This window comes from Harpia harpyja, chromosome 5, assembly GCF_026419915.1.
Source record: "Harpia harpyja isolate bHarHar1 chromosome 5, bHarHar1 primary haplotype, whole genome shotgun sequence".
Taxonomy (NCBI): domain Eukaryota; kingdom Metazoa; phylum Chordata; class Aves; order Accipitriformes; family Accipitridae; genus Harpia; species Harpia harpyja.
This window is the reverse complement of record NC_068944.1, coordinates 31787501-32042868: the sequence shown is the minus strand read 5'-3', so window position 1 is coordinate 32042868 and position 255368 is coordinate 31787501. Positions and strand designations below refer to the sequence as shown.

Genomic DNA, 255368 nt, shown 5'->3' with positions numbered 1-255368 from the left:
GGCTTGGTGCCATGACCACTTCCTGGGGAGCCTGTTCCAGTGACCGACCACCCTCTCAGTGACAAACGTTTTCCTAATCTCCAATCTGAACTTCCCCTGATGCAGCTTCATTCCACTTTCTCATGCCCTATTGCTGGTCACCAGAGAGAGGAGATCACCACCTCCCCCTCTGCTGCCCCCCTTGGGGAAGTTGTAGACTGTGATGAGGTCACCCCTCAGCCTTCTCTTCTCCAAGCTGAACAAACCAAGTGACCTCAGTCGCTCCTCGTAAGTCTTGCCCTTGAGACCTTTCACTATCTTGGTCGCCCTCCTCTGAACATGCTCTAATAGTTTGATGTTCTTCTTACACTGAGGCACCCCAAACTGCGAACTGTACTCAAGGTGGGGCCACAGCAGTGCAGTGCAGAGTAGGAGTCACCTCCCTCAACCAGCTGGCTATGCTGTGCTTGATGCACTCCAGGACACAGTTGGCCCATTCAGCTACCAGGGCACACTGTTGACTCATATTCAATTTGCCATCAACCCAGGCCCCCAGATCTCTTTCCACGGGGCTGCTCTCCAGCCTCTCATCCCCCCAATTTGTATGTATAACCAAGATTAACCCATCCCAGGTAGAGAATTGGGCACTTGCTCTTGTTAAATTTCATACAGTTGGTGATTGCCCAGCTCTCTAGTCTATCCAGATCTCTCTGTAAGACCTCTCTACCCTCAAGGGAGTCCACAGCTCCTCCTAATTTAATTTCATTGGCAGACTTACTTAATGTACATTGGATTCCTACGTCCATATCATTTATAAAAACATTAAAGGGCACTGGCCCTAAAATTGAGCCCTGAGGAACCACACTGGTGACTGGCCGCCAGCCTGATGTAACCCCATTTGCTACAACCTTTTGAGCCCAATGTGTCAACCAATTGCTCACCCAACGTATTATGGACCCATCTACCTGTGTGCTGGGCAGTTTATCCAGAAGGATACTGTGAGAGACAGTATCAAAAGCTTTGCTAAAATCCAAACCCACCATATCTACTGGCTTCCCTTGGTCAACTAGATGGGTGACCTTGTTATAAAAGGAAATTAAGTTGTTCAGGCAGGACTTTCCCCTCACGAACCTGTGCTGGCATGACCAATGACTGTGTTTTCTCTTAAGTGTTTTTCAGTAACTCCCAGAATAACCTTCTCCATAATTTTACCAGGCACTGAAGTGAGACTGACAGGCCTGTAATTACCAGGGTCTTCCTTCTTACCTTTCTTGAAACTTGGGACAACATTTGCCAGCTTCCAGTCAACTGGGACCTCTTCAGACTCCCAAGACCATGGAAAAATAGTGGAGAGAGGTCCTGTGATGACATCAGCCAGCTCTTTCTGTACTGTGGGATGAATCCCATCGGACCCCATAGATTTATGCGCATCCAGCTGGAGCAGCAAGTCTCGAATCATAGATTTGTACAACTTCATGTTATATCTGGCTTCTCATGCTGCACGTGCTGGTTTTCATGCACTTTATCCATAGGAGTGCTTCTCAGTTTGGGCAAGTACCATGCTCCAGTTCAAAAAAGCAAGGTCTGAAGACCCAGGAAGACACCACTCACCCTCACTCTGAGGACTACTTCTTTCCTCCCAGGATGCCTGCCTCTGTCTGGTGCCTTTGTCCTTTCAACCACCCCGAGGAGAGAAAGAGAGAGGTATGTGATCCCTTCTTTAACTATGGTTAGCTGAGGCATAGCAATTTCCCCAACACACAGAGGAAAAACATGGCTGAGTAGTGCAGTCCTGAGTTAACTAGTAGACTCTAATGCTCCTTAAACACACACATGCATTTCTGAACATCCACAGCACTTCTTTCAGTGCCAGTGCTGTTCGGTGATTCATGGCTCACCCTTTGCAAGGCTTTGATGTTCTTGTCTCAGTAACCAGGGCTGAACAAAACACCCAAAAGATGTTTTTCCACCAGTTTATGTCTTTGCTCGTTACACTGGCAGCCTAGAGTTGGCTGTCCATGCCCTCGCATCACTTTGTCCTTTCTCTGCTGCCTTGGCAGTGAGTTCCCCAACCTCTGTATTCACAAGGCAGCCCAAGGGGGGATGTGGCAGAACAAACAGCCAATGTTTAGTTATATGTAGAGGTAAAAAGATCCAACGTAATTCCCTTTTAACTAAGCTACTATCAATTAACTGCAGGGGAAGGGGGGAGAGGGCAAAAATCTCAAGCTCTAAAGATAATAAAATAGATAAAATTAAAACCTTTCTACAGGTGGTCACTAAAACCTATTTGGAACCAAAACACATTGTGAATCACAGGACAGTCACTAAGAGCTGTAGGAAGAATATTTTTTTTCCTAGTCCTGGGGAACAAAAAAGAATAATTAAAAAATCAGGATAGTATTCACAAACTCCTCTAGAGTTTTCTGCCTCTCTTTTGGTACCACCACAAAACTTCTGACAAGATTTTCCAGCTATTTTCTCACCTGGGTTTGCTTGCTTTTTAACAAAGAAAAACCCATAAAGAACCCCAAAGTAAGCTGCTCAGCACAAACGTTACCATTCTAATGACAGCCTGAATGAAAACAATAAAAAAAAAATAATCAAAGAACTAAGTAGCTTATTTTACAAAAAAAAAAAGAAAAAGGAGTTCCTTCAGCAGAAGAGAAAAAGACACTTAGCTATCTTCTTGTCAAGTCAGGACTAGACCCTGGTCCTGCAGCTCTCCAGTTCCACAAACAAGTTTCACTGACACTCTCCGCTGGTGATGAGAGGGACCATATTTTATCCACCAGCACCCTGATGCTGTAAGATCTCTGTGCCCTACATTTTTATCTATTGAGGGCTCATCATCTAGCGTTTTCAAGGAAAAGAAAATGCAGCTCAATGATGAGAAGAAAAAGATACCATAGAGCAGCTGCAGCTGTAATTGGCTGAAGGGCTAACAAATGACCTAATATTCTTCTAGCTAGGATTTATCCAGCTGCTCACTGTTCTGATTAAATAGGACTAATCCATCAGATGAAAATTGCTTTGCTGGTTCAAGAAATAAACTTACCTGTTTCTTAATTTTTCTTTAATTTTATTATTAGAAGATAAAGCTCTACTTCTCTAAATCTAATGTTTGTTCTAAATTATTAATGGATAATTTTGTAAATTAACACATAAACCTACTCCCATAGAGCTCTCTTATGAAACTGCTGTTTCTGATCTTTATTTAAAGCTGTGAATTAAAACAAAGCACAAGATGAACCACTAAAACTCCCTGACTTCTCTGTCATACAAGATAGAGAGTTTTTTCTAATATTTGACCTCTGAAATAGGAAGCTACCACAGTTATAATTAGCATTTGATTGATCACAATATATACGTATCACTGTTCCACTGCCAACAAATGCTTTGCATTTCAAGATAAATATGCCCAATTAAATTGTAATCAATATGATTTTTTGAAGTCATTTGGTCCCCATCATCAGAAATAATATAAAAGCATCATGGTTTAACCCCAGCCAGCAACCAAGCACCACGCAGCTGCTCACTCACTCCCCCCCACACCCACTGGGATGGGGGAGAAAATCGGGAAAAGAAGTAAAACTCATGGGTTGAAACAAGAACGGTTCAAGAGAACAGAAAAGAAGAAACCAACAACGACAATGATAACACTAATAAAATGACAACAGAAATAATAAAAGGATTGGAATACACAAATGATGCACAGTGCAACTGCCCACCACCCACCGATCGACACCCAGTTAGTCCCCGAGTGGTGATCCCCCCACCCCCACTCCCCCCAGTTTATATACTAGCTGTGATGTCACATGGTATGGAATACCCCGTTGGCCAGTTTGGGTCAGGTGCCCTGGCTGTGTCCCCTCCCAACTTCTTGTGCCCCTCCAGCTTTCTCACTGGCTGGGCATGAGAAGCTGAAAAATCCTTGACTTTAGACTAAACACTACTTAGCAACAACTGAAAACATCAGTGTTATCAACATTCTTCTCATACTGAACTCAAAAACATAGCACTATACCAGCTAATAGGAAGACAATTAACTCTATCCCAGCTGAAACCAGGACAAAAAGGAATGTTAAAAATGATTGAACCTTTGACAGTCCTCACCTTATTTCAGTTCTCTCTCCTGATTCAACTTCTCAGCAACCTGCCTTAAATCCTGACTGGCAGACAGGCTCCCTTTTCCCCTGAACACCTCATTGTGAATGCACCAGCCACAGACCACCATCTTTTGGTGTTCTGCTACTGCAATAATGGAGCATCTTCTATCTCACCACCATCTTTGTCTTAGCCTTCCTCGTACTAGGGAGAATAATGATTCAAAGCCCTGAGTGTACTGCTATCAAAAGAACTAAAACTTTTAGTATCAGATAGTGTACTACAGTATATTGTACACCTTTGGTTAATGTCACTGTGCTTCAGCAAACATTACGGGTCTAGTGCTAGTAAACATCAATTGATTTGCTACTAAGTCCTGCCAGCAGAATACATATTAAAAAAAAAAAAAAAAAAGAGCGAAAGAAAGGGAGAAAGCAGGAAAACAGAACAGTACAGGGGCTTCTACTTAGAGAATAAATTTGTTATGAATCCACTTAATGAGCAGAATGTTCCTCTTCCAGTGTAATTTGTAAAAGCCAGTTTCCAACACTACATGTCTTTTTATAGAATCATAGAATCGTTTAGGTTGGAAAAGACCTTTAAGATCATCCAGTCCAACCGTCAACCATGCCCACTAAACCATGTCCTGAAGTGCCTTGTCTACATGTTTTTTGAACCCCTCCAGGGATGGTGACTCAACCACTTCCCTGTGTAGCCTGTTCCAGTGCCTGACAACCCTTTCAGTAAAGAAATTTTTCCTAATATCCAATCTAAACCTCCCCTGCTGCAACTTGAGGCCATTTCCTCAATTTTGCACTGAAATACATGACAAATCTTCCCTATAAAGTCATTCAAGAACTTAGCATGCATACAAACAAAAAGTGTTCACTGTGGCAGCATTTTCTTTCCCCCATTGCTCAAGTGATGGCCATCAATACCAATGTTTCACTTCTGTTCCATATGGCTGAGGTCATGTTTCAGCATCTTGCTCCACATCAATGCAGAGATTGCTATGGCTTCAGTTCTGGGACAGCTTCACTACTGAAACCAGGAAAGAAAATGGAAATGCTGGAAGGTTCTTCAAATGAGACTGCTGGAATGGACCGCTAAAAGAAATAAAAGACCAGAGACTGAAGAGTTTATGAATGTAAGAACCAACTTCCAAGCTTCTCTTCATTTACAATACGCAATGTAGTTTAGCTACCAGAGAAATGGAACAGCAATCAAAGCTGTAACACAACTTGTATTTTACCAGATGACAGTATCGGAAATAGCCTTTACAAGATCTAACTGGCCAGAGAAAAGATCAGATTTTGGTGGAGCGCTGTTTGCTGGATCCGACACAGAACCTTTTACAAGGTGCACGTCTCAGCATTAGAAGAGTTCACTGCTTTAGTCTGTTCAAATCAATAATTGCAAACTGACTACAAACTGATTGTTTTTCAGTATACAAATAATCAAAAGAATCAAAGAAAATAGTATCAAAATGTTTACTCTTAAATTTAATTTATATTCCTGCTAATGAATCAAGAGTGTGTGTTTTGGAAAAGAACCCTGCAACCTTCCTTGGTCTGATTTCCCATCTGCTCAAAAACGAAGGCAAAAAATAGAAAATAGCTTTAACAAAAGGTGCCATATATGTTAAGTGCAAGTGAATATTATTACTGAAAGAACTGTGTATAGATATGGTCCTTCAGCAAGAAACAGACTTAAGCAACCTACTATCTTGCCTGAGGGACCCAATCACCAGCCACGGGTTCATTTCAACGTTTCTGACATTTGGTCCTTAACTCTCTCTGACACCTGGGAGCCCCTTGGGACTGAGCCCTCCTGGCAGACAAGGAGAGATGGCAGCAGTTCCAGGGAAAGGGTTTCTCCTGGGTAGAGTGAGCATTTTCTAGTGCTAAAATTGGTGGTAGTCAGCTCCCTGCTAAGATCACTCATTGTCATCTTGAAGCTCACATGAAACCCGTGCTCTGTATAAGGCTCAGAAAAGCTGATCTGAAAAGAAATGTCAAGGCTTTTACCTTCATAAGAAACAGAGGCTCATAAAATTGTGATCGTTAAGCCTCCTCAGTCAAGTGAAGCAGGAAAAAGAAATATATCTAAAGGTTTTAGTAAACACATCTGAATTTGTCATCTTGAGTAACTGAGTACTGCAATAAAGTGCCAAGTAGAGACTAGTACATACTTACATGCTACTAATTTCCTGGTTTCAATAAATCCAATATAATAAAATTGACAGATGCTGTTTTACCTACTCAAGTGATTCATGAAGGGCCTGAAACTATAATGCTGTAACAAAATATGCCATCTGTGCTAGGGTTTGTTTTGTTTTTTTTTTTTAAAAAGAACTGACTGGCCGAAGAGTGGTGACAGCACATGATTTGCCTAGCACAAAATGAGAAGCTTGACACCTTTACCTATAGAAGTAAAAGAATTACTGGACTTGGCTACTATTTTCCTATCTATTGTCTACCCAGACTGTTATTTTGCAAATGTTGAAAAGAAAGAAAAATAAACCAAAGAAACAATTGAAATTTAAAGAAAAATTAGATATTTTTTCATGTCTCCTTTTAAAATTAATTGGCATGCATTTTTAATGACAACATTAGCAGTAATAAAAAGTCAGCAAGATCTACACATGGATAAATAACAACACACGAATGATAATTACATAAACCTTCTGTGTAGTGACATGTGGGTCAGGAATTGAATCTGCACTCTCAGATTAAATCATCTATCAGGTCCCCACATCATCAGTAACAAATGTCACTGGTATGTTTCATTGTCTCATATTCACAGTGCTCTCATAGTTCTGCTTGTTAACATCCAAAAAAAGATTACGTTTCAAGGCCAAATCTTGACACATAATGGTAGTCAACGGGAGTGTTGATTGCAAAAGGATAGCAACATTTGAATTTCAAAAAAGAGCTTATTTCAGAAACTTAGAGAACATAATTTCTACTTTATATTTAGGCATTTAGAAGAGCCTTTCTGATAAAAAAGGATCAACTTAAATACATGTGTTTATAATTATATACTGGCATAACTGCCTTGCTGAAATGGGACCTTTTTTAAGCAGGTGACTTTAACAGTGAAGATTTAAAGACTGAGCAACGAGTTTCTGTATTACTGAGATCAGGCCAAATAAGGAATGATTGAAGTCAAATGGAAAGGTTGCCTTTAGTTTCAGAGAAAATACACATTTTTACATCCTTTTTTTTTGACATAATGCAATATGCGTTCTTGTCATTATAGAACAAACTGACAAAGTAGCTGACAATAATTCTCATAAGATCAGAAGAACATGGTGCTTCCAAACAGGACTTTATTCTGTGGTACCAGGAAGCATTTGGCAGAATAAGACACATAACACAGGCTGTTTGTGAACCCTGAGAATGGCATCTACTCTGCCTCGCTTTAGACACAGGTAGGACAATGGTTTGCTTACAAAACCTGTGGTCCTGAGCTACACTGACGTATGAAAAATAAAAGTTAATCTAATACCTGTTGTATTGAGCATAACTGGCAGCATTTGGGTAGCTGGATGTTGCATGGGAGAAGGTCATGAATTGCCCTGAGCAGGTAACAGCTACATCCAGCCAGCTCTGAAACTGATGTGAGCAACCCATTGCCTGCCAAAACTTCAACATTGAAGGGGCACGTGGTGCCTCTGCTCAAATGCATTTCAGAAAAAGCAGCAGCCACAAAGGGCAGGGGACACATGGGGAGATGCTTTTGGGCAGATGCATGGAGGAGCCACAGGGAAGGAGACATTTTGGGACATAGAGGTGACCCATATCAGAGTGGGGACAACCTCAGGGGATTGCAGCCCAGGGTGACCCATGCCAGGGCAGGGGCACCCCTGAAGGACCGTGGCCATGGGTGGTCCTCACTGGAGCAGGGGAAAAATGAGCAAGGAGCAGCAGAAAGAAACCATTAGGCACCGGACCTGCCTGTGGGCTCATGGAATGAATAAGGAGGGACTGAGCATAACCCACAGCAAAAACAAGGCAAGGTGACACTAGTAAAAGGAGAGCAGAGATGTTTGTCTTAAGATGAGACTGGGAAAGAGGAATGAAAGTGTGTTACTTAAGTGTTTGTTTTCTCATTTATGTCCCCCCCAGTACCTGAATCAGAAGATAGAGTTAATTGGCAGTAAATCAAATCACGTAAAAATTCCCCCAGTTGAGACTGTTTTGCCCATGACACCTGTGTCTTTTCAGTTGTAGCTGTTGAAAGAGAACAGATCTAGTGAAATGTCCTGTCAAGCTTGACTTACAAATTTGCAATGGATGATGGAGAATCTGCCACAACTCTTGATGCTTCAGGACCTCTTTACTCTTTATCAGTTTCCTGTCATTGTTAAAAACGTATATTTTAAATTGCTCAGTTTAGCTTCCAACAAATAGATTTTGTTACACCTTCAAGAAATAGAGTGAGCTATTAATAATCCATGTTCAAGTCCCTTTACCTTCAGTATTTAGATACTACGAACCTTCAGAGTCTTTTATCTTCAGAATTTCTATTTTTTAAATCATTCTACAGTTATTTGGCAGTTTCTTACCAGGTTTTCTATGTTATTCATTAGTTACAGACTCCTGAATTGGTGGGTTTTAATAGCAGATGCACAAAAGCTGAAGAAAGAAGTAATACAATCTCTACATTCCAATGTAAATCTAAACAGGATTGCCTATTGCCAACAAAAGATACACTAATTTATTGAACTCAGTCTATTAAATTTGATGATTACACATGGAAGGGTAATACATTTTTAACTCAGCCTTTGTGTTTGCGAATTTTACCTTGAACCAATATTTGCTGTGTTAATTTGATATGCTGTTACTCAGTTTTCATGGAGAAAATATCAATTTCTTTTTATAGATAGTGTAGGTACACAGTGGTGAAACCATAGTTTCCTGAAAGTCAAGTTATATTTTTGAAGGTTCAATATGATTCTCAGAAAGGATAAATTAAAAATAGGGTTAATAATGTATCAAAGTGCAATATGCATTTAAAGTTAAATAATGGGGAGATGTAGCTAGGCAAATATTTCCCAGAATAACCTGTCCACTTGCTTCCATTAAACTAGCTATATTAAGTATGTGTAGACCATTAACATCATGAAAAAGAATGCATAAAATCTAATAGTCTAATAGAACACCTCTCATCTTTTGGATATTTCTTGACAAGGTCAGAACTCCATCAGGATAACTTCTGATTTTGAGAAGTTATTTTTATCCTGAAATCCTGATTCCAAATGTCTTGATAGGCTTGAGAAGCCAAAGTTAGGTTCCTTAGCATGGACTAGAGAAAAACAGGTGATTAGCCAAACAAAAGGTTGCTTTATCTATCTTCACTTCCACTTAAATAACTTGCTTGAGCCCAGTCACCTCTCCCAAAGTAATGACAAGGCATCAAAAAGGGGAAGAAATTATTGAGGACACTTGCCTCATTCAGCACTGTTTTTCAGGAGAGGGAGATTTAGATTTATTAGCTATTACAGCTACACAGCTAAAGGAATTTTAAGTTAAATTAATTCAGTCTTAAAGTTCTGTGCTTTTTGTTGCTTTAGAGCAAGTTTTGTTTGAATTTACAGATCTTTGAACTCTGGATTGATTTTTGCTTTTACCAATGAAATCCTATACAAACACATTTTTTACAAGCATTATTCAGGCTTACTTCTCTTGGATATAGTATATACTGTGTTCAAAAACTGATGATTTTTACCAGAGATGTCACCTGGGCTCTACCCATAGTCACCTCTTAAGCATACCAAGCACACCTTGGAATCCCGGTCATCAAATGTCCTCATCAAGTGTTTTCAGAGGCCAAAGTGATAGTTTTGTGTCTTTTGCAAGCCAAGACTTCCTTTCAATGAAAAAAATCACGGGTGATGCTGATGCATGACTCTAGTATGGAATCAGGATGTGGACAGGGTATGTATTCAGCAGTGCCGGAACCAGTAATTTAGATGTAAATCTTGGTCACCAAGATTGATAGATCAGTTAATACACAGGACAGTAACTCCATTGCCACATATAACTTGAATGACAGAGTCCTGAGGAAAGCCAGAGACGGTGCGAGCAGGATGTTCATCAATGGAAGCTTCCTTTTTCATTCTTCACTGAGCGTTCTTTCAGCAGAAAGTGGTGGGACCCTGCTTTCACACAGCTCACATAAGCCAAGAATAAAAAGTATTATGTTGAGACTTGTGAGACTGCATAAACAGATTTGGGTTTTTTTTCCCAGTTTGTAATTGAGAAGCAAACAGAAGAAGGATATTCAAAAGCTAAATAGTGAAAAACAGAACGAGAAGATGACAATAATAATTAACAACTAGTACTATTACTACCTATAAATAATAATAATTAATAACTAAGAACTACAAGAATAATACTATTTTCTTTTTTTCCCCAATTCCCCCCCCCCCCCCAATTTTTCTATGTATTTTTCCATCTGACAGCTCTGAGGACACAAAATTGCAGAAACAGAAATTAAACAAAGCTGGTATGTAGTTTTTATGTACTGTCATATACTGAGGAGTCCTATTGAGAGACCAGAATACAGTGAAAAGTCCAAAATAATAGTGAGATAAAAGGATAGTCCTCATGTCAGAAAGATGAAATTAGAAAAAAAGAGTAAGACCCTGTTCCTATTCCCAGAGGAGCACCTTGTTCATTCATGCAGACCTCCTGCTGGCTTTGCTTCATCTCATGTTTGTATGGATGGACCATTCTTGAGCTCAGAGTAAGTCATCCTTGAAAATCAGCCAGCTCTCCTGGACCCTTCTTTTCTCCAAGGCTGCATCCTATGGGATTCTCCCAAGCAGATCCTTGGACTTGTGGATGTATAAAAGCATCACCCTTCATCTTAAACACATCAAACTGGGTCTCCATTATCCTTTGGAGATGAACATCACTGGGAAATGAGGACTTATCTCAAAGACCAAACACCCCCTGGTTCCCTCAAAATGTTGGCAGCCAACAAGTGTTGAGCAATTAAACTCCGAGGAACCAAAAGAATTAGACCAAAGGCAGCAGATGCAGGAGACACAGCACCACTGGACAAATCAGAGCAGTAAAATGAGAACGAAAGTAGATATGGAGGAGATACGATCAGAGGGTTAGAAGAGGAACTGGAGAAAGGTTACATTTGTGAGGCAGAGAAGAGATAATGAAAAAAGTGAGAGTGTTTACACTATGAATGTTCTTACTTGGGGAAAAATCCAATACTGAGATTTTGCAGAAGATAATGAAAATTTCAAAATGTTTTGTAAATACTGGAGAAAGGAATTCTTTTCTCTGAGCTCTCCATTTTTCTTTCTACCTTCTGTGAAGTAAATTCTGGCTTTCAGAAGTACAGTTGACTCACAGGGCATGTTTAGAGAGAAGAAAAGAACCAGATTATATCAGAATAAAGTTCAGGTGATAGATGCATAATGCTGAGGCCAACAGTATAAGCAAGCCACATCTGTATTTCTCTCGAGAACGTAAGTATGCTAAGCTCCCGAATGAGAAAAACTACTGGGAAACACAACAATAAGGAGATCATGAATAAAATCTGTGTCCTGGTTTCAGCTGGGATAGAGTTAATTTTCTTCCTAGTAGCTGGTATAGTGTTATGTCTTGGATTCAGTATGAGAAGAATGTTGATAACACACTGATGTTTTCAGTTGTGGCTAAGTAGTGTTTAGACTAAGTCAAGAATTTTTCAGCTTCTCATGCCCAGCCAGCAAGAAGGCTGGAGGGGCACAAGAAGTTGGGAGGGGACACAGCCAGGGCAGCTGACCCAAACTGGCCAAAGGGGTATTCCATACCATGTGATGTCATGCCCAGTATGTAAACTGGGGGGAGTTGGCCTGGGGGAATCGCTGCTCAGGAACTAACTGGACATCGGTCGGCGGGTGGTAAGCAATTGCATTGTGCATTACTTGTTTTGTATATTCCAATTCTTTTATTTTTATTATTGTAATTTTATTATTGTTATTATTATCATTACTATTTTCTTCCTTTCTGTCCTATTCAACTGTTCTTATCTCAACCTAGGAGTTTTACCTTTTTCCTCCCGATTCTCTGCCCCATCCCACTGGGTGTGGGGGGAAGTGAGTGAGTGGCTGTGTGGTGCTTAGTTGCTGGCTGGGGTTAAACCACTAATCTGCAACTATGTTAATCTTACACTTACAGCTTTTCAACAAAGCACAGTAGCAAATGATAGAAGGAAGTGTACATCTTTAAGATCAAAAGGCTAAAAAATTCTTTGCAGAGACTCAGCCACACTTTTAGGGTTACCGTATTATTGCCTGAGATTTTCAGGCTAAAACTGTGTCTATAGTGTGCATGCAGCAAGACTGATACGCCCAGGATCCATCAAATTTACCGATGACCAAGGTATGCCCATAGAAGTGATGCATCACAAACTCCTCGTATGTTTGTACCTTCACACATCACCTATGCAACTCACGTACAGGAAATAAATCCTATACATCTTGATGGACACCTTGGCTGCATCTATGACTGTAAATTAAGAAGTGTCCAGGACCTTTGCCAGCATTTAAACATGATCATGCCTGCTAATATACTGTAGGAATATCCTCTGCTGAGGCTCTGGCCTGTGCCAAGAAGCATTATTCCAGGGAAGTCCTGGGGCTGGCTCTGCCAACTGGCCTCGGAGCCCACAAGCATTCCCAGGCACAGGTAACTCAGTAGCTTACATGCATAGCATACCCAAATGCATATGTAATTAGGAAGTCATGGTGATGAACAGCACCCACGTACTTTGGGACAGTTTACGTGCTTGTGTTGTGTTACAACAGTGTGAATACTGTTACATCAGTTACATCATGTTACATCCCCGTTACATCAGTGTGAATACTGTGAATTCATGCACCTTTTAGTGGGAGGATGAGTATAAAGTATGTTAATAAGTTTGAGGGTGTAAGCAGGCAGACAACTAAATATTAGTAATTTAAAAATATAAGAAAAAGTTCTTGTATAAAACCAAGTACTTTACTAATAAAATCCTATCATTTAAGCAATAATAAACCTACTTCTCTATGCCATCGATCTTCAATATAAGAAAATCCATGTGTATAAACCCCATACTCTTTAATAACATTTTGTATCAAGCAGCAGAAGGATTATTTTTGAGGCACAAATAAGGAGGGTTTACTTTTCTAAATGTCTGATTAGCATTTATTTCTTTTACACTCCTGCATCTGCCAAAGCTGAGACCTGTCCTGCTTGGTAGAATGGTAGAGAATTTATTTCTTTTCCGCAACAGCTGCTTCTTGGCGAAGTGACAGGGGGCATTACTGCACCTGGCTGATAGCAGCAGCCGCAGTGTGGGTTTTGCTGCACTTTGGTTGGATGTTCAAATCTGGGGTCCTTCTGCATATGCGTGTTGGTTCCAAACAAATCTCAATCTGTTCTAAGCAAAAAAAAAGATCAAAACATAAATAATGCCAGTGAGTTTCTTTCTTCTCTGTGTATGTGCTTTGAATATGACTGTCCCCCAAACAAGAGTTTTCACTTCATGCACTTGTAATGCTTCTGCATGAGGTGGCCCCAAACCATATATTAATGTTAGAGGAAATAGTTTCTTGCTCCTTGACAAGTGACAGAGATCTTTATGCAGGTAAAACAAACATTAAATTGTTCTAAAATCCTATAATTGTGAACTGGTATCCATTTACAGTTTCTAACACTGGAGCAAATAACTACAAGCTGTATAGCCACAGAAAATCCATCAAAAAATACTAAATTTTGCAAAATGTGTAGCAAAGTAAGAAAGCGTAGCTAATTTCAATTCACTGTTTATGACAGGTGAATTAGTCCTTTGAAATTATTTTTGTACAGTGTTTAAAAGGGATTTAATCTATTAGGCTCTCCAGTTTTTAGACTATACAGACATTATGCTCATTATTACATTATTGTTGGTATTTCAGTTCATTTTCTGATATTCAGTAGGGACCCCTTTTTTGTTTCAGGACTAGCTTTAGCTTGATAAAAACACATGCTGTCTCAAAGTACTGTTTTCTTCATTATTTGTCTTTATGATCTTAATGTTAGAGTTCATCTCTCATATAATGTATATTATTGATCGTTAAGATCTTGAAATCCATTTGATCTTTTAATTTTTAAAACTTCTTAATAATGGTTGGTAGGTATTTTAATATTTAGTTTAAAATTACTTTATGGGCTTGGATTGTCCAGAGAGTTTTCTTGTGTTCCTTTTTCAGCTCAACCGAAGTTTTGAAGAAGCAAGTCAATTTTACTGCAGAGAAGTGATAAGCATAGCCAGAGAAGAACCTTTAATAACGCTTCCTCTTCATGAGCACTTCTTTCCTCAAGGAAAGGTAGTACACAGAAAGTGGTAACCTATAGTATAAGCATGTAAGGGTGAAATCAGAAAGGCCAAGCACAAAGTTAGGTTCGACCAGCAAAAGACATCAAAAACAACCAAAGAAGTCACTCTTGAAATACATCAGCAGTAAGAGGAACACCAAGGTGCCAGCTGGTCAGCTACTTAATGGAGAGGGAAAGCCATCCCTAAAAATGTCGACTATAATCAGATAATTAACACAATTGGTACCAGAGACAAAAGGCTATTATCTCAGCCTTGAATAGGTTAGAGAGCACTTCTATGAGCGATACATTTTTAAATTATGTGGGCATAATGGCCTTCATCGCATAGCACTTGAAGGGGTGGCTGATTCAGTCACAGGGCCGTCAGGAGTTATCTTCCAGAACTCCTGAAAACGGGTGACGCCAGGAAGACTGGGGAAGGATGAACATAATAACCACCTAGATTTCAAAAGAGGAGGAGAGAAGGGAATTAGTATCATCAGCTTCATTTCACTCTGGAAAAATGTTAGCACAAGTTAATGGTTTATAAGGACTCAGAGATAAAAAGTAAACCAGCTACAGTCAACATGAATTTGTCAAGAAGAAGGTGGGTCAACCCAGTCTTACTTCCTTCCATGACAGAGTAAGAGGCACCGTGGACTGAGGAGCAGTAGATCTCACATGTCCATTTCACTAAAGCTTTTAGCACTACCGTGACATTTTCATAAGTAAACCAGCAAAATACAGTCTAGACAAAACTGTTACCCAGTTAGTCAAAAGTGAGTGGGAAACTATTCTCACACAGTCGTAGCAGCAACCATAGCAGAGTCAGTTCTGGCACGACTCCAGTTCCTTCCAGCATTTTAGTTAATGAGGTGGGTGATGGGACAACGAGTTCTGAGTGGGAGGCTGGTCTCGATGACCTACTGAGGGCCCTTCCAACAGGAATTATCCTGTGATAGTGTGGTCCTGTTTTTCTAAATTTGCAGATGATACCTACCTGGGAAATACTGTTAGCTTGTTGCCAGATAAGATTGGAATTTCAGATGATCCGGACAACTTCAAGCTATGTTTAAAAGCTTAGGATAGCACTAAGCACTGACAAATAGAACATTCTACACTTAGAAATAATTAGTTATTCAAATACAGGATGGGGGGGAAGAAGCTGGAAGCAGTTTTACGGGGAAGGATGCAGGGGTTACTGGGACCAACCTGAACCCAAGTCAAACAGGCCATGGACAAACGAAACACTGTTCTGGGACACAGGAGCACAATTTTAGCCTCCAAGGCATGCAAACCAGTCCTACTGCTCCGCTTGGCCTCAGCTGAGATAACGTATTCACTTTCTCCTGGGAACTGAACAGCAAAAAGGATTTGAACTAACTGGAGAGAGTCCACAGAAGATCAATGAAAACGATAAGGGGTTGGAAAACATGACCTGTAAAGAAAGGCTGAGTATTAGGATTGTTTAGCTTAAACAATGGAAAACCAAGAGAGACAAATTAACAGCCTAACTATCTAATAGACTGCTGGAAAGAGGAAAGGAGGAAGTTATTTTCAGTGTCTGCGAAGTGTAGATAAGACTGAATGGGCTTAAACAGCAGCAGGGAAGATTTGGGTTAAACATTAAGATAAGCTCTCTAATTGTAAGAAGAACAGTAAAGCACTGAAAGAAACCGTGTCCATGACTGGGTACCTACCTTGCAGGGCAGGTGAGGCACACTGCCCTCAGCAGCTGTCTGAGCCTACTGAGCAACAGCAGGGACAAGTTGGTCTTTGGATTTCTGGCAATCCTATTTTTCAGATTCTATAATTTATGAATAAAATCATCCTTCTTTTTGCAGCACCAGAAATACCCTAATATTTAATCCTGACTTAAGTGTACCTCATAGCCTGCTTTCCTAATGCCTTACTCTCCTTCAGTAGTCCTTAAATACAACTTTTGTTTTTAACCACGTCACAATCATCAGATGCCAGAGAGAAGAACCCCTTGTGACTGACGCCTCACACGTATTTCTTTCTATTCCTCCCAAGCGTTTCATTTTCTGCCTAAGTCTCTATAAATTCTTTTTTATTAAATATTCAAGCACCATTGGCACTGGTGTACATATCATTCCTCTTTACTGTCACCCACACTCTTCATAAAGATCTTGATATTATTTTTCTGGAAATTTAGAACATGCAGAATGCAGAAGGTCTGTTCCTCAGGTCCAGCAATACTCTACAATGTCCCTTGAATCACATGGCTATTTTCACTGTCTTTTCATTTTATTTTAAAGGAGCCGAAAAGACAAGTGCAGATTTTCCCCACCCAGATTAATTCGTTCTAGGTAGCATGACATACCTAACTGAAATAGGTGACACTGAATGTATTTCTAGATTACTTTTTGAACTGTCCTATACAGCGACGAACATAAATCAGACTTGCCTGGCAATGCAAGCAAGGACTTTTAGAATCAGGAAACTAAAGTAAGGCTCTGGAATTCCTATTTTAGGAAACCAAAACAGAGGTTAAATTAATTAATTAAATTCATTTAATTTGAAAAATGCTCAGCATACAGGAACTTTTAAATTTTCTAACCAGAAATATTTTAAAATACCTTCAAACAGCCATTTTTAAGGAACTAGCCATCAGGTCTTGTAATTTTATACTATGAACTAGCTCTGTGTCTGTTTTTCCTTAAATATTTCTCTCCCAATTTAGAGCTACAAAAGATGTTCTTAATATTTGCAATTCTATACAGATACTGAACTTTTAAAACAATTGGCAGGATCACTTGTTCCAAAAACATAACTAAACTTCTTTTTCACTAGTCTTATGCTGACTGTTTCCTTATCCATGCCTCTTTTCAGTGACAGACTATCTGTGTTGGCTGTGTTTTCCTAATACTCTGAGGACATTTATTTGGACTTGTTGAACAGTAAATGCTCACTTCTGCATGGAACCCGAGACTATGGTCTATTCTGGCTGCTATGGATCAGCTCCTGCTCACATTCATTAAAAAATCTGAGGCTTGGACTTTTCCACTCAATAACCTAAAGGAAGACAAGGGACGTATGTTAGGATTATTGCATTTTCACAGTTAATTTTATTCTTTTCCCCAAAGACTCCATACCATTCTGCACAGTGCCTAAGTAAATGAGTGAAGGGTGAGGCAGTACATACAAGTCTCTCCACGATCACCCAGATTTGCTCCTGTAAAAGACAGAAATGCACACAGCAGTAGCAAAGATTCTGCACGATGCATGTTGGGCTGAGAGTTCACAATCAGGGGGCATGAAAAAGTGATTTGCAGGATGGATCTGAGCAGTTGGGAAAGAATCAGAAGCAAATAAGATGCTTGACAGCAAGGCCCAATATTTATTTTTTTCAAAAAGGTGTATATCTCCTTTATCTTAATATCAACAGTCATTTATTTACTCAACATAGCATGATTTGTTGTTAATAGAAGTCAATTATCCAATATATTCAGCTTATTTTCAGATGTGTTTTTTCTGTGTGGGCTCTCAAACTGTTCCCTGCCCTGGTGGTACATGCATGAGGATGCTCAGAGATACTAGAAGAAAGCTCTTGGCTTTTCATTGGAAAGACATGGAGATAAGACTCTGAAGGCTGAACTAAGCTCTACAAGACCAGGACAAAGGACACAGAACAGAAGGGGTTTAGAAAGGTGACCTGTACACAGAAATTCACATTTATCCAAGGTGTCATCAGCTTCCAAAAAGTACAATCCAGGCATTTTTTCCCCCATGGATATGTGAAACAACTGTTGTTTTAATCACTGCTTGTGAGTCCATAGGCACCTCCCAGGCTGTGAGTGTGAACTTACAGTACTTAAAAGTAAACGGCTGTCATTTAACTGAGATATAACAAACTCCTCTCATCAGTGTCTGCTATGTATTTGTAGAGTACCAGTGTCCAGGTGTCTGAATTATCTCGACAAGTGTTGCTTTATTTCTACATCTAGGTGAGTTTCCACAAAAACCAGTCATACTAATAATGTACTTTGTCTCCACAAGCAGGTACGAGCAGGTATCAGTGCCTGTGCCTGCCTACCTTCTTTATCATGGAAAGCTGTCTCCAAGGTGGTGGGGCTCAAAGGTATTGCTGTTTGGTGGTCCTTCAACTGCAAGCCACATCATCCAACAAAGCCAGGCTTGACAACAGCACACCCTTTGCACACCAAGCAGTGATAATACCTTCATACTTATTTGTGAAGCGCCTCAGTACAAAGAGCTACGTCGCTGTCTATCTTCATCCATGAGTGGCAAGGGAAACAGCAGGAAAAAAAAAACAAACCTGCCCTGGCTCTGGCCTGGGGAGGAATCTTTTCCAGTGCATCGGTACTTCACTTCCATAGACTGCACAACTCCGACAGTGCCAACTGCAGGAAAGGATGATGTGAGCTTCAGGGCATCATTTCTGTTGAAAGCCATGTCCCAGGACTTGGAGGGGGACAGGGAGGATGGCTTGATTTCACTGCAGCTAAAGCTCCACCCTGCAGAAAGACAAACCCTGTGCCTTCGTGGTTGGTTTTCTCCGCGCCATGTGCTTTTGCGGAGGGAGGGTCCAGCTGCAGGGAGCAGGGCAGCCTGCTGGCCCCCCGTGCTGTCTGCCGGCTGAGGGCACCCGGGGAGCCTGGGCTGACCTCAGGGGCACGCACGGGCTCAAACGCAACCACAGGGCTTAACCTGCCGATACCTGGAAGGTCCTTAGCAAACACCACAGAAAAGCTAAATATTTTTTAAGGTCGAATAAAAATGTGCAGAAATACTTTCCAGGTTTTAAAAAAAGTAAAAAGAAGGAAAAGGACAAAAGTGAGTATTTGGCTAGTACAGATTTAACAAATCGATTCGCATGACATTGCTTAGATGAAAAATCGTAAAAGAAAAAAAAGGCAGTTACTGTCAGAAGCAGAGCTGATCCCTGATTTGGCACAGCCCCATGCAAAAACAAATATCTAAGCAGAACTAAATAAGTTAAATAATCTGCATGACAGTACTAGCTGAGGGAGTTTGTCGGATGGGTATTGGATATGAAAAAAACGTCACCCGATTATAAGCTACATAGGTTGGTACTGTCTTCTTTCTGGATTTGGACAGATTTTAGCAGAAGGCTGCTGCTAACAAGACCCTCAGATGGTACCACATCTGAAATAATAATGACAGGATGCTGGACATAAGATGGTGTTTAGGATGCATTGTTCTGGTATTTCAGAGCAGGGCTATGAAAAAGCTCTTTGTTGCCCACCCTCTAACACTTGCACCCTAACCACCAGTACTCAAAGCTCTCTTTGCAGAGTAACATGATGAAAATTTTTTTTTATTATTATTTTTTATTTTTTAATATAATGGCTACTGAATTTCCATTTCAGGAAGGCCGCCTAGACTTCAAAAGATAAGTGGTTTGAGGAATATAACTTGGACTGGCTGCCTTTCATGTACCATGGACATTTAATTTCTTCTGCTGTGGGGATGAGAAATATCAGAGGTGTATGCCTGGATTGCTGCTGTTGTTGTTAAGCACGTTCTGGGCAGGGTTGCAGATGGAGGCCAAGTACTAAAATACACCCGGCATTAACTACCCAAAGCAATATAATCACTTTCATCCACAAACTATTCTACTTACAACAACTTAATATACAACACCTAGTTTTATTTTACTAGTATAAGATGATTAATACTTGAGTTACATCAGAAGTCATTCAAACTATGTCTTACATCATTGTAATTGAAAAATCTTTTACAAAGGACTGATTTTTCTCTCACATTTCTATTTCATCAACCTGTACATACAATGGATGTGCACAAGCAGGATCTCCTGCCTAAGGCACTGAACATAAAATAAATAAACAAATGACAAATATTATTTTATCTCTTTATTTTTTTTTTTTTTCAGAATATTTTAATATTGAAGCCCAAGTTGTTATTTTCAAGGAACAGGGGAGGGGAAAAGGAAAGGGAGAAGAGAGAATTTATGAAGACAAATTATTTTATTTAATTTACGGTTTTGTGAATGGTCATTTCTGTAGGCAACAAAAGGTTGTTTTCTTAAAAAAAAAATTAAAACAAACAGCACCATTAAAGAAAGCATGATCCCTGAATTCTAAACAAAACACTGTCTCGAAACAAAAAAATTGATAAAATGCTTGTTTCACCGAGTCACCTCTGGCGGGGTAACAAAGCAAAGCATAACAGCATTAAACCATAGCAATCCCGCTGAAACCAACTACACCCCCTTCTGAAGATTCAGAGAACCACTTTCCGAGCTTGTCCTGTGGGAATAATATTTTCTTTGGTAGAGGACTGAAGGAGGGTATTTACTTCATTGAATGCGGATAGAAAAAATATCTATGCACATTAGGGATCTCCCCAATAAATCTGTATTTCTCATGCATGGTAGGTATGAGTGGATTTCACATTGCTGTTATACTGCAGGAGTAATACTGCCCTATAAAGGCATAGAATGGCTAATGTCGAACAGATGTAAACATTCAGAATACTGACAAAAAAAATACATACACACAAAAAACCCTGTACTGAAAATGTGAATTGAGTTAAGTTTCTGTAAAGCAGAAAAAATATTTTACAGCAGTACAAGAGAATTATGGCAACAAAGTAAAGCACTTTTCTTGTAACATTCATGAACAGTACAAATACAACAAAGTTATTCTACGGACTAAATTATTCTTTAACTATCAAATATAGTACAAAGCGAAATATTATGTGCTATAAAAGAAGCAGCTCCTTAAATTAGACTAAAAAATGCTTTTTTTCTTTTCGTTGGTTTTACAGTGACAAAGCATGATGACCGAAGACAACAGGATTTCATAGATTCAGAAACATTTAGCTACACAGGTCCATGATAAATCCACTGAATATTTTGTTGCTTTCCCCCCAGTGTTCTGCAGAGCCACAGAAGATGAACCGCTGTGCTGCTGCCAGGAGACTGCAGAAGTCATTCAGTGTTCAGAGCAGGGCCGTTCATGTGTGTCAGCTAAAATGATCGATTTCGGTGACACTTCTCAGCTCATCTTGAGTGTTTATCCTGGTACTTCACCACACCTTGGAGAAACTGCTAAACCAGAGGCTACAATAACGATTCTGAAATTGTGCGTGTGTTTATAAGGGGAAGGGGGTGCAGCATAAGGTAATTTTACTTCAGAAATTGCATTATAAAGCACCATATGCACCAGCTTAAAAACTGTGCAAGGAATTGCAGGGCCCTGAAAAACCATCTGCACGCTCTGTAGCTTACCCTGACAACATGCACCACCCTCAAGAAGAAAGTCTATAGTACAGAGAATATACCTTTTGCTTTATGGCTCAACCTTTATTTTTGTCTTTTAAATGCTATTTCATGTACTAGACCTCAGCAGATAAATAAAATGCAAACAGGGAGCATCCAGTTCACCATTTCTTAATTATTTTTTTTTAAACATGATTTCAAAGGGAGTTTCGGCTTGGAAAATTAGTTGAGAACAGAAACACACAAACACACACACTGCAAATGCCCTAACATTATCTGCATATCTCACAGGTATGCAATTAAAACAATAAAGAGGGAGGAAAGAAAAAAGCGTGTTTCTCCCTCTCACCCAAAAGTGCTGCTCCAGGGGTAGGAGTGGGGGAACAATTTTGGAGGTTTAAAAAAAAAAGGTAAATTATACATGCTGGACATTGGGACACATACGTACACGCAAACACAGAGCAGTGTGTTCTTAAGCAATTCTTTCACCACTTTTCAGTGCATAAACTATTAACACCCCACGGTGCAAACTGCATGGTCATTAGAAAACACAATGACACTGGGCCTGAAACCTGGACAATTAAACAAAAAAAGTAATTCAAAATTAACGTCTAAATGTGACTGTGTTCTTATTGAAGACCAAAGGTCACTCTCCCCCAAGCATCTGTGTGATACCAGAATCCAAGTAAGGTTTTCGGTCACACTAGGATTCAGTCAGGCTCCTATATCACCGCAGTTGCTTTTGAGTATTTTAATACCCTAAAACTATAATCTGTAACAACACTTCATGACTGTTGCTAACTAATTGGTCAAATTTATTCCTGGTGCAACTCCAATGACTCAAGAATGAAAGGAGTGGAACTGCACTATGGAAGAGTTTGGTCGGTTGTGTAATATAACATAGCACCATCCAGTCTAATGCCATTTTAAATAACATTTTATCATGACCTCACACATGCAAGTTGCAATCCTGATACAAAAATGACAATATGACATGAATGAGTTACCTACCACATTAGTCACACTCTTATCCTTCGAACAAAGTAAAACTATTTTGTGGCCGGAATTTATTTCTGTATTATGTCAGTCAATACAAGAAGTATTTCAAGATGCAAGTACAAACAAATATTGACTTATGTGCTGTGGACAGGAAAACCTGAGCTAGAAATAAGGATTCCCAGCAGGCTTATATAAACATAGGTTATTAGAAGTCTAAGACTGGTTGCTTGCTTTATTTTAAATAGAAGTATCCTACCTCTACCCCGTATAAATACAATGCAATATAATTCCGATACAAAGGCTCCTCAAATATGAATTTGATATGCATTAACTGACTACACTCATGCTTACTCATGAGTATTTTTCAGTCACTGTTTTGCCAGCAGCTGGCCTAGCACTGGATGCTAATTTTCATGTAGTTACTCCTAGGTTTTTGCTTGGCTGGCTTATTTTCCTACCAGAAGACTTGAAAAGTGCTGAGAAGCCGTTTCTTAACTCACATGTCATATTAAGGAGCACTTTTGTATAGAAAAAATATATTATTGTACCAGCAACAAATTTGTTAGTGTAATTATAAATGGCCTTTGTACCACACAGTGTCAAAAATAATATTGATATGTTGCTAATTACAATAAAAGAGAACATCAAGGTGCACCATAGAGCTTCCTATGACAGGAATGTATGTTGTAGATATTCCAGCTCACTTTTAAGACAATAAATGGCATTTATCATGTTTGTGAAAATGGTCCCACAAGAAAATAAATGTGGTTCCTCCATTCAGTAGAACCTCATTAATATGCACCCATGTCAGGGAGATCAACTACAGCTTATGAGTAAGTATTCAAACAACGATTATATAAAAAGAGTATAGTGTAAAATGTAGCATAGTTTTTATTTCCTAAATGTAGTTCTATGATTCACATTAGTATTTCAGAAAGCAACAGTAAATGCATCAGGAAGTCCAAGCAGTATTACATCTTGCACATTCTTACTACGTTGCTCTCTGAAAATTGTGGAAGGAAAACCATTTTTTTGACCAGACTGTAAGGTCTTTGGATTAGTGAGGTTCTACTGTAATGGTAAAAATAACATTTCTCTCTCATGCTGACATTTGGGCAGACCGAACCACATATTGGCAGATGGATGACTTGCACTCCACATTTTGTGTTTTTGAAGTGGGAATAAAAAAACCCAAGGTATTTTCATCTCCCCAGCAATGGCATGTGCTTTATCCCTTCATAATATTTTCCTTTTAGGTGAATAGGGCCCCAAAATTATTGTTTTTCTTCTCTGCTGTTATGGTGGCTAGCGCATCTGGAATGCAGCTATAGTCCTGAATGTAAATACAGTACTGGATAAATACTGAAGGTTACTTTAAAGATGCAGTATCCCTTCTAAAAATGCCTTTTTGATTCCAGATTTCTAAAAGGTAGAGTAAGGGGTCTGAATTCCTTTGAGAAAAAAAAAAGTCAGTGTTGTAAGTAATTCTAAGAATTACTTTAAATGGCAAAACTCTGAGATGTTTTTTAAATAGAGTAACTCACGTAAGAGGAAAAACAACTGGTTATCTAATATTTAACTGATACGCAATTAGAATCCTTCCTTATTCATTCATCACAAAAGCGCATCATTTTTAGGCCACAGAAAGGCTAAAACATCCAGAACCTATTACATAAGTCTGACCCTATAAATATATATATATATATATATTTGGGACTGACAAACCAAGTGGACAGATTAGAGAGACAAATGCAAATAAAGAATATTTGAGTGGGAAACAGGAAGAGAAAACAGGTTTTTAAGCCCCAGTAGAGAAGTTACTTTCTCCAGACCCTACTGAAGCCAATGTGATTCCAGTTTTGGTCCCACTAACCCATCGCATATACAATTTTTTCTGAAGGAATCAATAAGAAGAGATGATGAGTAAGATTTGAGCTCCATAGTCCCTGGCAGGCATATAAGGAAACTCCTCTAACAATTGAAACTCCTCTTTTTTTTTTTTTTTTTTTTTGGTAGGTGAGGTGACTATATTTTAGCCCTAGATAGTGAAAGTCAATTGAAGAAAACAATCCTATCAGCAGAAAAACTGCAAACTGACTTCGGAGCTACGATGGCCAATACCCCACACCTTGCCACTACCCCACTCAAAACAGTCACTATTCAGTGTGTTATTCATTCTGCATAGTTACTCCACTTCTTGCAGAGTTATTCTTCCACTGATCTTTAACCTGCAGCTTGTATCAACTATCAAAAAGTGGAGAAAAAAATGTGCTGCACTTTGTGCAAATAAATAGAAGCTACAAATGTCATGCATTAATGCCTTTTTTTTTTTTTTAGCACAGTAAGAGAGCTCATAGAAGCTTCAGTAACAAGGCTATCTTTTTTTTAAACTACTTCTACAGGTTTCCTCTTCTTCCCAGAAAATGGCACTCAGGCAGGAATAACTAAATTCTGAAAGCACCACTTGGAAGTAAAAAAAAACGATTAAAAAAAAAAATCAATCAACTAATTGCAAACCATTAGTGGCCTAAACTGTTCCAATTTCTCTGTTCCTTTGTCCTGCTCTCCCACGCTGGTAAGGGATACTGCATCTTTGATTCAGTTCCTATCGTACAACCAGACAAGCTACACACAGTTTGGAAGGCCCTATGCAGTCATCATGACAGAAGGCTCCGCAGCCTTTGCACACGATCATGGCTTTCAGCCTGCAAGAGCATTTCAGTTCCAGTTCATCGGCATTGCTACTGTCAGCAAATTTCTGAACCGGGATCTGCGCATTCTGGTTAGACAGGCCTGTGGCAGTGTTTGAGCCACTTCCTAAAATCCCGATCGATTTCTCAATTGCAGATGCTGCCCTTTTGAAGCTTGTGCTACCGAAGTGTATTGTTGGATAATTTCCACAGAGCTGCTGCTGCTGCTGTGGGTGCTGCGTCTGTATTTTCTGAGCAGCAAGTTGGGTAAAAGGCTTCTGTGGCTCAGAAAGTAAATAGGAAGAGAAATCTGCATTTTTTAATGCAAACGCTTTTAACTGTTCTTTCACTTCGTTCTGATCATAGGAAGTTTGTTTCATGCCCAGTTCGCAGCTGCTGCTTAAACCTTCCTCAAAAGAAATAGGTTCAGATTTTATATTGCTACAGATGCTTGCTGGCTGAGGCCAACTAAGTCTTTTAGTGGTTTCCATAGTAACTGTTGGTTGTTTTTGATCAGAGGGGACTTCTGCATTTGGGTGAGGAGGGGGAGGAGGTGGCAGGGGTGGAGGGGGAGGAGGGGGATGCACTAGTGTTTTGCTCTGCAGAGTTTGAGAGGCACTGGCAATGTCATCACCTTCCTTAATTTGAATATTAGGGGAAAACACACTTCCTAGCCTCAGCTGGTGAGCTGCTGTAGAAATATTCACATCTCCCAAGCCCTTCTGTTCCAGGTGTCTGCTAAAAGCAAATGCGTTGCAGCCAGGTGGGCCTTTTGAAGTAGTTTGCAACAAAGCTGCCGTAGGAATGGGGCCTCTTGCAGCCATGGACATTTGGTAAAAATGCTGTCTATGTGAGGTACTAGCTTCTGCGTGAAAGCTGCCATTTTTATCAATGTGAAATAAGCTCTGCTGGAAACTGCATGAAGGCAACGGCCTCTTCTGCTGCTTGATCTCTGGGCTGTGAGCGATTCGGCTCTGAATGGCATGTTTGTTCAGCCACTCCTGCTTAAATGGCTGACCATGCCCTAGCTGATTCATGCTGGAACTAATTACACAAGGAGCCGCTTTAACATCTGTGTCCATTGACACCTTCCCAGGCTCACATTTAATTTGAGCGTGTTCCCCTACAGTCCTGGCCATCCTCTTTTTCGGATGGTTTTCACGCTTTCTGATTTGTAGCGGGGCTACGCTGCCTGCTGTAAATCCTTTACCATCTGGATTAGGAGAGTTGGAAGGATGTTCAACACTATTTCTCTCGGACACTACTGTTTTACATACTGAGGTAGTTTGCAAAGGCAAGGGAAGCCTGTTAATTTCTAGTTTGGCTCCTGATCTGGGCTGCGGCAGTACTTTCTCTAAAGGCAGGTTGCCTTGCAGTAACTGTGTCACTAAAGGATTGTTGGCCTCCACTGACGACAAGCGACAGCTAGAGCCCCCGGCACCAGTAACTCTCTTTAGGGTTTCTGTTGTCAGGGACAGGGTGTCTTCCACAGAGTCCACAATGGATGTCTTGGAGGTCTGCGGTGGCTGCGTGCTCGTGGCTATTTCTGCAGTCTGGGCAGGCATTTCAGGTCCTGTAAAATCCTCGGTGTCCATCCTGAAGCACTTGTCAGACTCATTCGTTTCCGATTTAACAGGAACAGCAATGCTCGTCAGAAGACTCCTGGATTGCAGTTCTGACATTTGCGTGTAACTGGAAGGTTCGGTTTTGACATTTTTTAAGCAGTTTTGCTCTGCGTATTCCTTATGCTTACCGGAGTTAAGATGGCTGACCACTGGCTGGTCTGTACTCATTGCCTCTTCATCATGCCAACAAATTCTATTGTTAGTGCTATACTGACTGGCACAGGCAGCATCTGCTTCATTTTTAAATGCTGAAGGACCTCTTAATTGCTCAGCAAAACCTTGGCTGGGAGTAACCACCTCAATTAATTTATCTTGAGGAGCAAGAGGCACTTCTCGAAGACTTGAACAACCTGCCTGCAAGTTCTTGCTGTCTTGCTTTGCTGTAATGGTGATAAAGCTGGAACTGTGCTCAAGGCTTTCATTAGAGACCACTTCAGGCCTGCTTATGACAGACACCTGAGGACAGGCTATACTTTGTAAGGCAGCTTCTGTCCTTACAGGTCTGCTCTGCAGGTCAATGCTGTTCTCTGCATTTTCAATAGAAGAAGAAAGTGACAGACTGGAATTCAGATTTGTAGTGTGGTCAACAATGACTTTGCAAGGTATAGACCTATTCATGGCAGTTTGTGTAAAGCTCACTGGCTGGGGTTTACCAGAGAGATCCATTCGGTTTCGTGCTCCAGAGCTTTTTTCTAAGAGATCAGCATTTAATTTAGTAGCATTATCGTAAGAGCTTATTGTCACCATGTTACCAGTGAACATTGAAATGGGTGGCCTTGCAACAGCATCTGCTACTGCAAGGGCCTCACTGCAACTTAAAGCTGACCTAACGGTAGTGTGAATGGAGACAGTGCTTTGCTCATTACACCCAGTTATGGCTATCTTATCAGAAGAAAATCTGTTGGTAGTCCCCACTGGGGGAATCAGTACAGAACTACCAGAGAGATGATTTGGCAAATTATTTGCAATAGATGAAGCTGGCACAGTGGCATAATGACTGGAGACTGTGTTATTCGCATTGCTACTTGGTATCAGCAACCTTTTGTCATCGATGGCGTTTGATAAGACTGTATTGTCTATGGAGACTGGTACATTAGTGTTATCAATACATTTTGGTCCAACAGTTATGCATGGAGTATCAGCCCCTTGGATGGTTTTCAGCATATTTATATTACAAGCTGAAACTGCTGTGTTTGCACTGTCAACAGACATTAAAACAGAGGATTTATCAACAGAACTTGCAAAAGAAAGTTCTTTAATTGCTCCAGACATAGCAGTGCTGCAAACAGACACAGAGACTGAACTTTTATTATAAAGCACTGGCACACTGTTACTTTCAGTAGAGGTAGATGAAATAATTTTCTCACACAATTGTGGCATAGGTATATTTTCATCAGAACTGTGCACCGATATCTCAGTAGCAGTTTCTGGTAATATAGCTGTGTTAAGTGACTGCGGCAATAAAGTGGTAGTCTCACGGTGATGAGCAGACTTGTTGCTAGGGGACCTGCAGTTAGGATTAACTATGATGACACCAGTAGAACCTTCAATCTTTGTGTCAGTAGAAGTTGGTATCTCCAGAGATGAGGTACTTTCCTTTGAGCTGAATTGCGACTTTGATTCTTTATTAGTCTGGAGTAAATGAGCTCTGGCTTGATGCTTTGCAAATAGCTTAGCCTTTGTTTGTTCCTTGATGTGTGCCAGCGTTCTTGTCTTCCCACCTTCGCATGGGGTCCCCATTGCTCCAGACACTATGCTCGCAGCTGCTGCCACGGCTGCTGCAGCTGCAGCTTCTCTTTGGGCTCTTGCTTGCTGAGCTCTTGCTTTGATATCTGCAAGAGTTCTAGCCCCAGTGTTTCTCCCACTGCTGACCGATGTACTTGGGGAAACTCGAGGTTCTGGTTTAGAAACAGGTTGGCTCTTGATGATAAAAGGCGGTCCAATTTTTGAAAGCTGAATCTAAAGGAAGAAAAAAACCAGTAATTTTAATAAGATCATCAACTCGCTAAAATCACCAGCTGTCTCTTAAAGGGTCAGAGAAAGGTAATGAAGGGAATTACTGTTCAGTGTAGTTCGACAGAAAAATACTACAAATTAGTGATATTTACACTTCAGTATTTTACCATCCGCCAGCATGAATAACTGACACCTGTATTAGCCTACTCACATTGACCCTTCTGACAGGAAGAAAGATTGAACTGGATGACAACATGATGGCTATCTGATACAATTTGTCAGACCTGTTTTATATGCAGTGTACCTAACTGAGAAGATCAACAAGCCTAGTGCAGTGATACTAGAGAAGAGCCTATGACTAAGCACTTGCTGCAAATGTGTGAAAAAATAACAATCATGTAGTGCTTTTGCTCCTTGGTCTCCAATGACTGAGACATTAGGAACAGCCTGTCTTTCACTTATATACCAGACAACCTATCTTGCCTTTAGATAGGGTGTACCACTGTCTCCACTGAGCCTATTTTTCATGGTACACCACAGAGCACTTTAGAGTAGTGGTATAAAAGAAGTGAATCACCAAAGGATATGCCTTTCCCTTCCTCACTCGCAATTTTAAAGAGACTTGCTTTAGTATATCCCTGGGATACTTCCTACCCCACTGCATTTCAAAAAAGAAATCCTCAAACCTACAAATATTAAAAATGCAAATATTAAAGTTTTAAATACCTAAAACTTTAAGCAAAATAATTACCTGTGAAATCACTGGGATTATTAGTATGTTTCCAATTAGGCACATCTGTTTTCAGGAGAGTCCTGGGACCACTTTATAACTCATACACTCTCTCAGAATACCCAAATGTTGGCAAAAAACCATTTCAATTTCTTAAAAGGGACATACGTTTACCAGCTGTCCACAGTAATAGGACTTAGTGGTAATGCTGTCACTTCTCTTCTGAAAGGAACTGACAAGAAAACTAGGTAGTATTTGTAGGAAAAGTAGTCATAAGGTGTGACGGGAAGTAAGAGCCGTATAGCAGAATGATTTAGGAGAACTGAGGTTCTTTTTCCTCTTTTAATTACAGAGGATAGGGGTTGTTGGTGAAATGACCCAAGAGCCAAATATTTGTTACACAAAAAACATACTAGAATTGATTGTCCAAATTATTTTTTTAAATGCTTGCCAATTTTTCAGTATTGTCATTCACCGGCTGGAGGCTTCAGGGAGATTAAATTCTTGAGACTGTGCAAGACTGACTGCATCTGACTTTCCATAAGAGATCAGTGGAAATCAATATTAAGATGGTATTGTAACATATAGCCACTTATATAACCATACAACTCTATGCTGGTCTAGAGGGTTGGAATACTTCACTTTTCCTAGCAGGTAAATTTTTGGCTTATAAATAAACACTCATGCCTAATATTGTGAGGCGTTACTATTTACTTGAACATATCTTAAAGAATATCACAAACTCACAACTACTTCAAAACACTTTGCTTTCTGTTTCAGTAGCAACTTTTTTCAGTTTCCACTTCGCATCACCAGAACTGCTAAAGCTCTAAGTGCTTGATTATTTTTATTATTATAGTCATGACCCTTTCTTTATTCCCTAGTGATCTATTTTTCTTTGTGCTTAGAGAGTGATTAGAATTTATTAGGCTAGATAGAGACCTTTCAAATATGAAAGATATCACTAAACTCAGAATGGGCTAACATCCAATTGCATCACTGCTCATAAAAATAAATTAGTTGAAATATGCTGCCACACTAGTGATTAAAACAGTTAGCCTATTTGCCCTCCTGGCCATACTAACAATGTTCAGTGATTGCAGCAGTTAAAAATAAATGCAGAAAAGGGCATTTCTGAATAATCAGGAACTAGTATTGCACAGTCAATGGCTTAAGTTCAGCAAATTGAATCTAAAACTTGGCTGATGTCATCATGTACAAAATTAAAAGGGTCAAAACACTGAGCCTATATATAACTAAATCTATAGATCCCTCTGTTAGGAAAAAAAAAAGCTTTCAACTGGAATTTACTTTCTTACATAGCAGAATGAGACACATAAAAGTGTTTGCTTAGTTGGTGTATCTTTTTTACCTTTTGCTTTGCCATTAACAAAGATATCTCTCTATATATATCAATTAGACACTTCCCCCTGATAGCCAGGTCTCTGTTTCCAATTAATTCTACAGGGAAGACTTATACTTCAGCCTACCCCAAGCTTTGGGCTTGCAAAGGGATCTCCAACTATTCTGATCCTAGGTTCTCTTGCTGGATTAAGGCACCAGTTGTTTTTCTTAGTATTGGTTATGGTACCATTTATTATTCATGCTTGCTGGAGAAGTCACCCACAGGAAAACAAGTGGATCATACAGCTGGGTAATTAGAAAAAGAAGTAGTACTGTGTAAATGATGGGGAAGCTCTTGAATTAGATTAAGCCATAGATCCTGGAAAACTTTCCCTCACACAAAAGCAATTTTGTAGCAAAGACCCTGACTGAACAATTATAGATATATTTATATCAGAAGTAATTTGGCATGGTACGAATGTAATAGTAAAGCGAAACCACCAGTACTAACACCCCTCACACCTCCACAAAAAATACACCGTGCACTGTGTCTGCATGTGGTCAGTAGGAGGGAGATAATAAACCTTTAGTTTCCAAGTTGGCCTGTTTATTCATTACTTTACCTTAAGGGGTGGAACTCGGGGTTCTTCTCTGGGTGGCTGATCTTTATCAGACGGACTTGTTGATGAAGCACTACGGTTAGGCTGATCATCATCTATTCTAGCTCTCTTCTCTTTGCAGATTCCAAAACTGTGCTGTTCTGCTGTTTTCCTTTTTGGGATCTCTGGGTCTCTACTTTCATTCCTCACTTCGGGTGATTTTGTGGGTTCTAATGACTTGGAAGAATGTGAACTCTCTAGACGGCTTTGGGTGCTGCCTGTTAGCTTGTGAGATTTACTTCTGCACACTTCAGAGAACGTAGCTTTCTCTAGAGATGAGGTATATAGTTTATCATGTGGCTTTGATGGAAGCAGTTCGATATTTTTGCCAACTGATCCTTCTGATAAGACAGCTACCTCTGATGGCAAGAGTGCACCTTTCTTGTCACCTCTTTGCTGAACACTGTGATTTTTAATTTTGATCACCTCTGGAGGAGAGTGTTCTGGGATGGATGCAATGTAAGATTTCTCAATTTCAGAATGTGACTTACATGGCTGATGACTGAGGCTTTTGCTTTGGGGCTCTTCCAATACTGAAGTATCAGGTATAATTGTTAGTGGACCAACTTTCATATTTTCAGGAGCAGTCTGAAGTTGCTTTGGCTGAACAACAAGATTCTCTTCTTGAACCACCTTAGGAATGGCAGAGCTGTCTTCTTTCAAAGTGGGAAGGGAGTCTTCCAACAAACACGGCGATTTCCTTTGTTGCAGAGTAAGTCTTTCATTGCTTGGGGAATTAGAAACTGGAGATGTCTCCGATGGAAGAGGCAAACTATTTGCCACAGATGTTTCAGAAGTTAGAAGAACAGAAGATACTGAAGATGTTTCTGATGTTAAAGGCAAATCAGACATTGGAGATGTTTCTGATGTTAAAGGTAAATTAGAAGCTGGTGATGCCTCTGATGTTAAAGGTAAATTTGACATCAGAGATGCTTCTGAGGTTACAGGTGAGGTGGACATTGGAGAGATTTCTGACATTAAAGGTGTGTGCAAGTTTTCATCACTGGCCTTTTGCTGAATATCACCTTCAATGTTTTCAGTACTGGATACTTCAGATGAGCAAGCTGTTTCAAGAGATGCTGGAGTACAGGGTTCCTCTGAAGTCGACTGAGTGTCTCCTCCAGGAGAGGCAATACAAACACACGGTCCTTCTGGACTTCCAGAGGAAAAGGAAGTTTCAGAAATACAAGCATTCTCAGACAACTGTTCCTCAGGGTCACTTTGAAGCTCCATATCCACCGCAATGCCTCCACCAGTGAACAAGGAGCCTTCCAGAGCAGCATTTTGCATTTCTGGTGCAATTAGCTCTTTTGCAGACTCAGAATCCTTCTCTGCTGTATCACTGACAGAGTTTGTGGATGAAGCTGATCGTGCTGGTGATACGCAATCCTCCAGCTGATCTATCACAACTGACATCTCCTCCTGAGAGCATTCTGACTTCAACTCCACTTTAATTTCAATGTGAGATACAGTATCAGTTACATCATTCATCATGACACAGGACTCAGTGCTGTCTGCAAGCTGTACTGCCTCTGTTTCTTCATTTGTGCCAGCTGGACTTACTGACTCCTCAGAAAACTCATGTTCTGTTTTATGGTTCTCCTCTTGGCATTCACAAATACTTGTCTCAACCTCTTCAGCAATCTCCTCCTGAATGATCGATTCTTCAGGTATCAGTATATCCTCTGAGTCTGCCATTAGATCCTTGACAGGAACCTGTTCCATACTACAAACAGATGGACAATAATCTCTCTCTGGTAAAGGTGGAATTTTAGCACCTTTCTCTTCTTGGTCTTCAAAGGTTCCTTGCTTAGAAGGACCAGGTGTGCCAGAAGATCCACACAAAGAATTGCTTTCATCTTCATCATTGTTCTGCACTGAAGTGAGTTTCATTGATTCCCCTCTTGACATTCCCAATCTAAATAAAAACACACAAATTAAAAAGGTCTTTTCATCACAGACGTGATAAAGGAATAGGATCATCTTTCTCGCCCACATCTTTTATTTACAAAAAGGACATATTTTCCAGTTTAAAATAGTGGTTTGGTTAAGTGGTGGCTGATTTATATACGGTTTTATACATTTTGGAAACTAGCTACCTGGATTTTCTTACCAGTGTTAAAAAACTTAAATATTTTGAAAATGAGTAATCTATTATTCATTATTTAACTATTTGGCACATCAATGAAACAAAAAAGCAAGCTACACAGATTCACCAGTACCCATACTCTGTTTAAATTTCTGTGTTTTGTTTTGTTTTTTTTTAATACCAGCACAATACTGCAATACTAATACAGCATGCATTGCAGACGAAATGCACAACTATATCTTCTTCCATCAGTAACAGTTCTAAAGCAAATCCCTTTTTTCCCTCCTACACCTGCATTTAGGGTCAACACAGCCAGCAATATGGCTTAAATGCTGCACTTTAAATAAAAAGCTGTACCTAAAACTAATAAGGCAAAGCACATGTTTCAGTTTTGCAATTTGACAGTCATTTCAAATTTACCATGAAAATCAAAATAACTCCACTTCAGCCTCATTTTACAACTCAAGAGGCAATTATAAAGATCTCAGTTGACAGCTTGTGTGTTTTTGCTCCATTCTTTCAGCAAACTAAATACTTCATTTAAGATAAAAACTATTTCTAAATAAACAGCTCTATCTATATACCATTCATTTGATTTCACTATAATTAAAAAGAAGATTAACATTCTTAAGCAGCTAAAAAGACATATTTATAAGCTATGTATTCATTCTCATGGATGAGTGCAAACGAACCATCCCGATGTATACTTCTCTTCTAAAGATTTTCTTACCTTTGGTCCTGAAAATATTAGTTTAAAAAAAGTTTTATTACTTCAACAGAATTTAAAAAAAAACCCCACAACAAACCAAACCAAAACAAAAGCCAAGGGCTGAAAAAATAGTTATTTTTAAAAATGTATGCACTCTGACATCCTCATTTCCTTCCAAGAACAGTGGGAGTACAGGTGTTCAGCATCTTTAGTAAGATTTTCCAAGCAGACTTTGTGCATCAGCAATTCCATAATAGTAGAAAATACACAAAAGCTTGACTGGAGGCCTTAACAGAAATTTCATGGTTTTAAGTATCTTCTAATCTAGTTAATAGAAGTTTGATCTCTGTTCTCATTTTAATCAGAAAATGAAGAATAATATGGAAATAAGCAAGCATAAAAGATATTCAGAAATTATGGAAGCAAGATAACTTGTCATTGTGCAGCCAGAGGATACAGAGATCACAAAGGCCCATGTATATGGACGTACAGAATAAACATGTAAAAAACCTCAAATCTGTGGTTGCGCATTTTAAAAATACTGAACATATGCATTACAGTGAGAGCTGTAAATGCAAAAAAACCCCAAGCCAGCCTGCAATTGGTACCCCAAAAAGCACTCTCAGGGTAATTATTAATATTGCCTACTACTAGTCACTTAATATGCACAAAATCTCCCTATGCCATCAATATGCTGAGGAAGGATCCTCTGGAGAGCAATTCAGAAGAGCAAATGTACATCTCTCACATTGAATGCATTTCAGAAGATGTGTCTTTCTTCTATATAGACTATAGGTTCCCTATATTGTCTAAGTTTAGGTTATAAGTAGGTGAGTAAAGTTTAGTTTACCTAGGTTTAGGTGAGTAACTTCCTTCCTCTAAAATTCCTTGTGTAAACAAGCAAAAGTTATCTCCATGAGGAGGGCAAAGAAATCCACTGCATTACTGACAACTGAATCAGTGGTCTATTTTCTCTAGCTGGCTTACATCACAAAAAGATATTGCCTGATATTTAACTTTATGGAATGAAAATCAGCAAAGGAATGAAGGACAGGATAAAGGTGAATGCAACTGTCACATGGACACTACACAAATTCACACATTCTAGCAACATATTGAAGAGGAAGAAGTGTAAGAAAAATAAGATAATGAAGGATTAAGGCCAGCAGAACACATACTGAATCTTAATAGTTTTTCTGCGGTATTGGAAATACTACTATCTTGAAGAAGATACTGCAGTGAAGAAAAAGGCTTTCAAGAGGAGAAGGCTCAAGATCAGCATGTTTAAGGCAATCTCAGATTGCAAGATAAAAAGCTGATCTGTCTTCTTCCTTAGAGAAAAAGACACCCAAAGTTTGCAAAACAGCACAAAAATATGAGGACACCAGTAAAAAGCAATCAGTGAAAGTGCTAAGGACAGGATTCAGCTGATAAAGTAAGGGCAGTCAATCATCAAATAAAAAACCCCCAAACAGCTACTCAAGGATATATAGATGCTAATATTCTAGTGCTGTGATAAGTAGTACCGGGGAAAATAAAAAAAATAAAAAAATTTTAAAAAAGAACAATTAAATCAGCAATAAAATTGAGAGGAGACCTACCCAAAATTAAAGTTTTGATTTAGTGAGCTGGCAGCACTATCCTGACACATAACTCTCTCAAGACTGGGAAAAGAAATAATAAATTGAGACAAGAGAATATAACCCTTGCAATCCTGGGGCAACGAGCCAGAAGAATGTGGATTTCTGGCAACATGCATCAGCTGATCCTAGACAAATGACTGCAGAATGAAGTTTTTGGTTTTTAGAAAGTCAGAGAGAGGAAAAATGAACAACCATAAGGAAGTGGAAAGAGAACATAAATGGATGGAAGTAAACTACAACTGACAGTCCTATGATAAACAGCCTGGGTACAGGTAAGAGCAAACACAAGAAACATAATGTGTAGAGCCAACATGGAAGAAGCACTCTAAAGCCTTTGAATGCCATGAACTGAGGAGTGTATAAAAATGTTTACAAAGATTCTGCATCTATTAATAGTCATCTAAGGTGAAACTTGAATTTACCATTAAAAGATCAAATTAGCGGAAGTCAGAGCAAAAATACCACATTGACTGTAAAGTGAGCAAGTTAGACTGCAAGAGACATCCATTTTGCAGACAGTGCATGTGAGAAATAACTCAGGAAGCTTTCAAAATCTGTTACTTCAGTCAAATCAACATAGCTGAAAAGAGACAAAGTGCAATCATACTCAAAGCAAGTTTAAAAACCAAACTGAAGAAAGGTGAGAGAACTTACACAAGGTGGAAGCTATAGCAAAAGCTACCATTCAGTCAGTAAATAATGAGAAAAAGTACTTAAATCTGGCCAAACAGTAAAGTAGACTCTGCCTACATAACAGCCAGGAAGAAGAATCCAGGTGAAACGACGCAAGCTGGGGAAAGGGCAGGGGGGACCAGATTCAGTACTGTAGTCAAAATGGAAATTATGTGTAATATGACATTTTGCATAACAATGTTGATGTCAGGAACCTATCAACCCAAATGACATGTATCACTGCAGACTGAGTAATTATCTGCCAACCATTATAGTGTCCAGCATTCAGCTAGCACGGCAGGACTGCTGGCTCTGTAAAAGTATGAGTATCATTCTCTGTGCATGTGACAGTCATATGTGACTGAGGAATAGGCTTCAGCTAGAGTGAAGTCCTCAGGCTTTGCTGGTACTAATCTTCTGTTTCTTGTGGAAGGCCCTATGCCAATACCTTACACAGCCCTTTCCTTCATGAAAAGTTGGTAACTGACTCTTCTCTTGACATGCATAATGAAAAGTTACTACTTTCCTTATCTAAAAACCTAATTAATATTTTTCGATACTAAAGGGATCAACACCTGCACTACATTGAGGTCTCAAAGCTGTTAAGTAAGAAATTAAGCACTTGGCAATAAGAAAGTCTGCCATATTAAGAACATAGAATTTCCATTATATGTAAAGATAAGGTGTGTAGAAATAGTATTCACCCTGGGAGAAGGCACCTAGCAAGGGTGTGCAAAATAAAATATTAAAATGCATCTGTCCATTTGTTGCCTTGTTTTCACTACATTTCCCAGTGGTCCAAGGCAGTGGATTGTGAGAAGTAGCATTGTTATCGCAGAAACACTTTAGTTGATGCCTTAATCTTTAAGTTAATCACTTATATGAAGGGTTCCCTGTGCCCTGGATTTCCTAAGTAAAAAACATCTAATAACAAAAAGTAAGACATCCCATGTGATGATGGTTCCCATGGCACATTTTTGTCTGCTAAGTATTATGCAAAAATTCCATTAAAACATACCTGAAAATAAAACAAATAAAAAATCAGTAACTCTTAAAGAATTAGTTTGTAGTTATAATAATTAATACTTTTATTATTTAGTATTTTTAAAAACAGGGAGGTAATTCTAAGTATTGATAGATTAACTTTTTAAAGCAATTTTTAAAAGGAAGATTCTTGAATTTTAAAAAGATGTGAATCTCCTTAAATTTGATTAAAAAAAATAATAATGTAAGAACTGAATCTTCAGCTGCTGCAGAATGCCATCTCTGTGGCATCATCAATGAAATTGTGCTGACTTGCCCCAGTTGTGCACCTGGATTGGTACTATCTAATTCATTTTAGTGAGTTAAGGGTATTTATTTATTCTTTGCATCTCACTTCTAAAATTAGACTAGTCATTGTCACCTTCATTTGTCTCTAGCCAATATTTCTTCTATATTGCACATTCTATTCCAGCAAGGGCCATCTGAGTCAAACAATAAAAAACACTATTTGATTTTAGAAACATTGCAACTAGCTTAGAAAAAATAAAATTAACAAAAACATACTACGGAAATATCTCTACTCGTCTTCTAGTCTGTAGAAGCTGTATTTATATTTTGCAGGAGGGAAGAATTGCCCTAATGCTATCTTTTAAAAGATAATTAGAAAATACTCACATGCTTCGCCCTGTGTCTTAAGCTCTCCTTGGAATGAATTTTTATGGATGAGTTATGAACCTTTAAAAATGCAATTGTAATGCAAGTGCAGACACACCACTATAATTCTACCCACAACTTCTTATACTGGGGAATGACTGCCTTTGATAACTGCTTTATTAAGTTTTACAGCATATGACCATGCTATGTGAAGCAAAGAATTATATCTTCATTTTCTCCTAAAAGAAAATAAAAAATGCTTTTATTTGCTTCAGTACTTACTTTTCACCATAAAACCTTTCAAAGAATTTTTCCTTCCAAGGTTCTGTTTTCTTTTCTTTTTCAATCTCTTGTCTGATGCGCAACTGCATTTCTGGTGTAAATTCTCCTAAAAAACAAATACTAACATATTGAATAAAAGTTGTCAAGGATTAGCTTAATATGGGTAATTATAAATCACAGATACAAAGACGACATACAGTGATTTCTGTTACAGTCATCCAACAATTCCAAATGAAAATAATTAAACACAAAAGGGAGTGTGACATAGAAAGATTGAATTTACCATATGACATCAGTATTTCAAAAGTATATTGGTGGGATGTAGTTGCATGCATTTATGTTTCCAAGGCTGGCAGTGATGAAGATGCTGGTTTTTTTTTTAAACTGTCAAAATAAGCTGCCACAGCAAGCTGTAAAAATGTACAGTAAATTCAAAATGGAATCAGCAATTCTTCTTTGGCTGAATTACTGGTGTATTACACTTTCTATTCTAAAAGTATTTCTCAAATGTAGAAACAGAGACATTCTTCATAAAAACAATTAACCTTTGGTAAATCTGAGAACAAGTACAGAGTTACCTTCTGCCAATCGCTGTTTCCACCCTTGTGCTGCATATGCGAAGAATTCATTATTTAGAGCGGAACTACTGAGGCGCAAAACTCCATCACTTCCCATCTAGAAAATAAGCCGATGGTAGCAGAAGATAGTGTCAGAAATAACGTCAGCTAAGATTACATAAAAACAGAGTTCCAATTAAGGGAAATGGGGAGGGATAGGGAGTGGGAATAACAAAGAAAATTACCTACTACTACTGAAACAGCATTTTCATTATAGTTGTTACTGTAAATGCAAGTGGGCTAATCCAGCATCAGTGTGCTCTCTTCAGTCATCAGTATTACTGATGATAACTCAGTTTACAACTGATTGATGTGTTTTAATCATAGCCCTCTATCTTAGGCCTATGTCTAGAGCTATTGTACACAATCAAAAATCAATATCATTATTGTACTTGTGCATATGCCTGGAATATGGTACAAAACAAATTAATTAAATGTAATGAAGACAGTAACGTTGCTGTTTCTAAATAAACCTAACTCTCATGTTAGCTAATATGCTGTACTGGCAGAAGAGTGGGTGACAGGTAACCTTAACAAAATAACTGGTGTAAACTCAGCACTAAAACTAAAAACAGCTATGCACATAATTTTATAGGCATCGACACTGAAAACGGAGGAAGAACATTATAATTATTTTTACTTTCTACATCCGTCACACATTCAACGATAAACCACTATTAAAAATCACAATATTTTCTACAATAACTTTTAAAAGCAATCCACTATTGAGCTTTTACCATAAAACTTAATGCTTATTTTCACATTGTAAGGATACATCTGACTATTGAAGGAATTCTAATAACTGGAAAAAGTAATTATATAAAACAAACTAGCAGTGGGTATCACCTCTAGCATAATAAACAAACAGACAATAAAAACAAACTAGCAAATAAAGAAAGAAAGACAGGAAGCAGCAGAAGAAGTAACGTTGCTAGAACAAACACTCTCACTGTTTTACATCCTTTAAGGTAACTAAGAGACAAATGTTTGCCAACACCATTTGTGACCTAGCAGTAAAAACTAGCCCATCTTCCAGCATATTAACACGTTTCAGCTACATACTATCCCCTAATTCTCAGTGCTTGTTTCAAACTGGAGCCAGAAAGAAGGAGACGTGTCAGAAACATTAAACGATATTTAGCTGTATCTCCCTCACTGAGCTCTATATTTCACTGATAATACTGGCCCTACTTTCAGAACAGTCTTTGCTAATTTACTCATTGCCTAGCTGACATCCTGTCCCACAATAATCTCATAGGAGTAAACCAGAAAGATATGAAGTAAAAAGAGAAACAGAATGATAAGCATGGACTCCGAAAAACAGGCAATGCTAAAGGCATTTGATTACAGCAAGAAAACAGTATGTGCATGGTACCAGGGTCCCTCAGCAGGATATGAACCTACAGTTGTGCTGCCTGTGATTTCCTGCTATATGGCATTGTTTTGCCAACAAGTCATAGGATTTGCATTCAAGTAGGGTGGATATATAATGCTTCTACACTTCTCATGATGTGGGTTGTGGAACACATGCATATAAATTACAGATAGGCTATGACTAATGCTGAAACTGGAGAAAAAATTGAAAGAATTCTAGAAGTAATACATTAAAGTGAGATTTTTAGATACCAGTGCCTCTTGCACCTGAACAAACAAACCAATATATGGTCGAAAACAGCACTTACACTATTTCCTAAAAAGGTAAGATGAGAAGTTACAAAGAAAAGAATCACAAGTTACTAAATAAACAATTCTTTGTTCCTCAAAGAAAGGCACTGAAGCTACCTTGAATTTCAACATAAAAGGAGATGAAATAGTAACACCCACTCATGTCATTGTAGGTTCTACTCCAAACTTCAGTAAGTTTAAGATTTTATCCGTAAGCCTGACAGTGTTTTGCAGGAAAGAGTAATACAGATATGAAATTGTTATTATCATATTTAACCTCATTTAACTGCAGGCTGTCTCTGAAAGGCATGGTCCTCCTGAAACTCCATTGCTCAGCTGATGGCAAATAGTGTAGCCGTATGACTAGCCAGATTAACAAATCTCATAGTAAAGTAATAATTTGCTGACAATAATTTTCTGTTATATCAGCAAGATGATCCAACTTATCCTAAGGTCATATGATCACTAGATCTCATGCAAAGTTGGAATGTACCGCAAGAGGCGGAAGAGAATGCCACTTTTCAGCACCAATCCACTTTCAGATTGCATTAAACATAATACGAAACTGTAGCCAACTGTGATTGAGCTATTTCACCTGGCTGCATAAATCAAGAGCATTATGAAGACCGCCAAGTAGTACTACCATGTGAATACAAGAAGAACAGTATTAGCTTCATTGTAACCTTGTTGTTGTAAGGACATGAGAAAAGCAAGATTTGCAGGAAGAGTTACTGCATCTTTTATTTTATTGGCTAATATACTTGGGAAAAAGTGCCAAGTTTTTGGGTGCACAATTTCTTATAAGGTGTGAAAAAGAAACCGCAAACCTCAAGCTAAATGCTAGAAAGAGGTTCAACCAAATTCAAATGTTAACTAGTCCACCTGAGAGAAAAGCACAGGCTGGAACTTCAGAACAGAAAGCAAATGGTAGTAGCAAGGTCATAGGTAAAGTTCATTAGCTCTTGTGGACCAGAAAACATGCCAAATAGTAAGTACCCATGGAAAAAAAAAGGAGGTGGAAAAAAACCACCAGAAGAAGAATAGCAGAAAAGGGGAATGAGAGGATTGCAGTGGGTTACCTAAGAAGAAAAAATAGTATAGGTCAAATAGCAATGAAACAACAGATCATTTGTGGACTGCATTGGAAAACAGATGCATGCTGCACTGACCACTTTAGATATTAACTGTAACAGCTTACAAGTATTAGGGAACTAGGTTTACAAGATCGAAAATATGATGTTAAAGAGGCTTAGGTTAAGAAAAGAAAGAAGAACAAACTCAAGAAGAAGTCACTGCTGACTTCATGATAGTCATTGCCTTTGATGAACTGGCAGAGGAGGACCTTTCCTGAGACCTATGTTCACGGGACCACACAACTCATGGAACAATTAAGTAGCTGGAACAGCTGAAATCTAGACAGAAGGGCATATAATGATACAGAAGGTGGAAACACACTAAATAATTAGAGGAGGAGCTTCCGGTGATGTATTTTAACATGATGTGAAAGAATCATTTCAGGCTAAACACTATGGAGGGATGCATGAAAGTAGTCATCATTACCTAGACTTGGTGCACATAATGCACAGTGACTTCACCAAACTTGCTCAGAAATCTGAGATCAAAGAAAACCTGTGCTGGGAATTAGAACAGGAAGAATTTATTCAGTCAGTTAAAAGCTCAAAGAGAAAAGAATGAGGACAAAAAAGCTAAAGGAACTCATAATGGCCAAAGAGCTAAAGTGAATGAGGCAGAAATGTTCAAGATGTTATAAGAAGAAAAAAGTACTAAGCAGAAAGCAGATCCACTACCAAATGAGGAAAACAACCCAAACTAAACTAACAAGAAGTTCAATTGTTTAGCTATTTTTGATTCATGTAACGATTTCTACACAGGGAAAAATGTTTGAACAAGTTAGAACAGACACAAAATGAGCAATTTTATATCTAGTTGTTATGAAAGAGTCTATCAGAAACAACAACACTAACAAAGATGTTTTATTCCTTTTCTCAATACCCCGGTCATGTGAAATCAGGCTGACATTTTTTCTGCTCTGTTAAACTTGGAAGGACTAAGAGGTCTTCCTCCTACAATATTAGCTAACTCTACTGAAATCTTCTTTTCTTACCTCACTCAGAGAATGCATTTTCACCTAAGTCAAAAAGTTAAAGTGGAAATTGAAAATTTTGAATCCAAAGGGTGTATTTACTTCTCTCTGCTCTGATGATAGAGACAGCACAATTAACCGCTAGGTCTAAATTAGAATTTGAAGAAACATGCCAATAAAGCAGATCTTAAATACACTATTAATTTTTATGGTATTTAAAAAATGCTGTCTAACAGAGACAGTGTGTTAATGAGCTGGAACAACAAACATTTCTTGGAAAGTTTATGTTTTATTCTGTTGAGCTTTAAATTTCTGTTTTTCTGATTAAGCACAATGGTAGAATTATGTTTTCTAATTAATACTTTTGTGCAGAATTCACAATGGCTTTTAAAAGTTCCTCTTTTTACTGAAAGCAAACAAAAAACCACTCAACCCCAAAACTTATCTGCTAAAACCCAACATCTGTTTGCATTATAAAGCAAATGTCAAGCACTCTTATCAAAAGGAACTGAGTAATCTTTCTATGAACAGCTACTTCAATTATTTTCCTCCAAGTTCCACTGAAATTCTCTTCTGACAATAAGGCAGGGATTATTTTTCTATCTCAACCTGAAGATGCACACTGGTGGTTTAGTAGGGATACAGCAAGTACTGCACAGGTGTGTACTGGTAGGTTATCTGATCTTGGCTAGAATGTCTGAAGACAAGGAATTAGCAAATCTGTTATTTCTATCTCTCTTTCAAATGATTCAAAATTCTCCTAATATATTCATAAAACTACTAATGATCCACTATATATAGTTCCTGTGTAGTAGAACATATTTCTTACATAAAAGCTTATGGCCATTTGACCATAATACCTGACAATATAAAACCAAACAAAAAAACAGCGAGACAAGTGAAGATTCATCCAAATGAATTGTTCAGTACCACTCAAGTAATTATATACTTTCTACAAACTGCTAGTAACCCTCTTTTGTGCTTTTATACTTTATATTGGGGGAAGAACAGTCCTGTAATTCACAGACTTTCCCAAAGGTATGTAAAAGGAATTATGTGCAAAAGATGGAAGGTATGAGAAAATACATTTTGACGCTTTTGCATTAAAGCCTCCAAAATATTAAAAATGAAAAATTTAGCAGCATTTATATTACACACAGGAAAAATTACATTTTATTTATGTATGTGGAGAGAAACCACCGCAGTTTTCTAACATGGAACAAATGCGATTCTCCAGTACTGGGCACCAGCATCAAACTGACCTGTGATGAATGTACAGTGCAAATGTAGCAGCTGAAGATGCAGCAACCTTAGTGACTGACTTTCTGAAGGCAAACACTTTGGAGAGCTGGTGAGACAACATGCCGAGCCTGGCTCATTTTACTCTTGACAATCATAGAGCAGAAGGTCACAGGTGACAGGGAAGACCAGTATCTGTATTGTCCCCTCAAAATCTCCAATACTAAGGGGAACTCTCTCCAAGAAACACAACTGTCTGAGTCCAAGTACACAGAAATAAAAACTTTATTTAGATACTCTGCATAATCACTCTGGAAGAGCTCCTCTGTTTCTACTAACAGTAAAGGAAGCAGAAAGATCAGACTCCTAATTTGGGTCTCTACATTTGCTACCTAAGCCAGTCAGCATGAAACACCCCCTTGCAACCTAAATACAAAGAAAACATCAATAGATACGTTTGAAGCATACCAGATTCTCTCTGGCTCCACAAAATCCCCAAAGGATTAAAAATTGATATAAAATCTAGTAAAAAGTGATAGTAAGCTTTAGAAGAGATTGCAACAACACAATGCATGTCTCAACATGCACAAGCTTCTACCAGTTGGACATCCTCTGAATGCAGACTAGTGTAAATTGGGGGAGTACTTTGGAACACACACTTTGGTGACTAATTCTTGGGCTTTCCTTACACATCCATTACACTGGGTAGGCCAACCATGTCCAAATTCATGCTTGTTGATCCTATAAATTTCCACCACTTCCTACTGGGGATCATGAAGTCTGATGCATTAATTGTTCCTTCATGCCACGGTGTCTTTGTCAGCAAAAACCAGATCTCTCAGTGCTTAACACCAGGCTTGGTGGTTCATGTTGTAACAGGAGTGAACTGTCTTCTCTTTTAAAGTCCCTCCTTTTTAAAATAGGCTACCTACTCAGATTACTTTAGTCCCTCCTTTTTAAAATAGGCTACCTACTCAGATTACTTTAGCCACCCAAATACAGATGTAAGCAATAAATATTTATAGCTATCAACTATCTTAATAGAAAACACTGACCTTAGGCCTGAGACCTTTTCAAGGCTTGTGAAGTAGTATGTCGAATGGCAGAAAGAAAGTGCAAAAGTAAGTTTGGCCCAATTGTGCTGGTTTGCGCTGGGATAGAGTTACTTTTCTTCACAGTAGCTAGTATGGGGCTATGGTTTGGATTTGTGCTGAAAACAGTGTGGATAACACAGGGATGTTTTTGTTACTGCTGAGCAGTGCTGACACAGCGTCAAGGCCTTTTCTGCTTCTCCCCCCACCCCACCAGCGAGGAGGCTGGGGGGGCACAAGGGGTTGGGAGGGGACACAGCTGGGACAGCTGACCCCAACTGACCCAATGCGTATTCCAGACCATAGGACGTCATGCTCAGCATACAAAGCTGGGGGAAGAAGGAGAAAGGGGGGACGTTCAAAGTGATGGCATTTGTCTTCCCAAGTAACTGTTAGGCGTGATGGAGCCCTGCTTTCCTGGAGATGGCTGAACACCTGCCTGCCGATGGGAAGTGGTGAACGAATTCCTTGCTTTGCTTTGCTTTGCTTGCGTGCGCGGCTTTTGCTTTACCTATTAAACAGTCCTTATATCAGCCCAGGAGTTTTCTTACTTTTACCCTTCCAAGTCTCTCCCCCATCCCACCAGGGAGGAGTGAGCGAGCGGCTGTGTGGGGCTTAATTGCTGGCTGGGCTTAAACCACGACACCAGTTCACAAGCAAGTCTCCAGGTGATACTGTCAAATATCTGTGTACACCACCAAAACTGGATGCTTGCCACCTGTGATCATTGGCTTCAGGCCACTACTTACACTGTTCTTGTGATTCTTTGAGGGGATGAATAGAAGGGGTGACTGCTAGCAATCATAACGAAAACAATATCCAAACTCATACTTTACAAACTATCATTTGATGACAAAGATTAATATTCGCTATTAATGATTTCTATAGTGTTAGTGCCAAAGGCATACAAGCCTAGACCCTACAGCTCCATACAAATGTAACTTAAAAAGTAATACAGGGTGGTGGTATTACTGTCTGGAATTCAGCTTAAGATTAAAACAACTAACGTAAATGTCTAGGCATGGCCTACATTTCCAATCTCCTATTACAGTCAACAGAGGTCTAGCTGATGCAGTCAATGGAGCCTAGAGGACTATTCAGCTGACCAGCAAGTCGGCATCTACTTTACAGTGAGACAAATAGCTCTTCAGGCACTTTGTTCATGTATTGACTCTATCTGCATCGTCTGTAGTGGGAGTTAGACACTTAGCACAGTTGCAGACATACGAATTTAGATGTCTTCATTTGGAGGTGAATCCTATCCTCCTCTGTGTCAAACAGCTCAGAAACTGGACACAGGAAAGCTACAAAGAGGTAACACATTGCAATAACAGGAAAGTGTAACAAGAAAAGCACTGACCAAATTAATTCCTGTTAATGCTTATAAAGCATGACAAAATAGATGAGGCAATACATTTCTAAAGGCCATCTACCTTGTCATTAACTACTGAAAATTTAAAAAAGACACCCTTTTTCACGCAGAGCAGCACTAGATACAAGCTCTGTGGATATATTTGGACAAAATGTTCCAGGTATTAGCAGTCACAAACATGACTCACAACAGACTATAAATTCACATCTGCTGCACTGGACACCAAAGACTACATTCCTATTCCTTTTGAAACAGCATGTTTAAAATGGGCACATGTAAATTTTAAATGGGTAGTCTCAGGCACCAGTAATTAGTTTACATGGGTGACTGTTTGGCAAGAAATTAAAATATAACAGCATGATGCACCCTTGCACACCATCAGAGAATAAAAAGCTCTCTCCTTGCTAAACCCTCCCGATCTTCATATGATCTTTATATACAGAGAAAGGTAATCCCAAAATTAGAACCTGTTCTGGTAAAAGGGAGGAACCATTCCCAAGAACAGATTAAGAAAACCCAGTGCTCCCAGTGTCCAAGAGATTCACTACCTCTAAAGGGGATTCCAAGGGGGGAATGAAGGGGAATGAGGACAACAGAGACCATCTGATGAACCTCATTAAGGTCTTCGTAGGTATGAAGCCTGCAAAATCTACCCATTTCACTGGTTATTAAACTTTGATGTCCATCTACCTTCACTCTAAGAATACAGCCAGAAATGAGATTGAGTGGATCAGAAGTGACAAGGAGGCTGTAGGACTCATCATGCAACCCAGGGATCTGATGATGTTTTTATCAGCAGTGACAGACATATACTGGTAATGAAGTCGTGGTTTAATATGTGCTGTAGGCAGAATGCCTTTGGCATCTGTCACGCATGGGGTGATGCCCCAAGAAGGTTTAGAGATATGGAAGTAGGTAAGCAAAGATAGAAAACAGCTCTCACAGAGGAAAGGAACATGCTGTAAAGACAGACTTGCTAATTTGTCCAAAATTTGAATGCTGTATTTATATATGTGGCCCAATAGTATGGGCAAATAAAATAAAATAAAATAAAATAAAATACTGTTCTGTGTACCACTGCCAAAACAAGTTTATTTATAAAAGAAGGTTAAAGAAGGGGCCAATGTGATGACAGTGGTACATTTATCTCAGTCTTTGATGGTTGAACACTAATGCAAGAACTACAAATGGTACGTAGGAGGACTTGGAAGATTTAGTTGACAATCAACATTTTGGCTTAATTGGCAAAATGGAGATCTGATAATTCATATGACTGATAGTAATATAAAAGACTAAAAATTGTTGGGGAAAAAAGAAAGAAGAAATGACAACAGAATAAAAAAAAATGTGTTTCAAGTAGGCATACTTTCATAAATGCAGAATTAGTTGGGAGAATCCCCAAGAACATGGTGCTAGTGAAAAAGGAGTTAAAGAAACCTCACAGTTCTTTAAATAAACAATACTGACCACACGGAGTGCAAAGCCTCCTGCAAATGAATAATGGGGACTGTACCATGAGACCTCATTGTCTTATTTAGGACCTCACTGTTGATCTCACAGCATGCAGGGAATGGAAATGAGGTCAACTTACTAAGCAAGAATACCACAGCAGAACATGGTATAATGGGCCAAAATTAGACACAGCTGGCAAGGGACACGTCAAACTCTGGAAGAAATAATTATGTAAGTACATTAGGAGCAAGAAGATGATGAAAGAAAAAGTTAGTCCACTGTGCAACACAGGGGAAAAACTAGAGGGATATGGAGACAAAGCTAATGTTCATACTGCCTTTTTTGCATCCATCTTCACCACAAATCTGCTGCATTGAGGTGCTTAATGCAATTAATACCAGCAACAAAAGGCAAAAGGGTAAGATCTCACCCTTGAACAAGCAAGGAGCTGAATAAATATTACTTAAATGCATTCAAATCATTTGGGCTTGATAGACTAGCCTGTTAAATGCCAAGTTATGACTCTATTTTAGAATTGTTAAAAGATGGATTTCAGAGCAGTGAAAAGGATAACTGCAAAATTATACGTGCTAGCTATATGTATACAGCACATATGTATCACCTGTGTCTAAAGAAGGGGATAAGCACAGCTAAGGACTTACAGACTAAGCCAGCTTCAGAAGAACTCTATGGCCCCCACACAGATAACCGATTCTTTTTTGAGATGCCCTAGGGTGTCCTAAGATATTCATATGGACACATTCTGGGCAGACACAACCCAGAACCTACAGGGGACCTATAACCTTTCAAAGAAGAAGTTGGATACTAGACTACATACCGCAGTGCATCTCAACTGACACAAGAAGCCGATGTTTAAATATCTTGCTTGCTCCCCCTGTCTTCAAGCTCTGGAGAATATGTGCAATGATTAAAGCATAAGATATCACACTATACACAACTGCCTGGAAGTTAACAAGGAGTTGAGCAACAGCCAACACGGATTTGTCAAGAATAGGTCACGTCAAGTCAGTCTGTTTTCTTTCTGACAGCATAAAAGGCCTTGTCATAAAAGAAAAACAGCACAAGTTTTATAGCTTAACAATGCTGTGTCACGTGACATTTTCTTAAGCAAAGCTAGGATATATAAATTGTAATTAGGTGGCTACAGAACTACTCAGAACTCTTTACTTAGGGAACTATTGTTCATTTATTACCAACTGGGAGGCTGTATTTCAGGGGCACGATAAAAAAAATGGAAGGAATTTGCAAATAACATCAGTCAGAGAGGGACTGAGTATACTGAAATCTACAACTGAAATTCAGAATTCTCTTGATGCATTTGAAAATTACTTTGGAAACAATAGAGATAAGCAGGGCATTGCAATAGTGGCAAATGCAAAGTTGCAGACTCGTGTAGTAATACATAACTAGAGAAATACAAAATGAAGAAACTAAGTGGCTATGCAATGCTTCTGTAGAAAAGTATTTGTGGCTTATGAGCACATGGGCTGATCGCAAACTGAATATAAGTCAACCTTGCTATAAAATTGCAAAGCAGATGAGCACAACACTGGAAGTTATAAATGGGACTACTGTGTAAAAACACAGCAATCAGTTCTGCTCTTCTTGGTGTTACTTATCACTTGAGCTGGAGTAGTACGTTCAATTTTCATCATTGCAACTCAAAACTGGTACAAAGTCCAAAGGAGAGAAATGAGGCTGAGCACAGATTTAAGGTCCTAGATCTACAAAGACTGCATTAATAAGGGCTGCTTCTCAGGAAAAAGAAACAGAGAGGGGGAATGGGTTACCGCCTTCATGTTTGAAGGCTATTTCAAAATGAACACAGTAATCTCCATGCTTTCCACATAGATGCTGAACTGAACAAAGAATAACAGTCAGAATTGCAGCAAAAGAGATTCAGATTAGACACTGAGGAGAAAACTTTCTAACAGTGAAAACAATGAAGCACTAGACTTACTTGGAGAGGCTGTGAATTCTCCATCACTGAACAGCCAAAAAACCTTTCAGACAATATCTATCAAGAAAAACAGACATTGTTGATTCTGCCTTAGTATAGAGAAGACTAGATAAATTGTCCTTTCTTTGCATATTTTCTATGTCAAGATATAAAAGATGCTAAAGAAGTTTAAAAATAAATTAGTAACAGAGTGTTTCACAGTTTACAAAGCTAAAGGATGGTATATCAAATTGCCATTATTACATCATCATTAAAAAGAAAACTAAAAGTGCTCTTGCATGCATTTCTCTTCTGACCAACTGCCAACCTCCTTTTCTTAAAGAAAGGCGCTTAAGTCAGTCCTTGCATTCTGTCTTCAAGGCCTCTAGCCTCTTAATGCGCTTCCAATGGAGTGACTCTATGCAAGCTAGTAACTGACCACAGCTCATGATTCATATCTGAAACAACCACTCATTTAGACAGAATGACCTTCAAAACCACTGCAATTTTATAAGATAATGGCTTAGCTTTGCCTGCATGCAATTTAAACCATAGATTGCAATTAGTTCCAAAGTATCTTAAATGGATGTCATGGCATAGAGCATTGCACTGTCTTCTGGCTCTGCTTGTACTGCAGACACACTCTCAGTTTCTGGAACCATCTTTCTCAAACACAAACCTGTCGTATCAGCCACCACAATTATGCTTCATGATGGCTGGAAGGAGCCTTACTCACTCATCAACAACTACTGCTAGCAATTGATAGCTTGAGTCATACTAAAAGCCAAGGTAGATACTTTCTGTTCTTGAGGCTGTGTGTGGCATCCCTGTAGAAAAGACTTCTCATTAAGCCCAAGAGCCAGAAATTATCACTGGGAAATACAGGATGGCTGCAGAGGGTAGTATTATAAGGCCATATGCTTTGTCCATACCAATGTTTTCTAGAAAAAAATGTTACCATTGCAAAATGGACAAGGCATTAAAAAGGGGAACAGAACTTATTACTATATGTGCTCTTGTCAGTCTCTGGACTGTTTAATTTCTGACTGACACATTCTTCAGAAACTCTTAACATCTGCTTGCACTTATATAAGCCTAAATTCTATATAATAATGCTAAACAATGATTCTCCTGTTCATTACTTTGGCTAATGATCTGGGAACCAATTATGTCATGGAGTTCTCCACAGCTAGAGCTCTCCCTGTCAAGTAATAGTTGGCAATTACAAAACTTAACTTTTACCCATCTGGAAAAAACTTTTAAGTGAACTTGCATGTATTTCTAGTATGAAAATCATTGAGGAAGTTTCTCCATTTCCTACAGAATACCGCTGACTGTTCAAGTATGCCATTACCTATCTAAAAGTAATTTTTCCACTTCTACAACTACCATTCAAAGAGATTGTGATAAATGGGACCAAACTGAAAGGATGTTCTAACAGTTGGCAAGTCTATAATAGAGAAGGAGTGTGAACACGCTTGGGTAAGAAAAGGAAAAACAGCTGTAGTTGTCACAAAAAATCTGTAAGTTCTGTTAAACAATAGCTGCATTTCTGATTATAGGGTTTCTGCTACACAATTCAATGTTAAGCAAAGATACTATATTTTTCAGCAGTCAGTAATATGTGAGCGGTACCATATGGTAGTGGTATCAGATAAAATCAGAGGTTGAACTAACCCTTGATAACTGCAAGGAACACATCATGTAGATAAAGCTTGTGAAAGATCACATAATAGCCAATTACTAAGAAAGCTGTGAAATAGAAGATTTCTATTTCTATTTAGCTTAGTTGGCATAAGACTGAAAAAGGGGATTTTTATTTTCCATAAATAGCTCAGTCCATTTGATGTAACTGTGGCTACTACTCATATATATGCATCCACCATCTTCTATTTATATCAGTTAAACTCTGCCAGCAATCAATGCTAACTTTTAGTATGCAAAAGACTTCCATGGGTCAGTTGCCTATTGTATGAAATACAGCACTTGATTGTTATTAAAGTTGCCACTCTTCATATTTCATTTGGTTCTGGTAGATTAAAAAGCCCAAATCCAGTAATTTTTCTTCAGAATTTTTTTTATGGCTCATGTAAATTTTGGTGCCCTTCTCCAGATTCTTTCCACAGCTTCTGAAGTGAACTGGCCATGCTTAATATTCAAGATGATGACCTAATACTATTTATTTAATGAAAGGGTATTTTCTTTAGTGCAGCCTCCCTGCTGTTGTTGCTTTAAGGTTGACTGAACAGATGTTTCTGCTGAGCTGTCCATAATCATGACCATATCTTCTTTTCAAATCTGATTTAGAAACTAGCAATGGAATAATCCACATCATTACTTCCAGTGCAGAATAGTGTATGCTCTCCTACACTAAATCATAGAATCATAGAATGGTTTGGGTTGGAAGGGACCTTCAAAGGTCATCTAGTTCCAACTCCCCAGCCATAGGCAGGGACATCTTTCACTAGACCAGGTTGCTCAAAGCCCCATCCAACCTGGCCTTGAACACTTCCAGGGATGGGGCATCCACAACTTCTCTGGGCAACCTGTTCCAGTGCCTCACCACCCTCACAGTAAAGAACTTCTACCTTACATCTAATCTAAATCTACCCTCTTTCAGTTTAAAGCCATTACCCCTTGTCCTATCACTACATGCCCTTGTAAAAAGTCCCTCTCCAGCTTTCCTGTAGGCCCCCTTTAGGTCCTGGAAGGCTGCTATAAGGTCTCCCTGGAGCCTTCTCTTCTCCAGGCTGAACAACCCCAATTCTCTCAGCCTGTCCTCACAGGAGAGGTGCTCCAGCCCTGTGATTATCTTCGTGGCCCTCCTCTGGACCTGCTCCAGCAGGTCCATGTCCTTCTTATGTTGGGGGCCCTGAGCTGAACGCAGTACTCCAGGTGGGGTCTCATGAGAGCGGCCCCACTGCCATCATTAAACTTCAATGTCTAGCTTAGACTTCCTTACTATAGAACTCTTCAGTATTGGATTACCTCTGAACTTTTGGGTAAACCTCACATGGTAAGGGAAACGGCCACAAAAAGACAGAGCTCAAGAGTCCACAGGAAGTACCTGTAGGTGTGATAGATAATTTGTATTTCCCTCAGAACTGGCAGGGAAGCAGAGTTTGGGGATCCAGAAAAAGGAACTATATGGGGATAAACCAGTGGGACTACCAGGGCCTGGAACAAAAAAACTGTGTGAGGGGCCCTAATAGCAAAGTTGAGAACTGCAAAACAAAAACATCTTGAATGCAAGTTGCCACACAGTGAAAAGCAAAATAAAGCCACTGGACTTCAATAAATTATTGGATTAGTAGCTGCACAAGCTTGATTCAAGAGATTAAGAATTCTGTAAATTCTTTACAGAAATGATGCTAGGGCAAAATACACCCTTGCAAATTATGGCAGTGTAGGGAAAAAAAAAAAAAAAAAAGAGACAGCAACCTATCAGCTTAAAGTACAAGCTTTTCATTAATCTCCAAGACCAGAAAGAACCATATTGAAAGTACTAACCTGGCTGTGTTATTAAACTATAATAATACACTTCAGATGGGGATAAAAATCAGAGGCCAGGCAAAAAATGAGATATTCTAACAAAGAAAAACAAGGACACTAACAAATCATCTTAAATCACATTAAAGAGCTAGCCTGTTACTGAACAGCTAACATGCTATGTTTGTACTTCTCCAGGTCTTCACACATACAGAACGTAGATTTCAAATCCTGGAGAAAAAAAAAAAAGGGGAAATAATGCAACAAGGAACCCAGAAGATTACAAAGAAACGAGCATCAACCAGGATGGAGCTCTCAAGAAGAAATCATGACATCAGTCTAAATGCTTTCTCTGATAGGTCTGAGGAAAAAGCAGTAAATATCACCTACAGAATCACACATAGAATCATGGGGTTTGGCATGACCTCCAGAGGTCATGAAGTTTTCAAAGCCATTCCACTTAGAGCAGCTTGTTTAGGGCCTTGCCCACTTGAATTCAGAGTATCTTCAAGAAGAGAGCTTCCACAGCCTCTGTTGAAAACCTCTTCCAGTGCTTAACCCCTTTTGCTGTGAAAATATTTTTCCTGATAATCAGATAATCAGAATTTCCCATGTTTCAGCTTGTTTCCATCACCTCTAATGCTATTACTGTGTGCTTCCAAGAAGAGCTCCGTCTTCTCTACAACCTCCCATTAGCTAGCTGTGAACTGACATGAGATCCCCTTGCAGTCTCCTCTTCTCCTGTGTGAACAAGTCCAGCTCTCCTGTGCTACAGCCCCTTAACCGTCTAGGTAGCCCTCCACTGGACTTGCTCCAATATGTCAATGTCTTTCTTGAAAGAAAGGGTATCAAAATGATCACTTCTCCTCACCTGCTGGCTATGGTCCTGCTCATTCAGCCCAGGAGACTGCCAGCCGCCTTTACTGCCAGGGTGGAATGCTGGCTTTTATTTAACTTGCTGCCTACCAAGACCCAAGGGTTCTTTTGTCCTTTTTTGAAGATGGGTGCAACATTTCCTTTCTCCAGTCATCAGGGACCTTTCCTGACCTCCAGGACCTTTCAAAGATGGTAGACTGTGGCCTTGCAAAGACATTACTCAGCTCTCAGCACCCTTGGATGCAGTCTGTTGTGTCCCATGGATTTCTATGAGTCAAGTTCTTGCAAGTAATCTTGACTTGGTCCTTATCTACTGCTGACAGTTATCTCCTTTGAATGCTTTTACAAAGCTCAGAGGCCTGGGAGAACTTGTTGGTGAATATGGAGGCAAAGAAGGCATTATGTCAGCTGTGTATGTGTTCATAGTCATTAAATCACACACCCCATTCAGCAATGGTCCCAAATTTTCTTTGTTCTGTCTACTATTACTTATTCTTTGCTCCCCTCAGGATCTTGAACTCCACTTCACAGTGACTTTAGCTACGGCTAGCATGGTCATTTATTATTATACCCCCAACCAGCTATTCTATGCTATTGAACAGATCTGCCGGTGCATCACCCCCAGTTGCCTACTCCATTACCAGAGTCAAGAAGTACCCTGACACTCTCCAAAAATCTTCCTCTTTGTATTCCATTTTGTTGCCCTTCTAGCGGCAACAGGGAGATTTAAGTCTCCATAAGAACCTGGACTGTGATACAGACTTCCTCAAGTTATTTAAAGAAGAGTTTACCCACTTCCTCACCCCATCAAAGAATAAGTTGAGGTTAGAAGGGACCTCTGGAGGTGGTCATCTTATCCAAGCCCCCTGCTTAAGCAGCGTCACCTAGAGCCAGTTGCTGAAGACCAGGTCCAGATGGCTTTTGAGTATCTCCAAGGACGGAGAATCCACAACCTCTCTAAGCAACCTGTGCCCTCACTAAAAAAAGTTTTACCTTATGTTCATATGGAACCTCCTGTCTTTTGGTTTGTGCCCATTGCCTCTGGTCCTGTCACATCCTTCTTTCAGGTATTTATACACATTGGTAAGATTCCTTCTCATCCTTCTCTTCTCTAGGCTAAGTCCCAGCTCTCAAAGGCCTTTCCTCATATGAGAGATGCTCCAGTCCCTTAATCCTCTCAGTGGCCCTTCACTGTAATCTCCAGTAGCTCCATCTCTCTCTACTGGGGAGCCCAGAACTGGACAAAGTACTCTAGGTGTGGCCTTACCACTGCTGAGTTAGATCGGATGGTCTAGCAAACTCCCATCACAATGACGTCCATGCCACTTGCCTCTCCTCTGACCCTGACCCCTAAGATCTGAACCAGACTGCAATCCACCCTACAGAAGAGCTCCATACACATACACTGCTCCCCTTGAGGGCAACCACTTCCCCTGTCTTCTCTACCTGTCTTTTCTCAAGCAAATTTTCATCAATGGTTTTGATATACATAAAAAAAAGGGAAACAAGTGCAGAAAAAGGCACAGTATAATATTGGAGAGCAGCAAAAAAAAGGGAGGGAAATGAATAGCAAAGGAGTTGGTAATTACCAAGTTTAATACAAAACATTGATGATTTCAGATCTTGAGGACACAGATGGTAGGAATGTGGAAGAAGTAATGCAGTTGGAAGCTACAGAACATTTAAAAAAACAGACAGGGCTTGCAAAAAACCACAGAGACAAAAGGATAGCAACCGTTTCTTTGCCTGAAGATAAGGAACACTTAGAGGCTCATCTCAAACACAAAAATACGTGCACACATTTACACACAGTGCTATGACTTTGAAGAAAAATCTATCCTTTCTTAAAACAGTTTCCATGTGTTTAAAGCCAACAATGGAAGAGGTTCTAAGTTTAAGTAGGTAAACAGGAGTATAAGAAAATTGCTTCTGACAAGATGCAACTATCAGGACCTTTTTGCTGTTGTGACTACAAAACAGTTACAGCAAAGTTGAGAAGTACACGAATGATAAGACAGATACATCCAACACAAAGGAATACACTAGACAGCAATACACAGATCTGACTTAAGAGCTGCTCCCAGAACAACAAACTCAGCCACCCCAACTTCATGTTTTAGGTAGGTGACATGGAAAGATAACCAGCTTACGCTATGTCTCTCACAGCAATTCTGATGTAATACAACTTGAGTGCTAATGTTCAATCTGTATAATCTCTCTTCTATGGGTCTCACCTTCTTGCAGTAGAGCACAACCTGACCCAGAATATGGCTAAATTTTATTTAGTCCTGATTACGAAGTTATCAATCCTTGTAAGAAAAACTTGTCATTCCCAACTGATCATTGACATAACATAAACAGTTTGTCCTTGAATACAAAATGAAAAGACAGATTCTGAAGACAGATGGTGAAAGTAATTCTGAATATTACTTTAGTCCTTTAAAAAAATATCCAGACTAAACTTAGAAGTAAAACATCAAAGGATGAAGAAGAAAATATCCGCTACCATAGGAATAATTGCTTCAGACAAGAGAAGAAAAGGAAGAAGAGTCTTTTAAAGAAAGAAACAAAGACCTTGTCCATCTTCACTAGAATGGGAAATATGCTGAGTAAGACTGAAGACTTGCAAACATATGTTTTCAAAATGAAATGTGACTTGTTAATTTAGACCTTGTCTAAATCAAGAAGACAAGTGGGATAGCTATATTCATTCCAACACACTGTAGTGTCAAAAAAAGACAATAGAATCCAATCTGGTTGAGCTCAGATGCAAGAAATTAAATGAAGAATTTAAGGAGAATAATAAATCTGGCAAAATGAAAAGATAAAGCATGTTTTAAAATGAAGCAAAACCCAAGTAAAATATAAGGAAAACCAGAATATCCAGCAAACAGTACCTTCTAACTGCATTCAAATTATAGAAATTACAATTAAAATTTATTTTTCTATTACATGGATCATACAAATACCAATCCCAAGCATGTCAGAATATGCAAAAAGCAGCAAGTATTTATAAAGGTACTAGAAGGGACACATAAGCCTGTAAAAAAAAGGTAAAATAGAAAAACATAGATTGTGATCAAGGCAAGCATGTATGAAACTTGTTTAAAAAAAGATGCTTGGAGACTTTGAGAAAGTAAAACATTATTAAATTATCCAACAATGCTCATATGTTGGGGAAGGTGCAGAAAAAGACATGTAAACAGCCAGGGTCCACTCATCTAGCTTTTGATAAAAATAAGAGACATATGCCTTTGACCCCGGGAAGCAGCAGGTGAGGGGATGTTACACATAAACACCTAAAATTAGTCAGTCATTTTTTATGAGTGTCATAAATGAAAACACTGCATCCAATGCCTTTTCTCTAGGCATTAGAAAACATTGCCCTCCTATGCAAAAAAAAAAAAAAAAAGGCTGTATGTCCTTAACACAAGAGAGAACAAGCTCAAGGAAATTTGAGTTTAAATAATTCAAAGACAAAGAATAGCAATGTTCTGAAATAATTAGGAAAAAGACCCTCGACCTCTTTTTCCCTTTTTTATTTAAGCAAACAAATATACTGAAAATGGGGGGGAGGGAGGGGAGAGAGAGGGAGGGAAAAAGGGGGGAGAGGGGGAGAGGGAAAGAGGGGGAAAGGAGGAGAGAGAAAGAAAGGATGAAGAGAGGAAGAGAGATTGCAGGAGAAGCATGGATGGATCACTTCTGCTTGCTCTTATTTTCACTGCACCTGCATCCAACATCCTATTTCAAGTCCTTGGCTGTCTTCAGATTCAGAACTGTAAGGAATATTCTGTTCTCCATCTAATTCTAGTGCAGCCCTACAGTGGCAACACTGGAGGCACTGCAGACCAACTCATATCACTTAATTAATAGCACTCCGCAAGGAAGGAACAGTTGTAACACTACACACTGCAGTAGTGCAATGCATCATTAATAACCACATAATTTGAAGCATGCCAGTCCCTTGTGTCCATGTATGTTACCATTTATGTCCACATATTAGTTATATTCTCATAACACAGCTCCTAGCACAGTGTCTTTTAAAAAAGGCACTTGTGCAAGTACTTTCCCACTGGAAGGGAGCTGTTTTATCAATCCTTTTTAAAGTATTAGTAATTCTGTCAAATGTAAATGGAACTGGTACTACATACAAGGTCCTCTTTTTTTTAAGCACTAACAGCTGTGCACTGTACTTTATAAACTTTGTTTGGAGAGAAGGAGAGGGGAACAAAAGCTTCACTAGTTTGCATTGGAAGAACAACGTTGAGTGCAGGGGCTCTCACATACCAGAAGGACTTATGGAAAAGGATGCTGCAGAGGCAGCTGTGGCTCTTGTATTTTCAGCTTTCAGCGGGCACAGCACCATTGCTGTGTCCTACTAGATGTTCTGAGTTGAGCCTTGCTACAGACAAAAGCAATTGCAATAGTTCTGCTAACACCTCTGCAAAACTTGTTTGTAAAGGTGAGACATGCTTTAAGCGTGACGAGAGCTTGTAGCTAGGGCTTTAGAAATGAAACAAGAACTTCCACAACATGGATGCGGCATGGTGGAAAACACTGATTCACACTTCTGAAATACAATGACCAAGCCTGCAGAAATATAAAAGCATGACACTTAATCAAAAACGTAAAGCTTCCTATTCACATATGTAGAAGTACTGATATTGAGGAGGACCTCTAAGGATTATTGCAAACAAGCAAACAAGAATTCCATTACCACATCAATCAGAGCAGCCCGATTGCAATGCAATTGCAGTGAGCCTTACTGGACTGCACTAGGGAAGCTAAAAGAGTATTCCTGTAGCTAAAGCCAACAGGGATTTTGAAGTAAAATCCTTAACCCTTCAACTCATGTAAAGTGAAACTGATGTTTGTTGTTAATACATGACTGTGAAACGTGCAGATACACCATCCATACAGCTGCATTTGGTAAAAAAGGTATTAACTTGCAGCACAAGGACAGAGGGGCCAGCCGGGGGTAGTAACCTCTCTGAACACCCCTGGCTAGCTGAGCTCAGGAATCAAAGCCCCAGAGTCTTACTGAAAAGGCAGCTTAAATGCTTTGGAATTTCTTCATGCATCTAGTCTATACAATACCTATATTAAAACTACCCTATATAAGCTGTACAAATAAAGCACATTACAACAACACCATGCTATCCACATTAACCAATAAAACCAAAGAAAAAATGCCAGTTAAAGGAAGAAATGTGACATAAAATGACCTTCAATTACTACACACACAGGGGTGCCAATTTAACAGCTTTTTAAATATGCTTAGGTGCAGCAGACATGTTACATTTAACCTTCTATTACAAATGTTCTCTGAACTAAGTGCTTTTGTCACAACCCTAAAACTGTTTCAGTGTAAAACTCAAACATTTACAGGAACATAATAATAAATTTTTGAAAGCTACTGATGATAGAGAATTGAAGAGGACAGCTAAAAGCTTGCAGTATTAGCAGAAAAGGCAGCTAAGTAAGATAACCATTTAGCTACTACTACACAGTAATTCCATAGACGGAAATGTAAAACAAACATGGGAGCAAATAATACACACAGGACTAATTTCTGCTGTTTGATGTCTTATAAAGAAAATGTTGGAAACGTCCCATGGCAAATATAATCTTCAAGTACTGATGAAGTTAAGAAAGAAAACAGGAAGATGGTTAAACTGCTACAAGGAAGGAACTGTGAAAACAAAGCTTCACTTACTCTCTTTTAATATAAAACTAATATAGAGTAAGATATATTCTACATAGTATTTATTTTATTCTTTTGATTACAAAGAATAAAATAAATACTAAGTGTCAGAATGGCAGATATCAGACCTCTCTCCTTGTCTTTTACAAGTGTAAGAATTTTGTGTATTATTCATTACCTGCTCTCCACTGCAGAACTCAAACTGATGTGCTTAGGATTAGGAGCAATTTGTGCACATCAAAAACAACAGTTACCTTTTGTTATCATTGCTCAAATGGTAGGAACAGATATTAAGCTGAATCATACTACATGAAAGCAAAGAGGTTTTGAAATGGAATTCTGTAGATAACCTCCCCCAAATTACTTCTAACTATTTTAAACAGAACAGAGAAAATCACTAATTGACATCAACCTGTGTCTTTTTTCAGTGCAAGGTGAGAAGGAATCTTTGCAAAGTGATATAATCAACTTGGAAGTGCCCATATCAACCTAAACTGAGTAGGCCAAGACAGAAACACAGAACCTGCGCTGACCTTAAAATTACAGGATGCTGTAATGTTATTACATAACAACAATACTGGCACTGACCCAAGAGACAGTTACTATTTTGGGATTCACTGATTTAGAAATTAATAGAAAGAGATTAAGGTGGGTTTTGACCCATTTTAGAATCTTTTGATTTGTATGTCATTTTTTTCTTTTCAGTAGATTGGCTTACTATAAACCTGAAATATTCACAGGCACTTCTGCAATACTACATGGCTTCAGTATTTCCTTAAGAATATTTAAGTTTAGAATTTTGAATTTAAGTAACTACCTTGACTATCTATAAACTGTAGATTGATTCAGAAAATAAAATAGAAGTTTTTTAAATTTCTTTCATAAAACAAGTAAAGCTAAGACAAGATATAATTTTTACTAGGAAATCCACTACTGTTTTAAATGTTCTTCATCAGTAGGTTTAGTCAGATAAAATGGTACTGCAACCTAGCACACAGGTCTGAGGAGGCTTTGAGATCATTCGTGGGTGTTTTTGCAGGAGGAAATTCCCATCCTATGTGAAAGGGCAGGGCAGGTGCAAACCACAAGAGGCTCAGAAGAACCTAATATTACCAGAAGAGAAAATACAGGACAAGGAGCTAAATTTTCAAAGATCAGAAAGTTGTTAAGCATTTGTAGAGCCTGGGTGCTTTCAGAGCATTCAGGAAAGAACATTTTGTTTACCTCTCTACGGATGAGTAAAATCACTTAAGCTTTCTGCTACTGTGCAGACGAGGCAGCACTTCTCTTCTTGGAAGCTTATGCCATGGGTGTATTTCCCTTCCTTTTGCCCATACCCCAGTGTTAACAGCAGCAATTTGACTGCCCAGTAGCAGCAACAAGGAAAGCTGGTGTAGACAAGATATTGACAGCTGCCGTTCCTTTTCAGCAACCTGTCATACAGACCTGTTACTCATCCTTGCACAAGATACATTGTTTAATTAATATTTAAAAGAGGCACTGATGCAGTATAGCAATCTAGACACAGAGAGAGAAACTTCATGCTTTGAAGATGAATATTTGCTGAGAGGTGGTCAGGAAGGCTTCTGTTACATGTAATTATCAGCTTGATGTATTAATATTAGAAGCAGGTATTTCTTTGATGAAAATTCCATTGTTCTTCAGCTGTAGGATGTTCTAATTAGAGCTGAAAAGAAAAATACTTTGCTGGTATTTGTGACAACTGAAATCTTTTGTGCAGAGACTTTGCTTTCCATATAGTTTCTATACCTACATGTTTTCTTTATTGCCAGCTCAGTCATCTAGGTCTCCTGGGGGAATCACCCAACAGGCTTCTGTATCAGTTGAGCTTTAAGGTTTTTGAGCCTTTGAGTCCATATAGATTAAGAAAGAGCTGAAAATCTGGATGTTCAAATTTCAGACACGAAGTTCCCAGTATCCAGTGATGCAACATTTTGGAGCAGTCTGCTAAATAGACAGGTCTGGGTCATGGCTGCTTCTCTGAATGTCTACATACTATTTCACTCTGAACCCAAATGAAAGCAAATAAAATCCTTGATAAAACATAACTATGATAACTGCCAACTTGCTCCAATTTCTTTTATAGGTATTTTGAATACAGAAAATTATACACAGGCCTCACTGCTACTGAAATAAAATTTAAAATAATATACAACCGGAAATCAATTCCAAGTGTGAATAACTGACGATACAATTTATGTTTTCCTAAGGAAAAAAAAAGGCAATGATCCTACACTTCCACTTCGTCAAAAATCTAGCAGGAATAGGAAAAATGACAGCACCAACATCAGCAGAGTTGTTTTCAACTTCTTCCATTGCGGGACATCTTTCCTAAGGCCCTTTTTTCCATGGGCTCCCATGGCTCTTGTTCCATAAGGGGCTCCCATGGCACCCGATACAACCGCAAAACTTGAAAACAAAAGGAAAACCAGAAAACACACCCCATGAAGCTCCTGACTTGGCCCTGAACTTTTTTTGAACATATTAGACTAACCAGGGTTGAGAGATAAGTCATTTATTAATAATAAACACTTGCACACACAAAAAAGAAAACCTCAACTCCCTTAACTAATGGTTTCTAAAAATGCTTATTCAAACTGACATATGCATGACAAGTTTCAGCTCAGTATGATTTAAGGAGGAGGAGTTATACCGCCCAGAAAAATGGTGTTTATGACAGAAATGACAAAGGATCGTTCATCATAGGGTTTTTCTATGTGGAGCAGTAATAAAGCCTAAATGAGGCTGCACTTCATTAGTAATTTATTTCACAGATCACTATATATACACAAATAGCATAACTCTATTACATTTTTATAGTGCCATTCATTACAGTACTTCACATACTATATCCACATGACAACATAGAAATGCAGCTTTCTCTGGGGAAGACAGCAGCAGCCAACTGCAGAGCAGCGCACAGGGAGGAAACACTTCAGAGGCAGAAGAGCAGGAGTAGGAATTCTCAGGCAAAACAAGAAAGGGACAATATAAAACAACAAAACTGAACCCTCAGAGATGGGCAGCTAACTCAAAGAATAGTTTTACACCATTTTTGCTTGCCTCATGCCCCATTTGATTTAGACAGTAGAAATAAAAGAGGAAGACTGAATACTCTTGCCTTGTCCAGTTGGAGTGACCAACACCAGAGACTCCCAACAGAGCTCCCTGGCTGGAATTCTCTCTCCCTCTCACTTGATCCTTGAGCACTACACTAATGTTTTCTACTTGCCACAGGAAGGAAAAGAGTACCAGTTCAATTGCTTTCATCAGTCCCTATCTGGGATGCTACTCTTTAGGTATAGCAAAGGACATATTCTCGGATATCAAGAAAAGGGATGTGATTCTTCCACTAGTAAGACCTCCACAAAATGAGGATCTGGGGCTATTTCACTCCCCACCAGAAAACAATCCTCAAACTATCACACTTAGAGGCCAAACATCTCCATTAAACTTCCAGAGATGAATGGAGACTCCTGCCTTCCAAACACATGTTAAAACATGGTATACTACACAAACCCACAGAATGCTGTGAGAAGATGACAGACAGAAGGATACCTGTAAATGTCTCATGACAACTGCTTTTTTGTGACTAGCTTGCCTGCAAAGTAATAGTGTCCAATTATGTAGTGCTAGGCCTTTGAAATAACACCTGCAATGTATGCATTATGTGAATGCTTTCTGAAATAAAAATTAAAAAGAAATGCATTGCTTTTAACTAGTGAGGTATGATTAAACTCAACAAATATTCTCTTGATTTTCTTGCCAAAAACTGCTGTAAGAACACTGATAAGAAGGTAAATGGCTTGTTAGCTCTAAAGCCTCAATTTTTAAAAATAAATTTTAAAGTAAGAAACTTCTAAATAAGGCCCCTGTATTTGAAGTGTCATTCAGGAACACTGAGATCTTTGATGGTTGGAGAGAAAACATGATTTTACATAGCAGACTTTTTTTTTAATCTCTTCTGGTAAATTAACTAGAAAGAGAAAAAAAAGTCAAAACTATTAGGAAAATACTTGCTGGGCACTAAGTTAAAATCTGTTTTACAGCAGGGAAAACGGTTCTCTTAAAATTTGTCAATACTGACTTCGACTGCCTTGTTGGAGCCTGAGAATAAATACATTTACATTGTTTCTCCTGTGGCTCTGGTTTGAATGTTCTTTTTCAAATATTCCATTATCAAAGTGCATATTTTTAGTCCACAACATACAGTATCTAATTCGATAAGAGGCTGAGTAAATGTACATCAATACAATTTTTCTTTCTCTTTTTGTCTCATACTGCACTGCCTTCCCCTGTGTTACTGTGGTAGACACTAACTACTAACAGTTTAAGAAATGAAACCATGGAATTTAACATCCTGATTTAAGATGCAGGTTTTAATCAGTCATTTAAGTGACCTGCATTCTCTAGTTATTACATAAAAATAGGGATACTGACCATCTGCAAAAAATATAATGCCCTTTTTTGGGTAAGTTAATGCGTCTGAATTAAGTACATGAGTATTTCCCACTGAAATTGGTAAGACTGTTTAAATCCAGAAGTGAGACAAGTGTGTAAATGAAATTGTTTTGGGCTCTCTCTGCTATTTTAACTGCTAGACATGATGGAAAGATTTTTTTCTTGCTCTAAGAAGCCTGCAATCTGACCAACAAATGCAGGAAGGACCAAACATTGTAGGAAGCAACATGAAATTGAACTTTTATTTCCACCCTGTTACTTCCCAAATAATTTTCCTCAACAGAACAGATTAATAACACATATAAGCCTACAGCCATGAGCTCTGAACAAGGACTTCCTTACAAAAGGTGTGAATGAATGGATTCAGTGCACTGCAGCTGAGCAGATGCATATGTAGGCATGCATTAAAAGGTGAGGAGGAGAAGAAACTAAAAGAATTAATATTGACCTGGACATTGCTGGCAGAGTGCCTAGGAAGATCACAGATGAAAAGAGACTCAATGTAAATAAAGTCTTGAAGATGAGAAGTGTATCTTCAACATCATAGGTAGAAAACCTAATTAAGAGATTTGGCAAGTTCAGAAGATCTGCTGGCCCATTTCTATTTAGACAAATCAGGCAGCTACACAGTTTTCAGAAAGGAAGGAAGCAGGATCTGGTTGACGCTTAGATAAACTTTACACTCATTCTACATCTAACAGTTTTACCTAAGAAAAGTATGGAAATTTCCTTCTTATTCTTTCCTGGAACAATTCCTAGTCAATCAAATAAGCCTATGCAAACACAGTGTAAAAAAGTCTCATTAAAGAAAGAAATATTGCACGATGCTACTTACCTGCCTGTCTACTTCTGGAAGCAAAAGCAGGAGGTATTGTTGGAAATGCTGAGGTAAAGAAGCAAAGGTGTGTTTATTTATTAAAGCCCTCAGGTTAGTGTTCACTAGAATAGATCCTGGTGTTTCTATGTCAATATCCTCAGCTTTGGTCCATTTCAAATGTCCTGGAGTAAATAAACAGAAATAACTTTAAACATAAAAAAAAGGAAGAGAGCAAGAACAATTATTCCTTTTAAGTTTTTAGCTTTTATTGTATAATACAGTAAGCTCCAGAGAAATGGTACTCTGAGAAGGGTAACACAGCCTTTTCTAGGTGTCTTAACAGCTTCTTTTATATTCCCTGTATTGGTCTCTCGAGCTCTTACAGTATCCGTGTTCCAGTCAACATTACAGTTGACATATTCTTACTCCCAACTCAAAAGACCAACTCAACTCAGCAGCAGCAGAAAATTTTCCTATCATGTCATCAACATAATTATAAGCATCTATTTCCAAGCAAAAGGCTGCTTGATGAGGCTGATGTGAATCAATCATTACAGGGACCTTCTCTTTCGCCATGTTCCGCATCTGCAGGGCACTATGTCCTACATAACTTGTCCTATAGCACCTGCTAAAAACTACCTGTGTGAGTAGACAGTGATCATAGAGATAAGAATATTTAATGTGTTAAATTAGTGTCTGAAAACATGCACTTTTCAGAATTTTCATAAGAACCTATGATCTAAAATGATCAACACACAGAAGGCAGCAGCAGGAATTATCAGAAGTTTAGAAAACAGGGTCTGTGAGATAAAATACAAATCCAGGAATGAGTAAGATAGCGACTCAGCAGAGTGAAGGGGAAATACATAAATGGCTGATGAACAGGGGTAAAGAACAATGTCTTCTTACTGTCCACAATGGATAGCAAAGGTAACGAGCTTAAACTCTTGCACAGTAAGAAATATTTATGCTAAGATACTGGGAAAAGAGAGCTTTCAACCACCAAGGACAAGGAGACACTGGATTAGATCCATAGGGAGGCATTACAGTCTCCATCAGTGGAAATCTTTAAGAATACTAGACAAATACCTGTCAGGAATGACAGGTGTGTAACTGATTTTGCCCTATGACTGATGAACAAATTAGATGACCACTAGAGGTCCCGACTGGTCTCATTTTGTTATTATTTCTAGGTTAATATTTAAAAGATACTTTTTAAAGGTCCTTAAAGAGCAATTACTGCTATCTCCTTCAGGATATAGACATACTGCTACAATCCTTTTTTCCTCTCAGTCTTAACATATTATGATACTCAATATGGAAATGGAAGAAGTGGGGAGTCTAAGTGGCTGGCAAAACTCAAAAGCTTCTAACCCCCCCCCAGGAAACTCCTCCAGCTTTTGTTCTGTTGTACTTTCAAATATTTCAAAGATGCTACAAAAGGGGTCTTAACTTAATCATACACAAACTCCAGCAGAACCTCTAAAAAAGCAATTGAAAAGAATATTCCACTGCTATGAGCAGTGATGGCATTTGGCATACACATAGGACCTCTCAGCAAGGATTACAACTGACATGTTAAGAAGAATACCTCTATTTTACAAATGGGGGAATTTGGGCCATACTGATTATTAGGAACTTCTCAAATACTACAAACTACTTAACAGTAACATTAATAAAAATAATGCAATTATGTTTTAGATTTCTTGGAAGGCTTATAGTGGTCTCCTGTGAAAGGCTATAAAATTACCCACAAAATGTGCAAATGAAAGAAAATGCAGCAGATTTGTAAATTCTAAAAGCTCCCCTTCAGCCACAGCCTCCCACAAACATTCTTGTAATTTCCTTTTACTTTTCAGCAGACAATACTAACTGAATGAGACAAGGGTTACTTTGCACTTAGCACAAGATAACATTTTCCAACACATATTTCCGACATACTGTATTTCAGTACAGCAAAGACTCCATTACAAACAAATGAATGCCCTGTTATAAAGGACAATTGTATGGAAGAAGTGATCATTTTCATGAATGCATCACAATAAACTGTCCTCACCATCTGTTCCACCCACTAAATACAAATGCAAAAAGAACACAGTCCCCAAGCATAACACAAGTAGTATGATGTATCTTATTTTAACGCCTGTATGTATACTCTTTTCTTTAATCAATACAGAATACACATCTCCGTCTTCTAAGTGACTCCAAATTGGAATAACATTTTTCCCAGCTAACACTTCATATCCTATGGAAAGACACACACATAGAGATGATCCAAACTAAAACAAGATATATGACTGCAAAGTCAGTAACATCCTTCAGTGGCAGACATTTTAACAGTGTGAAAAGCCCAAGACAGTATCAGAAAGTCAAACCTAATTCTGTGTGCCTGGGTCACACATTTTTGACTTATCTGACCTACTACCACTTACAGGCTACCATGGAGGTTTTATCAACTTGTGGAAGAAATATGTATATTATTCCTAGGATGATAGGCCAGTAGCTCACTGTGGATGCCCAGCATAGCCATACTTTAAAAAAACAAAATCTGCTCAGAAGAACAACAAATTCTCTCTCCTGCACCCTTCCTATGGCTAATTTAGGACCTTTACTGCAGGTCTCAAGTTTGCAATCAGATTTAGCGAAGTATTTGGGAGTAGCATGGAAAGTTGTAGTTCTGTGGAATACGACAAGAGTATGCCACTACTGCATTGCTAATTGTAACTCTGAGAGGAGTTTATGACAAAACATATGCCAACGTTTTTTATATTGTTTTCCACAGAGAAAGACATTTTGAATCCTTATATAGCTGCTACCAGAGTCTGGGGGGATGGGATCATGGCCCAGATCAGAAATAGAACCTGGAAGATGAGAGAGAAACTCAAACTTACAGCCTTGGAAAAGAAGAGATTAGTCTCCAACACAGAGAATTGACTATGAAAAGGATGGGAGCACCATGGTTCTACATCAAAGTATAAAAATCAAAATAAGAAAAGGATAGAAATCACACAGCTGGCAGAATCAGTTAACTAAAAAGGGAAAAAGTCATACTTAATGGGAGTTCAGAAAGTCTACCAAACACAACATGCAGTGAATGTTGGGCAGATCAGCAGTTTCAGACAATTGAACAATGTCTGGAACTGAATTGTGCACCATATAGGACACTGGACCTATTCTCAAAGATGCTCAACAACTGTTCTATCAGTATCCCAAGAAATATTATGCTTCAAGAGAAATGTTTTAGCAGGTACAAGAACAGAAACCCTTAAACCTTACACAAAGTTCCCCCCATTCCAATTGCGGTGTCCCAAAAGGCCAGAGGATTTTTTCTGAAATCCTCAAAAATTCTAATGAATTCACTCTACGTTTGATATCATTGGCCAACAGTTGATGAAATATCTGGGGATGGGGAGGAATGTATACATCAAATTATGTATCTCAGTCTTAAATGTAGAGAAAAGTTACAGGAAATAATCTAAAATTGAACATATCTTTGCATAGCAAAAGTTGTAATACTGAAGGAGTATTTTCGGTTTTGAATAATGCCATTTGATCAACACAGAGAACGAGCTATCCAGCTGAGATTGATGAATAATCTGCAGAAAGATCATATATCAAAACGAAGTACAATTTCATGGGAGGCTGTGATACAATAAGACTTGCAGGAAACAGTTCACCAGGAACTGGCAATAGTATATTTAACAGCCAACCTATGATATTTAGGAAGTAAAGTACCTTCAAGATATTTTACGGAATCACTATCTATAAAATAGAACTAGGACAGATCATTATTAAAGAAGAACAATCTTATCACCACAAAGACAGACATTAAATAATTTTAGGACGTTCCAGCCACTACAAAATGCTTGTTTGCTAACTTTTCCAGCATGGCCACATTGCAAATTACTTCTTTAAATGATTCAGCAGTCTGCTGAATGCAAAAAGTCCTTTGTAAAAATAAAGTTATGTAATTATTCTACCTTACTTTAGCCAAGACAAGAGTCTTAGTGAACACTACATTTTCTGCTCCTTAGGGAACATTTCCAATTATATTTCATGCAGAGCAGGAAAATCTGCCTGTCACATGGACCTACTGAGAATTTACTCTTAGCATCTCTTCAGAGAAAATTCTTCATTAATTACAGATCATTATCCATGAATCTTTCTAAAAACCACAGAAAATAAAACCAGAAACTGTATCTACCACTGCAAGAGGTGTAGCTTCAAAATAATTAAGGATCCAGCTGAAGAAACAAATCAACCAAAGAAAGAGAATCAACCAAAAATGATATGCCAAATCTCTATATGACATGGAATAATGCAAAAGAAGAAAAGAAGGTTAACTTCTAACAGGGCAGGTATGTAAGCAAATATGCTATTATCTTTGGGAATAAATGCATATTAGACTGCAAGCAAATTTACCAGGAAGAAAGAATATTTGCTACACCCCGCCCCCATACTCCAAAAAAATCATAATGCAGCAATCAGAAGCTAGTTGCTAAATGACCTTTCTGCCTGCAGTTGCTTAGGTCTGTCAAACTTTAAAAAGCAACTACAGAAAAGCATTCTGGGGGAAAAAAAAATGCCCATGGATTTTCCAGTTAGCCAGAAAGAAAGATGCCTTCTTGAGAAAGGGTCAGCTGCTGAGTTTGAAAAAGGGACAGATAAACCAGAAAAATAAAACTTTTAAAGAGATCACAGAGTTTAGAAAAATATCAGTATTACAATAACAAGTAAGATATTTATTTTACTCCTACTCACCTAAACCAGATTTTTTTAACCTCTTTAAGTGCTGGCTTGTTTGTTTTCCAGTTGGAGACTTTTGCCCATGTTTCATCTCTTTATCAGAACCATCTGCTTCACCATTTTTAGATTCAGATCCTTAGGAAAAAATAAAACCCCCGAACATGATACTGATGCATTTGTACCAACAATCCCCCCAGCACCCTCTACACTGTAAACAAAACAAAAATAGGATTTTAAAAAAAATTGACTCTACTTGCTGCAAGGCAATACACCTTTCTGGTCACAATGTGATTCCTCATCATCAGAGGAAATGGAAGTAAAAGCTCAATAAATCAATTAAGTGCTGAAAACTAAAGTTTACTGAACACTGCATTCAATAAAAATGTTCACTGATCTAATAAAAATAGCATTTTCCTATAATGCCCAAGAGATATCTTTAAAAATATTTTAACCTCAAGTTATGGGGCAGTAAAGCCGTCTAAAGGCGAAAAAAGATCATTTCTTTGTGAAGAAACATTTATAGAAGAGAGATGCCTGGAAATACAACTGTCAATTTGTGTTAAACATAGCCATAGAAATCTCTTAAAATGAAGTAACTTAACCACCAGAACTAAAGGTCAAGGTTACGCTGCAGTGATAAGCATGGTACCAGAAGAAGAAAAGCTAACAAAAGGATCTGAGTATTGCAATGCAGAATTGAGACACAAATTCACATTCACAGAGAAGCTTGCCTTTTTTTTCCCTCTCCCCTTTTTATGGCATTGAATACCAGCATGTGGTCCTCCATTAGAGTTCCAGAGCCAAACAAAATGTTACTTTGCATTCCTTTAAAGCTGCTGCTATTACCAATCGTCATTTTACTGTGTGCATTCAGTTCTTTATTAAAGAAAAATCTCCATCCTTGAGACACCAGATTTGATAAGGAAATAAAGACATTAAACAAAGCCACCAAGCGGAAATATTATTTCAGCAGTTCCAAATTCTGTATGCTACACAGATGATTCAGAGGAAGGCTCTGACAAGAGCTGACCTTGGAAACGGTCCTTTAGCTATTTACCTGAAGGTGAATCCGACTGCTCATCAGACACCTTTAATGGTGTCAAAACAACACGAGGAACAGTCTTGTTTACCATCATTGAGACTCCATTTCTTCTTTTCTGCTGTTGTCTTAAAGCCTACAAAAACGATAACAAAACATAAAAATGTAACAAAAAATAATGCTTATAAGTGAATTACATGAGACATTTCTCTACCATTAAACTGAATCTCTTAAAATAAGCATAATTTACATAGCTACTGACTTGCCAGACTTCATGCTCGCCCCCTTTATGTCATTTTCCTTTAAAATATAAAATCAGGCTTTTGGTTATAAAGAGAAAGAAGATGCACCTTAGATCATTTTTCCAATACAGTTTTGACAACAAAGAAGCACATAACTGTTTGCTCTACCTTAACAGCACAACATGACAACCCATGGAATGTGAAACTAAGAGTTCCAAGTAAAAAAAATGTAAAATAAATGTTTCAAAACCAGAATAAAAATATATATGTCTGCACATCTCTCGCAGGTGCATCCTCTCCAGTACACTGCTCAGTCAATCAAGTTAACACAGAGTGTCATCAGTATGTACAGCATGTAAGGACTACAGTATTGATGCACTCACTCAGCCGTGAGTAGTGCTGCACAAAATCACTGAACATGGCAGGAATCATTTATTTTTGTGAAGGGAATCAGTCCTAATCTTGGAAACCTTGCAGCACTTGGCTTCTGTCTGCTTGACTTTGGGCATTAACCTTCAGAACACGAACATGATGGTGTTCTGGCAAATCTGAGGAAAAACGATACAAGAATAAATCTCTACAAATGGGAGTGCTTTGTGTTTCATAAATGGATCGAATGCAGGGTTGATAATGTAATACAAAATATTTAAAGATTAGAAATAGCAAATACCTGTCAGACTGTTTTATATAGAAAAGGATATCTGATTCAAAAGATCTTAAAACATACAAATATGAATACTTCCCAATCAATACACTTGCAAGCATTAAAATTCTGGAATTAATCAGAATGGGCTGGACTTAATACAGATCTCTCCTATCCTCCTGTCTATTCTTCTGCAATCTTACTGTGGACTGTCTTTTTATAACTGTGATTTGTGTTATGATCTTGGGGAGGATTTATTAAAGTAATACTGTATCAACAAGGAACATATTTCATATGAATTATCCCTGTAGGTTTATGAGCATGAATGACTGATGCCTTATAAGGTTTAAGTCTGTAACTTCAATTAATCTGTAAAATCTTTACAAAATGTTCACATAGCTAAATAAAAATAAAAAAAAACCTCTGGAGAAAAAAAGAAATCGATATCACTCTATTCCTCTAAATAACACACTACACAACATAAAATACACCAAACCACACAAAAGCTATTTCATTGATTAACCCCTTTTATAGTACACTTCTTAAAAGACACATAAGCACTGTGCAATAAAAAGCAAATTAGAACACTTGAAACCAAACAAAGAGAGGAAGCTGGTCGGATTTGCACTGAACCAAAGAAGCAAGCAGAAAGTCATGAAGAACAGCCTATACTTCACACATTTTTGAGACAGAAAATTCATACTAATATTAAGGAAGCACAGCCAGACTTGTGGACAGAAAATTCCAAAATATTAATGTTTCTCCAAAATTCCCCAAAATTCCAAAAACGACACTCAATGCACAGTCCTGCCAACCTCAGTGTCAAACCAGGTGATCCTTATTTAATAGTAATACCACTAAGACAGTAACAAATAGCCCACTAAAAATTAACCGAAAAGACAGCCAACTTCTGTACTAACAGCATACCAATATAACCACAACCCAAACTTTGTATTGTTGTGCCCCACAGCCTGATTTGCCTGATGAAGAGCAAAGAGAACACCCATCCTCAGTGTCATCCTCCCTAAACAAATGAGTAAGAGCCCAAACGATGCCTCATGTTCTCCTCCAGCCTCCTCCTGACCCTTCAAGACAATTTCCACCTCTAACAGGGTCCACAGCCTTGTTGCCAGCATCCATAAGGAAATACCATTTTAATGATTTATACAGCCACTGTGACAAAGGTAGATTCTTTGCAAAGCCTCACAGTTGATTTTCAATGCTTTAGATTGAACTCCCACGAATGACAGAAAGTGAGCAGCAGTGTATCCTCCATCAATGACAGGTAGTCAGTGTTTGTACACCTTAGGTGACACACGCTGCTGGAGCGAGGGCAGCGGTACCCAATCTTTACCAGGTGCACCACTTACCTTCTTTCATGTTACAGCAAGGCCACTTGCGGGCCTTAAGCACACATTTATGCAACTTATCTGGCACTTCCAAGAAGCACAGGCCACCCCATGCTCCCAGAGCACTAATGCAAGACAGCGCAGCTCATCCCGGCACTCCCTGGACACTCAGAGCCACAAGAGCAGGGAACCCAGCTGGGAGCAGTCAAATGTTGCTACCAGAACTATTTACTTTGAGGCATAGCCCACTTTTGAGCTATAGGCTAAGCACCTCAACATGTGAGGATCAAGCACAAACCTTAAAGACACCATTTCCCTTTGACACACTTTCGCTTTTCAGGGTTTCTTTCCCTAACATTCACTGTTTCACTGCCAGTCCCTCCCCCTTCTCCTCCAGCTTCACAACGCAAGGAACCGATCACCACGCAGGGCCCACAGTCAAGTTTGGAAATCAGTCTGTATGGGATAACTTAAGCTGACAGTAAAGCTACACACATATGGACACCTGAAATACAGGTTGTAAAATGGAAAAAAAAATTAAAACCATGTGGGCATCAAAATCTAAGTCAAAGTTTTAACGCAAAGTACCAATGAATTATACTGCCCAGAAAATAGACGAATAATCTTCCCTATGCCTCTCTATCTTTTCATTTGTCAAAGGAAAGATATGAGGCAGGGGAGGAGGGTATAAAAGCATCAAGTAAATAAGCTTAACATTTGATTTGCAGGGTAAAGAGATGGCTGAGATTTCGCTCAGTCATCCTGTTTAGTGGGACATATTATTCCCAGCTAATCACAACAATTTTGTGTTAAAGTCTCCTTTGAATTTAAAGCTGCAGGGTCTGAAATTTTGGATTGACAAGTCTTTGCAAGACAACACTAGGAGCAACCCAGCAGAGGGAGAAATTGCCGACTGATGCCTAGTTACTAGTAAAGCTAAACACCAGAAGGAGTTAAATATAAACCAAAGACACTCTGTGCAGTCTCTGCTGAGGATGAATATATAACTTCTCTACACTCAGCCTGAAGGATATTAATTTTAGGATACAAGACTACTGTAGGATAAGACAAGAATCTTGTATCCCAAGATTAATTCTACTTAGCTGGGAAGTCAATGGGATTACTCAAAGTGAAACACACACCAAACAGTTTGCTATATTGAGCTTTTAGTGCACCAAGCTAATTTAGCACTGTCCTAGTCACCATGACCAAATAAATCTCTAGTTTTGGCTCTTCTGGTGAAGGGAATAAACACAAAGTAGATGAGTCAAATTTGTAACTAGCACTTTAGAAAATGAGGAATTTTATAACTTATTCCAAAGAAAAATGGTTCCAGACCTGACTGTAGATACAGAAACAGTAACTAACACAAACTACATTGACAACTTTTACCGACACAGCCTTTTGCATCTCATCCATATTTAGAGATATATAACCTCCTAGCTGGGCTTCCTACAGATCTACAAGAAAGAGCCAATGATTCTACCAAATGATAAGGTGTCATTTTTACCACAGAAAGTAAGAGATAAACACATATAGCACAAATGATAGCTTACATAAAGTATATTTTTCTTTAATGAGACTCTAAGTTTACGTTTCAAATGTGTTCAATCACTTAGTGCTAAATGCTTGAGTTAAAAAACCTGCAAGTTGTAAATTACTAGAAATGATCACTGTTGAAGTATTCTGTAAAACACTACTACCATCCTATCTGTACAGCACGTAAATAAAAAAGGAGAGAAAGAAAATGAAAGTTCATGTGGTATACAAGTTAAACATTAAAAGCCCTCTTAAAATCACCACAAAAATATAGTACTTACATCCAGCCTTTCACAAGCAGATTTGCAAAGGACATCTGTGAATCTCTCGCTCATAATGAGTATGGAGAATTCCCAATATTCCCATTCATAAAAATGAACCTGTGACCATCTGTTGAATAACACTGCCACGGTCATTATACAGGGCTTGGCATAATTAATTTGTTCAATGAAATTATTTTTATTGCCAAAATCTTTAGGTAACCTATCAATCCATTTTCAACCAAAGAACTCAAAAATAACATAAAAGGATGAGTATTAAGAAAACACAAACTCTGAAGATAAATGGCAGAAGAAAAGGACCATGCAATTAAGAGCGATCTAATTCCAAGCAGTTTTTTATAAAGAGGTGACAAGAGCAAGTCTCCTTCTCTTTTTCAGGGAGTTTATGCCCCTGCTAGAGTATAGCAGTGTGTTGGAGGTTTCATGAAAACCACTATCTGTTCTTAAGAATAATCATTTCATATTTAGTTGATCTTAACACAGTAAAGACTTCTTCACCCATGTGACAAAATGGTTGACTCTCTTCAGTAAAAACTAATAAAGTCGTCTCTGAAGTAGGAATGAAAGGAAACAATATAAACTAAAAGGTAACTGAAGAGAGGGAAAAAATACATCCCCAAAAGAGCACCAGAAGCAAAATGTCAAGCTCTATGCTCTGATTTTACTGCTGCTTGGGATATTTTTTTATTATGTTTCTTTCCCGCATCTTTTCAACTCAGAATGAAAAAATGCAGCATACAGATAAACCATTAATGCAGAAAACCACTTTCGTTTGAGCTTAAATGCATGACATGCTGAGATTGTTAAAAATTAAGTTACTAACAACAAAGATATGTAACACTTGGTTGCATTAAGCAACATCGTCCCAGATTTCTATTTGTTCCATAAATGTCAAGTCTACATTCTGAAACTCATATCATGAAACATAACCTTTGAAATTTCACACATTATGGATCAGAAATGTAAAGCTATAGAATTCTTCCGTTCTGCCATGTGAAAAACACAAGCTACAATACACTGAGAAAAGTCTATTGCACAAAATAAATAACAACTCTACATCATGGTCATGGATCCCAAATTGGTAAAGATGTTTATCACTGATTCACTTAATACCACCATAAAATTCAGCCTTTGTCCTCTCTCTCACCCTCATTTTGTTAGTAAAATTTAGACAGCCTTTAATTCCCATATCTCTATTAAATTAAAATTTCTCAGTGGCAACCTGTTTCATGGATACACAGAGCAGTTAAAATAAAACAGTAAGCACCATAAATCATGAAGAATAAACACATTATTATTTTCAGGATTCCACTACTTCTTATATTAAACATACATTAAAAGTACTCAGTTATAAACATGCAAACGTAAGATTAAAACAATAATAAGGATGTCCTTTGGAAACAGCTACAAAGTACAAAGTGCCATTTCCAAAGCATAGAGCAAATTAATTTACTTTCAGCCAGACTTGCACACCAAACATAACATTACTATTGTTAAGTGTACACAACCAATCATTTGGACATGAAGAGTAGTGGTAGAACACTAGGCTAGAAGTTTGGAGACCTAGGTTTTATTTTCAAAATCTGCTAGTAACGTCTTGAACAAGCATCTATTCTTGTCCCATGCCATTCTCCTACCCTGTGACACTTACATCTGTATTTGGAACAAAAATAACTTCTTGCTGTGTATTTGTTCTTTAGGTCCCAGTAGTGGTCAGGGTCCTTCTGTACAACTACCATATACATTAACAACTGAACATTTATCTGTATATTAACCAACATTGAACTAAAGTGCTTGGACATTTGTGATGCAGAGACAGAGAGATGTGTGTATTTATGTGCGTGTCCGTACACCTGCAAGCCAGCACTATCTTCTACAGGATTACAATAATGCATTCACAGCTACAGTTGCTGCAGATCATGGTAGACTGCAAAGTAAACATTTTTGTTGCTTTCCCAACCACAGAAACAAGAGAAGGACAAAAAAACCATGTGATGTGTTCAGTGTCTTTTCTGACTTGCATGTGAAGGGGATGATGATGGCATATCCATCAACTCAGTGACACTTTTTTCCAAAGAGAAGAGTGTTGGGTTTTTTTAAATTGTTTGTATAGTATTAAACTAATATCTATCAGCTGAAAAGTGTTTTATGGGGAAATGTGTTTCTTGGCACAACAAAGCACGTATAGGTAAGGAAACAGTTTGTAGAAAGCAGTTTAAAAACAAACTAAAATAAAGATAGCAATGTCAATACAAAATCTTAAAACTGTAATCAACATTTTACATTAGGTCAAATTTGCAAACATACTCTGCACAAGGTCCAAAGCATACAGTGGGGGCTTCAGGGCTAGACTACCATTCTCCAGATAAAAAGTTTTGTCATTTTACTTCTCAGAGAAACAGGTGCACCAATTTACATTGCACCAATGTCAGCAGTTACAGCGTAATGCCTTTCTGCCAGACATCCTGTTTCAGCCTGGGTTCTGCCACATGCCCACACACCCTGTGCACACAGCCTTCTGGGGACCTACCCAACAGCTCCTGGAACAGCATTTGTAGATAGCTGCTTGTCAGCATTTTGTAGGGGGCTTCCTAGAGCTCTGCAGAGTTGTGAGCTGGTCCAACTCGTGTGTTTCCCTGAAAAGCCCAACCATTTTGAGGATGCACTTCAAAATCAAGGCACGATTCATTTTCACCTGGGTATAATTTCATGTTATAACTATTCAAATCAAAAGCTGTTCTTTTCATACGGCCCAGAAGAAGATATTCACTTAGACACCCACTGCCACTGTATGGAAAAATCATGTAACATCATTGGGAAAGCTTGACTGGGACTTTCCTCTCCAGTGATGATATTTGTCATTAATACAGTAGCAATGACCAATCCATCTTAAATAGTTCCCCAGGTTACTTAAAGAAAAACATTATTAGACAAGTGCAATGCTTCGAACTAGGCCATTATCATCAGCTTGATTGTCTGAGACTTGGAACAAGCAACTGCATCCACAGAACAGAACAAAGAGAGCGCTTTTGACCTATATTTGGCAAGGAGATTCTACTACATACCAGTGGTAGATTTAACCAAAGGTAATGTTCATACCAGGATGTATTTTAAGCAAGGGACAGTCCTACAGTGAGGTAGAGGGGCAACTACACTTCAATACGGTACAGTTCTAAAGTTGCTTTAAAATTCTTCTTCGTTATTTCTCAGAGTAAGAGATTCTGGAAAATACATTTATTAAAAGAGAAAACATGCAGGAGTGCTGCAAAAAGCATGCTATGCAAGCAACCCCAGAGGAAAAACAAACAAGCAGAATGCCCCAGCAACTGGGGACTAGTTACTAAAAAGCAGTACAAAAATAATACAGGGATTGTGTGGATTCCTGTCCCTTTCTTTCCATCACAGGTAAGGGCTGAGGACCATGGGGATGACCCAGAAGAAAGTCTCATAAACATTGTCTTGCGTCTTACCAAAGCACTGTGTTGAGCAGCTGGTACATGCTGCCCATTCATAGGGACCTTTAGAGGGACATACCGTGCAGCCTGCCTTCGGGCAATGCATGTACTCCCTGAAGAGCTCCTGCTGGAACTCTTGCTCTTCCAGCTTCTTTTCCCCATTATGCAGTCTCCCTGCCATAGTTTCTCTGTCCTCTTCCCTAGACTTGGCTTGGCAAACAGAAAATCAGTTTAGTTTATCATCTTCGAACTTCCATTTTCCTGAATGCATTTTGTAAATTCCACTGTCCCTTCCCATGTCTCTCTAGAAGTCAAAAAGCAACGTTTTCCTTGTTTTCCATTTGTTGACAGGAAAATGTGTCAAGAATCATCACTTATGTTGCCAGACATCTGATCAAATGCTTCAGCGAGGGAGCCAGAATTCTCCAATTGTGGCCTTGGTAAATTTGTAGCATCTGAAATGAAACATAAGAAAATGGTTAACAGAGACACTGAGAAACTGCAGCAAACTCTCTATACTGAGGAATTCGGTACAAAAAATACCTCTCAATTCAAAACTGGATTTTCAGAGCCTTTCAGGAAGACACCCTCTGCTCAAATTCTAAGTGATAAGGACATAATAATAATGATCTCCTCTGTCACCTTTGTTTCTTTGTGGGCAAGGAAGGGAAAAGAGGGCAGGCAAATATATCAGGCTTCTATCAGAACGTGTGAGTGAGTAGCTGCTCAAGTGAGTCAAAGGACAGACACCACAGACAGACTCATACTGTATTACTTTCTATGGACAGCAAAATGCTTCAACATAACCTGCATCTGGCTGCAGTCAAAGAAAGAAGTCCTAACTTGGACCTGGTGAGTTTGCTCTTGTTCTTCTCTCAAAGCAAGATAAGCAGTGTGCCTGAGCTGAAGACAGGAAAGCAAATCCACACCAGCATCAAGGGAGATCAGGATTCTACCTCCAGTGCCAACCTAGGCACTTGGACACCTGTGTCCTTAAAAAAACAAAGAAATCTTGATAAACCAGACCTGTGAATTTGGGTAAATCAGGGCTGAATTACACTGTTCACCAGTCTGCTCTGAAATTTAGTCTCTTGTTGCTTCAGGTTGTAGGTTGGTTTCTAATAATAATTACATTGTGCTAGAAAAGTCAGCCTGAAATGCTATTTGGAGCTATACAGGTCTAATGTCCTATAATTCAGAAGCAATACATGAGCCAAACCATAACTTCCCCATAGCTCTCTTACTGCTTGGGGCCTGACAGCATCTACTGGAAAAAAAGGGGGGTGGACTTGCCACTTCTACTTTAAGAACAAATCATATGAATGGGTGCCTTCCTCCTCCATAAAAAAACTGCATCTACCCACTTTACGAATAAAATAGTGGCCCATATATGAACCCAGCCACCAAGCATGCAGACAAAGCCCAAAGTTAAGAAAAAACAAAACAAACCACGGCAGCAACATACCTTGTGTAGACTCCCTTATTTCCTGAGCTTCTCTCCTCCCAAACCCACTTGGCTGCTGTCTCTGGAGTTTCTGTCTCTACAAAGAGATCTGGATGCCCAGCACAGTCTCAGACATGTCCTGGTCTGTATTCAGATCCTGAGTCTGAATGGAGTATCCTTCTCTTCTCCCAAAAGAAAATTTATGGGTACCCTTCTTGGTGCTGATTCCAAAGTGCCAAAAGTGAGGCAGGATTTTCTTCCATGTCTGGGAGGTCTACTATCATCCCAGACATCGTTATAGTGCATCTTCAAGTTCTTTATCCTCTCTTGGTAGTGCCCCAGGAAACAACTGGTACACTGATGGACAAGGTGCTCTTATACTTGGCTATCACAGTCCAACAGACACTAAAACCACCTCAATGTCCTGGATATTCACACACGCTCAGTGTTACCTATATGAGGCCAGTTTGCAGATATGATCGTTTCTTCTGAGAAATGTTCCAAGAACATCTTGGTAGATACAGACAAATCTGTACACAGCGAAGACTTCCAAACAAAGTATCACCTCAAGTCAATGGAACAGAAACCGGACCAGAGAGGAGCATGGTAGATACTATGCCATGACTTGATGTCCATACTGGAGTTAGCCTTGTCCAGAGCAAGAATAATTCACACACTAGTGTGACCATGTACCACTGCTAGCAGATGCAGATGTAGTTCAGTACTTTCCCAGGAAGAGGTCCTTACATGGGTCTGCATGCCAAAACTCTCAAGTGTGAAAATGAGGTAAATCAGTATGGAACTGATCAGTACTGATAGGAAATCAGCGTGTGACAGCATGCCGTAAACCTTCTTTTCAAAGGTACTAGATCAGCAACAGATGGGCACACATACCCAAACACTTCCAACAGCAAAAGGGAAACAGAAACCTGTAAAATCTGCCATCAGAAAGCCAAGCATAAAAGGCAGCTCTACACCATAGATGCTTTTGTCTAAACCCTCATGAATGGGGAACTATTTTGTTGGACTTTACACTCAGATACTGTACAAGAGCAAAACTGAAACTCCCTCAAAAATGAAACAGAAGCATGAAACACGCTCAGTGGTAAAACACTCAAAACCTTTCTCCCAACAAGGACACTATGGCAGGTGGTGAAGCTAGAAAGCTTCCAGACCAAAATGGCAGCCCAGCCTTTGAAAGGTGAGGAGATAAGGTCTGAACTGTGACACAGACATTGTGAGAGTCCACTGCAACTGCGAACCTCCTTAGCCCCTGCAAAGTACCCCAGATCTACCGCTACCTGAGAGAAATCAAGACCAAGAGCCAGGGTTCAGAAAATGCCCTTTCCTCCAAGCTCCTAGCATAGCTCAAGAAATGCGGTGTTGTGACTAATTTGATTCATGAGAACATCCTAACATGCAGGCTGTTACAAGGAAAGGTGAGATTGCTTTTTGCAATCTAAACCCAGGAATATACCTCTGGAATTCATTAAAAATCAAATCATATGTAAATCCAGCATATAATACTTTAAAGAGAATTGCAAATGACTGGAGTGGTTAATAAGTAGATAAGGCCAGGTTGGATGGGGCTTTGAGCAACCTGGTGTAGTGGAAGGTGTCCCTGTCCATGGCAGGGAGGTTGGAACTAGATGATCTTTAAGGTCACGTCCAACCCAAACCATTCTGTGATTCTATTATAAGCAGTGGAGGAAATCTAGTTCTAGCTCAGATTTGCAAGCAATACTGCAGTTTATCAACTTGCCTCTCACTTTAATTTTAATGGATTACAAAACAAATACACACAAGATCAAGTTAATGTGAAGAACCCACTGTTTTTAAATAAATTGAGTAGGAAACTGTTTGAAAGACTATCCTGTAGGTTTTCATTCTGTGAAGACTGTTTAGTAATAGAAAAAAAGCCGTACCTAGGGAAGACCCCATTATGACATACACACAGTATATATATGTTTATATAGTATAAACACTTGCTAAGAGCATGATGATGGCTCATATTCTGTTACTTTAGCATGGAACTGGTAAGTTAGTATCAGTCTGAGGAGCTTGCATACAACTGTCCAAAGTTTGTTGTGCATTCAAAGGTACTACAGATTCTTCTTTGTACAAATTTTCGGTACTATGTATCCATAAAAGCAATAGAAAGATTGGAAAGTGAAAGAATAAATTTTCAACAGCAATTTTATAAATAAAATCACTGTTAAAGCTTATTCACCTCTGCTACAATATCAAATTAAATCAAATCTGCAGCATGTATATGGCAGTAGCCAACACCTGAAACTTTAGAGAAAACAAAGCAAAAATCCTCTACTATTCCACAATACAAATGTCCATTTGTCTAATACTGTACATAAAGAAAACATTTTACTGATAGCTGTAATAATACTCTCATACTCTGAAGTACAGGATCTAATTACCATCAACTTAATTAAAACTAATTTCTTTTTATCGATTATTTAACTTTCTGATGTTGCTTTAACCCTACTGCCTTAGGGAATGTTTTCAAAGATTTCCATCAATGTTTTGACTTTTTATATTAATTAATCTACTCTGATTAATTTGCCCTTTTAAAAATTATTCTTAATGCTATACATCTGCTAAGTGACAAATGGTAGAGTTTAAACAGTTATACAAGTTCAAACATTTGTAGCTTTGCTCTTTTTCCCCACTCCTTCCCCTTTGCCCACTCCCTCCACCCCTAAGAAAGTTCATGTATTGCAAAAGACACGTATAGAAGAGTTTCCAAAAAGTGACTTTTTCACAACTATCCACAGTGTTAGTGAGCTGCTTTGTGCCCACTGTTCAATTTTCCTGATGAAACAGATGTGATACCCCAATCTAACAATCCTTTCCAGGCCCCAAAGCCTCTAAGTACAAGATAACCTTATATGAATGATAAAGGTCTATGAATTTTAGTGGATTTAAACTCAAACCGCATGAAAGACTTAAGTGTTTTGAGGAGATGTGGAAAGGCTTTGCTTAACTTAAGCCTAAATCAACAACTCAGCAATAAACTACCCCATGAAATACTAGACCTCCGTTAACCATAACTAAGAGAGCAGTTATGAGAAAAATTAAAACAACATCATCTCATTACGCTAACACTTTAGAAAAGTTGTATTTCATTTTTTATAGTCTTTACAGGACTAAAATAATTCCTATGTACTCAAAATTGAGAGGAGATAATGATAATTTGGGGGGAATTATAATTTTTTAGTTTTTCTTTTTCATTTGCTCAGCTGTAAGCTGAACTAATTTGGCACTGTTGGAAAATAATTTTCACATTGTTGTGCTTTCAGTTACTACCTGGCTTTCAATAATTAGCTACTTTTACCAAGCTTTACTACTTATCATGCAACCTAAATCATCCAAATCATAAGTTAATAAAAAACCAGAAACTACTCCACTTTTATACACTGTAGTGTCAAATAGAGTATGAAAGAAAAATTACTTAACAGACCATAAAGAAAAACTGAACAGCAAGTATACCCAGGTTCTTACCTATCTGCAGAACTTCTTTCAAAATCTTTTTTTTTATTTTAAGCCTCACATAAAATTTCCAACACAAATGCTTACATAGGAAAAGCAGGGATGTGATAATATAAACAATTCTGCTTACTTGAAAGGCACTTAAAAACCCATCAAACTCACAATAAATAGCAGGACTGCACCCTCGGTTAAAAAAAAAAAAGAAGAAAAAAACCCCAGCAATACACCACTAAACAAAGCACTAAAAATCCTCAGAAATGCCTTGAAATTCTGCTGAGATCTTATTCATATAAGACTGACATGCATGCTGAAGGGAAGCCAATTGATTATCAGTCAATACAAGCTTACCTGCTTAAGTGCTTTCTTTGTGTGCTGCTGGAAGGAAGATACTAGCTTGCTTTGCACTGGTGCATTAGTAAGGCTTGAATCACGATTGGAAGACATTTCTTCAGATGTCTGCTTTGGGCAAACTTTATAAAAAGAAAAAAAAAAATCAGAATACTGTTATGGGGGTTATCTTCCCTTTATCTCGGAAAGTCCTGAGAACAGAAAAAAAAAAAAAAGGCAAGTGCCTGGAAAACAAAAAGCTCGCTCTAAGAAATTCAACTAATCTCGAGGTCCAAAGGAGCTGAAAATCCAGCCATACTCTAAATAATTTAATTGTGTCACAAATATTTGTATCTCATCATACCCTTTCTATGCAGTTCTGGAGGCCTTGCATATTTTGCCTTTCAGGTCCTGAAAGGTAAGTGAAACTACCTTTTTAGTTTAACTATGGTTTTCACACAGAAGCTAGACAAAAATTATCTTCCTCACCAAGACATTTTTAGTGGATTATTATGTGTCTTAATGTGTATTTATACAAAAGACACTGATGACCCTGTGTTCTAGAAATATTTATAAATACGTAACTTCATGCCAGATTGTAATGGCTTCTTAGGAGCCAGACTCATCTATTTTATAAGTACTTCTTGGTAAAGCTAAGAACTCACACTTTCCTGTTTAATGGGTAGACTGGAATAATCTGCAAAGAGGAATTCTGGTCTCTCAGGTAATACACACTGCTACCTGTCAGCCTTCTAAATAATACATGCTTTAATGAACAAATACTACAGTACTTGCATTAAACAGCCTCTTGAATACATGTTGTGTGACACACAGAAAAAGTCTCCTGGTTAAAAATAAAAGGAAATATGATTAATTGTTTTAAAAAAACAGCTTTATTAAACAGATATGAAAGCTGTGAAAATAGCTGGAGGATCCTATTAGTCTTGGTAGTCAGCAAGCTTCACTAAAAGGGCTGCAAAAACCTTTCCACTCTTAATGCCTTGCATTACTATTACTCTCACTAGTGTCCTAAGACAGCCCAGCTAAAAAAGCTTTAGCATGGATCCAGAAATTAAGCAGCTTTTTTTCCATTCTTCTCTGCTGACTCAGTTCAAGTCTGTCTTCCAGCCCTGCTCAAAGCTGGTTTGACATACCTTTATAATGCTCTGCAGCTGTATACGGTTTTCCAAGGATTGCCATACTTCGCACACCTACCAGAATACTTTGAAGACACTCAAAGCAGCTGCAGACACACGTGCCAGAAATAATTTTAGCCCAATGTTTCTGTTTGCCTATGGTTTTCTCATGCCATCCTTCAGTGGGATGAGCAGACACCTGAAGTAGCATTCTAACTCCCTTGCCTTTAGCAACGTTTCATAGAAGAAATATTGTAATGATTTTGTCTTTATGTTCGTAAGAAAAAAAGATAGAATAGAGACAATTTAGTTATCAATAATTAATGGCCACCGTAAGATGCATGTGAAATTAAACATTTGTTTTCACACTGAAAGAAAAAAAATACTTACCTCACAGAGAATACACTCTGTTTTATGGTATTGGCATTATGTCAAGATAATTTTCATATTAGATAAAAATTTTCATTAGCAGATAAGACAAATCCTATTTTGTCACAAGATTTATAACTGATACTTGTCACTTTTTTCCCTTATACTTGAAGGATTTGTCAAAATATACAAAGAAGCTGCAATACAAAACAGGTTCTGAGTTTATAGCGTCTGGTGAGATGGAGTTAATTCTCCCCATAGCAGCCCTCGTAGTGCTGTGCTCTGCATTGGTAGCTAGAAAGGTGTTGGTAACACACCAGTGTTTTGGCTACTGCTGAGCAGTGCTCACACAGCATCAGGGCTGTCTGTCCAACATTCCCCCCTCACCAATAGGCTGGGAGGGTGAGCAAGATCTTGGGAGGGGACATAGCCAGGACAGCTGACCCAAACTGACCAAAGGGATATTCCATACCATGTGACATCTGCTCAGCAATAAAAGCTAGGAGAAAGGAGGAGGATTACAATGTTTGTCTTTCGGAGCAACCGCTATGCGTATTGAAGGCCTGCTTCCTGGGAAGTGGCTGGACATCACATGCTGATGGGGAGTAGAGAATCAATCTTTTGTTTGCCTTTGTTTCTGCACATGGCCTTTGCTTCTGCTTTATTAAAATTCCTTTATTTTGACCCACAAGTTTTTTTCCATCTAATTTTCTCCCCTCCCCATCCTGCTGAGGGGAGTGACAAAGCAGCGTGGTGGGCATCTGGCATCCAGCCATGGTCAACCCACCACAGTCCTTTTTGGCACCCAATGTGGGGCATGAGGAATTTGAGATAAGGATAGTAATTGGGAGAGGTAATGGGCAAAACGTGGACCAAATGATGTTAGGGAGCAGAATGATCATGGGTAATTTCGATTGTTGTAATTGTGGTGAAGGGACGAGGGGTAGATTGTGCGTGTAAATTCCCCACTTTCGTTTGTTGTTGTGATTATGCTATTTTTATTTTGGTGGGGGGAATTCTTTTTTATTGATGTGAGTGAAGTTTGTGAAGATTGTGTGATGAATGTGGATTTTAATGATAATTCTTAAATATGTGATTCACAGACGTGAGGCGTGGAATCTGTTGGGTTTGTGTGGCAAGGTTTTAGTATCGGGGAGGACTACAGGGGTGGCTTCTGTGAGAAGCTGCTAGAAGCTTCTCCCATGTCTGACACAGCCAACGTCAGCTGGCTCCAAGACGGACCCGCTGCTGGCCAAGGCTGAGCCCATCAGTGACAGTGGTAGCGCCTCTGGGAGAACAGATTTAAGAAGCGAGGGGAAAAACTGCTGTGGAACAGCAGCTGGAGAGAGGAGTGAGAACATGTGAGAGAAACAACCCTGCAGACACCCAGGTCAGTGAAGAAGGAGGGGGAGGAGGTGCTCCAGGCACTGGAGCAGAGATTCCCCTTCAGCCTGTGGGGAAGACCATGGTGAGGCAGGCTGTCCCCCTGCAGCCCATGGAGGTCCACAGTGGAGCAGAATCCACCTGCAGCCCATGGAGGACCCCACGCCGGAGCAGGTGGGTGCCCGAAGGAGGCTGTGACCCCGTGCGAAGCCCGCACTGGGACCCACACTGGAGCAGTTCGTGAAGAACTGCAGCTCGTGGGAAGGGCCCACGCCGGAGAAGTTCGTGGAGGACTGTCTCCCATGGGAAGGACCCCATGCTGGAGCAGGAGAAGAGTGTGAGGAGTCCTGCCCCTGAGAAGGAAGGAGCAGCAAAGACAACATGTGAGGAACTGACCCCAACCCCCATTCCCCGTCCCCCTGTGCTGCTGTGGGAGGAGGTAGACAAAATTGGGAGTGGAGTTAAGCCCAGGAAGGAAAAGGGGTGTGGGAAGGTGTTTTAAGATTTGGTTTTATTTCTTGTTATCCTACTTTTATTTGATTGGTAGTAAACTAATTTCCCCAAGTCAAGTCTGTTTTGCCCGTGACGGTAATTGCTGTGTGATCTCTCCCTGCCCTTATCTCGACCCATAAGCCTTCCGTTATATTTTCTCTCCCCATCCTCTTGAGAAAGAAGACTGATAGAGCAGCTTTGGTGGGCACCTGGCATCCAGCCAGGGTCAACCCACCACAGTCCTTTTTGGCATTGTGGGGCTCGAACCTACAACCCCGGGATTAAGAGTCCCATACTCTACCGACTGCACTAGCCCACTTCTCTTTTAAGTTGTCTTTTTTGATAGTAAACTCTGCTCATCATGTGGAAAAGATTGATCCAACTTAAAGGACCAGCAAAGTGTCAGCAGAAAACAAAAAATAGCTGGTTTATATAATCTAAATCACTGCAAAAGCCAAGCTCCCGAGACAAAGAACACCTACACCAAAATAAAAACATGACATTTCAAATTACCCAGCTCTTTTCTTTCAAAGAGAATTTTTTTGCTGTTTTCTGGCAAAGTCTGACAGTCAAAGAACTGAATAAAAAAACAGAAATAGTGTGAGCACACAAACCCCAGAGTCAAGGAGAGGAGAACAGAAGAAATTTAAAAATGCCTAGAGAATGGAAATTGTTATATACTTAACTGTACCTCCTAAAAGAGGATGCAACACGACTTGTCATGAAAAACTTATTCCTGTTCTCCAGGGTGATTGCAACTCCTACTACCTTCTTGTTCAGTTGGGAAATTCTGATTTTCATTACTCTGATCTAGGACATTATCCAAGAGTCTCTCCTATTTATTTTGGTGATAAATTTCATCCTAGAGAGGTTTGGCAACACTAACTGATGATGTTCAACACTATAACCCTTAATGTCAAAGTCATGATACAGCACAGGAATAAAAATAAACATAAAAATAATTTTGTGCTTTCAATCTTTTTTCTTTTAACAATAAACCCTGAAATTCTGACAGGGTCTATTAGAGGCCATACTTCTTATTTCTATCATTACATAAATTTACATAAAAATATTATCGGTGTATTGGTTTCTTTTGCTTCTGTTTCTTCAAAGCTTTGACAACAAAGTTAAACCAAGGAACAGGCATTGTTCTAATGGGCGAAGCAACTGGAACTGAAACCCACTGAAACAATAAATAGCTTTCCATTGCTGTAATCTCTTCTGCAGGTACAGAAGGAATACCTCACTCTAGGCTGGTTTGGTTTAGTGCAACCCAAACCTAGGTCCTTCAGAGTTTTGAAAACCAAACATTTTCCTGTAGTCTATGATTAAAGAAATAGATATGTGAGACTGAAATCCACTGCTTAAAAATTTTTAAATGACATGGTGATTAGAGAGAGTCAACTTCATTTATTAACAACAAATGATACTTCCTTTCTAAAATATATTATGTACATTATGAATATTTTCCTTCATATATCTAGTAGCTTAAAATAGTAAGAAGCTCTTTTAAATATTGTTTTCCATGTTTTAATTAAATTTCCATTTCCATTAAAACCAGCTTGATACAAATCATGGCTATAAACCTAACCATCTAGTAAACAAAAGATGTCATTGCCTATTTTCCAAAAGTAGAAGATACAAATATTAAAAATCTAAATGTTATGTTAATTTATAGAATTGCTTAATAACTTATACAGTCTATTCACTTTAATAGCAAAAAATAATACTAAAATTGATATACAGGCTTCATTTAGAGGATAATCAAGATATTGTTTACAAAACAATATGAATTGACTTTTCTGTAGGAAATGAAATACAAATATGAGACAATGAATAAATTTATTCTTTAAAACATGTTCTGCTACTTAGTGATTTAAATCAATCTGTGTCAAAGTCTCACTATACTACAGTGCCTGTGACCTCAGAAAATTGTATTTATTTATTTGTTCATTTATATGGATATATGGTCCAACTGTTTTTCTCTGAATGGGTCAGAAGTAAAAGAAAGGGAAAATATGACAGAAAAATATGTAAGTGTTTGAAATGAACACTGATGATCCTAATGAAGAAAACAATGCCTTAAGAACACAGTAGGCATTTCTGCTATGGAAACCAAAGAACACAGTAAAAGAAAAACAAATTCAAGAAGATCCAGTGGTCTTTGTACCTACATACAACTTTGGAAAGCTGCAACTACTTTGTCCTTAAGCACTGAAGATGCATGAATATTATCAGATCCATGTTCGCTTGAAAAGCTTTATCAGAAAAGAATGCTAAAAATAAACCACAGGCTGGAGAGGAAAAAAGAACGCTGAAAGAATGCGACAGATGAAGGAAAAATATTTGGGAAGCAAATAAAGAGGATACACCATTATTGCTACAGTAGAAGAGAACAAGAGCAGTTTTAAGCCTACAGGAGGCATTTCCATTTAGTGGAGAATAATCAGGCTCCATTCTTTAAATTGGCTTCTTCAAGGGCCAGGGCTGAGTGAAGGAATAAAGCAAAAAGCAACCATTAAGCCATAAACTGTTAGGTTATGAGCTGGAAGAGCAGCTGGGTTTCTGAAGATAAGACGTCCTTAGTGAGTGTTCAGACAGTGTTAACATGAATGATAGAATTAGAATTACTTAGCAAAAAGAGCATGTTAAAAATGTTTTTGACAACTTCCATTTAAAATAACTTCCTCTCTTCCATTTTTCAAGACCAGTTTTGGTAATTATTATGAAAGGCTATCATTTATAAAAATCAGCAATTTTATTGGCTATCTCTGTAATTTTTTATTACCTTTTACCTTCCCAGCCCAAGAAATATGACACCTATATAAAACATATCAGAAGACACGTTTCTTTCTAAGAAACAATTTTTATAGGAATACAACTTTAAATTATTCTGTCTCACTGCCACTGAAAGTTATTAGGAATAATTATAAACAGATTTATATAACTAGATGGACAGAAAAATTCCTGGAGTGCTTTAAGGGGCTTATTTTCCCAAAATAAATAGCACAATTAATTCTGATTTCAGACAGACCATACTGATTTAAAATCAAACCAGTAAAATCAACAGCAGTTCACTTCCTTCTTTGTTAAAGAAACCACAGCAGATGAGAAGGATTGTTTATTAATGGCCATATTACAAAACACAAATTAATATTGCTACCATATGCTAAAGACTAGAGTCTACCTCAAGCATAAAATGCATGCACACACTCTGGAGATATGAAACTTCACAGAGAACTCCCTTAGGAAAACATACACACAAAATCTCTCTAAAATATCCATAAAATTCAGTATTTTCTCTGGGTGACACAGATCTATACTTGTATTGACATAAACGGTCACGCTTTGCCAACATAGATATATCAAGTAATTCACCTCCATCGCTCTTTGATCTCTACAGCCCAACTTGCAAAATCTGAACAATTCGGAACTCCACTGTTGCCATCAGCTCTTGAAAATGAAAACCACTTTGGGAGTTAGTTAATTGCACAAGTTCACCAAAGCAAGCAAAAACAGATGCATGTATCAAGGGCACTACTGTGACTGTAATATTCTTTTTGAAAAGCAATACTAGCACTGTGAAATGATAAATAATGTTGAATAGTATTTTTTGGACAAAGACATCAAAAACCACATCAGCCTGGTAGCTTGCACTGAATCACGTTATATTCTTGGCATGCTTTTGAGACCCAACATTTCACAAAGCTTTGAAAACTGTGAATCCTTATTCCAAAGGAAGTCAACATTTTCCACTAAAAATATACAGCCTGTCATCACTAAGCCACCAATTTCTTAGGCCTCATTAACTCTACTGTACAGCAAATAAAGCAGATGAGAAAGATCTCTCCCTCAAGCTCCACAGTATCTTCTCTCATTCTTACAACTCCCCTCCAGTGGCAATGAAACAAACAGAAGTTAAACTCGATCCTGGGTACAGTATTTTTATTTTGTAACTACTTGAAATGAAAAAAAAAAAAAAAAAAAACCCACAACACCAAAACAAGCAAACAAACAAAAAAGTGAAAACCCATCTCTTTCTGATGTGTCATCCAAAACTCTATGTTCGAACTGCTATTCCATTACTGCCCTTCTGCTTTTAGAAGAGTCTATCCCACATCCAGATGTTGCCATGTGCAATGAACATATTCAGCAGAATCATCCAATATTACTCCCAAGAGACAAGATGCTAAGGATAACAGGTTTCCCTGAATTGCCAGAAATTCAGTTCCCAGAAAGGAACTGAACATCTAAATGTGGACTCAGGTTTCAAACAATAGTGACTATTCATTCCTCACTACAGGAGTTATCCTAGTGGCTTCCTAGTCCAAAAAGCACTGTGTTCAAGAGCACAGTAGCTACAAAGACAAAATTTCAGGATTCAGCATGAATCTGATCCTCTATCGTCCATCATTTCATCTACTATCTCTAAGAAAACTGCATAAGAAATTAATTCTGCCGTTTCACGTTTGCAATTGAAAAACTTAGTTTTAGGAAGTGCTGAAAACCAAACTGTCTCAAGAGGAGGCATGTTGCTCATATTTGGGCAAACATCAGAACCTATGTTTGGGTTGGGGAGGGAAGTCACGCTACCATAGGAATTGCTACCTCCTCCACAGTTACATCATTGTGCATTCCATTGGCTTGCGTGAAGACAATTTTTTAATCAACTGTGCTCCGTGGCTGATGGATTAGACCTGGCTTCAGAAACCCTAGGGACAAATGCTTTTTGAGAACAGAACATCCTATTGATGGGCAAAAGGATATTATAGTCATCATTTTCCCAGGCAACAGTAATTGGGATTTTAATTCTTCTACTAACTGCATCTTTACATGCTGCCCCTGTATTTGAGGGAAATGGAATTTATAAAAATATATGAGTCTGCTACAGAGCTTCTATAGAAATCCCATTCCAAACAAAATCAACTGTAGGGTAAAGAGTTTCTTTAACATATGCCTTTGGAGAAGGTGGGGAAAGAAAGATTTCTCCACTGTATCTGAAAAATCCTGAGGTATGACCATTCCAGTTGTCAGTTTAGCAATACTGATGTGGAGTAACAGCTTTCACCAAGTTATGTGTTTATAACTATGAGGAATTTTTATATTATTATGCTAATAAAATTGTTCAGTAGCCTGCATTTATACTGGGAAAAAATGTGCCTGCTGGGGAATAATGTGATTCTTCTCTGTTTGAGTGTCAGCTGGTACTTTTTACTCTGAAAGCTGAAGACTATCATCTAAAAACCCACCAACAGACTGAGGCTGTTGCTTAGGATTTCATCCTCTGCTTCCAGTTAGCTTTAAAGCGGCACTTTTTAAACTCTTGCTAAACAATTTCTGATCACTCTGTCAGAACTGGGGCTTCTGGACTCTACCACAGTGGAAACAAGAGCAAATAAAAATGCAATCAACTGGGCAATTAAGAATACAATGTGCAAACAATGTCCATCCTCATATGTATCATATGTACTGAGGCTGAAAGGAGACATTGTATCTATTGACCTTTCCTAAAACACAAGTCAGAGAATTTCATAAAGCGTTTTTTGTACTGAATCAAATGTTATTTTTACACCACAGAATAGTTTCCTGGAAAGAAAAAAAATCCCAGCTTTAGTGTGAAAAGTTTAATTGATAGACATCTTGTTAGATTTGGTCTGCTAGACCAAATATTTTCTATAGAAATACCTTTTCTCAAATATTTACAAACTGATCAAGTCACCACCTCATCTTTGATAAACTAACTAGACCGTCCCTATTAAAATTCCCAGAGCAAAGGAGGTATTTGTTCACTCAGGAGTTCTTATATGTCTCTTCTAAATCCTTTCCTATTTTTCTTAATTCTTTCCTGCAGCTATAATGAATGCAGTATACTAGTAATCATTTAACTAGTGCTATACCCAAAGGAAACACTGTGCCTATATTCTTTAATCAGTACTACCAGAATTATAGTCCAAGAACTGCATTGGACTGATTAGCAAAAGCACTGCATTCATGTTCAATTCATTTTCTATTGTGATCCTTAAATGCTTTTCAGATTTACTGATTTATTGAATATATGTTTCCACTGCAGAAATGTGACCTTTTTTCTTCACTTTGAAGTCTAAAAAAATTCATGCTGTTCAACTGTAATCATTTACAAGGCAATCAAAAGGGGTCTGAACATTATTACTTATTATCAATAAATTCAATCAAGAAGGATTTTATACTTTTCAAAAAGTATTGACAAAGATATTGAATGAAGAGTGGTCAAATCACATCCTCAAGAGAACAGCAAAAATACTTACTTGGATGGTGATTCCTACACCTTTGCAGATCTAATAATTTGTAATTTTCAATCCACTTAAAACTGGCTGCATTTCTTGGGCATGGTCCTGTTTTTAAGCCCAGCATTCTACACTGTAAATGAAATCACTTACAGAATTCTAGATATATATCAATAGATACCTTTAACAACAAAACTTTTGGTCTCAAGAAAAGCTATTATCAAACATGTTAGACACAACTATGTTCTGTATCAGCTGACTGATACAAGATATGCTGTCTTCAATTCCTTATTGATCACATCCAGCATCAGCCTTTCTACATGCAATATAGACTCACTATTGCCATCCCATCTACTCTTTTGAAATACATCCACTGCACGACATAAAAAAAAATTAAAATGTCTTCTTTTCAAAAAGTTAAATATATCACAGTTTTTCAAGATTTGTTAAAGATGAAACATGAGGGAAAGTTCTAAGCTTTAAAAACAACCCAGGTGTAATTTACTGCTCTACCCCAAATATTTTAAAATGTTTAATTTTAGCAGCTGTTTTTTTATGTCACCACAAGTGCTAGAATTATTTTTATTACTGTAAACTGTGAAAATGGTATGCAGCCTCCTCCCAATTAAAACCCAGCAATTTTCTACTTCTGGCATTCTGGCATCCTTATTTACATCCTACCACTCCTAAATAATTGCCAGGTTTTTGCCATGATTTTTATTTGTTTATAACAAGTAACATCAACTTTTGCTTTCCTATCTGTAACTGTATTTACACTGCTTTTCACTGCTGTATTCTTCCTGCAACTTAGGGAAGTGTACACCAATAAATTGTCTGAGTATCAGACAGGAATTGTTGAAGAACTACAAATACGTATGTTCACTTATACATGCAGTATATACTACATAAGCATAAAACCACAGCACAGGCAGAGTCTGTTAACCTACAGGCACAATATATCAAAGAAAATGAAGAAGCAGAGCCATTTAATAATTCTTGACTTTTATTTTTTCACTAAGCTTCAAAATTTCACCACTAGATCCACAACAACCTGTCTTAGGTAGTTCTGTTACTCCTGTCACTGAGCATTGTGTGATTTTTCAATGCTGCTAGCAAGCAATGCTGAAATAGCAGTATTGGTCCTGTACAGGTGCAGCATGGAAGCTAAATAAGTTGCTCAAGATCAAAAAGGAAGTCTGCAGCAGAACAACAACATGAGCTGAGCCTTTTCATGTCCTAGTTGTAAACAGGACACCGTCTCATCATATATGAAGTGAGCCAAAACAGTAGGCTGCAGTCCACAGTGGGACAGGTTGTGAGGGAGCAGCAGAAGAGAAGAACTGATCAAGGAAAGGTTTATTTCAGAGGTCCTGGTAAGCTTGATTTTTGTATAAAGCATTCACTTTATAAGCATTACGTGAGTGTAGTTTTAATAAGAAAAATATTAATTTCTATTACTTGCAAGTAATTTTAGGTGACTGAAGAACTGTGTTTTCTTTATGAGCAATTATTACCTCTCAAAAAGAAAAAATATTTCTAAGGTTGCCGTTTTCAAGTTCTTGCAATGTTTCAGTTTGTCATTACCTCAGAGAAAAAAAATGCACAGGATTTGATATTTCAACATGTCTTTATGTCAACATGACACCCAGGAGAATCTCTGCCTAAAACAAAAAAACTACAAACCTTTTTTCTGTGCCCAGAACTCTACTGAGGGACCAACCCCACATGCCCACTGTGAAATCAGTGAGATGTTTATCCAACAACTGCAAGTCTGAAGCCTGGTAAGGCAAATTACTCTTTAGCTGGGGGGCCTAGAACAAAAAAATTGTAAGCCAAAAAATTACCTACTCAAAACACACCCAACAGCGCTACTCATTGTCTTTTACAAATCTAAGTCAAATAAAGGCACTTGGTGTTCCTGATTTCTTTATAAGGCCAAAAAAGAGAGGGAGTCACTCAAAAATAGTTCCACTGAGTGCAAAACGTTACTTATACTGTTTAGAAATCACACCATGAAAATCTTAAGTAAACAATACTTTTTCTTTTCCCAAAATATGCCCTCTAATATTGAATTTAAAACACGTACCACCATTTTCTTCTCCATTATTATTGTTTGTCTCAGCCATTTCAGTGCCATCTAACTCAGAATCACATCCTAAATCCAATGTTCCATCAGTAGGGCATGTTGATTCTTCCTTCTACAGTTAAAAAAGAAAAAGAAAACTAAAATTAACAAGAAAAAAAATCAATCATGATGCTGCTGCATCTCCAGAAATAGATTACTGCAGTGTACTCTCATGCTTACATTTCAAAAAACAGAATAAAATAAAATATGCTTGTGAGTTACTTCAGAGAAAGACATAAAAACAGACCTTCATGAAACAACTTGCAAAGCAAATGCAAAAAAGCTATTTTGTGAAGTCGTAACATACTCTTTTTTTAAAAATGTCAAATAAAATGCAAGATCTTCTACTTTTTTTTTTTCTTTAACAGAAACAGACTTATTTGGCTCTTCAAAATCCTAGTTTTCCAGTTGAGCGTCCACAACACTGCAGCAAAACACAAATCCTTTAATGTTTCTTTTCTGCCTTTGCCTGTTTCCTGAATTCAAATAGCTGAAGCAACCTGGAGCTCACAAGCATGGGAGTGATTGTGAATACCTGGATTTGTGCCAAGAATATCTCCCGATTTAAAGAAAAACAACAGTATTTGTTTTACTAAATTAGGAAATAGAGCTTCTGAAAACTATTAATTCAATCTCAGATACAGAATTTTTACTTATCAGGAGCAGGCAAATCTCTATAGTTTTATATTTTTTAAACCCTTACATCAAGTAAGTCTGTCATAAATTACAAAACATCCTTCCCCCAGCCAAAAATTTTAATTGACTACCTTTAGACTGCCAAACATATAATCTCACTGTCTCGTTTCTCACCTCTGCCTCACATTCCTCCACTCCTATTGTGAAGCCCCTCTAAGTTTGATCATGTACAGCAAGGAAAAATTTCCACCCACAGAAACCATCATATACATACCAAAAAAGAAAAATAAAGAGGAAAAGGAATAGAAATAGCATAAAGGCAAAATACTATCACTGTAATTATATTCCTTCTCAAAAGCAATGATGCAACCTGTAAATTAAAAGCTCATTTATATTAGACTTGCAGATAATTTTGCACTATTCAAAAATCAAACATTAACACAATTACTTAATGAGAAAGTCGGTGATACTCTTGAGCTCACTGCTCATAAAACAAAGGCCTTTCTGTGACCAACTCTGAAAGAGCAGCATTTTAGCTAAGCTACATGTTTTTTATACCATATGCCAAATTCAAGAACATGTATATGCTTTCTAGGATAAAACATTCAATGTTTACTTTCATTATAAATCCTTTTAAAAGACATCTGAAAACAGTTAGAAGACTATCAGGTCATTTCCTCTCTAAAGAATCTAATCTGTTTACCTTTATATCTATTGAGACATTCATAAAATGGATTAATAGTGCTATGTACTTTCCATATACAAAATTTAAACTTACTTTGAGAGCGTAGAGTCCTGACTTCCCAGGGATTTTGAAGAATGTTCCATCACCTACACGAGTGTTAGTATGAAGCATTGCATTCAGGCAAGCTAATGGAGAGGTTCCACTGAAAAATAAAATTGTGCAGTCCAAGATTGAGTGCCTCTTGTAAAACTATTCCCTCGGTCTATTTTTTTTAAAACTCATGCTTGCCTGGCTTTTTTTTGCGTCCCCCCCTCCCTTTTTTTTTTTTTTTTTAATTCTCTCAACCCTGAAAACATCTACATTACAATAACAGGCCAGTTTCAAACTTAATCATATGCATCTGTCCCCTAGGCTCGAGGCAAAAAGTCTGTGAATTATAATTACGCTTTTCTTCATACAGCAACCAGCTCCACATTCTAAGAGAACCAAAGTCCAAATATTTATGTGAAATTACTTTGTAAATAACACCATGAAGCCTCATTTTTAAAATGTTACAGACAATGTGGCTGCTGCACATGAATGATCAAAACAGTACGAAGTTCAAGGGCAGCTGCATCCCATAGGATGAAAGGCAACAAAAGAATAATAAAGAGCCTAGGAAGAACACATTTAAAATTAAAAGTGATATATAGTTAAGCCTTCTTCTGGCTTAACATGGTCAGCATGCAATACTATACATAAATATAAGCACATTTGTACCTTCTATGAAGCACTATCTTTTCTAATTAGAATTGTTTTAGAGATTAAGAGATTGACCTACTCAAGGTAGTAATTGTAATACCACTATGGAATGCATGTTAAGGGCCTATTTACAAAGAAACACTACACATTAAGAAAAAAAGAGATGAAATACTTGTACAGAGATGGCTTTGTAATATATGCATGTTTACATCAGAAAAAGAAAGCAAATGTTTCTACTCTAGCTATGCTTACACTGGTCTGAAAAGTTGATCTAAGAAATCGTGGGGAATAAGGTAGTCATAGATTGTTTTATTTCATTTTAATTTAAAAATTAAAGTACAAGATTTATAGATGTACTATCACATCTTTGTCCCCATTTACTGACTAATGTACACGGTGTACTCAGGGACTGAATCTGAAACTGTGCTTCTTCCCTGGGGTCCCTAGCCTGCACACACGCTTATCTTTAGCCACGTAAATATATTCCACTTGGTTAAGTGGAACAATGCCTGTGCATTAAATTAAGTGTGTTGCTAAGTATTTCAGGATTAATTATATACTCAACTATACACCAGGAACAGGGCTTCAAAAGTCCACCAGAAACTACTGTTCTTTATTATGCAATATTATAAAATATCCAATCTTTGTTGAAAATTGCATGACTGATACTTTTTTATAAATATAACTGGACTGAAATTGTCATCTTTCATATGATGATGCTTTGTGTTGATTTCCATGGCTCTGTTACAACAAAACTCATCTTTACTGTACATGTATTAATTTAATGGCAAGATGGATAATGCGGTAATTGCTCTTCCGGTAAAAATTAAACTACGAAGTGTCCTCAGGATAGGAAGTCCTGTCCAATATAAATTATTTACTATTGGTCACCTAATGTATCACATTACTACATCTAAAATCAAAAAGCACAGGTAAAAATGCTGCTTGTTATAAACACATTAGATACTTAACGGATATCTATTTTATGAGTATTCTAAATATAATCATACAATACGAAAATTCTGACAAGTTTTTGTTGTTCCTTCTTTTTCCCTGCAAATAAAACTAATTCCACATCTGTTTTTGATATAATACTATAACAGAATACAAAACTAAATATGGTAGAAATATAACAATACTGCTAGTGGTAGCACAGAAAACATTAAGAGATTTCATTGAGTTTAACGATCACTTAAAACAGTTTTGGAATAAGTTTTGGAATAAGTAGGATACGTCTCTTTACACATTTTCCTTATTGTATTAATGTTTGACAAGTAAAGACACAAAGCATTTAATAGAGCAGTTCTAGTTGTGTAATTTCTTCCATATGTTAACATACATAACGTGAAGCAATTTCAACTCTCACAGTCTTGGATCTTTTTAGTGAAACATTATCACAGATTAAGACTTTCTCTGCAAGACAGGAAGAACTTGCTGACTCTGCAGCGGAAGACAAACTCAATATATCAACAAGAAACAAAACTCTGTGTGCATGTATGCACGATTTGTAGCCTTCTATTCCAACATAGATATTCTGGACTCCACACTTATTTTTAGATATCATTAACCAATTAAAATGATACAAGATGAATGAACCCAAAATAGAGGATTTGGCAATATCTCATGACCACTACTGTGTTCGCAGTAGATATCTTAATCTTCAAAGTCTAGCCAACTGGCAAGTGGACAATAGAAACTACTCTCTGACTTACAAAGAAATCCGTATCAGCTACTGAGCCAAGAAGTACTTAAACTACTGTTATGCTTGTTTCATACAGATATCTACAATTCTGAAATAATTTGGCATGCAACCAAAGGGCCATATCCACTATTCTTGAAAATTGGACTTGGGTATGTCTATAATGAGCACAAAACAAACCACACATACTTAAGTTGCAAATGAAATAATAATCTGGACATTGTGGGGTGGGATTTATTTTGAGCTAGCAGCTCAAACTGAAATTCCATGGTGTCCTTTATCACTGCTATTTTGACCCATGTTAACCAATGACTTGCCTATTCTTCTGTCAGCACAGGAATCCTTAAAACACTCTATTAAAATTCCCAAACGTTACCCACAAGGGATGCTGGAAACACTTGCAATACACGCTATCACATCACATGGGACTGTGGTTAGAAAAGGCAGCAATCAAAGATCTCACGATGCAGACTGATGTCTGAATCATAGAGCAGTTTCTGAGGGATCCACACTACTTATCGCATGCTTTCTAAATTCTCCTATAGCCTGAAGACATATTTGCTCTGCTCAGAGCTGCTGGCATGTATTAATACAGCAGCCAAGGACTGCCAAATATAAGGCTAAGTATCTTTGAATGTCAAAAATGGCAGTTTGACCTAAGTTCCTGAAACACTCCAAATCAGTTCAACTTTGATTCAGTTACATCAAATTGGATACAACAATATTCTACTTTGTAACTTGATATCTGTGAATTTTTAGAGCCGTAACATATTTTAAACCAATATGCTGCAAGTTTTGTTGCCATAGTCTACACACGAAGAATATATTTACCATTTACAGCCTTCAGATGCAGAACTTTCATACTGTTTATCACCTTTTCGGTGAGATTGCTTTAAACCATTGTGGTATTCTAAAAGTCATTCATACATGGGAGTCACCCTCTGTAGCAGTATGTCTTTAAGATTGATCATTTTCTGCTCATATGTTTATTTTATATACATATACATCTATACATACATACAAGCAGTATGCCCACACCCACGCACTTTCAAATAGATTTAAAAAGTGAAAAGTTACTTACTTTCTGTAAAGGTGATATGAAGTTACAACAACCAGCAACATAGGAAAGAGAAAAAAATTAGTGATTAGCCTTCCAATATAAAAGTTGTTAATGCAATTTGACCATTTAAAAGACATCGGGCATTTCAAAGTTTCATAAATGCTCTTTTCCAGAATCACTATAAGTTGGTAGTATTCAGCACATCCTTCCAAACATATTCACAAACTTCCTGCACATCATCAAAGCAAGCTTCTCACCCCAATTCCCCCAGTCAAAAACATCTCCAATATTTTGTGATTCTGGGCTCCCTCTACTGGTCATGCAGCCGGTGTTGCCTAAATCGAAATGCTGGACTACAGTCTCTACATGCAAAGCCCTGCAAAAACATGTAGGGGAAGTACAGGTTTCAGTTACTTTCTCCCCTGCCACGCTCCCCAAAATCCTACAAAAATCTGTAAAAACACCAGTAAAAACACTGCTTATTTTTATATTGTAAACTTCTCAAACACACAGTTTTGTCAGAAAGACCCTGAAAACTTCTGTGGTTATACTTTTAATTCTAATGGTCTTTGCTAGACCACTTGCCAAGAGAAAAAAATTATGATCTTGGCAAAAAAAAGTTTTAAATATGGAAAATAAGTTGACTAAAGCCAACCTGTCAGACAATATAGTGTGGCAGATAGTGAAAGTTTCCTGACACTATGCAGACAAGGCAACTCTGGTCCTGCAGCAGGCAGCATTTCAGCCACTCAGCCCCCCTGCACATGGCATAGCCCCCTCCCAGAGCTTACAAGGTTCCTGATATGGTCCCAAATTGAACAACGACTGCTGTAAGAGCAGCACATAGCTATTGTATATGTGATCAGTATTTATTTGCTTGAAACCATCTGCTCATTTTATACAGATCCAAAAATAGTCACAAAGGAGCAACCATTTTTACTGACTGCTGGAAACAAAGTAAAACCAAACACTTCAGAACTAATTTCTAGACCTGATATGAAGTCACACAGAATAAAATATGTTTATAAAGCATGTAAGTTACACCAGTTTCGGAGTACACAAGAGTGATAACAGATAAAGAAAATAAAACTTATGAGGGAAGGCTGTAGAAAACACGTTTGTGTGGTTCAGAAAACAGGAAAGTAAAAGAAGGCATAATTGTAATTTTTCAGAAAAATGTAAAAGGCTGCTGAAGTCAATGGAGATAAATGTTCTTCATGGCCACTGGGGGAAGAAAGTTCACAGACAGTCGAAAAGTGTGGCTGTAGCTGTTGATGTTTTAATCAACACCAGAACAGAGAAGGGAAGTTTGTAAAATGACCTCGTCAGAAGATCAAATACATACCAGTCCTACCTGGTACATATACTGGAACCTGTCCCAGTGTTAGCATTTGTATTGAATGATCTCTTGAGCATGTGTCCAGCACTGTATTCTAGGATGCTTTATCTCTTTAATAAATCAAAATTTTGTTCAAGCCTGAAGTTAACCATATACCCTAAGTATACTTTTTCCAACACACACAGCAGCCAGAAATGCTGGAGAATTGACTAGATGTCTAGATGTGCACTGCTTGCTTAAGTGTTTCATAGAGCAATGCATGCAGCACTGGATGCCCAGTGTGATGAAGCCAAAGCAGCAGCTTTCCCACAATCTTCAAGGAGCCATGTGCCCGTGGTCTTGCTATCATGTGCCAGCAAAATGTCTGAACTTGCCTTACAAGATTGTACCTGTGATCTGGCTTGGGAGAGACACACAAAAACACCAGGAACCTAAGCAGCAATACCAAGATGAGAAGATAGCTGTCCTATATATCAAGATAACAAGTAAACTGCCGCTGACCACTTTAGAGCTGCTCTCCCCCCACAGCCGTGCTTGACTGAGCTGGCAGTGCGGCAGCAGCCATTAGCGCCGGGACCAAGGCAAGCTCTTCCAGCCTGGGCTCAGGAGGAAGAACCAGGAGAGGTCCAGTGAACAGAAAACCGAAAAAAACCCGAGTCATTTTACTATATTCAAATGGTACAGGCACAGGATTCTTCCCTTGTCAGAGGAAAGTAGAGAACATACAGTAAATGGCTGAAAACAATGCTGATGAGTGCAAGATTTCCTGCCAACCATCTACAAACTTTTCAGAAATAAAAGCTTCAAGTTAGTCTAAACAAATCAAATCACATGATGATGAAGTCTCCACTGTCCTCCCTGGTTATTTTGTAGATCCCCACACAGTGCCGGGCGCTGGCCCTGGCTAGATGCCAGGTGCCCACCAAAGCTACTCTATCACTCCCATTCTCAGCTGGACAGGGGAGAAAAAAAATAACAAAAGGCTCGTGGGTCGAGATAAGGGCAGGGAGAGATGACTCAGCAATTACTGTCACAGGCAAAACAGACTTGACTTGGGGAAATTAGTTTCATTTATTACCAATCAAATCAAAGTAGGATAATGAGAAATAAAACCAAATCTTAAAACACCTTCCCCCCCACCCCTCCCTTCTTCCCAGGCTCAACTCCACTCCCAATTTTCTCTACCTCCCCCCCCAGCGGCACAGGGGGACGGGGAATGGGGGTTGTGGTCAGTTCCTCACACGTTGTCTCTGCTGCTCCTTCCTCCTCTGGGGCAGGACTCCTCACACTCTTCCCCTGCTCCAGCGTGGGGTCCCTCCCACAGGAGACAGTCCTCCATGAACTTCTCCAATGTGAGTCCTTCCCACAGGCTGCAGTTCTTCACGAACTGCTCCAGCGTGGCTCCACTCCACAGGCTGCAGTCCTTCAGGCACAGACTGCTCCAGCGTGGGTCCCCACAGGGTCACAAGTCCTGCCAGAAAACCTGCTCCAGCGTGGGCTTCTCTCTCCACGGGTCCGCAGGTCCTGCCAGGAGCCTGCACCAGTGCAGGCTTCCCACAGGGTCACAGCCTCCTTCGGGAACCCACCTGTTCTGGTGTGGGGTCCTCCATGGGCTGCAGGTGGATATCTGCTCCACTGTGGACCTCCATGGGCTGCAGGGGGACAGCCTGCCTCACCATGGTCTTCCCCACGGGCTGCAGGGGAATCTCTGCTCCAGTGCCTGGAGCACCTCCTCCCCTCCTTCTTCACTGACCTGGGTGTCTGCAGGGTTGTTGCTCTCACATATTCTCACTCCTCTCTCCAGCTGCTGTTCCACAGCAGGTTCCCCCCCTTCTTAAATCTGTTCTCCCAGAGGCACTCCCACTGTCACTGAAGGGCTCGGCCTTGGCCAGTGGTGGGTCCATCTTGAAGCCAGCTGGCATTGGCTCTGTTGGACATGGGGGAAGCTTCTAGCAGCTTCTCACAGAAGCCACCCCTCTAGCCCCCCAATACCAAAACCTTGCCACACAAACCCAATACACACAGGAAGACCACAAGCAGTGTATTTGCTTTCTCATCCAATGTTAAACACAGAGTACGTGTTCCAGGTAAAATTTCATTCAGAGTCATCCTTCTTTCAACAGACAGCAAAATCATGGACTAAACATGTTAATCTAAACTAAACCAATTTAAATTATCAAACAGCAAACTTGATTTGAACAATCAATTTAAATCTTGCTTTCCAGCTTTTTCCATTTAGTTTCCTATTGCAAGGTTAATTCATTCATTGCTTGAAATGATTAAAATACCCCAATCAGCAAATAAATAGAGCTTTAATGTAATACTACTTTTTGCTCATCGGGAGACTATAAATGCATTCAGGTATTATCTAACTTAACTTACAAAAATTAATCTAAGTCATATTTTCTGATGTTAAAATAGCAATGACACCTTATTTACTAAATCATTACAAGTATATTTACTTCTGTTAAGTCATTTTTTGAAAGAAACTGGAATTTGATTAAAAGATTGGTTTTTAAATGCTGACTGAAAATACACTAGATGTGTTGAACATAAAAAGAAAAAAGGGAGACTTTTCAAAATATTACATATCCGACATAATTTATTAAACAATAAAAACATTATCTTTTAGTATGTGGGTAGTAGGTAGCTAGGTAACCATCTACTATTTTTGTATAAAGACTAGTAAAACTGTAGAGCTGGTAAATCTCAGTCTCTCGCACAAAGTTTTTATTCATAAATTGAAACAAGAAAAAAGCATTTTACTTTTTGAACTTCCAATCGGCTTCTTAATTTTAAAGGGACTATTAATGAGAACTACAGAAAATACTCTTGATACCTACAGTTAGTGTGACTGTCAAAACTATTTATGTTGTGGAGTCTTAACCACTTAAATAATAAATAAAGTCATAATAAAAAAAGTCTTAAACCTTAAACAGTTGTTTGTTAAAGTTTTATAGGAATTGAAGTGCATACAGGCAGAATATTTATACAGTTTGAATAAACTATATTTCAGGTTTATTCCTAATACAGGCTCTTCCAATTGGATCTTTAAATGTATTTTAAAGGATTAAAAGAAATTTCTTAAAAGAAATATGCTGGGGGTTTTTAAGTTTATTTTTAACCAATTTTATCCATGTTAGCCAAAATTAACATCAGTTTTGTTCTCATTTGGGCAGGACCTTAAAGAAAATTTTTACATCTCTGGTCCTACTTATGCTTCAAACAGGATACCTGACTTTCAGCCTTCGAATACCACAAACACAGCTACTGTTCTTGAGTAGGGCAAGTAAACCAGAAGGCTCACATCTACCACGCAATAAGACAGACTAGTACAGCTGATTTGACCATAGTTTCACAGACTGCAAACAAATCCCGGAAGATGATAGGAAAAAAGACCCATTATATATACTACTAACATCACTTCATACTCAACCCTCATATAGATTTCCTGTTTTTCTAAACCAGATTAAGATAGAGGCAAGAATATTATTAGTATGATGGAAAAAATAAGGACCAGTACAGACATGCTAATACATAACATATCCATCATAGATACTTTGCGTCTGTCTCACAAGCTAGCAGAACTTAACTATCAGCTTTCACTGAAGTTAACCAAAGTAATGAATCCCAAACATCTAAAGCAGAAGAACATAGCAATGAACTTGAACCATGCCCTTTGTAGCTTGTGAGGGAGTTACAAGCAGCTGGAATCACAGTTGACTAAAGTGTCTGATATATCACCAAGAAACTGAATCTTTTCATTGTCCTTCAAATGTGAAATAATCTGGAGCAATACTGGAGAGAAATTCAACATGGATACTAAATTCAAGACAGGTATCATGAAAGAGTATTTTATGCATTCCTTAGCAGGAAATCTCATTTACAAACTCACCTAGTCTGGTTTTACATTTTGAATTCACCAAACCCGGAATCAGGGAAGGAGTCAGAAGTGAAGCCGCTTTCACAGAACTAAAAGGTGTCCTCTCTCTTATCAGACCACCTCTGAAGCATTAAACAACGCTGTCTCTCCTTGGAGGAGTGGCAAGCAGCCACCCAGAGAGACACACAAAGATTATGCAAGTCTTCTGTGAAAGGATATACATAACAAACAAATACTGGAGATTATGCCACTACCCTTAAGACCACTTCTAGGATCCTCCTACATGAACCAATCTCCCTCTGGGCCTTTTCTACATCTACATACAGTCATTGTGTGCAGTGATTACATGACATTAGCACACACAATAAAGCACAAACAATATAAACCTCTAGCCATATGCCATCATGCAAAAACCAAGGTGGACAAGTGAATGAAACTGCTAGTTAAAGGCAAACATGACAAAAAGACAGGGGACGCTGGTAAGAAAAGGTTGTTTGTTTCTTTGTTTATGAGTTTGCCAGACTGGTTGCATTCACCCACAGTCAGTCACAAGTGATAACTGACCGCACAATCTAAGATGATACTTAGGTTTCTTGGTAAAGCAAAACTCTCATCCATGACTACGCATAAATTTTTATTCTAATTCCCTCTCGGGAGCTAAGAGTTTGGCTTACTTTTGCAAATAATGGCATAGACTTAGGTTGTATTGCAGCACTATGGTATATCTGACCTTTCTTTTTTTCATCTGAGGTAAAGACTACTGAAAACACATCAGATCTGCCCTCTGCTCTGTACAATGGCCTTTGATAGACATTTCAATCAAGTTCAGCATTTCTACCCTTAACTTTAGAGCGCTCTATGGTCTGAGGCCAGGGTATATGAAGTTCTGGTACCCTACAACACTGACAAAGAATCTTTTTGATATCTAGAGCAAAGTGTATTGCATCTTCTGGTGCTGGCAGCCTGGGAAAACGTCTGATGGTGTCAAACCAGGTGACAACAGCCACAGTAATGTTGCAGAAAAAAAACCAAATGGAGTTCATCTGTGGTGAAATCACAGCTTTATTATGACTCATCTAAAACCATAAAATGAAAAGCCCAGGGAACAAAAGTTCATCGCAAATCTCAGTACTCCTTAAGCTAGTGAGGCAGCTTCTTTTTAAAAAAAAAAAAAAAATTTCTCTCACAAGAAAGCCTTTACATACAAAAGTTCTAGAACCTGTGTAAAATTTAAAAATGTTCCTGGATAGAATTTTACAGAGTTATTGCCATGGATTTTCCCCGAAAATATTTTTTCTTAAAAAAAAATGGTTTTGAAGGAAAAATTTCCTATGGAGATACAAATTTACTCTAGGTTTACAATGTATTTGAAAACAAGATGCTAGCCGTATAGCACGTAAATTTGAGAAGAAAAAATAAAAAGCATACAAACTTATCATACCAATGTGACATTATACACTGCAGACAGAAAGATACAAAGATGCTTTCCTGAAATTTAAGTATCCCTACTTATTATTTTTGCTGATTACCCTTGCCCTTTGTCATCCATGCCTCTGAGTAGGTCTCCCTGAATATCTTGAATGTTCTGAAAAGCATGTTTGAAACACCATGACACCTCTTTAAATGATATTCACTTATGGCAACAAGTATTCCTCGACCAGAAAGGAAATGAGAATACAAGTTTTATAGAGAATGTTTACACTTTTTTGTGTTCCCTAACACCTGGAAAAACCCAGGGTTTTTGTCTTTGTGAAGAAAAACCTCAAAGAAAGGATATATAGTAAGTGCATCTCTGTAGTTTGAATCCTTACCATTTTGTTAGATGTAGTACAAATAATACAAGAAAAAACCAATGCTAACAAAGAAAAAAAGCATTTTGAATGTGTTTTTGAAAGACACAGGCAAAGATTAAAGAATACCTTTTGAAATCATCCTGAAAGAAAAATGTTTCAGAAAGAAAATTATCCCAAAAGAACAAGAAATCAGCATGTGTCAGAGAGAGTCACGACAACTAAGGTGTCCTCTGGACTGAGAACACCCTCCTCATTCAACATCACTTGAAAGAAACTATTTGATTTCTTTGTGTAACAAATTCTTATGCTGGTCAAATAACACAGTTCTCTCTGACAGCTACTTCCTATTCAAGAATATATGTTTTTTTCTTTTATCTTTTAACAAAATATTTCCTTTTAATAGTTTTAACTTATTTCATTAAAAAGCAGTAGTACATTTTTCATTTTCTACTCTAATACCAATGATCACCATGAAGAACAAAATTATAAAGAAAGGAAGAAAATGAATTCCTGCCACATGAAAGGAACTCTGGAGTAGAGGTTAAAAAATGGCTTTCTTAAAGAAGCCATGGGTTTGATATATATGATGTCTTATTTTAGTATCAGATTTCACAGGCCCTTGTGGGTTTTAAATACATATGTTTAGAAAAATGAAGTAATGACTGTGCTACAATCAAAAATGTACTAAACCCAAGAAAAACATTGCCACAAAATGTGCAATGTATAAAATGAAAAAAACCACCCCACCCTTCCAAATATTCTTGGCTTCAAGTTGGGTGAAGCTTACTCCTCAAAAAAAAAAAAAAAATTAAGGTGGAAAGTAAAGTGACTATGCTGAACAAGACATAGTCAGTAATCACCGAATGCCTTTTGGCCTCTAAAATTTAATCATCCTACACAAGGGACCTCTATGAAGTTATCCCAAGTTCTCTTGTTTAATTTGGCTTTTTAATTGGCCAGTCTCCACAACCTTCTCTGTAGTGCTTTAAGAATATCTTGTGTGTGTTATTGAGATATAACTGGTTAGTCAAATGCAAATAAAAAGTACACCCCACCCCCCCACCCACCCCCAAGTTACAGCTATTTTTAAGAACATTCAGCTCCACCAAGGTTCACACACGCATATAATTGTAGCCTAATTTACATTGGAGGGAACTTCCAGAAGTCATGTAGTCCTGCTCAAAGCAGGGCCACTTGGATCTGGGCCTTGTCCAGTCAAGTTTTGTGCAATCTCCAAGAATGGAGACTTCACGGCCTTTCTGGACAACCTCCTCCCGTGCTTAACCGCTCTCACTAGGAAAATATTTTTCTCAGTATCAAATCAGAATTTTCCATGTTCCAGTTCGTGTCTGTTGCCTCTCATTCTTTGCTTCTCATGCTGTCACTGTGCAACGTCCAAGAAAAGCCTGGCTCTGTTTTCTCTATGCCCTCCCATTAGTGAGCGGTGGACTGCAGTGGGATCCCCCTGAGCCTTCTCTTCTCCTGTGTGAACAAGCCCAGCTCTCCCAGCCTTTCCTCATACATCATAGGCTCTAGCCTCCAGCCATCTTGGTGAACCTCCACTGGACTGACTCTGGTATATCAATCTCTTTCCTGTATTAGGGGGCCCCAAAATGGACATGGTACTCCAGATGTGGTCTCACACGTGCTGAAGAAAGGGCAAGGAACAGTTCACCTGTTGGCCACGTTCCTGCTAACACAGCCCAGTATGGGCTTGGCCGCCTTTGCTGCAAGGGCACATTGCTGGACTAACATCTAGCTTGTTAATCGTCAGGACTCTCAGGTCATTTTCTGTAAAGCTGATTTCTAGCCTGTTAGCCCCCAACCTGTACTGCTGCATGGGTTACTATGTCCCAGATGAAAGAGTTTGCTCTTGCCTTTGTTGAATTTCATGAGGTTCCTGTTAGCACAATTCTATTCTGTCTTGATCCCTCTGAACAGCAGCCCAGTCTTTCAGTGTACCAACCACTCCCTCCAGTTCATCCAGATCATCTTCAAACTTGCTGAGTGTGCACTGTATCCCATTGTCCAGGTGTTTAATAGCAACATTCAACAATAACAGCTTCAGTATCAATGCCTGAGCAACACCTTTAGCAACTGGTCACCAGCTGGAGTTAACACCTTTGATCAAAACACTTTGGACCCTGCAGTCCAGGCGAATTTCCATCCACCTTATCATCCACTTATTGAGTTCCTATCTCACCAATTTGGCTGTGAAGATACTATGGGAAATTATGCCAAAGGTCTTACTAAAGTCAATGTAAACAACATCTACTGTTCTCCTCTCCTGCACTGAACCAGTCATCTGATCATAGATGGTGATGAGGCTGGTCAGGCATGATTTGCCCTTGCTCATTCATATTGGCTTTCTGCCACACTTGGGCCATTCATATTCACCAAGGAAGATAAAAGAGTTTTCCTGTGCCCTTTTGTCCATAGTCTGATAATCAGCCATGGCCAAGACAGTCATCAACCTTCACACCTTCAATCAGTTCTTCCTTGTTCATGTGTAACAAGTCTGGGACAGCATGTCCCCTAGTTGGTTTGTCAATCATCTGCATCAAGAAATTGACCTTCAGGAATGTCCTGGCTTGCTTGCATCCCCCCTGACTACTATGGCCTGTAACAATTGCAAGGTCCCCAGTAGTTACTTAAACACCTCATCTACTTCTCGGCCAGATGGTCTGCAGCAGATGCCACCACAACATTATTCAGGTTATTCTGCCCTCTGATCTCTCTTTTAAGTACTTGACAGGCTCAGTACCCATTCTAAGGGAAAGCACTGTACACTCCCACCCCTCTTTTGCATGTACTGCCCCTCTTTGCCAGCGTGTATCCATCCATCTATCCATGGCAGCACTCCACTGTGTGAACTATCTCACCATGTCTTTGTAACCCTAAGGAGCTCTGCAAGTGTGCACAGACTTGCAATTCCTCCTAGGCTTGTTTCCCATGCTCTGTGCATTTGTGTACAGGCACTTGAAATGGATACCTCAGTCATACTGCCTGCATAAGGAACGTGCAAGGTTCATTTTGTTCCCCAGACGCTTTCTCAGTGTTCCCCATGCCTTCACTTCTCTTCAAATTGCAGCAACCCTCCCATTAAGTAGCTACTTCAAAGCCCTCCAGAAAAGGTTACTGAGACTGTCAGCAAAGATGCCCTTGCCACACTCCATCTCATGGATCCTGTCCCTGTTCAGCAGTCCTTATTCCTCAAAGAGGGGACCATAGCTTTGCCTGTGACACCAGCCATGCAGCTACACTTTGACTTGAGGGACGTGCCCTCTGCCACCTGAGCATTTCCACCTCACTGGCAGGACTGAGGAAAATACCACCTGGGCATTTCTGCTCTTCATCTTTGCCCCCAGGGCTCTGCTGTCATTTTTTATATACTTGGGCTCACCCCAGTAATAGCATGGTAGCCACATGGATGAACAGCAAGGGGTGAAGTCTGAGGGTTGGACAAGCCTCAGATATGTCCATCTGCAACATTTGTGATTCAAGTACCCCAAAAGAAGTAAACCTTCAGCTATAGCAAGTACACCAGGTTGGCAGATGGGTGCTTCTGTCTCTGTCAGGATATGGTCTCAAATAACTATCACCCTCCTTTTCTTCTTCATGTACGCATTTGCCTGAGCCTCAGCTGGCTCTGATGTCTCCCCTGACAATCTTGCTCACCTCCTTCCAGGGCACTACACCTATCCTTCTCTGCTAGCAGAGAACCTCCCTTCTACTGCCAGAAGTAATAAATTTCCAACTTCCCAATCTTAGGAGTCTCTATCCGCAGCTCGTTTGACTATAATCTCTAGCTGCCTCTACTTCACATCCCAGAGCCTGGGTTCTCGTCTCTGCAAAGATCCTGTTGATCTCCTGTTTGTCCCCTCTCATGCTGCACAGTCCACTCATCTCCCAGAGCTCCTTCACCTGGAAACTCAGCACCTTGACCAGAGTGCACTTCCCGTGGGTGAAGCCACAGCCCTGCCCAGTGCGAGTCCTAGACCTGGGAGTGCAGCCCAAGAACTGGAGTTCTCTCTGGGCCAAGGCCTCTGATGTGCCAGGAACAGTTGCTGGTGACCATGCCCTACAGTGTATCAGTACCATCACTGCACAGTTATAAGCAGTCCCACATTGTCCTGAGCTAATTTTCTGCACCCCACTGTCTCCCTCTTGTACTAACTGCTGTGAAAACTGCTAGGTCTCTTAGCTCCCTCTGTTTCCTGGGCTCTGGGACCTGCACTCTTGCCCACCAGTTATACAGCCACTCCTCAAGCATTCATCAAACAGGTGCTTGACACTGCTTCATCAACAGTCAGCTGAAGACAGAATACATAGGTAGTCTACAACCAGCAAGTAGCCAACAAAAGCTGTCTGTATGAGCTGAAGGAAGCAAATGCCTCCATAGGCTGGCCCTAACCTGCAGCAGCAAGCCACTGAAGTTCCCAGAAGCAGGAGCTCCCAGATTTTCCCTGAAGCTTTCTGAAGAAGCCTGGAAACCACTACAACTGCTAGGTCTCTGATTAGCTGCCTCTGCTGGAGATCTGCAAGAGTGACAAAATATACTGCAAAAGAACAACAGGACTTCTGAGCTGCTGCACCACTCACAGAGGAAGCCCATGCAGCATCTGACAGTGGCTTCATTAACTCTGTTGCACAGTGAAAAAGGGAAAAGAAGGCAGAACAAATCATTGCTGGAAAACCACTAGGGGCCAGGTCTAGTTCAGAAGGCTGAGTAGGACTCCCACTTTATCATGCTATACCAGGAATGTAATCCTGATGCAGTCACAGCTTCCAGCCACGCTCCTCCCCTGGTTGACTAGCAGAATCTCCAGCCTTTCTTATCATCCACAGCAGGGGCTTTTGTTACCACAGCTGTGTCACTGACAAAACACCATCCTGCAGTTATGCCAGCAATAGCGCATCTATGTACCTGTATGTAAGGCAATGGGGTAGTTTCTGCTTTCACCAATGAGGTTTGCACCAAGATTAATACTGGGCTCATGTCACTTTCAGCCAGCTCTAGCATTCAAAGCAGAAGCTTGAGTGGCTTCCCTCTAAGGCAGACCACATGTTCCTGCCTCCATGACATGTTCTCCCTGCACCACTCCCCCCCCACACACACTTTTTCTTTTTCTTTAAATCGTGATTATTTCTCCAAATAGCCATGTGAATGCTTGTGCCAGCATCCAGGGAGGTGGGCAGCCCAGAAGAGGAAAAGCAGCTTGGAGAGAGCGGGATTATTCTTTCAGCTGCAATATTGGTTTACAGAAACTGGAGAAGGATGGCCTCAGACTGACACAACTGGTTCCCATTTCAGACTCCTCAGAGCAAGGCCTGTATTTCACCTTTTGTCAGTAAAGCAACATGCTCCCTCCCGCCTCTTCTGAACATACGCGCCAGATGCAGCTGGCTCGCCTGAGCTGTAACCCCTTGGGTTGCTACATGTGGCATGAGAAGACACAGAGGAGGGGAGAGGCAGAGGTACCACCCTGCTGAGGGAAAGCAGAATTACCAAGCTTGAAGGAGCCCTACCCCCCCACCACGTTCTTCCACTCAAGCCTAATGTCATGTCCCTGCTCTCTCACATGATTTCAGTATGGTTTTCCAGTCGTTGCCATTAAGACCAATTGCAACTCAATTTATAAAATTAGAATAGGTGCTTACGTACAGACATGTCCTTCCACCTTCCCCTAGTAATGAAACGAAAATACAAGAGGCAAAACACATGCTGTTAAGACCTATTAGAATTAAATTTTAAAAGGTAAACATATTTCAGAGAAAAGGCTTAAATTGTGGCAATATTTAACCATTTAAAGGAAATAATCAAGTATTGCTGAGCAAAGTTCACTAACTACTGTAGAGTTTAAAACTATTGTTTATATTTTATGAGAATTATGGATTTCTTTTTTCACTTCAGAAATCTTTAAATCTTGAATATGTTACTCAATGTTGAGCTACCACACTGTCGTGTAATATGAGATTACTTTATTAAATAATATTTCTCCCTGATAGAAAGGACAGCATTAAAGCAGATTGCTATGCTGAACTTAAAAGTGATTTATTTTTCTTTCTTTACTCTCACTAGCAAAAATCTTAGTAAGTTTGAGTTATCCTAATTAAATTGTTTTATTAACTTTGCCCATTCTTAAAAATTGACACATGCCAACACGCTGGCCTGCCGGAGTTTGCTACGTTGTGCCATTTCAGCCACACCATCCATCTGCCTAAGTAATCCATTTTCCAAATCAGTAAGAAAGTTTTTAATGCAATCAAATTTCCAAATCAGTAGGAAAGTTTTTAATGCTTATTAAAATTTCTATGGAATTTTTTACCTGGAAAGAACATATCTATTCATTGAATGGCAATGCTGAAACCACCAAAGCTGAGTTATTTTAATATAAGGATTTTACAGTTTTTACTTGATGGAAAGTAATTTCCAGGGTACCACATGCCAGTACCACACACAAGTTCTTCCTGGCAGTTAAATTTTTAACTTTGCTGCTAACAGCATTCAGTTACAGATTCCTCAACCACAGTGGACTTGCTTGGACTTGTTTCCTTTCTATTCTTTCCTTTCTCTCATTTTCCTTTCTGTCTCCTTTTCTTCTGTTCTTTCCTGTCTCTTTCTTTTCCTTTTTTTCTCTTCTCTCTTTTCTTCTTCTCCTTTTCTTTTTTCTCTCCTTTTTGGTCTCCTGCCTTTCATTTCTCTTTCTTTTTCTTTCCCCCTTTTCTCTCTTCTTTATCTTATCTCCTTCCCTTTGTTCTCCTCTCCCTTCTCTCATGTTCTCTCTGTTCTTTCCTTTCTGCTTTTTTCTCTTATTTTTCATTGTCTTCTTTTCTTTCCCTATATTTATTTTGTCTCTTCTTTCCTCTCTTCTTCCTTTCCTCTTCTCTCTTTCCCTTTTTCATTTTTCTCCCTTTTTTCTCTCTTCCACTCCCCTTCTCTTTTTTCTTCTCCTTTCTCTTCTCTTTCCCTTCTCTCTTTTTTTCTTCTCTGTTCTCTTTCTTTTCTTTCTCTTACCTTTTTTCTTCCTCTCTCTCTTTCTCTCCCTTGCTTTCTCTTTCTTTCCTCTTGTGGTAGCCTAGCGTTGGCCAGCAGCCAAATGCCCACCCAGCCACTTAATCCCCCTCCTCAACAGGACACAGGGAAAAAAAGGGATGAAAAAGCTCGTAGATTGAGATAAAGACAAGAGGCAAAACAGACTCAACTTGAGGAAAATTAATTTATTGCAAATTAAAATAGATTTGGGTAGAGAGAAACAAAGACAAAAAAATTAAAACAACAGCTCCCTGATTCCAGACTCAACTTTCCTCCTTCACTCCTGATTCCTCTACCTCCCCCTCACTGAGCAGTGCTGAAGGATGTGGAGGTTACAATCAGTCCACAAAAACTCCTCTGTGCTGCTGCTTCCTACTCACACTTTTTGTCTGCTCCACTGCGGGCTCTCCATGGGCTGCAGTTCCTGCCAGGAGCCTGCTCCAGCCTGGGCTCTCTGTGGGCAACAGCTCCTTCAGGAAATATCCAAATGTTCCAGCGTGGAGTCTGCCACAGGCTGTAGTGTGGGTATCTGCTCCAGCGTGGTCCTCCACGGGCTGCAGGGGAATCTCTGCTCCAGCGCCTGGAGCACCTCCTCCCCTTCCTTCTTCACTGACCTTGGTGTTCACACTACTGTTTCACGCTCTCTTTTTTACCCTCCCCTTCTGCCTGAGTGCTGGTTTTGCCCTTTCTTAAATATGTTACCAGGGAGGCTCCACCATCTTGGCTGCTGGGCTCAGCAGCGCCCTGTGGTGGGTCTGCTGGAGCCGGCTGGAATCGGCTGTGTCCGGCCTCTCCTCACAGAGGCTGCCCGGCAGCCCCCACTGCCAGCACCTTGTCATGTATACCTCTTCTTTTCTTCCTCTCTTTTCCTTTTCTTTCTCTCTCTCTCCTCTTCTTTCTCCCTTTTCCTTTTCCTTCTCTCATTTCTTCTCTTCTTTCATTTCCCTTTCCTTTATCCTTTCTAGTTCTCCATCTTCTCTCCCTATCTCTTCTTCTCTCTTCTCCCTTTCACATTCTCTTTCTGGCTCTCCCCACATTCTCTTCTCTTTCTTGCCCTCACCTCTCTCTCCATCCTATAATATCCTATTCTGATAAAAGAATCATACTTCTTTTAAAACAGAAGTATAAAATAATAGTAAACCTTTTTATGAAACAAGAACAACTGAAATCACTACATTTCATTTTATTTTTGTTAATTTCTATTCAAAACAAAGGAAGTGTACCATATCTTACTCCTTCTCACTCACAAAAATTCAGGAAAATCTCCACAGCTTTTTTTCTTTATTTCTTCTCCCCAGTTTTCAATTAGGGCATGACATCTCACTGAAGGAATTTAGAATTTTGAAACTAAATGTCAAATTCTGGGATAATTATGCAAAAGTGTCATGTTTATTTTTAGCATCCAAAACATTGTATCCAACCCAAAAAGAGAAAAAGGAAGTTAGAACATATGAGAACGACCTATTTCTACATCTTCAGTTCACACTCAATCGACAAAAAAAAAAAAAAAATTTGTTAAATCTATTGTATCATGTGAAAGAATGAATGAATGAATGAAAAGAAACATTCCTTCCCTTACAAAAGATTTTTCTCAATATTCTTGTATTTAAAGACTAATTTACTCAACCACCAATACCAGCAGAAAAATCAAACTGATATAAAGAATAAGGAAGCTGGGAGTAATGACAAATAAAGATTAGATCCAAAAGCAAATTACTTTTTTCTAGTAATATTTATTCCTACAAAAATACTTCTGCAAGCAAGATGATACTTTCACACTTTACATTAAAATAAATGTAACTACTACAACTTTGTTGACTAATAAGTGTCATTTATGTCCTTAAAATGTTTTTGTTAAGAGCTCCAACCTGTAAGGAAAGCCTGAAAATAAATACAGAACAGGCAATTGCAGTACATCCTGTACCTTTAAAAATGTAGCAACATATGATTTATTGTATTGGGTCAAATTAAAACATTTGGGTGGATGTGAAATGTTTAAATTATACTTGTTGTACATAAGAGAGTTTAACTTGGCAAAACAGCATAGCAAAAGGTTCTTTCCTTCTCTCAAAGGACTGAGCAGATACTTTTATTTTTGTGTTTTAACTTAATCCAGCTGTTGCAATTCATACTATTAGTAGATCTCATTATTTTTTGACTTACAACAGCTCATTAAGTCTGGAACAGAGAGACTTAAGTTTCTATTTAACTTGTAACTAAAAGTCAATCTAATTTCAAAATGTCACAGACAATGTTTTAAAATTATAACAATAGTAGCCATCAAGTAATTTGTAAAAACAAAGCATTGATAATTAAAATAAAAGTTTAAGACTAGCCATTCTTGATATGCACATCATTCCATCTGAAAGGAAGCTTGATTCTGCTGAAGTCATTAATAAAGTCCCTTTGAATGTAGAGGCTGAGACACACATACATACAAAGAGCAAGCCAAAGAAACATAACATAATGTGGTATCACAAACAAAATCTAGTCTTAACCAGAAATTGTTTTCTGTTAAGAATCCCGATCACTGTGTCTAAATATTTTTAATAAAGAATTAAATGGTAAGTATAATATTAAATCAATTGACAGTACCAATCAGGTAATGAATTCCTGGATTGTAAACCTGGGCACAAATAATCTTGTATCACTACTACTTCAGTTTATACAGTTCAGTACATCTTCTGACTGAATGGTATTTTGATGCAATTGTTTACATTAATACCCTTAAGCTACTACTAGAAACAGAGAAAAGTTAACGGTTGGATTGGGATTAGTGGCGTTAGTTTTGGATGAAGGGGACAGACAGTTAAGAGTACACATACAGTTTGAAACTGCCTAATTTTCACTGGCCTAGAAAAGAATCCCTGACTGAAAGCAAGCAGTCTTTAAAAAAACAAAACAAAACAAAACAACAACTTCCTGCTTGTCATATATTCGTAAAGATTTCTTCTCAAAAAGTTCCTTGCTGTCCTTTACAGGTCATAGTTTTTTTCCTTTGTGATGATTGTAGGGAACACATGTTATTTTTGACACAATAATTCCATATTTGATAACGGCTACCTCAAGTATTTAACAGTCTATAAAACAAAAACTCAAGGTGTATTGGTAACATAAGAAAAAGAAAAGAAGCAATAACAAGTAATGAGGGCCATTTGCAAGAGAAAATAATAATTATCTAGATCCCGCACTTATTTTATTTGTAAATGAAATATAAAAGCATGCAATTGAAGCTCTTTTAGGAAAAAAGGTACAGAATGGTGTATCTTGATAGATTCCTGATAGCAGATAAACATATTTTAAGCAAGCTTATTGAAACATATAAAAGATACAGCAGTAACTATGGATGCTATAAGATGGTAAATAGGGTGACTCAGTTAGCTATTTTTGCTTGTTTTTTCTTTCGTAAGTATTACCTTCCAGTGGTAGAGCTACTAGATCCCATTTTCCTTTTTTCATATTACAAATAAAATGAAAACCAAAAGAAATGGGGGGGGAAAAAAAAAATCAATTTGTCCTCTCTTTCAGCTATTGAGGGCAAACAGCAAAACAGTTCTTAGGAATCTTTTGAGCTCTTTCCCATAGTCTTTGCTATTGGAATAACTGAGCAAGGGATGTATTTGAGTATAATTTTGTGATATACAATTTCATATGCATGCAAGTGCATGTGTATTTGTAGAAAGGTGAATTTGTGTCTGTAGGTGTATTTACACACTCAAGCACATAAATACAGTTTCGTAAATACAATATTTAAGTTATTTTATTTATACTTTAATTTGATATATATGTTTTGGTTCTCAGTTCTCTGTTGATACTGTAAATTTTTGCCAGTCACACAATTACTGGTTCTAGCATACAGCTATCATAAAACAGCCTCACTGACAAATGCAGAGTTTATTGGGATTACAAGCAGAAGATGGGAGCTTCCTATACCACTGAAAGAAAAGCAGATCTTGCATAAAACATATTTTTCCTTCGCATGATAGTACGTAAGCAAGCAAAAGATGTTTAGGCACTTTTTAAATTCTGTTTTGAAATTAAGAACATGCACATATTTTAATTTCACAGTAATTAAGATGACTACCTATGAGACTCAAAGTAAATAAAATGGAATTGCTATCAGCTAGGCTTAGATAGAAAAGAAATTCATGTATGTACCAAATTTTCTCAACAGTTACACCTGATCTTTTTCGTAGTACTTGGACAGTGAAATTCTGAGGCTTTTTTTGGTCTTGATTCTATAAAAACATGCTTCAGAATTTTAAATTAAATATGCCAGTGCATAACTATAAGAGAACTAGTAAATTTTTCAGCTCATGCAATACAGGGGGAAAAAAAAAAAAGAAAAAAGAAAAAAAGAATTATTTCTGTATTTTTTTCCCCTTCAGTTAAGAAATGGTTTAATTAAAGGTAGACTGAAACACATACCCATATCTTTATAGAAATGTAAAGACATCCACAGAAAACTGTTCCAGAAAATAAATTATTACTAGAAAATGATGCTTTCATAGAAAGCCTGACAATGTTTTCCTCTTTCACATTCAAATAAAACACATTTAATTCAGTCTGCCAGAAATGGCTATGCTTCTGCTCTGTGAAAAATATGCTAATGATGAAAATAAGGACTTGACAATTTACTGAATACTAAGCGGAAAATCTGTAATGAATTGCCTGTGTTGTAGTGTTCAGTTTAGGCTCTTCCCACCCCCCCTCCCCCCCAGTTTCTATGGAATACTAGAAATAGCATTAAAAAAAGATTATACCATTTTGCAGGATGTTGTGCATGTCCCTTAAGACAGAGTGCTTAGAAATAAAGACAAAAGTCAGCTGTGGGATAAATGAAATTCAAAGCAGTAACAAATAATAGGTTTAAATACTAATTTTGCAATGCAAAAGAAATACAGAGAACAAAACAGAAATGCCAAAAAAACCTAACCCCAACAAATAAATCTCAATCAGCAACTAGCAAGTTGAAATGTAGAATAATTCATTTTATACCTGCAAGAAAAAGCAGCTTCTTGGGTTACTGGGATGTTGCAACAAAAGCTCATAAATCCATTAAAACAAGCATGTCTTCAAGTTCCCAGCAGACTTCAATTTTCACTGCAGGTTTTAAGTCTTCAACAGATAGATTAAACACTCTTCCTAAGAATATTTTACCAAAGTGTTCATTCAAAAGGTGACTCCTTCTAGCGAAAGTCTCCATATCATTCTGTGTTTAAAAGTTTGATACATATGGCTGCTCCTGACAGGCTTATGTGTTGAATCACAGTTGCCCAAATACTTCCTAAAGGAAATACAGTAGATTATTCTTCCCTTTTCTAAACACAAGAGAGCTGAACAAGGTTGCTGGCTACTCAGCAACAGTTCTTGCGTTTTGCCCCTAACTAGCATATATTGATATTAAGCTCTCTTGCAGGTCTTGTTTCTGACTTTTATTTTAAAATACTAGTTTATTACCTATGTACTTTAAAGTTAATATGTGACAGATCTTCATTTCAGAACAATGATGGAAACAGAACACATTCTGTCAAATCTCAGTTTCCCAAAGATAGTTTTGAAAGTTTTGGCTCTGGACAACAACGGACAACTATTATTGGAAAGCTCTTCTATGTCCTTGCTCCTCTTACAAAGATGCTGGCAAAGGAGGCTGATAAAGGCAGTAAAATCAAAGAACATACATATCTACCTACCTTCCACATAGTCATGGTACAGTTTATAGAACTGCAGGCCAATTTTGGATAAAAGAATAGAAAAACACTCTGTAGACTGTGGAAGGTCTCTCTCTTCACTCATTTAAAAAAAGAAATCAGGCTTAAAGCACCACACTATAGGAAACATACTATACACACACAAAAAAAAGAAACCCAACCAACCACCAAAACAAAAAAAAAACCCACCCCAAACAAACAAACCAAAAAACTTGCACTGCTGGGAGAATGGATTAAGGATCTGGTGAAACCTTCCTAACATAACTTCTGTAAGGATCTGATTGTTTTGAATGTGTTTAGATCTCTTGGATATCCTTATTTAATTTCTCTTTCTGAAAGACAGACACAAACTTTAACGCAGAATTACTCTTTGAAATACAGAAACATTAAAAAAAAAAAAAAGATCCATAGCATACTTACTTAAATATTGCTAAAAGAGGAGTTACACTTTGTAGGAGAAATGTGGGAAGACAGTTATCACACCATATAAACTTTAGGATAATGCTATGCTTATGGTGTAATGCAGGATGTTTCTCTTTTCATCAGCCTGAACTACATTACTGCTTTTCAGTCTCTTTCAATAGTAGTCCACGCTAAGAGACACAACATAGGAAAAAGAAAACACAACTTAAATTCTTACATTAAACATCAAAATATATTGATGAAGGAATTATTACACTATGCAAAAAAAGCCAACACTGAATTTGTTGACAAATTTACACTATTTAGTCATAGCTGATGTCCATCTACTTCAAAATAAAATGTCCTTTAATAGGAAGTGTTGTCATTACTGCACAAAATAACTATTAAATCTTACAAGATCATCAGCATCTGCACTGCTATCCATTATTTGTTATATTTAAGTTTTTGGATTTCCTCTTGTATTAAAAAAGGAATATCTTTAATGTGGCATTAACATATTATGGGGGTCTTAATTTCAGCAAATTAGGCTGTGATAAAGAGGACATGGGCATGCATTCAAAGATAAAATATTTTTGCAATATAGACGTTTAGAAGTTGAAACATGCTTATCACATCACAAAATTTAACCACCATAATTCTTCCTATTACAGCTAAATAAATTAACTTCTAAAATTTTCACATTTCCACTGAATTACTATAACTTGAATATCTAATGATCATACGGGTCATTCTCCCTTACCAGTAAAGCATCAAACAAATAAAAAAGCTTTATACACTGCACTAGCATAACGTTCTTTGAGAAAATACAGATTAGGCTTGGGTGGGAGGAGCAGAAATCTAAGTAACTGCACGAGTAAAATAAAAATATTTTAATAGTAGTGAGGAAGCAAGTGTGTCACACAGACTAGATTCCTGTTTTCCCAATCCTTGCAGACACATTTTGCAGAGCTGCTAATAGATTTAAGGCAAACAACTTTATGGCAGATCTTTTAAAACAATTAAAAAAAAAAAATCAAGCAACTATTTCCTATCACTTCTATGAAAGGTGAAAAGGTGGTTACAATATATGTTTTAGCACCCAGACACAGAGAACTATTGTACCAAATGGAAAATTGAAGTACTGAACACTATATGAGAAAAAAATGTGTATGGAAAAGTAACAGTAACACAATAATCTTTAAAAAAAGAGAATCAACTGTTTTGAAATCACAGTTCACCTGAGCATACAGGAACAGACTTCAACATGATGACAAATCAGGCACAAATTACAAAAGGGGAAGCCATATGAACTTTTCTAAACTGTCGCAAATCATCTATTGAAGGTCCCAGACATGATAAAATGATGGAATTGTGTTTTTATTTCTTCATAATTGGTCCTGGAACCAAGCTAAAGAAGAAAGCTTGGTTGGTCCTGAGCCAGAATGCAAAATAAATACTGAAATCTGGGATGTCCACATTGTATTAAGAAAACTTCAGGCACATAGAGCAGTCAAATTAATGGAGTTTGAGTCCTCATATATGGGAAGGAAAAAAGGATGACAGCAGATTGGGGTAACGGCAGACCATGGGATTGGTGACCCAGTTTGAGAAAGAGGGAGGATTCATGTAGCAGAAACTGTTGGGACAAGGGACTGCATGTAGTTGGGAGCAAGTAGAGATACTGCACCAGCAACACCAATTTAATGGACAGGATATTGGGAGTGGAGGAGCAGAAGACTGGGCTATATTCCTAGCTCTGTATTTACCCTTGAAAAGTATTACCTTGCTTCTGTTTCCACTCTCTTTTCACATATGCTCAATTAATATTCTTAACAGTAAGAACAGTGTCCTCCAAAGTATTCTGCATCATACTCAAAAGATTCTTACTATTTACATTGTGCCATTTATCATCTGAAATATTTCCAAAATTAAATCCACGCCTGAATAAAACTAACAAAGGAATTTGCATCTGTGACACAAGCATGATTTTTAGGTTACCTGTTAACAGCTGGGGCACCTCTTATTACATGCATCATGCAAAAAAAAAAATACCCAAAACCCCCCAAAAACCCAAACCAAAGAGGTAATTTTATAAAAAAAGCTGACATGCAGACTGATTTTACTGGACTGTTTACTGAAGTCCCCAGACAGAGACTCCATTGTCCTGTGAAAGGAAGAGGAGCAGCATTAAAACAAACAAACAAAAAAAATACCCCAGATAATTTCTAAAAACTGAAATATGGAGGAAAAATGAAGATAATGGTGGCTCTGACAAAAAAAAAATACATTCAAGGTTAGTTGTTAGTTAAGTTCTTCTATAGAAATATATCTTTTATAGGTACACACAATGGAAGAAGCACCATCACTAATAAACAAAAATCCTGTTGTCTTTGCAATTAGCTAAGGGAAAACATTTGAGGTTTTGTTATTTTTACATCTGTTTCATTAGCACCCAAAACCAGTTTTCCAAATCAATACAAAGACAGGATTACTGTCATACAGACGTAAGCAACCTAGCTTTAAACTAACAGTAGGGTAATCACAATGCAGCAACATGGAATAAAGAATTAACAATGCTGCTCTTAGGCTTAAGTTAAAACCATAGTTGTTTTAGGGCTACATCACTATCAAAAACCAAAATAATTCTCACAGAGGTGACAGGGTTATACGAGTTACAGCTGTGATGTCAGAATGCAGTAATGTAGGAAACCCATCAGTTTTTACCAGGTTAGACTGCACTGTGGCATAACAATGCCGGGAATGCCTAGGCAAGAAGGAGCAAGCCTGAGATTTCAGCTGGTGAATTGCTGCTATCACAACTGCCTACCAAACTGGGCGGTTTGTTGCTACACTGGGAAGAACAGCATTTCAAAGAGGTGTCTGAAGTAAATTTATGCAGAAAGGCAAGTTGTACTGTAAGTTTGTTTCTTTCACTGCTCTACAGCCAAAAGCCACATCTATAGAGGCATAAGAATCAACCTAATAATGCCAGGCAACAGAACATGAACAGCTTTCTCTCTCTCTTCCCATCAAGGCTTCCTTTCAGTCCATTGCAGGGAATAACTACCTTCAAGATAAAGCAATGCACTCCTTTAGCTGAAGAGGCTCCCAAATAAATTCTATCAGACATATGCAACCACAGAAGCCTCTTAACTGTCTGTGCTCTTCCGTTAACAATCAGAGCCTTAAGACAAAAACTGTGGTTCTTTCAGTGAAATTTTTAAGAGCTTTTGCTTATTGGAGGGCATTTGCATTTTTTATTTTTTTAATGTGGAAGATAAAAACTATGACTTAATAATTATAATCACAATGACATCTTGGAATTACTTTACAGAGAAAGGAAGTAAAAATTTCTCTGTCTACATGCATACACAATAAAACAAGGAACATGAAAATGATAAACAACAGAAGAGAGTTGCCAGCTCATTTAGCCTATTTACAGAAACAGGAGCATTTAGAATGGGTCTTATTTTTAAGTCAATAGCTCTAAGGATGAAGTATGCAAAGGCTTAAAGAGATACTGTCAAAAAGATCAAAGGATTCAGAAGTGACAGTAATATTTTCAGGAGTACCATCTCACTTCAGAGCAAAAGACAGACCCTGCACGGATTGCGTGTTTTGTTCTATTGATGACTCCACTCAGCAGTTCGAAGTGGGTTTAATTCTAGCTAACCCACTATTAATATTTCTGCACAAAGGGTGTAAATCTAGTAAGAGTGTCTTGAGATTTATTAGGGTCATACTTTGCTGCTTTCCTAGGCTCAGAAGACTTAATGTTTATGATATCATTCATGACAGATATTATCAACACTGTAGAGTGCAGATGAAACAGCACTATTGCCAGTGCCAGTGGCAAGTGTCTCTTCTTAGTCTTCTGAAAGACTACTGTCACAACAATAAATCAATAGATAGCTTAATCTTGCATAGCAAAAGACAAAACATGCAGAGAAAAATAGGAGAAGGAGTTAGGACTGATGCTGTGATTCTCATAATTGAAATGAAGATCAACAAAGAAACATTAGGAGAAAGAAGTTTAAGATTCCTACTGGAAAATGAAAACCAGAATGAGATGAAGGGATTTTTTTTTTAACCTCTTCTGTGAATTACCTGAACAGAATAATCAAAGTTACTTGACAATACAGAGGTCAGTTACTCTAGCTGTACAGCAAAAATACTATGAAATTATCTCATTCCAGGGTTCACAGTCCTGAGTCTAACAGAGGAGGAAAGTAAATAGCTAGCATAGCTGTGGGCTAAAGTTGCACTCCAAAAAATTAAACATTGCTTGTCCCATTTTGAAAGTTTATTGGCTATTAACTTGTACTGACAATCTTTGGCTTTAATCTTATTCAGACAAGTCAATTTCTCAGCCTCACCTAGCAAAGGAGAAAGGGAACTACAGAAAGCAAGACATAATCTAGGGTTATTAGCATCAAACATATATCAGAATTTGGCTGGATATTCTCCACTAGGACTCAAACAATATGTATGACCCAAGTACTTCAAACTGATCTAAAAAAAATTCATAGAAAAATATGGATCAAGGAATATGCTAGTTCATTCCCCTAGTTCAAGGCAGGATCAACCAAATCTACATAATTCCTGACAGACACATATCTAAAATGGTTTTAGAGAGTTCTAGAGATCTCTCACAGCTCCCCCACAGCTCAAGACAGAAATCAATTATACCTGTTAGAAAAAAAAGTCATCTTAGTATCTAATGGGAATCTTTTATTGCTAAAATTTAAAGGCTTTATTTCTTCTCCTGTACATATCAGACATGCAGGGTAACTTATTCCTTTTTTCCTATCTTTTATGTATTGGAAGACTTACTATGTCTAAACTCCATCTTCTCTTCCTTAATCCAAACACCTAATTCATACCAACTTCTGCCTTATTTTTAAATCCCTGCTAATTTTAAGCAGTATTCAATTGGTCCTATTCTTCATGAAGGTGCAGTGCCCCAAACAGAAGGGAATAAATAGGTTAACCTGGTGGTCCTACAGGCAGTTTCCTATTAATGACAAAAGAGGGCAAAACCAAGGATGGTACTAGGGTCAGAGTTTAATATAGCAAGAAACCAGGAGAATTAGAGAAGTTTTTTTCTGTGAGAATCAGCAAAAAATTTCAAAACACATGACTTATTTAAATATCCCCATTATGACCATACAGGCATCTCTTGGGAAAAGAAAGACACAGGGACAGAGAAGCATCTGGCAAGTTCCTGGGACTGTGTTAGGAACAAAAATCCTTGAACGTAAGATGTAAAAAGCAGTTAGGAAGGAAGGCAGTAGTAGCTTTGACTTGAACCAGTGGGGAAGAAGCAGCTGAAAACATCGAGCATTCATGAAGGGTTGATTCTTCATTTTTAGGAAAATAAGGGACAACACAAAAAGAAGAAAATGGGCTTTGGGAAATTAAACTTCAGCAAACTCACCCACCCACCATGCACAAAGACATATCTGTAAGCACACCAACAGATAGGAAACTGGCTTGCTCTTCCATGAAGGGGTGGCACTGAGCACTTACACCAAAAACACAGGAGTGCTAGTGCTTTTTCTTTGTTGACACCTAATTAGAAAGGTGTCTGTGATTAAACAGCTACTAAAACCAACACCAGGAACAAACATGGAAAAAATTTATTAGATGATAATTAAATAAATTCGATGTTCTCAAATCAGTTAAAGCTGTTGAAATTCACCATAAGGTATTTAGGGCTAACTGGACCAGTCTCAGAATTATCAATAGTCATTTCTGAGAATTTGTAGAGTATAGAAGTGATTCCAAAAGATTGGAAAACATCTCGTGACTAACTTTTAAAAAATGAAATAAGGCAGGGCCAAGGAAGTAGCAGCAACTGAATTTCAATTCCCTCAAAATATGGAATAAAAATTATTTGGAAGTATTTAGCAGATAAGTTGAGTTGAGTAATACATAGACCTGTCAAGAAAAAGTTACTTCAAATCTATCAAAACATTCTTTATGACATAGTAGCAGACCCTGTAGTTAGAGAAACAGCAGTAAGTGTATCATATAGCCCGACTTAATGAGTCTTTGGACATTGTTTCTCATGGGACTTTCATAAGGGAAGAAGAGAAATAAAATGCTGCCAAAGGAAAAAAGTTCTAATAAGCAGATGACACTAAACTTGGAAAGGCTGCACGCATGCTGAAAGACAAGACTACATGTTAAAGCAATCTTAATAAATTTGAGAAACGGTCTGCAGAAGACCTGAATACAATTCAGTAGGGGGAATTCTAGACCTTAACAGGAATAAGTAACAGCAGAAATACAAGATGGAGAACAACTAGCGAGGCAGCAGCACAGTGGAAAAGGAGCACTGAGGCTAGAGTGGATCATACTCTGACTGGTAGTCTATGTCACACTAGCAAAATCTGCAAAATCTCATGCTAGGATGCATAACCAGCAAGTTGCAAGTCTAGAAATTTACAGTGGGGCAGGGAATTGTTTTCAAAAGAACAGGACAGTGGATGCTAGGAAGGAAAATCCAGAGCACTGTGCACTGGAGCAAGTTGCTATCTTCTTTATGAAGAGATTTCACCGTCCAGGACAGTTGGCTTGACACTGTTCACTATCAGCATAGGCATGAATGTAAAATAAATACTTCTCTCTCCTCCCCCCCCGGAAGAAAACCATATATTTTCTACATCCCAAAAAGATTTGCCTTAAAAGTTTTTACTCCTTCTAGGTAGCAGAAGCACTGCCTGCCTGCTGACTATTTTACAACCAACCATGATAACAGGAAAGATTTTTAAAAAACAAAATTGAACTCTACAACCCCCAAGATATATAGGAAACTGGCTAGGTGTATAACCTCTCACAGGACATGTCAGTAAGTTTTTATTTTAACTTCTAACATATATCTGCTTTGTAACTTTGGAATTTTCCTCCTACTGTATTTAATTATTTGAGTAATAAAAAAATAAATGTGCAATGATGTCTTTATTGCAAACAAAGAAAAGAAGAGGCTGAATAGTCTGACAGTATCTTTTTAAAGATTTCCCATAATGACAATGAGATTGCTGAAAATCGTATGTTATTCATTCAGATTTACTACCCCAGCAAAAAGCTTTAGATTAATTAATGCTGCAATATATTTGAAAAATGACTAAGCCAATTAATCTCATTCATCTATAAATGGAGCAGTAGAGAGGAGAACTTTTGAAGAACTTAATTTAGGATTGCCAAGGTTCTACCGACAACTGATTATCAGTATAAAGGAATAAGTAAAGTATATTAAAGTAGTAACATATTGCTGGTGGAAGTTCAGACTTGAAGAATACACAAATCAATACAGAATAAAATATGCTAGCAGCATTCTACTGCTTATGACCAGGTGACTGCACATCATAAATTTACATCCCTTGCTCATCTTAGCTGGCTGCAGCATTGAGACCAGGAAAGGTCATCTTTAGTAAAGGCAAAGGTACCATACTGGTGGAAAGGTACTGAAAGAAATTGCAGAGCTGGATGAAGTAAGTGGGAGACTCTGAATTCAAGAACTGTGAAAACAAAACATTACTGAGGCCCAATCAACAAATATGAAGTCAGATAACTTTGCAGGTTTGTGCCTAATCAATATTAAAATGCAGCAGAAACACAACTTCTATATGAAATCAGAAGTTAAATGAGAATCCAAATACTTAAGAAAAAAAAAAAAAATCAATACAGAATCAATATTTTTTGTTTTTACAATTGCAGAATTTAGAATTTTTAGGCTAATCAGTTTAGGATGACCTAGCCTATAACATAGTACAATGTTTCAAGTAAGGAGTAAAGAACATTGAATTTTATCCTTCTCAGTTACCTAGATACTCGTGACCACATATGGCATCCTGCAATCTACTACACATTCACACATACCTGCACAAACCATACCATGAATAAGAATCAGAAAGAATCTGAAATTCTTTTCTACTTCCCTGCAATTCTCAGTTTCTTAGTAACTGAAGAAACAAAAGAAGATCTAGCTTTGAACTTCTTCAAAGGAATATTTCTCTTATTATTCATTCTGCAGCAATTAAAAAGGGCTTCCACATTTTCCATATTTAAATCATAAAAACACTGCCTTCACTCCCTCCCATTGGTTTTGCACACAAAATTTTATTCATGCACTGTTCACAGAAACAAGAATTTTTAAAATTACAAAGAAATGCTATTATCATATTATCAGGCATGTGAGCCTCTCCCATGCAGTTGTCTTATACCACAAGACGTAAGAAGAAGAAAGCAATCTATTCACTGCTGTGAGAAACAGTATCTTAATAAAAACAGATTTTTCAAAGTTGGGTTTTCTTGCTTTTTTGTTGTTGTTGTATGCAAATCCATGCAGCCTAACACACATTTGGACATTCATTTTCAAAAGTTTTCATCCCCTTGTTTCCTTGGCATCATTGTGTCATAACCCCAGCCAGCAACTAAGCACCACACAGCTGCTCGCTCACTTCCCCCCACCCAGTGGGATGGGGGAGAGAATCAGGAGGAAAAAGGTAAAACTCGTGGGTTGAGATAAGAACAGTTGAATAGGACAGAAAGGAAGAAAATAGTAATGATAACAATAATAAAATGACAATAATAATAAAAGGATCAGAATATACAAAACAAGTGATGCACAATGCAATTGCTCACCACTTGCCGGCCAATGCCCAGTTAGTTCCCGAGCAGCAACCCCTACCAGGCCAATTCCCTGCAGTTTATACACTGGGCATGACATCACATGGTATGGAATACCCCTTTGGCCAGTTTGGGTCAGCTGTCCTGGCTGTGTCACCTCCCAACTCCTTGTGCCCCTCCAGCCTTCTTGCTGGCTGGGCATGAGAAGCTGAAAAATCCTTGACTTAGAATAAACACTACTTAGCAACAACTGAAAGCATCAGTGTGTTATCAACATTCTTCTCATACTGAATCTAAGACATAACACTATAACAGCTACTAGAAAGAAAATTAATTCTATCCCAGCTGAAACCAGGACAATTGCCAAATTTCTTGAAGCAATTTCTTAACAGGAACTAAAGCATTTCCTATCTGTAAAAGGTGGCAAATTCAACTTCGTCTTGCGTACCATCTCTTTTGCAATTTTGCCAAAATACAGCTATTATAAGCATGTTATGTGGCTACCAACAAAGCAGTGCATGGTTATGCAGTGCAAATGATCACACAGAGTGTTCTGTTTCTTAGGAACAACAGTGAATTCAGTAAAAATATGTCCCATGGTTACTTCTGGTTCACCTGAGTAAACTCAGAAGTAACTGACATAATGAGTTACTACTGTTTTAGGTTCCACACTAAAAGAATATAATTAAAATAATAGTGGATGTCTCCCTTTGCTTTGAGACAGCAACAAGTATTATAACAATTTATTAGAACAGAAAAATTTTACTATAACATTTGGAGAAGAGGAAACTGCATCTTGTAGGAGATCCCCACCAACCAACCAGTTTTTCCTTAACTTATTTTATTTCCTGCCCAAGTTTCTGTCTGCAGGTCACTAGAAGACCTACCAAGTAGTTACTCACCTTTGAGGAATAAGAAGCTGCATGCCCATTTGAACCAAGCGTCAATGGAAGACAACTGTTGACTTCCATAGGCTCTGGATAAGTCACCTATACCCCAACAGCTTAATGATTATAGTTGAAATCTACATCCAAAGTATGCTGTTATTAAGCAGTATCCAGCCTCTGCAGCCACACAGACTAGTTCCCAGTGTTCAAACACCCCTCTCCTTCCATTCCCAATTCTTATTGGCACAAACCCTGTTACCACAGGCAACACCAGCATGTCATAACACTGATTTAAGTGCCAAACCACAAACTCAAGTGAGAGAAGGAGTGCGTCTAGCTCCATCTCACACTTTCTCCATGCACATGGCGGCAGGGGCAACTGAGTTGCCAAGCTTCGGTCCTTAAGCAAAAATGAGATGTAGCACTGGGCTGTCTAAGCAGATCACACTGTTTTTCTAAAGTAAGGCCATTGGACTGGAGCTAGCCCACAGGCTCCTTTTGGAAGGTACAAAGTTAAGCCAGTCGCTAACATTTTAAAAGCCTTGAACTAACAAACAAACAAAACCCATCATCTGTATTTCCCACTTTGGTACTGGAAATCTATTCAGCCATTAATCAGCACTTCATGTTTTGTAAAGTTTATATACCATTCCTAGGTGATTTTCAAAGAGATAACAAAAATACAGAACATATAAACACTGACCTTGTTTCTTTTAACCCTTCTTTCTGAATGACTTCCAGTATTTGTTTTGCAGTCATTGGTGAGTTGGGGTACTTTTCCAATGCCTGAAAAGAAATAATAAATATGTAAGTGACAAGACACAGCTGTCCTGTGAATCTGAAAGGTTATGCAATCATGCAGTTTTTATGTAGTCATTTGTGAAAGGCAGGGAACAGTAGTGTTGAGACTGGAGTCCTCTGTCTGTTGGAAGGCCAGATACAATCCAGGAAACTGCAGCAGGAATAAGATTTACTTGCTGCTTTTGTGCATCATCTGCTACATCTGCCTGGGAAATAAATCTTAGCAGGTTCCAAATAAAAGAGTTGAAATATGCAACTAGTTTTATGACACAACAACAGAGTTCCTTTCAGGCAGGAGGGAAAAAAAACCCAAAACAAAACAAGAAGAAAGAGACAGCTAGTCTTCTTTTTTTGGTTTTTATTGCTTTAGAACTATTTGAGGTCATTTGAATATTCTACACTTAGGTTTTGTCATGACCTCAGGAACAAAATTGGCTAAAACCTTCCATTTGTAGAGCAGGAGCTACTGTGAGAATTAACACAGATAGGTTTCAATTTTAAAATGCTTTTTCTTTCTAAAAACAATGAAAAATGAAGTAGTCAGAACAGTCACAACACACAAGATGCTACATGACAGAGTGCAGTATGTTTTTCCAGTTCAGCTCAGTTGTCCACTCCTTTGCCTTTTCCAATTGAGTCCAAAGTAACCCACTCCTCTTTCCAGATACAACCATCTTGTGCAGATTTTTCTGGTTTTCCACTTCCTTTTTGTCCCCATCAGTTTTAAGCTGTTAAACAAACAGCCACTCTTTTGCTCATGTAAAGTGCCAGACTGACAGCCCTGGAAAATGAAACCTTTCAGTCAGCAGTAAAAGGTGCAGCACAGGCCATGGCAATCAAGTTTCCCAGAGCATCTTGCCAACGTATCTCAAGCAGAACTTGCATTTCTACCCTGAGTAAATAAGAAATCAGTTTGGTCTCCAAATTCATCCGATCCTGAGCTTCTCTCTAGTAGTTACCAAATGATGGCAATTGTGAAAGTAGCTACTACTACGTGGATACCTGCCCACTAGGAACTAGAGACACCACCACATCGTATCATGCAAGTCATCAAACTGTGAAGGGTGCTAGTCAGGGCTGTAATTCAAGCAGCTCACCTAAAGCCAAAACCTTCCTACTCACTACAACTTGATCAGCTCAGCCCTCTCCTGCCATTTTACAATTCTGATTTACTGCCTGTTCTCCCCTTTCGCAGCCAAAACACAGTTTACCAAATCCGTCGGTTCTTTGTTACAGATGAGCTTTGTATGCTTTATTTTTCAGTTCCACAAAGGAAAATGCAGAAGTGAGGGCTGCACTAGAAAGGTCTGGGAGCTAAACTGAGCTTATCTCCTGTACATCAATAGGCAAGATTCAAAAGGGACCCATCAGGAAAGGAAAACCGAAAGGTGATTTGAAAGGAGAAGAAGAGTGGGTAGGAAAGAGTACGGCAATAAGCAAGAACGGAAGGAACTGCACAGGGCTGGGAAAAGGGCCATTGCACAGCAAGGGAAGAGAAATGATATGATGTATTAGTGACAGAACCACAATGACACATCGGAAAAATGACAATGCGTATAAAGATTAAGACTAGGATGAGAAAAGATTAATGGTGTGAAGAGACAAAAATGGAAACTTTAACCTTTGGAAAGAAGACAAAGAAAAAGGACAAGGTAAAATGAGAATACACCAAAATAAAGGGAAAAGAAGAGAACTGAACTGGGAACATTCCAGAGGGCAAACTGGAAAGGACAGAAGAGGAAACTACACTGTACTGGACACGGCTATGAAGGAAACTGTGTGCACTTGAAAGTGGGGTTACTCACTGTGGAGGAATCCCTGTTTCTCTTCCTGAGTACAGGCCCCTCAGCACACCTGGGCAGCTCCTCCCTGCAATTGAGAAAATTTGGGTAGCCCTGTCCCCTTCTCTACGACATCACATCCTACTCTATAAAGTCAGTAAAAGTGCCAAGTATTACCACGTGAGTTTGACAATAATGGGAAGGAAACAATAAAGCTACGCAAACATTAGAAGTCGCCCTGTTCTGGACAATGGGAGAAGGGAGAGCAGTTTGTGCTGAGGAAGCTGCACTGAACTGGTTGTGGAAACAATGGCGAGACATACAGATGATCATCTTCACCAAACAACAATGAAACCAACAAGCAGGATGCATAACACCACTACAGAAAGTTTAATCAAACCCACAAGGCAGATTTCAAATACCACAGTATGAAGTGAACACATTCAGGGTATAATGACAAACTGAAATGCAGAGTATGTTAGACAGGCTGAAAGTGCTGGATCAAACAAACGCCCATTGTGTGGACTTGTTTTATGCCAGACATGTAGCGTGGGCTGCAGTTCATATACCCCATGAATTTAATTCTGTTCATCTAACCCTTTAAACCCTTTAAAGCCTGTTATTCAAAGAACTGTTCATAGCCTAACTGAAAAGCATTAATTCTCCAATTCAAACACTGCTTAAAGTTGAAAATCCTGTTATTGAGTACCTGATTAAGTTTTCTTTATCAGAACGATTAATTTAGCAGAGAACCTTAGTAAGGTTGGTTTTTTCAGCCCTTCCCACAATGTTGTCATTGTGTCCCCCCTCCTCAGTTTTAACCTAACCATTTATCACAGTAAGAAAATAATTACTTGTAAAAACATTTTAATGATAATCTCATTTTCTTCCCCCAGTTATGGAAAACAGCATCAGAGTATTATTTAAGAGTCTGTGAGCTAATGAAGACACTGAATTGATAATTGCACTACTGTCTCTTGCCTCTGTATCTCACCATTAACACCTCTAAAAGCCCGCAATCCCTTTTGCATTTCTAAGACTTTTAAAAATAACATTAGAAATTCAAACTGAATTACTAACTGTGCCTTAAGGCAAATAAAATACTAAAATGCAGTAGCATAGTTAAGTCATAGACTTCTTGGTCAGAAAAAGTAACGCACATCAGGGGAGGAAGCCTTTATCTGTTTTAAATATCTTTCTCCTTCCTCCCACTCCATCCACCAACACTCCTATCGTACATGGGCAGTGACTAATAATGCTGAAATTAAAACATGTCCTGAAGAGTATTATTGTTTCAATGTATTTTGTCAAGAAGGACAATGGCAGAAGAATAGTTTGCACTGACTGCAACCTCTATCACAAAGGACCAAATATGCTCTATTTGTTCCTGCCATTCAACCACTGCCTTAAAAAGCGACAGCCACTAAATAACTGGGACAAATAATTTGATACCCATCAGGGCAATCTAGAAGGCAACAGTAGTCATTGCACTGAACACATTCTTGGTGTTCATTCAAACCCTGGTTAACGGCTCAAAAAGAAGACAACACAGATCCTACCAAGCACAGTGGAAATCAAGCCTCCCAGCAAAGGGTAGAAGCCTGACAAATTGTTATGTTTGTATCATCTACAGGTATCAACCCACAACTTCAGAGATATTAATTACATGCATGCCAAACACATACATTCCCAGTTTCATTGGAAAAGTCATGTCAGTTATATGGGACAAGAAGAAATCCAAATTCCTTTTCTCACCATGGCATCTATCATATCCTGTGCATCAACAACTGCTCAAAAAAATCAGTTGCCACACTGGGGAAAAAACACTTTCCAGTGCACTGTTAGCAAGAAAACTCTAGAGCAGAGTCACGACTCTCAGCTTTGCATAAGAGAGAAATCCTGAATGCTCCCCAAAATCAGAAGAGAACCTCTATATAATTGATGGAATGATAGTTTAATTTATATACACAGCTGCTTTTGACTGTCTGAATCAGATCTGCTCAATCATTTCAGCCACTAGAGGGAACACAAGCAGAGGGACAGCATGAAGAAAGGCAAACTAGAAGGTTGGCCTTCTTGCCACCCATAAACATTCCTGCAGAAAGTGGGAAGCTTTGCCAGAGAAGCAGCCACTACTGCAGCTATCAGTTATTACACTGGCAGAAAATGATTCTTCTAAACAAGAACCGACTGTGGTCTGATACTGTGCTGTGGTCCAAAAGCAGCAGGCAGGTCAGCCTAGTGGGCTTGTTGATGCTGATTGTGCAGCCAGAGTACAGTTAGCTGGAACCGGCCAGAGCCTCTTCCATTTGCGGGAGCTGCCTGCAGGGATCTGAAGGTCAGGCAGATGGCAAAAATCAGGATCATTTTATCACCTCTACTTGGTCAAACTATAGGCTGAGCCACTACTCACAAACTGAAGCAATTCTCTTTAGAACATTATTTAAATAATTCAGGAGGAGAAAGAGGAACAGTGGAGTTATTGCCAGTGCTTCCACTCAACAGCTAAAATACAAGTCAGGCTGAACTGCACAACAGACAATCTTTACTGCCCAAAGACAGCAGGGTGAATAAAAGAACAGAAAAATAACTTTCCTTCTCCTAAGCAGAAAATATATGATATTTTCTAGCCACCCATTACTAAATTAATGAATTGAAAGATGGAGTCCCAAACAGGGTGCAAGAACAGCATCCTGGAAGAAATCCAGCATTGTTTTTTCCAGCTGCTTGTGTGAGGTTAACAGGAGGACTGACTTCTATTGTGAGAAATGCCCCACTCAAATCTTTTGTATTCATTTTTGATTAACGGCTTTAGTCATTGGGGAATTACCAGCAGCCTGGTAAAAGTTCAAAGCCCTTTGTGTGAAGAAAGATGGGTAAATGTTTAGGAGAGGAGGGTAGGGTACAGAGTGGGGGAAGAAAGGAAATGCATAGAGATGGATGAAAAGGAGAAAACAGCAAGAAGATCGAGAGAAGGGAGAGTACATCATACATGAAAAAGAGAAAAGAGGGATGAAAATAAGAAGGGAAGGTGCACTACAAGATATTTTAACATAAGTTCTCAAAAAGATGTTCATGGAGCTCTTGCTGACGGTGATTAAGAGAAAGGTAAAGAGTAGTTTCCCAGTGCTAAAATATTACAAGAAGCTGAAACGGGAGTAATAATTCTCTTGGTAGGACTTCTGTCTTTGAGCAGTTGCAGTTACAATGAGGAAGTTATAAAATCTGAGTAGAAGAGGGTGGATTTCATAAGACATGTCTTTCACTGTATGCTCCATACTATGAATTTGTCTCTGTAACCCATGCATCACTACAGTTAAGAAAAGCAAAATCAAGCGAGGAAAAGAACAAAGATGTAACATGAACAAGAAAGCAACACATAAAAATACCTAAATCTGCTGAGATACATTAAGTTTTAACATAAGTTATGTGCATGCTTGCTAGTCCACACTTTTTTTAGGTTCAGAGGTAATGCTACTGACGTGTAGAGCTCAAATGGTTTAAAGTACACTCAAAAAACATTTTCCCCCAGCCCTCTTTCAGTCAAAAGCACTTCACAGTTCCTTTAGCATGAGCTACAGGGAACAACTGGGAGAGTGTTTCCTCCAACAGAATTTCGACAATAGAATTTGTTTGCAAGTTGGTCTGAAACAGCTTAGTTTTGCTAATCTGCCAGATACGTAAGGCATTACCATCTCCTAAAATACTGAATGAAAGGAAAGAGCAAGAAAGAAGCTGAATGATTTGTTTGTTCATTCCACTGCTTTGACTGGCTGGTTTGAGGCTTGTTCCGAGATGTCTGGACCCTTTCATTGTTCTTTTTAAAATTTATTTATAATGTCATATTTTAAACTGATAGAAAGGCAGCAACAGTGCTTTGGAAGTTCCAGATAAACTGTACACTTGACATTTTGAATTCAAAAGAAACTGGATTACAATTCAGTTAAAATTAAACATACAATTGTGTTATTCCTTTACAAGGCACAAGCTCTAGCAGCAATGACATCTTGCCATTGCTAGGGGCCTCATACATCACACCAGAAAACATAGGGTAAAGTTTTGAACCCTAAACAACTGACTTATAACAACTTACTGATCTGATCTGACATACTGAAACAAAAGGAAACCTTCGTATTTCTCTCTTTACTAATGCAATCAGCCTGTCCGAGCAACCAGGAACTTTCACTTAAAGGCTCTTTCAGCACAGCTCCATAAACACCTCGGTGACTGTAAGAGGATGAACCCAGTGAGCACACAGAATCCTATCAGATTTCTGTAAGATCAGGATCTAAGATACATACCCCAGTGAGCAGGATGTCAAACTTGCCACCCCGGTATGGGGTCCATTATCAGCAACAGGATTACTAGCAATGATTTTGTTCAAGTGATGGAGCATCCAGATTCTCAGAATGACTGCTCAATTCTGACAGTGCAGTCCAGCCTTCAGACTTCTGCTTAGCCATGCAAGCCATACCTCTTCTTGGTTTCTATCAGAATACCCCATTGCCTCTCACTCTGCCCAGCCTTTCTCTTGTCTCAGAGTGATACTCTCATCTTTTGAGGTGTTGCAATACCCCTAACTTTTGTACCTCCCACCTTTCTGCATCCCTATTGAAATACCTTCCTTCCTTGTCCTTACCACAGTACATTCCTATGTCCTCTACCTCCTGAAACATTAGCACATCCATACAGATGCAGTTCATTGCCATGTGATCCCTAAAAGCCACACACAGGTAGGTACACAAGTGCTGCCTAGGTAGTCAATACCGAATAGCTAGCTAGCAGCACGCTGTACCTCTTAGGTGCTGACAGGACAAATTGTATTGTGAACCTCCTGTGGCTTGTGGACCATATTCTCTGCCTATTTAGTTTAGGGTAGAAGTTTCAATTTCAGTATCAGTGCACCCAGCTGAAAAACATGGGTCAGAGCTGTTTACAACTATGAATCATTATTCCAGAGAAGGGGCCAGGAGCAAAACACAGCTGTGCCACCCAAAAACATTACTGAAATCTGCACTCATTTGGTGATCACACAGGCCACGATCCTGAAATGCCTCTAATTCCAGCAGGGATAAAAATTCCGCTTTGGCACCTACCTCTGTACAAAATGAAGAGAGGCCGTGCTTAGGTGACTGGAACTAATAGAGCGGAATGGATATGAGTGCCCTGTCAGCTGCCTTTATATTACAAATAACAGAGGAAAGAACTACCACCAGTGTGAATACATTCATCACTACTAAGGGACAAGAAAAAAAAATTACTAAGAAGCACCAAACCCCAAACATATTCGCTTCCATATATGCTGTTTTCTCTATTGAAAGCTGATACAGATTTTTTTTCTGAGACACTGAAAGGTTTGCTGTATAACTTATGTTTCAGCATAGTAAAATAAAAAAATATGAAGAGTATAATTTCCCAGAAAAATCAACAGAGAGAATGAGTATGTGTTTGTTTTAAAAGCCTTCATTCCTTAATTTCCTGAGGCAAATGTAATGTGTAAGGGTTACTTTTAATGTGAGAAATAAAATTCCTACTGGCTACTCTCTGAATGTACCAAATTTAACAGGAGGTGACAGTTATGCCATTTTTCTTGCCATTGCTTTACTACCAGAGCTTATCTTTTTAGACAGTGTCCTAAAGATACAGACCTAAGATTTCCAGAATGCAAAAAGAAAACAAAAAGGAAAGGGGGGGGGGGGGGGGGGGGAGGATAGCAGAATACAAATAAAGTATTTTAAACTATGCACTCTACCTACATATTCTTACATATTCATTTCGGCCATTTAAAGTATTTCATCCAGGTGAAATTCACCCACTAAAAGGATAAGACAAGTTTCATGCTGCAACTGACAATGACTCCATTGATGCACCATGAATATATTTAACCAAACAAAAAGCACTTTTATCCATGTTACTAAAATATGGTTAACAATAGCAAACATAAAACTAAAACTGTAAAAATTATACTTCCATTTTAATTCTGTCATATAGATGGCATGAAACTACCTTATGAAATTTACAGCACATTTTGATGCTTAGGTGAAAAGCCAGTCTAAGTCACATTGATCCTCTTAACCTCACAAGGGAAGTCCATAAACTTCACAACTCAGTTATTTGCTCTGCTCCTCACTCACAGGATGATACACAGCATCACACCCTTTGAATTAATAAGCAAGCAGATGCAGAAGATTACTAAGAATTTTTCTTAGTAATTTTATCCCAGAAAGAAAGACCAGATTGTGTCTAATGCATGGAAAACCTGGAAGGAAATTCCCGAGAGGTGTACAGCAAGTGATAAAGCTGGAAAAATTAAAAGTCCCTTGCAATCATAGACACAACAAAAAGCCACTTTCAGTTCCTTGAGCCCACCTGTTCAAGTACTGGAGGCAAAACGGAAAACCGAAATCTCTACAAAAAGAAAAATGATGAAAGCTTTGGGGTTGGTTTTGGTTGGTTTGGTTTTGGTTGGTTTTTGGTTGGTTGGTTGGGGTTTTTTTTTGCGGGGGGGGAATGTTGCTTGCTTGCTTGCTTGTTTTAAATAGGAGAGTTATTCTTTCTTGCCAGAATGGACAATACAAAAGAGTAGAATCTTAAGAGTCCTTGGGTGTTATGCAGTTTTTTTCCTTCCAAAGATTGCACAATTATTTCACATCAGTTTTCATTAGCCTGAATCATGACATCCTTGTGTACAGAATAGAGTTCACTGGCACAATGCAGATCTACTGCTTAAATTGCTCTGAGAGAAGATATGATAAGTCATGTTTTTGAACTAAAGAAATACAGCCTTCTCATAGAATGTGCAAAGAGAGAATTCTTTTGTTAGCTGTCAGTGGGATTTTGCTATCTCTGTTAAATATATAATGGTTAGTGTCATAACAAAGATCAGCCATCGTGTTATGGCATTTATCTTCATGAGTGAAGAGAGGAAGGGCTACTGTGATTTATTCCATCTCTCCTCATGAGACGATTAATGTCATAAGAGATTAGTCTTCAGTACTGACTTGTACACAGAATAAAATACAGGGCTGGAGTGGGATGCTAGGCAGTTTTAATTGCCACAAGTTTGGAAGCCCACATTACTTACAGATGGCACAGTTGACAATTACTCATCCATGATTTTCAAAAATAGGAGAATATTTTGCAGTTCACTAACTCATATCCATTTTGTGTCATTTATTTGTTCAGTCCTTCTCATCAGTCTTTCCACATAGTCCTTTCCCCCATCTCATCACCTAAGTCCACCTACACTTGTCCTGTTAAATACACCATTTATTGCAGAACTGAAGTCCATACTGGTGATTTATACTGATATTTTGTAGCATCTGTTTAAAGGTTTGAAAAATACATTATTTAACAACTGTTACTAAGAAACATTTGTCACAATACAGGCAGATTAGAAAGAACATATAATGGCTCTGTATCTGTGTTTGTATTCATATATAAATACATAAACAAAACTCGGGATAGAAGGAGCAGCTTTTCTCAAGTTTTGATAGAAGTTACATGCTCACTTCTTCCCAGGGACCTTGTAAAATAATCTGACCATCCTAAATTTAAGTTAATAATCTTTCAAAAGCCTATTGCTTTGGAGAAATGCACACAGAATATTTTGTTTACATGATCCCCACTCCTTCTTAGGAAAGAAAATACTTCAGATAATACTGTGGTAAAAAAAAACTATGATAAGCAAAAGTTCTGTTAATGAGGGAAGAATTATTTTTCCCCCAAAATGGAACATTAATTGTCTGTATTTTCTTAAATTCTCCTGGATACTGCTAAATCATGCCAAGCTAGGAGAACTTTAATCCTTGATATAAAAGTTTTTTTCTGTTAAAAACAGCAATTCTTTACCATTGGTTTACATCAAATAGAACACGTTATTAAAAAGCTCTCACCACAAAGCATTATCTTTATCTAGGCTTCTCAAGTATTGACTTAAACATTTTTTGCAGGCTGTTAATCACATCCACAGATAATGTAATCAGCAACTGAGACCAGCCCTGACAGTGAGACCAGCCAGGTACAGGGCAACATTATGGCAGCGAAGAAGTATCATGAAAGCTAAGGACATTTCTTATTGATGGTAAGTGGATAGGAAAGAAAAATCAATGGGTCCTCATCAGTACAACTGTCTACCAGCTGGATTCTTATTTCCCTTAGAGATTTAAACCAATAAGAGCAATCACTTGGCATAGGTAAACAAATTCAATAGGACCTCCAGCTTATAAAGAAGAAAGGTGAACTGTGACTTCAAAACTGGAGTTAGTAAGGAGACAAAATGCTGATTGTTAAACCAACAGTTTGTAATCAGATCTCAAACCAAAATACAGAACATGTCTTCCCCCATGGGGGGGGGGAACCTGAAAATGTTCAGGATAATCTGCAATTGTTGTGGAGGCTCCAAACTCCTGACCCTGCTTGAAGGCATTATTCCGAGCTACAAGACTGGATGACCCCTCCAAGTCAAGCTGGACAAGCACTGACCAGGTTACAGTGAGAAATGGTCATCAGCCATACACATCATGCAACTACCATCACCGAACTCCAGAATCACCACAAAGTAATCAGTCAACAGGGAGGAATCACGAAGGAGTTTATAAAGGAATATAAATACCAAGACTTCTCATAAAGCTAGGCTTCTTGTTCAAGACAAGCTTCTATTTTAAAGGTCCTTAATATCACAGCGTATTTCTTATCCTAAGACCCCTCACTATATATTGAACAGATTCAACTGATACCTGTCAGGACAGTAAATGTAACACAAGAAAAGCAAACAAAGAGAGAGTGAAACATGGGTGTTATACAGTATATTCAGTCATGGTTTTTATTCTTTTTCTATGAGGACCAACATACATACACATGAGGATCTGAGTTTTCCCAAAGTCACACCTCCTCAGCAAATGTAGCAGTAAAAATTGTCAGCTCCTAGGAAATGCTACAGGCAAATAAATTAAATGTCTATGGGGTTTAGGCACATCATTTTAGATTTAATGTTTTAGAAGTTGATAATAATATAAGCTTTAGCTATATCTTCCATTTCCCTCAAAAAATAGCCAGCAATACGTGAACAGAAAAATTAAAACTATTTTATGGAAAAGTTGCACTGCCTTAGCTTGGGCTTCCCGTGTAACTACTGAACACATACTGTACCTTTGAAACAATGAGAATTAGTAATGAGATTAGCTTTACAGTTCAAATCCAGGAATGCAATCTTCCTTTAACTGTGCCAGACAATCTCATTCAAAGACATAAAATTATACTTAGGAGATTTACATGATATGTCCTCTGAGGTTAAAACAAAAATAAACCAAGGCATCCAGAATCACAACAAGAAAACTACAACAGTATCATATTCAAGCATCACATCAGACAGACTTTTGGACATGGGAGATTCTAGGTGATTTTTTTTTTGCTGCTCTAGAAATAACCTGGGCAAGATAATTTGAAACCAATTCTGAAAATTCCAATAGGAAATCTTACTACCAAATGGATGAGAGAATATTTCAGAAGTCAAATTGGTCTTTTCAATTATTTCAGAGGGATTACTTATAATTTCAACAATACTCCTTTGGTGAGATAACCCATAATGGAACTTGTTCTAAAAATAAACAGAATGCAACATAATCAAAACATAGTATTTCATTTCCAAAGACAAAGGCCCTGCCTTTTACACAGGAAAGAAGACAGAATTTTTTTCATCTTAAGTGTTTCATTGTGATCCTTATACTCCAAAAGTTTGAGAAGAACCCAAACTTTAAAGATGAAGGTTTGGGGACTTTAGCTGGTTACCTAGTTAAGTGAAATGATAGCAAAATAAATAAATAAATGAAATGAAATGAAATGAAATTAAATTAAATTTTATCCTAGAATTCAGAAGGGGTTTTTCTTCCCCCTCATTTCTTTCATTGTCAGTCACAGATATTTTTTTTTTTCCTCCCTTCAGTATATTTGCTATTCTACTTCTCAAGAACATCTCCATCTTTTCTTCACCATTTCCCAATGCAGCACTACCATTTTTCTCCCCAGGATTACATCAATATCACCCAGGCATACACTCTTTTCACCACATGACATGCCAACAGACATAAACCCAGTTTCATTCTCTTCTACTAATCCCAGAAAATGTATGCAAGTACTAAAAGTAATAAGCTTCATAACTATTATTATATATGTATGTAGCTCTTAAAACCTCATTTTATTCAGAACATTAATCCTCAGAATGCTTTCCCCAGATCCCTTCCCTCCCCCTCCACACCCATATTTTTCTATAAAATTAACTCCAACATTTAACAACACTTTAACTAACACATGAAGCTTCTTGCCATAACAGATCTAAGAATGCTAACAGCAAACAGGTGCAGTGATTTTTTAAATTTTTTTAAACCTCTCATTCTCTTTGCAGCTCTTTCAGAAGCATTTCCCAACCACCATGCATATATACCAACCTCAGTTATCTAGGCAGCCACTTCTGTAGATCTAGCTAAGAATGAAGTAAGGAGCATTATTTTACTTTATTTAACATTAATGTAAATAGCTTGAAACATTCTCCTACAGCTCAGACACTAATATTATGAGTTAGCACATGAAAATTACAGTAAGAAGCTGAGTCTGTCCTCATTAAGGATAGTTAAAATTGACTACACAGACAGAGATTTTCTTTTTTTGATGTTTTTTAATTTAACAGAAGTGTTAAAGATTTTGAGAATTATAGTAAGATGAGAATGTTTTGATAATGTGTCAAACAGTCTATCTCCAAGCAAAGTAGGTAACCCTACAAATTAATGGAAACAGAAGTGTTCTCTTTTGCAACATAACAATTATTTCATTAGATATTAATCTACAAAAAATTCTAACAGGTCCCTGAAAAAGAAAAAAACAAAACAACAAAAAACCCCAACCACTTAGGCCAAACTAATCTGACAGATTAAGATATTTTAGGGTGGTTTTTCTGTTGGTTGGGTTTTTTTTCTAAACAGATTAAAAGATGGTAAGACAATGCTTTTTTGATCTAACTTCCAAAATCCATACAAAACATTCTTGATTAACTGCTTCCACTCTATTACTCCAAAATCTTTTCTAGTTTCCAATCTTCTGTTGAAGTTTTCAATCCGTAGTTCACAGACCAGTTGAAAGACTACCTTTTTGGAGACCACGAAACACAATAGCTCAAATGATTGCTCAGACACTGACTTTATCCTCAAGGCCTTTCACTCTGCCCCCTCTTACTGCTTCTCTCTTGCACTGTATCCTGCACCCTTCCACCAGTCAAGCATCTGTTTGTTCACTTCTCCCACATTTATGATCTCTTTCATTGGAAAAGTCCCCAGACAGCCCTATATGAGTTCTGCAGTCTCCTCAAGCGCCACTGCTGCTGTGGGCCTGGAGGCTAAATTAACAACCCACAATGGTTACAGTAAACATCAAACATTTACTGTGAAGGGCTGATCACAGCACAGGTACTGAGAAGTTCCTGTGGAGGTACTTAGTAAATGCAACTATCATCAGCAATGCATGTATACAGCATGCAGTAACTTGCACGGCCAGACTGATAAAAATCTCCAAATTTACCTTGTGAAGCCACAGCCCTCTAGTTCTTAAGTGCTCCTACAACTCTAAAAACCAGCATGTTTTAACATCACAACCACTTAGTAGGGCTCACTGTCGCTGGAACACTATATCACAAAGAGCAGGCAAGATCCTTCTTTGCAAGATAACTGCAGTGTTCAAGCTAGCTTAAAGCTGTAATTCCATTTTCTTTCAGTATCTGATCTTTGGGGTCTGATCCCATGCTCTAGGAACCACAGTATTCAGTAACAGACTTTTACTACGGACAAGGAACTTCCGTCCAAGACAAAGACATGGGGTTGGTTATCATTGACAAGTTCCACTCAGATAGATAGCTCTCATTTCAAAAGTGATAGGGGAAATTGGCAGTGAGTCAGCCGAGCCTTGAACACTGACTGGAGGAACAGCATTTTAGCATGAAGAATTTGATTTGCAGGATCACACAACCACACAACTGGACCAACCCAAGAGCTGGCAGCAGTGTCCATTTCTTGCTGTTGCTAATAGTCTACCCAAAGGATGCTGGGGCTTGTTATGGGAAGACCAAATGTCACAGGCATGTAGACTTGTTTCTGTGATTCTCCCAGTCAGTCTCACAGGGCTGTAACCCAATACTTGACATGAGAGATAGATAGATATATAGATATTTATATAGATATATAAGATTTGTGCTTCTAAGTCAGGAATTCAAGGGACCACATCAAAACATGCAATCCTTATTCTGTCCTCCCATCAAATATTTCCTACTGGGATACCTGGCAAAAAGCACTTCAGCTATTGCCCAGGGGGCCACTGTTGTACTGTGTTCTATATTCGAAGTCTTCCAGCTGCACAGATATACTGGGCAGGGTGAAGTAAATCATCACAAGAATCTCCATTATTATTTTAAAAGATTAGTAGCCTCATAAAAGACAACTCATGCTCTATACTACTGCTTCCTCTTTCTTTTCTACAACCTGGCCTGATGAACCCAAGCACTTGCTGAACTTTCCAGCCGTTCTGCTGACATGTGCTTAACAGACAGGAGATGTTTAATAATGCAACACAACTTGACAGCACAGCATCCCAGGAACAGGACAAAAGGAAGACAAACAACCTGTTTGACAAGGATTGCCAATGTAGCAAAATTGGCTACACAGATTTTTCTTATTCTTGGCAAAAAAAAAAGATTGTTTCAAACTGAGAAACCTCGGTACAGTCGAGGCAAATGCTTGGTAGTCCCTGACATCTTCAGGAAGGTACACACTTGTGGAGTCATGGGTCATTTTGAAATCAGTAACAAAAAGGTATTAACGTATCTTCAATAGTAACTTATTTGAAAGTGTCTTCAACGGTGATTTACGGAGCTTATTCCACAGCTAGACAGTGAGCCCCACTAAGTTATTCTACATTTTTTCTTTTTAAAACAGAAGATGAGGGCTTGCAAGATGTCTCAAAAACCTGCATTATGAATGAAACAAATTATGAAATAGATTAGAATGCATTAAGCACTACTGCTCTAGGTACAAACCTGCTACAGCACTACTACATCAAACTGCCAAAAAAATCCAGAGACTAAGTCCAAAAAAGCCTCAAAAAAGCAGAGAATGTGAATGAGCACCATTAAATGGATACAGAATTTTCAATCCGTTCAAGAAAATTGATGTTTTCTGTCTAGTCACTGTCAGAAAAAAAGAGATAATGATGATTTGAATTCTAAATCATGCCCATCGGACAACTTTTCATAATCATTTTATTCTCCTAGTTCTCTCATTTTTTAAGTAGGATATGAAATTCCACAAAAAGGCCAGAGAAGTCCTAGTTTCTATGGGTAATGAAAGTTACCAAGTGATTTTATTGATTTCACAAAACTAAAACTAATTTGAGGCACATGACTTATTTTCAAGTCTAAACAGACAAGGTGACCTTGAGGCCATTTCCAATTTCATCTTCTATGATTATCAAAGTAATGATCTAATTAAGATGCTTTTCCCACTCTAAACACCAAATTCCAAAAAGGTTCTTGTTGGTCTTACCTGTCTAGAACTTCTAAATGACAGAAATGCCAAATGAGATGAAAGAGGCTGGTGTGATCAGAGTGTGTCATAATTTTGAGATAGCTGCCAGAATCTTGGTCCAGAAGAATGAAAGCAGGCTATGGCCAATAAGGGTCTATTTTCTCCCATTACCCTTGCTAGGAAATATTGGCAGATAGGCATTGTGACATAGAACGTCACGTGCTTCTCTGATACAGCAATGCCAATAGATATCCCAGCAGCTGGTGGGTAACGGGGAATTTTGAGCCATAGAAAGAATTAACATTTATCCAAAAATAGACATCAATAGATGTATTGAAACATCTGGATGTAGAATTTGTTCAGTTAAAACTGATGGAACCAAAAGAAAAATAATCAAAACAGAAAGTTACACCTAATAAAGGATGAAGTTAAGTACTTTGGCAATACAACGATAGTGGTAGAGCCTTATCTTACATAAAGAAGGTTCATGTCGCAAAGGCAAGAACAATCATATGGGACATGAAGATTGACTGTGATTTGCTAGACTCTATAGACATTTCACAAGGCATTTCACCAACTATAGTGAACCACTACACACAGTTAGGCAGGTTTTCAAGGCTGCTAAGAGTCAGCTGAAATGGAATAAAACTTTGACCTTCAAATGGTTGATGTATACCTTGGTTAGGGCTCTTTGCCCTCTCTAGACATCAAGTTATACAGGAAGCTAACCAGGACAAAGCAATATAAACCCTGACTAGAATGACTGCTTCACGAAATTCCTGATGCTGTCTATCCTGTTAACCAACATCACAACAAGAGAGAAGAGTTCTCCAAACCAAATCACCTACTAGCTCAAGATGCTTGTCTGTCAAGGAACACTTCCGAAGTTGTAGATGGTTGTAGATGTTTTAAAAAATGTTGTTAACTGTAAGTTAGACTATGCTTTGTAGGATGCAACTGTCACCCACAGGATAACGATCTCTAGAGTTGAGCCTCTACAAGCAGTGAGGAGATTCTCATCATCAGAGGCTCGGCTAGACCAATCTATATATATAGGAGGACAAGTTTTAAAACAGAGTGGATAATGTGTGCCTTCTAAATAAATTACTTTCTGATGCTCCAAAATCATGAACAATAATCTAGGACATGACCTGGAATGTCTTCTACAGAGAACTACAGCCCAATCCTCTTAATGAGACTGTGAATGGCCCCGGTGATTCCAGAGCAAGACTGAACTGTGGTGGCCGATCCTGGCAAATGTTGTCAGACAGAAACTAGACTCAATGCCACACTACAAAACAAGTCTCCTCAGACACCTGAGGTACAGGATGCCACATCAGACTCAGAACCTGCAATGTAATAGCTGGATCCCATATGTTAAAAACCTCACCTAAAAGGTCCTCTGATAGTGAGGAAAGCTACATGCCAGGGTCCACACAGACTTTGTCCTGCTGAGCTCAAACCATTAAAGAGAGCTGAACTCTTAACATTCAAAAAAACCATCAGATCCCTCCCGGTTTCCTGTTCCAATGTCAGAAACACCAGAGTTTGCTTAGACCAAAGTGAATGGTACTGCTCTAGATCCCTCCAACACTAAGTACAGTCCCCAACCCCAATCAGTGCACTGACACCAAAGAGGCTCTAGGAAGAAGGCATGCACTGACAGATGGCTTATTAACTGCTCCTGATACTCACGATGTCTGTGCTAAAGTACTATAGTGATAAGTGGATATATTTAGGTAGAGGTCTGCTTGAGGTATGATGTTCAGAAAGATGTAGGTCATCCCTTCAAACCAAAATTAGCTGCAGGTGAGGAGGCACCTCTCTACCCCTTTACATTCCCAGCAGGTACATCTCCTCCCAAGAAAGTAACTCCAGCAATAGGAAACTATCTAGCAGGACTTCGCAAAGACAGAGTAGCCTCAGAGAGCCAAGTACATCAACGATTTGGGTTTCGCTGTGGAGGGTGACTGTCATTCAAAGTTGATAAGAGATTAAATGGGCCACCTATGGCCAACCTGTTGTCCTTGAGCAGCATGGAGATTTGCTACCTGAACTAACAGGATGAGCAAATGGGCTGAACCAGGATGTGCTGCTTAGAGCTGGCTCTATTCCAGGTTGTTGTTCTGCCTTTGCATTGGAAGCTGACTGTTCCAGAGTGAAGGCTAGGATATTTGATTCCTTCAGCCCATAAGTTCCTCAAAAGGAGGATTTGGTCAGTTTCAACTGGAACCCATGGAATCATAATGAAAAATTTCCACTAATCACATCTGCTCCCAGGTCTTGATAGCAGAAAAGGAGGCCACTATTTAGTTATTGCTATTTACAGGGAATGCCAAGATTATCATCATCATACCCAGGAAAAGGGAAAATATTTTGAAACTTGCAACATTTTAAAAAAAGTTATTACTCCAAAGCCAAGAGGTGAAGTTTAGCAAATGACTCCCCAGGTGACTGTAATCCACTGGTCACAGTACAAAGAACAAAGAAAGGCTCCAGCAGGAAGTACAGCGAGTTTGGCTTTTCACCTTGAGGACAGCATGCTGCCTGGTCCAGACTAGGATGCTGCAATGACATGGTTTGATCCAGGGAGCTGGTGAACTGGGCTAGCAAATCCAAAGCAACCCAGCTATGAAGGGTGGGTAGGGCCTTGGATGTGGTTAGTGGCACTATTTCACTGTGATTCCACCAGTTCCACATGCAACTGACCAAATCTTGTTTGTGAGAAACTTGTCAACTGCTGGAAGAAGAAAAAACAGATCAGTTATTTTAACAGAAGCATGCAGTATGACAGGAAAATATTGGTTCTTCTACAGAGAAAGGGAAGCCAGGAGCCACTGGAAGCATTCACTATAACAGGGAACATTAAATCATACCTTAAGGCACTGATAACACCTTCGCATTGTTGAGGAATGCTCATATTTACGTTCCTGTAAGGGTTTTCTCCCATGTTTCCCTGCTTTGATAGAAGTAATGTGAAATTACTGAGAACCGGTCCCATTCCTGGGTTGGGTTCCTGCCTTCCTAAAGGTCTGTGATGCCAAGGGTTAAAAGGCTGTCTCAGGATAAGAGTTAGAATCTCGTTCCTCTCTATCTGCCCTAGAAGAATGCAAAAGGTGAACTGAAATAGATTAAATTTATATTTTATTTGTAGATTACCTTTTAAAATAAAAAAAAAATTAAAACACACTGATTTCTGTATTATTTCATACTAACAAAATAAAATACTGACACTTAAAACACAACCACGGAAGGCTAAAAAAAAAAAAAAAGTTCAGGTTCAACCTTGTCTAACAAGTGCAAAAATTACTTTGAATAAAACAAATTGGAGGAAACCCTAGAGCAAACCAAAATAAAATATATCTCTTCAAAGCAGCATTGACTGTGGATCAAAGGGAAAGGCCATCAAAACTTCCCAAGCCACAATGTTTCTGCATGTCTGAAAAAGAATTAACTCAGAACAAATATGGAAACAATAGTCAGTCTCTGTTAAGCCAACAACAAAGAAATCTTTAATACCATAAAACGAAGTTATGTCAAATCTCCCATTTTTAAAGATACACGAAGCTCCTTTCACACAATGTTTTAAAATGTTATTTATAGTAACAAAAGCGAAGACTTAACATAAAAGTCAAAGGGATTATCATCAATGGTCTAGCTACACAGAAGTTACTCTTCTAATTTTTGTTTCATTTGCAGTCTTCCAATATGAAGTTGTAATGCAAAAATACTTCCATACCACTATGTGATCTGTTTCAACTACACTATCTTAGCAGACCAGATGAAGCAACAATCAGCTATTGGACAAACAGCCACATTAAACAGTAATGTGCAAGCTAACAATTCCAATGGGCTTTTGTTGCTTTTCATGGTTTTTTTCAGCATCGGTTTCCTTAATTAATTAGTATAATTTTCTTTAAAGTTTACAGGAGCAAGAGAACAACTCTTAATTAACAGCTGGATCCTGTGAGGAGACTAGTGCAAGAAATACAAGAATTAAGGTATGACTATTACTCACCAAACATGCACACATCACCTGAACCATGAGGACTCTCCATAGCAATGTAGAGCACATAGTCTTCAGTAACACAAGAAAACCTTTCTTTCAGAATGAAATTTGGAGAAGAGCAAAAATACTGGAAAGGAGATCCAACACACAAATAACCCAACAAGCACTACTGTTGTCATTCTTGGGATTTTCTTCTGCTTTATTGTCAACTAGTGGTAGAGACTTAACTGAACTGTGTTTCAAAGCACCACTTACAGGAAAGAGAAGGGGGTAATAATAAGAGCAAGCTATTCATAAAAAATCCTTTTTAAATGTTACCATAAGCTATCACCCTCCACAGGCATATGTTCTGTCCTTCATACATATGCTGCGCTCTGCATTCCTGAAGTGAGCAGCCTCCACTCATTTTGTTCAGGCCTCTTTCACCTTTCTGTATCGCAGATAACAAAGGATCGTGTCTAGCAGTCAAATGATAAAAGTTGGATCACTGCTACCTACTTAAAACTGTTAACAGTTCTTGTGTGGCAGAGTATCCTTGGACACATTTTGTTCTCAGTATTTTTCATTTCAATATTTGTTATGCACTATCTTATGGCATGAATTTATTAACAGGCAGAATTCACTATTTCAGGACTTTCAGCAACTGCTTGAGAGTCCTTGTGAGTTTAAGAACAGCTGAAACTGAATGGATATAAGTTATTTCAACTGAAAGGAATCACTGCAAATTGCTTAAACCACTCAAGTGTTTAACCTTTCTATTAAATTTTTATGAGTTCCATGTATGACCAGAAAACAACAATATGGTTTCATCAAATGAGGATCAACTGAAAGACAGAGAGGAAAGACAGGATGTTTCTCCTCCTTCCTTTAAAGATTTTCTTTTGTTCTCATTCTTTTAAGTGTTCTATCTTAGTCTATTTATCAGACACAAAAAGCAGGAAACTGGTATGGAGATAATGCTCAGGTCCTACATAAGCATTGCTGTAGTCTGCTGCAAAGTACAAAATGAGTTGACATATCGGGTCTACATCAAAGATATGCCCTTTGGCAGGTTGTAAAGACAGGTTGCAATTTTGTCCGTAAAAACTCGTGTTCTACAAAATGGGTTCTGTAACATGAACTGTTAGTGGTATGCCACCATTCCACTGATCCTGCACATGCGTTCATTTCTCAGGAATGCTTGTAAGCTGGGCTATGCCTTGCCCTAAGATAAGCAGACTTGCATGAGGAAAAAAGCAGTGTGTTGCAGACAGAAAGATTCAACTCTCTGCAGGAGACTTCTTCCATAAAATGCAAGTTCCAATACAGGACATGCCAGTGGCTCCTGTTTTACTGCCTGTATCACATACGTAGTATTTACAGCAAGAGCTGAATATAATGGGAGTCCTTTCCTGCTTATGTTTTAAAAATTAAGGGAACAGCTTGAAAAAACACTGCATTGCAGGAACTTAAGTTTTCAAAGACCCTTTAATCAAATACCAAAAACCAGTAAATGCAACACTGACTGTCAGTTTGGAGCCTTACCACTTAGACTTATACATTACAATGTATTTTAAGACTGTCATGTAATATATTTTTCTAAAGTACTTCTGCTTCTTTCATTGTGAATGTGGGAAATAGAGAGCTGTGTAATGATTTCAGGCTCAAGTCCAGTTTTTGTACTCCTTTTTATCCGTAACTATTACATGGTGCATTATGAGTTTCAATATAGATTGAATATAGAGACATGACCATATCCATTTCTCTCATAATTACTGTGAGAGAAGTAGTAACAGAGCGTGAACGAGGCAAGAGTGTAGCCACAGAAGGAAGATGATTTTATGACTATGAAACAGAACTGCTATGGAGACGCTGTTGGTACCGTAACTGCCTCCTCCACAGATTTCTTGCACAGCTTTGAGTAAGGTACTTAAATCTTTCCATGCCTCAACTCTGCATGGGTAAAGCAGAGGTCAAAATACTTAACTTCATAGGCATGTTGTAAGTATAGAAACATTTGTGTTTGGGAAGCTACTGGGTGTTGCTAATAATAGCTATGTATGTACGATTCAAACGTAAAAGAAAAATATATTTTAGCACCGAGTCTGAAAGTTGTATAGAAAATTAAGTAAGAAAATAAAATGAAAACTCAGCAGCTCTAGTGAGTGAACTTAAAGTACCTGGGAAACTAGCATGCAAGTACGTCATTTAAAGTCTAGATTGTAATATATGCACATGCACAACAGAGTCAAAAAACAGTGCCAGCAACATTAACCTCTGTCATTTCATACTTTTTAGCACTTCACTTTGAAAGCCCAATATTGTAATGTAAGGGCTTTTGTAGAAAATTTAACATGTAAATATGCATACATTTGCTGTATGTATTAATTCAACCTCTTGTTCCTAAAAATAATTCAGCAGCATGCAATTTTACAACATATTGATCTAGGTAACTCATGAGTCATTTTTTGTGAGTAGGTATCAATCACTTCATTGTTTACCTGTCGTTGGAAAGAAATTGATTTAATCAAACCTTGCAGTAATACATTATTGATGTATCCCAAGAAAACAAAGTCATAATGAACCATCAGGGTCCTAACATAAAACACTGTAAGAAGTGGCAATTTCGGCTTCAATCCTTCATTGTGATTTGCAAACATATGTCACAAAACAAGCAAAGCCCAGTGCAAGACTGTAGTTGGTCTGAACAGCACTAGGCATCATTCACCTAATAGACTTGGGACAAGTTCTCCATAACTTGGAAACCCCAGGAGAGTAGACAAAACCCACACTGTGGACCTTATGTATCTCCACTACTTATATACAGCAGTGTATTTTTACTCGATTTCAGCAAATCATGACCATCCTGGGGGGAGCATGAGGTGATACAACATCATGAAATTAAGAGCGTCTTAGCCCTTCTCTTCAGCACTGGCTCAGCCTTTGTTCTCCAGAGGCTTTAAACTTTTCCATATACTGGACCACATGGGAATAGCAATTTTACTCGATACACAACAAAATTCCTTTATGCACATTTGTCAAACAAAATACAGCTTATAGTGGCAACGGCAGCAGCAACTTGAAAGAGTAAAGTTAGAATAGGATTTGACGTATTTTATAGACTTTTGAATACATGTTGCCAGTAGAAAGCATGGAGAAACAAGTAACTGTGGCAACACCCACTGCCAAAATTATTTTGGCAAAGGTGAGTGTTTTACTGCAGTTAAACTTTTGTTACAATTGTGAGTAATAAGAGAGGACAGTAGCAACACTGTATCAGAACATCTTCACTAAAGCCGCATTATTACAAATGTTGTAGGATTGTACAATGAGCCATATCAGAATTTAGCACTGACCAAGCGTATGAGAATACCTCGGTACAGCTTACAGAGACATCTATAGGTAGTGTCTGTCTAATACCTTATAATTACTTACATAGGAGAGAGAGGCTGAACTTCCTATGTAGGAATTCATACAACAAGGTGAAAACCTTTTTACAAGAAATGTGCTTCACAAATAATAGCAACAGGATATTAATACCCATTACGAAAAACAGATGCACCATTAACACAGACATGTTACTTAAGTAATTAAGTCTGTATCAGAGATGGACAAAAGATAAAGCTGGTGTAGATACAAAAAGCAATATAACCAGCAGCCTATCTTTCTAGCTTTGTCATCTTTCTACGCACCCAACAGAGGCTCAACCAGACCCAACTTTGCAGAAGAGACACATACAAACGTGTACAACCATACATGCTGTATTGTGCATAACTATTTGTTGTAAAATTCCTAGGATGGAGAGAACCCATACATACTCTGAAACTGAAAAGCAACATAAACGATGTGCTCTATTACACTTAGCAAACAATAATACAGAATCATGAAAACAGATACAGTACAATAAGGGAAACAGTTTCTTAATGAAGTGGGAATGGACTAGGTCTCCAGAGCCACAGAGCCTTTCCAGAAGTGGGTTTGATTGGATATTTCCCTGCTGACTGGGGGAAGTGGAGAGGGTGAAGGGAAATCCCAGGACAGAGTTCTCTCTAACGTCCTCGCCCCTCACCCCAGTCCTCCTGTCCGCACTAAAGGGATGAAAAGGCAATTCCCGGATATTTCACTTTTCTCTAGAATCAAAAGGAGGGATTTTCTTGGGATATCTGATGCATGAACTTGCAGAGATAGAAAAAATCCCTGGCTATTTACACACACACACACATGCAAAAGAAGAAAAGAATAGGCATTTCCTCACACATACACCGAGGAAGGGATGTAGCTATTTCTCCTCTCCAGGCGGGGACGGGAGGAGAGCAGAGGGCTGCCTGTACGGCCAGCTCGGGCTCACCCACGGTCGGAGCGGGCTGCCCCGGCACCGCCGGGGGGAGGCACCCCCTCACCAACAACACCCACCCCCCCAAAACACACACACACACACACAGGGGCACGCCCGAGCTCCCCTCACGCTGGGGCAGCCCGGCCTCTCCCTTCACACACTAACTCGCACACGCACAAGCTCCCTCGCACCCTCCCTCTCATACACCCTCCCGCACAGGCACTCCCTCACTCCCTCACACACACACTCCTTCACGCTCCCTCACACGCACACCCTCTCCCCCTCGTCCTCCCTCTCACACAGAGTCCCTCACACACACTGTCCCTCAGTCTCCCTCACACACACACACACAGAGTCGTTCTCTCGCTCTCTCCCCCTCCCTCACACGCACGCTCGCCCCAACAGCCCCAACCGCCGGCAACAAAGCGGCGGGCAGCGCGCCGGGCTGGCGGCGGCGGCGGGACGCGCGCGGCGCGCGCGCACACACACACGCGCGCACACACACACGCACGCACACACACACACACGCACACACACACACACACACACACGCGTACACACACGCACACAATGCTGCCGCGGCACCTACCAGGCGGGCAGCCTCGGCCCAGGTGCGGTCCTTCTTCTTCCTCTTGTCTTTCATGTTTGCATCTCATTGAGGTGGTTCTGGGGGGGCGGGGGGAGGGCGGACCGGGGGGGCGGGGGGGGCCCGGAGGGGTTCCGCACGGACAATGATACGGTGACACCGAGCTCTGGAGCCCCCGGGGCGGGAGGGGCGGGGGAGGAGGAGGAGGAGGAGGAGGAGGAGGAGGAGGAGAAGAAGAAGGAGGAGGAGGAGGGGAGGAGGAGGAGGAGGGGAGGAGGAGGAGGAGGAGGAGGAGGAGGAGAGGGGAGAGGGGGCCGGGCCGGCTCGGCTCGGCTCCCCGCAGCGGCGGTAGCGGCGGCGGCGGCGGCACAGCTGACAGCTTGAGGGATGCTCCGCTACGCTCACAACAATGCACTGTGACGTCACGCGGGGGAATGGCGCCCGCACCAAACAGCCCCGCGGCAGCGGCGGCCGCCCTCGCGAGGAGGCCGCCCGAGAGCGCTCCCGCCCCCAAGCCTCGCGAGAGCGGCCGCGGCGCCGCTCTCCCCCCCGGGCCGGGGGCGGTGGGGGAGGGGAGCGCGGTGGTTGCGGGGGCGGGGGGTGGCCGGCGCGGCCGGACTACAGCTCCCTGGGTGCAGCGCGGCGCGGCGGGCGGGGCGTCTCCCCGGGGACAAGGCGCTGAGGGGGGCTGCGGCGGCGGCGGCGGCCGCGCGGGTTGGCGGTTGCTGGCGGCGGCGGGGTTGCGGTCGGGGTCCCTCCTTTCCCCCCGTCGCCCGCCGGCCGCTGGTCTCCCCGTTTCACGCCGAAAGCGCGTTCGGTACACCCAGCCGAAAATAGGGCCCGGCCCCTCCCCCGGCGTGCGACCTCCTCGCTGGCGCTTACTTACGGCTGGGGCAGCCCGCGGCCTCGGCGTCGGGCCGCCGTGAGGGGAGCCCCGCGTGCCCCTGTCGCGCCTGTCGCCGCGGCGGTTCCCGCCGGTGCCCTCCTCGCTTCGTTTCGACCCGCGCGCCGAAATCTGGCAACCCAAACCCCGGCCAAAGAGGTGCCAGCCCGGAGAGATCCCGCGTTAGCGTTTTAACTCCTTTTCTTGTCGGAACAGGAAAGAACATCTTCTTGTTCCAGCGTAAACAAAGGAGTTGATGTGCTGCGCTCGTAAAACTGCTGCAGGATGTTTTCTTTTATTGGATGACCTAGGATTAAGATACCCACAAAATGCGAAGCAAAGGACTTAGCACACCCTCCTGAGTTGCGGGATGTTGTGATGGAGGTTTTCTCCCCTGTTCCCTCCCCTCCCCCAAATAGTAAAGTAGGCTTGGAGTACTATTGAAATATATCTGGCATTTGTTGTTCAGGCTGAAACGAGTTAGAAATTGTTCAGGCTTTTGTGCATCTGTCTGTCCAGTCCCTGCTCCCTCCTTCGTCCCTCTCCCAGCAGCATCCCTGTTCCGCCTTGCCGCCTTCCCTTTGGTACCATTAAACCTTATTTTCCCACAAATGTACAGGGTTTTCTTTTTTTTTTTTTGGGGGGGGGGGGGGATCACTCCCAGCTACTACAATGCTCAGGCTGTTTTATCTAGAAAGGGACCGGGGCAGCCCTGAAGGAAGCAGAAGTGGTGACCTGATAGCATTCCCAAACCACTCTCAGATGCTGTACAGTGTTGCAGAAGCAGATGCATCCCACTCTTCCATCTCATCTTTATGTTCAAATTGGAAATGATACATGGAAGATAGTTCTTCACCATGACACCATTCCAGATTTCATAATTCATTCCCACTTAAATGAAAATAAAAACATTAACGAAATGAAATTCTATTAAAACAGCTGCTTCTAAATTGAAGTTTGATTCCAGACTGTATAGTATTGATCAGAGGATTTGAGTATGCCTCAGAAACGTTCTTGAGGAAAATGTTGTTGCAAATGGAATGTTTCAGCTTTTACAGGTTGTGTAAAAATTTTTACAATCATCCAGTTGTTGAAACGGCTACATATTCCTTTGTTATTTACCGAATTCCTTCTTTGTCACCTTAGTAACATTTAGAAAGGAAATGCTTGCTATTAGTATCACTTCTTTGTCTATGTTTTGTTTCTCTGACTTTGTTTTCTGCCTTTTCTGTCTCTGTCCTATTTCCTTTTTCTTCCATTAGCATTTCCTCACCTTTAATAACTTTCTATTCCTACCACGTAGGCTTCGTTCATGGCCCAAACCCCGTGCTAAAAGCCTAAATCTGTAGTAATTAAGTACCTCGTTAAAACTGCCTTTGAAATACCCTCATTGTTTTCAGTATCGAAACTACAACAAAACAAAAAAGCGTAGGCAGGTTTATCAGTCACCCCCATTATAAGTGGCTGTTTTAAGACTGAAAGAAATGTTCTGCATTAGTTCCCCGTCTGTTCATAGGTGGATGATGATGCAGTTGTTGATCCAGTTGCTTCAAGTACATAACATGAACTGAACTTCCTTTACTCAGGAGAGCTCTGGTGTTGCAGCATTGGTGTTGGACAGAGGAGGACATTTGTCAGGTAAAAGAAATTCAGGCAGCCTCTAAAGCTAATCTGACTGGATTTTTTCTGGTTGGTTTGGTTGGTTTCTACTGTTGCCTGTTGCAGTCAGGATCAGACTTTCATTTGGTATTTCTGTGGACACCTGGAATCTTAGCATTACATCCTTTCTATTCAGCAGGTGAAGAAATGAGACGAGTGTCTGTGCTGTCATTTAATTCATTTGCATCATTCCTACAAAGTCCAGGTGCTCTTAAGTTCCTTCTGTGCAAATGATTGGAAAGCATATACTACAGTTAAAGGCACTGACTTTGCTGGAGAAACAAAACCACTTACGCTGTTTGCTGTATTGGAGCAGAGAGCCGGTGTGTATTCTCTATGCTTTCATGATGAAAAAAAAAAGAATCTGTGCTGAAATTAATTTTTTTTCCTGCAAAAATGTTGTATCTGAATCCAATAAAGATTGCCAGCATACACAGAAACCAAGTGACTCAACAGAACAGTACACTGCTGCTTTAAGGGAGTTAAAAATCGTGTAAGTCTAGAAGCACAGCAGAAAAAGGTCAAGTTCAGCTTATGGAAGAAAGCATTTCCTATTGATTATAGATAGTATTTACTGCATGAATTGGACCTGACACTACAAGAGATCATAACCATTGCTTCTCTAACTGAATTTGCAATAGGAAAATTGAGAAATGGTGAACTGCACTCAGACTGCCCCCACTGGAACTATGGCTAAAAGCTCAGCATACGTAACATGTATATGTGTGTGTATATATGTGTGTGTAAATATACTACTGCTCTCTCCACGGCCCATTGTAAACCAGATTGGATAACCTGTAAATACTGCCAAAAGATGTCATATTAAAATACATGATGAATTTCTACCTAAGCAATGTTTACGTGACATTACAGTGCCAGGTGTTACTGTTTTGACCACGGATGGAAGCAGTTATTTATTATGGATGCAGTTGTGTCCAGTTACTTTTTCTTGCACCAGAAGAATGGTCATATGCTGCTAAAAGAACATTGTACACTCATTTCTGAGCTTCAGTACTCGGTGAATGCAACGCTATGGAGGTTTGACACTTGACGTTATCTAGTGAGCTACCTGAAGAACATTATTCTTGTTGTTTCCTGCATAGAAAAGTGACTTGATACGTACTGCTGAATTTTTTATTGTGTACAATAATATTCCTGTTAGGCAGAAATCTGTGAACTGCACTAGATATGCAAGTGTGTATATATATATACATATGCATTGCTTCAATACAATGAAACAAATTGCACTGCTGCAATGCAAATTCCAGTTGTAGCTCTTACAAAAGAAATAGTATCAACTATTACATGGAAATGCCATACATGTGCAGAAGGATTTATTCACAGCATGACAATTTAATCTAATGTGTCACTTTTACAATGGAAATTATTTTCTCTACAATTGAATGAGAGATGCTGAGTTACAAGATAATTAAAAAAATAGCCCACAGTGATACTAATGGAGACACTCCATTTTCTGAATTAGTTTTAGCACAGTGGTGAAAAAAACCAAACCAGAATACTTGTTTTTGTGTGGATTTAGGGAAGCCAGACAAAGCCATTGTGACTGACAGTTAACCATTTACAGATACTGACGTCATATTCTACTCCTGATTTAAAGAATGCATATTGCCAAGTATCCAGACAGCTTGAGTTTCACAGCATTTATTACAGTTAATGGAACTTTTTTCTTTTAATCATACACCATATGGACCTGAATCAACATCCAGAGCTTTTCAAATATGTTAATAATTCTTAATAACAAGCCCGGAATCTAGTATTATCTGGATGATGTTACTATGTTTGGAAAGACTCCTGAAGCTGACGAAAAAAAAGCCCTACAGGCTGTACTTCAACATGTCAATACAGGAGGGCTGAAGCTGAATTTTGCTAAATACTAAATCAGATGCACAGAGTAGTCTTTTCTTGAGCACGCCATCTCTCCATTGGGATTGGAAAAGGTCACAGAACACATAGAAGAGTTCACCCTTCCCAGAAAAAAAAAAAAAAAAATTACATCCATATTTTTCAGGTCTCAAGTCAAGGTGTACATTGTCTATTCCTAACTGTGCAATGTTTGCAGAACTATTAAGAACTGTAAATTGTAAAATCTAAAATTTACCCAAGACGTATCTCACCATAGCAAATTTTCAAACAATGAAAGCTTCAACTGTGAATAGCCACTTATACTGTTGGCTTTGGTGTTCACCACAATTGTCATTACTTTTGTCTCAGAACAGGAATGGCCCAATACTACAAATGTAGGGCTATTTCCTTTACTCCCTCCTAGCCCTCTGGCAGCCAGATAAACACTCTGGTCTTTTTATGGCATTACAGCTGATCTAATGAACCTGATTGCAGCTAACCTGAGGTCCCCTTTGCCCTTCCAACAGATGAGCAGTGGTAGCCCCAGTGTGGAGAGCTTACCAAGCAGTCACCTTCCAGTGAAACTACCTCCAGGCAGCACTTCCTTCGGCCATGCTGACCATCACTTTTTCATACTACGAATGTGGAGCCATTTTTCCCCAAATCCCTGGTGACAATTTCTATGAGAAGAGCATTGTGTTTGAACCATGAACAGTTTACAGGATACCATAAAAGTGTTGGAAAGAAAACATTTCTTTGTGCATATACTACAGAAGAGTACGGAACCTGCGTCTGAGGCATTACACTCCAACTGCATACATATCATACCTCCTGGCAGTTCTGTTAATGACAGAAAGACTCAGAGGAGCAGGAACTGTCTGCAGATGGCTAGCAAGATTACTTTCATTTTTATGTGACACAGTTTAGTCAAATCAAAACCACAGCAGCTGATAGTTTATCTCATCTGCTCTTTTTTAGGTGCTTATCTAGTTGATTATATGGAAGTTGCTGCATGGATTATAAATAAGTTTGCTGCAATTACAGGAGAAAATAATTAAAGCTGTTTGCTGGTAGTGTCTGATTTAACAGAAATTACATATCTTCCTGTCTAGAAGGTGATTCAGGAATTCCAAATGCATGGATGCTATTCTAATACCATGTTTCAGCCTACAGAATGAACTGCACCCACAAGATTGATATGTAATGAAATGCCACCTCAAGTTGTATGGAATTTTAAGGAGTTGTGAAGGTGTCCCAGAGGAATTACAAGCAAAATTTATACATCATGCTCATGGTAAATCTCAAGTTGTCACAACAAACCAACAATTACAGGACAAGCACTGGTGGCCAGAACTCGACATGAAGGACTGAAGCTTAATACTAAACTCACTTAGCAAAATTAAGACAAGTGACTCATGCAGTACCATTGCAGCCTACCCCTTATGTTTTTTTCTCCATGAATGACTGACATCACAGCCCCTTTGGGCAGTTACTGTAGCTATCTAGCGATCTTTCAGTGATAGACAACATCATAAAATGACCAAACAGAGCATTTACATTGTGTGACATCTGCTGCTATAATCATTTTCTTGTCTGTTTTCAGCCAAGAATGAAAACTGTAAGAATTAGTACCATTTAAATTCTTACAATGTGCAATTTTTTCTGGGAATATATATAAAAGGTCATCATCAAGTTACCTTAAAGCTGATGAAGAACTAGAATGTTAAGGTGAATTTTGAAAGAGATTTCACAGCTAACCTGGGGAAAAAAGCTTGGAAGACCTTCTCAATGGACTAATTACAAATTTAAGGAGTAACATACCATGTAATCACATAAATAATTTCCTAAACTAATGCCTGGAGAGCTACACACACTGAGTTAAATGTTGCTAGGTTGAGGATCTATAAACCTGCCGTGGTAGCACAATCAGATACAAAACACACAGTCCAACAGCATCAAAATTGATAAAGATCATTGTGGTACTATGGATCTGCAATTCAAATTTGACTTTGTAAGTGCAAAACCCTGGAATTCTCTGAAAAGGGGAGTCGGAGTTTATGTTGTCTCCCAAGCTCGTTGGGGGAAAAGGACTACATACATATATCTTTGGGATAAGTACACACCTGCTTGCACCTGCTTGCCAAGGGCAACTTAGAAATATTTTGAATCGTTTGTGCATAATAGATTGCTTTCCCTTACCTTCTCTGCATTGCAAGACAAATGAACGAGATAGTCTGGTCAGCCTTCTGCTAGCTGCAGATAACTATCTGCACACATCAGAAACTTTTAGACAATAACAAAAAAATGGCACAGAGATAAAATGTTAGTTTATTAACACCACAGACTTCTGAAAAAGAATACAGTCGATGCAGTATTGGTGATAAACGGCAGAGGGCATTTCTCAGATGCACTGATGCGAAAAAGCAAGTTCAGTCCGGGGAATCTCTTTGTGTGTCTAGTCTAGGCTCTTGCAGCAGCCATGGCGGTGGTTTTTTCTCCTTTGCTGCTCCTTTATGGCTATGGAAACAACCATCAGTTATGCCACACGACAAATGATACTTCAGCACAAGGCAATAAACAACTCTGGTTTAGGTGTATTATATTACATTTCTCTATTTGAGCTGTGCTGACTCTGCAAGAACAATAACCATCTTCTCTCCTGAAGTTAGCAGAGGAATCTACGCATGCTTGGAGCAACTCTGCTGATTAAGGCCCTGGCTCTGCAGGAGACCCCATTCACACCAATACTTGCAGCATCAGTGCCATTTTACATAATGACTTATATTAGCTATTTAATTCTAAAAATTACAAAAGCCAAATAAAATAGTTATTAAAATGACAAATTTTTCTTATTATCAGTAAAAATATATGTGTTGTAATCTGGGGCAGGGACTGATCTTTGGGAGTGTGACTGTAGTGTGGTAACCACATCAACCATTGGTCTGTAGGCATCACAACAACAACTATATATATTTAAGTTTAAATTATGCACATTTGACTTATATACTCTTTCTAAACTGTTAAGTAATAAGTTTAAAAATTCTATGAATATCATGCAAGAAACCAAGAGTCTTAATTAAAAACCTACTAGTTACATCAATGAAGTTAAAAATTTTAATGTCAGAGTATCTGGTGCTTGATTTCTTTAATTGTTCTTCTGTTTTCATCCTCAGCTACCCTCTGCTATATATCTCAGATAAACTTATGCCCACACTAGGACAATTCTGCTCCTGTAAGCCATCCATTTTCTATACTCCAGCCATTCAACCACGGATCACTTATACTCAGACCTTTAAGAAATAAAGAAAATTAGTATTTGATACCACCTTTTACCTTCCGTAAGAAAGAATTTCCCACTATCGCTAAGAAGCAAAACTTTCATTTCTATTAGTATATACATTTCATCATGCTCATTATAGGCAACAAAATCAAATTAAAATACAGTATCAATACTGATCATATGACACATCACAGTTTAGGCCAAATGATATTTCAAAGTTTAAAGCAAGATGAAACCTAAAGCCCTTACAATTCCCAGATCTATACCTTTTTCAATTTAAAATATGTGAGTAGCCCACTGAAGTTCATGAGACTAGTTGTGTTAATGAAATGTTTAAACATTAGTAGAACCAGGCTTCCAGCATGGCAGCAGGTAGTACGTGTACTGGAAACTATTCAGCTGGATTGCTGAGGGCACATGGAGGAGACACATACCTGTGATGTCTGGATCTGCTGTTTCTTTGTAAGTTATTAAAAAGTCAAAAGTGAGTGTAGCACTTTTCTAGTATGCCCAACAGATCTTGTAGTAAGATACAGGGTTAACTTATAGAAATTAATTTTTGAATTCTCTAATCTCCAGATATTTTTATAAGCATCCTTTTAAAAATGCGAGTTTATAAAGTTAATCCTGGCTTAAGAAAGTTAATTTTAAATAACCTTTTAAAAATTAATTAAACACACACTCAGATGATTTTGAGTGTTCTTCTAGAAGAATTGGCACCTATGGATGTTCACTGTCAGTACTGGAAGTTACCTACATAACTGCACTGGATTTTATATGGCCATTGTGAAGTTTATGGATTGGAAACACTTCCACCAAATTATGAGAAGTTACTGGAAGGCTAATTCAGAAAATTTAAGGATTTGCATGGCAGATGACTCCTCTTTTTAGAGCCTGAGGTTAGGGCAGGGACAGGAAGTAAAGGTTACAAGGCAGATTATAAGTAAGTGTGCAATTCGTAATAAAGGTTTGTGGACTATAAGCTTTTTAGATCAATCACTTCAAATAGCTGGCTTTTAGGTTATACTCAACAATTATAAGGGGGAAAACCTGTAAGGAAGTTATTTTGGGGAATGAAAGAATCTAACACATGTTATTAACAGAAGAATATCACTTCTGATCAACTGCTTTTATAGCTGACTAGGTTGGTCTACTCGATTTGCATTTAAGAGACAATTAAAATAATCTTATAATTTTCTGCATTCATTCTGCTAGAATTTTTGAAAAAGGAAATAAAATAGTTATGCATATTTACTGAAAATGGTTGCAAAAGAATAATATGCTGCACGCACAGCATCTACCCTGCCTTTGTGAAGGCCAGCCATTTACATACCTGTGGGAGAAGTAACCAAAAATAAGACTTTTTATACAAAAAGGAGAAATTGCCTTTCTTTATTTGATTTAAAAGATCTAAACTGGTTATTTATAGAAAACAAGGTAACTGGTACAAGGAGTGAATTATAAGCAGTTTTTCACAGCATACGACAAAGTTCTATATTAATAAGCATTGTGGGAATGAAATCATCAGTTATACCAATCCAGATATAATGATATTTCAGGTAGATAAATTGGAGTGTTACAGCTCAGCAGCAAAAGGCATACTTTAAAACTTCCTTAAACAAAACGCTACACATGCTGGCTAAATTCTTAGATGGAAATTTGCCATTGAGCAAGGGGTCAGCTCACAACCTATACATCATTTACATTGCAGTATACATTAGCTCTTATGCAATAGAATCCTACAGCAAAAATACAAAGATGTGTTTTTAATCTACCACCTGACAGAGATTACTGCTATTTTTCAGCTGATCGGTACTCATGAAGCAGCCCAACCACATATACTGCAGCTGCATCCAGTCCCAGGTCCATTCAGCCTATAATTAAATGTGTCCTTGCAATGTCAGAGAAAAAATGTTCATTTTCAGTTTTCCAAATCAGGAGTGGTCTAAGGTTACTAAGAAATATACAGTGCTGTTCCTCTAATTAACTCTTTTGAAGACCAGTTCTGTAAACATTTACACGGAGGATTCATTTCATGCATCCATGAAGTGATCATAAGAAATATTTCTTGTGCTTACAGGCCAAAAATAGGCTAAGATGCCTGAATCAGACTCAGGCAGAAATGCCTTTATCCAAAATGACAAACCCCACAGCTTTTCCCCAAGATTTTCCTTGCCTGGAAATGTGTAAAGTTCCGTGGAGCCTGCCTGTTGTGCTGCCCTTTCAACGCACGCTTGCTACCGCACTGCTTCTGTGCATGCCTTCTGTGAGCAGCCAGGCAAGGCACCTAAAACTCTACCTTAAAGGTAATAAGCAGAGTACGATGGTACTCCTGGTTACATTTAGTGATGTACTGAAAGAAAACAGTCTCCTTGTAATCAAAGAATTTAGCAAGGTGCCTAATACTCTACTTCTGAAAAATAGAAAGGTATTGTCTGTCTGTCTTTACTGTTGTAGTTATACGTTTAAAAAGAGTGAATAAGCTAGCTAGAATATACAGATTTTCTTTCATAAGATCAAGTTTCACTTAAGATTACTCTAGCTTTACTCTTGTGGTTATCCATACATTATTAAAACATTTTTTTCTTTTGACATTTCCTCTGTGGGGAAGAGATTGGAACAAGAGTTTCAAGTTCCAAAATAAATGGGGGATGGTTATTCTGGTCTGAACAAGAAAAACTGTGGTTGCTGTAGTCAGGATTGCAAACCAGATTTGGTTTAAAAAAAAAATCATATGTGAAATCCCACGAGGCGTAGAAGAAGGATAATGTTCAAATCAAGATGCTGTACTATCACAGAAATTGTACACTCAGATCCTGGCTCTGCTCCCTCTTTGAATCCCTGGAAGTCAGTTGCTTTTTCTCTAGCACAGTTCTCCGGCTCTAACTAGAGATATTAATATTTCATTTCTTCCTCCATTTGTCTTCCTTGCTTATTCAAATTGAAAGCTTGTCAGAACAGGGACTGAAAATCTCTTGATATGTATACATCATGAAATAAAGTGGAAACCTGATCTTGGTTTGGTCTCTCAGGCTACCATATGAAAGAATTTATATATATTTCTCTGTATATTAAGGTAAATGGCAGTTGTATGATATTTGAAAAATACAATTTTTCCAGTGTAAAATTATTGCCTCACCTTTTTTTTCTATATAGATATCTAGGGAAAGGCGAATGTTGAAATGTGGCATGTGAATAGTCCACTCTGTCAGACTGAGTGGGAGAAAATTGTCAGCTGGCCAATGACAGCAGCTTTCTGGATATTTTGCACAACTGGAACATCACAAAGATATGAACCAGCAATAATTTTAACAGACTGCAAAACTGACTGAATTTGGCAGTTCTGTACAAAGGAGTTTTGCACAGATGGAAACATAAGAATAAATTATTATACTAGTGCCTGTATATCCTTTTTAAGGAGAATTCTCTTCCTCTCTTTATTTTTAAATAAGAAATATTGATTGCATAGCTGGATTTTTTCTTTTCTAATAATGCCATTTGCTGAGGATTTCAAGACTATGAGAATGGTGAAGTAAATTGTCATACCTCTGTTCAGTATCAAAGGGCACCTTAACCTCAGATCTTAGCTGTCGCAATTTTGTGACTGAAAAGCACTAAACCAAACATTGTTAAATATAGTCAAAGTTTTAAATTCAGGTGAAGTTGATTGGGTTTAACTTGGAAGAAAATTACTTTTTACTGGTTAAAAGATGAGATACTGAAGAGAAATTCAGCCATAGATTTAGTCATACTTTCATTACCAGAAACTGTGGAGCCAACATGGTTTGCCTTACTTACATAACTCCTATACCTCTACTTTCCAATATTAAGACCACAGAAGCTGATTTCAAAGTCTAGAGGTAATGAATAGGTCTACATTATTTTTATGTGGTTCCAGGGAGAGGTACACAACACTGTTCATGCTGTTTGCTTTGTCCCCAAATAAATATATAATGCACTTTTACTATGCAAAGAGGTGGGGGTTTTTCATCAACAGTGAGAGGGAAAAGGTAAGAGGACACTTTCCAGATTAAATATTTTTTTGCGATCAGAAAGGGAGGCATAAAATTAATTACAGGTAAAATGTGATGGATTGACTCTTTTAGCTGCCATTTTTCCATTTTTTCCCAGATTGTTATTCTTTTAAAATTCAAATTCTCAGTATTCTTTGAACACTGTCAGTAGTGTTCTATCTTCTACAGCCGGGGATTTCAGCTTTCAGAATATTATTCCATCTGGAACTTATAGGTTTTGACCTTTTTTTCCTAAAGGCCAGATTTCAATAGCTTTCCAGAGTTCAATAATCCATATTGTCTATTTCTTTCATATTTTAACAGTCTCATTGTGTTACATAATTGGTTGATTAAAAATGTAAAAAGGTTGAGATGCAGAACAGTTTGCATTTATGCACCTATGATATTTATACTTCAAATAGTTCCCTGACATTTTATTTGGAAACTGATATGTTCTTCTTCCAAATAAATAATTCAGATAATGTATTACATTTTTGTAACTCAGGAATAAAAGTCAATACTATTCATAGTGCTGTTGACATGCCTTCTAGTAATTTATGGAATAATTATGACCATATTTGGGATATGTCTATTCCCTACATTTCTGATTTGTCCTCCTCCAATACATCTTGACAATGTTGTTGTAATTCATGTATATTGTACAGACTGAATATATTTAAAGACAGACAATTTGTTCCAGACAAACACATTAAAAATATAACACAGCTGTTTGGAGCTCACTTTCTCCATGAAGACTTTACAGTAGACATTTGGTTAGTAATGAAGGAATTCTGCAATTCTACCCTTTATTCTTAGTCCATGAGACCACGAATGATAATTTGTACTGAATCATTATCTAAATCTGCTTAAGCCTCTAAAGAATTCGGGTGATACATATATGAAACGCTTTAATTCAGGAAGTGGGTGGTAGGCAGCATTGTACATATATGGAAATAATTCTTCAATAGCTTAGCCAAACTTTATACAAACATCTAGCCTTAATTATCATAATTTTCTCAGATTTTAATTTTCTCAGTTAAAAGAACTATGCAAAGGTATAAATTTATTTCTTCTTTAATGTTTTTAATAGTTCTTCTTATGATTGTATTTTACAAGTGTTTTAATTTTTAAAAGTGCCATTCATCTTGGAAGAGAGAAAATATTTCAAAGAACAACACAGAGAATTTTCAACCGACATTAATGCAAATTTAAAAATGGGAAATTGGACTCAAGGGAAGAAAACTGGTGGGAATTTTGCCATTGACTTCATGAGGTCAGGATTTTTTCCAGCCCCCACTATGTAACCTGGGAATGTTGATTTTACACATCTTGTTGAAATTCATGCTTCTGTAGTATATAGCTCATGGCTATCATTCCATGAGCCTTAGAATTTGTGAGGGCAGCAATATTAACAAGTAAGAAGCACAGCTAATGCTTGTCAACACATGTAACATTTTATAAACCTACATGCATGTTGTGATTCATTATCATCTAAAAGCAGAGTTCCATCAGAAGTGACATGGCTATTCACTTTGTGAAAACAGCTTGTTTTAAAAATTTCATTAGAAAGCAACAGATTTGTCATGTTCTCTGAGCTGAGTAACTGAAAATATAATTAAAATATCACTATTGGGCTTATTGAGAGTAATAAACGTAATTAACAGACTCCCTTTTGTTTAAATTGACAATTTTCTTTAGGAGACCATTGATAATTTATTTAAACTATTTCCTCACGAAAATCAAGTATTAAATATGAAATTACCATTTCATAATGGTAGCATAAAAAATGCAGCTCAGATGCAGATAAAGATTGGCATTTTTAATTGTTTTTGTGTGCTACTCATTTTCTTTCATCATAAACGAACACTGGATTGCTTTCAGTGATTAACAAGAATATCCCAATAATATGAGAACATTTACAAACCTTGACTATTGCTAAAATGTATCTATCTTGTCACAGTTACCTGGTTATTCACAGAATTAAGAGAATAATCAGTCTCTGAATGTTGATCAAAAACTCAGCCCAGAAAAAAACATATATAAAAGAATCAGAGGTAGACTACTGTCATAATTACATACCATTTGGTAAGTAGAACTGTTATTAAATCCGGAGTGGCAGAATGGGGAATTTTGACTAATTTTATTACAATTATTTAACGTAATTTTTATGTGGTAGGAATTGTTTATATTTCTTTTTCTTTCTGGTCAGAACTTTTTCTTGTAGAAGAGTTCCTCTGACTTGGGAGGCTGTTCATTACTTAAATGTAACAAAAATATAGGCAGTACAGAAATATATCTGCACTCCATACATCAAATATATAAATATATAAACTTCCTGTACCAGTGAATGTTTTAGATTATTTCCATATATATAACAGCTCTAAAAATTACCAGGGACAGTGGTATTATGGGAACACTAGCCTTTTTTAGAAACGAACTGCAGAACACATATAACTGATAAATTGTGAGACCCATAAATGAAGATGTGATAGGTAATGTATTTCTTTCTGAATGCTCACATAACCAACAGAGCATTACTTTCTGTAGATTTTGTTTTTGTAGACTGTGAAGTCATTACAGAAAAGCTATCCAGAGAAATGAAAAGATAAATTTGGAATGGAATATTTTTGGGTTTTGAAAATATCATTTTGGTCTTGAAGCAAAGGAGGTCTACATCACCAACAGGAAATAATTACTTTATTAAAGGAAAAGGTTTCAATTTGTTACATATTTTTAAATACCATGTTGCTGGAAATATGAACACTGCATTTGTAGATTCTTATTTAGAATTACATTCCCCCCCCCCCCAATTTACATTTTATTTGAAATAAAAATTTCAGTTTCCAGCTGCATCTCCTTTCACATTTTGTTTCAGATAACTCCTCCATCAGCCAGGCACCTCTTCCCAAGGCTCTGCTGTGCTTCCTGTAGACTGAATCTGCAGGATGCCTCTGGGTTCCCACTTGTGCTCCAACAAACTAGGTAAAAATCCAGATGATAAAATAGTCAATCTTAACAGAATTAAAATTCTAGCTAGACCACTACAGCACTTCTGGAAAAATATTTCCACCGTCAAGGTCCAAGTAACGCTAGCACTTTCTGAAAACTCCTAGTATTGTATCAGTTAATTCTATTTTACTCAATCTATAACAGCTTGTATTTAATCTGTATCTGCTGCAGTATTTTTAAAGTGAAAGGTCCTGGCAGGATCTTCCTATGGAATCTTTTTATCCAGAAAAGCAATTTGGTTTGAAATATGGGGATACTAAAAGCTACAGCAGTGGTATATCCAAACTACTAAGTGCAAACTACTAAGTGCATTTTTAATTACTGTAAATAAATGAAACATTTCTTTAAAATGCAATAAGCTCTTTCTTGACAAGTTCACATGGCTTCATTTTCACCTTTAAAAGAAACATCTGTTCTTACTTCTGAATGTATTTAGCAAATGTTAAAAGTGAGATAGAAAGGTTATAGTTTACATGCTTGCACAGACCAATATGAATAGGGAATCCATTTTTTCCTTTCTCTCATGGCCTTTTATTACATATACTTCTAAGCAATTTAGATAGTGAGCATTCACGAGCATAACAGTCAAAATAAATCAAAGAAAATTCTGCCGCTGTTTCTCCACAATGTAACAAAAACCTTTAGAATGCTTTCTCAAAATCTGTTACATATATGTTATTTAGTTTTGCGGTCTCACCAGATACTGTGCTGTGAAAATATACTGCAAATAGAAAAACATAATTCTATTGTTCAGTAATATCCATGGTGATAATGATGTGAAATAAGAATGCCACTTTCTCCAAATAAAACAAACGTTATCAGATGAAAATTAACTCTACCCCAGCCAAAACCAGCACACATGCATTTTAGACTAATATGAAATGTTCACTAGATTAAAAATACATTGCATTCATTGTAGAGATTTCTGAAATTCAGAAAAAAATCTCTTCCATTATTGGATTCCTTCAAACTTTTCCTATGAGGGCTATTTTAATAAGAGTTCAAACAATAAAGTATAATTAAGGGCGTAAAAGCATCACTGCTGTGAGTACCTGGGCTATTGTTAGTACACATGATTTAAGTCTTTGCATTATCTAGGAAACATGCTGATAGTTAGAAAGCACAATCGCTTTCTCACAAGTCACTGAAGTGTAAGATGTTTAATCTGCTTTCCTCTTGAAAGCAAACCAAAACTATGCAATTTTAAGACCTTAGACCTTCTGTGACATAAGTTTTGAATGACAGCTGAGACAGGGGAGATGTGTATTTGAGTATATCAGTTGCAGTCTGAAAAAACTGAAGAATATTATGAAAACAATTATTCTTTTTATCTGTCTTTAAGTATTTTCCTGAAATTAAATTTGAGCTGTATAATAAATAATTAAAAATATTACCACTTGCCATATGTGGGAGATGAGATGAAATTATTGGCAAGACTTCAGCTTTTAGACAGCTTCGAAGTTATTAAACACTTTTTGTTGCCAGGAGTACACTTTCGAAGGTATTTACCTTGGCTGTTTTTCTCATTGTTAAGTTTATTGTAAATTCTATTAAAAAAACCTGAAAAAGCATCTCAAGTTTACACCACTGCTTTCTGCTGCTGTTATTATTATATTGTGTATAAATATAGTGGCAATCTAAGATATAGTCAGGAGCCTGTCCTGGCTCAGTATCATCTCATAGGAGTGCTTAGGTAAGGAAGGGATCTTAGGGGAAAAAAGCTGGAAAGAGTATGTATATTTTTCTGCATTAATTGTAATAAAGTTTTCTAGGTTAAAAATTTGTTCAGAGGATATGTGTTCTTTTTATGTGTGGAGGTCTTCATATTAATTCACACATTAGTCTCAACTAAAGCCTGTGGAAGGTTTGCCTTTGTCCTCAGTGGGATTTGTAAGCCTTTTTGGATAAAGATTCTTGACACTACATTGTTGCAAAGTAAGAATTTTAAAAAGGGAAGTAATGACACTGAATCAATGGAATAGCAACTGGCAGTGGTTTTGCTAATGGGTAATTTCTAGTTAGGAGTGCTGACAATCATGTATTAATGTACATATTTCTGGATTATGTAAAAACACAGATCCATATTTTAATATTTCTTATACACAGATGTATTTCTTGGGAAGAAACAAAGATCCAAGTCCTCAGCTGGTTTAAATCAATGTTTTGCTTTTGCTTATTTTCCTAAAAATTGATTTTTATGTCATTTTTAAGTCTTAGATTCAGAATTTTCCAATCCATAACTTACCTTTAAATGAATATAAAGTCAACCATAGTTTTACAAACAGTATTAAGTCCTTCTACAGAGTGATGCATTTCCATATCTATTATTAATGCCTTGGTTGCTACTATTTTAAATTACTTTGTGTATATTATGCCTGTAGCCTGTGTTTGTGTGCATTATCTTCACATGCCTCATCTTGTTTTCCTGCTGTGATCTGAGCTGGGAACTTTTCTATTTAAATTCATGGCAGCAGTTTCTGAGTTATTAACAGCTCTGTCACAAGAATTTGCATCTCCCATCTCATAATGGTCGGAAGACAATGTCTGTCTCCCCATACCATGTATTTTGATACCGGATATGATCCTTATCAGTTGTTCAATACAAACTAACTCGACTCAAGTGAGAAACTCTATTCCTTTAGTGACAGTTTCTTTTAGACTTACAGGAATCAACAAAAATTGGTTAGGTAGAAAGAGGTACATGAGTATCATGCAGAATTCCTGTTAAAGAACGCAATGGAGATGGCATTTATAAACATAGACAAGCTAACCCTGTAAAAAAGTTTCTGTTGGTCATAGAACCTGCATTTCAGCATATGAAATGTTACACTTCTGTGAGAGGCCATGATAACTGTCATGTGCAAGGGTATGAGTTAGGCAGCCAAGACACCATTTCTAAGCATAATACTCGGCTTTCCAGCATTGTCATAGCTGCAGTCTGTTCTAAAGAGAGTTGCATGAATAATTGAGTATTTGCCTTCTCAGCCAAAGTGAAAAATATATGTGGTGGGAATGAGTCATAAAGAAACAAATTTGTGGCTTTTCACACTAGGAAAAAAAAAGTTTTATGCTAAATTAAACATAATGTTTGTTCTGTAACACAACTTTTATTTTCAGGCACATGAAAGAAAAGGAAAGCATTTAGATATCCACATACACCAAACTGCTTCTGTTCAGTAACCCAGTAATGAAGCAGCCAACCCAGATGCAAGAAACCCATATCTAGTGTTTCTTTCTACCTTGAGGAGCTCTAACCTGCATTTGCAATCCCGTGAGGGATTAAAACTATGCCTCACCAAATCTGATTCAAATACTTCAGCATTTCACACAGAATCACAGAATAGTTGAGGTTGGAAGGGACCTTTGGAGGTCATCTGGTCCAACCCCCCTGCTTAAGCTAAATAGAGCTTTTCTGAGACCATAATAAAAAATGTAAGATTTATAACTTGCTAGAAAATCCTCTCCTTCCAGTTTTCACATGAAGCTCTTCTCCATTGCTAGAACAATGATCTGAAGTGGCTTGTTTTGATTGCATTTGACTAGTCTTTTTCAGTTATTAATGTAATTTGAGTAATTATAGCACACCATTATAAAATTGACAAATACATTTCATAGAATAGTCTGTAAGATCCAATAAAAAATCCTTCAAGAAAATCTCTTTTCTCTGTCCTTCCACAAACTTTTATAAAACATTTCTGCTGTTAAGTGCTCTTTCCAATGATACAGCTGCTTTGGGGTGTTAGTCATACTTTGCCCTGCAATGTAATTGCAAAAACTGGGGATGGGGCAGCAGTAGTATAACCTGCAGTTCACTTCATTTTTCTCCCACCCTAGGTATTATGTGATACCCTGTAAGTGTGATTGTCCTGGTTTTGGCTGGGATAGAGTTAATTTTCTTTCTAGTAGCTGTTATAGTGTTATGTCTTGGATTCAGTATGAGAAGAATGTTGATAACACACTGATGCTTTCAGTTGTTGCTAAGTAGTGTTTAGACTAAGTCAAGGATTTTTCAGCTTCTCATGCCCAGCAAGCAAGAAGGCTGGAGGGGCACAAGAAGCTGGGAGGGGACACAGCCAGGGCAGCTGACCCAAACTGGCCAATCGGGTATTCCATACCATGTGACGTCATGTCCAGCATATAAACTGGGGGGAGTTGACCTGGGGGGTGGATCATTGCTCAGGAACTAACTGGGCATCAGTCGGTAGTGGTGAGCAATTGCATTGTGCATCACTTGTTTTGTATATTCCAATTCTTTTATTATTATTATTGTAATTTTATTATTGTTATTGTTATCATTATTATTTTATTCCTTTCTGTTCTATTAAACTGTTCTTATCTCAACCCACAAATCTTACCCTTTTCCTTCCAGTTCTGTCCCCCATCCCACTGGGTGTGGGGGGAAGTGAGTGAGCGGCTGTGTGCTGCTTGGTTGCTGGCTGGGGTTAAACCACGACAGTGATACAGGAAGAACTCAAACTTTCCTCCATCGCACTAGGAATTTCTCAAAGTTGCAGAATGGGCAACTCATGCTAAATATAATTAACTTTGCACTACTTGATTTATAGAAAGCAGACATTACAAAGTGAATCTGGGACACAGATTCTGTTTTCCCACAAAAGACAATACTGTATTACTAAAATTTTGCATAAAAGCTGAAAATGTAAAGCCTCTTTAAAAGGCAACCTCAGGGTCTGGTTTTGTTCTGAAAATGTACTTAATGAAAATGGTGTGCTGCTAAACAAGTGCATTTTCTCCTTGAATCTGCTGAAACATTTGTAATACATATAACGAGCAATCAGAGGCGGGGATGAGTCAGCTTTATATATTCCTATTGGCATTGCAGGGTGAGTTGGACTATCTTGCTGCTTACACATTGCTAAAATTTGTCTTAAGCTATAGTCAGTTACACCTCACACATATGTAATTAAAGAGACAACTTGGACATCTGACAATTTATTACTGATAAAGTATGGAAAGGAAGGAAGAAAACAAGGGAATAAAAGCTGGTTTATGTACCAACATTTTGGTTCGAGGAGGTTTCAGCCACTTACACGTATCAGACTGAGCAACTCCATTTCATTTCTTGAGACACAGACCAGAGAAGTAGCATAGGAGAAGAGAGGTTGTTCAGTGTAAACTCAGGTGCTGAGGTTTTGAGTTGTAGATGATTTTAGGCACCTCATTCTAAATGAAAGTATTGGGTTAAGTTCCTAGTTACCAGTTAGGTGTAGAAATACTGCTATGGATGCTGGCCTGGTGCCTCTTCTGATGTGGCTTAACATCTCCCCAGTACTTGTTCTTTCATCTTCTCCATTAGTGGAGAAAATACATAATGCTGCATTTGCTTTTGTAATTTTTTTTGTCATTCATGTACAAATTTCTCACTTATATTGCAGAAGGGAAGGTTAAAGAAGTGGACCCTGAATTTCATCACAATTCAACATTTCGGGGCTAAGAGCTTGGCTTCTTACAGCTTCTGTACGCCCTGGTGCAGTGTATGTAGGCTGGAAGAAATGGCACAATTGATGCCACATTTTCAAATTTTCCTATTCTGCAACACATGCCATACAGACCATCTGCCCTTCCTTTATGGATTGATCTAGCATATGTTTTACTGACAATAACAAAGAAAAAAAAATAGCAGTTGTGGAAGAAGCCTACAGAATAGTAAAATAATCCATATTTTAGAGTATGGTGCTTTTTGCAATATTCTCTATTGTGTCATTTTACATTCTCTGGATTATAAAATAAATCTGTGAAAAATTCACAAAACAGTGACATATAGTACATCTTCAGGATTTTTCTTGTTCTCTTAAGGTCCTAGTTGGTCTTTAATGAGGGTGAAATGTTACAAGAGAGGTGTAAAGAGATGTTCACTGGAAATACTTGGTATCACACTAACTAGCAGCTGATAATCTCCATGGTTTTTTGCCCATCTTATATATGCCTATAATTCCATGATTATAAAACTTAAAAATGTTTCTTAATATACCTATACATGAGTAAAACATCACGTACTTAGTCCTGCTTCTTTTGAGCAACTTTTAAATGATAACTTTTAAAGCATTTAACTGTAAGAATAATCTTCATGCTATTCTAAGAAAAAAAGGCACCAGGCAATGCTTTCTATGAGATTAATGAATATGTTAATACACTCTTGAAGCTTTATTTCCATTTATGAATAAATTATGCAGCTAACTACAAAGACACTCAACTTTTGGGTAAACCTAGTTTTTACTAACATGATCTAAATTTTTCAAATGTGTCAGCTGGCAGCTATATAAATTATTTTTTTCTTAATTTGTTTAAGAAATCTACAAGTAAGGATGACCACAGTACTCTTATGATAGCAGTCAAAAGACTAGACAACATGTTCTTTGTTTCACAGTAGTTACCAAGATCAATAACTACTCCACAAGATCAAACACAGTAATGGTGAAACTTGTCGTACATTTGTGACTCAAAAGAGCTCCTTTTATTGCTTCAAGAGTGGTTTCATTTTTCCTTGGAAAAGCCTAGAAGAAGGCAGAAACCGTGTATTGCCAAAGAAGTAGTACTAAATCAAAATATGAGAAATATGTGCAACAGCTTAGGGGTCTGAAGCTGTCGTGGTTTAAGCCCAGCAGGCAACAAAGTACCACGAGGCCGCTCACTTACTCCTCCCCATGGTGGGATGAGGAGGAGAAAATGTAAAGAAAAGCTCATGGGCTGAGGCAAGGGCAGGGAGGGATCACTCACCAGTTAGGGGCACAGGCAAAAGACAGACTCAACTTGGGGGAAAAAAAAACCCAAAACATTTACTACCAATCAAATCAAAACAAGGATAATGGGAAGTAAAACCAAATCTTAAAACACCTTCCCCCCACCCCTCCCTCCTTCCTGGGCTCAACTCCACTCCCGATTTTCTCCACCTCCTCCCTGCCGGCAGCACAGGAGGACTGGGAATGGGGGTTGTGGTCAGTTCATCACTCGTTGTCTCTGCTGCTCCTTCCTCCTCAGGGGCAGGACTCCTCACACTCTTCCCCTGCTCCAGCGTGGGGTCCCTCCCACAGGAGACAGTTCTCTACGAACTTTTCCAATGTGGGTCCTTCCCACGGGCCGCAGTTCTTCACGAACTTCTCCAGCCTGGGTCCCTTCCACGGGGTGCATTCCTTCAGTCAGAGAGTGCTCCAGCGCGGGCTTTCCCATGGAGTCACGGCCATCTTTGGAGGAATACCCCTGCTCTGGCGTGGGGTCCTCCACGGGCTGCAGGTGGGCATCTGCTCCCCCGCTCCCCTCCATGGGCTGGGGAGGGACAGCCTGCCGTCTCACCACGGGCTGCAGGGGCATCCCCTCCTCCGGCGCACCTCCTCCCCTCCTTCTGCACTGACCTTGGTGCCTGCAGAGGGGTTCCTCTCACATTCCACTCCTCCCTCAGCTGCAGGTATTCCCTTCTTAAATCTGTTCTCCCAGAGGCACTACGACTGTCGCTGAAGGGCTCGGCCTTAGCCAGCAGCGGGTCTGACTTGGAGCCAGCTGGCATTGGCTCTGTTGGACATGGGGGAAGCTTCTAGCAGCTTCTCACAGAAGGCACCCCTATAGCCCTGCCACTACCAAAACCTGGCCATGCAAACCCAATACAGAAGCCCTGGATTTAGCCTGGACAAGTAAAGATGCTGTATCTATCACATTTATCTATCTCCTTTCTTCAGTCTTGGTAAAGATAATTATCTCAAGGTTAAAACTGTGATTTCAAAGCCTATAAAATATCTAAGAACATGGTATTTCTTCTCCTGATAACTGCTGCCCCACAGACTTCTTGAGTAAAAAGAAGGTTATTTTTGTTCTCTGTAAAAGGGTATTTATTTTGAGATATTTATCCCAATGAAGCATCATTAGAGATAAGGGTAGTTTTGAATTCCACAGAGTGCCAATGCTATTAATTCCCCTCATTGCATGAATCACAGAATCATGGAATGGTTGAGGTTGGAAGAGACCTCTGGAGGTCCAACCTGCTCAGCCAAGAGCCATTTGCCCCTCCATGGCCAACCTGTGCCAGTGCTTGGTCACCCTCACAGTAAAGGAGTATATCCTGATGTTCAGAGGGAACCTCCTGTGTTTTGGTTTTTGCGCATTGCCTCTGGTCCTGTCACTGGGCACCATTGAAAAGAGCCCGGCTCCATCCTCTTTGCACCCTCTTTTCAAGTACTTATACACATTGATGAGATCCCCCGAGCCTTCTCTTCTCCAGGCTGAACGGTCCCAGCTCTTTCAGCCTGTCCTCAGGTGAGAGATGCTCCAGTCCCTTCATCATCTTCATGGCCCTCTCTCCAGTACACCCATGTCTTTCCTGTACTGGGGAGCCCAGAACTGGAGCCGGTACTCCAGGTGTGGCCACACCAGTGCTCAGTAGAGGGGAAGGATCACCTCCTTCGACCTGCTGGCAACGCACTGCCCGATGTGGCCCAGGATGCCATTGGCCTCCTTTGAGGCAAAGGCACATTGGTTTTACCTGGCTCAGTTTTACTAAAATAAAAACTGCTTACATCTTGTCTTCACTAAGATTATATTGAGGAAGTAAGGTGAGGTAAGGTAAACACTTCATCACCCCTCTTTTTTTTTTTTTTTCATTAAAAACGTGTAGGCTGAAGTTGAACGCACTAGAATGCACATGAAGAGGTGATGAGAAGGACACAGAATGCAGGGGAAAGTGATTTTTGCATTGTCTCCTAAATTTCTCTGACTTCTTTTCCTGATGTGGTGTAAGGTGTCGAAAAAGAAAACAAAGGGCAATCTAGGAGTAAATATGAGCGAGGCACCCTTTGCCTGTTTCTCTAACTTAATTTTAACCTCCTGCCTTCAAAATAAGGGAGAAGTATAGAAGGCTGAGCATATACTTCTCAGGAGGGAAACCTGGATTTAATTAAGTCCCATTTGAGCCCTCTATGAGTCCTAGTCTCTACTTAAATTTGAGTGAAATGGCTTTTCACATCATTATACCATCGTGCAAGAACTTCCAGGAGTGGATTTTAATAATCAGTACAGGCAGCAGCCACGGGGACTGGTCTGGACCAGGTTGGTTAGTAGCTAATAATTTGTATAGGAAATAATTGAACGGGCAAGGACTGGCTTTATTCTTCAAGACAGTAGTTCCCAAATTTCGGATCATGGAGCGCTGTCGACCGTTATAAATTTTCATTGCACGATCAACCTCAGCAGCAAAGTTTTAACCGGAAACTCGGAAAAGCGAGATGATTTCGCAGCATTGGCCGTGCAAGCACGGCAAGTCGGAACACACCGATCGGGCAGGTGTGGGGCACGGAGCGGGTTCCGAGTTTCCCTGGGGGACAGAAGTACATCTTCGAATGCTGAACGCCCTGCACGGAACGGAAGCCGGAGGCCGTGCGGGCAGCCTTACACCCCCGCGGCTCATTCGGCTCCCTCAAGAAGTAAGGGAGGTGCGAGGCTGGGGTGAGCGACCCTCGCCGCTGTCCGGCGGCAGCTCCCGGCCGCGCCTCTCACACCCCCGCGGCCGCCGCCCCCCCGGGGCGGCCGGCGGAGGGTCTCTCCTTCCCGCTCCCCCCGCTGAGGGTCGGGAAGGGCCTCGGCCGGCCCCGCCGAGGGAGTGACGCCCGTTACACCCGCGCGCTCGGCCCTGGCCGCGCGCTGCCGCCGTTGCCCGGGAAACGGGCTAAGGGACGCCGGGCAGGACGCGGCGGCGGCGGCGGCTGGCTGGCTGGCTGGCTGGCTGGCTGGCTGGCTGGCTGGCTGGCTGCCTGCCTGCCTGCCTGCCTGCCTGCCTGCCTGCCCCCCTCTCTCCTCCCGCCCGGCGGCGGGCGCCCAGCCAGAGCCGTGAGTACCGGGAGGCGGGGCTGGGGCCGCCAGCCAGCTGTGTTGCCGGCGGCGGACGTGTAGCGGGGCGGCGGGGGGGGCAACAGATCCTCGGCCGGCTCGGCTGGGTGCCGCCTGGCTCCCGCACGGAGGGGAGGCGGCGGGAGGGAGGGAGCCAGGCCGTTGCCGCCTCCCGCCCAGGGGGGCGCGGGCTCCGGGCTGCCGGGCGCGATGCCGGGCGCTCCCAGTGCGGGACAAGTGCCCTAAGGTTCTATTTTATTGTCCTCCACGCGAGGGGCTCGGCGGGTGCTGCTGGCTGGGCCCCGGGCCGGCGTGGGGGGGGAGCGAGGAGCCGCGGTTGCGCTGGCCGTGCCTGGGGGCTCCGCCGCCGCGGAGGACGCGCGGGGCCCTCGCCCCGCGGGGGCGGCCCCGCGCCTTCGTCGCTGCTTCGGCGTTTGGCTGGTGGCCGCGAAAGGCTCCCGGCCCGGGTCCAGGGTGGCCTTAACTCACAGCGGGCGGCGTTCGGCACACCCCGTTCTTCCTCATTCACCGCGTTGTCGTGGCAGAATAAGCCGAAGTAACTGTCTTTGTCTTCAGGAGGTTGCACCTTCGGAGGTGTCTGACCGAAGCCTGGGAAAGTGCTTAAGTGGAGGGTACATACCCCGTTGCAGAAGCGTTTGGGCATCTCAGCTCTGGGAAGATGTTCGGTCAGAATGCCTTTTTGGGGCTTCCAGAATTAATCCCCTTTTCTTCTTGCAATGCTTGATGCAGCAGCTAAAGCATCTTTGGGAGATCCGATTTTTCAGCTTATATACCTGAATAGGCTCTGCCCTCTTATTGCTGAGTTATTCAAAGAATACAGTAAACTTTATGATACATAACTTAAAAGAGTTTTCAGTCTTCTTTTTCAAGTTTCAGATACATAACACTTTGCACAGGCTCAAGAATGTTAGGAGTCACTACTGCAGAGGAGACTGATTAAAAATTAGATTTCCCCCCCCAGAGGGTATAGTAATTATTCTGTCTCCTACTATTTTCCCTCTTTAAAAAGCAAAATGCATAAGGCTAGAAAACATTGAAGGGCTCGGTATGGGAGTTACTCCAGAATTTTTTTACCTTCCGAAAGCTCTTGTGTTGTTTTTTGAAGCATGGAATCTCTTAGTTTCACTCCATAATAACACCATGCCAAAGTAGAGTAGACTTTGAAGAAGGTATTTTGAAGACCTTACGGAAAGAAGAGGTAGCTGTTACTATGATGATGATGGTTGACCTCTCATTCTATCTTGTTACTTCTTTGGGAAAATAATTAATGAGGAATGGGGGAATTCATGACAGAGAAAGTTTAGGGGACTTGTTCTAACAGCTCATAGGGTTGTAAAGTTTTGGTCACACACTGGCCACAGGAGCCTAGGTGAATATATTGAGGAAATATGTAAAAAAAATTTATGCAGCACTGTAGGCTTGACTGTTGTGCTTCAGCAGAATATACCACAAGCAGCAATCCCTTCTTGTTTTTCTGTATTGATCATATTGAGATGTATATCAGACATTGAGGTGTTGGTCATGATCCCAAATGAAAATCCATTATGTGATCATTTTGGGACTTGTCATGTTCTTTCAAATTGCCCTGATTGGAAAATTGAATATGTTTGCTAACACGATGAGATCCTTTTTGAATATGCTTTTGGGAATTCAGAGATTTACTAAGGGTTTGGAGGTGATTGTTTTGCAGTCCTTTAAGATTATTCCTCATGGAGTTGCAGTGTGGCTATCACTAGTGAGATAGTCTATTACCTACAATATTGATCATGTGTCTCTTAAGCCATCTTCCCTATTGAGAGGCTCCAAATTTTTGTAAATGCTCTCATCTTTTCAGAGCATACAGCCTATGTGAGATTAGAGTTTATCTGACTTTAAGATGTGGTATTAAGGTGTAGATATGATGGTCTGCATTATAGGTAGCCTTTTGTAAGTCTTTTTGTAAAGAGCTTTCAGATGGAGTTAAAAAGAGGACATGGTAGCAGTAACTGCACTCTAAATGATTGTTTCAGGTTTGAAACCTTGCATAATATGACAGGTAGGTCTGCAACTGTTGGCATGAAGACAGAATGAGGGGAAGTGTCCCCTTTTGCAGGGTGATGTTAGAACTTTTATTTCAATTTGGACATGAGACAGAGAAATTTCCTATTCCTCTTTCAGTACTCAATGCTGTTTTGGATGAAATTATCATTTGGAAGATTGTTATCCACACTAACATCAGAAGTTAATACTGCAATAGTGGCCCAATATATTTGCTACCATATTTTAAGATCTCATAGAAGTTCTAGTGAAATCAACTGAAATGACAGTAAAGTTATTTTCCCTGATATTTACAATATGCCTACTGAAGCATTACACTTCATGTTAAAAGAGAGTTTGGAGTAGCAATAGAAATCAAATGGTTAAAAATGTTCATTATCTGTAAAATGATAAGATGTCATAATATAGAGAAGTCTACTGATCTGTTGCAACTTTCTGTGGGGTTCCTGATTTTGTATACTGTTACGATCTTTGTAATAGTTGCAGCATGAAACCATTGACTTTAAATAGTATATAAGCAAAAAGATTTTAACTCATTTTGAATTCTGTGTCTCTAAGTTGGACACTACATTTTTTTTTTTACAGAATTTTTCTGGTTTTCTGAATCAGTTGCCTTCACAGTGTAAACGAGAAACAGCAGTGAATACTGAGAAAATCTGGATCACTTAGGCTCCTCCTATTTAACTTCAAAGGAGTTGTCTATACACAAAATTTGTGCCATGAACTGCGGTGAGGTAGATAATGCATTACAGTAATTCTTCTAGTATTAGGCTAACTACATGCATATAAAAGGGCTTTGTACTGGCATAGGGGATCACTCCCGTTAAGGAGAGTAAAGACACTAAGGATTATGCCAGTCTGTGCACATGGATAAGAAACTAAAACTCTCTCTCTCTAGTAAAAAATGGATGTTTATATGACTTGAACTGTGTACATGGTGTGAACTATTATGTATTTGGGATCAATTCTGTGGTGAAGAAGAAATTTAGAGAGAGTAAATCTAGCAAAAAAAACCCTTTCTTGCTTTCTTTTTGCTCAAATATGTAATAAAGTCTCATATAAAGTTTTTTAAAATTTACTTATTTATTCATTTTACTGTGTGGTTTTAGCTTTGAAAATTTTAAGTTGAATTACTGAATCATGGAGCACAAACACCGAGTAAAGGTAGCGGTCACATTTCCTAGATAAAAAGTGTTATGGTTTAGGATGTCTCACTTTGGAAGGTAGGTGGTGAGAAAGAATTAGCTTGAGCGAGCAGCAGCTCCAGTCAGCTTGGGGATATTGTCGATTTCTTAATTATCATTACCTTCTTAGTCTTTTTTTTTGTTCTTTTTTTTGTTTGTTTTTTATATTCCTGTCATGCATAGCTTTGTCTCAGAGCCATCATCTTCTAAGGTTACATTGCAGGACTGGTACAATAAGGTATTCTTAATGTAGCTATATTGAGTTGTGTAAGTTAGTCTTTCTTTTAATGTTGAATCCTTATCAAAAAGTAGTCTGAGACTGTATAATTTAAAAATATTTTTCTATTAATTTTCTTTTTAAACAAGACTTCTATATAGCATCAAGAATTAATTAGCTGCTAAGATCTGAGCAGTGCCGCAAAATACATCTTAGTCCAGCTGAACAAGAACATGTTTATAGTTACTCAGCACTCAATTTGGAATTTGGCAAGATCTTCTCATCAAACTAAAAAACACACAGATGCAATTTCATGTTATTTAGTAGTGTGTTGTGTTCCCTTTTTTATTTTAAATAGATTGTATGGTCCTGCCAAATTTTCAACTCATTTTGTTTCTCTAATCTTTGCAACTAAACTATTTATATAATATACATAATGGCTAAAATTACTGTTTAACTTCAAGTCCTTCTGAAACATAAAGTAACAAAATACATACAGCTTAAAATGGGAAATCAAATAGAGATGGATCAGCATTTTAAAATGTTTATTTCTCCATTTTTTTTTTGAAAGAGCATAACATCGGCATGTTAGGCACAAACCGTGTCTTACGCATAGCACTGTATAACAATGGAGGTACTTTGTGAATAATACTGACAGCAACGGCTTACTACGTGATTCTTTCTCAATTTGGACAGTGTCTTGCTGGGAGGAGCTGCAAGCACTCTGGAGTACAGGATCATTTGCAATTTGAAATGATCTTGAGAAGTCAGAGAGTAGGATGTAAATCAGTAAGAACAAGTACAAAGTACTATCCATAAGCAGAAATAATGTGTACCGAGGAGAAGAAAATGCTAGGTAAGGTAGCAAAAGACCTGTAGGTTGAAGTGCTAAACATGAAAACCGGTACCATGCTGTTGGGATAAAAGCAATGCGTATCAGGATATGAAACCAAAAGCATTGCTTAATGATTCCGCTCTTCTGAGTACTGGTGAGGCATCAGCTGGAGGGCTTGGCCTCTTTAGGATATAAACCTAGAAAGACCTGGACCAACTGGGGAGAACTTGGACGAAGAGAGTGGAAAAACGGTTGGAAAGTATAATCTCTGGAACAGGGTTGTGTGTGGGGGTGTGTGTGTGTAAAAAATTAGAAGAATTTGGTCTGTTTAGTGTAGACAAGGAAAGAGATAGCAGTTCTCAAATGTTTAAGAAGTTGTTTACAAGATGAAGGCAATCTATTATTTTCTGTGTCCATACAGATGCGACAAGGAGATTATATTATACATTAGGATGGCTAAATAATGGCAAGGATGGTTAAGTTTTGTTTAACTTTGCCTAGACATCTGGTAGAAACTGTCACTAAAAGATTTTAAAACAGATTTGACAGGCATCTGTAAGAAATGGTTTAGATTTAGTTGAAACTGCCTTGGATCTTTTAATCCATGGAGGCATCATTTTGCAAATGGAATCTGTTTTCATATTCTACTACACTTCTGCCATTACTAAAAAGAAAATAAAGTTTCTACCTAGTTGGACCCCTTCTGCTCTATCATGGAACTTTCTAAGTGCTTAATTAAATAATCCATTTCTTTTTTTCTTTTACAGATCCTCTGTCATTTTTACTTACATTGTCCCATTCCGGTTTGGGCAACTAGGCTTTGTCAGTCTCTTCTTTTTTTTTTCCATTTAGCTCTCATTTACTTTGTCATCTTTGTATCTTTTTACTAACTCCTTTTCCCTACTGCATAATATATGTTTTCTAGCCTTGCTTTGCAAGCACCTTTCGTTCACTGAATGCCCTATCCCACCTGCTGTTCTTTACTATTGCTAGCACCCTCACACTTTGTTCTTCCACTTTTTTTCTTTTCTCTATGTTCTTTATTTTTTAGCATATACAAGATGTCATCTTTTTCTCTTTCTCCTATATCTGCATTACTTCTAAAATAGTGAAGTTTAAGATCCCTACAAAATATAGTTTGATGGAAAAATTATGAAAGAAATGAAGGCAGTCACTTTAGGTAGCCTCCAATTAAAGAGGGTTTTTTTGGTATATCTAAGAAAACAAAGTGTACATTGTCACTGTATATGGTCTGCCAGTGCCTGTCCTCCAGTAGCTTTTGTCTGTTCCAACCAGATTTGAGTAGGACTCTCAAAGGTGTTAAGTTCTTCCAAGTTTCATGAAAATTGGCAGCTAAGTAATGGGAAAAAAGACACAAATTATTTCCTTATCTGAAAGAAAGGAGTTATAAATTAGCCCGTTACATATTCTGTAGAGTACCAGTCAGCTGACTAATCGAGTCGTGTCTCAGTTCGCCAGCCAAGCTCCAAACCACTCCTATGCACATGCCCAGAAGGGAATACTAACGGAAGTTGGTCAGGCTCCGTGACACTAAGGGGAGTTGGGCTTCTGTGAGGGAATGTTGCACAAAAATCCATGGAAAACCAGACTTTACTGGTTCTAATCATCATGGGAATACTGTAGAATGTTTTTAGCATTTTTTCTCTGTTCTTTGCAACATCGGTGAGACCACCACTTAATAAATAGCTATTATTTCAAATAATAATGTGATCTTTCATTCATCCATTATTCCTGTTTTATCTTCATTTTTTTGGAGAACCTGTTATATCCTTCAAAATTTGGGTGGATCAGTTTCACAAGTCATTAAGACCTTAACCCATTCATGCCAGGAAGGTCTGAGGAGATAAGGTAAATCGAAAATGATATTGTTGGTACTTCAAGCTAGAAGCACGATACTCTGTGCTAAACAAATTCTTGGACTTTTACTTTGCATTTCTTTGTTGCAGTGTATTGGCTGATTACAGATTTTCGTGCAATGTATGTGACAGCTTAAGAAAAGACTTCAAGTTTCCAAGACTTAAAGATTTCAAGTAGAGATGATCTGTGTTGTTTTTAACTAGGATTTATTTGTCTGTTTACCTGTTCTTTATTATGAAACTCTGAAATTCTGTTTGTTTGTATTTCTGAATATTAAAATTAAAGGTACTGATGGTAATGAACTCGGTAAGTATAAGGTAGCTCTGAAACAACTGGATCAGAACTAAATTGTTGAGCAAAAAAGCTAGAGAAGGGAAGGGATGAAAGAATTCTAGTGTTGAAGTAAAACCGTAGAAAGTCAACTGTCCTACAGCTCATCTGACCTGTGGGATTGTGGGTTTGTTTTGGGGTTGGGATTTTTTTGAGACAAGTTTAAGATTCATTCTGGAAGCTGATAAGGAAATGGAGAGGAGTTTGTAGCTAATTCACAGGCTGGTTGAATTGAGTTAATTTGTTCCTGCTGAATGCATGTTTTTTAATGCTGCTGAGAAAATTATGCTGTTGTAAGACTGAATGTTAGCATATCTAGAGCATTTTTTTCCTTTTCTACTATTTCTTGAAACTAAAGAAACAAGTAAATTTATCCTTATTCAATGTGAACCTCATTGCAAGTGAAAAAACAAAGTAAGTTTGTCACAGGCTGTTGGGGGCGTTTATTTTTGCTGAAGTTTCTTTAGCCGTTTCTGGATGTTTGACTAATAATATAGTTATTATTCTAAACTAGTATTTTGAATTTAATGACAACAACAGAACTGGCTTAATTATCAATAAGTAAAAAGATAACTTAAACAGTACTTAACTAAATGGTTTAATAGAATGCAAGAAAATATACTCTAATTATAAAAGAAAAGTGAATGAGTGAATTAAACAAGAATGTGTTGTGTTATGTCTATAAATACTTGATCTAATTTTTTGTTTCTTCATTACTGTTTTTAAAAAATGGAGTTCAAAAGTGTCTTCATTTCTAATGTTCAGTATAAGACATGATTTGTACGAACATATGCAGCAATTATGCCAAAACTAAATTTCTTCAGTTCTGTGGTTACTATGGTAACCAATATTCACTGTATTTCATTTAGACATATACAACAGAATGGAATATAGTAGGTTTAAGATTTAATAATCTTTGCAAAAATATTGTGCTATAGTACATGATATTTTAATTATGTGTAAGGGGACATCAAATAACTAACATGCTTAGTAGCATGAACATTGGTAGAAATCATCTTTAAACCATATTTGGGTGATTCCTGTGGTAATAGAATTTTGGGTGCTCATTTCTAAAAATTGAATTGAATTAGGTTTTTGCTTGAGCAGGGAGATTGTTCCTACTACTGTCAGGTCTCTTTGACCTCCCAGGAATAAGGAATAGAATAGCAATTCTCCTATTGTTTTGTTTCTGGCCTTGGAATGTGTGAGGAGGAACACTGAAATAGTAGATTAGGTAGCACCTTTATTCAGAGATAGTTATGTTTTATGTGAACCCATGTCGCAGAATGTGAGCAGCTCTTAAGGTATTTATTTCCTCAGTACTACTTGGTAGAAGTATAATTCCTCTTTTCTGATTAATGTCAGAAAGGTGGAACTCAAGAATATATATAGAAAGACAAGGTGTATCATTCATGACTATTACACAGAATACCTAGATTTAATTCCCTTACCTATTATAGATTTCCAGTGTCCTTGTTTTTCATGATATTGAATTGTCTGTGGACTTGGTTTTTTGTGTGTTTAGAGTTCTTATTTGTACTAAGGTCTGTGGAAAAAGAATAGGGATTAAGTTTATTTGAGTTGCAGACTATCTAGCTGAAATGAACCACAAGAATAGTGGAATACGGAAAAAAATCAAATTGATTTTGATACGGAACTAATTCAGGTATTTATATGATAGTAGTAAGATCTCAGCTATAATATTTTTAGTTTTCAATGCCATTAGAAGTTTGTGAGAGTACATTATTTGTTCTTAATTCCCTTCTTAAAGCTTTAAGTGGCTGGTATAATGGACTAGTTCTTGGGATCTTGTTCCTGTGAAAGGAATAAAATAAAAGAGAGAACCTACAGAATTTTTCCTGTCTTTTGTTGCTTTTAATAATAATTCTAATCTTTTTATTAGAGTTGGTGGTTATAGCCAGCCTATAAAATTCTACATGAAGCCTTGTTTTCAGGTGTGTGACCTATCACTATAACAGATTTTAACGCTTCAAACTGCTATTTAAACAACACTGTGTACTATTTTGAAACATCTGCACTAATTGTAGTTTGCGGGAATATTTTCAGGGACATTATCTCTTTCTGTGTATTCTGAAGTAAACCTGGGCTGCATTTCAGTGGTTAAAAGGGTTCACTGCATCACTTGAGGACAGGCAGAAATTGTGCAAGAAATTCTAGGACCCTAAAACCAAATGGTAAAATGCTGTATTTGCAGAAAGTTAACACTTGGAGGTCAGGAAATGATAGAATAATATGAAGATCGTTCATGGAATGTTAGTTCCTCTTAACTATGAATTAGTTTATAATTTTTATTTATGCTGACTGCATTGTGGGGAAGGAGGAAAAATTCCAACACAAATGGCATAGTCACAGTGAAGCAGGAATCAATGAGAACATTTTAAACAAAATCCTTCTGTGATTTGACCGTATCTATTGTGCTTATGAAGTAGATAATCTCAATTTGCACTTAGTTTACTTAATAGTGAATTAGAGTTTTAGTGAAGAGGTAAGTGGGAGTTGATAAGTAAAATGTTCTTATAGAATAAGCTTTTTATGAAGCATATTTATTAATATCCCAAGACTCTGCTTGGGGAATGGCATTTATGATGAGAAATAGTTATACTAGCTTATGTTAGGTGAATAGAAATTCTAATATCTGGATTCTGATTGCTTTAATTGAAAAAATCTTATCAAAGATTTTGCTTTTAACAAAAATGTTGTTAGTTCCTCATCTTTCTATTTGAGATGTTGGTATTAGAAATTTAACAAACTATTTCTGTTATAGTAAAGTACCAAGAAAGTAATTACAGTGTTGTGTGTGTTTACTCTAGCTGTAGTCATATTTAATAATATATACAATATTCATATATTCTTATAAATATATATATATGTACCTGATGAAAGATTCACAATGCTTTTTTTTCTCCTTCTTTATGGAGTAGCATACAATGACTTTTAAAACGTATACTGTAGTAATATGACTAATGTAGTGGTTATCTTTGTCAGAGTGAGAAAGTTAGTTCGAATTCTGTAAAACAGTTTGTGCAGAATACCGCTTCCTGAATGTCAGAGGTATATAGTACAGAATTGTGAGTGCTAACTCACTGGAGTTGGCTTATTTTTTCTGTATAGGACAATATGAAAGAAATTTTTTTATTTGTATTTTGATAGCTACAGCTGTGAACATACATAGTGTAAAATTTATATATATTGAGGCTAAGATTTTCAACAGATACTGAATGAACTATGTACTGACTAATTTTTTTTCTAAGCCTCAGATTGAAATGATACTTTTTGTCATCAACTGTTGTTTTTTCCAATATTTTTTTTTTCAGTGTGTTGTTATGTACAGTGGAATGCGTCTTTATGTTGTGTATCTGATTCCTTATCAGGCAAGTGATGTTCTCACCTTTTTCTTAACATATGCTCACAGATAATATCAGATAATAGTCTGTTCATACCTTGTTCTGGATATATTACTGGCTATATAAGCAACAACAAATTGAAACTGTTTCTTAAGCCTTTCTTCTGGATTTCATCCTTTTGTATGTAGTATTTTTCTCATCTTTCCTCCTTTCTCTAGAGCTATTCTGTCTGTCAATGCTTATTTTCTTTGACTTACTAAGAGTTTCAGATTCTTTTATACTCCTTGTTGGAGCTAATATGGTCCATCTGGTCTGACTGTCAGGATGAGCCTGTTAGGAGAGTAGAATTTTGCTTTGCGGAGTCCAAGAAGCTGACATCCTGTCACAGATACAGTTAAAAATTCCTGCTTGCCAAATCGGCATATTTCTTTGAACAACACTGAATCCTGCTGTTGGAAATAATTGTTTCATAAAATCAAAAAAGCCACCAAACTTGAAAAAAAATAGGTATTAATGTGCAAATGATGTGCAAGAATGGCTCGTATAATACATTCTCCATACATTGCCTGAGGAGAGTTGCATACTTGAAAATGCTGTGACGTGAAACTTTGTTATATGTATTATGAACTTCATTTAATTTAAAAAAAATCTTTTCCATAGCTTTAGTTTGAAAGGTTTTGTTGGTATTGTTCAGAGTTTCCAAGTCAATTAGTTTGTTACAGTAACAGGACAATAATGCTGTCTGCATTGCAGTGCATGGAAGTTCATGTAGAAGATCAGCCGTGGATTCAGCATTTCTTTTGGCAAGCTTGGTGCACTTATATTCTTCTAACATTTCTTTGGAACAGACTTGAGTTTGAGTTTGGTGGATCAATAAACTGAGGTGTGGAGAGTGTGAAGAACATATTTTGGTCTTGGTCTTTGTTTTCTCTGACTGTCCGTCCAGTTGGACTCTTTCTTAGGCAACTGTTTTCCATTTCAGAGAGTTTGGAATAAACATACCTCTATTTTTTAATAGTGCTACTTATAAGAATATGGAATGCTAAAATCTATAATCTATGCAGTATTTGTTTCCAGTATTTCATAATGATGAAGAATATAATATAGGTGTTGGGGTTTTTTTTCTTTTTTACTAGTCAGTTTTTGTCGGTTGATAATAGTTGGAAACCACAATTTACTGTGGACTTCTAATATTCCAATTGCACAGTCTAGGAGGTGTCCACTTGGATCTCTGTATGGCAATGCAGCTATTTGTCAAATGTATGAATTTTAAGGGTGATAAAATATTTTGGTAAGTTACTTCAGCTTGATGTCCTGAGGCTTAACTACCTAAGTTTTCAGCCAGTATTATTTTTCTGAATTATGTAAATTATAAATAAATAATGTTGGTTTTGTTTATTGTGGTAAATCTGAGTTACAAGTTTATATGCAAATAAGTAGATTATTTTCCTCTCTTATGTGTCTCCTGCCCATTGAGACAACAATGTTTCAGACTACAGGTTTATGGACCTCTCTTCCATTGATAGTTTCTTAATTAAAATTCATCTTATAGGTTATCCATTTTGTTTTTCACATTTTTCCAGTTAGTGTTGGTTACCACTGTCATGACAGGATCCAAAATAACCTGTATAATTTAAAAAGCCAGGTCACATACGTTGAAATTTGGTTGTCTTTTTTGTATTTATTTGCTTTTTAACTGTGATTTCATTACTTAAATAGGACCCATTGTGTGATTTGTAATGACATCAACTCTTTAGCTGCTGCTTTTCTCTTAGTAGGAAAAGTGAAAATGGCTTTACTAACCTTTAAAAATACTGAAGATATATCACTGATGGAATACATTTTTTTGCTGATGAAAAGAAAGAGTTTTTAAAATGTGTATATATATGTATATATGTATGTGTTTTATTATTTTTCTAATCATTAGGCTACCAGCAATAATGTTTGAAACACAGTCATTTTCCTGTTCTTCTAAGGACAGTAATGAGCCATCCCAAGGTACGTCAGATACGTCTTCTATTATACAGTTTTCAAATAGTTTAATGAAGGGCTTAAATTTAAGACATAAGAAATTATTTTTTATTTGTAATATTATATAACACTAGTCCTCTTTTTTGGTTCTTATCTCTGATGCTGCTTGAAAAACTTTCATACAGATGATGCATTTGTGGACTTCGAGTGTCAGTAATTGACTTACTGGTGTCAGTCCATCCTCTAATGATAGTTCAGTTTTCTATCTGAAAACAAAATTCGCTGTATTTCACTTGTAATTTAAATTTAATTTTCAGATTTTAAGAAAATGTAAATAATTCCACTTTCTCACTGAGTTATATTTCTAGCTTGCTTTTACAAAGGGATTAAAAGACTTGCATGTAAAAATGTTTGCATTTACCAAGGAAGACCAAAGCAGTAAGAGAGTAATCTTTTTTTATTAAAGCCATTCAAAATGTCAATTTTTTTTTTAAATGGCTGTATTGTTATTTGCATTAGTGATGTAAAGAAAATAAACATAATTTTTACACCAACATTAATGGTAATTTAGTAAAATGTAAGAATAGTAACAGTAGAAGCAACTAAGAGAAATTAAAGTCATGTTGGTCTCAAAACCTGAACTTTTGTGTTGTGCTTCAGAGTACAAGAAAGATGCAAAGTCTATATATGCTTTCTTAGGATTGTGCTGTGTAGGCATCCTGTGAAGGTTTCTGGCTCTAGAAACAGAGCAAGATCCTATGAAATAGGTTTTGATATCCATTTTAGTGGGCTGTCTTTTCAAATAAAATCCTGCAAATCATCTTTTCCATTCCAGTAAGAACGTTTATGATAAAGTTAAGTTAAAAAAGCCTTATATAACATACAGACTTTTAATGTTTTAGGCTGACACTTTAAGACACTGAGATTATTCTTTAAAACAAAGCAAAGCAACAAATCCACAGACTGTATATGAAGGTTGTCTAGTTCTATTTTACAATTTAATCCCTATTACTTTTATTGTTATTTTTGGTTCATCTCCAAGGCACATTAAAGCATTGTATCCCCCTGAACATAATTAGGTTAATGTTTCATGTTTGTAGGACAGCTTCTTAGACTTTTTAACAGCTCTACTGCTAGGTTTCAGTGTCTTGTTCTGGTTCCTGACACCTTTCATTAATGACCTCTGCAGTCAGATTCCCATTCTGTGTATTAATTAAATAGTTAACATTCAATAGTGTGCCAAAGTATCATTTATTTATGTGGTTATAAGGCTAACAGATTTTAAAGAAAACATAATTGTGAAGTCCGCATGTTCTCATAAAACAGTTCATTTATGTCATGTAGCTTTAAATTCCCAGCACGGGAACTACTGTTCTGGAACTTCATCCCTTCATAAGGTTGAAGCAAACATTTGCTGGAACTAAGTATTGTATACATAACAGTAGTCAAACTTGCTTCTAAGGCCCTGTGACCTTTTCTGTTTTGCTCCGGGTATTGCTACAGTAGCTGCCACCTTTGCCTTTTTGGGTTCTGATACTATTTTCTCTGTTTGGACAAAATCCTTGCTGAGGACTAGTGTAAAATCATCAAACTTGATTCATTTGGGATTAATTATGTAAAATTAGTTATAGCAAATTATATTTTGACCCTAGCCCCCTTTATCATATCTTATCACTTTGAAATTATTCCTTCATATTCTTCAAGCATTTTTAAATCTCCCTCCTTGTATTTGAGATGATTGTATTAAAAAGGAATAACATTTTGTGCAAAAAGTGTGCATAGTAATTGATGTAGCTGTTCCATTTTCTTAGTCAATTTCAAGACCAAAGCTTAGGAAGTTCCGAATTAAAGAGAGAAAATCAGGTATGAGAAAATCTGGTATCAGCCCACACATGAAGTTTAGCAGCCTTCTGTATTCTCTTTCTCCAGATAAAAATGAGTGGATCACCACAAGGCAACGTAGCTGTGCTTTTGTAAATACTCCATTACCGTGTCTTAACAAAGCTATTCATCACATTCAAGAGTTAGAATTAAAGATAGAGAAATGCTTTCAACAGGTACCTTTATAGCTGAAAATGGCCAACTGCTTTTTATAGGAACAAGTGTATTTTATATAGGATTACTATGTTGGTTTTTATAAAAATTTAACTTCATGTCATATGTACTCTCCAAAATACTGCCCAGGAGGTTCATTTACTAGTCATGATGTGTTTTTCATCTGTTTAACAGTTTTGGCAAATCAGACCATCTTATTAAAATCCATATACCACAATATCATAATGTAATATCAATATATCATAAAGATTAGTAAATTTGTATATGACAGTTCAGATGCACACAGAGTCAAGTTGCTTCAATGATATTGATTGTCTACAAAACAGTTTTTTATACTAATCTTGAGTAGATAGTCAAATTGAGCTGTGTGCCATTTTCTGCCATTTATAGTAAGCAATGTTTTTTTCCTGAACAGTACTTAACAGTTCCTTGATTAAAAAGTTTCTTTACTCTCATATTGAGAGACATGAATTTGAAAATGTTATGAAATGTTTTTATCTCTAGCAGTATGTGATGTTTTCCTACCCTATGTAGACTTTGTGTGAATAGAAACAAGAATAAAGGGAAGCTAAAAAAATGGGTAGGTAGATGAAGAAAGAATGAAATATATACCATTTTAAAGTATAGTAAAATCTTCCCATTAACTTCTTTGAGAACATGATTAGTATCATTTAAATAATTCACTTTTACTGGAGAAATGTTTTCCAAATGTTAATAAATTTTGCATATGTCTACACTGCAGTAAGATCTGATCGCTGCTTGCACAGACAAGTTATATTTAAATAATTTATCTCCAATACCGACAATAATGTCGTCATAGTAGCACATCAGGAAAACTATTTTAGATTAGTATTCCGCAAATGCTGTTTGTCGTGGTTTAACCCCAGCCAGCAACTAAGCACCACGCAGCCGCTCACTCACTTCCCCCCACACCCAGTGGGATGGGGGAGAAAATCAGGAAAAAGTAAAACTCGTGGGTTGAGATAAGAACAGTTTAATAGAGCAGAAAAGAAGAAACTAATAACGATAATGATAACACTAATAAAATGACAACAGCAATAATAAAAGGATTGGAATGTACAAATGATGCGCAGTGCAATTGCTCACCACCCGCCAATCGACACCCAGTTAGTCCCCGAGCGGCGATCCCCCTGCCCCTGCTCCCCCCAGTTCATATACCAGATGTGATGTCACATGGTATGGAATACCCCGTTGGCCACTTTGGGTCAGCTGCCCTGGCTGTGTCCTGTGCCAACTTCTTGTGCCCCTCCAGCTTTCTCACTGGCTGGGGATGAGAAGCTGAAAAATCCTTGACTTTAGACTAAACACTACTTAGTAACAACTGAAAACATCAGTGTTATCAACATTCTTCTCATACTGAACTCAAAAACATAGCACTATACCAGCTAATAGGAAGACAATTAACTCTATCCCAGCTGAAACCAGGACACTGTTAAATACTCTGCAGGGAGATTTCTGCAACTGCAGTATAGATACTAGAAGAATCCGAGGTGCATGATCTACAGTCATATCTTGATTTACAGTACAGACATTAATTTGATAGGAAATTTTATATTGCCTCATTCACCTTTATTTAAAATAATGTGAGAACAGTGAAATTATTTTAATGTCATAATTTTTTCATCAATATACATGAATGAGATGGATAAGCATTGACATGTCCAGATGTTTATTCATTTTAATGTTAGCTTAAATTGTTTCTGTAAGTCTTGTGCATATTTTCCACATCTCTTCTAAATTCTTGTTAATATACAGAGATTCAAAATAGTCTGAGGCCTTTAGACGGTGACATCATTATAACTATGAGTTAAGAGGAGAAAAGGTGGGGTTGCTATAATATGAGTATTTCATTAATACTTTTAGAAATCAAAATTAGGCATATGTACTGAAATGACTATACTACAAATACAGGGAGTTTGGATTTTACTTGTCTGTATATGAATTTATTTACACCTCTGCTAGTAAGTTAAATATTACCAGCAATGTGTCCAGTTGACATGGAAAACCTCATATCCATACTGTTAAATTCTTACCCTCCAAATCAGGATAGACATTATGCACGCCGCCTTTGAGGAATGGTCCCTGACCCTTTCCAGTTCCTGAACTATGCTTGGAAATGGTTTGGGAATATGTTAATTTCCCTTACCGCAGGTTGTACCAGTAAGATTTAGTAACAGTTTAATGGTATAGGTGATCAAGTATCTGGGCCCAAAAAACTTCCCTGACAGTGTTTAATTTACTGTTGTAGACATAGCCCTAATGAAGAAAAAGCACGTGAAGTTCAGACAGAATCTCTTCTGTAATTTTGAGATTTAAAACAAAGTACAGAAGTTAAGAGTGAAACTACAATTAACAATATTAAGGGATATTTAAAAAACATTCTACAAAATTGAATAATGCATAACATGTATGTACAAAAACTGGGTTTTATTACCAACAGTTTGGAGATGCATAGTTTTTAGGAATTCAAAAACTTTGTAATTATTTTAAAATGTTAAAAAGCATTCATCTATATGTACACTAATTAGATCCTCTTATGATACAAAATTCACTGGTCTATTATGCTTTTTGTTAGGAAACAGAAAAAGTGTATAACACCTGAGATGTATACTGGAGTTTATGTTTTGCTTTTGCAGTATGGTTATGTGTTTAAGGAGGAGAAAATACCATGGTAAGAATCGTACATACAAACTCATACAAAATAATGCATTTGTTTTATTGTCAGGTAATTATTTGATGAGATGTTAGTCTGGCTATAAAGTCTGCTCTGTGAACTGTAGAGTTTACCAAGTTTTTCTGTAACGTAGAATGCATCTAAAATAAGCATTCTTAGTGTCAGCAGGATCTATTTACTTCAGCAGACCAAAAGTGTTTATGGAGAATTTCTCATATCTTTCCTACTCACTGTTTAATTTTCAAACATTCAAGATTATCGCAGGTCTCAGAATCAACCTAAGTGATGAATTTCTGTGGGTAACAGTTGTTCAGTTATTGATACTTCTGAAATTGTGCCAATTCTACTAATTAACTCCGGTGCCTAAATATGAGTAAGGGTACTTATTTTAAGCTCTCGTTTCTTTAAGTTTTGGGTTGGAACATGATGTATAAGCATTTTGAATGTTTCTGTATACTTACTCTGATCTTTGTGAAGTTCTCTAAATACTGTGTACAATTTTCTGAATTTGCATAGAGGGTCAAATTTACTCTCATTTCAGCTTGGCTAGACACAGGGAGACAAGTAATTAAAAAAGGGAGGGGGAAAAAAGTTTGAATGAAACAGCCATTTCTTCATCACATGCTGTAATGAGATGGGGAAAAAAACCCAAGATTTTTTTCATTTTTTTTCTTTCCTCGTTTTCCTATACTTCATACTGTTAAGATTCTTATTAAATGCATCATATTTGTGTTTTCAGTGTAGTTTGCCAGCTACTTATGTTTAGTTCAAAAAACTTTTCTGTGTTTGACAAAATTTCCTTGAATCACACTATAGTGTTTGCAACTATGCATCTTTAAAGTTAGAGAGCAAAAGAGGATGCTTGTTAAAATCAAAACAGAACATAATTCGTAAATTAAAAATGACAAGTTGAAGATTTGTTTTTTCTAGATATGTTTGTGCTGGAGATATCTAGAATATATACAGAGTTGTTAAAGGTTATACATCTAAAATGTAAATTTAAAATGTAATTTTAAATCTTAAAACTCATGCACTTTTTTTCTAAATTTTACATATTGGCTGCATGTATTTTGAAATACACTAAAGAACTCAGAGTTTTCCTAAGCCTAGGATACAATACAATACAATACAACACAACACAAGTATATTTCAAAACCAAGTAGTCAAAAAGTACACAAAATAAGTCTGAATGTGGGACTGTAAATTGTATTATTCGTGATGCAGGCTACTTTATGATGTAGTTCTAGTTACAAAGATTAAAAGAGGGGTTTGAAGAGGAGAATGTATCTCATGCACTGAGCTTGTTGTCCTGGCTGTTTTGCTCAACAAACCCTGTATTTCCCTGTGTATTTTTACTTCATGTCAGATACATCTATTGAGTTATTTTGTGTTTGCCTACTTATCCAACTCCTATTTATCAAACTCTTGTTTCTGTATCTAATTTGATATCTCTTCCATCACCAGGTCCCAGTTTTCCTGTTCAATGTCTTACTATTTTCCATTACTGCACAGAATTTTTTTTCTATTCCCTGTACTTCAGATGTATTTTCCATAGATCTACGAAGGCTTCAATAATACTTCTTTCCATCTGTTTTTGGCATAGGCTTTTTGTCTGTTATTTTGTCATGGAAAAGGAACTTTTTTTGTGGAGTTCTTTCAAATATATACATTCACATTATACATGTATGTGTGATGTAACACTGTGACTGCAGATTTCATTTCATCTTAGCTGCATATGAAGGACCTTAAATGCTTAAAGAGCATTTAAGCCACACATGTGGGCATAAGTGGGTGGTGGTTGTCCTTCCTCCCCTTGTTCTCAACTCCAGTAGGCTGATGAGCCTCTTAAGTTCACATGAGTTCCTCTTTGACTACTTGTGTTACTTCTTTCCCCCTCTCACTTGGAGGTTAAATTTGTCCTGATCTCATTTTAGTGAAGCCCTCCTCATCTCTGCTTTTGAGTCTCCCAGATTTCAAAAGCTTGTCTGTTGGAAACTGATTAGCCTTATGCCTTGATCTTTTTTCCTTCGTATCTTAAAAAATTTTTTTTCTTCATTGTTGACCCTCAAATGATGACTTCCCTTAAACTGATAAAACTGAAACTTCATCTGACCTGCAGTGGCAATGTATCTGTGTCTGCACAGATACAGCACTCAATGCTTCTGTTGCTTAGAAGAGTCTGGAAAGTATAGCATATATTGCTCCTGTATGTTCAGAATTTGGAAAGAGTAACAGCTTTCTACAACAGTTTCTCTTTGACATATCCTTGGGTATGACGACAAAAATTGAAGATCTATGTAAGTACATTATGAAAAGAAATTGGTTTCTTGTATTTCTGTAAAGAAATATGAGAAAAGCATTTATATGGGATTTGCACAATTAATAGTTCTTCTGCATGACTTTCAATTATTTCATTTAACTAGACAGCATTTAAATGTGTAAGATTCGAGAAAGAAAATTTTGACTTAGTGAAAGTAATATTTACTTAACAATACTAATATAAATTCAGTCTAAAATTTTTTAGTGACAGTGGCTTTTATCTGCAGGGTAACAAAACACGTCAGTCCTGAATCTATTGAAGATACCTGGTTATCATTATCCACTAAGTTGGATTTTAAAGAAGCTGATGTATCTTGTGAAGGTAAAAATATTTCATAATACTCCGTCCGAGTGGTAAAAGTTACTTACCCTTATTTAATATATACTTTGCATTTGTAATAATAGTTGCTCGTTGCCTGCTCTATGTCTTATGTAAATGATGTGAGTATCCTTTGAAATCTGTGTGTATCATCTGTCAAGCTGAAAGACACATACATTTTAAATGTTATATTAAGTACTATTAAATCATCCTGTTTGCAAGAAGATAATTTACATTTCTGTATTTAGATTCATACTGTATTTTAACCCATCTAGGATTTGAAGCAGCTAAGCTAGTTATATTGGTTGTTGGAAATTCTAGATTTTTTTTTTTTCATTTAGTTTCTGTAAACAAATAACTGCATTGCTGTTAGAGGGTATTCATAACGTACTCCCAACGTAGAGTTCTGTTTTTTACAGTTTGCATCTTTACTCAGATTATACATTTTTTAATTAAGTTTTAAGCATTAAAAGAGATTGTGTGCAATTTTTTTTTAAGGCAATGTGCAACCTTTTAAGTACTGCTAGCCTGAGGCAATCTTGTCTGCAGTAAATTGTGTGATAAAATTTCTGTTGATGGCAGTGAAGCCAAAATTTCACTCCAGATTTTAAGTATTTGTCCTTCTTTTCAATGCTTGCAGTTTTTAATCAAAATAATTTAGGGTTTTATTGACTGTGGAACCAAAATGGGAATGTCTTGGACTCTGTAACTTACATAATTCCCATTTTTTATAGATCAGGACAATGGATGATGACCTCAAAGAATCTTTTATCAAAACAAATAACTGAGACATATTTGATAGCCAGATTTCACAGAATGAAATAATGATGTGTGTATCACAAGTAAAACAGTGCTGTTGAGATATTACACTGAATATTCTTAGAACTCCGAAGACTTTAATGAAGTCATGGATACTTACTTAGGAAAATAAAATGAAATAAGTATTCTTTAAAAAATTGTGATAATCAGGAACTTGTACTGTTATTTGGATGATTCTTACCCAAGCAATGAGGCAAAGATGAAAAGTTTGTACCATCTATATTAATACATTTTTGTTGCACTCTGCATTGGAAATAAGCTGGAGGAAAATGCTATTGAACATGAAAGTTTTGTTTGTAACCACTTGTGCTTACCTTGATGATGTGAAGAGGCTACCTTTATATTGAGAAAGAAGCTGGAATAAAGAGTGTATGTTTAAGCCTTCATAAGAAATAATTATAATGTATTTTTAAAGACAGAAATGTAACCAGTTGTGCTTACTGTGATACATGTGAACAGGCCAACTTTGTGTTGAGAATGAAGCTCGAATAAAGAGCATATGATTAAGCTTTCATAAGAAGTATTTTTTAATGTATTTTTAAAGACGGCAAGACATTAACCTTGAAGCAGGAAACAGAAGCTTTGCTATTGGAAGTTACTGAGCTAATTAAGCGGCTGGAGGCTGATCGTGAGGAAGCAGAAAAAGCTTTGGAGTTGGAGAAACAGCAAAGGAAAAAGCTTGGCATGAAAATTGATTGTATGTCACTTTGGAGGCTTCAGCAGCTCCCTGCAGCCGTGCAAAAAGGTATTGGTATTGAAACTAAGAATATTTGTTATTTTTCGGTCAGTTCATTACCAAGAATAAGAATTATGATAAGACTATAGTTGTGTTTACTGTAACAGGAGCACAATATTTGCTCTTCTGAATTTGGTGTGCTTGAATATATATCTGGAAAAAAATATGGAAGGTACTATGGAATGTTCAGCATTGTTTGAGAAATAGCATAAGAATAGACAAGACACTCTTAAGATGATAATAAATACTCAGTTTGGGACAAGGAGTGAGAGGCTGAAACAGAATTATAAAATAATGCATTGAGTTAAACCACAGATTAAACCACAAATAAAAAAAAAAATTGTTTGGAGAAAAATTAAAATGTGATAAACTTGAATAATGTACTTACACCTTTAGTAGGAATTGTTTGACATCATAACCATTTATAGGTCTCCTTGAAATCCCAGACTCTAAGCACATTTACTATTATCTTTTGTGATGAACTGGCATCTACAGAATAGAATGAAAGAAAAAAAAAACCCAAACAGCTACTTAGCAGCTGTTTGCTGTTTGTCTTCTGACTCACGGTCAGAAGCAGGTACCGTCTGAACCCAAACTTATAGAAAAGTTCCGTAATTTGGAACAGTAGGCTCCTGGATTTAAAATCACAGTTGGTACTCTAGTGCATATTCTGGTGCACATTATCCTGAGATCTTCGACAAATACCTCACAATCCAGAGTGTGGTGACAGTGCAAGAGTCTTCCATAACTGTGTTTACTGATGGGTAAGCACTGAGAGAAAATCAGTGTATAATGGAGGCAAGCCAGGAGTTGTTTGTCCCAAATGCTTCTTTTTCCACTCTCTCTTCCCCCCCCACTCCCCCCCCCCGCCCCCCGAAGGCAAAATCTCAAATAGTGCACATCCCTAACAATATATGAGAAAAATGCATGTTTGTTTGTTTATTTTAGCCAATGGCTAACTCCTGACTTGCAAACTAGCAACCTGCGTTAAGGTGTTACCACTTTGCAGAGATTGCTTTCTTTAAAAGCAATTGCCTCTGAAGGACAACTTATGATGCCCTGAAAACAGAGGAGGAGACTGAATAAAGAATCAGAATTAAAATTCATTGATAGGTTAGAAACTGCTTTCAGGAGAAAATCCTGTGGCAACTGAAAGGTCAATTTTACAAAAGTAAAGAACTGCAAGAGGAGAAGGTTGATAATATAATCTTCATTCTTCAGCACAGTAGTTCAGGATTTGAGCTGCAGAGATATTACTTTTTACTTTTTTATGTACGTACTTACAGTGATGCAGCTGTAAATCATTTTTGCATGTTGCTATACATTCCTGTTGCTTTTACTTTACTGTTTAGCATTCTCTATAAATATCAAAAGTTTGGAATAGTGGAATATAATTAACACATTTTCAATTCTGTTAATATATGCAATGGTACAGTATTTAAAAAAAAAAAAAGGGGGCAAAATAAACCAGCATGAAGTTTGGCTGTGAATATTAACCAACTCTTCTTCCCTGATTTATCAGTGGGCTATGTCAGGATGACATTGTGTCCTTGGAGTAAATTTGTAATTTTCAGGATTATAACTTTTCATAGTATTATCTATAAGATAAAAATTATGCTGAAATGGAATTGAGGATAAAGGGAAAATACCCTCAGGGGTGTTATAATTATCCCTAATCTAAGTATTACAAACCCAGGAGATTCTTAATTAAGAGTTTGCATGACCCATTCAGAGTAGACACTGAATCCTGTTATTTCTTCAGACTTCCCTTGATTTCCATTATTGCTAGCTCCTGCTGCATCTGTGTCCTGTAGCAGACTCAGGTAATTGCAGTGACATAACCTATCTTCAGAAATTACCTTCTCTGAAGTATAACAAAAATGTAATGTAAAACACATTTTACTCATTTTAATGTTAGGTATCACTTTGCATGATGTAGAAAAGCCACTTACTCATACAATGTCTCTAACTTTTAGTAGCAATGAATAATTTTGTAAATTTGTGATTTATGTCTTGTTAACACAGCAAAATTTATCAGCTGTTAAGGGATTGCACTGAATATTCCACAACTACTTCTCAGAGCTAGAGAGCCTTTTTTTCTCAATAAAATGTGCTTCTCTGTCTCAAATTTATGGCAAAGTTTACTGCTCTTGAGACTTTTTCTGATTTTTTTCTTATCTCATAATCTTACTTTTCTTTCCCTAGTTTCATACCAATAATTTCTCCATATAGAGCATCAGCTGCTGCAGGACAACATCTCTAATAAGCTTTTTTTTTCCAAGCAAAATAAAATATATGTTGTCATTCAGCAACCAGTGGTCTAGTCACATATTTTCTTGTAAAGACCCATAGGAAATTTATGCCAAAGTCGGAAAAGTAAATGCAGCAAACTGAACTAAGACTGATGTACTTCTGTGTGGCAACATGAATATGTTTTGTTTGTTGAGTTTAAGTTTGTATCTTTAGTTTAGCTTTCTTGAAGCCACATTTAGTTCAGGAAGTGTCCCTGAACTGAAAATAGTTGGCATATTAAGAGGATGTGGGATTTATACTTGCCCTGTTCTTCCTCTGCATCCACATATGTCTGTTGCTGGAGACTAGGAAGCTTAGTAGAGCTGTTCTTGTGTTACAGTAGCCTCCTCTAGATATGCCTTAAGGCTAGATGTTTTAATATCCTTCACAAAAACAAAACCACCCCCCACTTTGAAGATTTGCTTGAATTACATTTAAAAACAGTTCCACTGTTAATGCAGTATTTGGTGATGTCTTTTGTAACCAACGTCCTCTTTTGGCCTTCAGAGCAGTTTACAGCAAAATTTTGCAAGTCTTAGACTTAGTATTATGACAACATACTTCCCAATCTCACTAGATATTCATGGTGTCACTCAGTTACTTACTCACATTTTGTGATGCTAATTATCTTTTTAACAGAATATGAAACGTGTGTTCAAGATACCTTGGAGCTACAATGGCATTTTGATTGTAAAAGCCATCAGCTGCGACAGGTACAAAACCAAATACTTAAGATAGAAACAGTCAACAGAAAGATTCAGGAGGATATAGACTTCATGAAGAAACACAGCCCTCTGGTGGAAGAAAAGCTGAATCTAGAGGGTGAAGCTGTGAAGGATGCGTTACTGGCTTATGAAAAGGTAAGTACAAACAATACGAAGATGTTTCTTTTAGAACCTTTCCACTACATAGGTGCATACCCTTTTAGAGAACAGCAGTCTTTTGGAAATACCGAAGTCTGTTTTAAATTTTGTACACAAAGACTGAATTGTGTGCCCATAGTGCTAAATACAGGCACTCAGTGCAGACAGAATCCAGGAAGGATAATGCTGTTGGCCTTTAGTAAATGTCTCTTAAGCATATATGGAATGTAATTCTAACTTTTAAAGTTGATTTCATGTGGGATTTTTCACAGGAGAAGTAGAAGGTACGTATCTGATATTTGCATAGATTCTTCTCAGATTTCTCATAGACGTCAATGTTTGTTCCAGGAGATATGGAGATGTTAGAAGCTGTCAAAAAAATGTTTGTAAGTTTTAATTATTTTTAAATGCTGATGTACATTTTTCCTAGTTTATTTGTTGATAGTATTTATTGACAATAATATTGATAATAATTTATTATTTGTTGATAATAAATGCCTGATGTGGATAATGTCAGGCTGAATAATCAAAGTGTAGCGAAGTTGCAGGTAGCTTAAAATTGATGTCTAAAAAGGGAAGGATACTGTGTTACTTCAAGTACAGATTTTAGTACTAATTATTATGTTTTCTATGTATTTTCTATAGTAACTTTTAAATACAAATCTAGAGATTACTCTCTTTTTCAAGGTACTTACAGTCTAAAAATGGTCTTTTGTTTGTAGGTGATTCTTAATAAATATTGCTTATTTTAATTTGTTTTCTTTTGAACTCATATTTTGAGGTCTCAACAGTCATGTCAAAATACTTCTAAAGTTAATGTTATTTGCCTATTACACAAATAATATGCTAATTATGATGAATTAGTTCTGACCTATGAAATAGCTCACAGTTCTATCAGTGTTATTAGATATGTTCAAAATACTGGCTAATTAAAAATCAAGATGGTTATTTTGGTTTTTATTTTGTATCCTTTTTTCTTGTTAATGTCTTAGAATATATTGTATGCAGTTAAAATACTGAGGTGTACTAAAATACAACTTGGAAAGTAGATTTAAAATATTTTTTTCCTGAAGACTTTTAAAGAAATACTTCTTTTTAGAGGGTTTTTTTTTTTAATTTCTTTCCAAAAAGTGACACTACATGTCATAAGGAGATAGATTTGGTGTTACTGTAACTTACTCATATATTTCATTTCAACAATAAAATTTCTAATTGTCAAATAAATTATTTATAACTTTTATTGTGCTCTAATTTATATGCTGTTTGTTACTTAGGTTTGGTTTTTCCTCCTTAAAAGAGCAGCTGACACTTAAGTCTCTTTGAAATTAAAACAATTATTTAATTTTGAATCTCTGCCTTTTAATATCCAGAGAACTAGTTTGAGCAGCAAAGTGCTAGATTATAATAAAGATTTTATATAATGTTATTTGTTTGTATTTGTAATATTTTAAAAAGCAGAGGCAAAAGACGTGCATATCTCTATTGGAGAGTTATTAGGAACTGAGTGTCCCAATACTATTGATACCATTGAAAATTGTGTTCATTGTCTGCGTTGTCTCAGGCCTCTCTTTTACATAGGTGACTGCCAGGCTTGCTCATCCTCTAGGAGATGTTTAAGTAATGATTTTGTCAGATTACTGAGTGAAACCTCAGTGGCTTCTTTCGACATTATTTCTTTCTTTCTGCTCCAGAGGTCACTATCTTCCCATGTTAGTAGCCACCTTTTCACAGTAACTTCAAAGTTTTGTAACAGAATGAAATCCCTCTTGCTAACCTTTCTTTATGTTATGCAATTTTACAACAGATTCTGTTGTCTTTCACTAGGATTGTATCTATCTATTACAGACCATGCAGAATTTGTCATTAAGTTGTATGACATCACAAAGTGCTACTTCAACTTTAAACTTCAATTTCTTTAACTGCAAAGAATCAGAATATCTTGAAATTTTTTATTTTAAACATTATGTATGATTTTTGTATAACATCTTTCAGAAAACGTGTTTTATTTTCTTAGACATCAAAAATATATAGTGATGTTCGTTGTGAACTCATGGAAATCCAAAGGACAATTAAAAGAATTGATGAAGAATCGGAAAAGAAGATACAATCTATGTATGAGAAAATTGAATATGCTGAGATGCTATCGAGTCAATACAAGTAAGAGCTATTCAATATGCTATTATAATGTCCTGTTAGTTTTAATAGTGACAATGAAACTATAGAAAATTTGCTTTTAGAAACAATGTTAATTGTTTTTTAAATGAAAATTAGTAGAATTATACATAAAAGAAGTTTGTTGTCTTAGCTTGCATTAGCAGAATAAGGAAGGGATGATACCCAGAAATATACCCAAATGGAAAGTTCCATGAATCGACTCCTAAAGCATGCCGTTTTTACCTTATATTACTTACTTATGAATTTTTAATCCCTTTGACAGAACTTTTTGCTATCATTCTTATTGACTGCACAAATTACTTGCATTGAACTTCAGCACTTAACATAGTACCATAGTTATCTTATAATTATAACTTAATTTTGAAGTTGCATATTAACCAGAACAATTCTAGCCAACAACACATACTTTTGAACTTATCAAAACACCATGTATTTCTTTTTTTTAGCAACCCAACAAAATTACTATAACTTTATTGGATTGTAAGGTAGCTTCTGTATGGCAATGACTTATGTTGCAGTTTCCTCACTGTAACCTCTTGTCAGGTTATTAACCCTTGAATTATCAAGTAGACCTATAGTAGCAGTAGAACACCACTAATGGCCAGTCACTGACAAGTAATCTCTCCTTTCTGTTGCTGAACATAACTGACAAAGAGTCAGCACCAAGAATAACTATGCCAAAGAACAAGAATACCAAGTACTTTCATATTTGGTAGGAGGTTGCACTTGGCTTTGCTGCATATGCCTATGGCTAGTTGCCAGGTTTTATTTGGCAAAGCAACAAGTGACACAGTGGCTCTTTTTCACTTGCGGTGAGGAAAGCTTACAGGCATAATTGAAAGACATCAGTAAATTTTTGAGATAATCTTACTGGCAGTAGCAGATGTTTCTGTACTGCAGCCATGTGACAGCAACTGTTCTTCAAATATCAGGTATTTCAAAAACTGTGCATAGTAATTATGGAGTATATACATTTTGTAGTAAGTCATCAAATTTGGTCCATCCTACTGATTCAGAACTACCTAGGTTCACTAGGAATTTATATGGCAGTGTGGTGGGTTGACCCTGGCTGGATGCCAGGTACCCACCAAAGCCATTCTCTCATTCCCCCTCCTCAACTGGACAGGGGAGAGAAAATATAACAAAGAGCTTGTGGGTCGAGATAAGGACAGGAGAGATCACTCACCAGTTACCATCATGGGCAAAACAGACTCAGCTTGGGGAAAATTAACTCAATTTATTACAAATCAACCAGAGTAGGGTAATGAGAAATAAAACCAAATCTCAGAACACCTTCCCTCCACCCCTCCCTTCTTCCCGGGCACAACTTCACTCCCGGATTCTCTACCAAGCCCCCCCCAGCAGCACAGGGGGATGGGGTTGGGGTTTACGGTCAGTTCATCACACGTTATTTTCTGCCGCTTCATCCTCCTTAGGGGGAGGACTCATCACACTCTTCCCCTCCTCCAGCATGGGTCCCTCCCACGGAAGACAGTCCTCCACGAACTTCTCCAACGTGGGTCATTCCCACGGGCTGCAGTTCTTCACGAACTGCTCAAGCGTGGCTCCACTCCACAGGCTGCAGTCCTTCAGGCACAGACTGCTCCAGCGTGGGTCCCCCACGGGGTCACAAGTCCTGCCAGAAAACCTGCTCCGTGGGCTCCTCTCTCCACAGATCCGCAGGTCCTGCCAGGAGCCTGCTCCAGCGCGGGGTTCCCACGGGGTCACAGCCTCCTTCAGGAACCCACCTGCTCCGGCGTGGGGTCCTCCCCTGGCTGCAGGTGGATATCTGCTCCACCGTGGACCTCCATGGACTGCAGGGGGACAGCCTGCCTCACCATGGTCTTCCCCACGGGCTGCAGGGGAATCTCTGCTCCGGCCCCTGGAGCACCTCCTCCCCCTCCTTCTTCACTGACCTTGGTGTCTGCAGGGTTGTTTCTCTTACATGTTCTCACTCCTCTCTCTGGCTGCCATTTTCTGTCTGTCCCAACTTTTTTTTCCCTTCTTAAAAATGTTATCACAGAGGCGTTACCACTATGGCTGATTGGCTCCGTCTTAGAGCCGGCTGGTATTGGCTCTCTTCAACACAGGGGAAGCTTCCAGCAGCTTCTTACAGAAGCCACCCCTGCAACCCCCCCTGCTACCAAAACCTTGCCACACAAAACCAATACAGGCAGTTCCATAATTCAAGTTGTGCTATGCATGCACTATTTTGGTATTCCAGAGAGTTGATGTTAGAAAGTGCCTGATGTACAGTAGTGGCTGAAAACCTGTCCTGCTCACTGATGCTTCATTCAAGGCAGCAAGACTAATGCTAATGATTGAGATGTACATGCAAACTCGTGTCCTTGGTAACCTTGTTTCAGTAGATGTTAATTTCCCATCCAGCAAAACCATTGCCAGGGACTGTCCCATCTAACTCCCATTCCCTGTTTCTTTTCAAGGATCATTCTTATGAGAATTCACTATAGAGTTGGCCTCATTATTTTACCTAAGAGCAGTAAAGGAGCCACTACAGAGCTGAAGAGAAGTTTCTAGTTACAGAATTTCCTAATTTCTAAAGAAATGAGGTCTTTAGAAGGGTGTCTGTTATCTAAAGAGCCATGTATCATCTCAGGTTTGTGCCATATCTCTTCTACAATCAGTCTCTTCAAAATTAAGACACTGAGGTTCTCTTAGTGTAAGATGTCTGTTTCCATACACTGATCCATTCAGCTCACAGGAACTACTGCAAACACAAAATACTCCCTGATCATTTGTAGAGGAGGATTATGTTTATTGGACTAACAGTAGAACTTAGACTTCATAAAGTTCCTGGAAGTAGCGTTAGGTCCCTCAAAAGAGATGGGCCATCTGTGTCTGCTACATAACTGAGTGATTATAGAATGCTGTGACAGTCTTTCCCCATGCTTCCAAATATGACTATGAACTACAAGAGCTACTCTTCACACCAGCACAGATATATATTTAAGAGCTATTATTTACTTCTGCTCAGTGAAAGCCTATTTGCCAAAGATGATTCTCATCTGTACATATCTAAGAATCTTATGCCACATGTCAACCCATCTTTGTCAAGAAAACATCAAACTCTAGAAATTGTTACAAGCAGAAATAAACTTTGTAATTTTGCATGTTTACAGGCCAGCAGCACACTGCCAGATTTTCTAAAAAGACAGAAAGTAAGCAGTTACGAATAGCTTATTTTAGTGGTTTAACCCCAGTAGGCAACTGAGCCCCACACAGCTGCTTGCTCACTCCCCCTGAGCAGGATGGGGTGGAGAATCAGAAAGGTAAAAGTGAGAAAACTCATGGGTTGAGATAAGGACAGTTTAACAGCTAGAGCAAAAGCCGTGCACGCAAGCAAAGCAAAACAAGGAATTCGTTCACCACTTCCCATCGGCAGGCAGGTGTTCAGCCATCTCCAGGAAAGCAGAGCTCCATCACGCGTAACCATTACTTGGGAAGACAAACGCCATAACTCCGAACAAACGACCCCTTCCTCCTTCCTCCCTGCAGCTTTTTTACGCTGAGCCTGATGTCATATGGTCTGGAATATCCCTTTGGTCAGTTGGGGTCAGCTGTCCCAGCTGTGTCCCCTCCCGACTTCTTGTGCCCCTCTCCAGCCTCCTTGCTGGTGGGGTGGGGGGAGAAGCAGAGAAGGCCTTGACGCTGTGTAAGCACTGCTCAGCAGGACCGAAAACATCCCTGAGTGATCAACACTGTTTTCAGCACAAATCCAAAACATTGCCCCATACTAGCTACTACGAAGAAAATTAACTGTATCCCAGCCAAACCCACTATACTTATACACAAGCCCATTGTAATTCCTGCATTCTGTCAGTGAAATATCTTTTGTAGGCTTGTCTACCATGAAGGCCAAAACCAAATCCTCAAATAACTGAGTAGTTGTGAGAGCTTAGGGTACAGTGAGTGACTTTTTTATTTAATGTACCAAATAGGAAGAATTGTTATACTTTTTAACCTATATGTAAACTGTTCCAGTAATATATGATAGAATAAAACAAGGCACACAGTAGAATTTGGAAGTAAGGTATTTTGGTCCCTTCTGTGAAGGGACCCACTCTCAGAGGTACACAAAGAAGAGTTCGTAGCTGCTGTAGCTGTTTTCTGTTGGTTTTAGATTTTCTTTTCATTTCTTTTTCCAAGAAATAATTGTAATTAAGAAGTGTGATTGTTTTACTTACCATTTATGGTGCTCAGTAAGCCATGGTAAAGAGCTGCACCTGACTAAAATAATGGGGGGTTTCCAGTTTCTTTAGATTATAATATCTTGGCAAATTTATTTCAAAAACTGATTAGTGCTCAGGAACTTGAAACACCTTTTTCAGTCCCACAGAAGGAGTACTTACTGCCTGCCTCAGAATCTTACAAGTTGTTAAACCTGCAGCACGAAGTAACACTAACTATTGCAAAACAGAGCACTCTTACAGTGTATTTTGGAGTAGGTATCAACCTCAGGAAATCATTACTTTGGCTAATATGACTGGTGCTTTTGATGGCTGCTATCCAGGGAGATCTGTGCTTGCCAGTCAGCTAGAGCAGAAACCTTACTGACACATTCTTGAAGAAAGGAAGGTTATTTAGATGCAATAATCCTGTTTCTTTAAGATACCATATTACTGTGGATCTCTTTGCCATTGGCACTAAACTGCAGAATTAAAGAAGGATCATAGCTCTTCCTGTAATATGTTTATACTTTAATATGGGAGCAGGAGGCATCCTGGGTAACATGCATTTACTCAGAGACGACATTGCTGCTTGAGAAGTTCCAGTCTTGCACTCATAAAGTGTCTGTGCACTTGTAATGAGATCCAAACTGTCTACGTCTCAGTAAGGATGAGTCAGTGTAGGATAAAAAAATGTATTTTTCCATAAGATGGATAGCTTAGAAATACTAGAGAAATAAGTGTCTCTGACTTGTTTCTTTTCTCAGCATGTCTTTTTTCCTTTTTTGATTCTAACCTTTACAGTGAATTTCTTCATCTTGTTTTTATTGAGTTCAGGATAATTTTGATACTATATTAGAGGTATTTATGCTAATTATATTTTATTACCTCTAAGATTAAAAAGATTCACAGTCAACATGTTTATGTTTAGTTAAGCTTTAGTTAACTTTTTTCATATCAGAGCCCAGTTTGCAATCTGGAAAGAATATTGGTATATGAAAATTAAAATTGTAGTCAGAAATATAGCTAAACCCCAAGTATTTTATTATACAAAACCTGAGACCAGAATTCTGTAATACCAACACTTGTCAAAGCTAGAGTGACTTCTGGAAATTACCATGTGATTCTCCAATTAAAGTCACTACGTGTGTCTAAACAAAGGAAGAAGTGGGTGAAGAGTAGGAGATAATACTTTTGATGGACGTGAGCCTGTGAATGCAAGCTTCACAATGTTTGGAATTTTAACTGTAGCTTGAATATGTATATAGAGATGATCTGATCAAATGCTCATTAGCTCCTCCGTGGGTTCCAGCTGAGAGAAATCGGACAGCATGGACCCTGCTTCTGTAACTGGTTAAGTTCATTGCAAATCTCATGTTGATTTTAATTATGGGAAAGATCAGGTCCTGAGTAAGAAGGACCAAATTGGTCCTGAGTAAGAATTACCAAAAATGTAGTGTGATTTATTACTACGTATTCAGATACTCTGCAAATCAGTTTAGTGTTTCACTGGCCTATTTAGTGTTCTGTCAACTTGTCTGAATTACTAGCTGCTGGCAAGAATTGTTAGCAATGGTTATAGTGATCCATTGCTAGAGGTGATTTTATCATGTAATACCAGAATAAATAATGTTAAAAGTATGTGACTTAACTTTTTTTTTTTTTTTTTTTTTTTTTTTACTATTCCAGCATATACCTACTATTAAACTTTATTCATTATCAATTTGTATTTACAAAGTGTGGTCAGCAGCGATTTGTTATTGTCCTGTTGTAGGCAAATTGCTGTAGTTTGGGAGTCTAAGCCTTAAAAAGTATACAATGAAAAATATTGCTGTGTATTGTGACCCTTCTTCACTAGCCTATATCCTCCGCGACTTTGGATTTTACTTTGTTCCTTCTTCCTATCTGTTTTCTAAAGCAACTTCATTATTTTCAATGTACTTTCAGAAGACTTCTGTATTTTATGACCTTTCCAGTATGTCCTCTGACTCCTTTTTCACTTCTGTGATACACTTTTCTGAAAAGGGTTGAAAGGTAATGCAAACAGTATTCCAAATTAAGCCATGTCAATGACTTTAACTGGAACATCTTACTCATTTTTTATTCTAATGTTTTTCATCCTATTTCTTACTTAATCTAACACCTTCTTAGCTTCTTTAACTGTGCTAAATGTTGAATAGACTTTCTGAGTGTTTGTGGAAATACATACATGTCTTTCTCAATTTGATACAGTTAATTTAGAATTTTAATGTGTACTTAAGCTCTCTGATCTTATACTTCTTTTGAGTTTGGACACTAAATAGTATGTGCTGTTTTGTTCCCCAGTTACTTGAAATTTTTCTTAAGTTTCTTAGTTCTTTTTGGCCTTGCCTGTTGTAATCACATTATATGCAGTCTTTTAATTTCACTACTCCTTGCCCTTTCAGATAATTTGTAAATATATCAAAGCAACAGATATGGGATTTTGAGATACCATGCTGTTGACCTATTCTTTCAATGAAAATTGATCATTTAATCTTACTTCTGCATTTTTTCATTAGTATTAGAATTTTTCATCTTGCCTTCTGACTACTTCACTTTTGAATAGTCTTTTATGCAGGGTTTTGTTCAGTTCCCTTTAGAATTCTGTCATTGTGTCACAGCTGTCAGCATGCTTAGCAGTTGTAGGGCAGTGTGGGCAGTTTTCCCGTTAGGTTTTGGTAGTCTTGGTGGAAATCAAGGCTCTTGAGACTGTTTCATGTGCAAGAAAGAAAGTGTGGTGTTTTCCTGTAACAAGCCTTTGTTCTAAGGTGCATTAAAATTGCTTTACAGGAACTCTTTGTTCTTTTGAAAAAAGTCATAATGTAAGTAAAATCCCCATGATAATGGCAATAGGTAACTAATACCAGAAATTCATCATCTATACTGGTAGAAATATACCATGTATGTTTTCTGTTTCACCTAGTTAAGTGATTTCCTATTCATACCACATGACAGTGATGTACAAGGTGTTGTGCACCTTGTAACCCGTTTTGTTTGTGTGGATGTGAATTAAACTAAAAGTGCTAATGATACCAGTGTTTTTAGGAATATCAGCATTTACAGGAAAAAAAATGGAGATGACGACTGTTTTTTCTATCCCTCAGTGAAGAAATTTTTTTTTTTTTGCCTAATCTATCTTTTTTTTTTTTTTTCCAGCCATTTGCTAGACTGGTAATTAAAGTCATACTTACATTACAGAGGAAGTAGACCCTTCAGCTGCCATCTGAGGAGGACTAGAATAACATGTGGTATTGATAGGTGTGAGAAAGACAGATTTGTGATGGCACAGAATTGAAAGACTGTTCTACAGTTGATACTCTTTTCTTTATGTTCAGTACCATCAGTGAGAAAATTATGAAGATTGCATGGAACTCAAAATACTGAGGCTGGGGTACACCATACAGCACAGTCTGTTATTTTTACACATACTTGCTGTGACTGGTAGTACTGTGTTTTTGCATGAGATTGTACTCATAAAGTTGTAGCTGATAGGTAATATCAGAAGAAAATTAGTCTATGCCTGTTATGTGTCTGTCATTAGAATAATTCCAAGTATCATTTATAAGTTTCTTTCATGGGTGGTGGGACCTAAGAAAGTAGAGGTGTTCAAAGTGTTAGGTTTCACGCTCATGTTATATATATTCTGTGGTATTTGGAATGTGACTTTGCAAGATAAGTCTTTACTCCCTCACTAGATGAAATCTTGGAAGCAAATAAAGGAAGAATGTCTATCAAATAGTCTTTTAGGATTGGCTCTTGAATTAGTGATGAATTCTCTTCATTATTGTTTTGTGTTTTCTTACTGCATTTAAGTATGCAACACTCGTTCAGGGTTTCTGGGGGTTGTAATGCAATAGACGTCTCTAAAACTCAACTACTGTTGGCCTTAGTTCTGCTGCGGTGGATTTATTTTGCTGTTTAAGGCATGCTTCGGAATATGTTATTGACCAAGATAGTTCTCTGGGGAGCATGTAGAAAACTCCTCTTTTCTGCCTGCTGAAACAATAATAAAAATAATAAAAATAATGGACAAGCACCAGCAGTCATTCTAAAATTTTAACCTGATGTCCCTCTATTTCTTTTGCCTTTCACCGAATCCATTCTCATACATGGCTGTAACAAAAGGCCTGTGCACAGCCTATAATGAGGCTTAACAGCGTCTCGTGGGAATATTTTCCTCATGATTGTTGTAGTTGTTATATCTTTCTGTAGTTATGGCCAGTTTTCCTTATCATAATGCTGATAAATCTGCTATTCAGAGTGAAAGTAAAGTCCTTATCCCCTCCTTTGACCTTGCCTACTGTCTGCAAATTCCTTTTAACATGAGGAATTGATGTCAGTAAAAAATTTTCTTCACAAATGACATTTGTCCACAAAATGACAGTGCAGTGGATTGATTAAGTGAAGATGGCTCTGAAGTAGATTCAGCCACTGGCAGAGAAAGAAGTTGACACCTATTTTGGTTAATTAACCTGTGAGGTATGAAACAAAGTCTCGTGTTTAACTACACCAATAACTGTTCAGAGGTCCAATTAGAAGTTGTAATGTTGGCAGGCTGTTTAAGTGCAAGTGAACTGGTAGCATGAGTAGTTTTGATATCTGGCTGAAATTGCATGAACCTGCCAGGGCAGATACTTTGAAATTCTCTCATGCATACCTGTTCAAGAAATGTAGTAGAGAATCAAAATAAATCTTTACTAACTCAGATCTGCTTTACATTTTCCTTTATGGAGAGGGACTACCTTGGAATATTGCCAAATAGATGGATTCACTTTGTGTGTATTTCTATTAGGAATAAGTTAAAGCATTCTGAATTTATTTGGACCGAATACTGTATGAAGTTAAAAGAAACAGAGGAGAAGATTATAAAGGATGAAAAACACCTTGAGGAGTTAGTGGAGCAAAAAGCAGAAATCCAGGAAGATGCAAAATGTTGGAACAGCAAAGTGAGTCTTGAATATTTATAAACAAGCAAGTAAATGAGTATCTTTTATTGAAAAGTACATGAATGCCTGAATATTTTTTGTGTTTAAGAGTTAAGGTCCTCTGTAAAAGTAAAAATACAAATACTGATTTCAAAATAAGAAGTGGTAGATTCTGTAGAACTCTCTTATTCATTCTTCTGTTGTAGTATTATTTTTCAGCTTTAATTATTAAAAATATCACAATCATCTTACCTTCCTTTAAGTGACCTGGATATTTTTAGTTGTTGGATGCATATGTGCTTAATATTGCTTATCTTCTTAAGATGTCTGGAAGAAAGCGTGCATTTAGTAGGACAGCATAAGTGTCCTCTTGAATTAGTAGATTTTTTGACCTGCAATGGCATGTGATGCAGTTTTACACCATGTGTAGTGATACCCTATTTTACTTAAAATTCCCCTGTTTTCTGCTATATTTGTCTAGCATTCATTTTGAAATCTTGTTGTACTTGGCGGTTTAAAATCTGAACTGGAGTTCCTCACACTGCATGACTAGGAGTTTTCAGTTAATGGACAGCTCCATATGTGGAAGCAGTAGAAAATGGCTAAAACAGGACTTAGATGCCCACAACAGAACTTGTTATTTTTTTGTATGTATAAGTATGTGTATATATGTGTATGTATACAAGTATAAATAAAGTATGAAATTCATTCTCTTGTACATGGCCAGTACTGTTGTGTTTTGTGCATCTAGACAGCTAGGTCCTGCTATGGATCCAGTGGAATCCAGAATCTAGATGGAGTATTTCTAGGAAGCTAAATCTACCAAGCATGCCTAGAACTTAACAAAAAACCCAAAGCACACCCCCTGCAAAAGTAAAGATGCGGTCATATTAGACAGCCACCAATGGGTGGCATTTGTTTCCAACTGTGTATTAACAGTTTTCTTCCTGTTGTTGGCACCAACAATTGCTATCACCTGCTATCTAGAAAACCACTATTTTCAAATAGAGCCAATACTTATTAGTAAACTTTTTTTTTTTTCTGGATATGTTTCCAGTTGGGTTTGTCTGAGCTGATATACTTCAGTGGGTACTACTTGGGTATTAAGACCAACATAAGGGAAAGAAAGAAATGTGCAACAGGGGTAAGGTGGAGCATGAAACTGCTCCATTTGGTGACCAACTTTGGTTTGATTAGTTTATGCTAAAGGTGAGCCAGAGTTAAGTTTAGCATAAAGCTGATCTGTTACTGTCAATTTCCTTCAAAAACATGACTAAACCAACTAACTGAATAAAGCTTTATGTTACTGGGATAATGGAGTTATTTGGGGAATCAGGATAATATTGGGGTTATTTTCAGTGACTTCAGTGGGATTTGAATTGGATCCAAATTATAACATGACAATTGTCACATACATCAACAAGTTTGAAGAAAGAATTAGTGATGTGAACTAATATTTTTCTGCATTTTTTCTCCTGGCTTTCTTTCTTAATTCATGATGGTTTTTAAATTTTATATATGACCTATTAGGAGTGTTACAACTTTTGACACTCTAAGGACAACTCTGAGTTTTCTTTTTTCCATGTTACCCAGGTTTGCATTACAAAAGGTATCTGCATGCATTAAATCCATTTTCTGTATCTACATGGGCTTTGCTTTTCAAAGATTAGAAGAAACCCTTCTTATAAAATTAATCTCATACTTAACTATTCCTCCTTTATTCTTTTGTCTTCATTAATTTCCTGCACAGTGTGGCAGTATTTCAGGTCATTCCTCTCAAAATGGTTGCTCTAAAAACATTGAAAGATGGAAAAACTTTTCTCAATCATGTTTTTCCTATGTACCAGCAATTTAAAAACTGGGACATTTTGCTCATACTTAATCCACTGGATTTTTTTCCCCTGTAGATGTAACCAATTTCTCTTTGCCTTTCCCACACTTCCCCTGAACTGTATTTCTTAGAATATTGTACATATTGAGAGACTTAACAATTTGCATTTTTATCTCCTTTTTCTAGATTAGTAAAGGTGCTTCTTTGCACTTTTTTCTCACAGATCATGTTTTATAATCCCTAACCATTCAGGTTAGGACCTTCAGTCCCCAGCTAGTTAGGAAGATACAGCCATACAAGGACAGTCAGCAGAATCCTACAGAAGTACAACAGAGCTGTGACATTCTGGACAAGATAACAAGACAAAGCCTGTATTGTTCCTCTCCTTAGTTGGCTGGGACATAGTCACAAAGTATCTTATGTAAATCTGCTCTTCATCAGATTCTTGAGGTAGCAGTAGGAAATTACATGCCATTTAAAGTACCTGTGTCCTAATTCTGTCCTGATCTTGCCACATGTATTCTCTAACATCCTTATCAACCCTGATCCTGCTTGAGCATGTTTGTTGTCTGGTCATATTCCAGTTAGACCCATATCTCTATGGAGATTTTATAGGTAAGTTCTGCCAGGATAGCTATGTTGCTTCAGCCTCTGCAGAGGAAGGACAGTTGAAGGTAACAAAGTTCATTAGGCTCAGTGTGAGCAGGTAGGCCTTTATCAACCTAAAGCCACTTTAGATGTTTTCTTTATGCTGCAGATGCTTGGATCTAACATCCTCATTTTTCCTTAAGCTCTGGTGATTGATCCATCATTGAATCTCTGCATGAATCTGTATTGATAGAGATTTTGAGATATTAAAGAAAATCTTGAGGCTGAGAGGAAATTAAGGTAGTCTGCTTAATTATACCAGATATGTCATGTATGAATTAGAAGGCTGTGAGTGTGTGCTTACTGATACTGTGAAGTCTAAAGATTCTGCTAGGATACATCGCAATGGCAATGTACATATGAATACTATGGCATGAAATATCTCTAGTTACTCTTTAATAGCTTTCCTTTTGAATTTATTTTTTAAATATATTGTTTAATTATTACTAAGAAATATAGGAGATATTTGTATTACTTACTTTACAAAATATTTTCTAGATAGAAGATTTGAATAATAAAATAGCTGCCCAAGGAGATGAGAGTGTAAAAATATCAGATGCTTATTCTGAAGTGATTAAAGCTGTGGAAGAATTAGTAAGTTTTTAATTGTTTTTATATAAATGAAGTAAAAATGCTTTCATACTTGCATCTTCTGTGTTGGCCTGAAATACTTTCAACTTATGCTAAAGGTGTCTTAATGTTTTAATGTTCATTAGAAATCCACCAAGGAAAGTGATCTACAGAATATAAAGCAAAAGATTCTCAATATTAATGAAGCACTGGACAGTTTGAAATGTGAAAATGAAGAACTTGAGGGAGAAAATGAAGAGTTTTTGCAAAAATTCGGAAATAGGTAATGCCTGCAATATAAATATAGGAAGCAAGCTTTACTTTTTCACTGCAAACAAGCCTATAAAATGAACCTTGCTTTAATTTTAAGTCTCTCTGTAATTTAACATTTCAATAATTTCAAATCACTTGAGGCTGCAATTTGTCATCTACCTTTTTTGACCTTCACGTGAAAGAAAATTAACTAAAATTCTGCAAAAGACAAAATACATACTTTGACAATTAAAATAAAACAAAATGAAGATTCTGAAATTCTTTTTGTTAACAGAAGCCTCAGTCCCAAAAACATTTTGGTCAAAACTTTTATGAATTTTATTTGTATTTTTTTTTATATATGATGATTATAAACATAGAATCTGAAATACTGTTTTTCTCTGTTTTCTTTGAATTCTTGTAAGACATTATTATGCACGCATCTTTTGTAGCTCCTCAGTTTATTGATTCCAAATAGCTATACTTTAAACTGTATTGTACATAATATTCTCAGTGCATTTATAATACAACAGCAAATAAAATCAATTTTTAGTTCCTTCTTGCTTTAGACACTAGGTGTACACTAGTTTCATGTATCTGACAGGTTATCTTCTTTATCCCCCCAGTAACTTTGGATTTTATTGTCTGGTTTCAGCAGAGTCATCTGAAAAGTTCTTGAAAAGAATTAGATTCTTACAAGGTTTGTAGCAATCGATGACTGAGTTGAATACAGACATCCTGTCAGCATGAAAACATTCCTTACTAGACCCCCAAAATTCCATATAAGAGGTGTAGGAAGAGGGAGGGCATAACAAGATGAAAGAAAAGAGGAGTTGTGTGCATACTCCTTATTAATGCTTCAAGTTGGAGCTCATACCTTACATACCAAAGTAAATCAACAATGGGACACAAATGGGTAAGAAACCAGGCTTCATTAGTTCTGCTGTTGGTGGAACTACATATTGGGATTATTAGAACACTTTAGAATTAGTGCCATAGCTTTCCAAATTTATTATTTCCAATTTCCTTGACATCTTTTTTGATGGATTAAAACTTTTATTTCATCATACATGTAATAACAGAGAGAGGTCTTGCCCATGTTGGAAGTATTAACTGATAAGCTGAAAGAGAAAACTCAGATTTGTAAGAACATGTACAGGCAAATGTGGAGCATCAGGAGAGAGAGGGGAGTTCTCGTAAAACAGATTTGAGAAGCATTATTACTTGAGACCATCTTATACACTAACACTTTACAGGGATCCTAAAAAGACTGGACAAGTTCACAAGAGAAATGCTTTGAGCGTTATCTATTTCATATATAGTTAGTATTGTTGTGAGTGTGTCCCAATTATTATCCTTCCACATGTTCAGGAGTTCAAGAAATGCATATGAAAGTTCAGATTCAAGACCCAGAGAATGGTTATGACAAGTACCTAGTAATGAAGAATTCATTCCAGGATCTAAGTCTATTTATGTCTTCAAAGGATGACATCCTCTGAAGGGGAAATACCTTTTCAGACTGCTGTTTAGTCTAGTCTCAGGAAATAATGAGTGGAGGCTGAGTATAGAATTCAATTTTAAGTATTTTTTTAAAGAAAAATATTAATTCAGAAGAATTACCTTTTAAATCTTGTTTTACTGGAAAAACAGGATTCTTAGTCAGCCTGATACAATCCCAAATTTCTGTACATTGCCATCTTATGATAATTTAACTCTTAGAAGGATTTTCTGGAATGCTATTTTATAGAACCCCTACACTCTCTCAATTCTACTTTCAAGGCCAGTGACCTAGCACAAATTGACCTAGTATTGACCTAATATTAGTTCTTAAGGGAGAAAGCAATTGCTAATCCCTCCTAAAAATTAGAAGTTGCATGCATTTCTCTTATGTGTTACTGAATGCAAGCACAAAGGAAGAGTGCTGTTTGTACGGCTTTTTATTTGAAAATCCCCTTTTATCTTGTTGGAGTTCTTGACTGAATAAGGAGTGTTTTAAACAAAGGCTATAAATAACTATAGTTCTCTTGAGGGAGTTGCCATTAAGTGCTATGAGAGGGGCAGGACATTTGGTTCTGCTCAGAAACTAAATTCTTTGATCTGCCACTAATCTCTTGCCTTATATTGGAGATATTTTGCATGTCAGATCATTAGTCTGATACTCCAAGACTTTTCTAGCCACTCACAAACTTTCTTAATATAATTATGCTTTATTTTTCCTTTTCCTTTCTGAGTATGTTGTGATTTCTGTATGGTCTTTTGTATTAGGGAAGAATTGCAATATTGTACGGAATTGCTATGTTCCATCAGAATGTGATTCTTAAAACCAACACATTGTCTCATGTTAGTCTAAGAATTGGAGTGCTTGTTTTGATTAATTCTATACTAACAGAGTACCGACATGTTCCTTCAAGAGGACTAAAAAGTGAGTGACTGTCCACCTCCTACTAGGCTGCAAGAGGACAGAGAATTGTCTTCTCAATAGAAAGCTTATTTGTGTGTCTTTCCTATTTAGAACATGCAGTACATGCAAGAAATAATGTCACGCTCACCTGAGATTCTGGGGGCACATGCAGTTTAAATAGTCTCATTTCCTGTCCTGTGTTTTTTCTTGATAGGAGAGAGAGAGAGAGAGACTTCTACCTCCTGCATTTTCTAAAATGGATATCATATTCTCTCAGTATCTTTTATGAGCCCATTGAAGTTGTGGTTTAACCCCAGCCAGCAACTAAGCACCATGCAGCCGCTCGCTCACTTCCCCCCGCCCAGTGGGATGGGGGAGAGAATTGGAGAAAAAGTAAAAATCATGGGTTGAGATAAAGACAGTTTAATAGGACAGAAAGGAAGAAAATAATAATGATAACAACAACAACAATAATAATAATAATAAAAGGATTAGAATATACAAAACAACTGATACACAATGCAATTGCTCACCACTCACCGACCGATGCCTGGTTAGCTCCCAAGCAGCAATCCCCCCCACTGTGGCAAACTCCCCCCAGTTTATATACTGGGCTTGACGTCACATGGTATGGAATATCCCTTTGGCCACTTTGGGTCAGCTGTCCTGGCTGTGTCCCCTCCCAACTCCTTGTGCCCCTCCAACCTTCTTGCTCTCTGGGCATGAGAAGCTGAAAAATCCTTGACTTAGTCTAAACACTACTTAGCCACAACTGAAAGCATCAGTGTTATCAACATTCTTCTCATACTGAATCCAAAACATAACACTATACCAGCTACTAGGAAGAAAACTAACTCTATCCCAGCTGAAACCAGGACAGAAGTGGGCCTGCTTTTTATAATCAGAAGTGTACTTCAAGTTATGTTGATGGCATTGATGAAGACATCTTCACACACACTGATACTGAATGCTGTGCAGAGGCATCTGGATATAGTGTTGCCTTTGGGAAAATGATCCTGAATTATTTTTTTCCCAAAGTATTCCAAGACCTATCTCCAGGTAACTTGTGATTGAGCTTAGAAGGATCTAAAATACAAAGCTTACACAAATTTGAATGGGGGGAAAAAGTTCCAGTTACTGGAACACTTTGGGATTTGTTGTCCATATGAACATTCACCCCCCGTCTGTGTTGCCTTCATAGTGTGTTAAGCATCCTGGATGAAAGAAGCTGAGGAGAAACAGTGCATTTGACCTGATACATACCCTTTTTCCATGAAGGCTGAGTGTATCTTACAGATACTATTAGATCAGAAAATCTCAGGTCCACATGCTATGCACAGTTACTGAATGTATGAAAGCTTAGGGAAAGAAAAATCAAAAACTTAGTATGCTTCTCAAATGGGGACAGAGTTCCTAAGTAAGCTGCAGAAGCTGTAATAAAATTTCAACACCTGTACACAGAGTGTAGTATGGAACACATGCACCAAAGAACCATAGTTCTTCTTTCAGCTGTAGTCTACTTGCTTTTCTGCTTGGACTATTTATGTTCCTCTTGCATCAATGCTTAAAGTGTTTCAGCTTCCAGAGTCATGGGTAGCTTTGTATGCATCAAAACAATATTGCTCCATGTGAAAGGTGTAGGAAATCAGTCATTGTTTGGTTCCTTTCATTTCTTTCCAGCTTCAGCACAGATCTGTTTTCTCTGCACTGTTCAGATGAATTGCTCTTTCAGCTTTGGTATTTTGAAATTTAAGTCTTTTTATAATCATAGGCATTTTGGAAGGAATTTGTGAAGCTATTTAGTCATCGCCTTCCCCAAAAGAAGATTAGCTATACTTATGCCCCTTTTCAGAAACAATAAGATGATTTTTTTAGGGTTTCCAGTGTTGGCTGTTTCAAAACTTCCCTAGGCAAGGTGAGTAGTTAATTTCCCAGTGACCTTTTGTTAGTATTTTAGATTTGTTTCTGGTAGAGAATGCTTTTTCCTACATAGTCCTGTAAGTATTGTTCTTATGAAGATATTATGGGGCATATGGACATATTAAAAGTGCTTAATTAGGGAGAACTAATGCATGTGTCATAAAGTATGAGATTCGTAAGTTTTCTACATGTGGAATTTGCAAAATATAAGTTATCTATCTCTGATGGAATAGTTAATGAGACCTGTTTCAGAATCAGGTCACAAGACCATCTGCAGAAAAACTTCCTGTTTTGAAAGTGATGTGGTTGTGGTATGAATAGTTCAAATCAGTATTATCAGAGACCATAGGATTCAGAAACTCTGTAAGAACTAACCAGAAACCATTACCAAAAGTGTATGGAAATGATTTGTTCAGGGACAAATTTGCAACTGAAGTTTCATCTGGTAGTCAGAATATCCTTGAAATTCTCTTTATTCAGTGGAGTATTGTAATTACTTCTGATCCCATCTAATTATTTGCTCTTTGGTCTCAAGGCATCACATACTGTACCTTCACAAATTCCTTATTTTTCACTGATTCTCCATCGCATTAGTTTCTTGACCTCCTTTATCAGTCTGTCTGTAACTGGTAATCCACATACAGTTATAACTCTCATGAGTCGTGGTTATGTCACAGCCCTGCTTACTACTCAAACTGGTATTGTTGGTCTGTATCTATCTCATTGCTAACCTCACTGGTGTGCAGGAAAGTGTAATCAGTATATGGGATGGAGGCAGACCTGTGAAAGTTTAAAGAACAGAACGATTATTGCTGTCTAATGAGATGGCTCTAACTAAATGGTCTTGGACTTGGAAGTACCAGAGTATGTCTGCTTTCATATTGCCTCCCTTTAGCCAAAAAATCTCTGTTGCTGTTTCTTGTTATCATCTTTGAACACTATTATCTAGGGAAGATTTGGGCCATTCACATGTATACTCTCAGCTATACTTTCCTAACGTGCTTGTAGTAGATCTTGATAATCTTTAGTGTTTTAATTCACAGGGAGAAAGATCTTTTAGATCTATGCAAGATTCTTTTGTCTCAACAGCTGAAAAAAGGGCTAGGAATCCTTTGTATTTAAGGACTGTCTAAATCAATAGATTTAGTGAGTATGCAGCACTTTGCACTCTGGGGCAGCCCAGGGTGGTTTGATTATTTAGAGGTTGGATGGAAGCACCAGTGGTGTGGTGGTATCATGCAAGATTCCCAGTCTTGTGACCGTGGTTCAATTCCTGGCTGGTGCAGGGGAAACCCCCATCTCCTACCATGTGCAGCAGCTGCAGCCCTGCAACTTCTAAATAATCAAATCACCCTGAGCTGCCCCAGAAATCTGGGATTAAACCATGACAGTACAGATGGTCCCTCCTGTTTCATGTAGAGCTGTTTGTTAGTAGGGCTGTTACGGCTTCTGCAATATCTTTGAAAAATGCTTGTATATGAATTTATGTAAACTAGTCAGTCATGGCTCTAAGCACAGGGTCTTACAGGTGTGTGACATTGCTGAAGCCTCAAGGTCATATTTTGCATTTTGGAAAGATCGTATTGCAGTTTCAGTTTTATTGGGACTCAGTTCCCAGATTGGTCAACTGCTTGGGAATCACAGTCAGTTGAGTCTAGCTATGGACAATCTCTCAATAGAGAAAGGGCAATTGTAATACATACTACATACATGGTACATGTTACGTATAGTTCATCAAGATGCATGTAGGCAATGTTTTCTGTTCTCTTTGTGCTGCTTTGTTACTTGAATTTTGGGAAGGGATATTAAGTTGCTGTGGGCTTGTATTGTCTTACAGGTTTTTCAAGGACTATATAGCAGATACTGCTGACTGTAAGACTGTATATTTAGGAACCAGCAGTTCACATGCACTGAAAGTGGAATGTGCAGAGAATGTGTGTGTGCATGTATGAAATAATCCATGAAGTTTAGTCCTTGTGCATTTACAAATCTTTGGGTTTTGTAAGGTAAATCATGTTTCCTTCCTTTAACTAAGCAAATGACACCCTGTATTAAAGAAGATGCTCTTTGACAGAAATATTCTGGCCACTAATTCAGCTAAGGAAATGTGTGATCAGTACCAGCCTGTTGTGGGTTTGCAGATTAAGTATTGGAAACAATGTTGTATATCCTGTGAAGATCCTTATAATACCATTTAGGTTTATCATTCTAATTCAGCAGATAGTGGTAGTAACAATTTATTATTCAGTGACCCTGTTCTTCTACAAAGAAACATTCCATTGAAGAATATTAATTTCTAATGATAAAGAGGTTGTATTCTGTCAGTCAAAGCAATATCAATGTTTACCTGTAGGTTTTTTGTATTTGATTCAGTTTGGTTTTTGCTGTGTAATCCAACAGTCTAATCGAATGGTATTACAAGTTCACTTCTGTTAAACAGTTCACTTCTACTGAAAGTTTGTTTGTATACAAATAAACTAAAATTGTTTTATGTGACCTAAAAATTCTGCAAATAGCAACATACTTAGGAATTTGAATTCATCGGCTGTATGACTAACGTGTACCACTGCACTGACTGGTATGAAGTACCCTAGACATGGCCATTTATTATAAGATAGATGAACTGAAACTCTGTGACCAATTTTAACACTTTCAGATAAAAGGGCTGTTCTTGCCACTTTATTCTCATCCAAAATTGATAGTTTTATATTATATTTGGGAAGAGGCACCCAAGAAAGCTGTTTAATATTCAAGGATCACCTCCTTCAAGCTCAAGAGCAGTCCATTCCAATGAGTAGGAAGTCAGGCAAAAATGCCAGGAGGCTTGCATGGATGAACAAGGAGCTCCCGGCAAAATTCAGACACAAAAAAAAGCATACAGAAGGTGGAAGCAGGGACAGGTAACCTGGGAGGAATACAGAGACATTGTCTGAGCATGCAGAGATGCATTTAGGAAAGCCAAAGCCCAAATGGAATTGAATCTGGCAGGAGATATCAAAGGCAACAAGAAGGGCTTCTATAAGTGCATAGATCACAAAATGAAGACTACGGAAAATGTGGGCCCATTGCTGAATGAGGCAGGGAACCTGATAACACAGGACATGGAAAAGGCTGAAGTACCGAATGCCTCTTTGCTTCAGTCTTTACTAGCAAATGTTTTAGTTTTACTTATTTAATAATGGGGTTTACTTTTAGTTAATATACTTTATAAAATGAAATGTGAGATTGGCTGTCTTATTTCAACAGTTCAAGAAAAAAGAAGGCGTATCAGTCAGAAGTTGAAACTATCTGCAAAAGCATGTGTAAGATTGAACAGCAAATAGAAAGACTGAATGAAGATCTCTGTAATGCTGAATTGTCCTACAGTGAAAAAAAAAGGAAGTATGAAGACTTAAAAAAAACCAAAACCGCAGAAGAAATTTCTTACAAGGTACAATTTTTAATTAAATTCATTTTTTAGAGTGGAAGAATCAAAAATAATGATCTTTGTATCAGAGAATTATTGGGCAAGCAACCTAATATTTAAAAAAATAATTTAAAACTTATGATTTTAACTGTGTATTTTAAAACACTTGAAAAATAGCAAATAACAGTAGTCTCTGAAGAGAAAATAATTTGGCTACTAAATGGTTACAGTTGATGGCAGGCTAAAAAGTAAAGTTAACACATTAAATATTCTAAACCATACAAAGATTTTGTTATTCCTAGGTGATTTAAAATGAATACTGACAAATAAAAATCTTATTCTTTATGTAACTAAATGATTAGAAGAGTTTGTAAATCAGTATAGTTTTATTTGATGTTAAATGTAACCATTGCAAATGAAATACTACATTAGAATAATTATTTAATTATCATTTGAAAGTCATTAGTTATCTAGAATTGCAATTTTAATTCACCCTTATATAGAAACCTTGCCATGACTGTGAAGGCTTACAAGACTTGCAAGACTTTTGTTTTTTCACTTTACATAATTCTTAATGAATAATATTGTACATATGGATACAGCCTTTAGGATCAGTGTTATTGCAGGCTGTAAAATTCAGCATTCAGAAATATGGAAAGAAAATAATATGGGGAATTTTTAAGGGTCTTCTTATACCAGGGAGATATAAATGGTGTTTTGCATATCTTTCACTAGAGATCTTCTGCTGTATGTAAAGTATAGATTGCCTGAAAGGAAAAGCTTTCACAGTTTTATTTCTTGAAATAATCTTAGGATTTCCTAACTTGTAATCAGTAAAATTAAGAACATTAATAGTATTTTCCTGGTTATAATATGCATTGGTATATTAGGCACTCTACAAGCTTCCTGCCTTCCTTTTCACCTACCTGCTTGCCAAAGGTAAAGGTACGTCCAAGTACCAGACTCTGCTTCTGGAAAGAAAAGTGGAATTGTTGAATGTGATTTAAAACAGAGCCAGTTAAAAAGCTTATTGAGTCAAGGTGAAAAATAGTAAAACATGACCTAGAGAACTTTAGAGCTGTTTTCACAATGAATAGGAGTGAGTCAGTTTTGTGTTTGTTAAGGCCTTTCATAGTGCCAGGTTGTCTTCTCTTGGATCTGATTTATATTCCTGACAATATCTGAATTTGCACCATGTAGTTTTGTCCTATAAATTTTTTTTGTATATTATGCTGTTCTATAGCCACATGTTTTCATACTAAATTTGTATGACTTTTCTGTCTTGTTTGTATATAAATTTGCCAAGCACCACTTTCTCCACATTCTCAGTGTTGTGTGCCGAAATATTTACACAAATGGATGTTCAACTGTATGATCAGGGGAATCTACTATGATTCTTCTTATGGTTTAAGTATTTGAGGGATGCTAAATATTAGTCTAAGAAATTAGGATTTTAGACGGGATTCAGGTAAAGCCCCTGCTTATTTTCTGCCCTACATTCTTTTTGTGTGTGTGTGTGTCGGTGAATTTTTCTTCCATAAATTTTACAGTCACATTTTGGATTTTTGACATCCACAACATTCTGTGATAAGGACTTCAACAGCTTTGTCACATGTTGTGTGAAAAATTACTTTTTTCTTTATTTTCTGCCTAGCATATACTGTCTTCATATAATGCTGTGGTTCTTACTTTCAAAGATGTATCGGTCAGTCATTCCATATTCACTTCCTACATGTCAGACATGACTTTATAGGCTTTTATCATATTCTTCCTCTTCTTCAAGCTGAAGTCTCCTAATCCATTAACTTGTTTAATGAATGGAAACTGTCCCATGTCTGTCATCCAGTTCTGTTTTCCAGTTCTGTTATTATGGGGAAAGAGCATCGAGTATTCAATATGTAGACACATCATGGGCATATATAGTGGTATAAAGATGACTTCTGTTTTGTTCTCTATTCCTTTCATAATAGTTCTTAACATTACAATTATTCTTTTAAATGCAGTGGAGCATTAAATTCTTCATGATCATGTTCCTATTTGATTACTACCAGCTCAAAATCCAGCATTGTATAAAGCGAAGACTGTGTCCTAATGTACAAACATACATTAACTTTCATTGAATTTTGTCCTCTGTAAATAAGAAGTCCAGCTGGTTTTACTAAATCATCTCACAAAATCCCCCATTTTCCATATTGTTTCTGAATAAACTGGAAACCACAGGATCCAGCATGGATACTTGCAAGACCCTACTGTAACTGCCACTGAAAACTGGTAATTTATTTTTATTGTAGGTTTTCTGTCTTTAAATGCATTATATATTCATGTGAGGACTTTTATCCTTAACTCATGGGAAACTAATTAAGGAGTTATTGATATAATACTTTATCAAATACCATTTAGGAGTCCAAGTAGACTGTATCACCCAGATATCTCTTCTCCACATACTTCTTAAATCCTTCAGAAAACTGATGAATTTTGAGGCACTGCTGAGACATGCTGATTTCTCTCCTATGCATCAAATTTTCCATGTGTCAGCTAATTCTTTTTTTCATAATAATTCATATTATGAGTTTGCTTCTTAGGGCTTTGCAGGTTTTATTTGGTTTGGAATTTGGGCTTTTTTCCTTTATCATACTCTGTTTTCTGAGTGCTTCATGGTAAGTCTGTCTTTAACTGCTTCTGATCATCTGTTGGCTTTATATTGTCTCTAGTAGTTTTTTTAACAAACAAACAGATGTGTTTGGAAAAGGACTTATTTTATGTCCCTTGCAGGTTTTTCCAAAAAATCTTATTTAGCTTGCCTGATGGTATTTTTAGATTTAAATAAGCAAAGTTCAGGATCTTCTCTGTTTTCCTTTTTTTAGACATAATTTCAACTTTTTGTCTTGCTGCTAATACCTTCCCTTCTGTTTAGTGGCGCTGATTTTCTTTTTGATGTTTCCAAAGTGTCTGTCAAAATTTGGCTTGCATGTGCTTTGAGCCTCCAGTATGATATCAGTAAGTAATCTCCCTCTGGCTTGCAAGTACTTTACTCTTTTAGCTGTTCCTTATAATGTTTTCAATAAACTCCTCTAATTTTTGTAAAAATTCATTTTTAAATTGGACTACAGTGTTACTTTTTGGATTTTGTTGTTCCTTAGTTCTCTTCTCAAGTCATAGGTAGTGTTAACATCCTGGGCATGTAGTCAGTCAGAAATGTATCTCAAAGCTATACATTTATGGTTAGAGATGGAATTTCATTCTGTAGGTATTCTGGTTTACTTGTTGGCACAACTTAACTTCTACATGAAGTCATTATTAGTGGTCCTGCCTTCTGTGATGAGATTGCTTTCCAGCACCACTCAAGTTGCTTCAGTGCCCTTGTTAATTAATACCTCCATTCCTACCACTTGCAGAATGACCATTCTGTCAACAGCTTTAAATTAACACCGCTATATTTAGTCTTAGTTACCATGAATTAGCAAAAGGATTGTGTTTATAATAATTTAAAGCATACATATACACGTGAAGATGTACACTGGGAAGGTGACCAGTTGCAAGAGCTATTTGCAAGGTAAAAGTTTGCGTGAATGGAGTGCACAGAAGCTAAGATACCTCTCTACCTAAGCAACAGTTGAATAGTGGTGAATTTTGAATGTGATCATCTAAATGAAGGTGCAATTTATAGTTGACTGCCTGGTCTCTGCTGATACTCTGTGAGAGCAATCACCCCCTGGTGTGTCTGAAAAAAGTGTCTGTCTGTAACCAGTAGTTAAACTGTATCCTTGGGCTACGGAATAGAGTGAAAAATATATTCATGCAGTCACCAAGTGTTATCATTAGTCATTCAAAATATTGCTGCATTTTGGAGAATAGTCCAGATGCTACAGTTTGTCTAATGGACTCAGGACTTGGATTCAGATACACTATATGCATATGTGGGCAAGGAGGTGTGAGGGGGAGGGTAGGGCCATGGGCACAAATTGTTGCTTGGAGTTATCCTTGGAGCAAATGTATAAACTTTCATCTGGAAAAAAAGGCTATTACTCATTGATTACAGGATGTGTTTTCCACATGAACACTGATCTCCATAACTTCTATTTCCTTGAAGTTCCTAATAATCTTTGGGATTTGGGGTTTGAGAATACATGGGGATGTTTAGCACCTGTTTTTGTATTTTCTTATGTATGTCGCATCTGGGAGATGTTTATGACCTCCTTATGCAGGAACCTCCCTCTCCAAGTGCTGATGGCGTATGCGCTTCCAAAGTGCAGATATGGATGTGAATAAAACATCTTGAACAAATACATTTCAATAATAGAATTGGTCGAGTTCATTTCCTACTTTGCTATTGGCTGTGTTGTGCCTAGTTTTGCTTAAATAATCAGTTTTCCACTTCCTAAATTCACTTTAAAAGGAAACAGAAAGCCCTAATTAGGGTTTGACTTCAATTGTAATCAGGTATAGTTATGATAGTCTGCTAATCTGACATACATTAAATTAGAGGTATTCAAGGTGCAAATTATAGTAATGTGCTATATAACTGTTATCCTAGAAGTGATATGAATAAGGCAGTGATATAAGAAAGGGCTAAAACATGTTCAGTTTTTTCCTAGAAATTACAAAAAAGTCTCGTCATATAAAATGTAGAAGGCACTGAGATTTTTCAATTTTGAACATTTGATGTTCAATATCCATTTAGGTAAGCCAACTCAGCTTCTTCATGTATTTAACTATTTTAAGCTACCAAAAATAAATTACACTAAATCTAGAAAATATTGTTACTTTTCTTTTAGTATGGTCTATATTTATTTACCTCTTGTGCCTGAGACTCTGTTGGAATTTCCTTTTTTAATAGAGTTTTATGATACTTGAGAAAAAAATTAAAAGCTATGCTCATCTTTACAGTGATGTTAGTGTTAAATTTTCATTGCTGTTGTCCATTAACTTGTTTTCTTGTGTGTTGTATATGGCTTTTTTTCCCTAAGAATTCAGAGTGGAATCTTAAAAAAGAAATTCAAGATCAAAAAGGAGTTTGGAAAGCGACTCAGGTAAACATGACAGTAATCATTTTACTTCAGATCTAAATTATTCTTCTACTTTCTTTTTACTTCCTGCCATGAATTATCTTTGAGTACCTTGTGACCAACTCACATAGAAGGCTAATAGGTTTTGCTAAGTAATGATGCCTGCTGTTTAACAATTAGGAAAATTTAAAAACTCATGAAAACAAGAAACACTTTATTTGTATCCTAGTTATTCACAATAATTTCCAGTTTGCTTTAAAAGATAAAAAATCTTTAGTAATAATCCATATATGTAGTGACATTATTATTTGAATTTGTATATTTTTCTTCAGTTTCTGTAGAAATTGCAATCAGACCCTTACCATACCTTATATTGACGCATGCATATTGAAAATAGGGTGGCCTGACCCTAACACCATTTGTTTTCTCCTGATGTGAACGGCTAAATTCACACAACACACTTTGGTGTCCCTTTTTCAATTGTCAAATGTAGCCCTTTTCTTCTGGACTTCAGTGATGCTTTTCAACTATCCTCAGCAAGTGTTGATATTTCTTCAGCTTCTCTGACTGAAATCCCAAGTTTGGCATCACCAAAAGGGGAATTCCATCTATATCTATCCTTGGGCAGATGGGTTCCATAAGCTGTCTTCTGCAAGAGCATGGATAATGGTCATATTCAAACTGTTGTAATAACTACCAGGTCTTAAAGCCTCGAGCAAGACACTGAGTGGAAGCTCCAGGACTATTTTCTGAAGAAGTCCTTAATCTCTGCATTCACTGTCACCAGCAAGAGCTAGGAGGCCTTAAAGTGGGGTTGTCAGAACCAAACTCTGGCTTCTACCTGAGCAGCAACTTCCCAGAGATCACTCCTTCATTCCCTATGATGCCAGAAAATCAAAGTCAATGTTTCCTTCAAAGTTTCCATACAGTAACACAGAGACCTTTATGATACAGAAGGCCTGGTGTGGTGGGTTGTCCCTGGCTGGATGCCAGGTGTCCACCAAAGCTGCTCTATCACTCCCATCCTCAACTACACAGGGAAGAGAAAATATAACAAAAGGCTTATGGGTCAAGATAAGGACGGGGAGAGATCACTCAGCAATTACTATCACGGGCAAAACAGACTTGACTTGGGGAAATTAGTTTCATTTATTACCAATCAAATCAGAGTGGGGTAATAAGAAATAAAACCAAATCTTAAAACAACTTCCCCCCACTCCTCCCTTCTTCCCAGGCTCAGCTTTACTCCGTAATTGTCTACCTTCTCCCCCACAGAGGTGCAGGGGGACAGGAAATGGGGGTTGAGGTCAGTTCATCACACGTTGTCTCTGCCGCTCCTTCCTCCTCAGGGGCAGGACTCCTCACACTCTTCCTCTGCTCCAGCGTGGGGTCCCTCCCACAGAAGACAGTCCTTCATGAACTTCTCCAACTTGGGTCCTTCCCATGGGCTGCAGTTCTTCATGAACTGATCCAACCTGGGTCCATTCCATGGGCTGCAGTCCTTCAGGCGCAGACTGCTCCAGCGTGGGTCCCCCGCAGGGTCACAAGTACTGCCAGAAAACCTGCTCCATGGGCTCCTCTCTCCACAGATCCACAGGTCCTGCCAGGAGCCTGCTCCAGCACAGGCTTCCCACAGGGTCACAGGTGGGCTCCTCCCCAGGCTGCAGGTGGATATCTGCTCCACCATGAAACTCCATGGGCTGCAGGGGGACAGCCTGCCTCACCATGGTTTTCACCACAGGCTGCAGGGGAATCTCTGCTCCAGTACTTGGAGCACCTCCTCCCCCTCTTTCTTCACTGACCTTGGTGTCTGCAGGGTTGTTTCTCTCACATGTTCTCGCTCCTCTCTCTGGCTACAGTTTCTGTGCCACAGCAACTTTTTTTTCCCTTCTTAAATCTGTTATCCCAGAGGCTCTACCACCGTTGCTGATGGGCTTGGCCTTGGCCAGCAGTGGGTCCATCTTGGAGCTGGCCGGTATTGGCTCTGTCGGGCATAGGGGAAGCTTCTACCAGCTTCTCACAGAAGGCACCCCTGTAGCCCTCCCACCATGACCAAAACCTTGCCACACAAACCCAATACAGCTGGCAAAATCAGCAACTGCTGAACTGGCTGTTGGTACCAACCTTGCTGTTAGTGGTGCCTGCCCACAAGATAAAGGCAAGTAACAGGTTTCCAGTTGCTATTGTTGGGCACATTTTGTGAGGAGATGGGATACAGTCATAATGGCTGCGCCAACCTTGAGCCAACACTAGCTGAACCAGGTCCCTTGCAAGAAGTAAAAGGTTGCTTTTTTCTTAGATAAAACTTGATACCAGATAAACAGTACAATTAATCACTTTCTTCTCATCCAAATTCCCTCTAATAACTGGAAAAGATCTGTGATGCATCATTACCACACCAGTGTGTAACCCATCCTGAGAGCCTTTTTCATAGTTGGTAAGTGAGTGCCATTGAGATTCATCTCTTTCTTCCTGTAAAGGAGACATGTCATACCTCTGGGAAAAATATCTCTACTATTAACACTCCCACTCTCACCATTATGAGATACAGGATTGTTTGGCTCCATTGCTCCTTCCTGCTCATCCTGAGATGAATGCTCCTGTGCTGTTAATGTTCTGATGTTGGATTCTGATCCAACATCGTGTGGGATCAAAAGAACATAGCCAAAACTGGAGGGAGGCATTGCAGTCTTTTACTGCAAGTCCTTGAGTCAGAAACCCCCTTTGGCTCCTTTTGTAATGGTCTCAAATAGGAGAGATTTACTCTGAGAGCTGTCAAAGGCTATATTTCTTTAGAATGGAATGTTGGATTTACTGTGATGACCAGAAGTCCTTCTGAGAATTTTTGTTCCTTTTTTTTTGAGAGAGAGAGAGAAGTCTGAACCTTTTTTATTTGCTTCTGAACAGTCACAATCTCCATTTTGCTTTTGTTACAAAGCTTGTTCTCTTCCATTCTGTGACTTTGAACTGTGCAAGAGCTCAATAGCAAAATCTAGTATCTACATCTCCCATTTCTAGAAAGACAAGCCCTAAGAGTGATCTTGCAGTTCCTGTTCGTCCCAGGCATTAGCAGAAAATGTTGAATGTTCCTCTTCAAAGCCAGGTGGTGCACAAGGTCTCCATCATGAGCAATTGTGGTTGATGTGCAACTTCCCTCTGATTCTCAGGCTTTGCTTCAGAGAAGGCTGACTGCCTGACTGGGCCTGACTGCCACAGCATGACAGGTTTGATTTGGTGCTTCCAAACACCTTCCTCCCTTTTTGGTATTCCATACTGACCCTTTCTGATTATTCATTGAAACTAAAAAGCTCCGTTCTTTATCTTGATTCTTGGCAAAGATCCTCAGTGGCATTTTTAGCCCACTTCTTTCCTTTTACAGACAGAAACAAAAGAACACTTTCCTAATGGGAAGTAAATTTTGTGCTCAGAACTGCTTTTTTCATTGTAGTTCATGCTTTTTCAGGGTAAAGAGGATCTTGAGATGCATCTTGTACTTCTTTTAAGGTGATTTTAAAGTTCTGTTTCAACTACAACTATTTTTTCTATTTTTCTTCCAAAGCCTCATTTCTCTGGGTTAGACAGCCTTCTTATCCTTGCTGTCACGAGTTTTTTTCTTACTAATAGGACAAAACTTAATGATGATGTCAAAGGATGTTGAAAGTGCAAAAGCTATCATTAACTAGTGACTGTCAAAGTGCATAGCAGTTTATATGAGACTCTGTTCTGAGATAGCCAAAGGGAATCTCGTAATGCAAACTAAGTATAAAGTGACAGAGATCTAGAAATGTTAGTGGTTTCCTGGGAAGCTTGTTCATTCCACCTACCAACCATGTTGTCACCTGGAACATTATCTGTAACTTTACCTAATATTGTGTCATTCTATAGGAATTCAGAAATTATGCTGCATTTCCTACTTGAAACACTCCTGGTAAGGATAACTATGTAAGACTATGATTTAAAACTAGAAAAAGGATTTATTTACAACCTAGCATAATACTTTGAAAAGAGTAAGTCACATGTATGGTCATTTCTTGCCCTCTTTCCCATAATCTTGGCTTATTTCACTCTGCTTCTACAGCTGAAAGGAATTCAAAATGTTGCCAGCTGCATTCCACTTTAAATATATATAGACATATATGTCTGTGTGTGTTTATATATATCAATATCAGATGTTGTGCATTCACTCTTTGCTACACAGACAAATAATTATTTGAGTTCAAGTGATGGTGAATTTTGGATATTAGAAATTGTAAGTGTATGTAAGACCTGCCCATTCTGAATAACACAACTGCTGGTACATAATATTTCTCTATCTTTCTTTATTTCTTTGGGCAGAGGGGAGAAGTTTGGAGTGGAGGTATGCTGGGTCTTGTATTTCCCAGCCTTGAAGGGTGTTCGCTTATTTTGCAAAGATTTTGTTCCTTTTCACTCTGCAGTGTTTTCCTTCCTTTTTTTCAAAAAATCTAGGAACACTCCCATGGTGATTAGAAAAGATTTTCACTCTTGACATTAATATTTAGAATTTTAATTCCTCTTTTATGACATTCTTTTCTACTATCTGCTTAAATAGTACTGTAAAGTCATTGTCTGCTTCAATGTCATTTTTACATTTTCTAATATTTCTTGCTGATTCCTCTGCTGTATTTGTGTTTGCCAGTTCTGGTTATTCAGCTTTTCCTGTTCAAAGGCTTCTGACATATGCTGACTTAATGGCCAACTTTTCCCTCATTTTGAACACATTTTTAATCACCTTATGATGTATTTGTTAACTTTTGGTCTATTCATGGTGCTTACTTAGGAGTATAAATGTTCTTTCAGATTTGGATTTTTCATGTTCTATTTCCACTTTTGAAATACTGAAAGCTAATTCTATATATATTTTAATAAACAGGCCAGGATTACAGCGATATATGATGAGCTAGAGGAAAAACGAAAAGCGAAACTCAAAAGAAGAGTGGAAGATATGAAGAGGATAGAAGAGATTGAGACACAAGTAGCTTATCTAAAAACAAAATTTAAAAGAAATAATCATATATTTAAAGACAACCATGAGGTAAAAGTAGTACATTCTGGACCACTCACTAGCATATTTTTTTGTCATTATTAGAAAAATATAAGAGGAAACAGAAGTCCATAGCTCAGAAGAGTCGGATTTTGCAGCTGTGCAGTTGTGCTTTGATAAAACATTACAAAACACAACATAATTCCAGCCTTATTTTTGACCTTTCTTGCTTTCTGTATTAGAAAAATCTTACTGTCTCTTTTAACTTGTGTGGTCTGTTTTCTTACAAAAGGGGAGACTCTTTAATACTTTCCTCTTTCCTTTGTACTTCTCTGCTTGCTTACAAGCTGAAGGGAGTTACTAGTGTATAAGACTCCAGCCATGGCATGCTGGGGACCTTCTTTGCTTTCCTGCTTTATAGGTGATACTGATAAAAATGTTTTTCCTTCCTCTCATGAAAGGACTGTTTTGTATAATAAGAAAGAGAAACAGAAGATTTTTGTATTAAAAACAGTTCCTCAACCTACTTGAGTTGACTTAATTAAGTACACTCTTCTCTTCCAAGCATTTATTTTGCTTCTAGTAGAGCATTCCTACTGTTATAGTATGGCATGTTTTGGTTGGCCCCTCTATCATCTTGAAAGTATGGCCAAAGAGCCATTTTCCTCCAGTTGTCCAGTGATGACCTAGTAGCCTGTTCCCCATATCTGCAGGATATACTAGTGGTGTTAAACTTCCCTGAGGTTAAAACCTTGGGAAAATTTTCAGAGAAATAACCTTTTGTCCAGACCTGCTCAAAAGAGTAACAGGAATACTAACTAAACTTGTATGACTGAGAAACGTTTATTTCATTATTACTTTCCTCTTTCAGATTTGGTGATCTTTTAGATCTTTGAAAGCTTTGGTTATATGGAGTGCTACAACAGTGGTAATAGAAAGCAGAGGGCAAAGTGGACAATGTTATCTGAATAAATTAGTGTTTGAAAACAAGGTATTACAATGATGGATGCTTTTGAAAAATACCTGATAGTACGTGGATCAGTTGACTAGTAGTCCTACAAACATGAGACCTTAGCTAGGTAGATGATCATTTCCTTAAGCGATGCTGATAGTTCTGTGTCCCCCTGCCACCTCAACAAACATCTGTAGAAACAGACCTTACTGCTCTGAAATGATGTGGAAATATTCAAAATCTGAACCATAATTGAGTGGAAGATGTAATGTCTGCACATTATATTGAAGCAAAACCCTCAAGCAAAACCATCAAATAGAACCATTCAGTCTTTCTTTTGCTGAACTGTTTGGAATGTAATTTATTCACAGATTTATTTATTTATTTTTAATTAAGAGCATTTCCATACCTTTGCTTTATCCTTTTTGTATGTCTTTTTCTTGAGCCGTGCTTGTTCCTTTTCTTCTTTTGGGAAATGGCTCTGAAAACAACTGGAAACATGGGAAAAATTTCAATTGTTTTTAGTCTTCTATCATGAGTGAAACAGAGTTTGGCTTTCACACTGGTAATTGTACAAATCAGCAACACTGAAGTTGGGGGCTGTCCTTCTATCATTATGCTTAAATTAAGCTTTGTGTACTACTCAAAGCCTTTGTTCTGTATTCCACCATGAAATATGTGCAAATCCTTGCAAACAAGTCCTTCCTTCCTTCTTGCCCCACACTGTATGAACAGGCGGGCATGCATTGTTCACTGTAACAAGCAATTTTACAATCTAGGGAAGGTATTTGAAGCTTCCCTTTTTTTGGCAAAGGAAATAAGTGTCTTAGGGACCAGAATTGAAAATACAGCAATCAGTGTGAAAGAATTAATTATTTCTTAAGTGTGTGAAAGGAGAGCATTTCACTGGACCTTACTGCCAGAAGATAAAAAGGAAAATGCCTTCATTTTTGTTTCCAAATCAATAGGAAACAAAACTAGCTATTGATGGTGTATGTCCAGAATTAAGGCAAGGAGTTTTCAATAAGCCAAATACTTGTTATGGAACATTCTCACAATCAAGTAAGATCAACTTCTTTTAAGCCTATTCAGTTTAGATACAGGATTTTTTATTTTTGCTCAAAGCCCAGATACAAGAATTTCTGCTGCTTCAGTGAGAAGAAGTTTTTTGTTGTGGAATCAGTCTGTAGGTTCTTGGTTCTGTTATCCGACTACTGGTAAATAGCTTGTCATGGGAGATTGTCTTCTCCATTTTTTTAGTGTTAATCTGTTTGAAGGGTTCTTGACATAGTCTGCATGTAACAATGCTTAACCATTTTTGGAGGAGAGATGGAAGATGTTGAATAGTTTGAGTTCAGATAATGGATTATGTGATAGTTTATTTTTGATGCAGGTTTAATAAGTCAAATTGAAAAATTAAAAAAAAAAAAAGATTCCTCTAATAGCTAATAGTATTTTCAAAACAAGGCATTAATGGCAGTGACTAATGTTGTTAGCCCTTCCCCAACTAAAACTAAGTAGAAACAAAGTGACAAAGATCACATCATTAGTTTCCTGGAAACCTAGAGAGGTGTGGTGTACCTTATACATCATGGTCTACAGCTGTGTATTTGCTTCTGTTTTAAAAGCTTGGAAACAGAGTTTGCACAAGCAAATTTGTATGTGAATGATATGCAAAAGATATTGGTAATTTCAAGGAAGAACTTTCTCATTGATTAAAGGTTTAAATTATTGTTTCAGAATGGAAATATTAATACCTATTTTAATATTCTGTGTTATATAGTCCAAATGAAATGTAAAACTGAATAATATAACTGTTATACAATTTATATAAGCATATTTAGTAATGTAAAATTTTCCTTATTACATGTATTAATAATAATTTCTGCCATTTAATATTTGGTGCTCACACTAATGATGCAAATGAAATTAATACCATAGAGAATAATTCCTGTTTTTCTTGAGATGCTAATTAATAATAGAGTGGATTAATGAAAAATATAAAAATGAGATATCCCAATATTTTTTTTCTTTCTTCTTCTTATTCCTCTTGTTAGCTGTATTTTTCATGAGTTAGTGAGAACAAGTAATAAACATTTATTTTGCCCTTTATGCAAATTCCATGGAAGCTATTCCAAATATATATTTTGATTTCAAACTTTATTTTTGAATTCCTTGGCAGAAAGAAAGTAAAGCAGCATGGGGAGCAGGGTAAGCAGTGATTTTTTGCTGTAAGATGATAAACACTGTATGAAGTATCATCAGAGGTATTTTCTATTTTAAACGTGCATTTTTTCATTCAAAGTGTAGAGTATATAAACCTACATGGCAGAAAAATGGGTATAGAAGGGAAAACAAAAATAAGCTTAAGAATGCTAACTGTTAGAGTATTTAATGACTAATATATTTTCTGATTTCTACAGAATGTAGGACAATAACTTTTGAATACTAACACATGTGTTTATACATAAACTCTCCAGAAGCTGTCCTATTTGGATCAGAGAATACAAGAGCTAGATAAACAGCAGAAGCAAACTGAACAAAAACTGGAGCAAAAAAGAACTATTTTGCAGCAACAATTAAATGATATACAGGTGAATAATTTAATGCTTGTATGGCTTTTTTGAAGTGTGTTTAATCTCAAGGCTTAGGCTGTCATTTCTACACAGTTGCCTTGGAACTATATACATACGTACAGTGTATGTACTATTTTCTGTCTCTTGCTTGAACTAACCTATGAGGTCCATAGCCTTGAGACAGCATAAAGTACAAAGCAGAATTGATATTGGGGTCATTGAGAAGTCCTTTGCTTTCTTCATTTGCTACACTGGCTTAGATTGCTTGAGGGGCTTTAGAAATGCAATGGAGAAAATCAATAAAGGACAAAAAAGATTCTAGTATAATAGGAAGCGCCTGCTGATTGCATGTTTGCTCAGCAGATGGCATCTTTTTGTAAATGATGGCTTATATCTGCTGTATCAGTTACTAAACTATATAATTCACCAAAGGGAATTATTGAATTTCATTACTGAACACTATGCTTTATATAAACACAGTTATAAGCATTAGAAGAAACAAGCATTTTCTGTCTAAGGTTCTGTTCATTTTTATTAATCTTTCACTTGCATATTGTATAAAGTTAGATATTACAGCATCAAAGATGAGTCATATAGATTAAAGAAAAAAAAAAGAGAAAAGCTTTCATGTTGTTCAGAGTAGCTTTCATGAATCTGGTAATTTCTATTGGAAAACTCTGAGACTTCCTATATATGACAGAATCTTAAATTAAGCATTGGGAAATTCACTGATTCACACAGGTTTCTAAATTTGGCAGGGAAGACAGAGTTTATACATCCCTTTCTGTTAAAGGTTGTGCTCTACCAAACTGCAGGTTTACCAATAGATCTTAGAACATGTGGAAATGACTGATGAATCAGCATACAGATAATCAGTAATTCTACAATATTTTTCAGTGCATTTATTTCCTATACTTTTTAATTATTCTTTTTAATGCTGCCTAACTGTAAATAACTGTATCCATTAGTTACTTGAGCAATATTTGAGTTGGTGTTCTGGAGGATTATTAGAGGAGTGTTCTGGGTAAGTGGAATAAAACAATGTACAAAGACTATTTTATGAGATCTGTAGAGCTCTGAACTGGTAACAATACTTGGATACATTAAAAGGTGCATTCTTAGAGCCTGATGCAGTTCCTTGATCGTAGCAATTGAAGTTTTGTAAAAGGGGGGGATTTATAAAAGGGGCTGTCTAATTTTTAACAATAACTCATATTTCTAGCTGTGCAGGGTCACACTATATGATTCTGTTAATCATGTCATATTGTTTTCAAGGAAAAGTTATTTAAAGTTACGTTCAGAGATTCTAGTGCTCTCCCATGATTAAGACATCAGCTTGTTTAAAACTTGTCTAGTATGTAGCTTAAATGATGTTATGGAAGAAATGGCTATGATTCCATAGTATTCTTAGTACAGGAGTAATATGGATTCTCCAACTTCCAACTGATCAAGCAATTCACCCAGTCCTTCATAGTTCACCTATTTTAGGACAAGATGAATCACACCCTGGCATCTTCTGCATGTCACCATTGAATCTGAAGTAACTTAGTTTGGTCTACTGACATTTAAATGTCTAAAAGATAGATAACTAGATAAGAGCATATGAATTCTACCCCATAATACAACAGTAGTCTTGTTCAGCAACTAAGAAGAATGAAGAATACTGTTCATGTATTGAACAGCTGAATGACCAAGTGCCAAGGGACTCATTCAACTTAGGCAGGACACTGGACTTTTATCCACTACAGCAAGCCATAAGGAGCAGATATTCTGTCTATCAATATTTGGATCACAGAATGCAGAGTATCTCACCATTTTTAGGGTTTGTTTTTTTTTTTTGGTTCTAAAACCTGATTGCAAATTCTCTGTCTTCTATAATAGGTACCAGATTGCACTGACTCAATGGTTAGCATCCCATAAGCTTGGAAGCCAACATTTTCAGGTTTCATCTGTCTTGGTTAAAAAGTCATTTTAAAAAGTGCAGGAAGTCAGAGAGACAAAATTCTTCTTCATTGGCAGTTTTGTTCTAACACAGCTCATATGTGAACCTGACTCTTTGGCAAAAAACATGTCATGGCTTCTTTGTGTACATATTTATATCTGGCCCTGATATCTTAATCATCTCAGATTTCATTATTTTTAAAGTTTAAGGCCAGGACAGATCATACAGACATCCTGTATATCACAGGCTATCACATTTCTCCAAGTTTTCCTGGTACTGAGCCTAAAACTAATATGATATTTCCTCAGAGGTTTGAGACTCTCTATGGGCAGTTCAGCTGCAAAGGGATTTGCATTAATTACCATACCTTCATTTTCTTTCTAATGATTCTATGTTACTGCAAGAAACCTGAAATTTCCATCTAATTCTATATAGATCCATATTACACTTTTACAAAGTTCAGAGGCCTTAAAAATGTCATGTTCTTGTGGTACATTGCACACCTTCATATCTGTGCTAACATCTGTTACAAAAGCTTTGATTCCTCAGTTTTTTTATAGCTACCTTTTAGGTATACCTCTAAGAAGCACTTCTTTCATAAGGAAAAAGATCATTGGACTACTGCTTCAGAAAAATGAGGCAGTATCTAAAGAAGAAATTTTTGAAATACTGATCTTTAAATACTGTGATGCATTCTTTGTCTACTGAATTGTGAGGTCTTGAAATTTGGTATTTATACATGTGTGCACTTAAATTATCTTTGTATATGTGTATATATGTATATATAAGGATAATCAAAAGGTATTTTTCTCCCTCTTAATTTAACCCATTTACATAGCTGCTTACAGCCCATTAGTATGGGTTACAAAATCTAATGCAGCAAGACCACTTTAGAAGTATCATCCAAACAGAAGACTCCCACCTGTTTATTACTATTGAACTGCTACAGTGCTTTATGTTTACCTTTTTCATTGTGGCAAAGCTGCAGCTTTGTTTACCAGATACTGTTGCTCTTGAAAGTAGAGTTTGCTTGTGTCATGAATCTTTACATTTTTGGGGTCCTGTGACTGTCAGTCACTTTTGGTATGAAAAAGATGATACTTCAATATAATCTCTCTTCTGTAGAATAAAGTGAAAACACTTTTTAATTTAAAGGTTTTCAGCAGCATCTCTTTGACTTGTGTACTTGTAGCTGAGGAAAATAGGCAGGAGTTCAGGAGTCATTCTCTGTGCTTTAATCCTCCACTGTCTGCAGTACAAGACAACTATGTTATAAAAAACTTGACATCTAAAAGAGAGCAACTTTCTATTTAGGCAACTAAATGAAAAACACCAGTTTTCAGAGATAATGATTAAGCCATATTCTCCCTGGAGAATGGCAACTAAAAATACTGTTTTTTCCTGAAAGTCAAGTTTTTGAGGTATCTGCCTAAAACAGTATTACATATTGTAAGTACTTTGATGGTCTAGCAATAAAAGCTGCCAGTTAAGACACTGACTCTGCATACACTGAAATAAATAGGCCCAGACTTAGATCATATGCAAAAATTGTTACTTTTCACTGTCATTAATAAAGTTTTTGCTGTGCAAGTCAGTGCTTATTTGCAAAACTTTTACGTATGGGAGCAAAAATAAAAGAGGATATGTATTTTATGAAGATGGTGGCCTACAAACATGCATACATCCATATACAACACAGGCAACTGCAAAAATACAAGTGCCATAATAAAATTTGTGAATATACAGTAGAAGAATTGTGCAACAAGTCAGAGAACTATAACTGGATGTGTAAAGCCGTACTCTTACAGAAATGCAATTCTTCCAGTTGCACTAAGAGCTTCAACTGACCCCTCTAAAAGAAGTTCACTTTATTTGGGTATACAATTTAGTGAATTGTTGCCCATAATCATGTGCTTAAAAAACAGTATTTGAAAATCTAGCCCTGCCTAATTTACATGCTATGTATTTTTTTTAATTCTCAGGAAAAAACTTCATTTGTTTCCAGTCAAATTGCTGAAAACTCCCACACTATGGAAAATTTAAAAAAAGGACTTAAAGAATTAAATGAATTATGGAACATGAAGCAAATAGGGATGGAAAATACAGAAAAATCTGTCACTGATTTGCAGTAAGACCTAACTCTTACAAGAATTTTAAAGGATAGTTTATTAGTTTTATTAAAGTAATTTATTAATTCTACTTTATTACTATTACTAAAGAATAGTTCTATTATTTTACAGTATTATTTCTAGGAAATATAATGTACTTTTCACCAATAATTTGAGAGTATTTTTGTCTGATCACTGCTTGTAGTTTTAATGCATCTGTAGAAGTTATTAATGATAAATTGTCTGCCTACCAAATTGAATTTTGGGCATCAGAATTACTTTCAGAAATCTGATAATGTTCATGGTCAGTTGCATCCTTAATTAATGGAGGATTCCACGCACTCTGTGTTTTCTCTGGTTTAAGAAGTGTGGACCTACACTTACTGTGACTGATGAGACCTGAAAATAGTCTCAAAGGGCTCTATCCAACTGATAATGCAGGCTGCCTTCTAGGCCATGCAAGCCTTGGAGGGCTGTATATGCTGATTGCGCAGCAGGCTTACTCTTCAAGGATAAAGGTGAACCTGCTGTGCAATGTCAAAGAGAAAGCAGCTTGGATTGTTGAATTGTACAGGATGACTAAATAGTGAAAAAGTGATCCTTGTATCATTATACTACAGCTCCCTTTCTGTGATCTCACTCACTTAGGTACTGTTGGTCTTGAAAGATCTTTGAGAGATTATTCCTTGAAATTATTGACTGGCGAAAACCCCATATTTTTCTATGTAATTTTTTTAGCTGAATATGTGGTACTGGATATGGTTTTTTTCGAACTCATGATTCAAACAGAATGATTCAGAGGGACCCAATGTGCAGTGGCACTTACTGGACTTCAAGAACAGAAGGCATCTTTCTGTGACTGAAAATCTCTTCTGGTTTTCCACAGCTCCATAGCCAGTAGTCAGTAGTTTCATATCAGTGACACGTTATATTCAGACTCAGAGAAGAAAGGGATAATATCAACACAAATTGGCACTGAAAGTTCATTCCAGCAATTCATTGTTTCTATATAGCTAAGAAGTCCGTTTCTCTTTCAAAGAGGAATTTTCTTGCAAATTCTCCAACTTCTAAATCTAAAATAGATAGTAATGAAAACTTTGCATTTTTCTTGAGAATCTGCTTTTAGAGATTCCACCTAATAGAATGAACTGTAAAGTCAAAAAAAGTCCAAAAAACCCCCTCAGACTTCTAAATTATGCATCCCAAATGGCTAGTATTCCTTTTTGTCATTCTCTGAACGCAGAAGATGCAGCACGGGGGAATTTCTCCATCATGTGACTTGCTGAAAACTGGCAGCACGCTGGTTAGCCTTCTGGTTATCAGAGCACTCAGACTCTCTGTGCTTGAGGGGCAAAGGAGAAGAAGAGTTTGGGGTTGTTGGTGTTTTTTCATTGCTTACTGCTTCTCATTAGTGAAGATTAATGGTGACAATATTCAGAAACAAATTTTCTTCCAGGCTAATCTACCCCCTTCTATTAATGTTTCCAATAATCTGACATGGCACGTGGCATTTCATCACGTCTATCTTAAGAAAGTCTGCTCTAGCCATTTCCTGTTATATTTTGTATTATATCAAAATATGTTCAATATCAAATGTACTTATCCATTTGAAATGATCTTTCATATTTTTGTAACAGTGCTGATACCTGCCTGACTTGATAGAAAAACTGGGAATAAAAATTAAACTGCTTTTACTTTTACTCTTGGCTATTATTTCCATTTTTTTTGGCACATCATCAGGCTAATTCTAGCCTGATCTGGTGGAGAAATTTGAGGTAAAGGAGTCCCTACTTCTGCTTTCAGTCTTCACTGTTGTCCTTTTATAGATACTTCCTAGCATCTTTCTCTGAATAACACTTCCCTGACTTATTATTGCTTACCATTAATGCAATAAAAAGACTAAATAATAGCTATTAGAGTGAAATAGAAACATTGACACAATGTTATCAAAATAACAGTAATTTGAAATAAATACTTCTTCCACGATAAATTTTACTACAAAACTGAAGTCTACTGCAAAATTTAGCCTAACCTGATAAAATTATATGCCACAGGTATCCCATCTAGAAAGTGTCTTATACCAATGAGTTTTGAGAAATTGTTTTCACACCCTTGGAAGACATAAAGACATGTCTTCATATCTGAAGTTAAGAAGGAACATGAAATACATTCACTCAATTTTTTTTATCTCAGTGGAGTTTGGTGCTAATTAAATTGAAAGGATGATGTGCAAATCTTGTAAACTTAAGGTTTGTGTGAGAAGCATCCTTGCTTGTATTGGAGCCCCCACCATTTATATGCATCAGTTCCCATATGGTGTGCCTGCCTCCAGTGAGAAGGAAATAAGGGCAGGAAGCAAGTTAAGGGGATGTACTGGAGATTAGGAAGGCTGGAAGGGTTTTCAGTGGAAAGGAACTGTAGGTAATTTCTGATGGATCCCTTAGCCCCTCTTTAGAAAGGTTTTTGTAGACACTGATTCAGAGGAGGCCTTAGATGCTTTAATTTTCTGCAAAGGGGATTGTTGTTCTGCAGAGAGTATCAGAAGAGACTGTGAGGAGGATCTTGTGACCTCCAGAATTTAGAACTAAATTCCAAAACTCCTAAATACATCTGTTCTGTCAAGTATCAGCTAATCAATAAGAAAGATAACAGCTTATTATTGGTCCCAGCTGTTCCTAGCTTGACAGCATAAATGGCTCCTGAGCCATCAGCATAATCTTTACATGACAGATTTTTTCCCTTTCTCAGACTGTTTGATTTGTTTTAAAATAATAATAATAAAAAAATTAGTGTTACAGTAACATTGAGTTTACACGGCAAAGCCTTAGAATTAGAAAAAGTAGGCTTAAACTTGTCTCTTGAGTTTCCTTTTTTGTGCACACATTGTGATACAGTCTTTATTATGCAGCCAACTGTTACATGACCTACAAGGCTCTAGTTTAGGTTATCTTGCAGAAAATCAGTTGGAAATAATTTTTTTTTCTTTTTTTTTTAATTGCTTCTGTCTAAAAGTAACAGAAATACAGACCCTGGGAGAACAGAATGTTAGTACAGAGTGAAAATCTCTGAAAATTGCTTACTTTACATATTTCATATGTACAGGTTAAAGAAACCATACTAGGTATGGGCAGAGAAAAAAATGAAATATTAGAGAAATGGTGTGAAGCTCCCACTTCCAGTCTCAATAAATAATAAAATAGTGGTCACCCAATATGGCACTGGTCATGGGCTCATTCTGTGTCTCAGAATATCATTATTCGAGCAGATACTTTACATGTGGGAGTGAACCAGTCCGTTCTCTAAAAAGTTGTTTTAAAAATGCAAGCTGTTTTTTAAAATTGTGAGAGTTATGTATCTCAATAGACTCATTGGATATGGATTGATAGGCACAGTGTCTTTAAGTGGTCTGAACATTCATGATAAGCTCCATCATATAGCTCTTTGTTTTTTTAAAGGGTATCATTATTTGCAATAAGACACTATTTTATCCATTATAAAATTAAACATTAAACCTGTAAGTAAAGACTAAAAAACAGTATAGCAAAATATCTTGATTACTTCATTGAACATTTTTTTTCTTTTGAAGGAAAATTTTAAGTGGTGTGATGTTTAAGCAGCAAAATGTTCAGATGGTATTTAATCATCTCCAAGATGAACTAGCGGAATATGAGAAAAGGTTAAAGCAGGAAGAAAAAACATATAGAGAATTACTACAGATTAGAAAGAAAAACCTGAAAGATTCCAAAGTGAGTATTATCAAAGCTGGGTTTCTTTATGTAAGAAGTGAAACAATTGTTTGGTTAGTTCTGGCTCTTTTTAGGTCTAAAAAGGATATCAGTTTTATCAAAAGTTTGAAATAAGTAGTATCGTCTTGTCCATATGCAAGTATTTCCAATTAAATAAATTGCTATTTTTCTGCAGTAGACTTCTTTGTTTCTGTGAATAAAGAAGTAATTCTAGGAAAATTTTAAAGGTTTTCATTTGATTTGGCACTTCTAATTTTTCATTAGTGCTTAGGGTTGTTGTATACTTTCTCTTCCCTGTTTTCTTTTGCTTTGATTTGTGGATACCTCTGGGAAAGAAAAGACAAGACATCACTTCTGCTAACTTGAAAAATCTTTTTCTCCTTTTCACCAAGTTCTCAGTAACAAATAAATCTCAGATAATTTTGACTAAGATCAGCATCAATAAGTTTCCATTCCTTTTTAATCATTTAAGTACAAGAATAGTGCTCAGTGCATGCAATCTTCATGATAGTGCAGCGGTCAGACTTTGTTTTTTTGGATAAAGCTGTTTCTGAACTGTTAGGATTTACTCCTTAACCAGACCCTCATCTGAATCCTAGATGGTGTGGTTGATACCAGGCAGATGGGAGCCAGAGTCTGTGTAGATGTAACTGAGGAATCAGAGCTATCTGAAATAGAATTATAAAATACACAGTGGTAATAACCACAATTCTCTAAGTTCTTTTCTGTATTATTTTCATATTTAAACTTTTTTTCCCTAAGAAAATGGATAATTGCCTAATACTTCATGTATAATTTTCTATGTTTTTACATGAAAATGATAACATTAAAATGTTTCTCCTTTGGGGAGACATTCCGAGATTAAGATTTTTGCAATTGTAGCTGTGTTAAAAATAATTAAAATATTCACTTTTGGTCTTGTGTTCTTTACTTTTATGTCCATCATATACTGTTCTCAGCTTAGAATAGTTTAGATAAACTACTCAATTACATTCTCTTTAGTATTCATTTTTACTTCCTATTTCCAATGTGTTAATTAATGTTTTTGTTTGTTTTCACAAAATCTGTACTGATCAGGATATGAAAGAAAGGGAAACCGCAACAATAAGAACATATTTCTTAAAAAAAAGATTGTTCCTTTATTAATTTTTACAGGGATACTAGTCATTTCAAAATACCATATTTGGATCCTTTGTTGTGTTAAATTAATTCTGAGGTCAAAAATACTTGCCAGGATGTTGACTTGCTCATCATCGCCTTAACTTCAAAAATAACTGTAAGGATAATCTGGTGAAGTACCTTTCTTATCTCCTTCTCTAGGACATCAAGATTTGTTTTTCCTAACATGCCCTGTTTCATCCTGTCTCGTCTCTTCTCCCATCTCTTTTACACATTGAGTTATGGGTATTGCATGAAGTACAGAGCTCTTAACAGTATTTTGTTATTAAATTAATGTTGGAGTTATGAGATTATGCCAAGCTTTTGGTGGTTAAATGTAAGTGGAAATATTATGCTGCACGCTTGAGAGCCTGTTTTAGTTTTTACTGGAACACATTGCTGGTCTCTGTGATGACAACTCTCCATCTAGGCCTACAGCTGGAATAGAGGCTCACACTGTCACCCTTTTAATGTTACCTTGTTATTACCTAGTCATTTTTATGTCATTCTTTGCTATTTTTATTGAAAAAACACATAATAGCATTTATTCATGTTTATAAAATCCCAAACCCCACTGATCCATTTGAAAACTTTTTAAAAAATTAAGAAATTAAAAATAAAATATCTCCTAACTGTTTATATTACATCAGAAAGTTCTTTTTCTCTACCTCCTCACATCGAGTTCATTTACTTATTTTTCTGACTAGTCAGGAAAGACTAAACTGGTGGTAATAACACCAGCAAAGCCAAATATTCCTTCAGTACATTATGGAAATTAAAAAAAAAATTCAGCAGCGTCTTCAGTTTACTACCCAATAGAAATGAGCAGAAGGCCAAGTACCAGTGGGTGGAGAAAGTTTCTGAGGACATTGGAACTAGGATTTACAGGCAGGCTCTTCAAGGAGGCTAGCTGTGATTTGTGGAAGTTGCGCCATGGCTTTTAGAAGGATGACCAGTGTGGGTCTCTGGAAAAGGTCACTTGGACAGCTTTGAGAAGTTTTTACTGGCAGTAAACAGTCAAATCATCTACCTTGCTCTGGTATTGAATGATAAAGATAAATTTTCTCCTTTAATTGGGGTTGAATGAAAAAGCATTTCTGTTCTGATTTTTGGATTTCACAACTTCCGCAACAGTCCTGACTTCAGGTAATGTGGTACAATGATTATGAGGCTTTGTCCCCCCAGGTCTGGAGATGAAAGCTGGTTTACTGACGTAGTAATGGTGCATACATGTTAGCCCAGTTTTCACAGTCTTTGCTTCTCTGAGTCTGAAGCTGGGTGAGACCATTCAACCCTCAATTGATAGATAATTCAATAGGAATAGACTAAGCATAATTTTAAGGTGAGAGATGAGTGGCTGAAAAAGTAGTCCTCACAGGATTAACACCCATGGGGAGAAAACAATAAAAAAGCAATGCCCTAACTTCTGGAGTACAGAGTGATGCCATGAAAAAATACAGGGAGCGGTTCAAGAAGTTCTGATCTAGGGTTTCTAGAAATTCTAGTGAGATATTGAGAACTGCCTGTCTTGGTAGTTGAAAAAATTATAATACTTTGTTCCAAGTTTCATGAAGTACAAAAACTAAAAGGGGATGTTTCCTATACAGGCTCTGAATATATATGGTAATGTCATACGTATTCTTAGCTAAGGTGAAAACAAAACCTCAAGCAACTCAACCTAAGTTGTATCTTTTAGTTTGGGAGAAGTGCTGTTAGATACTTTGGTTGATTCAGGGCCAGATTTAAGCAGGAAAACAAACTCTTGACTCTGAAAATGGAAAGTTAATTCATAGTTCCTTCTACTTAAGGAGAAATGCAGATGTACATGTCAATACAAAAAGCTAGAGGTGCACAGCTAGCAGTACAGTTTGGAGGTTAGAATTACCAATCATCCTCATTATCTCATTTTTAAGATGGACAGGTATGAGACATTACACCTTATGCAGAAAAGAATGATGCAGTAATAAATGAAAGACCAGTGAGATTGAGAATCCCAGCCTAAGATCTATGAAAAGGTCCAATAAAATATCCTTTTTGCGGTGACTTGTAGATTTTGTGAGGGTGAGTAAAAGCCAGTAAGTGAGAACAAGAGGAAGGAAAAACTTTTTGCCAAGAAAAAAAGGTTTGAATAGTTTGACAGGAAGTGGATAGTGAGTGACATCTTTATTCAAGCAAGAGGTCCCTCTCTCCTGAAGGCTAGATGGAACTGTTAAATCCATAAAGGAGATTAAACAATCTCTTATAAAGAGATAAACTGGCCAGAAACTAGGTGAGAAATTTGGTGAGAAATCTAGGGACGCTTGTTGTCAGCATCGTGAAGGGAAATGGAGTTGAAGAATGAAGGGGAATGGAGTTGAAGAATGGTCCTGATGTGGGAGAATCTGCATAAGAAGCTGGTGGCTTCAACACAGGTGCAGACAGAAAAAGAAGTTTTGTGGGGCAATTCTTGTGGTGCACTGAGGGATAGAAACTGTCTATTCATGATCAGGACTGAACTGGTTGCTGTTGAGGAGCACACATTGTGTGATTTGGCTGGAGACCCGAGTCACTGATTTGCAGACCTTCTAGATTCTGTCTTCTCACAGGAGAAAGGGCTGCCAAGTGATAAGACTATGACACATGAATGTAACAAATGTCACAGCTAAGTACAAGGTGTGACTTTTGTTTTACTAACATGCATGCTACTAAATGTGGCAAAATTTACATGTATAATGATGAAGTTATACCTTATAGGCATATTTTATTACTGTGCTATTTGTAACTACTCTCATAGCATCTCATTACCTTATGTTCTACAGAGACAGTACAGTCCCCAAACTATCATATTGCCATTTGGTTCAGTGCTGATATGTGCTGTATTAAACACACAGATAAGAATTCTTTGACATAACAATTCATAATGAGTGTTGGATCGCATTCAGAATGATTATGTTGTGCCATGTTTTCTTAACCTCAAAACAAGACTGCTTGCTCTTATTTTCTGCTGCTAATGTGATTATTGTACTTTCAATTAAAGTAACTGTAAAAATGATTACTGTGATTTTTGAAGGTTGAGCAAGACATTTTGAATGACCAAAACTCTCCTGAAATGTGAAAATTTGTCCTCATTAGTATTTGCTATTGGACACATGATAATATATTTCTGAAGTGCAGATGTATAAATCTTTAAATTCAGACATCTTTATATACTTTTGTATATACATCTCTATGTACTTTTGATAAACACATTAAATGCTGTTACCCAAAGCATTAACAGATGTACTGATACTTTGACTTTCTCTTTGCTTCGAAATAGTAGCCATAATGTAACTTCCTAATTCTATTAATTAACATTAGTCTTCTGCTAAAAACCCCTTACCTCCCAATGTTTCTAGATTTTCTATGAATTTATTTGACTGTTGCATGATACTGGAAAAGAAGGTAGTAATAAATCGATATTTCTTTAGCATTGTACCTTAGAACTGCACCAAGTTCAGCAATGTTTCATCTAAAACTGAATGAGAATTTCTCAGATATTTAAAAGGGCATTTGGAAGTTCCTTTAATGGAATGACAATACTGTTTCCTTATCACAATGCAGAAAGGTTAAAAATTTTTACTTTAAATTTTATAGATATTAAAATAAGTTTTGAATCAGTTACTATTAAAAAAAGTTTAGTCTGCAGATGTTTAATCAGAATGTTTTTACCTTAACTTAAATGTGTTTCATGTTAAAACAAATCAGCAAGGTCTTATGAGCACTTTCTTTTTTGTAGAAAAGCATTTTCCATCTGGGGAATGATATATCAGAAAATCCGTGTCCAGTTCTAACAGCTAGTCATGATATGTTGTTTCATCAGATATTGAGACTATTACTAATGAAATAATCTACAAAATGGCATATTTCAGAAGGGATTGTTATAGAAATATGATAATATACTGCTGAAAGCTGAATTAAGAAGTTGGGAAAAACAAAGTTAGATCCAGGGGACTGTTTATCATCATGGTATTAGGTAAAATCCACTGGGTGTCTTTTATCATTTACTATTCATCTATTTAGCTTATCTTTTCTTCTAGTCATTCTTTTCAGTCTTGCTGCACTAATACCTTCAGAGCAGTTTCCATCTCTTACTTTCAAAAAATACTGTTAATCAATATTAATGTTGCTGAAGAGCTTTGTTACAGCATATCCATGTAAACACAATAGTTATATTTGAAGATATATGACAAAAGAGGATTTTTTTAAAAGCTAGAGAGCCGTTGCTCCCTTTAGGCTATTTTGTGTGTGTGCAGGATAAGGATAACAAATAGTGTGGCTATAAAATTGTCTTTAATTAGTTGACTCAGTGGCTTCCAACAGTGTACTACACTGGTATGTGGGACTCCCATGTTACAAGATAGACTTCTGAATCTTACTCCATGCTCCTGGGTAGTCTTAGCTTATCGACTTACATGCTGTCCTGTGGGAAGTGCTGGCAGTATTACCCAAATAACCATCCCACTGATTTTATTGGCTCATAGGGAAGTCATATACCTTCCCTTCTGAGGAATATGCATAGCTAGAGGTTGGGTGCCATGACAGTAATAATACTCTGAGTGAAAATCAAAAAGTGGAAGGTTAATAGAGATTTTAAAGGATAGTTTTATGTATCTTCATTGAAAAACAAGCCATATGCATAATAATTAAAAGCAAATTAACCCTCACTGTATTTTAAACAGCATCAATGAGAACTATTGTAATGGTCTAATTTTTTTTTTTTTAATTAAAACAATTATTAATTATTCTTTCTACAAACACAAAGGCTCTTCCTAAGATTGCAAACCAGTTTTGATTATAATTTCTTCACTCATAATATTTCAAAAATACTTTGATTTTTGCCAAGGGTGCTGTTCTAATTTGGAAGAAAATCTTTTCTGCATTTTCTATTATGGATGTGGGAATTAAAAAAGAGTTTCCCACAGTTTGTTTTCACGTAATCTAAAATCTAGTGCAAGTCTGAAACATGCATATTGAAAAATCATAATTAATGCCTGAAAGTGCAACTGCATGGAATAGTAGGAGGATGTGTGTAGGCTTGGGAGCTGAAGAATTAAGTGAAAAATTTCAGACATGGGACATTACATTTTGTTAAGTTTCCAGTCCTAGAATTCTTTTCGCATCTTTCCTTATGTCTTCTTTTTCCCCATAATGACACAAATTTCAAAATGTGGTAATAGGTGCTAGGTGGTATTTGTTTTAGAATGTCTTAAGTGTCTGTGCTGCTTTATTTTCTTAAGATGAAGTAAGCATTTGTACTTATATGGCCATAAGTTCATAAAATGACTTTTTTCATTTTCAGTTGAAGCAACTGAAAAACAGTACACAACATTAAGTATACAAACTCTTATCAGTTAAAAAATGTTGGACTGTTTTTGTTGTCCTGCAATCTGGATGTCTCCACTGATAAAATACTGTATCTGTTGTTAAGCAACCCACAAGACATGCCATGTCTCCAATGTAGTGAAAGTAAATGCTGAGATTTTTATATTTAGGTACGGTTCCTTTCCTTTTTGTGTTTTAATTTTACTGGTGCCTTAGAAATAATGCTGTGGTAGTTAAGCCTCCATCTGGTTTGAGGGCAAGATACTGGTCTTATGAATATTCTGTTTGTACTGGACAATTATGTATGAGAATTTTACCTCAGGTGCTTGCATGAAGAAGCATCAGCACGTACTCCTAGGGGACTTTTGGAACACGGTTAGTCTTTGTCTCTGGGCTTAGTTAATTCTAAGGACATTCAGGTGACTGGTTTGTGCTGATAGAATGTGTCAATGCAAGGAAGCCATGAGATAGCCTTTAATGTTACACGAATGTAGTAATTTATGGCAAATATAAAAATCTCCTTTGTTGTATGAAATCTGATGTATGCCCTTCATGAGGTATATGTGTAGTGCAGTATTGAGGAGGTAACATTTACTACTTAACAAGATAGAGCTACGCTGTGAGGCTTCTTTGCCAACTTCCTGTTTCTTATTCTAGCTCTAAAGTTAAAATAATGAATTTTCTCCTCTTGATTTGGAGGTTAAGTTTATGGCATAACTAGAGTTACTTTAGCTTGTTCCAAAGCCACTGCATGTCAGTTCTGCTGCAGGCGTGTGCATACTTGAAATGTTTAATTGATACTGAATTCCTTGAGTAAGGCCATTGCATGAAGTTGCCACCATCTTTACTATATTTTTGTAATTTAGATTGTGTTTCTTGGGCATATGTGCAATACTCTCTGTCACTGCATTACTTTATATCCTGCTTTTGGGGCTCTTTTTTTGCATGGTTTTTTTTTTGTTTCATTCTAGATTAAGCTTCTAAAATGAGTATTAGTGTGGGGTTAAAATAAGAGAAACTTATCTGTGGATAAATGTTGGGTTGATTAAAAATCGTGGCATTATTAATTAATCATATTTCTGCATTTTCTGCTGCTTGGATTCATTGTGGTTTTTGTAACAATGCCATGTATGCACTTTCTTGCCATGTTATTTTTAAAATAACTGATTCATATTATCTGGTATGGACAGAGTTATATAATAGTGTAGACTACACCTAAGTAATAGCTTTGCAAAGATTTGGC

At 37.8% G+C, this 255368-nt stretch overlaps 2 protein-coding genes across 3 annotated transcripts in view; one reads left to right on the top strand and one right to left on the bottom strand.

Moving 5' to 3' along the window:
• Nucleotides 1-20070: 20070 nt before the first annotated feature.
• Nucleotides 20071-156548, bottom strand: ASXL3 (ASXL transcriptional regulator 3; the record flags this gene model as incomplete). The annotated part of the gene is given in 17 exon segments (XM_052788210.1): nucleotides 20071-28957; nucleotides 31652-33605; nucleotides 38721-38826; nucleotides 39299-39395; nucleotides 65607-65770; nucleotides 70350-70469; nucleotides 71392-71509; nucleotides 84179-84300; nucleotides 95887-95998; nucleotides 97340-97448; nucleotides 130782-130784; nucleotides 131135-131217; nucleotides 133038-133101; nucleotides 155489-155540; nucleotides 155543-155744; nucleotides 155747-155818; nucleotides 155820-156548. Coding segments are annotated over 17 exon segments (7776 nt in total), but the record flags the coding sequence as incomplete, so codon positions are not given.
• Nucleotides 156549-179976: 23428 nt separating this feature from the next.
• Nucleotides 179977-255368, top strand: part of CCDC178 (coiled-coil domain containing 178) — a 197127-nt gene continuing 121735 nt past the window's right edge. Inside the window, exons 1-15 of one of the 2 annotated variants that reach the window (XM_052788563.1) lie at nucleotides 186102-186186; nucleotides 191818-191888; nucleotides 196574-196608; nucleotides 199158-199252; nucleotides 200613-200813; nucleotides 203736-203956; nucleotides 205974-206116; nucleotides 215135-215288; nucleotides 218245-218340; nucleotides 218463-218599; nucleotides 226136-226319; nucleotides 231263-231325; nucleotides 239736-239849; nucleotides 243756-243901; nucleotides 247468-247627. In XM_052788563.1, the coding sequence (XP_052644523.1) occupies nucleotides 191874-191888; nucleotides 196574-196608; nucleotides 199158-199252; nucleotides 200613-200813; nucleotides 203736-203956; nucleotides 205974-206116; nucleotides 215135-215288; nucleotides 218245-218340; nucleotides 218463-218599; nucleotides 226136-226319; nucleotides 231263-231325; nucleotides 239736-239849; nucleotides 243756-243901; nucleotides 247468-247627 (1764 nt within the window). In that variant the 5' untranslated portion in view covers nucleotides 186102-186186; nucleotides 191818-191873. Of the gene's footprint in view, nucleotides 180024-186101; nucleotides 186187-191817; nucleotides 191889-196573; nucleotides 196609-199157; nucleotides 199253-200612; nucleotides 200814-203735; nucleotides 203957-205973; nucleotides 206117-215134; nucleotides 215289-218244; nucleotides 218341-218462; nucleotides 218600-226135; nucleotides 226320-231262; nucleotides 231326-239735; nucleotides 239850-243755; nucleotides 243902-247467; nucleotides 247628-255368 lie in introns of those variants that run through there. The other variant, XM_052788564.1, reaches the window with a different exon arrangement.